The sequence below is a fragment of the Furipterus horrens genome, unplaced genomic scaffold, assembly GCF_987537825.1.
Source record: "Furipterus horrens unplaced genomic scaffold, mFurHor1.1.pri manual_scaffold_17, whole genome shotgun sequence".
NCBI classification, from domain to species: domain Eukaryota; kingdom Metazoa; phylum Chordata; class Mammalia; order Chiroptera; family Furipteridae; genus Furipterus; species Furipterus horrens.
Genome location: NW_028327187.1, coordinates 24,193,810 through 24,482,167, shown reverse-complemented (window position 1 = coordinate 24,482,167; position 288,358 = coordinate 24,193,810). Strand labels below are relative to the sequence as shown.

The following is a 288,358-nucleotide window of genomic DNA, read 5'->3' as shown; positions in this document are numbered from 1 at the left end:
GTTTTGATGTATATGTAATCTCTCTTATGGTTGTTGAAGGAGGTGAAACATATCTATCTATGCCTCTGTCTTGGCTGGAAATCAAGATATTGTTTTTTTAAAGAGCTTTATGCCCAGTGTCTGAAACAGTGCATAGCACATTGTACATGCTCAATAAATATTGAATGAATGTCCCATGTTCATTGCAGACTTATTTACAATAGTTAAGACATGGAAACAACCTAAGTATACATTTACAGGTGAATGGATAGAGAAAATATAGCATACAAAGACACACACATACACACAAGGGAATACTATTCAACCATTAAAAAGAATGAAATCCTACCATTTATGACAACATGGATGGACCTTGAAGGCATTATGCTAAGTAAAATAAGTCAAAGAAAGACAAATACTGTACGACCTCACTTATATATGCAATCAAAAAAAAAAACACCCGTGGAAAAAGAGATCAATTTGATTATTGTCAGAGGCAGAAGGTAAGGGGTGGGGGAATTGGATAAAGGTGGTCAAAAGTTATAAAGTTCCTGTTATAAGCTAAATAACTTCTGTAAATGTAATATACAGCATGATGACTATAGTTAACAATACTGCATTGTATAAAGTCTGTTAAGAGAATAGGTCTTAACATTCTTACCACAAGGGAAAAAATGTGTAACTATGAGAGGTGATGGACGTTAACTAAATTTATTGTGGTAATCATTTCACAGTATATAAGGTCTGTCTGAGAAAAGAAAAGCCATTGTTAATATAATGAGAATTTGTGCAACATCCATGTAACCTGGAAGCCAAGGAAAGTGGACGGGAATGTGCATGTGTGAACAATGATGACTTCACTGTACTAGTCAGTGGGGGTGGTAGACACTGTTGAGTGAGCATGTGTACTGTGTGGCCATCACATTCAAAATGAATGAGTGATTAAAACAACAAATCTGCATCTAATTTTGCCTTAAGCTTGAACATTCCTCTGTGGGAACTATTCCGATGATTCTGAAGGTCTCAGCTATGGGCAACTGGTGATTGGCAGCTCCATCAAGACAATGAGCCTGCTCATGCATCATGTCTTGTGCAGAGGTTTTTGGTGAAACTTCAAATCACCCAGGTGACACAGCTCCCCCTACAGCCCAGATTTGGTGCCCTGTGGCTTCTGGCTTTTCCCAAAACTAAAATCACCTTTACAGGGAAGAGATTTCAGACCATTAATGAGATTCAGGAAAATACTATGGGGCAACTGCAAGAACTATGTGAGGTCCCAAGGTGCCTACTTTGAAGGGGACTGAGGTGTCATTATCCTATGTACAATGCTTCTTTTATCTCGTATCTTCTTCAATAAATGCCTGTTTTACATATTACATGGCTGGATACCTTCTGGACAGACCTTGTGTATGTATATAAAATTATTATGTTGTACATTTTAAACTAATACAATGTTATAGTCAGTTATATCTCAATAAAACTGGAAAAATTTTATATAATTGAATGAATTAATGAGAAAACATAGGTGCAAATGAAATTAGGAAAATATGAACCTATATTCTTGTACAGGGAAATTTCTTTCTCTTTTGCATTAAAATGAAAAGTTGTCTGATATCAATAACCTGATGAATCCTTGCCAGTCTTTGTTTAGTGAACTCCTATATAACTTTCAACACCAAGTCTGTGACATCCTCCATGACTACCTCTTGCCCCAGGATTAAAGTAATAACTCACTTCATTTGTGATCCCATAGTATATGTATATGTCTTGGTTTTAGTATTTATCACTCTATATCTAATAATAATGATAATAAACAATTATATTATAATCATTAGTATTCATAGTGTTAATTTACATGTGAGGCCCTCCAGAATAGAAACTGCCTTATTTATCTGTGTAGCCTCTAAGCCTAGTGCAATGCCAGGCACACACAAGGTGCTTAATCATTATTTGGTAAATGAGTAAATAAATGAATCATTGAATAGATGAATTCATGAATCAATAAGCAAAGAAAGAATAAAACCCTCTTAGTGCAAGGTTCCTTTGCACACTAAACAGAGCTTCCTTAATATCCAAAGGACTACCGCACTAGTTACTGCCTCTTCAGACTTGCAAAGACCAATTTCCTGGACCACCACTGTATTGGTTATTACATCTTGTTATCAATAGAAAGTGTGCATGAATAATTATTCCACTAGCAGGTATGACTTGTAAGCAATAACTGGCAAGTTCAGCTGCTTAGACTATAGTTTAAGTGTAGGCCAAGTTCATGGATTTATTTTCATATAGGCTAGTTCATTTAATTTTGTAATCTGCCCATAGGATGCATCCCTAATCCTAATCAGGTCTCTTGTAAGTGTGAGCCACTTGTTACAAGAGGCCACCCCATATGAGCCTGAAGAACTTGGTGAAGCCTACAGATAAAATGGTCTGTCCTAATGACAGTCTTTACAGAGTTTCATCTTGGGACAAGACACCAAGCCCTCCTCATTAGGTCTCCTGGCTCCCTGGGTGTACCAAGTATAAAGACAGCTGCTTGAGATGGCTGTGAAACTGAGCATCCTCTGGAGTCACTCTCAGTACAGGAGACTTCTGTGCTCAACTGCTGCCACTGCTCTGAGGTGAAACATTCAGCCACTGTGAACATTGTGCAGCCTCTGGTCACTAAACAGTTTCTTCTGAACAAACCTGTCAATGGCCACCCTCATCCACCTGTCCTGCCTTGCAAATGATAAAGTCTTGCTCCTGGCTATTTCAAGAGAACAAAGATGTTACTACTGCACTAGGATCTTTCACAGCTATGAAGTGTAATATTATAAGGTTGAAGTTGGCTGAAACAGGTAAATAAGTCAAAAGGCTTTGAATAGCCTTAAATGATCATATTCAGGGGACTAGTCTATCCTAAGCAGAAAACTATATATATTTACCCTTAACTGGGAGGAAACTGAACCCAATACCAACTCCAACTGGCAAGGAATATAAAACAAATAGATTCTGAAAATGAAAATTGCTCCCTTAAAGTAAAACATACTGTAATGCCAGTAGCAGAACATCCCTGATCATTCTTAGCCTAACCAGTAGCAACATGAGTAAGTAAAATGTCATGTTATCTTGTCAGTTTGTAACAGCCATCTGACAGTGCTTAAGGTCAGTGAAGCTTTGTCACACTACAGCTAAAAAAAAAAAAATGAGAAAGGCAAACATTTGGAGGAAAACAATGTAGAGCCAGTTCCCTGTGGTACAAATGTAAAGGACCTAGGCAAAAGAACCCAGCAGAATGTAGGGATCTCAAAAATGAATGAAAGTGAAGCTCACCGAGAACCACAGTCCCAAACAGCTCAACATTGTTTCAAATCCTATGTTCTATACTCTGCTGAGTGAATAATAACTGGAATCTGGAAACACAAGGGCCCTAGCCCAGGAGAGACTAGACTACCTTTTAACAATATCTATGGATTGAATTCAACTTGGTGAAGTTCAGATTAAATGTGGCTTCATTCATATTGTGTCCTGTTATTGATGTGTGCCCACAGTTTAGCAGAGCTCTCTTTACAATTATCACATTTTGAAGTGCCACCTACTAATAGGGAAACATGAAATGTGATATTTTCTCAACTCCTTCATTTCCACAGTGAAATTCTCTGTGACCATTAAAGATGGCAAGTATGTGGACTTTGTTGTTCTATGGAAATGCATATACACAATAAAGTTAGGTGAAACAATATGTACACATTGTTTACAGCCCTACAGGAACCCAGTCTGTACATCAGCCAAGGTCATAACTAAACTTGGAGTTACACAAATAGACTTGAATGTGCATTAGGTTCTGAGTGTTTCTTTTTTTTTCAGTAGAGTGGTTTAAGTTTACAATAAAAATAATGAAAGGGGTAAAAAAAATAAAAAATGCTGTGGTCCCACAGTGTGGGGAACCGCTCCTTGTGGTTTAGGGAATTGTAACCCTGGCCATGAGCCTGACTTGCCCCCTGCCCCAGCTTGCCTTTAAGTCTCAAGAGAAGGCTGTGCAGGAGACATAACTGAAAACCATTCAGAGGGTTTCCATAGGAATTGGATTTAAAGAATGCTTATTATGCTTTAGAACTTGCTCTGCTTTTCTTATCTCTTAGTTAAGTATAAGCAATCTCTAGCAAGGAATGTATGAAACCTTGCACTGAATGCCAGTGTGGCATCAAGATGTTTAATAGACCCTGACACAGACTGGTCACTGTGCCCTGTGAACTGGTGCTTGTAATCTGTTATTGTCAACTGTAATCCAGGCGCCTAAAAGCTATTGATGATTCATGAATTTTGACCTTGTATCTCCCATGCACACCCTTCTCAGTAAAAGGCATGAGGAACAGAGGTCTTGCACTTTCTCCACTAGAGGAAACAGCCACCTCCCTTTACCGCAGACAAAATACAGTGCCCTGGATAAGTTTGTTCCACTGTGGTCGTGAAACCTCTGCTGGACAGAGTAGTTTCCAACCGAGCCAGGGTGTTGGAGGCAGCTCAGCCTCATCTGGTGCCCGGACGTGGGGCCTCATCTGGTGCCTGGATGAGAGGCACTCAAGAGAAGTGACACCTGGAACAGCTACAGGGCCCAGAGCCTGACCACAGACAACCACACTGCACAGATGGGAATTTTGGTGCCTCTTCCCATGGTAAGGTCTTGCAGCCCCTAGACTCTTTCTGGAAAAGGCTGCCTGTGTGGTTAAGAGAGGGGAGTGAAAATTTTTCTTCTATCCACCACTCTCTCTGTCAGGGGTTTTGGTTTCACCTTTCCTTCCTCTCACTCACTAAAGGACCATTTTGGCTTCTCTCATTCAATAAATCGCCACAATCTTACAGGCATGGGACAAGTATGTATATGTCGATATGGCACTTGCCATTTGTAAGACTCACATGACAGGATAAGCTGGTACACGGACCAGGTTAGAGCATTAGGCTCCCGCCAGCTATAAGTCAAAGTCCGTGCAACATCAGGAACACAGTCACAAGTACTCACTGCCCAACCCTGTGGCGTCTCCCCCCAAATAGGATTTTATGAGAGTGAGAGAAGCTTTAGGCCAGAAATAGGATTTATATGAGGGCTCTGGTGATGACCGAGCTCCAAAGACAAGAAGCATATCCTCCCTCTGGCCCAAATTCTCAGGTGTCCCTACGTGAGTTGGGACCTAGCAGAGGTGTCTGGGGTCAATCCCTGAGACATGTAGGGGCCTTGTAGGAAATTCCTTTCACAGTAATATAATTCTTGGCTCATCCAAGGATGAGCAAAATAAGAACTGGTCATTCAGCACTCCAAGCCCTTCCAGTTGTTTTGGACAACTGGGAGAGAAACTGAGGCACGTAAGAGAGGTAGGGATAACCAGGGAGTGACACCCTTGGGAGCCCTCCTCACAAGCAGCGTACTCCAACCCACTACACTAATTAATCCCTAGTTTAGAATCAGGAAAATTACTGGTCCACTTTAAATGAGAAGCAGAGGAAAAGGGCAAAACCAAAACCGACAAAAAGGGACCCACTACCCATGAAAGAATGAGATCAGGGTTATCCAAAGAACAAGAACTTTACTTTCAGTTACTGCAGCAACTAATAAAAGGAACTGGATGACAAATTAAGGAAAGGCATTTGATTATTAATTTACTACATATGGCCGTGGCTCAAAGCACTGTAGTCTCAGAAAAACAAAGGGAAAGTAAAGAAAATAACTCAGGCTTAAAAGGTGCCACAGCTGCAATAAAAGTAGGAAAACGGGAGGAAAAGGGAAATATGTGGAGCACTGCCAAATGATCGGCTCTGCAGACCCCTTCCCTCTGGGATCCTGGAAGGTCACATTGTCTCCTGCCACCTCTGCCAGCTGACACAGGCCCACTGGCTAACACAAGTCTGCCTACTCTTGCCTGACCCAAACCTTGGCAGAAAAACTGTAAAAAAAGTTTTTCCTATAATTGCCTAAAAACTAAGGTTCTGTTTAGTAAAATAATTATATATTGTGGTATATTACTCAAATACTCAACTAATATTCAAAAATTAATGTCTCTCAATGCTACGAACTGAATTTTTATAAGTCTATATTAATATTATAGACATTTTATTATCACTTGAATAGTCAAATATCATTTCATAATATATATTCCTTAGTTGACAAAATTTCCAAGATTCAAAAGTTAAAAGACTTCCTTATAGTTTGAGGTATTTCAAAGGGCCCTTGAAATATCTCAAGGATTTATTATTTTCTTCTTACAAAAAGAAGAAGACTCTAGACCAATCAGGCTTAATACATTTTAAAATACTTGGAAAGCTTTGTCAAATAAGAAAATTTTACATAAAAGCTCAAAAACAATTGGCTAATACCTTTGCTCATTTACAGCAATGTATAGCCCAGGCAGGCTTACAAGTAGCTCCTAAGAAAGACAACAGTCAGAGCCTTGGCAACCTCAAATGTTCCAAATTAATTTTTCAAAGTCTTTAACTCTCAATAATCTCCAACAATTGTTAGACATTATCAATTGGCTAAGGCCTAGCCTCGGTATAACTATCAATGAGCTTATTGATCTTTTCAACACCTTTAACTCAAGTTTATTTACAACAGCTTTTTAATCAATCCCTAAATTTTCTTTTTTTTTTAATAATTTATTCATTTATTTGTTTCTTTCTTTATTTTGTTTTTTGTTTTATTTTATTAGAGCGAGAGGAAAGGAGAAAGAGAGGAAGAGAAACATCAATGTGTGGTTGCCTTTCACTTGCGCCCCCAACTGGGGACCTGACATGCAACCTAGTCATGTGCCCTGACTGGGAATCGAACCAGCGACACTTGGCTCGCAGGCTGACGCTCAATCCACTGAGCCACAGAAGCCAGGGCCCCCCTAAATTTTCAATGCACAATAACTAATTATATCAAAAAACTCAAAATCAATCCTCCTTCAGATAAACTTTTACAAAATATATCTCAATTAAATTTACATGTTAAAAATAAAATCCAACCCTAATATCTGGGGAAAGAATTGTTTTTATAGATGGATCACAAAGAACTGGAAAAGCAGCCATTACATGATGAGAAGGACAAAGCTGAAAAAATTATATAACTCACAACCACTCATCCACCCACAGAGCTGAACACTCTGGAGCCATTATGGCCCTCCAACAATAGCCAAACACATTCTTAAATCTAGTCTGTTAATTCTGGCTATACGGTGTATACTATACTCCACATAGATCAAGTTTTACTTAAGGAGTCTGTAGACTCTCAGTTACTCAATTTATTCCTAACTTTACAAAGTTTGATTAACAGGAGAGCATATCCCATATTTGTCACCTATATTCTCTCTCATTCAGGCCTTCCAGGCCCTATAGCAGAAGGCAATGAACATGCTAACGCTTTAGTCAGTGTATTAACTACCTTCCAAAAGGCCATTGCCTCTCATCAGTTTTACCACCAAAATTCTCAAGCACTTCTCAAAAACTTTGGCATTCCCTATTCTCAAGCTAAGCAAATTATCTGGAAATACGTGAACTGCCAGATGCTGGGTGCAGCACCACCCAGCAGTAGGACCAACTCTCCAGAATTGGCTCCCCAAGTAATTTAGCAAACAAATGTCACTCATCACCCCCCTTTAAAAATTTAAATACCTTCATATATCAATAAATACTTACTCTGAGGTGTTGCATGCCTCCCCTCTTGCAGGAAAATCAGCCAGGCATATTTGAGCACATTGGTTCAAGGTGTTTAATTTCTTAGGTCAACCACAGCAAACAAAAACTAATAATAAACCAGACTGCATAGCCCATCATAGCTTTAAAAATCTTAAAAAGCAAAAAATGGGGAGTATGGAGTCCTCCCCAAAGAATCTAACTAATTTAGCAACCTAATTAGACTTAAGTTTCAAAAAGTTTATTATGTTTCCTGTAGAATGTTGGGTCAAAAGAATTATGTATGTTGCAGAAAGTCCAAGTGAGTCATAGATGGTCTGTGTAAGTTGAAAAAGGATTGTGTAGGGAGAAGGAAGGAAAGAATAAAATGGGGGGAAAGGAAGAAAAAAGAAGGAATTAAGGTGAAGGAAGGGTAAAAAGGAATAAAGGAAGGAGATTGTGCATGGGGTAGAGAGAGAGGACATTCGAGTGGATAACTCAAGAATAGGAATGGAAGTGGAAAAGAAGTAGGAGAGAAAAGTAAGCATATAAGTCTTTGAAACATTGTAAATTTTAAACCTAGAAGCTGCAGTCCAGGAACAAGCTGTGCCAAGCTTGCTATCTCCCCTGCCTTCTCTAGCCTCTGTGAAAATTTTCAAGGTCTCGAAAACAGCCCACTTTTAAGCACATTAAGGGAATGCAGTAATCACCAAAATAAAATTGTTTCTCTTTCTCTAGCTTCAAAACAGGAACAAGGCGGGGGGGCACTCTACACTCCCAATACCCTTCCATGGACTAGCTGCTGCTGTTTAACCCCTTAATTGCAGAAATAGGCTTGTCTCTGCTTTATAAACAGGAAGTCCTAGGTTTACAACATCATCAAAAATGCTATTATTCCAGCTAAGGCCCTGCAACTGGGTGTCTCCACAGTCTTACAGACTCAAAGTCTGATTTGTAAGTTATTATGTAAATTAACCATTTTGTACAAGTTTACTGATTTACAGGTTTATCTATCTGCCTGACAAGCTCCTAGATCCACTCCAAGTAGGTGACCAAATCTTACTGAAGACCTAGAAGATTCAAGGCCATGAACCACTGCTGACTAAACAATAGACTGGTCCCTATGACGTCCATATTAATCAAGACCCATATTAATCAGGAAATCCTAGCCCACTCTTAGCCACAGAATCGGCCATACTGTGACTGGGGGAATGACAGGATGCCCTGGTCACCTGACAACAGCTTACCTGCAACCGCGAATTCTTAAGACTATGTGTCACCCCATTAAAATGGAACTTTAGTCAGTATTCTTGGGCTGACAATACAACATCAGCTATGGGATGCCTTTTCCACCAAACTAAAAGGTCAAATTGATTGGCTACAATTTGAACTCCATCAACAACTAATGGACATTAAGCAGCTTGCTGAACAAAAAGTGTTTCAAACCCTAAGTGATAACCTCCAGTGGCTTAACCCTAAAAATTGGTTTCAAGGACTAAATTTACAAATATGAATAATAGGAGCAGCTGAATGTTTATCAATCATTGTCATACTCTGTGTCCTCCAATGTATCTACAGGTTATTTACCTGTGATTGTATCTGAGAAAAGCAAGTAGCAAGCTTTATAGGCCTTTCTACTATAGGTATTACAAAAAAAACAAAAAAGGGGGAGATGTGGGGAACCGCACCTCGTAATTTAGGGAATTGTAACCCTGGCCATGAGCCTGACTTGTCCCCCCCACCCCCCGCCGGCCTGTCTCAACAGAAGGCTGTGCAGGAGACATAACTAAAAACCATTCAGAGGGTTTCCATGGGAATTGGATTTAAAGAATGCTTAATATGCTTTAGAACTTGCTCTGCTTTTCTTATCTCTTAGTTAAGCATAAACAATCCCTAGCAAAGAATGTATGAAACCTTGCACCTAATGCCAGTGTGGCATCAAGATGTTTAATAGACCCTGACACACACTGGTCTCTGTGCCCTCTGAACTGGTGCTTGTAATCTGTTATTGTCAACTGTAATCCAGGTGCTTAAAAGCTATTGATTCATGAATTTTGACCTTGTATCTCCCATGCATACCCTTCTCAATAAAAAGCATGAGGAATGGAGGTCTTGCACTTTCTCCACTAGAGGGAACAGCCACCTCCCCTTCACCCCAGACAAAACACAGTGTCCTGAATAAGTTTGTTCCATCACGGTCGTGAGTAGTTTCTGACTGATCCGGGGCATTGGAGGCACCTCAGCCTCACCACAGCTGTGTGGTGGGAAAGCACATATTTAAATCCAAGTCCATCAACTTCAGAAAGGGAGCAAACAGTAGAAGAATGACATAGTGACACTAAAAACAAAGGAACTTGCCTAGAAATGCAATACTGAGACAGTGATGGGCTCAAGCAAAATTTTAATGACACTGGATTAACTGGACACTTTCAGGCAGTATGGATTTTGTTTGAACAGTACTACCCTAGAATTAAGAGGGCTATTTACTTTTCATATGACTGCACTTCAAATCACGTGTATAGATATGTTTTTTTTTCAAATGGACTTAAAGAGGAAACGCAATCATTAAAGAAATTCAAGGCCTTGGGCTTAGTCTCTGGAGAGGGGAACAGAGGCCCTACCAGAGAGCTCTGACACCAGAGTAAATTGGAGGGCTAGAATCTACAGCAATGACACAAACACTCCGTATCTAGACTCCCTCACAGGCAGGCAAGAGCAACGACAATGAAGCTATTGTTTTTCCTGGGACATGTCTGTCCTCTCTCCAAATAATTTAGCCAGACATATGGTTGTGCCCATGCAGAAGCCACACAGCATTTGCTTAACCATTTCGCTCTTGCTTTCTCTCACTTTGGGCCTTCTTATCTTCTTCTTCACCTTTACCAGAAGAGAAGAGGAAGGAGAGGAAATGCAGTTCCCATGCCTGGATTGCAGCTGTCCCTCCCCAACAGTTTTACCATATGAAACACCGTATGAAACTCTGGATTGTTTGCCTACGTTGGAATATCAGTAAGTAAGGTTTGTGTGGTTTCTCCGGTGCAGGACTTGCTCAATTCTCTAAGCATGTTATATGATGGTTGGATTTTGCTAATTAAGTGGTGATATTACTGTAGTGGGTTAGTTCCTGTCAAGTTTGCATATCCTTTCCCTTGTTTGTAGTTTAGATCATCTGTCCCATTATTTTTACCCACATATCCTAATGTTCCAAGGTTGTTGTACATACTTTAATGAGAAGCCACTGCAACAGGCACACCAATAATAAACAAGGAGTTTCTCAATCAATGTGTTGTAGGTGTTAGGTAGTACATACATCAGAGGTGACTGTAAAATCGCCCAGGAGAATTGATGTAAGTCCTCTCAGAGCAGTGTTTGTAGTTTTTGTAAACTTACAGTATAAATCAGAAGCACCATTCTTGAAAAAGCATCTTCAGTGATGACACCAACAATGAAGGGAGAGGGGACAGAATTAGGACTTCTGTCAGTTTTAAGAGAAAAGGGAGGCTAATATAATATCTCTGCTAAGGCCATGTATTATACCTTTCTGCAACAATGTTCTCAGAAATAGAACTGCTCTCCATTTACTGATCAATACAACACAAAAATCCATCCAAGTAAGTTACCTGATAAAATGCATGATACTACCGCAGTTGAGATCCTAAACAGTGCTGCACTCTCACATTTAGTCTCACAATATGTGACTGGGGAAGAAGGAGTTTCCATCAAGGTCTTTATTTTATAGACTGAGTTCAGTGAGTGGTTTACCTGTATTAATCCAAAGACAGAAACAAAAACCCAAATGGAAACACAGCCACCTGAAAATAATGTTGATACACTGTTCATTGAAGCCCCTGAACCAGGTGACAAAGTGATGGACCAGGTCCAAGGGGACAATGGCAGGAGAAATTGCCTGGAATATGTATCTGGTTGGCATCACAGAGCAAGTCTGTTAGGAAATCAGTCTTGACAATCAACCTGGCACAGCTGCTAACTTCAAATTGAGAATCATTTGTTCTATTCTGATGACATTTGGGCTAATTCAGGGCCCCCAGAAGAACTTTGAAAAGGTTGGAGACTTTCAGCAGGAAACATCATTGTCAAAGATTTCATCTAGGCAGTATAGAATATGGGTTACTGTTTATTGAACACTTATTATGTGCTAAGTACTAACAGAAAAGGGGTGGCATATTCAAAGAGGTAAATAAGGAGAATTTAATGAAGAGACCATTTACAAAAGTATGGGAAGAGTTTGGATGACCAACAAAGATGATGAAGCACCCTGGTATTAGCATCAGGTGGGAACTCTTTTTTTTTTTTTTTTTTTTTTTTTTTTTTTTTTTTTTTTTTTTTATACTTGTGTCCCGGCGCTTGAGGATAGAACCGGCGGACTAGAAACCATCGGCACCGAAGACATGACACCGAGGGGGCCGGAGCCCTTTCCCTCTGCCTCCCTACATTAAGGGGACCGGGACCGCACACCCGACCCCCGCCAAGAAGAGGAGGGTTCAGGTGGAAACTCTTACCACCCCTAGCCTGAGGGAACAAAAGAGACATGGCTCAAGACATCTGTGCCTAAAAGAATCTGTAAGCGACTGTGTGGAGAAAAATACAGCCAACCTGCAGCATTGAGGTAAGGGAGAAGCCAAGTGAATAAATACACTTTTATTACTCTCCTCTTTATCTCAAGTCTGTTAGTACCTCCCATTGCTACAAATTCAACCAGAAGCCAGAGGGGATGGGAACCCATGGATGCAGTACATTAAGATCTGCCTCCTGATAACATAACAGGGTAGAGAAGGATGAAGGATGGACTTGAAGGAGCATGCAGAAAATATCCAGCACACACTCATTTTACAAGTAAGCAAAATGAAGCAAAATAATTGGCCCAGCAAGTGAGTGGTGGAGCTGAGAGTTGAAACCAGAGCTATCTGACTCCAGAGCACATCCTCAACTACACTATCAGATTCTTCATTTCTGGGCTTGCCAACTTTTCCCATCTTATCTACTTCCAGTTCCCTTTACATACACCCTATGCTGCTGGCAATGGGTGTCCCTCTTTCAGACTGTAGGCTTTTGCACATTCTGTTTCCAGTGAAATTGCAGCCCCTTCCTCTTCTGAAGCTCTGGAGTACGTTGTCTGAAGTCCATTCTAGTAGACTATGAACTTCTTTAAAGCAACCCCTCTATCCTACTCATATTTGTATCATCCCTAGGATCCAGCCCAGTGCTGGAGAGATAGTAATTAAGGAACATATTTGCTGGTGTGTGGGATAAATTTGTCAAGGCAGACAAAGGAAACAGAAAAATTATCTCATAAAGTTGAAACTAGAGGATCTGAAGAAATTATTGAAAAAAGTTAAGTAGGTATACTAAAACTCCTAAGTTATTTTGGGCTTCAATATTTTATTTATACTCCAAACATAACTTATTATAATTTTACTTTTCTGAAGTTAACTGAAGTAAACACATCAACGATATTTTCAAAATCTTCTTCTGGAAAAAAACCCTTAAATACATAAAACACACATATACAGGGACACATTTTTACTTTTGCTTCAAGCCTGGAATACCACTGTCGGATTCTGTACTTAAATTTTTGATATTTTGTTCATCGTAGATTTTTTGCATTAATTTGGATATTAAAATACTGCATTAACTGTTCCAACCAAGATGAAGGCGTAAGTAGACACGCTGCATCTCCCTGCAGAACTAAGAAGGAATTACAACTACCTCAAAACTAAAAAAAAAAAAAAAAAACAACCAGAAGTACCAGAAAATTGAACTGCATGGAAGTCTAATAAACAAAGAAATAAAAAAGAAATACTCATCCAGACAGGTAGGAGCTGGAATGGAGAGGATGAGGTGTGGTGGTGACAGCAGCAGCAGTGGTGGCACCGGCGGCAGTGGCCACAGGGAAGTGGCTGTGGTCAGTGGTGGAAAGTACAGTCACATGGTTTAAAACTATGGAGGAACACTTGGGGAGCACTCCCAGCACCAGGCTAGACTGCACAGCTCACGGTTCCAGCGCTGGGGAAAATAAAGCCTCATTGCTTCTGACTGTGCAAACCAGTGGGGGTTTGGGGTGGAGAAAAAAACTGCCGGTCCCTCAGTAGAGTCTGCTTGTTTAAAGGGCCCCCATGGTCCTAGAACATCCGCAGACGAACCCACTCTGGGAACAACAGCCAGGGCAACAGCTGAAGAGGTGCCGGTCCCATATATAAGTGGGAGAAGTGCATGGAAAAGGGGAAAGTGCTGAGCAGGCAGCATTGTTCCCTCTCAGACTCCTCCCCCACATACAGAACCACAACATGGTGAAATAGGTTACCCGTACTGACGAATACCTAAGGCTCCACCCCTCACAATGTAACAGGTGTGACAGCTCTACCTAAGACACAGAGGCAAACACAAGAGCCTGTCAAGATGAGGATACACAGAAATATGGCCCAAAAGAGGCAACCAATTAAGGTTCCAGTGGGAGAACTAAGCGACGAGGAGATAGCCAACCTAATAGACCTAGAGTTCAAAACACTTGTGATAAAGATGCTCACGGGCTTGACAGATATGCTTGAGTATGACAAACGCAAAAGGGGAAAAGTGAAGACTATGCTGAATAAAATGAAGGAAAATCCACACAAAACCAATGGTAAAGGGAAGGAAACCAGGGTTCAAATCAATGATATGGAACATAAGGAAGAAAAAAACAGTCAACCACTGCAGAATGAGGAAACAAGAATTGAAAAAAATGAGGAGAGGTTTAGGAACCTCCAGGAGCACTTTAAACATACCAACATCCGAATCATAGGGGTGCCAGAATGGAAAAAAAAAGAGCAAACATTTGAAAACTTATGTGAAAAAAAAATGAAGGAAAACTTCCGAAATTTGGTGAAGGAAATAGACAAAGAAGTCCAGGAAGCTCAGAGAGTCCCAAACAAGCTAGACCCAAGCAGGACCACACCAAGATACAACATAATTAAAATGCCAACGGTTCAAGATAAAGAGAGAATCTTAAAAGTGGCAAGAGAAAAGCAGAAAGTTATCTACAAAGGAGTGCCTAAAAGACTATCGGTTCATTCCTCAAAAAGAACTTTGCAGGCAAGAAGGGAATGGCAAGAAGTATTCAATTTTAATGAAAAGCGAGGGCCTACAACCAAGACTACTCTATCCAAAAAAGCTATCATTTAGAATGAAAGGGAAGATGAAGTGCTTCCCAGTCAAGGTAAAGCTAAAGGAGTTCATCATCACCACGCCATTATTATATGAAATGTTAAAGGGACTTATATAAGAAAACGAAAATCAAAACTATGAACATTAAAATGACAAACTCACCAGTATCAACAACAAAATCTAAGAGATAAAAACAAACTAAGCAAACAACCTGAATAGAAACAGAATCATAGGTATGGGTAGCATCTTCAGGGGTATCAGCTGGAAAGGGGAAAGGGGAGAAAGAGGGAAATGTTGCAGGGATTAAGAAGCATAATTCGTAGGTACAAAATAGGGGGATGTTAAGAATAGTACAGGAAAGTGTAAAGCCTAAGAACTTATATGCATGACCCATAGACATGAACTAAAGGAGTTCGGATTGCTGGGGGGAAGGGGGGTAACTGTGCAGAGGGGAGCAAAGGAAAAAAACTGGGACATCTGTAACAGCATAGTCAATTAAACATACTTAAAATAAAATACTGCATTAAAATGTGAGGGATTTTGTCACCCTTTTAAATTTTATAGTAGAAGCAAGTTCCTAACTGGCTTTACCCTATCCCAGCCCTGAGACCAAGGCAGTAGCTATGGGGCTGGAGGAGAATGAAATCAAAGGGCTATTGAGTAGCATCAACTGAAACTGGTATTCTAGTATGATGCTCTTTCATTTCAGAAACATTCAGTAAAAGAGGTCTTCTAAGTCCATCAGCAGGCTATCCCACTAGTTCAGGGAGATTAAAGTATCTCCCAAACGTAGGAACCAATCATTCAGAATATCTTGCCTACATATCAGATAAATGATTTCCATATGGGGAAGCTTAAAACAAAGAAACTACAGGGCAATCTCTTTTCCCTTCCTTGTCTGATGGGCGCCTGCAGATGCTGAATATGGTTCAGAAACCACTTGCTACAAGGCCCCAAACAAAGAGCACAGAGGAAGGTCCCCCCGCAAAAAAATATGGAAACTCCTCAGGAACAAGGTCAGTGGTTTTATTCTGTGTTGTGTGTTGGTTTAATATTATTTCAAATCCAATTGTTTATGACTTAAATGGAGTTGTTTTAATCCATTTGTTTATAACAAGGACAAAAACAGTTGTTTTAGAAGTACATATGTTTTGATTTAAGAATGAAGTAAGTTGTGTCAGGATGCCATCATTCTATGCTTGTTGACATTGATAAGCCGTCAGCAGTCTAGCAGCCCAGCAGATGAGCAGCCACTGAAGGCTTATCAATAAGAACATGTAGAGAAGCAACTATAGCAAGGAGACATTTAGACTGTAAATACTGAGAATTTGTGAGATATATTTCAGAGTTTTGGTCTGTGCAAGGTTACACTTTGCTGACCTAAACAGCTCTCCAAAAATATGGAGCCATTTTGCCTGTCATAGCCAAGGGGACTGTTTGTTTGTCAGTGGTACTGAACCATTCAAGAGTCCATGGAGTGATAACCTTAGGAACAGCTACAGTCCATCCACCGACACCAGCATCTTCCTTCACTAACAACGTGCTCTTGAAACAAGGGACTTCTGTTTTGCACTGGCAACCAGAAGTCAGCTTCTGGTTGGATGGTTGGTTAAGCAGTCCCTTTTGAGAAATAAAACTCATATAAAAGATACATCTCTAAATTTGAACTTTATTCTTTTCACTTCCCCTTGCATGAAACAATAGTGTAATTGATCTGTCATTTGTTTGGTGTGTGTCATTTACTTGGCTTACTAAGAAATATTATCCTGAAAGATGGAGGCCTAAACAGACACACTGTCTCTCCCTCCATAACTAAGAAGGAATACAACTATCTCAAAACTAGAGACAACCAGAAGTTCCAGAAAATCAAGCTGCATGGTAGTCCAATAAAGATATAAAGAAGAAATACTCATCCAGACAGGTAGGAGAGGCAGAGCCGGAGTGTAGAGGACATGGTATGGTGGCAGCAGCAGCTGTGGCAGCTAAAGGAGTTCATCAACACGAAGCCCTTATTATATAAAATGTCAAAGGGACTTACTTAAGAAAAAGAAAATCAAAATTATTAACATTAAAATGAAAACAAACTCACAATTATCAACAACTGAATCTAAAAAATAAAAACAAAATCCAATTAAGCAAACCAGATAGGAACAGAATCATAGGTATGGGGATCATTTGGAGGGTTATCAGCTGGGAGAGGGAAGGGGGAGAAATGGGAAAAAGGTGCAGGGATTAAGAAGTATAATTGGTTGGTACAAAATAGACAGGGGGAAATTAAGAATAATATAGGAAAGGGTGAAGCCAAAGAACTTATATGCACGACCCATGGACATGAAGTAAGGCAGTTGGGATTGCTGGAAGAAAGTAGGGTACTGGGCAGAGTGGAGAAAAGGGAAAAAATTGGGACTACTGTAAAAACATAATCAATAAAATATACTTAAAAAATAAATATTACCCTGTATGTTATTGACTTGTGATATTAAATTTTCATGGTGAACCTGTGCTAAATAAATTGCTGGCAAAGATAGAATCAATCTCTGAGTACAACTTTACCACCTCCCCTTAAAAAACAAAACATTCTGATTACTTTAAATGTTTTAATGATAGTTAATTAGGTTAAGAAAAACTGGCAAAATTGAACTTAAAAAAAATCAAAGTGTAAGGAATCTATTAGTATCTTAAAAAAATATGGTAAATCAAAGGGACTAAGATGATGAAGGAGTGAGGGGAAGCTGCACTTTCTTGCTCCCTAGACCTGTCTGTAGTTTAGGCTAATTGTGGACAGAGCACCTCAGTCAACATCTGGATACTGGCAGGAGTTGATCCTTGGTGCTGCTGGTAGCAGAGGAGACCATCTTGGAGCGACCTGTCTGGTGAGGATCACGGAACGGAAAAGGGCAAGACACCAGTACTGGCTGGCTTGGCCCCCTGAGATGCACCTGGCTGTAAGCAAAGACTTTTTAGTGACCCTCAGTTTCCCCTGAGAGGAATCAGGGGTGGAGAGCAAGGCTCTGCATACTGGCAGAGCCAGGAGTGGACCAGGTGGCATCTGGCTCTGAGAGGGAAGGACCAGCATAATTGTGTGTGTGTGTGTGTGTGTGTGAGTGTGTATGTGTGTGTGTGTTTACTTTTGATTGATTTTTGCGGACCAGGGAGGAAAGGCTAGGGGTGGGGCAAGATTCTTGAGGTAAACACCAACAGGAGCGCGCTCACCCACTTGCCACCCCTCACCCCAGGTCCCATGAGCCCACGAATGGGAGTGCCCCTGTCCACCTGCCCAGGTGCACGACTACCCTCCAGCTGGTGCACAGAAGCACCTGCAGTCTTCCCACCCTGGCACACAACTAGTCAACTCATTGCTGGCCGAGGCCAGTACGCAGAAGAGCCCGCGACTTGCCCACCCCAAGGCACAACCAGTCCAGCCACCCCTGGCCTGCATGAAGGAGCACACTTGCCCCTGACTGAGGCTAAAGGAGGGTGAAGTGAACTAGAGGCACTTTGTAAAAGTTTTTGGCACTGGCTCTGAGAAAGAGCTGGGAGAGCGGCAGATTAGATCCCAGTGCAGAATCATCCCCAGTGTTATGGGAGAACTCTCTTAAGCAGACTACTCCCCTCCAAGTGGCATCAGTGGGAGGCAGCAGCTCAACAACTGTATACAAGATGTCATACCACAAAGGCAGGAAATAAAAGCAGGTCAATTAAGAACAGAAACAACAAGAAGAGCCACCTAAAATGGGGAGAAGGAGAAATAACACCCAAACAAAAAAAAAAATCAGGAATTCCCCAAAGGAGGGATAGATGAAATAGAGGCAAGCAAACTATCAGACATGGAATTCAAAACAATGGTAATGAGGAACCTCAATGAACTCAACAAACTCAGAGAAAACTACAACAAACTCCAGGGGAACTACATAGAACTCCAGGGAAACTATAAGGAACATACTGAGAACTACACCGGTATGAAAAAGGACATAGAAACTATCAATAAGAGCCAGGAAGAAATGAAGAATACAATTTCTGAATTGAAGAACACAGTAGAAGAAATTAAAAGCAGGCTAGGGGAAGCAGAACATCGGATCAGTGAGCTGAAGGACAACATAGAAAAAAATCCCCAGAGAGTGCAACAAAATGAAAAAAGGCTGAAAAAGAATGAAGAGGTTTTAAGAGAGCTGAAGGACACTATGAAACGTAATAATATCCGTATCATAAGAATACTAGAAGGAGAAAAAAGGAGCAAGGGATAGAAAACCTGACTGAAAAAGTAATGACAGAAAACTTCCCTAACTTGATGAGAGAAAAAGTCACGCAAGTTCAGGCAGCACAGAGTGTCCCAATGAAGATGAACCCAAGGAGGCCCACTCCAAGGCACATCATAATTCAAATGGCAACATTCAAAAAAAAAAAGAGAGGACTTCCGGTCAAGATGGAGCCCTAGGCTGACATGCTCCATCTCCCTTCACAACTAAGAAGGAATACAATTACCGCAAAACCAGAAATAACAAGAAGTTCCAGAAAATAAAGCTACATGGAAGTCCAATGTATGAAGTTACAAACAAGTGGTGCATGTCTGGATGAGTAGGAGGGGCAAAACTGGGACAGAGAGGTCAAGCTGTGCTGGCAGCAGCAGCTGCAGTGACGGGTGGCTGGACAGTGGTAAGCACAGACACCTATATTTAAGGGGAGGTGAGAAGTGCCTGGGGAGCACCCCCAGCTGCAAACCAAACATGTTAGCTCGTGATTCCAATGCCATGGAAGGCAGACCCCCATTGCCTTGAATTGTGAGGGCTGGAGGGCATGGGGACATAGGAGGAGGCTCCTGGACTCTCAGCGGAGAGTGAACGGCAGGAATCCATCTTGGACCCCAGCCCCCACACAAAACACCACAGTGTGGTGAGAAGGGTCACCTGGTAGTAATGAGTGCATGGGGATCCACCCCCTATAGCGTAGGAGATGTGACAGCCCCGCCCAGGAAGCACAGGTAAACACAAAACTGTCAGGATGGCATAGATCATGATAGAGATCACATACAGCTGACCAGACAGCAAATATCTAATCCAACGGCTCAGCAGATAGGAAATCTTCCTGAGGCACAGTTCAGAGTTTTGGTTATATGAATGCTTACAGACCTAACAGAAGATCTTAAACAAGACAGGGAAGGAATGAAGGTTAGTCCTCCTGAAATGAATAAAAACACATATGAAACAAGTGGTGAAGGAAAGAAAACCAGGTATCAAATCAACAAATCAGAACATAAGGAAGAAACAAACAGTCAACCAGTGCAGAAAGAGGAAAAAAAAGTGAGGAAAATGAGGAGAGGCTCAGAAACTTATGGGACAGCTATAAGCGGGCCAACATCCAAATCATAGGGTTGCCAGAAGGTGAAGAAGAAGAACTAGAAATTGAAAAATTATGTGAAAAAAAAATGAAGTAGAACTTCCTTAACTTGGGGAAGGAAATAGAATTACGGGTCCAGGAAGCACAGAGAGCTCCAAAAATACTGGACCCAGGGAGAACCACACCAAGACACATTATAATCAAAATGTCAAAAATTAAGCATAAAGAGAGAATCTTAAAAGCAGCAGGAAAGAAGAAGAGAATTGCATACAAAGGGGTCCCAATAAGACTCTTAGTGGATTTCTCAAAAGAAACTCTGCAGGCAAGAAGGGACTGGCAAGAAATATTCAAAGTAATGAAAAGCAAAAACCTACAACCACGATTTCTCTATCCAGCGAGGCTGTCATTAATAATAAAAGAGCAGAGAAAGTGCTTCCAGGACAAAGTAAAACTGAAGGAGTTCATCAGATCCAAACCACTGTTATATGAAATGTTAAAGGGACTTGTTTAGGAAAAAGAGGATCTAAACTATGAACATTAAAATGAAAATTGCATCACAGCAATCAACAACAGAAGTTAGGGAATCGAAACAAAAGCTAACTAAGTAGGCAACGAGAGTGGGAAAAGAATTATAGTATGGGGAAGATTTTGGAGGGAGGTTAAAAGGGAGGGGGAAGGGGGAAAGGAAGAGAGATGGAACAGAAATTAAGAAGCATAGTAGAGAGAGTGGAGTAGGTAGGAAGATGTTGAGAAGAACGATATGCACAAGCAATGGGCATGGACTAGGGGTGGGGACAGCTGGAGGGAGGGGGTGTCACTGGGTGGAGGGGAACAAGGGGGAAAGAAATTGGGACAACTGTAACAGCAAAATCAATAAAGCATATTAAAAATAAAAATAATAAAAATAAATAAAAAACAAAGACAAATAGAGAATCCTAAAGGCAGCACAAGAAAAACAACAAATAACATACAAGGGAGCTCCAATAAGACTATCAACTTGCTTCTCCACAAAAACGCAACAAGCCAGAAGAGAATGGCAAAAAATATTTCAAGCAATGAAAAACAAAGGCCTTCAACCAAGACTACTCTACCCAGCAAGGCTCTCTTTCAAAACAGAAGGTGAAATAAGGAGTTTCCCAGACAAAGAAAGATTAAAAGAATATATCTCCATCAAACCGGCATTGCAAGAGATGCTAAAGGGCCTGCTTTAAGAAGAAGAAGAAAAAGAGAGGGAGAGGAACACCGGTACAAAGAGAAACGAACAAATATCTGCTAATAATAACCTTAAATGTAAATGGATTAAATGAACCAATCAAAAGACATAGGGTAGTGGAATGGATACGAAAACATGACCCACATATATGCTGTCTACAAGAGACTCATCTCAAAACAAAAGATATACACAGACCGAAAGTGAAGGGATAGAAAAAAGTATTCCAAGCAAATGGACATGAAAAAAGCTGGGGTAGTAATACTTATATAAGGCAAAACAGATTACACAGCAAAGGCCATAAAAAGAAGCAAAGAAGGACATTACACAATACTTAAGGGAACAATCCATCAAGAAGATATAACCCTGGTAAACATATATGCACCCAACATAGAAGTACTCAAATATATAAGGAAAATCTTGGGATACCACAAGAAGGATATTGACAATAACCCACTCATAGTAGAGGACTTTAACACCCCGTTGTCAACAATGGACAGATCTTCAAAGCAAAGAAACACCAAGGATATGAAACATTGAGCAACACTCTAGATCAAATGGACTTAGTTGATATTTATAGAACTTTGTACCCCAAAGAAGCAAAATATATATTCTTTTCAAGGACACATGGAACATTTTCAAAGATAGACCACATGGTAGGACACAAAACAAGCCTCAACAAATTCAAGAAAATGGAAACTTTATCAAGCATCTTCTCAGATCACAATGCCTTGAAACTGGAAATAAACCTCAAGGAAAAAACTCAAAGACATTCAAATTCACTGAAAATGGATAATATGCTATTAAATAATGAATGGGTTAACAATGACATCAAGGAAGAAATCAAAAAGTTTCTGGAAACAAATGATAATAAACACACAACATCCCAAAACCTATGGACACAGTGAAAGCAGTCCTAAGAAGAAAGTTCATAGCAATACAGGCTTACCTTAAAAGGATAGAAGAATCTCAAATTAAAAAATCTAATTCTACAGCTACAAGAACTAGAGGAACAGCAACAATCAAAGCCCACCACAAGTAGAAGGACAGAAATCATCAAGATCAGAGCACAATTAAATAACATAGAGACTAAACAAACAATTCAAAAGATCAACAACCAGGAGCTGGTTCTTGGAAAAGATAAACAAAATCAACAAGCCTTTAGCCAGACTCATCAAGAAAAAAAGAAAAAGCACCCAAATAAACAAATCAGAAACAAAAGAGAAGAAATCACAACCAATACCACAGAAATACAAATGATTGTAAGAAATAACTACAAACAACTGTATGACAAGAAACTTGACAACCTAGATGAAATAAGAAAATTTCTAGAAACATGTAATCTTCCAAAACTAAATCAAGAAGCAGAAAGCCTGAATAGACTGATAACAATGAAATGAAAGCAGTAATAAAAAAAACTCCTGGCACACAAAAGCCCTGGACTGGATTGCTTCACAGGCAAATTTTAGAAAATATTTAGGGAAGAATTAATGCCTATCCTTCTCAGACTATTCCAAAAATCCAAGAAGGGGAAAGATTCCCAAACTCTTGCTATGAAGCCAGTATTACCCTAATTCCAAAACCAGGTCAAGACACAACAAAGAAAGAAAACTACAGGCCAATATTGATGATGAACATAGATGCTAAAATCCTCAGCAAAATATTGGAAAACCAGATCCAGCAACACTATGCTTCCTGATCAAGTGGGTTTCATCCCAGGGATGCAAGGATGGTTTAATATTCACAAATCAATAAACGTAATACACGACATAAAATGAAAAACAAAAATCACATGATAATATCAATAGATGCTGAGAAAGCAATTGATAAAGTACAACACCCATTTATGATGAAAACACTCAGCAAAATGGGAATAGAGGGAGCACACCTCAATATAATAAAGGCCATAGATGAGAAACCTGAAGCTAACATTATACTCAATGGACAAAAACTGAAAGCATTCCTCCTGAGATCAGGAACAAGACAAGGCTGTCCACTCTCTCCACTCCTATTCAACATAATCCTGGAAGTTCTAGCCACAGCAATCAGACAAGGAAAAGAAATAAAGGCATCCAAATTGGAAAGAAGTAAGTGAAACTGTCATTATTTGCAGGTGACATGATAGTGTACACAGAAAACCCTATGGCTCCATAGAAAAACTACTCAAGCTAATAAGTGAATTTGGCAAAATAGCAGGGTACAAAGTCAATATTTAGAAATTGAAGGCATTTCTGTACACCAACAATAAAATATCAGAGATAGAAACTAGGGAAAAAATCCCATTTACTATAGCAACAAGAAAAATAAAGCACCTAGGAATAAACCTAAACAAGGAGGTAACAGACCTGTACTCAGAAAACCATATAACACTGAAGAAAGAAATTAAGGAAGATACAAATAAATGGAAGCATATACTATGTTCATGGGTGGGAAGAATAAACATCATTAAAATGTCCATACTACCCAAAGCAATTTATAAATTTAATGCAATCCCTATTAAAATACCAGTGACAAAGCTCTGGCTGCTATGGCTCAGTGGATTGAGCATTGGCCTGCAAACCAAGTGTCGCTGGTTTGATTCCCAGTCAGGGCACATGACTAGGTTGCACGTCAGGTCCCCAGTTGGGGGCGCGAGTGAGAGGCAACCACACAGTGATGTTTCTCTCCCTCTCTTTCTTCTTTCCCCTCTCTCTAAAAATAAATAAGTAAACAAACAAACAAACAAATAAATAAATGATTTTTAAAAATGCCACTGATCTATTTCATAGACCTAGAACAAATACTTTAAAATTTTATATGGAACCAAAAAAGACCCCAAATAGCCACAGCAATCTTGAGGAAGAAGAACATGGTAGGATGAATCATAATAACTGATGTAAAACTATACTACAAAGCCACTGTGATTAAAACAGTTTGGTACTGGCATAAGAACAGACATATAGATCAATGTAACAGAATAGAGAGCCCAGAAATTAACCCAGGTCTATATAGTCAACTAATATTTGACAAAGGGGAAGGAACATAAAATGGAGTGAAAAGAGCTTCTTCAACAAATGGTGCTGGGAGAACTGAACCAGGGACATGCAAAAAAATGAAACTAGTCTACCAACTTACACCCTACACCAAAATTCAAGATGGATCAAAGACTTAAATGTAAGCCGTGACAGCATAGGAGTCCTATAGGAAAACATAGGCAGGAAAATTTCAGATATCCCACGTAACAATATTTTCGCTGATATATCTCCTAAGGCAGGGAAAATAAAGGAAAGAATAAACAAATGGGATGACATCAAACTAAAGTGTTTCTGCTCAGCAAAAGAAAACATCAGCAAGATGAAAAGGGAACCAACCATATGGGGAAATATATTTGCCAGTGGTACCTCAGACAAGGGATTGGTCTCTAAAACATATAAAGAACTTATACTTATCAACACCAAGACAGACAATCCAATTTTAAAATGGGCAGAGAACCTGAACAAACACTTTTCCAAAGAGGATGTACAGAGGGTCCATAGCCATATGAAAGAATGCTCAACATCACTAGCCATCAGAGAGATGCAAATAAAAACCACAATGAAATACCACTTCACACTTGTCAGAATGGCCATCATCCACAAATCAACAAACAACAAGTGCTGGAGAGGATGTAGAGAAGAGGGAACCCTAGTGCATTGCGGTGGGAATGCAGACTGGTGCAGCCACTATGGAAAACAGTATGGAATTTCCTCAAAAAACTGAAAATGGAAGTGCCTTTTGACCCAGAAATTCCATTGCTAGGATTATACCTGGAGAATCCTGAAACACCAACTCAAAAGAACCTGTGCGCCCCTTTGTTCATAGCAGCACTATTTACAATAGCCAAGTGCTGGAAACAGCCTAAGTGCCCATCTGTAGATGAGTGGATCAAAAACCTGAGGTACATTTACACAATGGAAGACTATGCAGCAGAAAGAAAGAAGGAAATCCTACATTTTTTGACAACATGGATGGAACTGGAGAGTGTCATGCTTAGTGAAATAAGCCAGGCAGCAAAAACAAATACTGTATGATCTCACCTAATACAGGAAACTAATGAACAACACAAACAAGAGAGCAAAATCGAACCAGAGTCATGTAAACAAGGAGCAGACTAACAGTGACCAGGTGGGAGGGGAGAAGAAAGAGGAGGGGGGTAAGTAAGAGAAGGGTCTAGTCAAGGAACTAGTATAAATGACCCATGGACATGGAAAACGGTGTGGGAATTGACTAGGAGAAGGGATGGGCTTGGGGGAAAAAGTGGGACAACTATAACAGAAAAACAATAAATAAAAAAATATGTATGGTAAGTCACACACACACACAGATATTAATCATAAAAATTGAAAATAACTTAATTGCCCCCAGTACAGGAGAAGTTGAATAAATTATGGATTTTTAAATTAATGCACATTCATGCAGTCATTAAAAATGATGGTCTTAAAAAAAATGATGGTCTTAAAGACTAAGTAGCACCATGAAAACTTAAGTTCAGTGAAGAAACACAATAAAGGGAAATCCAAGGTATCAGCAAACTAAGTGAAAGTTACACTCGCTTCCTACCAGAACCAAACTGGAATCACAACTAAATTATAAAACAGTCAACTTGAATAACCAACTGAAGACTAACTCAAGAGAAGTCTCATGACCAACAATTTACAGAAGTCATATCAAGACTTGTGGGAAGGGTTGGCTCCGCACTCATTTGCAGTGACAGAATCTGGAGGTTAACTCAGCTGCAAAGCCCCCTCGCCCCCCCCCCCAAGGAGCGAGGGATCTCAACTCCACTCTGGGCTCCCCAGCCTGGAGCACCAGAACTAGGAAGAGAAACCCACATAGAATCTGGGTGTAAAAATCAGCTGAAATTCGATCCACCAGGGTGAGGTCGGAGTCTGCTAAAGACCTAGGTGCTGTCTTAATGAGCCAACACACAAAATCTCATTCGCAACCACTCACCCTGAGCTCCAGCAATGGGAAGCAGCTAAGAAAGTTGTGTAACTTCAGAGGGAAGGCTTAAGGGACAGCCACCAAGGTGCCCGTGCTGAAACCCTCACTCACACCACCCAGAAACACCATCTTTCCTGGTTCAAGCACTCCCCTCCATATGGCATCAGCTTAAGGGAATGCAGTAGCCCCACCCTCCAAACTCCCAGTGTCTCCACCCTGCCAAGCTTGCACCCTGAAGAAAAATCTGCTAGCTCTTGCCAGCCTTGGCCCGTGATGTAGACGACTTTCATGGAGGGTCCTTAAGTAGGCCCAGGCAGACTCAAGATGTCAGAAATGAACAGGGAAAATATTGAGTTATGTGGCACTAATGTGAAGACCATTTTTCTCACTCACACCTGACTAGAGCTTTTCCTCAATGGGAGATCCAGTAGCCCCATTCTCCCAATTCCCTGTAGCCCCACCCTGTCAAGCATTAGCACTGTAACGGAACCAGCTGGCTCTGGACACTGGGCCTACAGTGCGGACTTTGATAAAAGTCCCTGGAGAAGGTCTGGGCGGACTCAGAGGGTGGCAGAAACAGATCTGTGGCTCTAGGTCGAGGGCTCCATTTTCTTCGCATGCTGGCGCCAACATTCCTGTGCAGAGCCTTCCCTCTTCATGGCCAAATATTGGTCTGTTTTAGCCCGATGAACCATGCTGGCCTCACACTGATGACTCCCTGAGACCTTGTCCTACTACAAAAATCTGTAGTTCCCCAGTGAGTGGTGACTGGCCATGGTTTACCCTGAAACTTTTGCTAAGTGGCATCAGACCCAGCACTGGCACTGACAATGAATCAGTATTAACCTGATGAATAGCATTTGCTGCTAACTGGTGACACACTGAAAACCTTCCATTGTATCTGTATAAACCTGGTGAACACCTCTTGCCTCTAACTTGTGACTCACTGAAACCCTTCTAAATGCAACCCGCATACTTCCAGAGGATCTTTCAGTGACTCAGACTAACAGGCAGCTGGTAGGTGGAGGCAGATCTCAGGGTGTCTTGGGTCTTTTGCTGACCAGCCCCTGGACTCAGTGCTAGTAGAAGCCAGCCATGGTTCTCAGCTTCACTCCTCCCATGTGCACCCAGGTCCAGCAGAGGTAGCCAGAAACTGTAAATTACTTTATACTTCCATACAGGTAATCCAGGACTGGTCACAGGCTATGTATGCCATTGATCTGCACCAGAATCCACCCAAAAATCCTCATAAAAAGCACACCCAGTGATGGACTTTAGACCACATCAAAGCACAACTAAATTAGCTCAACAAGCAGCAACCCCAAAGGAAGATCTCATCAGGCACAAAACATTGCTGGGGCAAATTCGACTCCATGGGGTCACTCCCCACACAACAGATCATACATTATGGTCAGGGTCAATCCTCATAGTCAACCACCCTGAATATCAACCCCACCCATGGACAGACCAACAGCAATCAAGACTCAACTACAATAGAAGGGCTCACCTAACACACACAAGAGACCTACCTGGAGCAACCAGTATAGGCAATCAAGGAGACTGCACCACTGAGCCCCACAAGACCACTACTACATAAGGCCACCATATCAAGACTGGGAGACATAGCAGATATACCTAATACACAGAACCAAATTCAGAAAGGCAGCTAAAATGGAGTCAAGGAAATGCTCCCAAATGAAAGAACAGGAAACTTCCCAAGAAAAATAACTAAATGAAATAGAAGCAAACAATGTACCAGATACAAAGTTCAAAGCAATGGTGCTCAAGGAAGTTAAGGAAAAAAAAATGTATGAACTCAGTGAGAACTTAAACAAAGAAATTGGAAGCAGAGAAACCATAAAAAATAACCAGTCAGAAATTAATAATACAATGTCTGAAAGGAAGAACACACTAGAAGGAATCAACATTAGGTTAGGTGAAACAGAAGATGAAATGAGCAATTTAGGAGGCAAGATAGCAGAAAACATGCAATGAGTATCAAAACTTTTTTTAACAAAGATAGTTTAAGGGATATCTAGGACAACATGAATCAAAACAGTAGTCACATCATAGAGGTACCAGAAAAAGAAGAGGAAGCAAAAGATTAAGAACCTATTTGTAGATATAATGATTAAAACTTTCCCTAACCTGATGAAGGAAAAAGACAAACAAGTCCATAAAGTGCAGAGTCCCAATAAAGATGAACCTGAAGAGGCCCAAACCAAGACACAGCATAATTAAAATGACAAAGGTTAAAGACAAAGAAAGAATCTTAAAAGAGGAAAGAGAAACACAATGCCTACAAGGCACTGACAAAAAATATTCAGAGTAATGAAAAGCAAGACCTATAACAAAGACTACTTACTGCTTCAATTTACATAGTTTATTTCTTTCTATTCATATTCTTTGATTCTTCCTGATTCCATTTTGGAAGATTGTATGTTTCTAAAAATTTGTCCAAATTTTTGGTAATATTTTCTTAAAATTCTTTGCATTTCTTTTTTATTGTTACTCTATTACAGTTGTTCCAATTTTTCTGCCTTTGCCTTCCTGTACCAAGCCCATGCCCCCCTCAGCTCCCACAGTCAATCCCTACACTGCTCTTCATGTCCATGCGTCATTCATACATGATTTTTATCTAGTCCTTTACCATTGTTTCCACCACCACCCCCATTCCTTTCCTCTGACAGCTGGCAGTCTGTTCCATGTTTCCATGCCTCTGCTTCTATTTTGCTTGTTAATTTTTGTCATTAGATTCCTCTTATAAATGAGATCACATGGTATTTGTCTTTCACTGACTGGCTTACTTCACTTAGCGTAATATTCTCCAGAGCCATCCATGTTGTCACAAAAGGTAGGAGTTCCTTCTTTTTTCTGCTGCATAGTATTCCATGGTGTAAATGTACCACAGGTTTTTGATCCACTCATTTACCAATGGGTACTTAGGCTGTTTCCAGCACTTAGCTATTGTAAATAGTGCTACCATGAATATAGGGGTGCATAAATTATTCTGAATTGATGATTCAGGACTATTAGAGTATATTCCCAGCAGTGTAATCCTTGGTTCAAAAGGCAGTTCCATTTTTAGATTTTTGAGGAAATTACATACTGTTTTACACAGTGGCTGCACCAGTCTGCATTTCCACCAACACTGCACTAGGTTTTCCTTTTCTCCACATCCTCGCAAGCACTTTGTTGATAATTAATGATGGCCATCCTGACCAATATGAGGTGGTATCTCATTGTGGTTTTTGCATCTCTCTGATGGCTAGTGATGTTAAGGATCTTTCCATATGTCTATGGGCCCTCTGTATGTCCTCCTTGGAGAAGTGTTTAGTTAGGTCCTTTGCCCATATTTTAATTGGATTGTTTGTCTTCCCAATATTTTGGAGATCAGAACTTCGTCTCATTTTGATGAGGGTTTCTTTAGCCATGCAGAAGCTTTTTTAATTTTAGGTAGTCCCATTTGTTTATTCTTTCCTTTATTTTCCTTGTCCTAGGAGATATATCAGCAAAAATATTGCTACATAGAATATCTGAAATTTTACTGCCTGTGTTTTACTCTAGGGCTTTTATGGTGTCCCAATTATATTTGGGTCTTTTGTCCAATTTGAGTTTATCCTGGTGTAAGATCTAAACTGGTAGTCTAGTTTCATTTATTCCACGCACCAGTCCAGTTTTCCCAACACCATTTATTGAAGAAGTTATTTTTACTCCATTTTATGCTCATTATCCCTTTGTGAAATATTAATTGACCATAAAGACAGGTTTATTTCTGGGTTCTCTGTTCCATTGATCTCTGTGTCTGTTATTATGCCAGTACCAGATTGTTTTGATTACAGTAGCCTTGTAGTATATTTTGATATCAGGTATTGTGATCCCTCCTACTTCGTTCTTCTTTCTCATGATTGCTGAGGCTACTGGGGGTCTTTTTTGGCTCCATATAAATTTTTGAAATATTTTTTCTAGGTATGTGAAATATGCCATTGATATTTTAATAGGAATTGCATTGAATCTATATATTTCTTTGGGTAATATGGACATTTTAATTATGTTAATTCTTCCAATACATGAACATGGTATATGCTTCCATTTATTTGTATCTTCCTTAATTTCTTTCTTCAGTCTTCTATACTTTTCTGAGTACATGTCTTTTAGCTCCTTGGTTAAATTTATTTCTAGGTACTTTATTTTTCTTGTTGCTATAGTAAATAGAATTTTTTTCCTAGTTTCTCTTTCTGGTAGTTCATTGTTTGTGTACAAAAATACCCCCAATTTCTGAATATGGTCTTTTTAACCTGCTATTTTGCCAAATTTACTTAGGTTAAGTAGTTTTTTGGTGGAAACGATAGAGTTTTCTATGTACATTATCAAGTCATCTGCAAATAATGACAGTTTTACTTCCTCCTTTTCCATTTGGATGCCTCTTATTTCTTTTTCTTGCCTGACTGCTGTGGCTAGACCTTCTAGTACTATATTGAATAATAGTGGTGAAAGTGGACACCCTTGTCTTGTTCCTGACCTTAAGGAGAAAGCTTTTAGATTTTGCCCATTGAGTATGATGTTGGCTGTAGGTTTCCTGTATATGGCCTTTATTATGTTGAGGTATGCTCCGTCTACTTCCACATTGCTGAGTGTTGTTATCATAAATTAGTGCTAGGTTTTATCAAATGCTTTTTCAGCATCTATTGATATGATCATGTGATTTTTGTACTTCATTTTGTTTACATTTATTGATTTGAAAATATTATACCATACTTGTATCCCTGAGATGAATCCCACTTGATCATGGTGTATGATCTTTTTAATGTATTGCAGGACCTGGTTTGCCAATATTTTGTTGAGGATTTTAGCATCTATCTTCATTAGCGATATTGGCCTGTAGTTTTCTTTCTTTGTTGTGTCTTTGACTGGTTTGGAATTAGGCTAATACTGGCCTTGAAAAAAGAGTTTGGGAGTTTTCCCTCTTCTTGAATATTTTGGGATAGTCTGAGAAAGATAGGGCTTACTTCTTTAAATGTTTGGTAAAATTCACCTGTGAAGCCATCAGGTCCAGGGCTTTTGTGGACCAGGAGTTTTTTTTACTGCTGCTTCAATTTCACTAGTTGTTATCAGTCTATTCAGGCTTTCTGCTTCTCCTTGATTCAGTTTTGGAAGATTTTATGTTTCTAAAACTTCGTCCATTAAATCCAGGTTGCCCAATTTCTTAGTATATAGTTATTCATAGTAATTTCTTACAGTTCTCTGTATTTCTGTTGTATTGATTGTTACTTCTCTGCTTTTATTTCTGATTTTATTTATATGGGTCCTTTCTCTTTTTTCCTTGATGAGTTTGGTTAGAGGTTTGTTAATTTTGTTTCTCTTTTCAAAGAGCCAGCTCCTGGATTCATTGTTCTCTATGTTATTTAATTATGCTCTGATCTTGACTATTTCCTTCTTTCTACTTGCTCTGGGCTTTGTTTGTTGTTGTTCCTCTAGCTCTTGTAGATGTAGGGTTAGGTTGTTTATTTTGATATTTTTCTATCTTCTTTAGGTAGGCCTGTATTGCTATGAACTTTCCTCTCAGGACTGCCTTGCTGTATCCCATAGGATTTAGGTAGTTTGTGTTCATTTTCATTTGTTTTCAGATACATTTTGATTTTTTCCTTGTTCTCATTAACTTTTTCATTATTTAATAAGACGTTATTCAGCCTCCATGTGTTTGAATATTTTTGAGTTTTTCCTTGAGGTTGGATTCTAGTTTCAAGCCATTGTGACCTGAGAAGATGCTTGATATGATTTCAAACTTCTTGAATTTGGTGAGGATTGTTTTGTGTCTTACCATGTGGTCTATCTTTGAAAATGTTCCACGTGCTTTTAAAAAGAAAGTATATTTTCCTTCTTTGGGGTGAAAGGTTCTGTATATATCAATTAAGTCCATTTGACCTGGAGTGTTGCGTTCAGTGCCACAATATCCTTGTTGATTCTTTGTTTGGAAGATCTATCCATTGTTGACTGTGGGGTGTTAAAATCCCTTACCAGTGGGGTGTTAAAATCCCTTACTATGAGTGTGCTGCTGTTGATATCTTTCAGGAAGTCTCCAAGATTTCCTTATATATTTAGGTGCTCCTATGTTGGGTGCATGTTTGTTTACAAGGATTATATCCCCTTGTTGGACCGCTTCCTTAAATATTATGAAGTGGCCTTCTTTGTCTCTTGCTATGGACTTTGTTTTGAAGTCTATTTTGTCTGATATAAATATTGCTACCCCAGTTTTTTTTGTTTTTTTTTTTCATGTCAATTTGCTTGGAATAATTTTCCTCATCCCTTCCCTTTCAGTCTGTATAGATCTTTTGTTCTGAGGTGAGTCTCTTGTAAACCACACATATATGGGTCATGTTTTCTTATCCACTCACCTATCCTATGCTTTTTGACTGGAGAATTTAATCCATTTATATTTAAGGTTATTATTGATAGGTACATGTTTATAGTGATTTTTTTTCCCTTTGTACTTGTGTTCTCCTCTCTGTTTTTCTTAATCTTGTTAAAGCAGTCCCTTTAGCATTTCTTTCAATGCTGGCTTGTTAGAGGTGTACTGTTTTAGCCTCTTTTTGTCTGGGAAACTTCTTATTTTGCCATCTATTTTAAATGAGAGCTTTGCTGGGTAGAGTAGCTTTGGTTGCAGACCATTGCTTTTCATTACTTGAAATATTTCATGCCATTCTCTTTTGACTTGTAGTGTTTCTGTTGAGAAATCAGCTGATAGCCTTATCAGAGCTCCATTGTTTGTCACTAGCCATTTCTCCCCTGCATGCCTTTAAGATCTCTGTCTTTAAATTTTGCCATTTTAATTATGATGTGTCTTGGAGTGTGTCTCTTTGGGTTCTTCTTGATTGAAACCCTCTGCGTTTCCTGGACTTGCATGACTGCATGACATTTTTCCTCATCAAGTTAGGGAAGATATCTGTCGTTACTTTTTCAAACAGGTTTTCTGTCCCTTGCTCCATTTCTTCTCCTTCTGGTATCCCTATAATTGGAATATTATTATGTGTCATGTTGTCCTGCAGGTTCCTTAAACTATCTTCATTCTTTTTTTGTCCTCTTTCATTTTGTTGCTCTGTCTGGGTGTCTTTTTCTACCTTGTCTTCCAAATCACTTATTTGATTCTCTCCTTCATCTAGCCTGCTTTTAATTCTTTCTACTGTGTTCTTCACTTCAGATACTGTATTCTTCATTTCCTCCTGGCTCTTATTCATAGTTTCTATGTCCTTTCTCATGTTGATGTATTTCTCAGTAAGTTCCTTGTAGTTTCAATAGAGTTCCTTGCAGTTCTCATTGAGCTCCTTGGGCATCTTTATAAACATTACTTTGAATTCAATGTCTGATAGAGTGCTTGCCTCAATTTCGTTTAGCACTCTTTCTTAAGATTCTTCCTTTCCTTTAAATTGGGGGTTGTTTCTTTTTTCCCCCATTTTAAGTGACTCATTTTGTTTGTTTCTGTGTACTATATTTATCTTTTTTGACTCCCTGTCGTTGTGGGGTGGCCTTCGAGGGTAGAAGACCTGTGGGACTCAGTTGTGCAGCCTCCTTTATCTCCTGGCTTGGATGCTCTTGGGATGTCATTTATGCCATTTATGTGAGCTCTGAATTTTAATTGGATTCTGGTTTGTGTTGTATCATTCTTTGTGGGTTATTCCCTCTGGCTTGCTGACTGAGAATCACACCACTCACCACGTTTTGTATGCCGTTGTACAGGTGCTACCAGAACAAAACAACCAAGGAAACAAAACCTACAGCCACAAAATTAACCCCCACCCACAACCACATCACCAACAAAAAAAAAAGAGAAAATATTAATAAAGTTGGAAAGAAATTAAGACTATTATAAGAGAGGGAAAATGAATACAAAATGACTAACAGAAAAATGATTTTGAGAGGGTAGAGAGAGGAGAAATAATAAGAGTAGGTAATAGAAACAAGGTGAGGAAAGAAAGAAAAGAAAATTTACATCATAAATTAAAGGAGGAAAGAAGGTAAATTGGAGTAAGAAAAAGAAAGTTTTATATGAGACAGAAAAGGAGTTGCAGGATGGCCAGGTGGTGGGTGTGTGGTGGGTTGCTGGGTGTATAACTTACCATCACCTGATTTCTGCTGAACTCTGGCCTTCAGAGGAAGTTGTCACCACCTTTTGAAATGCATTACTTTTTTGGTTCTTGGAAGTAGCTTTTCTGCATTTTTTTAAACCTCAAAGTTTCTTTCTGAAGTAAAATTAATTTTCTCATGAAAGGATGAATGTTTTATACCCGCATACGAGTGAAGGGACGACTTTGGTTTTAGACATGTGTTTTGGAAGGAGAAAAATTGGTCAGCAAATTAACCATCTCCATTTGGAAGTCGTTTGGCCATGGTAACTATCAGAGTGACTAAGATCTCTTCTTGGAGGCTGCCTCACACAAATGAGTTCAAAAAGTTACACTTACAACAGTATGACCCCTTGATTTTTCTGTCCCTGAGAACAAAGGCAGAGGTGAGCTGCATAGGCCAGAGGTGCCTCCCTTCTGCCGCTGAGCCTCATGCCAAAACGTTTCAGAACAACTGGTCACCCAGGGATATAAAGAAGTTGGATATTTGGTGATTTATGCTTTCCACCTGTTTGAGGTTTCAATCTGTGGTTGGGTAGGGGTATGGTGAAGTTGAATGGGCTGGGGCTTAGGGAGTGCTAATCCACCTAGGTTTGTTCTGATGGTCCAGCGGTAACCAGAATTTTGTGTCTTCATGAATCTCTTCCCAAATTCATAACACTAGGGATGATGATCTAGTTCAGGGCCAGCTAATAGACTTTCAGGCCATAAAGGGTCTTTCACAATTAATCAACTCCACTGTTGTGGTACATAAGTAACCATGGGCAATACGTAAATGAATGAGCATGACTGTGTGAAATTTTAATTTTACATTATTTTCATGTATCACAAAATAGTATTCTTTTGATTTTTCCCAACAATTTAGAAATGTAAAAAACATTCTTAGCTCATACAACAGGTGTACGAATGCAGGTGATGGCCCTGATATGACCCATGGGCCATAGTTTTCTGACCCTTGATCTACCTACAGGATTAAACACCTGGAATTAGAAAGGAACTGAGGTACAGTAGAGAGTGATGTTCTTGAGATACCAGACCCCACTCCTATGTGGGGAAACATTTCCTCTAGAATAATTTCATGGTGAAAAGAGGAATCCCTAACCCTTCACCAGATAACCTGAATTCTTCATTGCATGACTCTATTAGATAACTGAAGGGTTAACAAATTGTTAGTCACCCTTGCCTTCTAATTCCAATTCCTGAGGTTAAGGAAATTAGAGAATGAATGAGGTAAGTTCCATAAACAGATAAATTAGGAACTCTTATACTGACAAAGAACTCATTAAACAGAACTGATGAAATTTGAGCCCATTTAAAGAACTAACCGATGTGTAAATTCCCCCAATGCTTCAGCAACTAACATATTTAAAGGGGCATATAGCTTTCAATATTTTGTGTGCACTTTCTCAGCACAGACATCAAATGTTTGAGTTGTCCTGTGAAGGTAGATATACACAGATTCTTCCACAACATTGAGGGACCCCAAGTTAGGAACCATGAACTAAATCCAACTCTCTTATATAATATAGGGGGAAGTAAAGCTCATTAAAGGGAAATGATTTACACAAGGTCACCCACTTTGCCACTGTGATGGGGGGACAAACACTTGGATTAGGCTTCCAAATACAAAGGTCAAAGGATACTCTTCCTAGCCTAAGGGGCTGATGAATGTGGAGAAGTGTATGCTCCAGATGGACAAGGAATTCTCCCAAGGTACCAGAATTTCCACAAGGGATTGAAGAGTAAGCATGTTGTCAGGTAGATGATATGGTGGTCCAGTAAAAAACCTGGAAAGTACAGGCCATCCTTTGGGAAGCCTATGAAGACTGGCCACTGTGAGCCATGAATAGTATTAAGTATACTTTATATACCCTGTCTTTTCTTTATTTTTAAATTACAGTTGACATGCAGTATTGTATTAGTTATACCCTGTCTTCTCTTAAGTCCACAAAGTTACTCTACCTGCAAAGTAGGTAAGAAAATTCCCATTTTCTAGATGAAAAAACTGACTAAGTGGTGTAAGAGTTCTACTAGCTATTAATGCTGGTTGGAAGAAACCCCTTAGCTACCTCAGCAAAACCTGCCTCAGTCACAACAGGAATGGCAAGATCCATTTAAAGTGTGACAGCAGACTTCTGGCCAAGATGGAGGCTTAGATGAACACGCTCAGTCTCCCTCTACAACTAGAAAAGAATACAACTACCTCAAAACAAAAGATAACCAGAAATTACAGAAAATAAAACTACTTGGAAGCCCAACATATGAAGTTATAAACCAGCGGTGCTCGCCTGGATCGGTAGGAGGGGCGAAATCGGAACCGGAACAGAAAGGTCAGGTGGTGCTGTTTGCGATAGCAGCAAGGAGAACAGCAGGGGAAGCAATCCCAGCTGCAGTCGAGCCCTGGCAGCTCGCAACCCCAACGCAGGGAAAGGCAGCCCCCCCGCCCCCCATTGCATCGGACTGTGAGGCCCAGGGGGCGGGAGGACGGATCCCGGTCTCCCAGCGGAGAATAACAGCAGGAATCCATCTTGGACCCCTGCCCCCACACGAAGTGCCGCAGTGCGGCGAAAAAGGTCAGGATCACCACCGGTCACTGGGTAGTGATGAGTACACGGGGCTCAGCCCCCCACAGCCTGCCCAGAAAGCAAAGCAAAACACAAATCTGTCAAAATGAAGGAGACAAGGATTGAAATCCCGGTGACGCAGCTCACCAGGCAGCGGATAAAGAACCTGATGAACAAATAAGAAACCTGTCAGAGGCTCAGTTCAGAGCTATTGTTATAAGGTGGCTTACAGAATTAACAAAAAATTTGGAATAGGACAGGGAAGGAAAGAAAGCCACTCATACTGAAACGAACAAAAACACATACAAGACAAGTGGTGAGGAAATAAAATCCAGAGATCAAATCAACAAACCGGAACACAGAAAAGGAACAAACAGCCAACCAGTGCAGAAAGAGGAAACAAAAAGTGAGGAATACGAGGAGAGGATCAGAAACATCTGGGACAGCTATAAGAGATCGAACATTCAGATTATTGGATTGCCAGAAGGCGAAGAAGATGAACTAGAAATTGAAAAATTATGTGAAAAAAATAATGAATCAAAACTTCCCAAACTTGGGGAAGGAAATAGACTTACAGGTCCAGGAAGCACAGAGAGTTCCAGAAAAACAGGACCCAGGGAGAACCACTCCAAGACACATTATAATCAAATTGTTGAAAATTAAAGATAAAGAGGGAATCTTAAAAGCAGCAAGAGAGAAGAAAAGAATCATGTACAAAGGGGTCCCAGTCAGACCATCAGCTGACTTCTTAAGGGAGACCCTGCAGGCAAGAAGGGACTGGCAAGAAATATTCAAAGTAATGAAAATCCAAAACCTACAACCACGAATACTCTATCCAGTGAAACTGTCATTCAGAATAGAAGGGCAGAGAAAGTGCTTCCAGGACAAAATAAAACTGAAAGAGTTTGTTAGATCCAAACCACTATTATATGAGATGTTAAAGGGACTGGTTTAGAAGAAGGAGGATCAAAACTATGGACATTAAAATGAAAACTATATCACAACAACCAACAACAGAAGCTAGGGAATCTAAACAAAGGCAAACTAAATAGGCAACGAGAGTGGAAAAAGAACTATAGGTATGGGGAGCATATTGGGGGGAGGTCATCAGGGAGGGGGAAGAGGGAGAGGGAGTGAGATGGTATAGGAATTAAGAAGCATAGTAGGAGGGAATGGAGTAGACAGGAAGAGGTTGAGAAGAACTATATGCACAATCAATGGACATGGACTAAAAAGGGGGGGACAACTGGAGGGAGAGGGGCCACCGGGTGGAGGGGAGCAGAGGGAAGGGAAATTGGGACAACTGTAACAGCATAATCAATAAAACATATTTTAAAAATAAATAAATAAAGTGTGACAGCAAAGGTGTGCTCAGAAGTGGAAGCCTCAACTTCCTGGTTCCTCTTAACAATTTCTTAGGGCCTGCTCAGGGATGCAACTTGGGACAGGTTTGGACTGCAGGGCTAGTTTTATTCTCATTGGGATCATTACTCACACATCACTGTACTCTACCACTCTACCTTGCTCCCTTCTTTCCTGCAATTAAAATCTAGAGGAGTAAAAGTTCAACTCATAGTGTATAAGAACCTCTGAAACCATGGACAATCAAAATCTATTTAATGATCAATAAGTGCATTGTTCATTGTTGGATTATCTGTGAATATACAAGAGTCTTGCCTCTCTTTGTTTCACAGGGGCAGTGTCCTATAGTGACTAAGTGCACAGACCCTGTAACTCAGGTCCAAGAGCAAAACTGTCTGGGCTTGATTCCCTTTTCCACCACTCACTGGTTATATGATCCTGAAGAGGTCATTTAACTTCTCTTTATTTCATGCTTCCATCTATAAAACAGTTTACTAATAGTAGCTAGATCTTAGGATTGTGAGAATTAAATTAGTTGCTATGTGCAAAGCACATAGTATGGGCTATGTGAGTTATTAAGTTCATGTCTGAAATTAGTTGACTGAACCAGGAAAGCAGCCAAGGTAGGTACAACAGGTGTTTGTGTGATAGTGAATGTGTGAGGAGGAAGGTAAGGAAAGAAGGAAGGGGAAGAGAGGAATCATAAAGGTCAGAGAGGAGGGAAGAAGAGGAAAGTTAAGTGGGAAGATGGATGGACAGGGCCAGGAGGAAGAGCAGGAGAGAGGCAGAAAATCCAACAGCAAACATTCCACATAGTGGAAGAGATGGCTGCTTCTAACAACATACCACTGCAAACATAGAGATAAATGTTTGGTGTTAGCCAGACAATGTAACAGCAATGGCTACACTGAATTTTGAGTCTCAGGCACTGTACTAGTGCTTTCTATGTGTTAGCTTGTTTAATTCTCACAAAAACCTCATGACAATTTTACCTTTTTTTTTTTTTTTTTTTGCAAATGAAGCAGGTTATACTTAGGAAGATCAGGTAACATGTCAGGGGTCAAACACCTAGAAAGAAGTACAGAGAGCCCTGGATTCACACTCAGGTTTAGCTCCAAAGCCCATGCTTCAAACACACCCTGTACCTACCTCCTAATAAAGAGTTCTGTGTGTTTGAAATCTGTTGGCACCAGACTACACCAAGAAATGCACTTAGAACTCACTTATAATAGTAGTCTAATAAAAATCATGTGTTCATAAAATGATTAAGTATACCTCTACTTTTTCAGGGATTCCTTAAGAAGACAATCAAGCTAGACTAATCCAAGACACTAGCTGGTCCAGTATGCAAATGGTTCAAATTACTGGTGTCTTCACAAAGAGCTCATTGCCAAGGAGAATCTGTTGAAATGATGGGAATAAAAAGGAGAATAAAGAATGGGTCCTAAATTGCTCAAAGCATGACCTTTGAATAGGAGAAAAATAACCCAAATCAAAGACATAGGGCCCAAGATGACAGCTCTTGTCTTCAGAGCTGATAGATTCTTTGAAGGAGAAGGCAATCTTAAAAATGATTAATCTCTTCATTTTAAAGATGAGTAAACTATATCTATATAATTGAATGTTTTAATCATAAATGTATGTTGTAACTTGTCAAATGTTTTTCTGCACCTATTGACATGATGAGATGATTTTATCCTTTATTTTGCTAATGTGGTATATAACATTGATGGATTTGCATATGTTAAACCATCCTTGCACCCCTGAAATGAACTCCACTTGATCTTGATGTATTTTTAATGTATTGTTGTATTTGATTTGCTAGTACTTTGTTCCAGATTTTTGCACCTATATTCATCAGAGATATTGGTCTATAATTTTCTTTTTTGTGTGTCCTTGCCAGGTTTTGGTATCAGGGTAATGTTGGCTTTACAAAGTGAGTTAGGAAATATTGCTGCTTCTTCAATTTTTTTGAAGAGTGTGAGAAAGACAAGTTTTAAATATTCTTTGAATGTTTGGTAGAATTCACTAATGAAACAATACCTCTGATAAGCAGCTAATATCTAAAAAATATAAAGAACTCACACAATTCTACAACAACAACAATAACAAAATCCAATTTAAAAAGGGGCAGAGGACATGAACAGACAATTCTCTCAAAAAAAGACATACAAATGGCCAAGTGATATATAAAGAGATGCTTGAATTTACTAGCTATAAGGAAAATGCAAATCAAAACCACAATGAGATACCACCTCACATCTGTCAGAATGGCTATTATCAGCAAGGCAAGAAATAACAAGTGTTGGAGAGGATGTGGAGAAAAAGGAACACTAATTCACTGCTGTTGGGAATGTAAAGTGGTACAGTCACTGTGGAACAGTATGGAAACTCCTCAAGATATTAAGAATAGAGTTACCATATGACCCAGAAATCCCTCTTCTGAGTATCTAATTTAAAAATTTGGAAACATTTATTTATAAAGCTATATGTAACCCTATGTTCATTGTAGCATTATTGTTGGTGGCCAAGACATGGAAACAACCAAAGTGTCCTTCAGAGGATGATTGAATAAAGAAGATGTGGTGCATACATACAATGAAATACTATTCAGCAATAAGAAAACAGGAAACACTGCCATTTACAACAAAATGGATGAATCTTGACAATATCATGCTAAGTGAAATTAGCAGACAAAAAAAGACAAGAATCATATGGTTTCACTCATATGTAGGATATAAAACAGAAAGCAACCAATGAACAAACAAATAAAAACTCATAGATATTGACAACAGTACAGTAATTACCAGAGAGGAAGGGCGAGGGAGGAGTGGTAAAAGAGGATAAGGGGGTCAAATGTATTGTGGTGGAAGGAGACATGACTTTGGGCTGTGAACACACAATGCAATATACAGATAATGTATTATAGAATTTTGCACTTGAAACTTATATAACCTTGTTAACCAATGTCACCCCAATAAATTTAATAAAATTTTAAAAATTAAAAGTAAATATATAAATAAATTAAAGTGCACTTGGAAAAAAAACCCCATGAGGAGAAATGGATGACCCAAGATCATATAACCTAAAGGAAGGGGACGACTAAGCCTAGAAGCTAAGTTTTCTGATGGCCATACAAGCACTCTTTCCCTTTCTGCCCCAGTGCTCGCCTTTATTGCACAGTCAATTGTGTTAAGAGGAATGCCTTTCCTGACTTGTCCAAATAAAAGATAAATGTGTAGCTAGAAAGAAATGTGGTTTCCCACACCCTGATGCAGGTGTGCTTTCTAGCTGATGAGCTTGAGCTTTCAGTCCATATATGGTAGTGGGATTTGCCTCCTACGTTTTTAATTTAGAAATTAAGAAATGAAAGAAATGCACATACACTTAAATTTAAAGTAGCAGATTTATGGAAAAGCAGGAAGTCTCTAGAGGCTTCCCTCACACCTTCTGGAATGTTTATCCCATGCCCTTCCCCCTCTATACATTTTCCTTTCACGAGCACTCCCAGGTTTTCTCTTGACTGCAAAAAACTGGGCGGAGACTCCCTTCCTGTACTGCTGTATGTTTAGCGTCTAGAAGGGCCCACTTCACTTTTTGTGACAGCATGGATAGACTTGGAGAGTATTATGCTAAGTGAAATAAGCTAGTCAGGGAAAGACAAATACCATATGATTTCACTTATACAACTCATATGTGAAATCTAATGAACAAAATAAACAAACAAAATAGAAAATGACTCATGTATAGATAACAGACTGATAGCTGTCAGAGGAGAGGAGGTTGTGGGGCTGGGTAAAAAAGGTGAAGGCATTATGCAAAGCAAAGAAAAATATTTTATAGATACAGACAACAGTATCGTGATTAGAGGTAGAAGAAGGTAAAGGGGGAATAAATGATGATGGAAGGAGACTGGACTTGGGGTGGTGAACACAAAATACAATATGCAGTTGATATATTATAGAGGTATACACCTGAAACCTATATAATTTTATTAACCAATCTCACCCCAATAAATTCAATAAAAACTTTTTTTTTTAAGTGATCTCCTCCTAGATGCAAACCAGGCCAATAAGTCACAGGACTTGGACTTCTCCTGGCTCCAGTCAGCTCTAGAGGACACCAATCTGAAGTGATTCCCCAAGTCCAAGAAAGGTATATGGTCCAACAAGCTTTAACAATGTGTTTTTTAAATGTTCTTTAAGTTTCTTCCTGTTTTCGGTGCAAAGTTCTGTGTGAGTTTTTCCAGTTTAACCACCCATTAGAACAGTGGTTCCCAACCTTCCTAATGCCGTGACCCTTTAATACAGTTCCTCATGTTGTGGTGACCCCCAACCATAAAATTATTTCCGTTGCTACTTTATAACTGTAATTTTGCTACTGTTATGAATCGTAATGTAAATATATGATATGCAGGTTGTATTTTCATTGTTACAAATTGAACATAATTAAAGCATATTGATTAATCACAAAAACAATATGTAATTATATGTGTTTTCCATGGTCTTAGGCGACCCTGTGAAAGGGTCATTCGACCCCCAAAGGGGTTGTGACCCACAGGTTGAGAACAGCTGCATTAGAACAAAGTACTGCTTCACTTTTCTGTTCTGTTCTTGCTGCAGGGCATTGCTTACACACAATGTAATCACATTGCTGGGAACTACAGTTATTTTGCATCTCCAGAGGCTCCTGAGAGACAACTGTAAATAACGGCTTACTTTCTTTATTAAACAAGAAGGTAACTGATTCACACAATTGCCTAAAGATGACTGGGAACTCCTCTTTGGTTCCATAGGGATGCACTTAAGGGGCTGGCATAGACAATGGAAAACTCCCTGATGGAGGTTGGAATAGTCAGTTTCAAGCCATATGTTTCTTCAGGCTGACTCCTAATTTTAATTTGTCTTTGAATACATTCAGCTCTAGCTCTAAAATTCTCTTCTGATGAGTCTCCTTTTTTTCCTTATCAATAGGAGCATGTTTCTGATTGCCTGGGGTCTCTGAGGAACAGTTTTCATTTATAAACCCAACAAATTAAAAATTATCCTGGGAGGCCTGCTAGCTGGCAGTTTACAAAATAGATTTTAGAAGAATGATCTTGAGTGATTTTTCTAAACACATTAATGTTAAACTTGACATTTGTTTAGGAGCCTCTTGGAATCCATTAAAAGCCATCTTCTCTGCTCAGCTTTCTTTGGTTCTGGGCCTGGGAAAGGGGGATTAGGAGATTCTCCCCTTCATTTGGATACTTGAATTCTCTGTAACTGCATTTACTGAGGAGCTCTGATTGGTGGAGGTTAACCACAAACAGGTGAGGTTTGGGAGTTTTTCTGCTTGTCTGAATTCTGATCTAAGGCAGGGCAGACTGTTTGGATTTCATTCAAACAACCTCAGCCTAAAATATCATTCTGCACACTGAAGAGAGTAGACAGAAAGCATGGCTGCTTCTGCCAAAATGCTAGAGAGGTGCATTCTGGGGGTGGGAAGAGAGCCCTGGTCACATTCTATCATATCACTCTGTCTTATTTTTGTCAGAGCACTTGTCACCATATGAAACTGTTCTAGTGAGTTACTGCCAAACTTCTCTCTCTCCCCAATGAGAATGAAAGCTGTAAAGTGGCTCAGAATTACCTCTTCCAGGGATGGAAATCCTTAGGCTGCTTTCGACCCTCCCACACCAGGTCCCACCCTTTCATGAACAATGAGACTCCTACCCCCTCATCCTAAAATTCCTCCATCAGAGATTTAGGCCTAGTGGTGATATAGTCATTCATCTCTACCTCCACTATCTTCTTTAAAAAGGTAGTATTCTTAGTTAGGATGCTACTTGAAGTTATCACCTCCTAAATTTTGAATGAGGCCTAAGTTCTTTCTCTTAAGGCACTAGAGAGACCTCAAAAACACTCAGCTCCAATAGTACAAGGAGAAGGGACAGAGAAGAGGAGAGAGATTCAAAATGGGAACTGAATCCAGTGGTGAGGAGAACAACAAAGCTCAACTCTGTCTGCCTGCTTTATAATTTGGCTTCAGGCCCTCCCTGGCAATCTAATGGCCCAAGAAGGCCCACACCTTAGGAACTAGGCAGGAATCCACACAAACCAGCATCCTTTGTTCCTCGGGAGCTAGGACAGAGAAGCTCTCCTCCCCCAGCAATATGCCCATTTCCTTTCCCTCCTCCACCAGCTGTGAGTCAGGTAACACTTTTTTCTTGTATACATGAGATAATATACATAAGTCAGTGATTTCCTTCTGAACTGCACCCTTTCCCTTTGGAATTTGAACATTTGTCTTTCATTTCCTGGCACATTCTCTTACTCAGCAGCCAGCTCCATCAAAAAAGGCCAAAAGAGCCTTTTCTTCCCAAGAGCAAAGGGCTCCCTCTGTGGATGAGCAGGAGAGGCGCTGGAAAGGCAGCCCCAGCCTGAGGGGGAGCAGTACCAGGCCCAGATCTCCAGCCAGAGGGCCATTTCCCACCTACCTCTGCCAGAACCACCGCAGGCATTCCTAGACCAGGGTCCATTAAGGGTTTTTAACCATCCCTACCACAAGGCTTCTGGAGCTCCTGATGAGACCCAAGGCTCCAGGACCCTGCAGCCTTTGTGGAGCAGATGATATGCAGAGGAGCCTTCTAACAGTGCCAAGGGAACCAGGTCCAAATGGCTAGGGAAAATGTAAATTAGGCAGGTAACAGCTCCCTCTGCATTGCCATCCCACACTTTACCCCAGAGCAATTAAAAATATGCTTCTGTAGTCAGAACGGAAAGGAAAGGGATCTGAGAAACTCACTCATGTGAAGGAGGAAGCTAGCAGCTTAACAGGTACTTGGTGTCACTGGATGGCTGACATGCCAGGGTCTGGTCCTGCCCCAGCACAATCCAGGACCTCCAGGTTCTTGACTCATGCAGGAAAAGTTTCAAGAATGAGCCACAATGAGAATGAAAGCAAGTTTTATTCAGGTAGAGACAAAGAAAGAGGCCAGGACATGGGTGCCCCCATGAAGAATGTGAAAGTACATGACCCGAGAAGACACGGGCCAAATCACGTGGCCAGTCAGTTCTTGGGATTTTATGTGTTTCCAAGGGTGGGTTGTTTCTAAGTTTTATGGTGCCAAATTCTGACTCTGCCATCTGGATGGGAGGGGGTTCTTGCTCCTAATATGGTCTGTTCAGGAAGTATCATGGCATTCTCATGTCATTTACCCTCCTCAGCCCCCCTTCTACTTATGGTGTCAGTTGTCATTATAATGATGGTATAATGGGCTTTGGGGTCTGCCTCTGGTCAATTTTTCCTCCACCTTGGATTGATCTGGTTTTAGCCAGTCCTTGTTATTGTTGACTTCTATGACCACCGCAGTGGTTTCCTGCCATAATTTTTCCCCTTTGATCATGTGTGGAGGTGAGGGACATGATAAGAGGACCTAGCAGCTTATTTGCCTGTGATGTCCACTCCTACTTCCTCATTCCAATTGTCAGAATTTTTCCCTAAATTCGCTCTTTCCTGCCTCACTAGTACCAGGGTGATCTGTGTTTTTAAAAATGTCAATGCTTAATGCAAAAATGCTCAGATTAAGTTCCTGGCATTGGGGTGGTGGTGGGGATAGTACATAGTGAGGAAGGCTTTTCTGATACCGCTCAGAGTATACCAGGCAAATGATTCTCTCCCTAGAAGACCAGGCCTGGCACTATTCTTTTTAGACATCTACTTTTCAGCTTCCATAGTTATGTTTGGGCCACAGAGAAAGGCTGAAATTTCCCTCTGAGTTGCCCTTCTTGAGCCTCTTCCCTTGGGAACACACAATTATGGATCTCGCTGCAAAACCACAACACTGGATACCCATTCTGTCCCCAGAAAACGTTCTTCCAAAACCCACAATTGGATTGCTCATTGAAAGCTATATTTTCTCTGAGAAGTGAAAGATGTTGTGCCAGAGTTGCTCTCTCAAAGTTTCTGAAAACAACAAAACACTGTTTGGTACCACCAACATTCAGGCTTAGGACAATTATATAATGAAGCAACAGCATTATAAGGTTGTCTCCCAGATCACTTATCTTTCATCATTGTTTCCAAATCTTTTAATCATCCAGAAAGCTATTATATCTAGGGATTACCAAGTTGATTGAAGGGGAAACATCATGGAATTCAATCAAACCTCAATGGCCCTAAACTACCTACCATACTTTTGATGATTTTTTGAGTCATATAAAGGGTCATTGGTTTTGTGGCTTTGTTTTAATGGTGGTGGTAATGAGAGATGAAGTGGGAAGTTAATGTCTCAACTTCTACTAACAAGTCTAATGCACTGGAAAGAGCTCTAGATCTAAGAGTCAGAAAATCTGGATTAAAATCCTGCTACTTACATATCAAATATTTCCACTTAAGATGAAAGACGTTATCCAATATAATAGATAGACTTCCATTCAAGATGGAAACATAGGTAAACACGGCTCACCTCCTCGCACAACCACATTAAAATTACAACTAAACTATAAAATAACCATCACTCAGAACCATCAGATATTTAGTTGAATGGAAGTCTGACAACTATGGAGTTAAAGAAACCACATCCATCCAGACTGGTAGGAGGAGCAGGAACACAGAATGGGTTGGTCCCACATCCATGTGTGGTTGACTAAAATTTAGGAGGGATATCTCAGGAATGAAGAGTCCCAGCCCCACACCAGGCCCCCAAGCCCGGGGTTCCAGCACCAGGAAGATAAGTCTCCACAACTGACTGCAAAAACCTGCAGGGAATGAGTTGGTGGAAGAAACTGCTGTGGGTTTTTAAATGCTCTGCGGATATCAATTAAATCCAAATGATCTAGTGTGTCATTTAATGCTGCTGTTTTCTTATTAATTTTCTAACTGTAACAGGGGTCCCCAACACGTGGGCCAATCCGTGGCCTGTTAAGCACCAGGCCTCAAGGGAAGCTCACCTGAGCTCTGTCTCCTGTCTCTGCCCTACCTCTGTCTTCATGAAACCGATCCCTGATGCCAAAGAGGTTGGGGATCGCTGGCTTAGAAAATCTATCCATTCATGTAAATGGGGTGTTAATAACCTCTACAATAATTGTAATACTGTTGATTTCTCTCTTTATGTCCAACAAGATTTGTTTTATATAGTTGCTCCTATGCTTGGTGAATATATGTAAAAAAGCATTATATCCGCGTGTTGGATTGATTCCTTTATCATTATGTAGTAGCCTTCTTTGTTTCTTACTATAGCCTTTCTTTGGAAGTCTATTTTTTCTGATAAAATTATTGCCACCCAGCTTTATTTATTTCAATTTGCATGAAATATCTTTTTCCATCCTTTTATTTTTAGTCTGTATGTATCTTTCATTCTAAGATAGATCTCTTATAGACAGTATATCTATGGATCTTGCTTTCTTTTTTATTTATTTATTTTTAAGTACACTTTATTGATTATATTATTACAGTTGTCCCATTTTCCCAGTTTTCTCCGCCCTACCTGGTACTCCCCTTCCCTCCAGTAATTACCCACTTAGTTCATGTCCATGGGCTGGGCATATGAATTCTTCCACTTCTCCATTTCATATACTATTCTTAACATCCCCAGGTCTATTTTGTTCTTATCAATTATGCTTCTTAATCCCCATTCTCCCCCTCCCCCCTCTCAGCTGATAACCCTCCAAATGATCTCCATATCCATGATTCTGTTCCTGTTCTGCTTGTTTGCTTAGGTTTTTTTTAAAAAATTCAATTGTTGATAGTTGTGAACTTGTTGCCTTTTTAAAGTTCATAGTTCTGATCTTTTTCTTAAATAAATCCCTTTAACATTTCATGTAATAATGTCTTGGTGATGAATCTTTTAGCTTTACCTTGTCTGGGAAGCACTTTATCTACCCTTCCACTCTAAATGATAGCTTTGCTAGATAGGGTAATCTTGGTCGTAGGCCCTTCCTTTTTATCACCTTGAATACTTCTTGCCAGTCCCTTCTTGTCTGCAAAGGTTTTTTTTTGAGAAATCAGCTGATAGTCTTATAGGCACCCCTTTGTAGGTAACTCTCTGCTTTTCTCTTGCTACTTTTAAGATTCTCTCTTTGTCTTTAAACTTTGATGTTTTAATTATGATGTGTCTTGGTGTGGTCCTCTGGGTCCAACTTGTTTGGTATTCTCTGTGCTTCCTGAAATTGTATGTCTATTTCCTTTACCAAATTAAGGAAGTTTTCTTTCATTATTATTTTAAATAAGTTTTCAATTTCTTGCTCTTCCTCTTCTCCTTCTGGCATCCCTATGTTTCAGATGTTGCTACATTTGGAGATGCCCCAGAGTCATATACTATCCTTGTTTCTTTAAATTCTTGTTTCTTCTTGTTCTTCCGGTTGAGTGTTTATTTCTTCCTTTTTTTCTAAATCGTTGATTTGAATCTTAGCTTCCTTCCCTTCACTGTTGGTTCCCTGTAGATTTTTCTTTCACTTAGTGTAAACTTCATTTCTTCCCTTATGCATTTGCCATACTCAATGAATTCTTCAAGTATCTTGATTACCAGTGTTTTGAGCTCTGCATCTGGTGGTTGGCTATCTCCATTTTATTTAGTTCTTTTTGTGGGGTTTTGTTATGTTCTTTAATTTGGACCATATTTCTTTGTCTTCTCAATTTGGCAGCCTCCTTGTGTTTGTTTCTGTGTATTAGGTAGAGGTGTTTGGACTCCCTGTAAAAGGTACCTGTAAATTGTGTGGAGTGGAGCTTTAGGTAATCCAGTGTGGAGGAACCTGCTTCACTGCTTTGTGGCTCTGTGTGGGGGGAGGGCTTGGAGAGGGGACTGCACTGCTGTCTGGATTCTGGAAGTTTGCCTGGCACTCCTCCCATTTACAGTCACTTCACCCACTCCGCATATGTGACTGGTGCCCTTCCAGCTCTGGCCCTGATGCTGAATCCCAGACTGGGTGGGTTTGCATACATTTTTAAGACCATGGGGACCCTTTAAGTAAAGTTTCCTAAAAATTCTGCAGTTTCTTCTCTGCCCCAACCCCCATTTATTTTTACGGTGAGAAGTTACGGGGATTATCTTCACAGCACTGGAACCTTGGGCTCTATGGTATGGCCTGGGACTGAGATCACTCCCTCCCAAGGTATCCCTCTTGATTTTTATCCACCACACATAAGTGTGGGGTTGTCCATGCCCATTCTGCTGCTGCCACTGTCTCTCCGTGCCACAGCACATTTCTCACCTCTCTGCCCCATCTCCACATCTCCACCCCTCCTACCCATCTGGATGAACGTGGCTTGTTTAAAACCTTGGTTGTTGGACTTCCATGCAGCTCAATTTCCTGACAGTTCTGGGTGTTATTTGTTTGGAGGTTTAGCTGTAATCGTTTCTGTGGTTGCGTGAGGAGGCAAAGTATGTCTTCCTATGCCTCCACCCTTGGATGTTGTTTTTTATATCAATTTAGCTATTTCATGTCTTTTGATTAGAGCATTTAAGCTGTTTACATTTAAACTGATTATCGATAAGCACATATTTATTGACATTTCATTCTTTATAACTATGTTTCTTTTTTATTCCTTCTTTCTTCTTAATTAAAAGCATTTAACATTTCTTGTAATACTGCTTTGGTGGTGATGGACTCCTTTAGCTTTTCTTGTCTGGGAAGCTCTTTATTTCTCCTTCAGTTTTAAATGGTAGTCTTGTTGTGTAAAGTAGAGTTTATTGTAGGTCCTGCTTTTCATCACTTTGACTATTTCATGCCAATCGCTTTTGTCCTGAAATGCTCCTGTTGAGAAATCAGTTGACAGTCTTACATGAGCTCCTTGTGGGTAATTAATTGTTTTTTTCTCACTGCTTTTAAGATTCTCTCTTCATCTTTAACCATTGCCATTTTAATTACAATGTGTCATGCTCCCCAGACTTGTGCGTTTTTGGTTTTTGTTTGTTTGTTTGTTTTCTTTCATCAGGTTAGGAAAGTTTTCAGTCATTATTTCTTCAAATTATGTTCTCAATCCTTTGCTCTCTCTCTCCTCCTTCTGGTACCTCTATGATGTGGATGCTGTTGCATTACTTGTTCTTCCAAAGGTCCCTTAAAACTATCCTTATTGTTTAAAATTCCTTCCCTTTTTGTTGCTCTGATTGGGTGTTTCTGCACTCTTGTCTTCCAAATCACTGATTCAATTTTTTGCTTCATCTAACCTATTTTTTCTTTTTAGTGTATTCTTCATTTCTGGTATTGTATTCTTCATTTTTAACTGGTTCTTTTTCATGGTGTTTATGTCCCTTTTCATACTTTTGAAGTCCTCACTATGTTCTTTTAATACCCTTATAATTATTATTATTTTAATTCTATATCTAGTAGCATATTTGCCTCCATTTCATTTAGCTAATTTTTCTAGATCTCGCCGGTTCTTCTATTTTGAGCATATTCCTGAGTTTCTCCAATTTGGTTTCCCTTTTATGTTTGTTTCTGTGTATTAGGCCTATCTTCTATGTCTCCCATTCTTGCTAGTACAGCCTTATGTAGTAGGTGTCCTGTGGGATCCAGTGGGGGATTCTCCTTGCACCTGAGCTGGGGGATTCTCCTTGCACCTGAGCTGGGTGCTCCAGGAATACCCATTGTGTGGGTAATATTAGATCTACTGTTGTAATTGTGTCTTGATTGCTAATAGCCCATTGGCACATGGAGTCAACCCTAAGGCTGGCTGACTGTGATGAGTGGCCCCTATCACAGTGTATGATCTGCTGTGCAGGTGGTGACCACAAGTAGTGGAATTCACTTTAGTAGGGTCTGGTGCTGTCTAGATCTCCCTTTGGATTTGCTGCTTGTGTAGCTAATTGGATCCTGCTTTGATATTGTCTGAAGCTCGCCACTGAGTGTGTTTGTCCTGGGGCCCCTTGGGAGGGACTCTGGTGCATGTCAATGTCAGATGCTGCCTGTGTCTGCCCCTGGCTAACTTGTTTGTATCTACAAAGTGAGCCACAGTTTTTAGTTCCATATGCTGGGCTTGGGTATGCATGGGAAGGACCAAGCTGCACACCAAGGTCAGCTTTCACCAGCAATGAGCCTGGGGACAGATGAGAAAAAATCCCAAAGAACCCTGAGATCCACCTCTCACTGTCTCAGTCACTTAAAGATCCTCTGGCAGGATTCAAGTTGCATGAAGCAGGTTCTCAATGAGTTACCAGGTAGGGTTGAATGGTGCCAGTGCTGGGTTTGAGGCCACTCAGTAAAAGTGCTAGCATACACAAGGCTGGATGCCATGCATCAGATGCCCACAGATCTTCATGCTGGTATGAGGTCTCAGGGAGTTGTCCAGGTGAGGCCAGCAGAGCTTATCAGGCCCAAACAGACCAAAATTTGGCCATATGAAAGAACGGCTCTATACCGGTTATGTGTATGAGAGAAAAATGGCCCTGTCCTAGTGCCACACCAGTCTGGCCTGGATTCTGCCCAGGCCCCCCTGGAGAGCTAGAGGTCAGCAGGGTGGAGCTGCCAGGAGTCATGAAGGGGGCTCCTGGGAGTCCAGAGGGTGGGACCACCAGGAGTCCAGAAGGTAAGTCTAGTGTATCTCTGAAAGGGGAAGCCCTGATCATGCTCAGGAGGTGGGGGTATGGCCCCCACCCCAGAGGCACAAAACTCAGTCACTGACACATTCTGTGTCCACTCACACCTCTATAACCCTTGCCCAGGCAGCTGAATCCGTCACAGGGCATGAGCTCTAAAGGGTAAGGCCACAGGCAGTCTGGAGGGCAGAGTTGTTGCATTCCCCCAAGGTGATGCTATGTGAAGGGGAGTGCTCAACCCAAAAAGGATGGCATCTGAGTTGTGGGAGAGTGACACAGTACACTGGTAGCTGTCTCTTTAGCTTTCTTCCGGGAGCCACAAATCACACAATTCTATTCCACTCCACCCTCCCTCCACCAGAGGCCAGAATAAGTGGCTGCAAATGGTATTTTGCACCTTGGCTCTTTAAGAGGGCTCCTGGGTTTCAAGCAGATTCTCCCTTGCAGACAGAAACCCTTCTAACTTTCACAGCCAAATGTTAGATAGGCACATCTTCTTGGCTCTGGTGCTCTGGGCTGGGGAACTTGGAATGGAGCTGAGACCCCACATTTTTGAGGGGGAACCTTTGCACCCCTTTGGAGTCTCAACCACCACCAGTGGGAATGGGGCCATCACTTTTTTCATCTCCATCCTTTTTATCAGTCTCAATGTAGCTTCTGTGAATCCTTGGTTATAATACTGCTGTTTAGCTAGTCTTCAGTTGGTTATTCAGGTTGATTATTCTATATTTTAGTTGTACTTCAAGTTTCGTCCTGAAAAGAGGTGAGTGTAACTTGTACATATTCTGCCACCATCTTGGATTGCCAGGGTTATACTTTTTTTAGTATATTTTATTGATTATGTTGTTACAGTAGTTCCAATTTTTTCCCTTTTGCTCCCCTCTGCCCAGTAATTCCCCTTCCCTCCAGCAATCCTACCCACTTAGTTCATGTCCATGGGTCATGCGTATAAGTTTTTCAACTTCACCCTTTCCTATATTATTCTTAACATCCCACTATTTTGTACCAACTGATTACTCTTCTTAGTCCCTGCACCATTTCCCGATTTCAACCCCTCCCCACTTCCAGCTGATAACCCTCCAAATGATCCCCATACCTATGATTCTGTTCCTATTCTGGTTTGCTTAGTTGGATTTTGTTTTTATTTTTAGATTTAGTTGTTGACAGTTGTGAGTTTGTTGTCATTTTAGTGTTTATAGTTTTGACCTTATTTTTCTTAAGTAAGTCCCTTTGACATTTCATATAATAATGGCTTGGTGATGATGAACTCCTTTAGCTTCACCTTGCCTGGGAAGCACTTCATCTGCCCTGCCATTCCAAATGGTAGCTTTGCTGGATAGAGTAATCTTGGTTGCAGGTTGCTTTTTATCACATTGAATACTGCCTGCCAGTCCCTTCCTGTCTGCAAAGTGTCCTCTGAGAAATCAGCTGGTAGTCCTATAGGCACCCCCGTGTAGGCAACACTCCCCCTCTCTTGCTGCCTCCAGGACTCTCTCTCTTTCACCTTTGGCATCTCAGTCATGATGCGTCTTGGTGTGGTCCCCTCTGGGTCCAGCTCGCCTGGGACCCTCTCTGCTTCCCAGACCTGTATGTCCATCTCCTTCACAAAATTTGGGAAATTTTCTTTGTTTTCAATTCTTGCTTCCTCATTCTGCACTGGTTGACTGTTTTTTTTCTTCCTTATATTCCAAATCATTTATTTGAACCCCGGTTTCCTTCCCTTCACCATTGGTTTTGTGTGGATTTTCCTTCATTTCACTTAGCATAGCCTTCACTTCTCTTGTGTGTTTGCTGTATCCAAGCATATCTGTCAAGCCTGTGAGCATCTTCAACAACAGTGTTTTGAATTCTGCATCTGTTAGGTTGACTATCTCCTTGTCGCTTATTTCTCCCACTGAAACCTTGATCCGTTCCACCTTTTAGGCCATACTTCTCTGTCTCCTTATTCTGACAGGCTCCTGTGTTTGTTTGCCTCTACGTCCCAGGTAGAGCTGTCGCTCCTGTTACATTGTAAGGGGCACAGCCTTAAATATTTGTCAGTACAGGGCAATCTGTTTCACCATGTTGTGGCACTGTATGTGGGGGAGAAGTCTGAGAGGGAACAATGCCGCCTGCCCGGCACTCGCCCCTTTTCCAGGCTCCTCTCCCACTTCCACACTGGACTGGTGCCCTTCTAGCTGATGCCCTGGCCATCATTCCCAGAGAGAGTGGGTCTGCGGATGTTCTTTAAACAAGTGGACTCTGCTGAGACCGGCAGTCCTGCCTCCACCCCAACCCCCACTGGTCTGCACAGTCAGAAGCAATGAGGCTTGATTTTCCCTGGTGCTGGGACCATGGGCTGTGAGGTCCGGTGAGGAGCTGTGAACGCTCCCAAGGTGTCCCTCCTGACTTTTTAAAACGTGTGACTGTGCTTTCTGCTGGCCTGCTGCTGCCACTGCTGCTGCTGTTGCTGCTGCCACCACCACACCGCATCCTCTACACCCCTCCTACCTGTCTGGATGAGTATTTCTTTATATCTTTGTTTGCTGGACTTCCATGCTGTTTGATTTTCTGGAACTTCTGGTTGTTTCTAGTTTTGAGGTAGTTGTATTCCTTCTTAGTTGTGGAGGGAGACACCGGAAGTGCCTCTGCTGCCAGGGTTATTCTTAACATGCAAACTAGCTACCTCTGTTACAGAGAGGCAAAGAACAAAAAAAAATTTTAAATCAAACATAAAATTAGGCAGCATTTGTCCATGAGTTCATTACAAGGCTAAAGGGCAGATGTACTAGGAGACACATTACCTAAAATGGCCTTAAGCTAAAGAAGAATCAGAAGAGCAGAAAAGTCGTCAAAGGGAAGGAAGACACTTTCATTTCTTTATTAATACCAAAGAGCCAGACAAAGGCATAATAGAAAAGGAATAACAAAATCAGTGGCTAGAAGAGTACAAACAAACAAGCAATAAGCAACCCTCCCCCCGCCACTGCCAAAAAACAAAACAAGACAAAGTTTGAGGTTTGAGTCAGATTAGTTGTTCAGATTTTGGTTTTAAAAAAGAGGGTATGCTTTGAGGAAGTCCTTTCGGTGGTAAGGAAAGCATGGGCTGGAAATGCTTTTTAAAGGAGCTAAATGTCTGGACAACATTACCACATGAAGACAACTTTGTGATCAGGCCATAGAAGACACTTTATTTTTAGTTAATACAGAAATCTCACAAAAATTGGTCACACAGAAAATGCAAAAAAATTGTAAATATAAAATATTCCATGTAGCACATTCTCAGACTACAATGAAATAACATTAAAATATATATAACAAGAATGGAACTAATAATAACAACAATGTAGATGTTAAAGGCTCTCTGAAGTTACTCCCAGGTGAAGGAGGAAATACAATATGAAAATGACAGGGAAGGAAGAGTAGGGGAGGTAGAAGAGGATACGGGGGTGGGGGATAAATAGTGATGGGAGAAGACTGGACTTGGGGTGGTAAACACACAATACAATATACCAATGATATATTGTAGAATTGTGCACCTGAAATTTATGTTATTTTATTAACCAATGTCATCCCAAAAAAGTCAATAAAAATAAATCTTAAAAATAAATAAATAAAATGAAAATAAATAAAGAAACAACCTGATAATATATGGAATGCTGCCACTGTATGGAATAAAGGACAAGTTATCACTCTAAGTGCATGTATTAATAAGTAAGAAACAGAAAGTTAGAGAAATATAACAAACATCTCTGAATCCCTTTAAAGGAAAAGCAACACCCAAAATATAGAAATAGAAAAGCCAAATGAAAGTCAGCAAAATAGAAAAGATACAAAGGAACATTTGTTAAACAAACTAATAGTTGTTTCTTTGAACTATTAGCAGAATGTTTGGCCAAATGAACTTACAAAAAAAAGAAAAACACAAAATAAATCAGAGAAGAAAAAATGTTTTAACAACAAATAGAAGAGAAATTTGAAACACTTATGGTTATGTGCCCTTCTCTGTTTCTGTAGCATACTATATATATCCCTATGAAAATGTCTATTGTGCTATACTTTAATTATATATTTATATGTTTGTCTTACTTATTTGCCAGGCTGCTGGCCGCAAACATATGGCACACTCCAAAATGTCTTATTGAAAAGACTAATAAAGTGACTATTTGCAATAATACTCACAAAGTTAAGGGAACCAACAGGGAGGCTGAAGCACCCAGAAGCTACCAATAACAAGTCAATATTTCTTAATACTACCAGGCAAGGAGCAGGACTGGTGTTAGGGGAACATGGCAAGAAATGGAGCTGTGAAGAGGTGGTGCCTGACAGGAGCTGTGGTAATAGGTAGAAGAATGAAGCCACCACCAAACACTGCCTGGGATGCAGAAGCCAGGGGAAAAAACACGCAATCTCTCATACCTCAGGACTTCTCATTTCCTGCCACTCCTTCCAAAGATGGAATCTTACTTGAAGCCAGAGGGCAGGAGAGCCTTGATGGATGATTGAGTCTGTAGAGTCAATGTCCTGAAGCATAAAGCAGTGCGGAGAAGGGCAGAGTATGAATGGGGTGGGGCTGAAGGGGCCACAGACAGAGACTAATCTGCAGCCTCTACAATATGACTCTGGAGTCCATGAGAACAAAGACTGTGCCTGATTCATTTCTGTTCTGTCAGCACCTAGGAGCAAAATTCAAAAAGCAGTTTGTTGAATGAATGAATGATTGAATTGAATGAGTTATCATTGTCGGTTACATGCTAATGAAAGAAATAACTGAGTAGCTATGAATGAGAACTTATTCACACAGATATATACAATATCAGCTATGATGAAGGAAAATTAGCATAAATGGAGTAGTCACAGAGAAAACAATATAAACAGCATATTAAAATAATATTCTCAATTATATCTCAATAAAGCTGAAAGGAAAAACAAAATAATATAAAATTAAACCACTGGCTCCGATTGACTCACTGGAGAATTTGGCCAAGAAACAATTCTTCTAATTAAGAAATCTGTCCAAAAATACAGAAAAATGTATACAACCAAATTTGTTTTATGAAACAAATATATTTTTATTTAAATGCTCAAAAACTACAGTATCAAGAACTAAAATTATGTTAGTTTTATGAATATGGACACAAAGTTATAAACAATATGGTAACAAAAAGAATACAGTATAACATAAGAGCTGTGAGCTAGGTACAAAAATGTTATAACCTTAGAAACACTTTTAACATATCACCTTCACAGATAAAGTCTAAAAATTATATCTATTTATGTCTTCAAAAAATATACATTGAGTGCCCAGTATGTATCAGGCACTGTTCTAAGCACTGGGGATACAATAGTGAACAAGATGGGCAAAAAAACCTTTGCCTTCTTGGAGCTTCCATTCTCATGGGGGAGAGAGGTAAGTAAGACAATAACTCACTAGAATAGGTTAATATGGTTACTAGTGCTCTGTAGAATATAAGAGAGTGATATGATAGAGTCTGACCATAAGTGAGTGGTCACATTAGATAAGGGTATCAAGAAAAACCTGTCTAGGGATGTTTGAACTGAGGTTTACTATTTCAAAAGATGGTGAAAAGACATTTCTTAAAGTTTAAACCTTCCATTGGTTAACCAAAGTAAAAAGGCATGGAAGATTTTCTTTCTTAACAGAATCATTACACATACCTAAAATCAAGAGCCAGAGGCACTGAAGACACCCTATTAAAAAACACAAATATGATACGAGTGTCTCTCTCATCAGTCTAAATTAACTTTATAGTAAAATGAGATTGAAAAAGAAAAAGAAATTAGTTATAAATATATGGAAGAAATAGAAATATCGCTTCTCTCAAATGACAGAATTATATAAAGAAGCCTGTCATTAATATACAATTCATTAAAAATTAATATGTTGAGCAAAGTACTATAATGCAGAGAAACAATTTTTAACATAATTTCTGTTGAGTTTGATTTTTCAGCTGTTTTAGACTTAAATAGGCATGCTGATTTCAAAACTGCAGTTAGTTTTCTTCTATCACGTCAAGTTTTTCTCTACAGCTTATCTTAATGCAACCACTCTAGGCTGGATCAAGCCTGGATCAAGGGAAGCATGAGTGCTCTCCTATTGGCTGAGAGCAAACCTCCCTCGAGTTGGGAGGGGTGGGGGATGAACTTGGAGACCAGCAACAGGTTCATACTTGTCTAGGCTATTCAGTTACACGTGAGACAGTGGTGAGAGGTTGTGTGCCACTGTATACAGTGAATCGTATTCTGAAGTGTAGTCCAAGTTCTTGTCTGTATACAAGGACTTTGCAGAATTTATTTTTTTATTTACATATGTACTTATTTCCTTTCCTTCAGGTCATGTCTGCTTCTGCTATTTTCTCAGTGTAAATACCTAAACAAACCTGATTAGTTTTGTTATATCTGTGGCATTTTCACCATTCCCAGTCAAAGGACAAACATCAGCACATTTGTGAGGCAAGCCAATTTTGAATTTTTTAAAATTTTTTTATTTTATTACATTTTATAGATTATATTGTCACAGTAGTTCCATGTTTCCCCCTTTGCTCCCCCCACCCAGCACCCCCCTCACCCAGCAATCCCTCCCCTCCCCACTCCATGTCCATGGTTCCTGCATGCAATCTCTCCAGTTTCTCCCTTTCCTATGTTACCATTATTTTAGGATTATTTCATTAACTGATTTTTTATAACAATAAAAAAAGTAGCATTCCCCCCCCTCAGACTTTAGACCCTTTGTAATCTTAAAGAGGACAGTGGGCAACAGTCTCCTGCTCTTCTAGCTGCTTCAAGCTGGGCGTGGTCATCGTCCTACCTATCCTTGGGTCCAGAAATCCCTAATAAGAGTGGGGGTGTGGAGGGGAGGGTGGGAAGGATCTTGCAGACTCCAGGTCAGCTGGCTGTCCCCAGACAATGGCGTGCTTGGTTTAACAGGCTGGCGTCCTTGTCATATTCTGGGGGCAACAAATTTGGCAACAGGGTTAGAAGGCATTATTCAATCCATAACCACTAGATGACAAAAGGCAGGTATTAATTTTTCAGTGTCCCCAATTAGGGAAAAAAAGAGGGGCTTCTTTGGAGGAAGGTGTGCCAGTCACATCATATCCATTCAGAATCCTTTTGTCCACTATGTTTACCTTGGGATGAGGGAAATATTTTAGGTTTTCCCCCTCGTAGACCTCTGGGTCTTTTCTGTCCAAGCCATTGGAATAGAAAAGAGAAACCTGTTTTAAGGTCAAGCCCACAGACCATCCCATTCTTCAACAACACAGCCACTGGTACAGACAAACCATTCAGTCTCAGGAGGCAGCAATGAAGACAGGATTAAGTGAGACCTATATGTACAGATAATCACTCAGGTAGTGAGATCCTAGGCTTATATCCTTTGAAAACAGAAAACATATGTTAATTTATATAGTATAACCCACAAACCATTCTCTAGTTCTGTAAGCCTGTCTTAACGGGAAGACATCCAGTTGCAAGGCGTTTGACATTCTTCTTGCCTGTAAATTAAGCATCTTTGATGATGTCACAGATCTAGTTTAATTTACAAATGCAAGGTAACTTTAAATGAAGAGACTTTAACAACGGTTAGCTGTATTACTTTATAGTCTACCGATGGGTATTGTGATTTTTCTTGGGTCACGATTTTTCTCCCTAAGCTTACCCCGCATGTCATTGAAGAGATTGTATTAGGTCCATTTTTAATTTATCCTGTTCCTTTGAATGAACTCAACAAGAGCAGCAAATGATCATTTCTGATCTTTAAGTCTGCTTTGCTGGAACTTACACATGGAACGTTTAGGGTGACCTTCAGTCTGCCCTTCAGGGCGCCAAAGTTGAGTCACATACCTGCCATTCAGCCTTGTCTGTAGACAACTGTCTTTTCCAAGTCCTTTAGGTTTTCCATTGTGCTTTAAGGTCCCTTTTAGCCATCTCTCAGGAAAGCAACCTTCATTCCTTCCCTGGAAAGATTGCCATGGGCCGCACATCCAACCTAGATACCAGGCCTTTTTCCTCATGGGCTTTTATTACCTTCTAAGGTCACCCTTGGTTCCTTAGGGCTTTTGGTAGCAACCAGAGCCCAAGCATGTCTTTTTTAGGCATGACATTCCAGTCAGTCTTGGTTGACAAGACCTCTATTAACAACTGGTCTTATTATTTTCATGCAAAGAACCTTATGTCATTACTTACTTCTTTAGGGTGCCAATTTCTGGAGGGATCAGGTAGGGAGAAAAATATACAGCATGAAGGAAAATCTTTGTCCTTCTAATATTCACTGGAATTGAGTATTTTGCATATTTTTAAGGAAATTTTTTTGTAATTATTTTTTTTCAATTATTTATTTATTTATTTTTAGAGAGAGGGGAAAGGAGAAAGAGAAGTAGAGAAACATCACTGTGTGGTTACCTCTCACTCGCACCCCCAACTGGGGACCTGACGTGCAACCTAGTAATGTGCCCTAACTGGGAATCGAACCAGCGACACTTGGCTCGCAAGCCGACACTCAATCCACTGAGCCACAGCAGCCAGAGCTATTTTGCATATTTTAATGTAAAACTTGATGATCAAGATAAGTCTTGGGCAAGCACTGTGTTGAGAGTTTACAGATGTGGATGAAGGGAACACATGATAAATTGCCATTTGGTATACCTATGGTTTGGTCAGAGCCCAGATATCATTCAAGTGACTGTTGCTTTTGTATAGTGAAAATGTCAGGATATAACAAGAAAAATAAATGTAAAATGGAGTATCCTAGTCTACCATCAGCTATATGTCCAGTGCCTCATTCAGCTGAAATCCCAGTGCCAGTTTTCATTGAACTACCTTCTTTCAAAAAACAGGAGTATGGTGAAGAACTAAGTGACTGCAATGATGAAGATTTTGAAACTGAAGATGACTCAGTTCATAAGGGATTTGATCAGCATGAGTTGAATGATTTGGCACGAGATTTGGTACTATCCAAAAAGGCTTCAGAACTCCTAGCATCAAGACTGCATGAGAAAAACTTGCTTGAAAAACGAGAGAAGGCATCCTCCTTTCGATCAAGAGAAAGTGCATTTCTGCAGTACTTTCAAAGTGACGGTGGCTTTGTGTATTGCCATAACATACATGGTTTAATGGAGGAATTGGGAGTTCCAATCTATAACGCAACTGAATGGTGACTATTCATCGATAGCTCAAAGCGGAGCTTGAAGTGTGTCCTCCTCCACAATGGCAATTTATTTGGTGCAGTCCCAACTGGCCATTCAGTTTGTTTTCATGAAGAATATGAAGACATAAAGATAGTCATTGATCTGTTGCAATATCACAAGCACAATTGGATAATCTGTGTTGACCTTAAAATGGTCTGCTTCCTTCTTGGTCAGCAACACGGATACACCAAGTATCTCTGTTTTTTGTGTATGTGGGACAGCAGAGCTCATGAGAAGCATTGGTGGAGTCAAACTGGCCTCCAAGATCTGACCTCAAACCTGGTGATCAAAACATTTTACATGAGCCACTTCTTGACAGAAAGAACATTATATTCCCACCTCTGAACAAAAAATGGGTCTCAGAAAACAATTCGTTAAAGCTTTGCCAACTGAAGGAGACTGTTTCAAGTATCTCATTTTGGCATTTCCTAGCCTGTCATTTGAAAAGTTAAAATACCTTAATATGTATGTTTGGTAGCAGAACTTCAGTACTTGTACACAATTTGACTTACAGTAACAATATACAACCTTTATGTGAATAAAATAACTCCAAATAAACAGTATATTCAGGTAATTTTTTCTTTATTTTCCTTTGTATGTATATTTTGTATGATTTTGGGGACAAAGGGAGGGTATCCTGTCCCTTAAAAAGTTGACGTGATAGAGAAAAACTGGGTCATTTTTGGATTCAGATGCCAAAATTTAGTCAAAAACAAGTGTCAGATATAACTCACTGAAAATTGTATTCCCCGGAGTAATATAACTGACAAAGCTCAGTTGTAGCCCTAATAAGTGACACAAAGGTAGACAAAATAACAAAAAGGGAGATTTGAAATAATGACAAAATATTAAATACTTGGTAATTCGCTTAATTTGAGAGAAAATATTGAAAGAAAATTATAAAATATCAGCAGAAGAAGTACAGGAAGACATGCACAAATCATTCTATTTCCTGAGAAGAAAAAAATACTTGTGATATCAAATACTATAAGTATAGCTAGGTTTAAACATAAATTTAATGCTGTACAAATGAAAGCCACTGAGAGAACTTTTATAGATTTTGACAAGCTGGTAGAAAAATTCTTCTGGAGAATACAATTATTGTAGACCCATTCTTTAAGATTTTTAAACAATTCCAGTCAAGATGGAGGCATAGGTAAACATGGCTCACCTCCTCCCACAACCACAGCAAAAATTACAACTAAACTACAAAACAACTATCACCCAGAATTATGAGAAAATTATGCTGTATGGAAGTCTGGCAACCAAGGAATTAAAGAACCCACATTCATTCAGACAGGTAAGAGGGGCAGAGATGCAGAGACACGAGAGGTGGATATATGGAACAGGCAGCCCCTCACCCATGTATGGTGGACAAAAATCAGGAGAGATATCTCAGGAGCAAGGGATTCCAGCCCCACACCAGACCATCCAGCCCAAGCTTCTAGTGCCAAGAAGATAAGTCCCAAAAACTTCTGACTGCAAAAACCAGTGGGAGTTGGGGCAGTGGAAGAAACTGCAGGATTCTCAGGCATCTCCTCTTAAAGGGTCCACAACAGACATAGGACTTACGCGGACTCACTCTGTCTGGGCTAAAGCCCTGGGGCAGAAACTTGAAGGGCACCAGTGGCATTCAGGAAGAAAGTAAAGTGTCTGGCATCAGGGTGAATGCTGGGGGGCAACTTCCTCCCAGACAAAACTCCAGAGGACAGGTAGTGGTCATTGCCCCTTCTTTGAGATTCCCCAGACGCAGAGACACATATCTGAGACTCCATCAACCTGGTTCACATGGGTTGCCCCACCAAGGTGACTACCTTAGACTCTGCTCCATCCAATTTATGGGTGCGCTTTTCTACATTAAGCCAAACTACTAAGACAGGGAGTTGAAACAACTCTACCTAATACATCGACAGAAACACAAGGAGGCTACCAAAATGAGGAGACAAAAAAACATGGCCCAGATGAAAGAACAAAACACAACTCTAGAGGGAAAAAAAAATGGAGATAAGCAATCTATCAGATGCAGAGTTCAAAACACTGTTTATTAGTTTATTGGGATGCTCAAGGAACTCAGTGGGCACTTCAACAGCATAAAAATGATCCAATCAGAAACAAAAGATATACTAGGTAAACTAAAGAAAAAAATACACAGAATCAACAGTGGAGTGGATGAAGCCAATAATCAAATCAATGATTTGAAACATAAGAAGAAAATTCAATCAGAATAGCAAGAAGAAAAAAGAATCCAACAAAATGAGGCTAGGGTAAGGAGCCTCTGGGACAACTTCAAGCATTCCAACATTCAAAAAATAGGTGTGCCAGAAGGAGAAGAGAAAGAGCAAGAAATTGAAAACTTATTTGAAAAAATTATGAGAGAAAACTTCCTAGTTTGGTGAAGGAAATAGACTTATAACTCCAGGAAACACAGAGAGTCCCAAACAAGAGGACCCAAAGAGGACCACACCAAGACACATCATAATTAAAATGCCTAAGATTAAAGAAAAAGACTTCATCTTAAAAGCAGCAAGAGAAAATTAGAGAGTTACCTACAAAGGAGTTCCCAAAGACTGTCAGCTGATTTCTCAAAAGAAACTTTGCAGACTAGGAGGAACTGGAAAGAAGTATGCAAAGTGGTGAAAAGCAAGAACCTACAACCAAATTACTCTATCCGCAAAGTTATAATTTATAATGGAAGGGCAGATAAAGTGCTTCCAAGATGAGGTAAAGCTAAAGGAATTTATCATCACCAAGCCCTTATTATATGAAATGTTAAAGGGACTTATTTAAGAAAAAGAAGATCAAAACTATGAAAATTAAAATGGCAATAAATTTATAACTATCAACAATTGAATCTAAAAGACAAACTAAGCAAACAAACATAACAGAAAGAGAATCACAGATATGGAGATCAATTGGAGGGTTATCAGCTCTGCAGGAGAAGGAAGAGAATGGCAGAAAAGGTATAGGCATTAAGAAGCATAATTGGTAGGTACAAAATAGGAAGGAAATGGAAAAGCTGAAGAACTTATATGCATGACCCATGGACATGATCTAATGGTGGTGGTGGTAGGTTTACTGGTGGGAAGAATGTACCAGACAAAATGGGGAAATGGGGACAACTGTAATAGCATAATCAATAAAAACATTTTTATATAAAAAATTAAATTAGTACTTCTGGCCAACATGGAGGTGTAGGTTGACACTCTTCACCTCCCTCCACAGTTAAGAAATAATACAACTACATCACAACTAATAGCAACCAGAACTACCAGAAAATTAAACTGCATGGCAATCCAACAAAGATATAAAGAAGTAACACTCATCCAGACAAGTAGGAGGGGTGGAGCCAGGGAAAAGAGGATATAGTGTGACAGCAGCAGTGGCAGCAGCAAGGTATTTTCTGTGGCCAACCGGCAGAAAGCACAGTCATACATTATAAAAGTAGGTACGGGCACCTGGGGAGCAATCCCAGCCCCCGACCAGAACGCACAGCTCATAGTTCCAGTGCCAGGGAAAGTAAAGCCTCTTTGCTTCTGACAGTAAAAAAACAGTGGTGGTTGGGGCAGCAGAAGAAACTGCCAGTCTCTCAAAAGAGTCCATTTATTGAGAGGACCCCCATGGTCCTAGAACATCTGCAAACCCACCCATTCTGGTAACCACAAACAGGGCAACAGCTAGAGAGGTGCCAGTCCTATACAAGAAGTAGGAGAAGTGCCTGGAAAAGGGGTGAGTGCTGATAAAGTGGCATTGTTCCTTCTCAGACCCCTACCCCACATACCGCACTGTAACGTTGTGGAACAGGTCGCCCCGCACTGATGAATAACTAAGGCCCCAACCCTTATAACAGGTGCGACAGCTCTACCTGAGAAACAGAGGCAAACACAGGAAGCTGTCAAGTTGAGGATACAGAGAAGTATGACCCAAAGGAGGGAGCAGATCAAGGTTCCAGTGGGAGAACTAAGCATCAAGCACATAGCCAACCTAACAGACATAGAGTTCAAAACACTGGTGATAATGATGCTCACAGACTTGACAGACATGATTGAGTATGGTCAGTGCATAAAGCAAGAAGTGAAGTCTATACTAAGTGAAAATAAGGAAAATCTACACAAAACCAATGGTGAAGGAAAGGAAGCCAGGGTTCAAATCAACAATTTGGAAGAGAAAGAAGAAATAAACAGTCATCCACTACAGAATGAAGAAACAACAATTGAAAAAAAAAATAAATGAAGAGAAACTTAGGAACATCTGGGACGATTTTAAACATACCAACATCTGAATCATAGGGGTGCTAGAAGGAGAAGAAGAAGAGCAAGAAGTTGAAAACTTATGTGAAAGAATAATGAAGGAAAACTTCCCTGATTTGGCAAAGAAAATAGACGTACAAGTCCAGAAAGCACAGAGAGTCCCAAATAAGATAGACCCAAAGAAGACCACACCAAGACACATCATATTTAAAATGTCAAAGGTTAAAGATAAAGAGAGAATCTTGAAAGCAGCAAGAGAAAAGAGAGTTATCTACAAAAGGGTTCTTATAAGACTGTCAGCTAATTCTTCAAAAAAAGCTTTGCAGGCAAGAAGGGATTGGCAAGAAGTATTCGAAGTAATGAAAAGCAAGGACCTACAACCTAGATTACTCTATTCGGCAAAGCTATCATTTAGAATGAAAGGGCAGATAAAATGCTTCCCAGATAAGGTAAAGCTAGAGGAGGGCATCATCACCAAGCCATTATTACATGAAATGTAAAAGGGACTTAAGAAAAAGAAGATCAAAACTATGAACATTAAAATGAGAACAAACTCACAACTATCAAGAACAGAATCTAAAAAATAAAAACAAAAACAAACTAAGCAAACAACTAGAATAGGAACAGGATAATAGGTATGGGGATCATTTGAAGGGTTATCAGCTGGGGGAGGGGAAGGGGAAGAAATGGGGAAATAGTGCAAGGATTAAGAAGCATAAGTGTTAGGTACAAAATAGACACAGGAATATTAAGAATATTACAAGAAAGGCAGAATCCAAAGAAGTTACATACACAACTCATGGACATGAACTAAGGGAGGTGGGATTGCTGGAGGGATGGGGGGTACTGGGCAGAAGGGAGCAAAGGGAAAAGAAATTGGGACAACTGTAACAGCACAATCAATAAAATATACTTAAAATTAAATTAAATTATTTTAAACAATTATCAAAACTATATTTTGTTTTTAAATGCTAATGGAAGATTAATATTCAAGAATAGAATTAATTTTTAATAACATATGGCTAACCATAAACAACAGAGTAGTAAACAAAGAAATCACTGCTTAAGTAATGGATTTCAGTATGTGTAAAAGTAACTTAGATCTGTAGCTTAAATTATAAAGTAAAACAAATTCAAATATAATTTGAAGAGTTAAATATAATGAAAACTCCAAGAAGAAAAATCACTAATATTTTTAGCCCAGGTGCAGTAGAAGGAAATGATTCTCTTATCAAATAAGTGGAGATTATTCTATATCACATTTTAACAGATATTTTTGCAATGAAATAAAACAAACCATTTTAAAGTTACAAACTGAAAACTCAAATGTGAAAACATGATCAGTGGGATTATACTATTGAAATTTATTTAGAATTGAGAAAAATATATAAAATCAACATCCAAATATCACTATAAAAGTGGTCTAAGGAGATGAGCAGCTTACTCATAAAGACTATAGACAATAAACTATGCCACAGGAAAATGAGCAGTCACCCTCACAGTGACAGAGTGAAAAATATAACAGTTAAAGTGTTGTTATACAGCTTATAGGCTAGGAGAGTAAAGGTAAAAATTATAAAACTTAATATTTGTGATGCTGTGGTGAATTAGGTTCAGTTACACATTGCTAGTGGAACTAGAAATTAATTTGTCTTCAGAAAAAACAGCCTACCAGTATTTGACATAATGTTTGATTCTTTACTCTTGCTTTGGAGAAGATACTCTATTTAAATAACTTTGAGCAGTGGAGATATATATATATATATATATATATATATATATATATATATATATATCTGTGTGTGTGTGTGTGTGTGTGTGTGTATCCATAGTATTGTTATTTATAATTTTGAAAAATTGGAGACACTCAAAAGCTCACTCTCCCAAATAGAAAAATAGCTAAGTAAGTGTGTTTATGCCACCATGATGTACTTTATTTTTGCCATACAAAATGACAAACAGATGGTTCTACTCACTTTAGGAAAACTCACTAAGTTGTACTCATATAATCTGTGTACTTTTCTGTATATTATATATGTTATACTTCATTAAAATTTTATTATAAAATGACTAAATAAACTAAGTTAATACAGCTCATGGAAATGTATGTGATGTTCCAAGTATAACACAAAATACTGGGCATCACCGATTACAAATATAAAAATAAATATGTGTAAGTACTACAAGGACTGAAAGTGAATTGGGGTGATAAGACATTTATGTTCATTTTCTTTTTAATAACAGCCTTGTTGAGATATAATTCATATACCATAGAGTTCACCCTTCTAAAGTGTACAAGTAAATAGCTTTTAGTATCTTCACAGAGTTATACAACCATTGCCACTATGTAATTTTAGAACATTTTCTGCACTTCCAAAAGAAACCCTTACCCATTAAGCAGTCATTCCTTGTTTCTCTCCCCACCTAGGCCCTGGTAATTACTAATATACTTTCTGCATCTGTGGGTCTGCCTATTCTGGACATTTTGTATAAATGAAATAATGCATTACCTATTACAGTGGTACCTAGGTACTGGTTGGCTTCAGAATTCATCAAACCTGGTACTCATCACATTTTGATGAGAAAAAATGTTTCAGCACTCAGCGCTTGCTCACCACTCATCACACTTGCTAGAATGTGTATGAGTCATGACGACACACTGCAAGAGAAAATGTTTCATCAATCATCATTTGTTCACCACTCATCAAAATGAATTAACGAGTACCGAGGTACCACTGTGTTTTTGACAGGCTTCTTTCACTGAACATATTATTTTCAAGGTTCATCCATGCTGTAACATTTATTAGTATTTCATTTCCTTTTATGGCTGAATATTATTTCATTGTCAGCATATAACACATTTTGTTTATCCAACCATTCACCAGTTGATAGACATTTGGGCTGTTTCTGCTTTCTTATAGTTCAATTTACATATATCTTTAAATTTTTCCAACTTTGTATATTATATATATATATATATATATATACATATATTTAAGATGTACAACTTGATTTAGCATAGTATACATTGTGAAATGTTCATCACAATCAAACGTATCTATCACCTCATATAGTTATCACTTTTTGTGTGTTTGGTGAGAACACTTAAAATTTACCCTCTTAACAAATTTCTAGTATTCAATACAATATTATTAACCAGTCACATTAAATCAGAACTTGACTTCCAACCAGAATGGAGGCCTAGACTGACAAGCTCCATCTCCTTCCACAACTAAGAAGGACTACAACTACCGCAAAACTATAAATAACCAGAAGTTCCAGAAAATAAAGCTACATGGAAGTCCAACGTATGAAGTTATAAACAAGTGGTGCTCGTCTAGATGGGTAGGAGGGGCACAGCCGGGATGGAGAGGTCAAACAGTGCTGGCGGCAGCAGCTGTGGGGACAGCAGTAATGACAGACACCCTATTTAAGGGGAGGCGAGAAGTGCCTGGGGAGCACCCCTGGCTGCAGACCAAACCCATCAGCTCATGATTCCAATGCAGGGGAAAGCAGACCCCCATTGCCTCGGACTGTGAGGGCTGGAGGGCATGGGGATGGAGGAGGAGGTCCCTGGTCCTTCAGCGGAGAGTGAATGGCAGGAATCCATCTTGGACCCCCACCCCCAAAACAAAGTGCCACAGTGTGGTGGGAAGGGTTGCCAATAGTAACGAGTGCACGGGGCTCTGCCCCCAATAGCGTAGGAGGTGTGACAGCCCCACCCAGGAAGCAAAAGTAAACACTAAACTCAGGATGGCACAGATCATGATAGAGATCCCAATCACGTAGCTGACCAGACAGCAAATATCTGATCTATTAGATCAGCAGATAGATAATCTTTCTGAGGCTCACTTCAGAGCTCTGATTATAAGAAAGCTTTCAGACCTAACAGCAGCTCTTAAACAAGACAGGGAAGGAATGAAGGCTAGTCCTGCTGAAATGAATGAAAACACATATGAAACAAGGGGTGAGGGAAGGAAAACCAGAGATCAAATCAACAAATCGGAACATAGGGAAGGAACAAACAGTCAAGCAGTGCAGAAAAAGGAAACGAAGAGAGGAAAATGAGGAGAGGATCAGAAACCTATGGGACAGCTATAAGCGGGCCAATATCCAAATCATAGGGTTGCCAGAAGGTGAAGAAGAAGTTGGGGAAAGATATAGAATTACAGGTCCAAGAAGCACAGAGAGTTCCAAAAATACTGGACCCAGGGAGAACCACACCAAGACACATTATAATCAAAATGTCAAAAATTAAGAATAGAGAATCTTAAAAGCAGCAAGAGAGAAGGAGAGAATTATGTACAAAAGGGTCCCAATAAGACATCAGCTGATTTCTCAAAAGAAATTCTGCAGGCAAGAAGGGACTGGCAAGAAGTATTCAAAGTAATGAAAAGCAAAACCTACAACCATGATTACTCTACCCAGAGAAGCTGTCATTCAGAATTGAAGGGCAGAGAAAGTGCTTCCAGGACAAAGTAAAACTGAAGGAGTTCATCAGATCCAAACCACTGTTATACGAAATGTTAAAGGGACTTGTTTAGGAGAAAGAAGATCAAAACTATGAACATTAAAATGAAAACTGTATCACAACAACCAACAACAGAAGCTAGGGAATCGAAACAAAGGCAAACTAAGTAGGCAACAAGAGTGGGAAAAGAACTATAGGTATGGGGAACATACAGTGGGGAGGGGGAAGGGGAAAGGGAAGGAGATGGTACAGGAATTAAGAAGCATAGTAGGAGGGAGTGGAGTAGATAGGAAGATGTTGAGAAGAACTATATGCACAACCAATGGGCATGGACTAAGGGGGTGGACAACTGGAGGGAGGGGGTCACTGGGTGGAGCGGAACAAAGGGAAAAATAATTGGGACAACTGTAACAGCATAATCAATAAAGCATATTTTAAAAAATGAAATAAAAGAAAAAAAAATCTCCAGAACTTATTCATCTTGTAAAACTGAAATTTTGCACCCTCACTCACCATCTCTCCATATCCTGTACCCCCCACCCTCTGGTAACTACCATTCTACTCTCTGTTGCTATGAATTTTACATCTTAGATTTAGAAATCATCCAGTGCTCATCTCTCTCCATCTGGCTGATTTCATTTAGCATAATGTCTTCAAGTTTCACCCATATTGTCACAAACAGCAGGATTTTTCTTCTTTTTAAATACTAAATAATATTCCTGTGTGTGTGTATTTTATCCATTCATCTGTCAATGGATATTTGTGTTGTTTCAGTATAATGGCTGTTGTGACTGGTGCTGCAATGAACATGGGAGTGCTGACATCTCTTTCATACACTGATTTTATTTGCTTTGAATACATACACAGAAGTAGGATTGCTGGATCATATGGTAGTTCTTTTAATTTTTTAAAGAACCTCTATACTGTTTTCCATAATGGCTCTACCAATTTACATTTCCACCAACAGTTCACAAGGGTTTCTTTTTCTCCACATCTTGGCCAAAACATCTTTCTTTTGTCTTTCCGATGATGGCAATTGTAACAGGTATGAGGTGATATCTCATTGTAGTTTTGTTTACATTTCCCTGATGATTAGTTAAGGTGAGCACATTTTCATATGCCACTTGGTCATATGTATGTCTTCTTTTGAGAAATGTCTATTTAGGTGCTTGTCCATTGTTTAATTGAGTTATTCCTTTCATTTGGTAATGAATTGCATGAGTTCCTTATATATTGTGGCTTATTTCCAATTTTTAGCTATTATAAACAATGTTTCTATAAATATTCACATGAATTTTATGTGAATGTTTTCACTTCTCTTGGATATGTACCTGGAAATGGAATTTGTGGGTCATAACTCTATAATTGTTTAAGGAACTTTCAGGCTGTTTTCCCAAAGGGCTGCACCATTTTGCATTCACACCAGCAGTATAAGAGGGTTCCAATTTCTATGCATTGTCACCAACATTTACTATATTATTATTATTGTCATTCTAGTAGGTGTGAAGTGGTATCTTATTGTGATTTTGACTTGCATTTTCCTAATGGCTAATGTGGTTGAACATCTTTCTGTGTGCCTATTGGCCATCTGTCCATCTTTAAAGAAACATCTATTCAAATCCTTTGCCCATGTATTAGTTGGGTGGGTTGACTTTTTACTATTGTATTGTAAGAGTTGTTTATATATTCTGGATGCTCAATCCTTATCAATCCTTATCAAATAAGTGACTTACAAATATTTTGTGTTATTCTATGGATTGTAGTCTCACTTTCTTGATTGTGATATTTGTAGGACACAGTTTTTAATTTTAATGAAGTCCAATTTATCTACATTTATTTCTTTTGGTGCAGTTAAGTTCTAATTAGAGAAAAAAAACAGGTTATGCAAAACACTTAGAAAAAAATGACTGATCGGATTAGCAGATTAGCGACTGGATCCTGTATAATGCATTAGAGGTTGTTTAACTCCTGGTCTATGCCTGGGATACAAATGATTTTCTATTCTCAAGATGGATCCTTTAATCTATTGCATCTGTTCATTTAGCAAATATGCCCTAGATACTACCACCTCTAAGCATTTTGCTATGAACTTGAGATACAAAAATGAAAGACAGTCCCTGTCCTCAAGAAGCTTTATATGTGTAACCACATAATTGCAATGCTAGGTATCATGATGAGAACCATTTAAGAGACTGTGGAAGAGTTCATATTATGTATAGACACATCTGGTTGGGGATTTTCATAAATGCTCGTTTGGCTGAAATCATTTTAAACCTTGGGGGAAAATCGTCGTCGGCAGCCGTCCATCTCGAGAGACGATGGTGTAGCTTCTTAAGAGTCTATCTGCACCGCCGAGAATGGTTGTGCAGTCCGACTCGGGAGTGACACGGTATCTGTCTCCTCCCGTGTTGAATCGACATCTTGCAATGACGCTGGAGTGTCCTCTCCAGTGAAGCTGAAGCTACAGAGCCTGGGCAGGGTGATATGGAGGGTCTGCTGTTGCCCATGCAGCAGACCCCCCCTCTCTTCGCAGCTGAAGGGTCCAAGGGAAAGACGGAGTCAATACAGCTTGGTTTCAGGTGCGCCGCAGGAGTTGCCGGTGTTGACTACAACGTCAAACCACCTTAGGGACTCCGGCTCCGGATTTTCTGTCGGGGTTTACTCCCTTAGCCTTTCCCCTGAAGAGGTATGCCGCAAGGCAGCGGAGGTTTTTTGGAGGCAGAGTTTTCCTTCTCTGATGTGCCCTGACTGGAAGATCGAACCAGTGACACTTAGCTCGCAGGCCGACACTCAATCCACTGAGCCAAACCAGCCAGCGTTGATGGACAATTGTAACACAGTGTAATAGGGAAAGTAGTAGTAGTAGTAGTGTGTGTGTGTGTGTGTGTGTATGTGAGAGAGAGAGAGAACCTGAAAAATAAATAGGAGTTATCCAGTTAAAAACAGGAGCTGGCAACAAGAGATTTCAAACAGAAAGGAAAGTATTGACAAAAAGAGAATATAAGGTCCTTGAGGAATGGAAATATTAGGCAATGCAGGGCAGGGAAGGGGTGAGTGGAGGAAGTGAGAGATAAAGCTGGAGCAGAAACACATCAAAGACAGGGTGATTAATTGAATATAGTGGGTGAGAAAGTGTATTAGGATTCTCCAGAGAAACAAAACCAATAGGATATATATAGATATATAAGAAGAGATTTATTTTAAGAGTTGGCTCAAGTGATTATGGAGACCGAGATATACTATGCCATCCTCAAGATGGAAAACGAGGAAAGTTGGTGGTTTAATTTGAGTCCGAAGGACCAAGAACCAAGAGCTCCAATGTCTGAGGGCAGGAGAAGATGGGCATCCCAGCTCAAGAAGAGAGAAAGAGAATTCACACTTCTTCTGCCTTTTTGTTCTATTGGGGCCCTCAATGGATTAGATGATGAACTGATCTTTACTCAGTCTACTGATTCCCTTGATTTTAAACAAATAAACAGCCAAATATTTCTCCAACAAAGTGGGTTTATTCGGGAACACCAAAGAATTGCAATTCTGGATAAGTGGTCTAATGGTGAACCATGTGCAAGTCCAGAGAACAAAGAGGGATGTTCTTTTATGGAGGAAAGAGGGAATTCAGAGGGCTGGTGTAAGCAAATAGTCAAGTAGAGAAAACTGGGAGTTCAAAGTAGGGTAGTGGCTTTTCAATGACTGAGTAATAAATAACACTCTTGCATTGGCTGAGTGGTTGTAGCATGAGGAGTTTTTCTTCCTTCTGGCATAGTAACGTAGAAAAACACCTTGCTGTTGGAGATGGAACGTAGGCCTCTTCCTGTCTGGGGTAATTGATGATGAGTGGTAGGGTGTGCAAGCTCCTCCTACAGGTCCTCCCAACTCCAATGTGAATGAGGTTTCCGTTTATTAATCTTCACGATTTAAATTCTAATCTCCTCTGGAAACACCCTTACAACCATACCTAGGAAATAAGGTTTTACCAGCTGTCTGGGCGTCCCTTATCCCAGTCAAGCTCATACATAAAATTAATCATGAGAGGGAGAAGGAGAAGGAGAGGGAGGAGGGAGAGAGAAAGAGAGAGAGGGAGAGAGGGAGGAGATCACATTTGATGCTCACAACAGGCCTCCAGCAAGTACTGGTCAAAGTGTTCATGATCTAGTTCCTGTCCTCAATGAGCTGTTAATCTCACAGGCAGAGCTGCTAGCACACCTGCATTTTGTGTAAATTAGAAAAGATGCTTCCTCCAAGCATTGATTATCGGGTGGATTTCAGCCTCTATTTGCCCCTGCAGCCAGGCATCTTTATTTAAGGTACAACAAGAACAACTGTATTTGGCAGTTCTGGTATAAGGAAAGAAGAACAAACCATTCAAATACAGGATTGGAAGAGATTGACACTATATGTGCAGTACGCAAAGGCCTCAGAAGAAATGGAAGGAACATGAAATGAAAGTGGAAATTGAACGTGGCCTTAGTGGCTGGGTAGTGTTTTCATAGGTGGAAATGAGGATGTGTACAGAGGAGAATGTGAAACACTTTCTCCAAAGGGTGAGACAAGAAAAATTGAAGCAAATTGAAGGAATAATGGTAGTTCAGTCGGCAGCAGCACAGACTACAGAAGTGGCTCTTTCCAGCTGTCTTTTCACAGCAGAAGTCCTTCTTAGAGCATGACAAAAGTTGGCTTGGTTGTGCACATACACATACACACACACATGCATGCATTTGTTTACACATACATACCCACATGGACACATACTGAAAACCCCATAGTAATTCTCCATTTTTCCTTCCTCTCTTCTATCCTTCCCTTCCAAAGCACTTTCCAGGAAAACACATGTTGTATATTGGAAAGAGCAAAAGAGCTACTTTGACTATTAGCCATTTACTGATCCCTTATGATAAAGCAGTATAAGATAAAACTATAACGGTCCCAGACATGGCCTTGACCGCCAGACTTTGTAGTTATGAAGTTTGTAAGCAGCAGGAGCCACTGGACTCCAGTGAGTAGGGAAATGCTACACTCAACTTGGTATTTCAGGAGAATTAATCTACTGGTGTTGTTTAGAATGGGTCAAAGAACCAACCTGGGCAGAATATTTTATTTAAAAACTTAATTATTTCCACAAAAATATGAGTTTGCTTATAGTATGGAGAAAAACAACTGTTAGACAGACCCCAGTCAGACCAGTGAAGATACTTGTATTCTCCTCACGTGTACATGTGTTTGTTAATTAACAATATGAAAAATGCTGCCATTAAAGACTTAATAAGGACCCCAAGAATCAATTCTGTAGGAGCCAGAGAGAACACCTCTCTTTCCAGTGATTTTTTCTTTTTAATTAACAACCAAAATATTACCTTTACTTTCCTCACCTAATATTTTTGGACCATTCTATGTGTCAGTTGCTTTATATACAATGTCATGTTAAATCCTCACCAAAGCTTTTCTTATTTTTCAGATGAAAACTAGGGCTCAGAGGACAGTAAGGACCTTCCACAACATTACCCAGCTATTAAGGGGCAGAGCTGTGATTGAAACCCCAAACTGTGACCACAATCTATGTTTGTCTTAGTATATAATACAATTGCCTACCAACCCCATTAATGAAGGAGGAAGGAAAATTAAAAGTAACCAAATTAAAAGGGGCAGAATCCCCCCCCCAAATTATGTCTATTTGGCATAAGGTTTATTAAAAAAAATTGCGGTGAGGCAACTGCGACAAAAGGACATTTAGAATATAAATTCCGGAAGTTTTTAAGGATTATCCAAAAGCTTTCAGTTTGAGCAAGGCTACACTTTGCAGGTATAAATAGCTCTCTGAAAATGCTTTGGGGAATTAACTCCTGCAGTGGTAAAGGCATCTCTTTTACCAGCAGTGGTAAACACCGTGTAGCAGCCTGGGAGAAAGAAAAAGAGATCCTCTTGCTCACCCAATATGGGTGTTTTCATTTCATAACAACTAACTCTAATAACAGGGGACTTTTACTTTGGCACTTGCAGCTATACATCAGCTTTCCATTGCCTAAGGTCCACCTCAACTAAATTTGGACTTCATTCCTTTCATCTCCCCCTGCCAGTGTGATTAACCTATCATTGGTTTGCAGGATGTTATTTCTTTATTGGCTTATTAAGAGACATCCTGTATGCTATTTACTTGTGAAATTATTATAATTCCCACAGTGCACTTGTGTGGAATAAACTATTGGCAAAGGCAATCTCAATTCCTGAGCATAATTTTCCATGCAACAAAACAAAGGGTAAAAGGGAACATTATTTTTCTTCCCCCCAAAAATCAAGCATTTTATGTTGTTATGCTCAAGGCAGAGACTGAGCTACATAAGTCACAATTGCTCCTTTCTGAACATATCAGAAAAAATTGTTTCTGCAACTGCTTAAGACTCTATGATGCCAGGCATTAAAAAAACATTATATCCACTTCTCTTGGGCCAAATACAGGACAACCTAGTGATTCCAAAAGCAATGGCAGATCATCAAGTGTGTTCAAAGATTTGAAACATCTATTTAAGGAAGAATACACCAGATGTGTATATATATATTTCTGGTTCCCATATGCTTTGTGCTTTTCCCTTGCCTAGTAATCAAATCAATATTAGAACCAATCCTTTCACCTACCTGTGCATACACTTTCCCCTCACATTCTTCAAGAATATCAGTTTGGTATTTCTACTACAGTTCAAGGACTGAAACAATTTGGAGAGTCATTTGAGAGTATGAGGACAAAGGGAAGGACTTGAAAGTGAGTGTAATTTTTTAAATCCAACTTTTATTTCATTTTACTTTATTTTTATTTTATATTATTTTTCCCATTACTATTTATTGCCCCTACCATTTGTTCCCCCCTATGCTCTCTTCCACTTCCACATATCTGCCTCCCTGCTTGCAATTGCCACATTGTTGTCCTTGTCCATGAGTTCTCTCTCATCTCTTTCTTTTTTGCTCAATCCCTCTACCCCCCACCCTCCCAGCCTGCACTCTATCTATGAAGCTGTTTCTATTTTGCTCGGTAGTTCAGTTCATTAGATTCCACATGTGAGTTAAATCATATGGTACTTGTCTTTCTCTGCCAAACTTATTTCACTTAGCATAATGTTGTCCAGGTCCATCCATGCTGTTGCAAAGGGTTAAATTTTCTTCCTTTTTGTAGCCAAGTAGTAGAATACACTGGAAGGAATGAACAGTAGGTTAGATAAAGCAGAGGACCAAATCAGTGATTTGGAAGACAAGGTATTAAACAATAAATCCAATCAGAGCTGCTAAAAGAAAACAATTTAAAAATGAGGATAGTTTAAGGAACCTTTGGGACAGCATGTAGCATAACAATATCTGCATCATAGGAGTACCAGAAAGAGAAGAGAAAGAGCAAGGAATTGGGAACCTATTTGAAAAAATAATGACTGGACTTCCAGTCAAGATGGCAGCATAGGCATACATGGCTCTCCTCTTTGCACAACCACATCAGAATTACAACTAATATATAGAACAGTCACCACTCGAAACCATAAGAAATTGATCTGAATGGAAATCTGACAACTACAGAATTAAAGGAACCACATCCATTGAGATGGGTAAGAGGGGTGCAGACAAGGAACAGGCTGGTCTCTCACCCATGTGTGGAATATAAAAATTCAGGAGGGATATCTCAGGAACAAGAAGCCACAACCCCACACCAGGCTCCACACCAGGCCCCCAGCCCAGAGTTCTAGTGCCAGGAAGATAAGTCCCCACAACTTCTGGCTGCAAAAAACAGCAGGGATCAAGGCAGTGGAAGAAACTTCTGGAGCCCCAAGCAGTGCCTCTTACAGAACCCACACCTGGACTCACCTTATCAAACTAACTCTCTCTGAGTTCCAGCACTGAGGAAGAAGCTTGAAAGGCACCAGTGGCATATAGGGAGTAACTGAAGTGTCTGGCATCAAGGTGAGTAGAGGCCATTGTCCATTCTCTAAACTCTCCCCCCTCCCCCACCACCCACAGGACCAGCAAGCTGGTGCCATTTGTGAGACTATATGAATCTGCCTAACATCATTTGACCCACCTTGGAGATCCCCAGAGACTCTGCCCCACCCAAATTACAGGCCAACCCAAGCTGCTTTTCCATATGTATGGCTGGTCTTGGCTCATGCTGCACAACTTCCTAAGTCCTATCAAACAAGTAACAGCTGTCCTCAATGAGCTCCAGGCTCGGCACTAGCAGCAGCCAGCCTAGATTCACAGTTTGGCTTTGGGAATCTCCTAGTCCAGCACAAGTAGCAGCTATTTCAGATTGCAGGATAGCCCCAGGCAAAAAATAGGTTGGGGCTGACCTCGGCCTGCACCACCCAGTAAACCTCAGGGCCAGCACATCCAGTGGACAACTACAGACCACCTAAGAGCAACACCATTCTGCCCCTGCACAGCTGATCCTCCAAAGAGGGGGGAGGTTGGTGGTAAATGGTCATAGCCAATCTTTGCAACTGACTGGCCTGGGTATATCCCTCACATTCGTCTCCTAACAGCAACCAACGCTCATCTACAAGAGGTGTACTCAGCCTATACAAAGGGCGCACCTTGATTAGACAGCTTGGGTTATAAGGGGAGGCTGTTCCACTGGTTCCTACAGGACACCTACTATACTAAGCCACACTACCAAGACACAGAGTCAAAGAAGCTCTGCTTAATACACAGAAACAAACACAGGGAATATGCCAAGTTGAGGAAACAAAGAAACATGGCCCAAATGAAAGAACAGGCCAAAACTCCAGAAAAAGGTAAACTATATGGAGATAAGCAATATATCAGATGCAGAGTGCAAAACACTGGTTATAAGGATGCTCAAGGAACTTAGTGAGCACCTCAAGAGCATAAAAAAGATTCAGTCAGAAATGAAGGATACACTAAGTGAAACAAAGGACAATTTTCAGGGAAACTACAATACAGTAGATGAAGTCGAGAATCAAATCCATGATTTGGAACATGAGGAACCAAAATACAACCAATCAAGACAACAAGAAGATAAAAGAATCCAAAAAAAAATGAGGAAAGTATAAGCAACCTCTGAAACAACTTCAGGGGGTCCAACATTTGCATCATAGGGGTGCCAGAAGAAGAAGAGGTAGAGCAATATATTGGAAATTTATTTGAAAAATAATGAAAGAAAACGCCCCTATTTTGGTGAAGGAAATAGACATGCAAGTCCAGGAAGCACAGAGAAACCCAAACAAGATGAATGCAAAGAGGCCCAATCCAAGACACTTCATAGTTAAAATGTCAAAGGTTAAATATAAAGAGAAAACCTTAAAAGCAGCAAGAAAAAAGAAGTTAATTACCTACAGGGGAGTTCCCATAAGACTATCAGCTGGTTTCTCAAAAGAAACTTTGCAGGCTAAAAGGATTGACAAGAAATATTCAAAGCCATGAAAAGCAGGAACCTAAAGCCAGAATTGCTCTACCCAGCAAAGTTTTCATAGAATCAAAGGGCAGACAAAGAGCTTCCCAGACAAGAAAAAACTAAAGGAGTTCATCAACACCAAACCATTATTATATGCAATGTGAAAGGGACTTAAGAAAAAGATCAAAACTATGAACAATAAAATAGCAATAAATACATATCTATCAACAATTGAATCTAAAAACACACTAAGCAAACAATAAGAGCAGAGACAGAATCATGGATACGAAGAGCATTTTGATGGTTGCCAGATGAGAGGGGTTTGTGGGGGAATGGGAGAAGAGGTAAGAGGATGAAGAAGCACAAATAAGTAGTTACAGAATAGCCATGGGGGTGTAAAGTACAGTACAGGAAATGGAGTAGCCAAAGAACTTATATGCATGACCCATGGACATAAACAACGGTGTGGGGGTTGCCTGAGGGAATGGGGGGTGCTGGATGGAGGGGTGCCAATGGGGAAAAATCAGGATAACTGTATTAGCATAATCAATAAAATATAATTTTAAAAATGGAACTCAACACCAGGAAGACAAATTTAAAAAATGGGCGAAGGACTTGAACAGACATTTGTCCAAGGAGGACATACAGAGGGCTCATAGACATATTAAAGGATGCTCAACATCACTAGCCATCAGAGAAATGCAAATTAAAACCACAATGAAATACCACCTTACACCAGTCATAAATGCTATCATTAACAAATCAACAAACAACAATTGCTGGCCAGGATGTGGATAAATGGGAACCCTAGTGCACTGTTAGTGGGAATGCAGACTGGTGCAGCCACTGTAGAAACAGTATGGATTATCCTTTAAAACTAAAAATGGAACTACCTTTTGATCCAGTGATCCCACTGCTGGGATTATACCTGAAGAATCCTGAAATGCCAATTCAGAAGAGGCTATGAGCCCCAATGTTCACAGCAGTGTTATTTATGATAGCCAAGTGCTAGAAACAACCTAAGTGGTCATCAGTAAATGAGTGGATCAAAAAACTGTGGTACATTTACACAATGGAATACTGTGCAGCAGAAAGAAAGAAGGAATTCCTACCCTTCATAACAGGATGGATGGAAATGGAAAGTATTATGCTAAGTGAAATAAGCCAAGCAGCAAAAGGCAAATACCATATGATCTCACCTATAAGTGAAAACTAATGAACAAAACAAACAAATGAGCAAAATATAACCAGAGACATGGAAATAAGGAACAAACTGACAATTACCAGAGGGGAGAAGGGAGGGAGAGAGAGGGTAAATAAAATGAAGGATGTAGTCAAGGAACAAGTGTAAAGGACCCATGAACAGGGACAACAGGGTGGGGATGACTGTGGGAGCAAGGGTGTGGTGGGGCCGAGGAGAGCACCAGGGGAAAAACTGGGACAACTGTAATTGAACAACAATTTTTAAAAAGTAATAATGACTGAAAACTTCCTTAACTGGTGGAGGAAAAAGACACACAAATTCAGAAAGCACAGAGTCTCAAAGAAGTTGGACCCAAAGAGGCCCTCACCAAGACACATCATAATTTAAATGGCAAAGGTTAAAGTCAAGGAGATAATTTTATAAGCCACAAGAGAAAAGAAGTTAGTTAACTACAAGGGAGCTTCCTTACATAAAACTATAAGCTGATTTCTCAACAGAAACATTTGAAGCCAGAAGGGAGTGGCATGAAATATACAAAGTAATGAAAGGCAAGGACCTATGACCAAGGCTACTTTACCCAGCAAGGCTTTTATTTAAAATTGAAGGAGAAATAAAGAGTACCCAGACAAGAAAATGCTAAAGGAATTTTATCATCAAACCAGCATACAATAATTGTTAAAAGGCTTGCTTGGAGAAGGAAGAGGAGGAGGAGGAGCAGGAGGAGGTTGAAGAGAAGAAGGAGAAAAACAGGAAAAATCCAAATTTTAATTTCATGATCGCACTTCCAATTTGGTTTTGATAGCATTCATTGTTGCAGGAAAAGGGTAATTTGGTAATCTCAAGGTTTCCAAATCAATAGCCTCAATCTTAGAAACAATTTGTGTAAAGATTAGACATGATGAAATACAGATCATTTCCTAGCCTTATTGTATCTCTGAAGGGTGAAGAAGAATAAGTATATTTTTAACTGACAAGCCAATACAATAATAGTAATCTAATAAACTCTTACTCCAGACCTTATTCTTTCTTTCTTTTTTTTTAATATGCTTTATTGATTATGCTGTTACAGTTGTTCCAATTTCTTTTCCCTTTCTTCCCTTCCATCCAGTGACACCCCTCCCTCCAGTTGTCTCCCGCCTTAGTCCATGCCCATTGGTTGTGCATATAGTTCTTTTCAACATCTTCCTATCTACTCCCTCCTACTATGCTTTTTAATTCCTGTACCATCTCCCTCCCTTTTCCCCATCCCCCTCCCTGCTGACCTCCCCCCAATATGTTCCTCATACCTATAAATCTTTTCCCACTCTTGTTGCCTACTTAGTTTGCCTTTGTTTCTATTTCTTAGCTTCTGTTGTTGATTGTTGTGATACAGTTTTCATTTTAATGTTCATAGTTTAGAACATCTTTCTCCGAAACAAGTCCCTTTAACATTTCATATAACAGTGGTTTGGATCTGATGAACTCCTTCAGTCTTACTTTGTCCTGAAAGCACTTTCTCTACCCTTCTACTCTGAATGACAGCTTCACTTGATAGAGTAATCATGGTTGTAGGTTTTTGCTTTTCATTACTTTGAATACTTCTTGCCAGTCCCTTCTTGCCTACAGAGTTCCTTCTGAGAATCAGTTGATGTCTTATTGGAACCCCTTTGTACATAATTCTCTCCTCTCTTGCTGCTTTTAAGATTTTCTCTTTATCTTTAATTTTTGACATTTTGATTATAATGTGTCTTTGTGTGGTTTTCCCTGGGTCCAGTATTTTCGGAAATTTCTGTGCTTCCTGGACCTGTAATTCTATTTCTTTCTCCAAGTTAGGGAAATTCTGCTTCATTATTTTTTCACATAATTTTTCAATTTCTAGTTCTTCTTCTTCACCTTCTGGCAACCCTATGATTTGGATGTTGGCCTGCTAATAGCTGTCCCATAGGTTTCTGATCCTCTCCTCATTTTTCTCACTTTTCGTTTCCTCTTTCTGCACTGCTTGACTATTTGTTCCTTTCCTATGTTCTGATTTGTTGATTTGATATCTGGTTTTCCTTCCCTCACTACTTGTTTCATATGTGTTTTCATTCATTTCAGCAGAACTAGCCTTTAAGATCTGCTGTTAGGTCTGTAAGCATTCATATAACCAAAGCTCTGAACTGTACCTCAGAAAGATTTCCTATATGCTGGTCCATTAGATCAGATATTTGCTGTCTGGTCAGCTGCATGATTGGGACCTCTATCATGATCCCTACTAACCTGACAGTTTTGTGTTTACCTTTGCTTCCTGGGCAGGGTTGTCACACCTCCTACACTATAGGGGGTGGAGTCCCGTGCACTCATCATTACTGGGTGACACTTCTCACCACACTGTGGCAGATTTCACAGCAAAGGTCATAAAAAGAGACAAAGAAGGACATTTTATAATACTTAAGGGAACAATCCATCAAGAAGATATAACTCTTTTAAACATATATGCATCCAACATAGGTGCACCAAAATATATAAGGAAAATATTGGAAGACTACAAAAAATATATCAACAGCAACACACTCATAGTAGGGGACTTTAATACCCCATTGTCAACAATGAACAGATCTTCGAAGCAAAGAAACATCATGGATATTGAGACATTGAACAACACTCTAGACATAATGGAATTAATTTATATATATATATATAGACCTTTTCACCCCAGAGAAGCAAAATATACATTCTTTTCAAATGCACATGGGACATTTTCAAAGACAGACCACAAGGTAGGACACAAGACAAGCCTAAACAAATTCAAGAAAATTGAAATTATATCAAGCATCTTCTCAGATCACAATGCCCTGAAAGTAGAAATCAACCACAAGGAAAAAACTCAAAAACATTCAAACTCATAAAGAATGAATAACATGCTATTAAATAATGAATGGGTTAACAATGACATCAAGAAAGAAATAAAAGTTCCTGGAAACAAATGATAATGAACACACAACAGCCCAAAACCTATGGGATACAGCAAAAGCAGTCTAGAGAGGAAAGTTCATAGCAACACAGGCCTACCTAAAAAGGATAGAAGAATCCCAAATAAAAAATCTAACCTTACACCTACAAGAACTAGAACGACAACAACAAACAAAGCCCAGAACGAGTAGAAGGAAGGAAATCATCAAAATCAGAGCAGAATTAAATGACATAGAGACTAAACAAACAATTCAAAAGATCAACAAAATTAGGAGCTGATGAAGAAAATCGACAAGCCTTTAGCTAGGCTCATCAAGAAAAAAAGAGAGAAGACCCAAATAAACAGAATCAGAAATGACAAAGGATATATTACAAACGATATCACAGAAATACAAAGGATTGTAAGAAATTACTACAAACCACTATATGGCAATAAATTTGACAACCGATATGAAATAGACAAATTTTTAGAAACATATAATCTTCCAAAACTAAATCAAGAAGAAGCAGAAAGCCTTAACAGACTGAAAACAAAGAATGAAATTGAAACAGTAATCAAAAAACTCCCGATGCACAAAAGCCCTGGACCGGGTGGCTTCACAGGCGAATTTTACAAAACATTTAGGGAAGAACTAACACCTACACTTCTCAAACTATTCCAAAAAATCCAAGAAGAGGGAAGACTCCCAAACTCTTTCTATGAAACCAATAGTACCTAATTCCAAAACCAGGTCAAGACACAACAAAGGGAAAAAAACTACAGGCCAATATCACTGATGAACATAGATGCTAAAATCCTCAACAGAATATTGGCAAACCAGATCCAGCGACACATCAAAAAGATCATACATTATGAACAAGTGGGATCATCCCAGGGATGCAAGGATGGCTTAACATTTGCAAATCAGTAAATGTAATACATCACCTAAACAAAATGAAAGACAAAAACCACATGATCATATCAATAGATGCTGAAAAGGCATTTGATAAAGTACGACACCCATTTATGATGAAAACACTCAGCAAACTGAGAATAGAGGGAGCATACCTCAACATAATAAAGGCTATATACGAGAAACCTGAAGCCAACACGATACTCAATGAACAAAAACTGAAAGCATTCCCCCTGAAATCAGGAACTGGACAAGGCTGTGCACTCCCTCCACTCCTATTCAACATAGTATTGGAAGTTCTAGCCACAGCAATCAGACAACAAAAAGAAATAAAAGGCATCTAAATTGGAAAAGAAGAAGTAAAGCTGTCACTTTTTGCAGATGATGTGATAGTATACATAGAAAACCCTATATACTCCACCAAAAAACTACTTGACCTAATAAGTAAATTTGGCAAAATAGCAAGGTACAAAGTATATATCCAGAAATCAAAGGCATTTCTATACACCAACAATAAAATATCAGAGATAGAAACTAGAAAAAAATCCCATTTACTATAGCAACAAGAAAAATAAAGTACCCAGGAATAAATTTAACCAAAGAGGTAAAAAACCTGTACTCAGAAAACTACATAACACTGAAGAAAGAAATTAAGGAAGATATAAATAGATGGAAGCATATACCATGTTCATGGATAGGAAGAATCAACATCATTAAAATGTCCATACTACCGAAAGCAATTTATAGATTCAATGCAATCCCTATTAAAATACCAGCAACGAATTTCACAGACATAGAACAAGTACTTTAAAAATTTATATGGAACCAAAAAGAGCTCGAATAGCCACAGCAATCTTGAGACAGAAGAATGCAATAAGAGGACTTACAATATCTGATATCAAACTATAATACAAGGTCACTGTAATCAAAACAGTCTGGTACTGGCATAAGAACAGACATGTAGATCAATAGAACAGAACAGAGAGCCCAGAAATAAACCCAGGTCTCTATGGTCAACTAATATTTGACAAAGGGGGAAGCAACATAAAATGGAGTGAGAAGAGCCTCTTCAACAAATGGTGCTGGGAGAACTGGACAGGGACGTGCAAAAAAATGAAACTAGACCACCAATTTACGCCACATACCAGAATAAACCAAGATGGATCAAAGACTTAAATGTAAGATGTGACACCATAAAAATCCTAGAGGAAAACATAAGCAGAAAAATTTCCGATATCCCACGTTAACAATATTTTCACTGATACATCTCCTAAGGCAAGGGAAATAAAGGAAAAAATAAACAAATGGGACTACATCAAACTAAAGAGTTTCTGTTCAACAAAAGAAAACATCAGCACGATGAAAAGGGAAACCATATAGGAAAACATATTTGCCAATGATATATCAGATAAAGGTTTGATCTCTAAAATATATAAAGAATTTACAAATCTCAACACAAAGAAGAGAGACAGCCCAATTAAAAAATGGGCAAAGAACCTGAACAAACACTTCTCCGAAGATGACATACAGAAGGTCCATAGACACATGAAAAAATGCTCAACATCACTAGCCGTCAGAGAGATGCAAATAAAAACCACAATGAAATACAACTTCACACTCGTCAGAATGGCCATCATCAACAAATCAACAAACAACGAGTGCTGGCGAGGATGTGGAGAAGAGGGAACCCTAGTGCACTGTTGGTAGGAATGCAGACTGGTGCAGCCACTATGGAAAACAGTATGGAATTTCCTCAAAAAACTAAAAATGGAACTGCCTTTTGAACCAGGAATTCCACTACTAGGATTATACCTGAAGAATCCTGAAACCCTAATTCAATAGAACTTATGCACCCCTATGTTCATAGCAGTGCTGTTTACAATAGCTAAGTGCTGGAAACAGCCTAAGTGCCCATCTATAGATGAGTGGATCAAAAAACTGTGCTACATTTACACAATGGAATACTATGCAGCAGAAGGAAAGAAGGAGCTCCTGCCATTTACGACAACATGGATGGAACTAGAGATTTATGCTTAGCGAAATAAGCCAGACAATGAAAGAAAAATACCATATGCTATCACCCCATACAGAAAACTAATGAACAACACAAATAAATGAACAAAATTGAACAAGAAACAGAGTGACAGTTATCAGGGGGGAGGGGGGGAGGGCGGGAAGGGGCTAAGTAGGGGAAGGGTTTAGCAAAGGAACTAATATAAATAACCCATGAATATGGACAACAGGGTCGGAATGGACCGTGGGAGAAGGGGTGGGCTGGGTGGGAGTTAGTAATGAGGGAAAAGGGGGGACCATTATAACAGAAAAACAATAAAAATAAAAATTTTAAGTAAAATAAATAAAATAAGCACTTTTTTAGTTCTATATATGGTTTTTCAGTTCAATTCACAAAGCACATTCATATGTATTTATCACATAAATTCATAACACTTTGTGAGGTTTCTAATTTTTATTCCCACCTAGGATTAAGGAACAGTTAACTCGCTTTCCAGAGACCAGATATCTATTAAGCAGAACTACTACTTAAAACCTGGTTTTCTGGTTTTGAGTACCTGTTCTCTTAACCCCCCAGATTGTTACAGAACCCCTGGGCTGCTCCAATTGAAAACAAACCCACAGGCTCTTTAGTCAGGGGCCTGATTGCCCGCTGCCAAAATTATAACTCTCAATACCAGAGTTTAGTGAAAAGAAAAAGAATTGTTTATTTAACAGTTATATAGATTTAGTTATTTGTGGGTTTCTGTTGTTAAGTCTTATGTTCTTTAAGACACCCATAAACACACATTCTTGCCTCCCCCCCTACCAAACCAGGCTAGTTTTAGAAAAGTCAGAGAAACCCTTTTTCTACTTTCAAACACAGTTCAGCTTTACCAGTAGCTGCCAATCATTCAGTCCTGATTGGGGAGACCTTGTCTGTGTTATGGGGTCCACCAGCTTTTAATCCAGAACCTCGTGGATTCTCAGCCTCCTTGTAAACTGCATAGTTAGTCCTTTTGTAATCCGCACAGTCAGCCTCAGCCTCAGTCAAATCCGCACAGTCAGCCTCAGCCTCAGTCAAATCCGCACAGTCAGCCTGGCTAAAATGTCTGCCGCTTATTTTTAAATCCCTGACTACGTCCTCTGATGCAGTGGGTGCAGTAACCAGTTCTGACCATTCACAGAACCTCACGCAGGATCTGTGTACTTTCTCCATACCATCCTCTGGTCCAAGTCCCCTCCCATCTACCTAAGACTTTGGATGCATTAAAGCCATTTTGCATAAAAAAGACACTAGCCACCAGCCTCAGGCATGTGGAGGCATTCTAAAAGCTGCTTCCTTTTCCCCATCTCCCAGCCGCAAACTCTGGGGTTTTTTGGAACACCTCTGTTTCTGTAACAAGATGTCTGTCCACATCTCCCTCTCCCCATCCCTGCTCTCACCCACAATGTCTATAAATTCCTGAAGAGTAGAGGCTATGTCTCATGCTTCCTGGTGTCTCCAAAAAATCACTAGGTAGCCATTGAATTCATTCCAGTGAGTTGCAAATATTTTACATTTTTTGTATATTATGATGTTTTGACATCTGAACAAACTTTTCTGGCTGAGGAGTAACAGTTGCTCCTGAGGCTAGCCAATTCTTCAGAAAAGACTTAGCCCCTAGGAGCATGTTTTTGATATGCAAACTAACCAATCTAAAGCATATCTCCTCTTTCTGGTCCCTATACCCCAAGAAACAATATTCCTTTGCCTTAATCATCCCAGGGCCAGATGAGAGACAATTAGGTACCACCCTTATAGCCCAAAGCATAGGGAAATTATTCAAACTAGCCAATCCAAAACTCTTAACCCTGCGCTGCCTTTCCAGATGAAACCATGTTAAAGGCCACAACTTAATCCTTTCCCTCAGTCCTGGCTTTGCCCACTGACCAGCCTAGTCTCTTTCCCATTAGCCCAGTGGCATGTGCAGTGCCTCCGGTACCTGTGAACATAATAAACTTTGTTTTCCCAAGCCTCTCCTTCTGCCTCCTGTTGTGGCCACATCTGACTAACCATCTCAAAAAAGAATACAAAACAACCACAAATATTTCTGGAGCAACTACTGTTTCCCAAACCACATACTAGGACCTGTGTTCACAACGGTAAATAATCACACTTAGCCCCTGCCCTCAAGTAATTTATAACAGAAGGAAAAGGCAATAATTTATTACTTAGCACAGTATTTTACACATGCTAATAATAGCAGTTACCATTCATTAAGCTATTAGTGTGTGTCAAGTACTATGCTGAACACTGGGTATTGTTTCAGATAATACTTAGATCAGCTCTATGAGGTGGGCTTACTCTTTGTTCATTTTTTACAAGTGAGAAAACTAAGATAAAGAAAAGTGAAGTAACGTGCCAAGGTCACACAGCTAGCAAATGGGGCACCAGGATTTGAGGCTTGGTCTGTGTCACTCCTAACCAACATATCATGCAGGGCCTTATGGTCAGTCTTATTTGTTGAATGTGAAATGACCTCTGAGCAAAAAGAATACCTCTGAACTACTTATCTAACACTTAAGGCAGTCCTATTAGTAAACCAGGATTGTGCCTCAAGGGCTTACCTCACATGCACAAAGGTGACAGGATTATTGAGACTGTATTTGTACAAGTATGTCATCCCGACAACAATTTAAGAAAAATCAATACCTCCATCTCCTTCTCTCATCCACATTTGTCTATCGGTAGCAGCCCATTATCACAATCAAGACTTCAATTTATATTAATGTCATCACATAAATTAAAAGGAAATACACTCAGAATCTGACTTTGGTCCCAAGAGAAAGGTACTTTGAACATGGAATGACTGTCACTCATTATTTCTCTTATTCCACATCCTTGGCCTCATAAACATCAGCAAATACTTGACAGCAATGTAATTTCTGATGTATTTCACAATGAAATCAAGACCACTCAAACATGTGCAACAAAAACAATTCTCAACTTACTTTCATTAGCCAGAGGTTGATTCTGAATTGGCTAAGACAAAATGGACCGCACAATATTTTCCATATCTGATCCATTTTAAAAGGAATCTCAAATTTTCAAGTGAAAATGAGTATTTGGAACAAGTAAAAGTCACATTAAAACCAGGAGAGAAACAAGATGGTGGAAGAGTAAGTGGAAACTACACTAACCTCCTCCCAGAACTAGTCTGGATTTCCAACTTAATTTTGGAGAAATCATCTGGAATAACCAACCGAACACCAGCTGGAGAGAAGTCTTATAACCACGGAGAGACAGAAAAGGCCGCTACATCACAACGTGACCGGTAGGGAGTGCGGAGACGCGGAAGGCCTGGCTGGGCTCCCACGGGTGGCAGTTGAAGGGACTGAGAAACAGCTCAGAAGCCGGGGTTTCCCCTGAGAAGGGCAGGGTCTAAACCCCCAGCTGAGCTTCCCAGCCTACAGCAACAGAGGGAAAAGTAAAATAGTATCCAGCTGTGAAAAGCGAAAAGCCACAGGGTTTCTTGCTAGCCAGAGAGAAACAGCTGGAGAAAAAGAGCTCTTAAGCGGATGACATACAAAAATATTTTGCCCTCACTTACCCTGGGCTCAAGCAGAGGGAAGGCAGAGAGGACTGGAGATGCTTGGGGAGAGTTTGGTGTGGTGGCTTTGAGGGGAGAGCTGGGGAAGCAGCCGGCCGGGTCCCAGTGCTGACTCATCCCCACACTGCAGGCAGACCATTCCCGGCCAAGTGGCATCAGCCTGAGGGGAAGCAAAAGCCCTGCCTACAGGAATTAAGCTGCCACACCCATGGTCCTTAAGCCTGACAGCTGATCACAGATTGAATAGATTAACAACTAAAGAAGTTAGACAAAGGCAGTAGATCACTGGAAGTCTCCAATAGGCTGCCTAGGGCCAGTCTGGTACATGATCTGATGCCACCAGAGGCAGATGCAGGAAGAGAAGATCATTCTAAGAAGCACCAACAAACAATAGGAATCACAAAAATGGGCAGACAGAGAAACAACCCCCCATCGAAAGGAAAGGTAGAATCCCCAGAAAGAGTGCTAAATGAAATAGAGGGGAGCCAACTATCAGATGTGAAATTGAAAGCATGGATTATGGAGAAGCTCAATGAGCTCAGCGGAAACTACAAAGAACTCCAGGGAAACTACAAGAAACTCCAGAAATACTACAAGGAACTTACTGAGAATTACACCAGCATGAAAAAGGACATAGAAACTATCAATAAGAGCCAGGAGGAAATGAAGAATACGATCTCTGAATTGAAGAACACAGTAGAAGGAATTAAAAGCAGGCTAGAGGAAGCAGAAGATCGGATCAGCGAGCTGGAGGACAACCTAGACAAAAACTCCCAGACAGTGCAACAAAATGAAAAAAGACTGAACAAGACTGAAGAGGTTCTAAGACAGCTGCAGGACAACATGAAACATAATAATATCTGTATCATAGGAATTCCAGAAGGAGAAGAAGAAGAGCAAGAGATAGAAAACATCTTTGAAAAGCTAATGACAGAAAACTTCCCTAACATGAGGAGAGAAAGAGTCACGCAAGTCCAGAAAGCACAAAGGGTCCCAATGAAGATGAACCCCAACAGGCCCACTTCAAGACACATCATAATTAAAATGCCAACATTCAAAGACAAAGAGAGAATCCTAAAAGCTGCAAGAGAGAAACAACTGATAACATACAAGGGAACTCCAATAAGGCTATCATCAGATTTCTCAGCAGAAACACTAAAAGCCAGAAGGGAATGGCAAAAAATATTCCAAGCAATGAAAAACAAAGGCCTACAACCAGGAATACTCTACCCAGCAAGACTCTCATTCAAAATGGAAGGTGAAATAAGGAGTTTCCAAGACAAAAGAAGGCTAAAAGAATACATCTCCACCAAACCAGCATTGCAAGAGTTGCTAAAGGATCTGCTTTAAGAAGATGGAGAAACAGAGAGAGACAGAGAGGAACACGAGTACAAAGGGAGAAAATGACAATGAATAAGTACTGAAAGAAAGAAGGAACTTCTACCATTTGCAACAACATGGATGGAACTAGAGAGAATTATACTTAACGAAATAAGCCAGTCGGTGAAAGAAAAATACCTTATGCTATCACCTATTACGGGAAACTAATGAACAACACAAACAAATGAGCAAAATTGAACCAGAGGTATGTAAACAAGGAATAAACTAACAGTAACAAAGGGGGAGATGGGAGGGAGAGAAGGGGGTAAGGAGGGTAAGGGTCTAGTCAAAGAACATGTATAAATGACCCATGGACATGGACAACTGGGTGGGGACTGAATGTGGGAGAAGGGGGGGCAGGGGGCAGGGAAGTAAGAGGGGGGATAAAGTGGGACAACTGTAATAGGAAAACAACAAACAAAAGTTTTTAGTGGAGGAAAAAATAAAAATATAAAGAATGGAAATGCAAGTTCAGTGAATATTAGAAGGACAAAGATTTTCCTTCCCACTGTATATTTTTCTCCCTATCCGATCCCTCCAGAGTTTGGCATTCTAAACAAGTAAGTAATGACATAAGTTTCTTTGAATAAAACTAATAAGACCAGTTGTTAATAGAGGTTTTTTTGACTAAGACTTTGACTGGAATGTCATGCCTAAAGGAGACATGCTTGGGCTCTTGTTGTTGCCAAAAAGCACTGATAAACTGGGATTGACTTTCAAAGGTATTAAAAGCCCACGAGATAAAAGGCCTGGTACCTTGGTTGGATGTGCGGTCCATGGCAATCTTTCCAGGGAAGGAATGAAGGTTGTTTTACTGGAAGATGGCTAGAAGGGACCTTAAGGCATAATGGAAAACCAGAAGGACTTGGAAAAGACAGGTGTGTACAGGCAAGGCTGAGTGCCAGGTATGTGGTTCTGCTTCTTTGCCCTGAAGGGCAGACTGAAGGTCACCCTAAATGTTCCTTGCATAAGTTCCAGCAAAGCAGAACTAAAGATCATAAGTGATCATTTTCTGCTCTTGTTGTGTTTATGCAAATGAACAGGATAAATTAAAAATGGACTTAATGCAGTCCCTTTAATGACAAGGAGGGTAATCTTGGGGAGAAAAATAGTGATTAAAGTAAAATCACAATCATCAGTGGTAGACTATAAAGTAGTGCAGCTAACCGTCTTTAAAGTTTATCTTCATTTAAATTTTGTTTTGATTTGAAAATTAAACTATGTCTGTGGTATTATCAAAGATGTTTAATTTATAGGTAAGAAGAATGTCAAATGCCTTGCAACTGGATGTCTTTCCGATAAGACAGTCCTACAGATTTAGAGACTTGTATGTGGGTTATGTTACATAAATTAACATGTGTTTTCTGTTTTCAAAGGGCATAAGCCTATGATCTCATTACCTGAGTGATTGTCTGTACATATAGGCCTCACTTAATCCTGTCTGCATCGCTGCCTCCTGAGACTCAATGGTTTGGCTGAACTAAGTGGCTGGGTTGGTGAAGAATGGGGTGGTCTGTGGGCTTCACTTTAAAACTGGTTTCTCTTTTCTGTCCTAATGGCTTGTACAGAAAGAGCCCAGAGGTCTGAGAGGGGGTAATCTAAACTATTTCCCTCAGCCCAAACTAAGTATAATGGGCAAAAGGGTTTTGGACAGGTGAGATGTACCTGGCACACCTTCCTCCAAAAAAGCCCTTCTTTTCCCTAATGTGGGACATTGAAAAATTAATACCTGCCTTTTGTCATCTAGTGGTTACGGATTGAATGATGTCTTTTAACCCTGTTGCCAAATCTGTTGCCCCCAGAATACAACAAGGATGCCAGCCTGTTAAATCAAGCATGCCATTGTCTGGGGACAGCCAACCGACCTGGAGTCTGCATGATCCTTCCCCATGTGGGAAGGCCACCCCCGCCTCCACACCCCCACTCTTATTAGGGATTTCTGGACCAAGGGTAGGTAGGACAATGACCATGTCCAGTTTGAAGCAGCTAGAGGAGCTTGAAACCTTCGCCCATTGTCCTTTATAAGATTATAAAGGGTCTTAGGTCTGAGAGGGAGGGATTGTTATTTTTTATTGTTAAAATAATTAATTAATTATTTTTTTAAAAAAAGAAGAAGAGGAATATATGAAAGGGTGAGGCAGGAGAGCTTGTATGTACGACCCATGGGCATGGACTTGGGGAGGGGGGATTGTTAGGGGAGGGAGGTGCTGGACAGAGGGGAGCAAAGGGGAAAAATTGGAACTATTGTAACAATATAATCAATAAAATATACTTATAAAAATTATAATTAAAATAAAAAATTTTAAAAAAATGAGAAAAACTAAGTTTCGCTGGTTCAATTCCCAGTCAGGGCACATTACTAGTTTGCACGCCAGGTCCCCAGTTGGGGGCGTGTGAGAGGCAGCCACACAGTGATGTTTCTCTCCCTCTCTTTCTCCTTTTCCCTCTCTCTAAAAACAGATAAATAAAATAAAATAAAGTACCTTTTTTAAAAAAAACTAGGAGAAAAAGCTTGATAGCTCTTTTTAAAATTTCTCCTTATTTTATAGTAAAAATTTGAAGAATGCAATATAACATTTTGAAGAAAGGAAAAGTGAATTCTTACCCTTGACCCACAGCCTAAACTTAGCTCTTTGTGTGTGTTGCTTGTAACCCTGTCTGTGTGTAATCACATTCTCCATAATTGCATTCACAGCTAATATACAATGTGGTAGTTTGCTTTTATCACTTGGCATCATTTCGTAAGTATTTTTGATGTTGCTACATAGTCTTCTTAATTATCACTTAAAATTTTATATTGGTTGCATTACTATTACATAGAGTAGAGAGACAATGATTTATTTAACCAGTCTCCTGTTGTTAAACATGTAGTTTGTTTCCAATTGTTCATATTATAAATAATAGACAAATGAACACCTTTATTTGTGTAGCGTTTTTCCTCTTACTTTTGGATATTTCCTTGATATAAATCCCCTGAAATGGAGTTACTGGGTCAAATTATACGACACAATTTTAAAGCTATAGAACCAAATGGGTTGTTGTGGGTCATATCTCTTATTCATCCTTCAAAATTCAGCTGTTTCCCACTTCTTATTCCCACTTACACTTCAGGCATAGTGAATCATTCCTTCATTTGTGCAAGAACTGTGTCTTGTACATATCTCAATTATGACATTTATGGTGCAACATTTGTCAACTTATTTCTCTAAGCCACAGCTTCCTTGTCTGTCAAATAGAAATTATCATGCCTAACTCACAGGGTTATTGGAAGGATTAAATAAAATAATGTATATAAAGTCCTTAACACTGACAAGTCAGTGCTTAAAAAATGAAAGCTATTATTATTATCACATCCAATTGCAATTTTATGTTTACCCAGCTACTTGACTGTGACCTTTGAGGGAAGAGATCATGTCTTGGTTATCTCTGTGTCCCCAGCAGAAAGCATAGTGTTTAGCACACAATAAGCATTCCACTAAAGCATTTATTGAATAATATGGGTAAATTAATGAATGGATAAATAAATAAATTTACACTGCCACCACACTGTTTGAAAATACTATGTTTGCACTAATCCTACCAGCATTGTGTATTTACGCTTGATATTTACAAAGAAAGGTAAATTTTTGTTTACCATACCCAAAGCTATTTCCCTTCACTCATCTGAAAAATAAATACTACTTGAGGATAAGTTTCAGTTTTTACTCTGCTTGAAAAGGTTAGAAATGCAGCTGTAACTGTAGTAGCCATTAGCCATGTGTGAGTATTCAAATTTAATTTAATTTTTTAATAAAATTAATTAAAAATTAAATTTAAAGTCAATTTATCAGCTTCCTTAGCCACATTTTAAGTGCTCAACACTCACATATTCCTAATGGCTACCATACTGGACAGTTCAAAAAGTTCTAGTATATAATGCTGGTCTATAATCTAAAAATAATTTATTGTTTGATATTTAAAGCATTTTATGATAAATTTGCAGTAAAACACTTAAATGTTTCATTTGATTAACTTTATGTTAAATAGACTAATTTTAAAGCCAGTTAATATCCTCTGAACATCTACTAGCTATGGAGTGGGAGATTATGGCCATGGAGCTTGAGAAGTGATCAAGAGAAGTCAGAATAATATTTAAAATTTGCCATAAAGTACCTCTAAAATTTAAACAGAATTGCCATATGACCTAGCAATTCCGCTCCTAGATATATACCCCAAAGAACTGAGAACTTAAATACATCTCCACACAGTCATAAGCAGCACTATTTATAATAACGAAAAGATGGAAATAGCCAAAAAGCCCATCAATGGATGAAGAATAAACAAATTGTGATACACCCAGACAATGAAATACTATTCAGCTACAAAAAAGAATGAAGTATTGATACATGCAACAACTTGCGTTAGCCTTGAAGACTTTATGCTAAGTGAAAGGAATTAGACACCAAAGGTCACATAATCTATGATTTCACTTATATGAAATATTCAAAATAGGTAAATCAAAGAATGAAGATTGGTGGTTGCTAGGGCCTGGGCAGAGGGGAATAAGGAGTTATTTTTTATTGGGTATGGGATTTCCTTTTGGGGTGGGGAAAATGTTTTATAACTATATAGAGGTGGTGATTACACATCATGAATGTACTAAACGCCACTGAATTGTTCATTTTAAAATGGTTAACTTGATGTTACATGAATTTTACCTCAGTAAGAAATAATTGCCATAGATGTCCCACAAAGTGAATCCCTGAGACATAAATATACTGTATTGTTATTCTAACTGTGAAATGCACCCAAGTTTCTTCAGCTGGGCGTTTGCAGGGCAAGAAAGTTGCAGACTAGGTGAGGTGGTTCTTGAAGGGTATCAGCAGGGCTCTCTGGATAGTTTGTTGTTGATGAGCACTCGTCAGGAGATAGAGCCCAAAGTATTGCATGTGGTTTGGCTAAGCTCGACCCACAGATTCAAGGAAATCCATCCTCTCCCTCTCATCTCTCTCCTTTTCTTCCTCTATACATTTACTCCAGATATACTTTCTGTGAATTTTATGGAACTAACACAATGTCTGGTATAAGTTTAGAGGAGTGAAAGCAATAATTGGGAGAGAAAGTAACTGGAACTTCTATCATGAACTAGCTTTTAGCTATATCCAAAGAGCCCAGGTAATGGGACTGAATCTGGTAGGAATGAAGAGATCTTTTCTTGCTCAAAGTCCCTGTACCAGATGGGGCCCTTTAGAACCCTGGATTAGAAAGCAATAATAAAGTATCCTTGGTCCTGGGTTTGATCTCTGTGTGAGTCAGGTGGCTTAATTCTATTGGCTTAACTTGGTTCCCCAAAATTCTTTACAAGCCAGAGCACTGCCCTGGCACTCAGGCAGGATGAAAACTAGCCTTGGCTCTGTTAGTGAGTTACTGAATGACTTTAACAAGTTCCTTCCTCTATATTGGCTTCAGTTTCCCACCTCCAAGAAGAGTGGTCTAAAAGGCAAAGTTTTCAAGATAAGCTGAAAGTACACCATAATTTTCATAAATTTGCAGAAGCTAAAATAGTTAATGTTTTGTTCTAAGTAACCACCTAAAATAAAATGAAAAGGTTGAACTGCACACATGGCCATCCAAGAATTATTATCACTTAGTAACTTACATAATGTCTAATCTCTGGTGTATACACCTGAAACTAATATAATATTTTATGTCAACTGGAAATGAAAAATAATAAATAAATTTTTAAAAAAGAAAGCCTTTTATATGATTAAGATACCTCTCTAATGCTCCTAGAGTGTTCTCTCTAAAGGACACAAATAGAGTCCTGTAAAGTAATTGTGTCTGTCCCTTGAAATATAAATATGCTATTTAATCAATAGGTGTAGGTTTCTGTTATTCTCCCAATATTGGCTCAATTTGCACTGGGCAGTCCTGACTTTCCTATCCAGCCTCGCCTGTGATAAATATTGCACTCACAGATGAAAGACACACCTCATCCTGCCAATTGATAGTTAACAAGGAGCATCCTTCAGGTTGAAAACCGAAACCAGCAATTTGAGGGAGAAAAAAATGGACCATGAAAACCACCTCTTCCCCTTCTTGGCTGGAAAGAAAAAGATGACTGGGTGCTCACACTCTCTGGGTGGAAAATAAGATAATGACCACCATGTGGAAGCTAACAGGGAGCTAGTAGGGCCAAAAAGCAGCTAAGATTCTGGTGAAACTAGACCAGTTATTTGGGACTAGGAGTAAATTATGGCAGCATCAGGAAAATATCTACTTGGCAAACCTATTTGAGTGCTGCTTGTGTTCTTTGTAAAGTATTTTCTTTTGATTCTCTCCTTTGCGTAGAGAAAAATAATTTGAAAAGTATCTGCCAGTTTCAACTATATCTAGAGAAATCCCCCCACCCCCAAAGTACCCTGTTCACACAAGGGCCAGATCATCAGAGGAAGAACATGTAGGGGTCATGATACTCATGTAGTAACAATTTAAGTGAGAGACTTTCCAGGCAAAGAACCTGAGGGGACTGAGTCAACCCACTGGGCAGCTCCTTCCTTCCTCACAGATCTGTCCACACCTTGCTCAGCTTGCCTACAACCCTGGAGGGGTCTGTGTTTGTTTTAATAAAAGTTCCCCACTCCCTTCCAGGGCCTTTCTACTTCTTCTAACTACAAAGTCCTTTTTGAAGCCAAGGGAGGTGTTACCTTTCTAGATGGAGTCAGACTTCCACAGGTTAGTTCCATAAATACTGTCTCTCTCTTTCTTTGGGTGCAATCTCCACTTACTAATATGGCTCTATTTTTAAAAGACATATAATTCGTTGTTTTCAAATAATCCTGCTGTGCAAATTCAAGCATTTCAGCCTTGTCCCCAATTGAAGTTCTCTCTCTCTCTGCCTACCAATATACCCCCAACCCAGAAACATACTCCCAGGCCTCGCCACCATGTAAACCTGTAATCCTTTTATACCACTATCCATATTGGTTTATAAAACAGAGGTATGCAACACATTGGAAAGAAAAATGGCACCTGTCAAATACCAAACCCTATGAAATGCCTGTGCAATTTCACTTTTCACCTAGTAAATATCCAATTATTTTCCAGAACAGCTCTTTCCAGAATTGAAATCTGTTTCCATTAATATTAAAAGTTTAGAGGTCTGGGAGAACAGGAAGGAGCTGATTAAAAGCAGACAGGGTTCATTATCTGGTTAATCACAAGCCGGCATTTCCCACCCCCATTTACCACTCTGTTTCCCCTGCTCCCCCAACACAGTGTTCTGCCTCAGCAAAGGTCACACTAAAATTCTGCAAACAAAACCTTATCTTACAACATATCCAAGGGTGGAGCTCCGTTCTGGAGAGGTTGAAACCAGTATCATTATGAAAGAAAAATTTTAATACCATTTCACCCAAGAAAGGAAATATCTTGCAAAGTGTTCTACCATTCTATTGCAGAGAGCAGATGCCCAGTATGTTTGTCAGAGCCACGCTCTGTCTGAATATTAATCATAGAATATTTAGAGTCAGAGGACTCCTTGGAGACTTCCTGCTTATTTATTATATAGAGAAACTGATCCCAGAGAGGGGAAGGGATGTGCTAAAATTGTGCCATCAGTGAGTGGCAGAACTGGAACTAGGACACATATCACTGTAGGCAACACTGGTGTGTGGGGAAAAGTGCCAAAGGGGCTTGAATTAAATGACTTGTAATTGTTTCTCAATCATTACATCTTCATGGACCACATGTTAATGGCTCATCTTTTATTGCTCCCCTGAAAACTGACTCAAAAGAAAAGCCAAAATGAGTATTTTAAAGTAAAACATACTAGGAGGCCAGAAGGTAAGAGGCGGTGTCTTCTAAGGCTGCCTGACTGCACTTGGCTAAGAAGGCTTCCTCCAGGCCTTAGGAAACTGCTCATTCAGATGCTCCTGCTGCCCGTGCCAAAGGGAAGCTAGGCAAAAGGCTGAACACCACGGCAGCACAGCACCTGCCCTTTCTGTAAGTCCAAGTCTAATAAGTGGTGCAAGTGGAGTTATGTGACATGGCCCTGGGAGGTGCGGAACAGCTTCCTCAGCACCATGAGGTTTCTCAGAAATCTTTTAGGGATTGAAAAATTTCCAAGGTGGGGCCAGCATGGTAAGAACTGGTTTTTAAAAAAGATTTGTTTATTAGCACAATTCATAAAAGTATAAAGACAGAACACAAGGGGAACTGGCTCAAAAATAAATATGAGCCAGGGCTCAAAAATAAGTACCAGCTAGTGCCTCCCCTATATACAGGTGACCTTGATAGTGACTTCTTGTCTCCTGAGACTAATCAAAGCCAACTTCTCAGCCCCATGTACAATACTGGTGAGAATATGAAGTTATATAACCTCTGTGGAACATAGTATGTTAGTTCCTCAAAAGGTTTAATGCAGTTACTGTGTGTCAGCAATTCTACTCTGAGGTATACACTAAAGAAAATTAAAAGCAGAGACTCAAACAGATACTTGTATGCTCATGTTCATTATAGAATTATTCACAATAGCCAAAATGTAGAAGCAACCCAAGTGTTCACTGATGGATGAATGGATAAAATTGTGGTACATTCATACAATGTAATATTATTCTGCCATAAAACAAATGAATGACTGGTATGTGCTACCAGACAGATCAACCCTGGAAATATTGTTGAGTAAAATGAGCCAGACACAAAAAGACACATATATGAAATATCTAGCATAGGAAAATTCCATAGAGACAGAAAGTACAATAGGTAGTTGCCAGGAACTGGGGGGAAAGTTAATGGATAGTAACTTCTAATGGGTGTGGAGTCTTTTTTCGGGGTTACTGAAAAGTTTTAGAACTAGACAATGATAATGGTTCCACATATTGCAAATGTACTTTGTGCCATTGAATCGTACACTTTAAAATGGTTTAAATGAGTATCTAAAGCAGTGGCTGTCCTCCATAGCTGTGTATGAGAATCAACTAGGCAGCCTTTAAAAACAGGGATAAAACTCAGAGATCTTGACTCAATAATCACCGATATTTTTATAGGTTACACAGGTGACTGTACCCAGGGTTCAACTCAGAGATTTCAGCAGGTTCTAACATGAAGAGAAGCCAGCTGAGGGGTATCACGGCATACGAAAAAGGTACTTTCCCTCTGCCTGCCCTCGCTTTCACTTTTCCTTTAATTTTTAAAAATTGTGGTAAAATATATATGACATAAACTCAACATTTTATGTGTACAGTTCAGTGGCATAAAGTACATTAACACTGTTGAGCAGCCATCACCATCCATTCACAGAACCTTTTCCATCTTGCAAAACTGAAACTCTGCAGGGGAGAGCAATGGGGGAAAATGGGACAACTGTAACTGAAAAGCAATAAAACAAAACAAAACAAAAAAAAGAATGTACTATAGTCATCAATGCACATTAACATTGATTCCATTGTTATAAATTTATTTTATTGCTTATTTTATAAAAACTGAAACTCTGTACCCATTAACAATAATTCCCCATTCTCTTGCCCCTCAGCCCCTGGCAACCACCATTCTAGTTGCTGTCTCTGTGAATTTCACTACTTTAGGTATCTCATGTAAGTGAAATCATGGACTATTTGTTTTTTTGTGACTGGCTTATTTTATTTAGCATATCTCCAATTTTCATCCACACTGTAGCATATGTCAGAATTTCCTTCTTCTTTAAGGCTGAATAACATTCCATTGTATGCATATACCACATTTGCTTACTTATTCATTCGTGAATGGACACTTGGGTTGCTTCCATGTTTTGTTTATTGTGAGTAATGCTGCTATGAACATGGCTGTAGAATATGTACTTGAGTGCTGGCTCGCAATTCTTTTTTAGTTTAGTTTTGTTTTGTTTGCTTTTTGTTCTTTAAAGAATTTTATTTATTTATTTTTAAAGAGCTAGGAAGGAAGGAATAAAGAGAGGGAGGGACATGTCAATGTTTGAGAGAAACATCAGTCACTTGCCTCCTGCAGGCTCCCAACTGGGGACCTGGCCTGAAACCCAGGTATGTGCTCTGACCAGAATAGAATAAGATATTCTTCAGTTTTTGGGGCAACACCCAACCCACCGAGCTACACCAGTCAAGGGGTGGCTTTCAATTCTTTTGGATACTTAACCAGAAGTGGAATTGCCGGATCATATGGTAATACTAATTTTATTTTTTTGATGAACCTCCATATTGTTTTCCAGAACAGTTATGCCAATTTACGTTTATGCCAGCAGTACAGTTTCTCCACATCCTCACCAACACTTGTTATTTTCTGTTTATGTTTTTTTAAAAAATAATAGTCATCTGTAGATTGGTCAAGATAGAAGCATAAGTACACATGCTTCACCTCCTTGCACAACCACTAAAATAATTATTATTAAACCTCGAAACAAATAACACCCAGAGCTGTAGTAAGAACATTGATGACAACCAAGGATTTAAAGAAGCTACATTCAGGCGGAGGCTAGGCAGAAGTTGCGGTGACAAGGTGGCAGCGGTGGCAAGGTAGCAGCTGCAGCTGTTGGAGTGAGCAGTCCCACTTTCACATGTGGTGGATAAAAGCTGGGAGGGACACCTGGGGAATGATCCCAACCCCAGGCTAGACCATGAAGGTTATGGTTCCAGTGTCATGGTTCCAGCGTCTGGAAAATAAAGTCTCATAGCTTCTAACTGTGATAATCAGTGGGGGTTGGGGTGGTGGAAGAAACTGCCCTTCTCTCAGGAGAGTTCATTCAGAGGGTGCCCATGGTCCTAGAATGTATACAAACTTACCTGCTCTGGGAACCATCACTAGGGCAATAGCTACAGGGTCACCAGTCACATATGGAAAGTGGGTGAAGTGACTGGAAATGGGCTGAGTGCCAAGTAAGAGGCATTGTTCCTTCTCTGACCCCTCCCTCACATACAGCACCACAAGGCTATGAGACTATTCACCCAGCATTGACGAATACCTAAGGGTCCACTCCTTACAATGTAACAGGTGTGACATCTCTAATACCAAGAAGCAAACACAAGAAGCTGCCAAATTGAGGAGACAAAGAAGTATGGCTCAAATAAAAAGCATATCAAAACTCCAGAAAAAGAACTAAGCAAAAGGTGATAGCCAACCTATCAGATGAAGAGTTCAAAACACTGGTGATAATGACACTCAGAGAAATGATAGAGTACGGCAAACACATGAGGGAAGAAATGATGGCTACACTAAGTGAAATAAAGACAAATCCACATGGAACAAGTAGTGAAGGGAAGGAAGCCAGGGTTCAAATCAATGAACTGGAACACAAAAAAGAAATAAACAGTCAACCAGTATAGAATGAAGAAAGAAAATTCAAAAAAATGAGAAGAGAATAAGAAGACTCTGGGACATCTCCAAAAGTGCCAACATCTGAATCATAGGGATGCCAGAAGGAGAAAAGGAAAAGCAAGAAATTGAAAACTTATTTTTAAAAAATAATGAAAGAAAACGTCCCTAATTAGGTTAAGGAAATACACATACAAATCCAGGAAGCACAGAGTCCCAAACAAGTTGGACCCAAAGAGGACCACACCAAGACACATCATAATTAAAATGCCAAAGGCTAAAGCTAAAGAGAGAATCTTAATGGCAGCAAGAGAAAAAAAGAGAGTTACCTATAAAGGAGTTCCCATAAGACTATCAGCTGATTTCTCGAAAGAAACTTTGCAGGCAAGAAGGGGCTAACAAAAAGTATTCAAAGCGATGAAAAGCAAGGACCTACAGCCTGTATTACTCTATCCAGCAAAGCTATCATTTAGAATGGAAGGGCAAATAAAGTGCTTCTCAGACAAGGTAAAGCTAAAGGAGTTCATCATCACCAAGCCATTATTATATGAAATATCAAAGGGATTTATTTAAGAAGAGCAAAACTATGAACAGTAAGATGACAACAAACTCACAAATATCAACTGAATCTAAAAAACAAAAACAAAAACAAGCTAAGCAAACAACCAGAGCAGGAACAAAATCATAGGTATGAAGGTCATTTGGAGGATTATCAGTTGGAAGGAGGAAGGGGAAATGGGGGAAAAGGTGCAGGGATTAAGTAGCATAATTGGTAGGTACAAAATAGACAGGGAGATGTTAATAGTAAAGGAAATGGAGAAGCCAAAAAACTTATATGCACAACCCATGGGCATGAACTAAGGGGGGGGGATGGGACTGCTGGAGAGATGGGCGGTGCTGGGCAGAGGGGAGCAAAGGGGAAAGAAATTAGGACAACTATAAAAGCATAATCAATAAAATATACTTTAAAATGTTGAGACTTGTAGGTGCTCAATAAGTATCTATCATTCTTTACATAAAAGAATTGGACATTATTTTGTTATTAATTTAGTTTTTATTTTAATATCTACCATTATAATTTCCCCTCAGAAGAATTTCAAGACCTCCCAGGAATCCATAGGGTTCAAACAATGCAAATTGTTAACACAAAACCCTCCTGGCCTTTCAGGGTACGTAAGAGAGAACTGAAGGAAGGCTTGCTGGATGGCTCACCTCTGGCCCCCTTGGACCAGGACTGTATATGAGATTATTTGTATGAGGTTTCTCAGATCCCCTTGGGGGATAACAGGGAGCATGCCCAAGGTCTTCTTAGTCTTACCATTATCATCTCAGCAAGAGTTTCTGGGACATGGGTAGAATTTGACACTAAGGAAAATAACTTTTCTCTGGAGAAGGAAAGACTTGAGGATAGCTGTTTCCAAATATCTGTAGAGCCATCCTATAGAAGAAAACACAAACTTGATCTTTGTGACTCCAGAGGAAAGAATTAGGAGCAGGTAGAAGTTACACAGATGTGGATTCCAGCTTAATTTAAGAAAGACATTGCTAATGACAAAAGTAGTTCAACAAAGAAAAAGACTGTTCAGGCAGTGGTAAACTCCCTATGCAGGTAGTGTTCAAACAGAGGCCTGTGTTTATCGTTAGGAGGCTGCTAAAACATTTATTGTCCAGATAGACAGCTGGTTTCTCTTAAGATGTTTCTAATACCATAGTAGTCTATCTCAATGCATGGGACACAATGAAATTTAAATAGGCTTAGTCTCATAGGGCCTAACTCATTTTAAGAAATCTAAAAATCTAATTACTGTCATGGCCCCACTTTGGAGTTATGTGATTATCTTTCCCTCAGCAAGCTCAAAAGATTTTGCACAATTTTTCCTATTATCTGATGTTGTAGTCAAGGCATGGTTCTCTGCCGATGGTGAAGCAAAGGTCCCCAAAAGGTGTGACTTCCCAGAAGTCATCCTGAATGTGTGAGAGGATTTGAAGAACACAGATTTCCTGACTCTCAGCATAACCCCAGCAACAGCCCACACAATACAAACCACGCTCCATTACTCTTAGAGAGATGAGGCTCACTTGACCAAATTGCAAATCCTCTCACTGTGTTGAGATGAGTAGAAAACAGAATGTGAAATTTCCAAGTTCAAAGTCTATTTTCTACCAAGAAAACGAGACATCTTGTTCAGAGTTAAATAAGATGGATCCTAAGGGACCTTTGACAATGCATTGATTTTCTAAATCTGCCTTTTAGTAACTTAAAAAAGACATGCATCAGAAACATATGGACTAAATTTTCAAAAGTCTGGGGATGCTGTTGGATTGGCAAACAATGAGAGAATTTTAACATAATGGGGAAGAATGGATTTCCAAAATATTGACAGTCTATTGTGTTTTCCTCTCTGCCTAGATACTTTGCCTCCACCCAGCAAGAAGTGTGTAGTAAGGGCCTACTGTGTTTCTAACATCTATTGTGTCAGGTAGCAGCTAACAAAAAAAAAAAAAAAATGCCAGGAATGAATAGGTATTCAGCGAGATAGTCCTGACATAGAAAATATCTTATGGGCTAACCCTGTTCTGGCGAAATGCAACTATGAAGAGCATTAATAGGCCAAAGCATTAAATGTGAACTCAGTTGTGTTCTGGGAAATTGAGCAAATTTCTGTTGTGCACCCTGAGGAATACAATACAGGGCTGGGGTGGGAAGGATGAGTGAGGGAGGTACACAAAGTATATTTACAGGAATCCCAGGGAGGAAGATGGCAGAGGAGTGAGGGGAGGCTGCGCTTTCAGGCTCCTGAGACCTGTCTGCAGTTTGGGCTAATTGCAGACAGAACAGCTCAGTGATCAGCTGAACACTGGCAGGAGTCGAGCCTTGGCACCGCTGGATTAGAGAAAAACTATCTGAGAACAACCTGTTTAGTGAGGATAGTGAAGGAAAAGGGGACGAAACGGGATTCCTGACTGGGGCGGCTGCCCGAGCTGTGGCTGGAAGTACACAAAGGCTTTTTGACGACCACAGGCTACCCCAGAGAGGAGTCGGGAGGAGAGTGGATCTCTGTCCGCTGGCAGAGATGGGACTCGACCAAGTGGCATTGGCGCTGAAGGACAGGAGAGAGCATGCTGCCGGGCAAGTGAGAACATAATTCTCCTTTATATTTTTCTCTAGTGGACGGCGGAGAGGGGAGGAAAGTTTGGGGGTGGTAGGCCGTTCTTGAGGAGCGCACGCGCAGAGGCGTGCTCATCCACTCCCCAACCCTGCCCTTGGGTCATGGGGGCGCGCATAGGGAAGTGCCCTCATCCACTGGCCCAGGTGCGCGGGGCCGTGAGTCCGGGTGCCCCTCGGACACTCCCCAACAGACATAAGATCAGTGCCCCAATGGGCACAGGGAGGGCCCACTGAACACGCAGAGGACCATGCGCAGACACCGCTAGCCAGCTCCCGTGAGTGCCGGGCCCCAGGCCGGAAAGCAGACCACTAGCGCAGGCTCTGTTCGTGCCTGCCCAGACCGGTGAGGGAAGGCGGGCAGCTGCCGCGCCGGAACAGCAGGCAGCAGCGACTCACAGATGCTCACTTCCACTGTGAACAAGTGTCCGGGGCCCAGCCCTAAGAGGCAAGAGACCAACTCCCTGAGCTCGGCTCAGCGGGACTAAGGGCAAGGCAACACGAGTGCGAAAACACCTCAGCCCAATGACAATAGGCGCCAATTGCGGGGTAAGCTCTCGGGCTGCCTGCACGTGCAGGGGCGCCCGCGCAAGGACACCTCAGCTGGCTCCAGCGGGCAGCAAGGGAGCGCGCCATGCCAGCAGCCGCGGGTGCACACCATTGCTGCAAGAAACAAGAACCTCTGAACTGCCACACTAGACCAGCTTTGGATGCAGAAAAAGAAGACGACACACCAAGGCTGAACTGAGTAAAAACATTCCTTTTTAAATATTTTTTCTCTCTTTCTTCTTTCTTTTCTTTCTTTCTTTCTTTCTTTCTTTCTTTCTTTCTTTCTTTCTTTCCTTCTTTATTCTTATTTTTTTCTTTTTTCTTTCTTCTTTCTTTCTTCTTTTCTTTCTTCTTTTTTCTTGTTGTTGTTGGTTTTATTTTTTCCCCCTTCCAAAAAAAAAAAAAAAAAGGAGAAAGAAGGAAAGGAGAGGAGGGGAAGAAAAAAGGAAAAGAAAAACAAACTATATCTCTAATGTGTTGCATATAACCTCTCTTTCTCATCCTTTCTCTCTAATCGTTGTTTATTTGTTTGTGTGTCTAGTTTAGCCCTGCTATCACTCTAAATAATAGAAAATAATTACTATATAAACCCAATACAATACAATCCCACTTTCTTACTATATTATGCATTTTTCCATCCTTTTCTTCTATTTTTATTAACATACAATGTAAATATTACTTACTGGCTTGCATAGTCTCAACTATTATTAATCTATCACCCCATCTATCAAAAATTATATTTTTTCTCCCTAAAAACAACTCTTATCTATTCTTCTTATAGTATAAAAGCTCTAATCTCTTTACATTTATATTAATATGGGCTTGTTGGCTGACGATAGCGGGATAGAGAGTGGGGGATACTTTTTGAGGGTGTGGGTCTCCTGCCTGGGCTGTGTGTTTATGTTTTTAACAGCATCTCCACAAAAGAACTCAAGACAAAGTGGATAGAGTGACTCTCAATCAACTAGCCAGAAGGAAGATCCTACCAAAGAGCATCTGAAATATAACCAGACAGCATAAACAAATGATATAAAAGGTACCCCAAGAACATCAGGCTCAGGAGATCAAAGAGAATGCACCACTGAAACCCCCAGATCTACCATAAAAAATCTCATACCACAAAGGTGGGAAGGCAAAGCAGACAAATCCAAATAACAAAAACAAACAAGAAGAATCCAACATGGTAAGACGCAGAAACAACCTCTCAATGAAAAGAAAAGAGGAATCCCCAGAAAGAGAAGTGGATGGAATAGACATAGCCCAAATGTCAGACATGGAATTCAAAACTATGGTGGTGAAGAAGCTCAATATGTTCGACAACCTCAAAAACAACTATGACAGCCTCCAAGGAAGTTACCAACAGCTCCAAGAAACTTACAGGGAACTTTCAGAGAACTACACCAGCATAAAAAAAAAAACATAGAAACTATCAACAAGAACCAGGAAGAAATGAAGAATGCAATCTCTGAACTGAAAAACACAGTAGAATCAGTCAAAAGCAGACTAAACGAAGCAGAGGATCAGATTAGTGAGTAAGAGGATAATGTAGGTAATAATTCTCAAATGATACAGCAAAATGAAAAAAGATTGAAAAAATATGAACAAGATGTAAGGGAATTACAGGATAGCATTACAAAAAATAATATCAGGATCATAGGAATAAGAGAGGAAGAAGAAAAGGAGCATGGAATTGAAAAACTGATAGGAGAAATAGTGACAGAAAATTTTCCGAACCTGATGAGAGAAAAGTTATGCAAGTCCAAGAAGCACTGAGAGTTCCAATAAAGAGGAACCTCCAATAACCCACTCCAAGGCCCATCATAGTTAAAAAGGCAACATTCCAAGACAAAGAGAGAATCCTAAAAGCAGCAAGAGAAAAACAGCAAATAAGTTACAAGGGAGCTCCAATAAGGCTATCGACCGATTTCTCAACAGAAACATTACAAGCCAGAAGAGAATGGTCAAAAATATTTCAAGCAATGAAAAACAAAGGCCTACGACCAAGAATACTCTATCCAGCAAGGCTCTCATTCAAAATAGAAGGTGAAATAAGGAGTTTCTCAGACAAAGGAAGACTAAAAGAATATATCTCCACCAAACCAGCATTGCAAGAGATGCTAAAGGGAGTGTTCTAAGAAAAAAGAAGGAAAAAAAAAAAGAGAGGAGAGGAACAGAGGTACAAAGGGAAATGAATAAATATACATCAATAAAAAAATATACGTCAATAATAACCTTAAATGTAAATGGATTAAATGCTCCAATTAAAAGACATAGGGTAATGGAATGGATAAGAAAACAGGACCCACATATTTACTGTCTACAAGAAACACACCTCAAAACAAAAGATTTACACAGACTGAAAGTAAAGGGATATAAAAAAATATTCCAAGCAAACGGACATGAAAAAAAAGCCGGGGTAGCAGTCCTCATATCAGACAAAACGGATTTCAAAGCAAGTGCAATAAAAAGAGACAAAGAAGGACATTTCATAATACTTAAAGGAACAATCCATCAAGAAGATATGACATTGATAAACATATATGCACCCAACTTAGGAGCACCCATTTACATAAAGCAAAGACTAGAAGACCACAAGAAGGATATCAACAACAACACACTCATAGTAGGGGACTTCAACACCCCATTATCAACAACAGACAGATCATCAAAGCAAAGAAACACCAAGGATATACAGGCATTGAACATCACACTAAACCACATGGACCTAACTGATATATATAGAACTTTCCACTCCAAAGAAGCAAAATATAGATTCTTTTCAAATGCACATGGGACATCTGCAAAGATTAACCACATGATAGGACACAAAACAGACCTCAACAAATTCAAAAAAATTGAAATCATATCAAGCAACTTTTCAGACCACAATGCCTTGAAACTAGAAATCAACCTCAGAGAAAAAAATCAAAGACACCCAAACTCATGGAGATTGAATAACATGCTATTAAATAATGAATGAATTAACAATGACATCAAAAAAGAAATCAAGAAATTTCTAGAAACTAATGATAATGAGCACACAACAGCCCAAAACCTGTGGGACACAGCAAAAGCAGTCCTGAGAGGGAAGTTTATAGCAATACAGGCATATCTGAACAGGACAGAAGAATCTCAAATAAAAAAACCTAACCATAAAGCTACAAGAACTAGAACAACAACAACAAACAAAGCCAAGGGCAATAAGAAGGAACGAAATCATCAAGATCAGAACAGATCTAAATGACATAGAGACTAAACAAACAATCCAAAAGATCAATAAAACTAGGGGCTGGTTCTTCGAAAAAAATAAACAAAATCGACAAGCCTCTAGCCAGGCTCATCAAGAAAAAAAGAGAGAAGATCCAAATAAAATCAGAAATGAAAGAGGAGAAATCATGACTGATACCACAGAAATACAAATGATAGTTAGAAATTACTACAGACAACTGTATGGCAAGAAATTTGACAATCTAGAACAAATGGACAAATTTCTAGAAACATACAACCTTCCAAAACTGAATCAAGAAGAAGTGGAAAGTCTCAACAGACCAATAACAAAGAAGAAAATTAAAACAGTAATCCAAAATCTCCCTGCACACAAAAGCCCTGGACCGGATGGCTTCACAGGCGAATTCTACAAAACATTCAGGGAAGAACTAACTCCTATCCTCCTCAAACTGTTCCGAAAAATCCAAGAAGAGGGAAAAATCCCAAACTCTTTCTATGAAGTCAGTACTATCCTAATCCCAAAACCAGGTCAAGGCACAACAAAGAAAGAAAACTACAGGCCAATGTCACTGATGAACATAGATGCTAAAATCCTCAATAAAATATTGGCAAACAGGATCCAGCAATACATCAAAAAGATCATACACCATGATCAAGTGGTCTTTATTCCAGGGATGCAAGGATGGTTTAATATTCTCAAATCAATAAATATAATACATCACCTAAACAAAATGAAAGACAAAAATCACATGATCATATCAATAGATGCAGAAAAAGCATTTGATGAAGTACAACACCCAGTTATGATGAAAACACTCAGCAAAATGGGAATAGAGGGAGCATACCTTAACATCATTAAGGCTATATATGAGAAGCCTGAAGCCAACATCATACTCAATGGACAAAAACTAAAAGCATTCCCCCTGAATTCAGGAACTAGACAAGGTTGTCTACTCTCTCCACTCTTATTCAACATAGTGTTGGAAGTCCTAGCCACAGCAATCAGACAAGAAAAAGAAATAAAAGGCATCCAAATTGGGAAAGAGGAAGTAAAACTATAATTATATGCAGATGACATGATAGTACACCTAGAAAACCCTATAAACTCCACTAAAAGACTACTCTACATAAGAAGTGAATTTGGCAAAATAACAGGGTACAAAATAAATATACAGAAATCTAAGGCATTTCTGTACACCAACAATAAAATATCAGAGACAGAAGCAAAAAAGAAAATACCATTTACTATAGCAAGAAGAAAAATAAAGTACCTAGGAGTAAACTTAACCAAAGAGATAAAAGACCTGTACTCTGAAAATTACATAACATTGAAGCAAGAAATTAAGGAAGATACAAATAAATGGAAGCAAATACCATGTTCTTGGATGGGAAGAATCAACATCATCAAAATGGCCATACTACCCAAAGCAATTTACAGATTTAATGCAATCCCTATTAAAATACCAATGACATATTTCACAGACCTAGAACAAATACTCCATAAATTCATATGGAACCAAAAAAGACCCCGAATAGCAAAAGCAATCTTGAGACAGAAAACACAGCAGGAGGAATCACAACACCAGATATCAAACAGTACTACAAAGCCACTGTGATCAAAACAGTTTGGTACTGGCATAAGAACAGACATATAGATCAGTGGAACAGAATAGGGAGTCCAGAAATAAACCCAGGCCTCTATGGTCAACTAATATTTGATAAAAGAAGAAGAAACATAAAATGAAGTGAGAAGAGCCTCTTTAACAAATGGTGCTGGGAGACCTGGATAGGGACGTGCAAAAAAATGAAACTAGTCCACCAATTTACACCACACACGAGAATAAACGCAAGATGGATCAAAGACTTAAATGTAAGCCATGACAGCATAAAAGTCCTAGAGGAAAACATAGGCAGGAAAATTTCAGATATCTCATGTAACAATTTCTTCACGGATACATCTCCTAAAGCAAGAGAAATAAAGGAAAAAATAAACAAATGGGAATACATCAAACTAAAGAGTTTCTGCTCAGCAAAAGAAAACATCAGCTAGATGAAAAGGAAACCAACCATATGGGAAAACATATTTGCCAATGACATCACAGACAGGGAACTGATTTCCAAAATATATAAAGAGCTTATACGACTCAACATCAAGAAAACAAACAACCCAATTAAAAAATGGGCAAAGGACCTGAACAAACACTTCTCCGAAGAGGACATACAGAAGGTCCATAGACAAATGAAAAAATGCTCAACATCATTAGCCATCAGGGAGAAGCAAATAAAAACCACAATGAGATACCACTTTACACCAGTCAGAATGGCCATCATCAACAAATCAACAAGAAACAAGTGCTGGTGAGGATGTGGAGAAACGGGAACCCTACTGCACTGTTGGTGAGAATGCAGACTGGTGCAGCCACTATGGAAAACAGTATGGAATTACCTCAAAAGATTAAAAATGGAACTGCCTTTTGAACCAGCGACTCCACTACTAGGATTATACCCGAAGAATCTTGAAACACCAATTCAAAAGAACTTATGCACCCCTATGTTCATAGCAGCACTGTTTACAATAGCTAAGTGCTGGAAACAAACTAAGTGCCCATCTGTAGATGAGTGGATCAAAAAACTGTGGTACATTTACACAATGGAGTTCTATGTAGCAGAAAGAAAGAAGGAACTCCTGCCATTTGCGACAACATGGATGGAACTAGAGAGAATTATGCTTAGTGAAATAAACCAGGCAAAGAAAGAAAAATACCACATGATATCACCTAATACAGGAAACTAAAGAACAACACAAACAAAGGAACTAAATAGAACAAAGAGCAGAATAGCAGTCAATAGGGGGGAGGGGAGAGGGAGAGAAGTGCGATAAGTAAGGGAAGTGTTTAGTCAAAGAACGTGTATAAATGACTCATGGACATGGACAACGGCGAGGGATATGATTGCGGGAGAGGGGGTGCGTTGGGTGGAGGAGAGAAATGGGGGGAAATGGGACAACTGTAATTGAAAAACCAAAAATAATAAATAAATAAATAAATAAATAAAAAGGAATCCCTCAGTTAAGTGCCTTGCCATTAATTGAATTTTCTGATTAAGCTTCTGTGGATAATCCATTTTTGCATTGAAGCTACCTGAAGCAAAGATGTGTCTGTATTAAAGGCCTTATATGGTCAGGTTTAGTCTCTCTGAGTATTTGTACATACATGCACATGTGTGTGTGTGTTTGTGCATGTGGTGGTTGATCGCTCATCACTGGATGTTTATAAGCACAGCCTTTTGCCTACCACAAACTGTAGATGTTACAGCCAAACTGTCAGTCCTGCTGTCAGTTCACTTGGAAAGAGGCTCATGAAGACCCAAATCCATGCTGCCTCTAATGGCCCTGGCTGAGTAGAAGCAGGCTTGAGAAAAATCAGATATTTTTTTTCTACATTTCAAAGAGGCAGAAAGCAGAATTGCTTCCAAAATCCAGAGGGAATGGAAGGAATTCCAATAAGAAAATTTGATTAGAAATGTAAGGAGCTATATAGCTGTTTCTGCAAAACAATGAAACAATTGGAAATTATGAACCACAGATTTTAAAAGGCACTGATAAAATGTAAATCTGAAGTAAAACTGTATCTTTTAATTCACAAAATAAATATAATCACAAGCTAAGTATATAGATTTTGCTTAAATTTCTATAAAGGAAAATACAGAAGAATGTAAAAGCTTTCATTGTTTTGGGGAAATTGGTGTTAAATGGTTTTTAAAGTACTTATAATGCAATACTACATAGTTGTGTTTCAAAAGAATGAAATATGAATAATATATATAAATTTCTTGAAATATTTTTGTATTTATGTCAGAAATTATTGCAAAATAAGCAAATTTAAAGAATGATATAAATGTTCACCAAAATACATGAACAAGAAATTTCATACAGCACTACCGGTAATATCCCCAAATTGAAAACAACACAAATATCCACCATAGTAAAATGGATAAATATATCATATTTTAATAACATGAAATGCTACACAGCAGTGAAAAAGTACGAACTACAGCTACGCAAAGCAGCATGGTGTATTTCACAGACATGCTGTTGAGTGAAAGAACCCAAAGATACATATTATACAATTACATTTATATGAGGTTCACAAAGAGGCAGAATTAATTTACAACGATGGAGGGCAGGGCAGGGCATGTTGAATGGTGAAAGGCAGTGAACGTCAGACCCTGTGTACTGGAATTGTAACAATCCATGGAGCTGTAAGGTGGAATTTGAGCACTTGAATGATGTTAAATGCACAAAAAGTTAAACATCAAAAAAGGGAACAAAAGTCGTGATGTTTGATACCTCCTTTTCTGGCTCTTTTTTCCCTATTTGCCATTCCTCATATCCATCATCTCCTACTGTATTTTTTTCTCTGTTCTCGGTCAGCAAAGAGAGCCTATACAGGGTGGGACAAAAGTTGTTCATATGGAAAATAATACAATCATTAATAAATAATAATAATAATACAAGAATAAACTCTGTGTTTTCTGTACTCACAACTGTAAATGTACTTTTGCCTCACCCTGTATTTATCCCACTACATTATAGTGAGCTATTTGCCTCTGTGCCTGTTTCACCAGGCTGTAAGTTCCTGGAGGACAAAGAGCCTATTTTAATCATTTTACCCCCAATACATGGTAGATACTTGATCCTAAGCTTTAGGAACCTCACTCTGGCTCTTCTCTGGTTGTACCCCTCCCAAGAGCAGGAATCCACTGGACCAAAGAAATTTGCCCAACCGAAGTCCATACTCTTCCCTTCTAGCCTATAGAATGGGCCCAGGAACTTCCCATCTAAGCAACCTTGTTCCTGGTTCCAGGGCTAAACATGGCCTCTGTTCCCAGTCCATCCATCCTCCTACGTGTAGAACAAATCACCAGTGTGTGAAACACTTGAACATGAGGGTCAGGGAGTCCACCCACATATTTGAGGCCCCTCATGGTATAGAACGAAGATGGAGTGGAAGAGAAGAGTCAGGAGGTCAGGCTGGGGATTGGGGACCTACAATTGACCCATCTATGCTATCATGTTCAGCAAAACATTGGAAAACACGAACTTTCTATTTGAACCTGACTGCCAGAGCATTATGAAGATATGTTTAATTTGTCAAGGTAGGGAGACAGAACACATTTCATTAAACAATGTTAGCTCAGTTTATAACTTGTAAATCTATAGGCACATGGTATGTGGGACTTCCTTTGTACATTTGCACTAGGCCCCACATGTTAGAGGTAGGTTTGGCTGATATATAGTAGTTACTCAATACAAAATTAAAGGAACAAATATCATAGACTGCTATTGCTTTTCAGATTTATATTTCTATCACTGAACCTAAATGTGAATACATTAAGTACTATCCACTAAATCCAAAGGAATTCATTTCACTAATATGGCATACCAAAGATGACTAAAGTTTTGGTTAATCAATCTAACCCACATAGTCCCACCCCCACCCCCAAGATACACACAAAACCCATGATAACAAAAATTTTGCAGTATTTTCTATCACCTTCAGAGATTGTTTTTCCTGCAACTGGGTTTCTCATGCTACGTTATGACTCTTTATGAAATCAATTAGTACTTGTGAAATCTTTGGACATTTTTTTCGTTTTATTTGCATCAAAGGTTTTGTTATTTTTAAATATTTTATTTATTTATTTTTAGATAGGGGAAAGGGAGGGAGAAAGAGAGGAAGAGAAACATAAATGTGTGGTTGCCTCTCACGCCCTCAACTGGGGACCTGGCCTGCAACCCAGGCATGTGCCCTGACTGGGAATTGAACCAGCAACCCTTTGGTTCACAGGCCAGTGCTCAATCTACTGAGCCACACCAGCCAGGGCCAAAGGTTTTAGACATATGGCTCTTGACTTCAGATCTTCTAGCCTTCCTTGCCTCCTGAGCTTCTGCTTACCACTTCTAGGTGTGGGGCCTCTGTGGAAGCTGGCATTCTAATAAAGGTCCTAGAGGTGATTAGAAGCAGACACTGAGAGCAAGGAGAAGGGAAAACTGTTCCAGAGGGGACAAAAGTGTGTACAGATGCAGTAAGAGAATAAAAGAATACCAGGTAAATGTTAAGCAAAAGAGGTTGATTGTTAAAGCAACATGTCTGTGAGGGCATCTGACTGGTTTGCAGGCATGTCACCAGCACCTATCCCACTGCAGGGCACACAGTAGGTGCACAGTAAAGGTATAGTGGATGAGAAAATTAAAGAAGTAGTTGGTGAGGTGGGGAGTGCAATTATGAGAAAGAGACAGGCTGATGTATTTGGACTTGGTGGAAGAGGCAACAGGAAGCCCCTGAAAGTTCTTGAAGAGAAGAGTGATTTAGTAAACGAAGTTTTTAGGAAGATGTATCTGACATAAAGGAGAGATTAGTCAGGAGAAGGAAGCAAGGAGAAGGTCACAAATAGAAAGTTTCAATGATTCACCCTGCTTCGTCCAGTTTCATGTATCACTCCCATGTTTTTCATCATGTGAGATCTCAATGCTGAAGGAAAAATGTGATTGTGAGTCTTCATTCTGTTTTTCAGGTAGTTATACATGGATTTTCATCTGCATGAGAGGTGGGTGCCCCTAATCTCCATGTTGTGAAAGGGTCAACAGTACTAGGGTTTGCTTTAGCTCCCCATTGTGTTGTGGGTCTGGAGACAAGTGCCATGTGCCATGTAACAGATTTTTCATGATGGAGTGAGACATAGAGCTATTACTGTGGGTGCCAGGCGCTATTCTTCAAAGCAATCAAACTTGTTATGTGAAAAGGCATTTATGTCTCATTGCAAGGGACATTTTCTCTCCTACAATCTGAATCATCAAATGCACATTAGTGCCCAGTGTCTTTTGTATCAACTATTGGATTTCTGAAGAAATGGCATTTCCATGGGAGCAATTTACAAGCATGCAACAAATTCCAATAGGAATATTACACAAATGCCTTGAATTGTCAAGAGCTCCCCACCCAATTTACCAAAGCTAATAGAATTGGCACACATTCCAGTGTTTGCATTGGAGCATGCACACTGTTCCATCAAGTGAAGGAGAGACTAACAGATGTGCATTCTGGCAGCTCAGCAAACCTGCACATGGTCTAGCATAGAAACAATTGTGGCACCAAGTCTTCAAACCTGTGGGTCAAGAGCCTAATTAGGTCATCTGTCGTACACTAAGCACTTAATATCTGCCAGGCTCCATGAGACACCTTGCAGATGTTCTCTAATTCCATCTTCATAGCCACTTTGTGGAGTAGGGGCTTTACATTGCAATTTTGCAAAAAAGGGGATGAAGCTATTGCATAAATTAGAAAGACCAGTCTAATACTCAGACCCACAATGTGACCAACCACCAGAAGGGCTGCTATTTACTAGCTATAAAAACCTGGACAAGTCACTTAGCCTCCTTGATACTAATTTCCTCTATCTATTAAAAGGGAATAATGATGGTACCTATATCTCAGAGTTGTTAGAAAGATCAGATTAAGAGACAGCCTGGCACCATGTCAGCATTCAATGAATGATAACTATCATTTGTTTTATTAATGTGATCAAACTCTCGAGCCCTAGGCCTATGGCTTCCACCTTCAGGAGTCATCAATAGATCCTGGCTTTCTTGCCCAGGCTGGATAGTTAAAAACCAGACCTGGCTGGTGTGGATTAGTGGATTGAACACTGGCCTGCAAACCAAAGAGTCACCGGTTTGATTACCAGTTGGGGCACATGCCTGGGTTGCAGGCCAGGTCCCCAGCTTGGGGCATGTGAGGGGAAACCACACATTGATGTTTCTCTCTTTCTCTTTCTCCCTCCCCTCCCCTCTCTCTAGAAATCAATAAATAAAATCTTTAAAAAGAAACAAAACCAATGAGTGCAAATACTAACAGTACTAATACTGAGCTACCTCCACTGTATGGACTTCATTATCGAAGGTATGGTCCTGAGAACCTGGATTTCCAAATGTATCTTCTAGGACCAGAACTAGGAAGAAAACTAAATGAACAGCATGAGTTAACGTAAGTAAGAATCCTCTCCATTCTCAATCTGCTGTTGTAATTAAAAGCAAATATCCAGGCTAGACCAAGAGACTAGATTGCTGTGTTCTTTGTGGAGAAGCAATCAGAGCTGAGATCACCAGACACAGCCACCACACACACCAAGCTTGAAAGCGCACAAGAGAAACAACCTCATCAAGACAATCAAAGCCATTTGGACTAGCTGTCTGGACATTCATAGATTTTTTTTCTGCTCAAATTTGAAAAAATTCCCTAGTCACCTCTGCCTTCAAAGGCTGTCCGAGCTGGAAAAAGCCATCCATCTTTCCATGACAACTTGGAATCATTTATGTAAACTAGAAGCAAATTAGGATTGAGGCCAATTGTTACTTTAGGCCCAGGTTTCTCAGGAAATTCAGGATATTATTATTTTGCAAAATTGAGTTCACTTATTACATGGAATATATAAACACTTAAGATTTTAGAGAATGGAAGTGTTACAAAAGTTAGATCCACTCTACACTATGGATTATAATAGTAGAGAAGGGGTGGGGATGGCTAGCATAACTGGTTTAGCATATATTTTTCTCAGGATTGATCATCTCAAAAGGGTTGGCATTTTTCTCCTGTTCATTTTCTCTTCCTCTCTGCTTTTGCACTTATTTCAAGGCCCAATTTGAGTATCTCTACTTCCAAGACGCTTTCCCTGACTAGCTGCTATAGTCTTCATTATTTGAACAGCTTATCTATCATATCATCATTCACTGCATTTGCTATTTCTACAGTTGTCTAGGGCTGATATTAATACTAATCACTATTTCCTTACCTGTTCAGATATGTATCTTCTCACTCTATTTAGTCCTTAAACACTGGGATTGTATAATTCTAAACAATTATGATTTATCCCAAATGTTTTCAAAAAGGCTTAAGGATGAGATAGGCCTATCGTCTTAGAATTATTTGTACCTTCACAGAACTTAGCACACTTATATCTAAATAAAGTAAATTCTAAGTGCTTGGTTTTTTAAAAGATTTTATTTATCTACTTTTAGAGAGACAGGAAGGGAGGGAGAGAAACATCAATGTGCGAGACAAAACCAATCAGTTTCCTTTTGTGTGTCCCCAACTGGGGTCAGAACCCACAACCACCTAGGCATGTGCCCTGACCAGGAATCAAAACCGTGACCTTTCTGTTTGCAGGGTGACACCTAATCTACTGAGCTACACCAGTCAAGGCCGTAAATGCTTGTTGAATGGAGGAATAAATAAAGGAATGAGCCATTGATCCATAAAAATCCAAGATGTTAATTTGTGTCCTTAACGTTATAATAACTTCCCACCTTCCATGAATACTCTAAGCTAAACGCATACAACAAAGGCAAGCATGACTTTAAGTTCAATGGCACAGGAAACGACCATTATGCCATAGATTGGAGAATCCACAAATAAATGTCAGACTTCACAATCAGCTTTCTTCTCCATGACTTTTAGTATTCAAGACTTTCTAATAAACATATAGATATTGACAGTCTTGTGTCTGTTTGAGCATACACCTGGGTTTATGAAACCTTGCTGTTCCTCAGGTACATTAAGCACCCTCCAGCCTCAGGGTCTCTGTACTTGGTCTTCCTTCTGCCTGGAAAGCTTGTTCACCAAATATCCTCATGACTCATTCTCACTCTCCTGTACTGTCAGGTCTCTGCTCAAATGATACTCTCATTTGTGGCCTTCTGTGACTGCTTGACACCCAACTTCCAAAAATTTCCATACACACAAACCTGTTTGAGTTTTTCCTTCAAACTGTTGCCACTGTACTTACTGTATATTTACTGATTTGTTATTGACTCTCTCTTTTACAATATAAGTTCCATGTCGGTGGAAGATGGTACTTGGTTTTGTTCACCATGTTTACAGCAATTACCATGATCCCTGGCATGTTGTAGGTGCTCAACAGGTATTTGTAAAATAAATAAATTCAGTGAGAACTTAATTATAAAAAGGATTAACCCTTGGAGTCCTCAAAACTGCCCCCTGAACCCTATTGCACTGTTGGTAGAAATGCAGACTGGTGCACCTACTATGGAAAACAGTGTGGAGGTTCCTCAGAAAACTAAAAATGAAACTGCCTTAAGATCCAGTGATTCTACTTCTGGGAATATATCCAAAGAAACCCAAACATGAATTCAAAATAATATATGCACCCTTATGTTCATTTCAGCATTATTTATAATAGCTAAGATGTGGAAGCAACCCAAGTGTCCATCAGAAGCTGAGTGGATTTAAAAAACTGTGGTACATTTACACACAGAATACTACTCAGCAATATAAAGAAGGAAATCTTACCTTTTGCAACAGCATGGATGGACCTAGAGAGCATTATGCTTAGTGAAATAAATCAGACACAGAAAGACAAATACCACATGATTTTATTTATATGTGGATTCTAATGAGCAAAATACAAAACAAACAAAATAGAAACAAACTTATAGATATAGAGAAGAGACTGACAGTTGTCAGAGGTGAGGGGTTTTGGGGATTGGGTACAAAAGGTGAAGGGATTAAGAAATACAAATTGGTAGTTACACAATAGTCACAGAGATATATATTACAACCTAGAGAATATAGTCTATAATACTGTGATAACTATGTATGGGGCCAGGTGGGTACTTGGAACATCAGGGGGAACACTCTAAAGTACATGATTTTCTAACCACTTTGCTGTGCATCTGAAACTAATACAGAATAATATTGAATGTAAAAAATAAAATAACAAATAACTGCTTCTTAACTGAATTCAAAGGATTTGAAATTCTTTTTGACAGAGTAATGCAAACTTTTTTCATGCATTCATTTCATATTGTAAAATTTTAATAGCAAAAGCTATAATATAGTGAGATAATATGTTAAGATTTTACTATTTTCTAGGCATGATGCTAAGAATTTCATACATGGTATTTTATTTAATCCCTACAATATCCTTATGAGAGTATTTTTAATACCTTCACTTTACAAATAAGAAAACTGAGGCTCACAAAGTTTAAGCAACTTACCTAAGACTTCACAGCTAGGAAGTCATGGTCTCACTGTTTATGCCATACGCCATAAATGGGATTTGCAAAGGGGTTTATGCAGCCATTAAAGACCAGATACACAGAGTGGGAAACTAACTGAGCCGGGCAGCTAGAAGACTGTTTATACAACAGGGAAGGTGAGTATGGGGTGAGAGAGGACTGAGGGACCTGATCATGTAAAGAACTAGGAAATAGCCAGACTTGTTCGAACCCATGGCACTCCAGCACCAATGCCCATGCTTTAGGCTTCTATACTAAAGTAATCATGCCTTCTGTGTGGTTACCCCTTACTGAAATGTCCTTTCCCTCCCGCGCCTACCCCTCTGGGACCAGCTCAAACGCAACCTCCTGCATGAAGCCTCCGTGATCCTCTGTTCCCACTCCAACGAGTAATGGACTCTCTCCTGCTACTATGGGGTGGGGAGTATGAGAAAACATCAGAGCCACAGTGCAGGGGACTATTGGAGGCACTAGGATCAGTTAACTACTGAGTTGGACATAATGAGAAGGACTCAAAGCTTGTACTGGGTGGTTTTTCTTTTGTGTCAAGGTTGCAGACATTCTGGAAAGTCCAGAGTAAACAAACAACAAAGTAACCCATACCTGTCTACTGATTGTTCAAGGAAGTTTAAATGCAAATTATTATTGAAAAAAAAAACTTGGTGAATAACTACAAAGTAACTCACAGAAGCCATGAGCATTGGTTCTAGCATCAAATTCAAACAATACAGCAAACACTCTTTCCAGTTTTTTGTGCAGCATTGCCTCCTTCTAGAAAGTTTTTTCCTTCCATCCCTGTCTATGAAAATCGCATCCCATTCTTCAAGGTCTAGGCACATGTGAACTCCTCTCTGAAATCTTCTCTAATTTCATGTTCTCCCATCCCCAATAATGTTGACCAACAGAGGTGTTACTATAGGATGGGGGATAAAGGGAGGCCACACTGTTCTTAAATGGTAGAAGTGGGACTGGAATCCTAGTCTAACTGCAAAATCCATGCTGTTTCCATGCAACAATTTGCTTATTACCTGACATCAACGGCTGTGTACTCCAGTTCCACAATAGCTAAGTCCATGGAATGACCAGTAAAGTACACAGAATAGACAACTATCTAACAAGCATAGGCAACTAGGAGATTCACTTGGGATTTCTTTCTTGTTGCTATGCTTCCTCATACTCCATCCCTTTCCCTTTATTTTATACTAACTCAGCAGCTGCAATACTCCATTAGATTCTTCTTCTGGAGGTCAGCAAAACATAATGCTGGGCAAGAAAATAATGTTGCACTAATAGGGGCAGTACAGTGGGGAGGTCCTTGGGGCAGAGCTGAATACAGCTTGAACCAATGCAGGAGGCATACTAAAGAACCACTGATCTCGATGTCATTGCCTAGGCCCGGGTTGAGTATATCCTACCTTTAAGGGGTGTGATGCAGGGCTGATATTTCCAACTCTGACTATTTAAGAGATTAATTTATGAACTCCAAATCTGGGTTCCACCTCCAGCACCTACCAGACTAAAGCCAACTCTTTTTCTTTCCTTATGCTCTGACCACGTCCACCCTCTACCCTGTGCTGCAGCACCTCAATCATCTATTGATTTGGGACTTCTGAAGATGATAAAGTGAAGTGTCTGAATTTATCAGCCTGATTACTACTAGGGACCATAACTTCCCAGATATGCACTGGCAGAGGAAGCTGTATTAGAGGAGAGGACCATTATGGAATTAAACAATAAAAGTGGTGTGGGAAACATGCAATAATCAGGGTAGAATTCTCTAGCTAGCATTCTCAACATGTGGCCCATGGGCCAGTGGCCTCAGAATCACCTAGGAGCCTTTAAAAATACAGAATTTCAGGCCCCAAACCCAGACCTACTGAACCTATAGTATAACAAACTCCCCAGGTGATTCAAATATCATCTACCAAAGTTAGAGACCCATATACCTTTGTCAGCCTAATTGCTTAAAACAGTTATTCTCAACCTTAGCTGCTCATCTCAATAACCTGAGGAACTCAGAAAAATTCTGGCTCAGGTGTTGCACCCCTAGCAATTGTAATTCAATCAGTGTTGGGTGGGCCTGGAATTAGGGAATTTTGAAGGATTCACAGTATTTTTAATTCTCCACTGGGCCTTAAGTATAAAGCAACATTTTCTAAGCAGATTTGGGATTCCCTTGGGGGTGACCACAAGCTCCTTTAAAAGACATAAGGGACCCATAGAGGAAATGATCATGTGTGATCACTCATTTGTCCAATAACCCTCAAATGTCAGGGCCACGGCTGCATCCTGGCACAGATGACTTGGTAGTGTCCACCCTTAGCACCATCGCTTTTGATATTTGTACCATTCAAGTTTTATCTTCTCTGTTGGGCTCATTTGAGGTTCTCTTAAGATCTGGTGATCAATGTAAAGGCGAAAATCCAGAGATGACTTTTGTTTTTCTATACCTTGCCCCTCTCCAAAGAACATAATTTGCCTAAAGTAGCCCTAGTTCATGGCTTTAAGCCTCTTAAAAGACTCCAGATCCATTTGTGTGTCTCAGCTGTGAGTGATGAAAAGCCATCCATCCTCTTGTGACTGAATTTTCTGCCTGTTGTCAAACTACGTAAGCAATTGTATAAATTACCTCTCAGCCAAGTCACAAAATATGTTTGCCTAAATGATTTCTCCTAGAATTGTAAAAGTGGAAAAAGAGTTCGCAGAGACAAATTGAGTTTGCTCCAAGGGGTTATAAATGCACCATTAAGGAAGCTCAAAAAGAGATTAGCAATCCATCTGGTGTGTTTGCACATCATTTAGTGCCATTTTGGGGCATTTCTGAAGCAATGACAGTCATGGTGGGGAGGAAGAGGAGGAGGCTTCACTGGCCATTAAGGCCATATAGTAAGAGGATGTGATTATTAGGGCATGAAGCTAGGCAGTGCTTCCTCAGCTCTGACTTCACCTCAGTGCTCCAAAGTTTAATGAAAATCAATGCTTGGATTCCAATGCCAGGAGATTTGTTAAGGCATTGTTATATACCTCAGGTTTTTCTCTGAACGAAATGACTCCATGTCATTGGAGAGTTCTCTCTCTCTCTCTCTCTCTCTCTCTCTCTCTCTCTCTCTCTCTCTCTCTCTCTCTCTCTCTCTCACACACACACACACACACACACACACCCCAAAGAAAACTGATCAATGGATGAACCTCTGAAACTTTTGATCCATCATTTCTCAAGCCAAACTTTGAACCATCCTAGTCAAATATGGGACAACTTAGCTATATTTTCACTGAAAACTCCAACACTCTTCTAGGAGTCTTAAAATCAAGATATAAATATAATCAGAACACTGTGTAAGAATCATGTTGTATCATGGTCTCATTTAATATAAAATAATTTCCTTTAGTAGACAGTATATCTCCTTCTATAACATTTTCTTTTATTGTTATTAGAAATTGTGCTCTGTGCAGTATACCTATACTTTTAGTCACCTCATCATAAAAGTTAGGAATTTTGTCTACCCCGTGTTTACTCTTGTTCCAAAAGCTGAATTCTTGGCCTCTGGAATTATTTTTTGAAATGATCATGCAAAGTAGATTGAGCCAAATACTCATAATTAAAATGCTTACTTCCTGGCAGAAACACAATCTGAATGAAACAAGGAGATAAGGCCCCAGATACCTGCCACTGCACTGAGAAATGTGGAGTTTAGTTGATTGGTTCCTAATCCAGAGTTTATCTGTCTTAATTTCTTTTTTATCAGGATTGACAAGACATCATCAGGTTTGAAAGAGTCTCCCCAATGAGTATATAAAGTCTATTAGGGAAGCAAGCTTCATCTGGTTTGCTCACTGGCTAGCTCCATGGAATAGATAAGTGACTGACACATAATAAGTACTCAATAAATACTTTCTGTTCTTGTTGTTAAATGGAAAGCAAAATGAATTTAAAATCCAGGTGATGGCTGTAAATGTATGTTCAGTTGTTCTTTTTAAAACCAACAGAGAAAGGAACAAGCCTCTTCAACCTTGTGTCCCTTAGTCCTGGCCCCACTCACTTCTCCACAACCGCTACAAATCCAGGTTGTGTGACCTGGAGAAGTTGGTTCAAGCTTCACATCGCAGCCCTAAGCTGGCCATCACAACCAGGTGGCATGGAGGGGGAGGAACTGCCTAGGACAGGAAATTTGCCGAGAGAGCAGACGATGGAGATAAAAGGACGGACAGCACCCCAGCAGTACTCACAGCCCTGGTAGGCGCTAAGTTTGTAGCCTTACAGAAGGACAACCCAATTAGCTGATGCACACAAGCAGAGCCCCCACCCTGGCCACCAGGCCAAGAGCTTCTTAACTTCCAGAGCTACAGACAAATTCAGAAAGTCTTGACAGCATCCATGTGACACTGCGCACTGGAGTTGAAATAACTGGGGTCCACCAAAAAGAAACTAGTTAACAGATTGATCAAGAAGTAGGTAGAGAGCTCTTCTGGCTCCTGAGCTGGCTTTCTCACAGGCTCTGGCCCTGGCTCAGGCTTTCTGACTCCTGCACTGAGGGCCCTTGCTCTCAAGCTCACTCTTAGGTTCTTCATCCTCATGGATGCCTGCATGATGGTGCTGCAGCTGCCTGGATTTCCCAGTGGATGATATTTTGCATGGGAAGGAACTCTGGGCACAGCCTAGGATCAGGCTGGCCTGGCAGAGGGTGGCAGGTTTATTCTTTGGGTGTCCTAGAGGAAACAGGCTCTGAGGCAGAAGGCTGCCATTTTTCCAGAATTGTGTAGCTTTTGCGTACTATGTTTTTTTGATGTGTAAATTAACCCTACAGAAACTAACAAGGGAAAAGGTAAGAGAACTCAGGTGTTAGAGTTTAGCTTTGATTGGTGGGTTTTAGTGATTAAAGCTATTACTTGATAGGCATAAGTGACTGCTTTTGAATAACAACCCCTTTCCTTTATCACCAAACCAATTCCTCTGGAATTTTGTCTAGAGGGTGGCCCCAGGCAGCAGGACCCCAACTTGCTGTTCAGCAACAGCAGGTGTGAGGTGATATCTCATTGTTTATTGATTTGCATCTCTCTGATGCCTAGTAATGTTGAACACTTTTTTTCAAATGTCTGTGGGCCATGTGTATGTCCTTGGAGGAGTGTCTCTTCAGGTCCTCTGCCCAATTTTTAATTGGATTGTTTGTCTTCCTCGTGTTGAGTCATATAAATTCCTTATGTATTTTGGATATTAAACCCTTAACTGATGTATTCTTGGCAAATATGTTCTTCCATACGGGTGGTTCTCTTTTCATTTTGATGTCGGTTTCTTTAGTCATGCAAAACCTTTTTGATTTGATGTAGTGTAGTCCCATTTGTTTATTTTTCCTTTATTTCCCTTACCCAAGACAATATATTGGCAAACATATTGCTTACGTGAGATATCTGAAATTTTACTGCCTATATTTTCCTCTAGAATTTTTATGGTATCACAACTGCTATTTCAGTCTTTTATCCCTTTTGAGTTTATTCTGGTGTATTGTATAAGATGGTGTTTTAGTCACTTTTTTTTTTTTTTTTTGCATGTACCAGTCAGTCCAATTCTACCAACACCAGTTGTTGAAGAGATTGTCTTTACTCCATTATATGCTCATGCCCCCTTTGTCAGGTATTAATTGATTACAAAGGCTTGGGTTTGTTTCTGAGTTCTCTATTCTGTTATATTGATCTGGGTGTGTGTTCTTATGCCAGTACCAGATTGTTTTGATTGTAGTGGCCTTGTGGTATAGTTTGGTGTCAGGTATTGTGATCCCTTCAATGTTGTCTTCTTTCTCATGATTGCTGAGGTCAGTGTTGCTTCCATATAAATTTCTGGAATGTTTGTTGTAGATCTGTGAAATATGCCATTGGTATGTTAATGGAATTGTGGTGGGTCTGTGGATTGCTTTGAGTAGTGTGGATATTTTAATGATGTTGATTTTTCCAGTCTATGAACATGGTATATGCTTTCACTCATTTGTGTCTTTCTCGATTTCTTTCTTTAGTGTCATGGTTTTTTGAGTGCAGATCTTTTGCTTCGTTGGAGATTTATTCCTAGGTATAATTGTAAAAAAAAAAAAAAAAGTAGGTAGTTCAATTTATATATTTAGGTAATTCTAAAAACTAAAGGAAATTCCTTTCTCAAAATACTGTTTGTCAACATCAGCCTAATTACATATTGACTAGAAATGAATTTAACCAGCATAGAGGCATAGAATATTATTTCTATAAATTAAAAAATTTATTTTAAAGGTAGCTAAACTATAACAAAACAGCAAATTTGGGGAGGGGTAACATCCATATCCTGTGACTCCATTTTTTTCATTTTTGCATCCTACCTTTCAGCATTTATCTATATTTATAATTTTATTATATACATATATGATGTTTAAAATTGTTTGTATTATTCATACAAGTAGTACATATTTATAATAGAAAAATTAATTTAGATAAGCAAAAAGACAATTGAAACTGTGCATATTCTTAGAAATCAGAGAAAGCAGCTGTTAACATTTTGGTTAGCTACTGTTAGCATTTTGGTGTGTACTTCCCAATTAAATAAGCTACTACTACTACTGCACACACACAAATGCATACAGATTCCAAACATCCTATTTAAGAAACTGCTTTTTGGGCTTAATAATAGACTGTGAACATATTTCCATATCAGTAAATACTTTATAGTAAGATGACTTCTTATAAACTCCCCCAATCTCATAATCTACCATTATTATTTTATTATCCAATTTTTAGGGATACTGCATGAAAAATATGTTAATGAGTCAAGTCCTGATCCTTTACCCATTGTGTGCTCTGCACTGAGTAGATATTGTGAAGTACATACATATCTACTATTTACTACCTGCTTATTATGTGCCAGGCATTGCCAGTTGGTACACTGCAAATGCTCTCTCACTCCCCTTTGACATAGATACCATTGTTCCTGTTAGATGAAGAAACTGAGGGAGGCTCAGAGAGGTGCTTAGATTATTCTCACAACTAGGAAGTGAAGAGGTCCTACTTGAAGATACATCCATCTGGCTCAAGCCCAGTCTTGTTCCCTGACAGAATAGTTTAGGAGTTGAGCTGTGGCAGTAGCTGATGATTAGAGAATGGACTGTAGCAGAGTAGGTGGGGAAAGTAAGACTGACAGAGTCTCAACTCATGTGATATAGATAGTAAATCCTGTAAGCTAGGATAAATTGGATCAATCCCTATTGTCTGGAGTTGTAAAAGAAAGCTTCACGGGAAGGTGGAATCAGAAATGGATCTTGAAAGACAAGCTAGGAAGGCACTCTGCATGGGGCAAGGAGAGCAGCAAGGGCAAAGGCTTAGTGGCAGAAATTTAACATTCATTGGGCTTGGCCTAGTAAAGATACTAATCTTATGAGAGGAAAAGGTTTGCCCTGGAAAAGGGCATGGCTGAAGAGAGATGACTGCCTGCACAGTGCCAACGAGAGTCACTCATACTATGACAATATTCAGAAAGCCAAGATACATAGAACATTCTGTTTCCATATGGTTAGTTAGTTATGAATTCCAGAACTTGGAAACCTTGTAACCTTTGGAAAGAGCCAGACTACATATTAAAGGATTAAAGTTTGAAATGTCGTTTTCAATTTCTGTCCAAATGAAGTTGAGGTAATTTTTGTTGAAAAAAAAAAATGTTAAGCATTCCATGACTGATTTCTTGCACAGTATCTGAATGATTTGGATCCCTCATTGACTTTGGTGGTAGCCATTAAATGCTGAGACACAAATCAACTCTGATCATGTAGATTTTCAACATCAAAGATAGGTCTTGATGTTGATTAGCAGGAGCTGGATTTCAGAGTTAAGCATGATGCTTAAATCTCTTCTTTTGATTAGCTTTGATAACTCCACCTCTTTAAAAAGACGTCTTCCTCCCTAGTTTCATCTATCATCTGTGTCTGACCCACCCCTAAAGAAGCAACTTTCTTTTAAACATCCTATTCAAATAGGACAAATGTTATACACATTCTAAAATTGGGCTGCATCATTGTATACAAACCAGTTTCCTAATTCTGTGTGCAGGTACAGACTGCTTCCATGCATTTTTGGCTAGATGATACAAAAAAAAAAAAAACCCTACTTTAGCTGCATTTTCTTTTTTTTACATTTCAACCAACTAACTTGAGACAATAGGTCCAACCTGAAGATAAGCAATACTTGTATTTCACTTCAACTATGCAATAGTAGAGAATGAGTTCAAAAGTCATCAATAAGAGATTGGGTTTGGCTTTAAAGGTCTGTTTGAAACCATGGCAAACAGAGTGTTGCAACAGGCCCATCTGTAATGTTTGGCTTGAATGCAGGTGAGATGCTCTTGGGAAAACAGGATGCAACAGATTTCAGTGAAGATTTTGGAAACTGGCACTTCCCCAGTTTGCTCTTAGCATCCAACTTCTGTCACTGATCAGAGTTAACACTCATTTGTAGAGAAGATAGAAAGAATGCAAACCCTCAGTCCTGCTAAGAAGAGTGCTGGGACTGGTCTGAGAGATTCACAAGGTGACCCAAGTTGAGAATTACTTTGGCCAGGTCGCTTGGACTGCTATTAATCCTTGCTGTCTTCAGATGTGCGGTAGTGAGTCATCTGCTGGAATATGATTAATCCTGCTTTGTAAGAATGGACAGCACAAAGATTCCACCCAGATCTCATATAACACATGAGTCCAGAAGCTCAACAGGCTCTCTCTGTAATGATTTTACCTTGTTTAAATAATTATTAAGCTCAGTTCTTAAGGAAGAATGGAAATGTCACCATCCAAAGCTCAGTCTTAGAGACCATATACTAACTCCCTCCAACCCAAATCTTTCCTTTTTGTACAAACAATACTCTCAGAAGTTGGCTTTCCTTATCAACCCAATAAGTGTGGTCCTATAATTTAAGAGTTAAATATCTGAATTCAAGTTCTAACCCTAATTATCTGTATGACCCTGAGCAACTTATTAATTCTCTGGACCTTCATATTCTTATCTATAAAGTGCATATATCTGTCCTTTCTATTCATCAGTGCTGCTGTGAATATCAAATAAAATAATAGACATAAAAATGCTTTGAAAACCATACATTATAACAACTACAGGAGATTATTATAACTATTTTGGTTTTGTAAGGTATCTTATGGTTATGTTGTCAATAAAACCTGAATAAAATATTCTAATACAGAAATAATATATTTTTTTAAAAGCAAACATTTGGTACATTTAAGATTTTGAAATTTGGGCAGAATGTTTGAGTACTATGTGGGGATCTACAACCCCAAAAGTTCATTTGAGATAAACCAATAAAAGAAAGATGTTTTACTTTAGGAGCTTTCAAATGCCCACACTGGCAGATGGACCCCAGCTGTCCAGGACAATGGGACCCTTGAAGTATTGCCAAAAGTCTATCACCCAGATGTTCTGTGCATCTGCTCCATGTTTAGAAAACTCCTACTAAACTTTCCAGAAACTACCTAAGACACTTTAACATGTTATTTACTCAGAGCAGTGGTACAGAAAACAAGCTCAAATCGAAAGGAGAAGTAGCTGCCTTCTGTGCTGAAGGCCTAGAGCAAGGGTTGACAACTTCTCTGAAGAGAATCCGACATAACAAGGTCTTGTTCTGTGTTCATAGGGGTGAAGGTAACTAAAGGAGCACAGGTCTGGAGGCAGACAAGGGCCAATAGGACCAGTCTCGTGATGATATCTCACATAAACTACCATTTCAAGATCTATTTGAACTAATAAGCACCTCTTTATTTTAAAATGTAATTAATCTCTGGGCAAATAAGTCTGTCAGCCACCCACAACTTAATATAAATGTCTTTAGTTAATCCTTAGTCATGTTCTCCTATCTGAGATCTATTACAATGTAACTATGAAAACATTTATAGAGAGGTACCTTTAGAGCTTTTTAGAATACAGTACTTTTAGATTATTTGGGGGAAGAGCAACTCTGAGTAGATAGTCAAAGGAAGCATCATAATTGTGGATAAGATAAAGGAAGACCACATCAAAGTATAAAATTGAAGGATCAAGGGCACTCAAAGACCCAAAATAGGTTATCAGCTATCTGCAGGCCACTGCAAACAAAAGCCTGATACTTTTGGTATGCAAGCTGTGGATAGCTCAGGCTCAATCTAGAGAAATGATGGTAGGCCTGAAGATTAATTTGACTTCAAGGAGAATGGAGTGGAAGGAGAGGAGGGACACTGTGCACATCCTGGTACCCACTCACTCATGGTAATCTAAGTCTCTAGGGTCCCTGAAGACTGATCATTTCATCTGAGCCACAGGCACACAGAATGGGGCAGTTTGACCTTTAGCTCACTGAGCCATGGCTAACAGTCCATCATCAGAGCCACACTTCATCCCTCGACCAAGGCAGCACAAGGTCACTGTATTTGTACTTATGCAGAGCAAGTTCACCAGGGAAAATAAAGTCTTCAGGTTAAATTAATTGTTCTTTTTAAGTAAGTAGAAAAAGAGTGAACGGTTTGTAAAAGCCCAGCAGATGGATATCATTTTGAACAAATTCAATAGGCCAGAATCCACATTTGTACTTCAGAAAAATAAGATGGATTATTGCATAAAACAAATACAGTCAAACATTAGTAGCAAAATCTAGGTCACACATAAATGGATGTTCATTGTAAAAATGTTTCAAGTTTGCTGTATATTTAAATTTTTTCATAATAGAGTGTTGGGGGGAGGAGAACTTCTCAGAAAAATGTATATATTCAAAAACACATCACAAGGAACATGGTAATTTTTGTACAAAAGGATTTTTCTGATTAATTTTTAAGCTAGTCCATCACTTCTGAAGAGTGCAGTACACTAACAAAGTGGATGTAATTCTTGCTGAAATTGTATTAGCAGACTTCATTCCCAGGGAGAGAGGGAACATGAAAAATTTCAAAGAAAACACAACCAGATTATAATGGTTTTTAATACAATGTCCCAAAAACCCTCAAGAAAGAAAATATACTTTCATTTTAAGATGCCTGTTAAATTCTGTGTGTGTGTATGTGTGTGCATGCATGCGTGCGCATTCGCGTGTGTGTGAAATCTGTGGAAATTACCATGATTTATAACAAAAAGTGGACTGATGCAAATCTGCACATTAAAAGTGAATTGAAGAGATCTTGAGTGTAGTATTTTCTCTATGAGGGAGCAAGAGTAAGAGAGTTAAAATATGCAAAAATATAGGCGAGGAGACACCTTCTAAATACAGTATGAGAGGGCAGCCATTTTGGTTCCCACTGCTGGGATCAGTCTGCACAATTGGACTGCCCTGTTCTTGCTGCCTCTTCTCAAATTCAGAAAACAGCAGAAGTGCAATCTGTGTTCTTCCTCTCCTGCTTGGAATAATGATACTGTGGTATGACATGGTCTCCAAAGGGCCTTCTCATTTGATCTGTTTCTCCATACAACCCTCTTATAATTCCTATTTCACAGATGAGGACACAGAAGCTCCGCCAGAGTTAGCAAGGTCACACAGCCACAAACTCACATTGCCTGGCACCTGACTGCTGACTCTAGGAAGACTGGACCCGAGTATGTTGGTTACTTACCACAGGTCCTCTAACTAGAAGTGAGGTTTCAAGCTATTTTAGCCTAGCCTTCAGCTATGACACAACAGCTCTCCTTAACAAACCTGACTCTTGTTCTTAGAAATTATACCTAGAAGGTGCTGCTCTTCACTAATCTAAGTAGCAATAACGTTTACTTCTGCCTTTACCAGACTGTATGGCAGGGTCAAAGTTGTTGCTACCTGGCTGGTCACTGTGTGTGTGTTTTAGGACTTTCAACCACTAGAAGGCCAGAAGAGGCCCTTAAAGAGGCCACACGTAATAATTGGTATCTGGTAGCCCAAGAATGTCTTTGTGTGGTGGTGCTTTGCTTTACCCTATTTATCTGATTTGCTAAGCAAAAGAGAGGGTACGGTATTGTCAGAAGTGACCAAGTAGCTGACCTGTAGCTAAGACACCTGTTCCTTATTTTTTTATTCTTGATATTATAGAAAAGCTAATCATTCACTCTTCTTTCTAGTACTTAATATGGGGAAGCAAACATGTTGGAAATGTCAAAATGGCAAGGAAAATCCAGTGTTTGATACCAAAGGATGTTTGGAAAAGAGTGAACAGAGTCTGGTTTGTTTCCCCCCAGCCCCTACCCACTTGACTGATTTCCTAAAGGAAAAGAGCAAAGAGGAAAATCTGTCAGGATTTCTCAAATGAAAAACATGTCTCCACTGACATAAATAGACTGTTTTTTATTCAGGAATCTGGTCACAGTAATAATTGTATTTTTGAATTTATCATCATGTTTATAGAATGATACTAAAGAAAAGATTATTAGAGGATATTTTGTAAGCAAACACCTCCAGCCCAGTTCTTTTGGGGAATGCCTCAATAAGCAATATTAGCCACACTGGTGATGTTTTTGTTAAGGTTTGATGTGGATATTTTACAATTTCTGCAAATTGAAGGAGAGGGTCATCATCTATTTTCCAATTTGTGATACTAGTGTTTTCTATTTATTAAGTTCTCCATGCCACCTAGTGTTTATCTGAAGAAATAGCCAGATTCTTATCAAGTACCCCCAATCCTGTGCAGGACTTCAAGTTCACATTGTAACTCAATTTCACATGATATATTATATATATGCTCTGTGAGACATCCTAATGTCCATGTCCTAATTGAATGAAAATTACAATAATCTTCAGAATTTCACAATTAAATATTAACACAAATGACTAAATTCTTCTCTCTAAAGAAAACATTGTTTTTTTCTCTTCTATAAGATGCACTGAAATAAAAAAGTCTTAGAATGGTCATGGTGGAAAAGACTTCCTAGACCTTAAATCTACACCCACCTCAGTCTTATACCAGGAAACCCATGTTTAGATTGCAGTGTTTCAACAAGAGCTTCTCCTTAACTTCAACATTGCTCTTTCATTTTTTTTTTCTTTCAAAGGAAACCACATGGTAAGAAAGCCAGGAGGGCCTGAAAACCATTCCAAATTTGTATGTTTGCCTCCATTTGGTGGCAGTGGGCACTGGGAAGTAGCGAGCAAAGAACGCCCAAGAAAGAAGGGGTCTGCTTTAGCTGTGGCAGATGCTGGCCCTGCCCCAGAATCCAGGTCTTGGAGCTGGAAGGGTTTGATCAAAATTTTCCTCCTTCTTCTTATCCTCATCCAAAAACAACAAACTCTAACAAACAATGCCCATAATGTTGGCAACAAGAAAGCTGTCCTTTTCAAAATCTGTGTTCTATCATTTGCTTTCAGTGATTACTAAGGCTTTCTAAATGCTACCAAAAGCTGAGTGAGGACTGGAGGGGTGTGGGGATGGAGAACAGAGCTGTAGGAACTAAACCAGGTTTCCAAAGGGACCCTGATAATCCTGCAGAGGCCCTTCCCTGGGTATACAGAAAATGGTGGTTGCCATAATTTTAGCAAACACATGCCCTGTATTTTATCCAACAATCCTAATGTTGAGTATTTCCTCTTGTCATTCATGTAGTAAGCACACTCAACCTGGTCACATCATGTGTCCTGCTTTCTTTTGACGGGGGTGCTCAGAAATATGCTTGCAATCTTTTTTAAGATTTTATTTTATTTTTTAAAAGAGGAGAAGGAAGAGAGAAAGAGAGGGAGAGAAACATCGATCAACAGTTGCATGTTGCATGCTCCCAACTGGGGACCTGGCCCCACAACCCAGGCAGGCATGTGCCCTGACACAGAATCGAAATACCAACCGGGAATTGAACCAGCGGCCTTTTGGTTAACAGTCTGGTGCTCAATCCACTGAGCCACAGCAGCCAGAGAACTCACCATCTTTCAGGGTGAAAGTCTCATAAAGTACAATCTTGTTTTTGCCACCTTTGGCAAACTTACTCACTTATAGCTGTCATCTCCCACAGGGGTCTGAAGGGTCACAGATTGTTGATAGAGTTGGGGTTTGGGAAGTCAGCTGTAAGTACAAAGAGTTGGCAATCTTTACCTACACATGTGGAGTCTATAAAGCACATTCACTTTGGGTTAGTAAACATGAAGTGGATCTTGACAAAATACCATTAGTATGACCTTATTAAAATCCATCTGCAGTGAGACAGGGAGCCAGTCATTAGAAGTGTCTCCATGCAAGGCCTCAAGGGATAACAAGGAGGTGAGAGTTACATTTGATAAACTTCTCAGGGTCTAGAGTTCTAGTTAGTTCTGCAGAGGAAGACCAACATTTCTGCTGACCACACAACATATTTGATGTACTTAATTGGAACTTCGTCACCATAACAAAGAGCTCTTGGGTCTTGCTTAATTCTTAGTTATGTTAGAGGCAATAAAAATAGGGTACTTCATTCTCTCTTGAGAGTGAGATGGTTGGAAAAGTGAGGGGAGAAGCCAAGGAAAGTGAGAGGAAAAGAGGAGGAGAGAGGAACAAGCCATAAGAGAAGGTGGGCAGAGTAAGAGCATGGAGGGCACCAAACAAAGTGCAGAACTGAACAAACCCTCTGACCAAAGCCTCAGGTTCAGCAAGGGCCTAGGCAAGATGAGGAAGGAGGCCAGTGCTGGCCAGGCCTTCCAGACCTTCAAGGTACACTCCCAGATCAAGTCTCTCCAGCCCAATCAATCTAAGGAAGAAAGATAGATGAATTTGCTCTTACTTTCAATATTTTCATTTCTTTGAGTTGCATCACTAACACCTTCTCTCTCTTTCTTTCTCAATCTCTCTCTCTCTCTCTCTCTCTCTCTCTCTCTCTCTCTCTCTCTCTCTCTCTCTCTCTCTCTCTTTTTCCTTGTGAATCTCTTTATTGCCCTTCCTCCGGAACTCTCATCTCATTTGTTTCTTTCCTCATCTGGTAGCTCCCAAACACTTTCTGATCCATGGGGTTTCTTGTCACCACTACCTTATTGCTCTGGGATCAGGGATGCCAATATCCCTGACCATCACTTCTTAAGCCTACTCACTTCCCTCATTTTGGCCTCACCTTTCCTGCGGCCAACATGTCCTAGACAATAGAGCTTTCTCTAAAAAGAGATTGCTCTGATAAGTACAGGCGGCTTTGACAGAAACCAGTCGTCTGAGTCAGGGTATTGTCTGGGGCATCCAGACATCCCACACTTTGACAGGAGCAAGGTTTGTAGCTCTACAACAAAGGGCTTTTGATACCACCTCCTCAATTTCACGGTGTGGACTCCATGGACTATATGGAATGTGGGTCCTGCTGAGGGCTTCCCATTGGATGCCTACCCTGGACTAAGTGAAAAGGAAAAGAAGGACATTCCAAACTGTTGTTCTTAAAAAGAGAACATTATTCAAGGACTCAAAACCTCTAAAAACAATTTATCAAACTTATATTCCCTGCACTTGACTTCTATGGCAGGGGTGGTGGCTATAGATTCCTTTGGTTTCTCTGCTCCATTATTTTGACAAAATAGTTTCATTTAATGTTACCTTAGATTCACCTGGAGTGGAGAAAACTAGACCCAACTCTGTAGCCATCCATCTCTTATTATTATGGAACATTTAAAGGAAAAATTCATTGAAAGTAGATTATTACACCATTGGAAGCAAATGAATCCAAAATGGAAAAACTTAAAATATCCTAAATTTTCATCACCAAAGCTATTGACCTATTCTGTGGGATTCTGCCTGGAATAAAGCTTTGTCCTCCAGAGTCAGGAACAAAGAAAATGGAACAATTAGATGAGAGGCCCTCTTGGGTCTGAGGATCCAGTTGACTGTCCTTGCACAGTCCCTAAAGGGTTGGAAAGAGCCACTGAATATGGCCCTGTTCTGTGACCCTTACTCAGCAATCCCATTCAGTCCTGTCTCCAGCTAATAGAAGCAGGGGAAGTTCCTGACAGCTGAACTTTGCAACTAGGGAATAAAGCTCTGAGTCTTTGATCTTTTCTTCTTGTCCAGTCATGTTTAACCTTGTGTTTCTTGTTTCCTTCTTCATTGCATATTTTACAAAGCCAACTAATTTAGAAACTTGAAAATCTTGTAAATAACATATTATATTTCTTTCTCCAAACTTAAGAGGTCTGGGCCCATTTGACCTTTGTGGTTGTCATAAAATCACCATGGGCCCCCAAGGAATATATACATTTGCAGAACTCATATAAACATTGACTCTCATGCTGAAAGTTACAGTGGGTATCATCTAGTCCAGCCTCATTATGTTATAGATAAAGAAGCTGCTGTCCAGAGAGTTTGGGAGGCATGCAGAATGTCACAGGCTGGGTGGGACCCAGGATCGCAATTCCCAATTCAGATTATTTAATGGCACCATACTGCAAGTTTTGAATCCATGCCTCATTAAAGGGAAATATTTTAAATGGGCCACAGTCATGCAATGGACTTTCAGAAAATAAATATCCATGGATATGCAACTTCCATTTAGGATCCAAAGAGAAACATCAGAACTCTCTGTTCAGTTAGTGATTCATGAAATCCCAGCCAAATCCCAATGTGTACTCTTACACAAGACCTCAACAAGTGAGAAGTGTTGTCCCTAGCCAAATGTTCCTACCATCACCCTTCAAAGGGTAAAGCTATAGGGTATTATCTGGGCTAAGTACTTAAAGTTCATAGCCACTGTTATCTGCAAAACACCAAGAAAGCAAAGTGTCACTGAAGATGATGTCTCTGGCTCTGATATCAGCTCCCCCAGCTCTCTGCTAACTTTTCTGACAGAACTGATCCTATCTGTCTCCCTCTTAATGATGTAGAAAATAAAGTCTAAAAATTGGGCTTTCTCATTTTTTGCAAACCTTAGATAGAGAAAGAAAGCTGATACCCTGATCTCCAGTAGGACTTTATTCTGAGAAGGTCTGATGCCACCCCAGCTTCTCACTTTTTTCTGTTCACTTAGACTCACCCCTCTTTCTCAGTTCAACCTTCCATGGAGATACACATCCTGTAATTGCCTATGACAATATATATGACAAAATATAGGTGATGGTATACAGATGATATACACAAAGCTTGTGGCACCTCATATCTCAAAACCTCCACTTAGAAGAATCTGCCTGTGCTCATCAAAGCCTCAAGTTATCTAATAGCAAAAATCCTGGTCTTTAAAGTTAACTCACACAGGACCCTTCATGAGATAGAGCAGTATCTAACTTTGGAACATTTGGTTTTATACATCCCATGACCTATCCCTTGGCAGACAGTTAACTATAGACAGCTATAGCTATACATAGCTATATATGAGGGAGGACCCCCCCAAAAAACAGAATTATCTTCTGGAGTACAGACTTGTAGTACAGGCATTGCCCACTAGGTAAGTGTTCTAAGAACCCATCTATATCAGTGTACCAGCTGGTGTTGTTGTGAGAGGTTGTGTTTGGCTTCAGTGAATTTTTTTGGGAAGACGCTTTCAGTGTGTTTGCCTATTTCCTGACGGGTGATTTATGAGCTCACCTGCCCACACCACGCTGAGTGCTCAGCAGTTTTTGACCAAAAACAGCATGATGCCCATGCCCCACCCACCCTATTCAGCAGATCTTGCCCTGAGTGACTTATTTTTATTTCCCGCATGAAGGAAGTCCTCAACAGAAAACACTTTGCCAATGTGGAAGAGGTGAAACAAAAAATGACAGAAGCACTAAAAGGCATCAAAATCGACTAGTTCAAAAACTGTTCTGAGCAGAGGAGAGTACTTTGAAGGTGACTGAAGTTTAAACATGTAAGAATAAATACACAATTTTTTATAAATAAATTCTGCTTTATTTTGGTCCCCCATTGTATATTACACAGATATATATACTATGGAATGATATATATACTATATTCATTCCAGAAAACAACTTACTTCAATTCACTCATTCTTTCAATATTTTATTTACTTATTCATTCATTCATTCACTCATTCAGCAAGCATTTATATATCACATGGCTTATTTTTTAAACATTTTAATTTATTTTTTGATTATGCTATTACAGTTGTCCTAATTTTCCCCCTTTGCCCCACTCCCGCCAGCACCCCCAACTCCTTCGAGCAATCTCCCCTCCTTTTTTCATGTCCATGGGTCATACATATAAGTTCTTTGGCTACTCCATTTCTTATACTTGCTCTTAACGTCCCCCTGCCTGTTCTGTAACTATCAATTGGTACTTATTAATCCCTTCACTGTTTCCCCCATCCCCCCACACCCCGTTCCCCACTGGCCACCATCTCAATGGTCTCCATATCTATTATTCTCTTTCTGTTCTGCTTGTTTTGTTAGTTTGTTTGAGATTAAATTATTGATAGTTATGTATTTATTGCCATTTTAATGTTCATAGTTTTGATCTTTCTCTTAAATAAGTCCCTTTAACATTTCATATAATAATGGCTTGGTGACAATAAACTTCTTTAGCTTTATCTTGCCTGGGAAGCACTTTATCTGCCCTTCCATTTTAAATGATAGCTTTGCTGGATAAAGTAATCTTGGTTGTAGGTCTTTGCTTTTCATCACTTTGAATACCTCTTGCCAGTCCCTTCTTGCCTGCAAAGTTCCTTTTGAGAAACCAGCTGATGGTCTTATGAGAACTCTTTCGCAGATAACTCTCTACTTTTCTTTTGCTGCTCGTAAGATTCTCTCTTTATCTTTAACCTGTGGCATTTTAATAACGATATGTTTTGATTTGGTCCTCTTTGGGTCCATCTTGTTTGGGACTCTCTATTCTTCCTGGACTTGCATGTCTACATCCTTCACCAAATTAGGGAACTTTTCTTTCATCATTTTTTTCAAATAGGCTTCCAATTTCTTGCTCTTCCTTTTCTCCTTATGGCACCCTTATGATGTGAGTGTTGGATCTCTTGAAGTTGTCCCAGAGGTTCCTTACAGTATCCTCAATTTTTGGATTCTTATTTCTTCTTGGTGTACTGATTAGATGTCATTTTCTTCCTTATGTCCCATATCATTGACTTGATTCTTGGCTTCATCCACTCTACTGTTGGTTCCCTGTAAATTGTTCTTTATTTCACTTAGTGTATCCTTCACTTCTGACTGGATCTTTTTTATGCTGTTGAGGTCTTCACTAAGTTCTTTGAGCATCCTCATAACCAGTGTTTTGAACTCTGCATCTGAGAGATTGCTTCTCTCCATATAATGTAGCTCTCTTCCTGGAGTTGTGTTCTGTTCTTTCATTTGGGCCATGTTTCTTTGTCTCCTCAATCTTTCAGTCTCCCTGTGTTTGTTTCTGTGTATTAGGTAGAGCTGCATTGACTCCGTGTCTTGGTAGCATGACCTAATGTTGTAGGCATCCTGTAGGGTCCAGTGGCGCAGCCTCCTCTATCATACAAGCTGAGCACTCAAGGTGTGCCCTCTGTTTGGGCTGAGTACTCCTTCCTCTTGTAGATGAGTCTTGATTTCTGTCAGCAGGTTAACGGGAAGGATTTACCTTATCCTGACAGCTAGTAGGACTGGCTGTGATCCATGGCCAGCAACAACCTCCCTATGTGGCTTGTGGGGGTGGTTGAGTGGTGCTTCTTTGTGGTCTGTAACTGTTTGCTCAGTGCACAGGCTCTGGGGTTTCACAGGTGGTGCAGGCCAAGGTCAGCCTCCACTGTGTTCTGTCTGGGGCCCCTTGGTATATGGTATAAAGTGATGTGCAGATGGTCGCTGCTTGTGACAAGCCTGTGCCTATTCATGGAGAGGCAGGGGGGCTGGGCTCAGCTTTTGCTTGTTTGAGCAGATTTAAGAAGGTCCAAAGCCTGAGCCTCGCCCAGCCCTTCGTATGGAAAAGGTCCTGTTATCACCTTGGACAAGCCCATAATTTGGATGGGGTAGACCCTTAGGTAATCATCAGGGTGGGGCTTACCTTGTGAGCCAGGTTGCGGAGATTCAGATATGGTGCTGCTACACTGTGGCTATCACATGACCCTTTTATTTCCCTCACAGCATTTACCATAATCAGAAATTATCTCACAGATTGCATTACTATTTCTCTTCCAACTAGAAAGTAAGATCTTAGGTGATAATAATTTTTCAGCTCCATTATAATCTTACAGGACCACCATCATACATGTGGTTTGTCATTATCCAAAACATCCTTAAGTAGCTCATGACTGTATTCACAATAGCCAAGTAATGAAAGTAACCCAACTGTCTAACAATTGATAAATGGATAAACAAAATGTGGCATAGCTATATAATAAAACATTATTCAACTTTAAAAAAGAATGAAATTCTGGCGCATGCTGTAACATGGATGAACCTTGAAGTCATTATGCTAAATGAAATAACCCAATCACAAAAGGACAAATATTGTATGATTTTATTTATATGAGGTACCTAGGGTAGTGAAATTTCCAGAAACAAAAAAAGAGAAAGATAGTTTGCCAAGGGCTGAAAGTAGGGTGATGGTGGAGGGAAATAGTGTTTAGTGGACACAGAGTTCCAGTTTTGCAAGAATAAAACATTCTAGATATCTGTTGCATAACAGTGTGAATATACTTAACTACTGCACAGTGTACTTAAAAATTAAGATGGTAAATATAATGTCATGTGGTTGTAACCACAATTAAAAATAAAATTTAAAACAAAACAGAATAATTTGGATATATATGAAGGGAACAGGGGAGTGAAGAAGAAATGTTGTTTTATCTTTTTTTTTTTACAATGATATTGTTTTCTGGTATTACTTGTATAATGGAAAGAGTTGTTAAAAGCTTTAGAAACAATTAGAAAAGCCCCCTGCCCTGGAGACATTGAGAGTCTAGTGAAGGAGATGACATGTACACAAAGCAGGTGCTGAGTGGTGTGGTAGGTCCTGTAAAAGAAGTAAGAACCAGGTGCTGTGGGCAGCAAAAGGCAGACCATTTCTCCTGGACAATCATAGGAGGAGTGGCCAATGAGTGGCTGACTCAAAGACAGGCAGGTAATAGTCTGGGAAAAGGCCAGTCAAGGCCCCAGAGACCACACCATTCAAATCCTTCCACTTTATTTCCAGAGGCTCACTTGCAATATAGTCAAAACACACTTAACACAAATAATGCCATGAAATATGATGGGGGCAGGGTGTTCTTTAAAGACCCTTTGAAAACATTTGATAAAGCAACTAAACTAAACATCAAGAAATGCTAAAGCCCTAAAGCTTATTATATGCATACACAAAGTGATCTAAAGCACAGACGGGGTGTGCCAGACCCCACAAATTTGTTCCAAGGTTTTCATAGTTATTAGGTTTAGCCTTACAAAACCGTTACATAGAACTCCATGGAGGATCTGCTGAATGAGTAAGAATGATTTTTAATCAGCATATTTTTTACTGACAGTGTATAAGTTTTCAGTGCTTGAAGGGGGTCGAGACATTTTTTCTCTTTAATTTGTCCAGGCATTTGGGTTTATACCATTAATTTGTGCAGCAAACCACTTATGCATAGTTAGAGCAAAAGAAGCTTTAACTTAACCCTTGTCTAAAATTTAAATGCATGGGGGTTAGCAGGTCCAGCATTCAGTCAAGATATTTATCTAGTCAACTCTTCATTAACTCTCTAATGAGAGACATGTTCACAGAGTGCTAAAAGCACTTTGATTTCTTTCAGGGATACAGTCAGTCAGTAATTTTTTTTTTTTTTATTTTTTTTTTACCATCTCTTTTGCCTTTCCTGTTCATTTGTTTTTAGGTAAAATAAGAAAGCCAGTTTTCGGTCCCAGAGTTTCTTGGGAGATAGAATAAGATAAAAACAGCCCAGTTCCAAAGCCTAACATTTTGTGGGGGCTACAACACAGCTACTATTGCTCACAGGAACTCTGTGAGCTCCTTGCTGCCTCAGACATCTCCAGGGCTGGCAAGAGAACACCAGCTCCTAAGCTACAGTACAACTTTGTTTCCAAGAGCAACTTGTTTTGGGACTCAAAGTCAGGTGCAGTTCTACTTTAGTGTGGAGATCTACCTCAGTAACACCAGCTCCCTGGGAGCCAATTTGTAGCATCTTGATTTAGCAAACATTATAACATTGTTGTGAAAACCATGGTTTCTGAAGCGAGACTGACTAGATTGAGGTCTGATATTTTCTAGTTGTGTGCCCTTGGACAAATCACTAAACTTCACTGTGCCTCAGTCTTCTCATCCGTGAAATGGGCACAATGATAATTCTATGGATTAAATGAGCTCACATATATGTAAAGTGTTTAGGTTAATTTTAAAATTCTGTGTATGTGAGGTCTTTATTGATTCCTGCTTCTGTTGAGTCATCTCAGCACCTCCAGGCCTCTCCAAAGGCTTCATGGATGTTTAAACCTTCTGGAGACTGTGCAGCCATGGGGACACTTGTCATATGGACTTGCAGTGTTAATCTATCTGCCTTTCCCTCTAAATTGTGAGCATCTTGAGAGCAGGGCCAGGTCTTATTCAATATCTTATTCAAGTTATATCCCTAGTACCTAGCATAGTCCTTGGCCAAAAAAAAAAAAAAGCAGCTCAGTGAAAGTCTTTGAATTAAGCTCCTTTGAGGTTCTCTAATTCTGAGCTCAGCAGCACCGTAGTCAGGGACCCCAAGTGGATGATTTCTCAAGTCAATAACCATGTCTCATTGTCCAGGGTCCTCTGTGGGCAATAAGGGTGAGTCATGGAGAGCAACCATGATTGGCCCATATGGTATCTCCACCAGAGGTTCACCAAGTACCAGGAAGAAAACCGAAATAGTCACAGCTGATGAACACCTGTTTTTCTGTAAGGTGCTTGAGAAAGAGATGGTTTAAATGAGCCCATGCATTAAAGGCTACATAATGTCCCCTCCAGAGATGCCAACTTCATGATCTCTAGAGCCTGTTACCTTACATGACAAGGGACCTTTGCCGATGTGGTTAGGAATCCTGAGTTGGGGAGGTTATCTTAGATTATACAGGTGGATGCATTGTGATTACAAGCTCTTTATAATTGGGAGGCATAAGAATCGGAGTCAGAGAAGGGGATATAACAATGGAAGCAGAGGTCAGAGAAAAAAATTTGAAGGCTGCACCTTTGGTTTTGAAGGTGGAGGAAGGTGCTGTCCACTAATACATGCAAGCAGCCTCTAGAAGCTGGAAAACAGAAGGAAACAGATTATCCAGTGAAGCCTCCAGAGGGAATGCAGCCATGTTTTCCCAAGCTTCCCCAACACTCTTCCTCAAAAAGAATAGCACAGCACATCATTCTCTCATTCTTTTCCTTAAAATCATTTGATGGTTCCCCATCACCTACAGGATATAAGTTAAACTCTCAGCATTCCATTTAAACAGCCAGACCTAAATTGCCTTTCTGGGCTCATCTTTCTGTGTCAAGCCTCCACCCCCTGTGTTCCAATCACAGGGAGCTTCCTGCTCTTCCCCAATCTTGTTCTCTGTATAGTTCCATGCACCACTATCCACACCACACCTTGCTGCCATTTGTTGCTTAGGCTATTTCCAGGGGGGGATATTATTTTTTCCTCCTCTTCTCACATTAGGCTGAGGCACTGGATCCCACAGTAGATTACCAATACTTCCCTTGAGCCCTTTTGCATTCTAGGTCTTTAGATATTTACACATTTGCCAGTTGCCCTAGAGTCTAAACTCAATGAGGACAGGACAATATCATAAGTTTCTTGAAGATCTCTTCTCTTTCACCTCTCACCACCACCATATCCCCTACACACACACACATACACACACACACACACACACACACACACACAGAGCCATACACTTAGTGGACACGCAAAACCCTACATGTAGTAGTCACTCAATAAATGCTAAAAGAATAAATTATGTGTATTGGGGTCAAACATCACAGAGCTGCAATACACCAGTATCCACATTTGTCAAATATTCTTCCACTCCACCTGCTAAGGAGAAGAGGTGAGAGGAGCCATGATAGGAGCTGTAGAGGTCTTCATTCAAATACATGCCCTGGCACATACTAGCTGTGTTGCTTTAGGCAAGATATTAAACATCCCTGTGCTTCAGTTTCCTCATTTATAAGATAAGAAAAATAATGATACCTTCCCTCATAGGACTGTAGTTAGTGCAATGAGAATGTTCAAAGTCCTTAACATTATATGTGTCATCTATTATTGGTAATAGATGATGATGATGATACGTACTGTTAATACTATGTTTACTACATAAGCCTTGCCAACATGGTCTAGTCCATTCACCTTCTAGTGGCCTCAGTATCCTCATGTCACCATAATAACAGCCGTACCCTTTATGTTATTTCCAGTTTTACACTTTATTTAAATATGTGAAAAATGACTTTAAAAATTTATCAGCTATAAAGTATTAGGCAAATGGTAAGCAGTCCCAGTCTAGTTCTGATATTATTTTACCTGCCTGTCCCCAGCGCACACACTCTCCCATCACCAAAATGGGATCTCATGAAGTTAATGAAAATTAGTAATACAGTAGTCCCTCTTTATATCATGGTTCACTTATAGCAGCCTCACTGTATCGCGGGATTTTTTAAAATATTATATGTAATTATTTATCATGGGTTTTTTGCTATATCGTGGGATTTTGCGGTACTGTATATGTATGTTGTTAAAGTTACATAGGTTTAAGAGTGTAGAATATGTTTAAGAACATAAGTAGTGTTTATAAAAGTGTGGGAAAGGTTCTTAAGGGAGTGGGAAAGGTTAATAAGGGACTGGGAATGGTTTATAAGTGTGTTGGAAGGGTTTCTAAAGCCTTAAAATATATATAAATTCTAAAATAAATGTACAGTTCCTACTTTGTGGGTTTTCACCTATCGTGGGGGGGTATCTAGAACATAGTACCTGCGATAAGTGAGGGAATACTGTTATGATAATTTCTAAATAATAGTAAGTTCTAAATATTTTCCTTACACTGTGTATCATGGTGGATGTATCCTTATAAGAATACCCATTTGTACCATAAAAAATATAGTCAATAATATTGCGATAATTATGTGTGGTGCCAGGTGGGTACTGGAAATATCGAGGAGAAACATTGTGTAAAATATATGACTGTCTAACTGCTAAGCTGTATGCCCAAGGCCACTGCATAAAAGTTTTTTTTTTTTTAAATACCTGTTTGTGAAGAACCCATGGGTGGTGGTAGTGGTTGTGCTGTTGTTGTTTAAAACATGAGATTTGGTATCAGGCTTAAATTGAGACAGGGTAGGAACTTTGTCAAGTTCAAGTCATCTCTGTAGCACCACTGCTTTGCTGTTTTTAATGAGCTGGTATCCTTCTTTTGAGACAGACTGAAGTGAACTTGGATTAGACCCCTAGCCCTGCAACAACGCATGCTACCTTTGTTGAAGCCCAAAGAGCTTTTCTGTGCAAAGGCCAGAGTGTCTTAACAAATGGCATTCCACACATTTTCTTGGGCAGCGACTCCAGCCTCAGCGGGATTCCAGTGCATTCTTGGCGGTCCAGCTTCTCTCCTCTGGCAGGAGGTCAGCCTGGGGCCAGTGGGGTCAAGGAACCTCCATAGGCTACTCCTGCTTCGAAGGCAGACAATTAAAGCCCCCACCGCAGTGCTTCCTGCTTCAGCAGCTTGGTCTCCTGTGCACAACTGCCCAGCAAGAGGGGCTCCCAGCCTGCAGAAGAAAGGCCAACCTCAGGCTGCACCGGATATGGCAAGAAGGAAGCACAGTGGGACAGTCTCAATTTGATTTCATGTTTTTAAGGACAGGATTCTGTGGGAAGGGGCTGAGAGGGTTATACTAGCAAGCAACCCGTGCTGTTGGAATGCACCCCATGAGCATGCTGCCCATGGGCCCAAGCACAGCTGTACCTCCTTGTAAGTGTATAAGGCCCATCAAAAGGCCTCCAGCAGGAAGGAAATAATAGGAGCAGAGCCTATGTTTAGATAAAGGGATTGTGGGTGAGTTTCCTTTTCTACTTATAATCACTGCATTTTCTCATTTATTTTAACAATGACTATTCAAGCTCCTGTAATAGCATTTAACAACCGCACCCTTAAGGCAGCTTCCCACTGCTGAAGCCCCCAGTGCATAAAATTTCCCACAGTCGAGAGTTGGGATAAGCTCCTATTTCCAGTAAGCCTCTTAAAATGCATGAGTTTGTGTGGAGTGAGCTGGGAAGGGGATGAAGGGGTTTTCACACGTGAACCCATTAGCACCCATTAATTTCATTTCTTCAGCCTCTTATTTTTTTAAAATTCTTTATTGTATTTTTTTCCAGCACCCATTAATTTCTGACCATGGGTTGAGTTGTCTGGTCAGTAACTCTGGAAGCCTGGGCCGTGGGCAACTGACCGTGGAACAGAGCATTTTGGTTTGCATGAGGCTTGGAAGGTGGTGGTAAAGAGAGTGTGGAAAGTCAAAGGCAAACATATAAGCAAATATTACATGTGTATGCATGCAATGCATAAACGCGCCTGTCTGTATGTCTGTCTGCCAGCTTCTAGAAGTAAGAGAACCGTCATATCATAAAGGAAGAGAAAAGAGCTAGGAGAAGAATCCAAAGCTTTGTGGGGAAAGTTTAGGCAGACAGACCAGAAGCTGTAACCTCAGGGCATGGCCTTACTTCCTCATTTGTAAAGTGACAAGGTGAGGCCAGCACTGCCCATCAGAGTTGCCATGGGCCACACGTAGCTATTGAAAACTGGGAATGTGGCTCATCTGATTGAGATGTGTGATAAGTATCAAATACACATCACATTTTAGAGACTTAGTATGAAAACAATAATGTAAACTATCTCATTAATATGTTTTTTAAAAGATTTTATTTTTTGATTTTTTAGAGAAAGGGGAAAGGAGGGGGAAAGAGAAGGAGAGAAACATCAACGTGCAGTTCCCTCTCACATGCCCCCAACTAGGGACCTGGCCCACCACCCAGGCGTGTGCCCTGACTGGGAATCAAACTGGTGACCCTTTGATTTGCAGACCTGTGCTCAATCCAGTGAGCCACACCATCGAGAGCTCATTAATACATTTTAAAATACTGATTACACGTTGAAATAATAATATTTTGGCCCTGTTGGGTTAAAGAAAATGTGTTATTAAAATTAAGTTCCCCTGTTCTTTTTTTCCCCTTTTTTATGTGATTACTATATAATTTAAATTACACCTTTGGAGCACATTGTGCTTCTATCAGACAGCAGTGAGTTGCACAGTTGTCTCAGACCTTTGTAAATTTTCTCATTGAAATGTCATTCAAAGCTTATACAACTGCCACTCAAGTAAGTGAGGGAGGCTGGTCAGAGCACAGAATAAAACAGCCTATATTAAGCAGGAAGTTTCTTTGAATTTAGTTTTAAAATGAATATGTGCTTGTTTGAATATAAAAATAACTGGTCTAAAAGAATAAGAGAGCTCTCTCCCTGACTCCACACTTTAATCAATATCTTTAAGTAAGAAGACAATGTTTGTCCTGTGGCTTCAAGCCCCACACCATCCCCAGCACACTGTCTGGGAGCCCAAAGGGTCTGTACACCTCAGTTTGGGAATCACAGGTAGTGATCTCTAAAAGGGCCCCATCATTTTTCAGTGTCTATAGGAAGCTCATAAGTTCCTAATTGCCACCTGTCCTCTTTGTTCTGAGGTCACCTTTGTTCCCCATCCTTTAAAGTTCCAAAGGCTCTGGGAGTAGATTTGGTCGAGTAGAAAGGACAGGGACAGCCTTTCTCTCCCCTTTTGTCACCCCAGCAGAGCTATGTGCATAGGTGCCCATAAATAGTTGTCATACTGAACAGTTTAGTAACTTGAACTGAGGGCCTTGCCTCTCCACAGTGAAGCCAGCTCCTGTGGCTGCCAGCAGCATGAAAAGGTCTTTCAACATAGTCCTGCTTGGGAACTTAACTAGAGAAGAAGCCACTTCCTCCAAACCTTTGAGAGAAGCAGATGGGGCCAGAAATAAGCAAATGAGGTAAGAAATCTCTTTGAAAAGAGCACAATCCAGAAAATCATGTGATGTTCTATCATCAAACTGGAAGGTAACCTGTATCTGGGTTACACCCAGTCGGTGGGGTAAGAGAGGATTGGTGGCTTGCTAGGCAGATTTCACATTTTCTCTCTCCTAATGCCATATGAGCTCTCCGACAAACTTGGCCACCTCATGTTGACACCTTTTTCCACTTTAATATTCCCTCCTTAGACTATCAATTCTAACTGCTTTCGACTCTCAAAAATGCCAACAGTGTCCAGCTTAAGCCCGCTCACCAGGCTGCAGCCTCCCCAAGCCTTGGTGCATGAGGATCCCATAACATATTCTCAAACAGAACCCTTGAATGTTATATTTTTTTCTGAGTGATTTGATGACTGGCCTGAATAAGCTTCCATGTAGGGTGCAGTTAAACCACCATCACCAAACAGTGTCCTTGTTCCAACAGGAAGTCTGCTTAGATCAATGTGCCCTCCTCCACCTCCCAGCCCATGAAAAAAACAGGGACTGGGGGCTGGAGCCTGGCTTGCGGAGTGAGTCCACAACTGGGAAACCAGGACTTCTTGTCCTGTGTACATCACAGGTCTTTGTAGTCCTCACTCTTCCTTGGGAGTTCTGATTGGAGACCCAGGGAGTTGCTGCTGGGTACAGAGTTGGATTTAACTTGAGGCTTAGATAAGGAAACCCCTGTGAACATGCTCCCTGGGTCAGAAAGAACCTGCTCAGCTGTTCAGCAGTTGTGGAAAAGTCTGAGGGGTGCCCTTTCGTTTAATGAGCTCCAGCCATCTCACACTGCCTGAGCAGGTGGGAGTTCAATATTCATTCAGCTGACTTGCTGGGGGAACACAAACTGAAATGACTCTGGGTCAGTGTGGTTCCTTTCCTTTCAACAGAAAGAAGACTTGCAATTCACAAGGAAACCCAAGTTCCGTCAGTGCACAGTGATTGGACAAAGACAGCTTTTTTTAACGGCAGGTGCACTGGGCGTGTGCCCTGGTTCCCAACTTCTGAAAGGCCCGCAAAACCCCAACTTTACACTTTTTTCTTTTTTTTTTTAATAATTTATTTGTTTATCTATTTTATTTTTAGAGAGAGGGGAAAGGAGAAAGAGAGGGAGAGAAACATCACTGTACAGTTGCCTCTCACTCACACCCCCAACTGGGAACCTGATGTGCAACCTAGTCATGTGCCCCGACTGGGAATCGAACCAGCGACACTTGGCTCGCAGGCCGATGCTCAATCCACTGAGCCACAACTGCCAGGGCTTACACTTTTTTCTAATGACACCAATTTGGTTTCATATGTGCAATTTTAATTACATACAAGTTTACAATCGGTGGTAAAACCTGATAGTATGTTTATATTCACTTATTTTTATTATTTCATTACTACGCTGCATACCATACACATACTACGCTGCATAGGCCCCTTGCCACTGTGCTATCACTCATCAGAGCAATAGAATCGTAGTTGCTACTTTGTATTTACAAAGGTTCTCCTGCAGTGCAGATTTATGATATATGCAAATACATAGGGCTGTAATTTGTTTGTGGATATGTACTTGTTTCATTTACGGTTTTAAAAATAATTTTCTGCGCATATAAATAAATATTTAGGTAAGTTGAAATTATATTAAAGTAAAATTAATTCCTACTGTTGAAATTATATTAAGATAAAATTAATTCCTGTTGTTATATCAGCACCTGGATTTTCGTAGTTCATGAATAATTTTTAAATTTTAATTAATCATTAATTTATTGCACTATAACGAAAAATCTCTTCTCTAGTATTCTAACCATTCAGACTATTAAATTTTATATTCTTCTTTTCATGGGTAGCTAGAAAAATGAAACAACATCAAAACTTTGTGATTATTATGTTATTAATTATATTATACATATATTCAAATTTTATTGGAAATAAAACATTAATAGTACATAATATTTTTTATTTATTTAAAAATATGGTTAACATGTATTTTTATTTTCCCTGTCTCTCTCTCTCTCTTTTTTTTTAAGGGGCCCAATATTTTCTTCTGTGCCCAGGGCCTCAGCTGACCTTAATCCACCTCTGTCAAGGAAGATTATTTAATGGTATAAGGCAGGAAGCGTCATAGCATTCCTGTAACAATTTCCACGGATCCGTATAGGGTTAATCTTGGTCAAATTTCTGGGAAACTGAGTGCTTCTCCTTTAATCACAGAATATGTGGACTGGAGAGGGGTTCTGTTAGCAACATGCCCAATCCCTTCACTGCACATGTGAACAAATTGAAGCTTAGACACAAAGCAATACTTCGCTTATTTCACAGCAAGTTAGCGGCACTGGCAGAGGGACACTTCAGCTATACAGCTCAGCAAATACTTGAGAGCACTTGGTTTTGTGACCCATGCCATTCCTAGGCACTGGGGGAGACAGCGGCAAATACGATAGATGTGGTCTCTGCTCTCTCGTACCTTCTGATCTATTTTTTACAGCTTTGAAAGGGAGCAGATACTAATTCCATCAAGCAGAATATTCAGAGCCCTATTTTCACCAGCAGGTGGGAACTAAAATTAGTCTTGCTGCCCTGTGGCTTGGACCGGTCCCTGAGCATAGGCATGCCTATCAAGGTGCAGCTTCCATTCAACTTCCCACTGTTCATTCATCAACATTATTTGTTTTAAAAAAATATATTTTAAAAGAATTTCTTTGTTCAAATTAGGATCAAACTCGAATTCATTAATCATAACTGTCAATACATTTCTTAAGCCATTTTAATTCTATAAGGCCCCCCTTTCTGCTTTCTCTTTCTCTCCTTTTTCCCTCTTGTGTTTATCTTGTCCTGTTGCCCACAGTCTGGATTTTAATAATTGGACATACCCATTTGTTCTTAGATATCCTGTCAATTGGAAGTTAGAATTAAAAGTTCGATCAGGTTAAGGTTCAATTATTTTGGCCAAATTACTTCATAGGTGGTGATGTGTAGGTCATCAGAAAGCACACATTGTATGGTTGTCACTCTTCGTATGATGTTAATACAACTGATGATCGACACCTAGACCAGCTGGTTTAAATGAATCTTCCCCTTATGACATATTTGGATTGCCTCTGGGGTATCCTTTAGGTAAGAAGGGAAGATAAATGCTCTCCTTCTATTCACCAGTTTCAAATGAGTTATTTATCCTATATTCTCAAAGTGGACTGATTATTAATTTTTTGTTCATATTTTCTTCGTTAAGCAACATTATACTATTTATTGTCATGGATTTAAACAAATAATTCTCAATCTCCTACCCTGTGTAAGCCATTGTTCCAGGCACTTGGGGCCACAATCATGAGTGAAATGGATATGGGTCCCTCCCTCCTGGAGTTTTACAATTCAGGGTTCACTCCATTACACATTCTCCAACTATGCTGCTTAAACAGGAGCACCAGATGCTAACATATGACTGTTCATATACAGAACTCTGTAAATAAGCTGAGAACTCCAATGTCATGGAGATATCCTCAGGCCCTTTCCACCACACTCCCCTGCCCCTGAAGGATCACCTTTTGTAATACCCTATCTTCCTGTTCATCTGCCCTGAATGTTCATGTTAAGTATATTTTATGGAGGAAATTATTCAGCAACATGAATCTGCACAGTGTAATTTTGCACACACACACACACACATAAACACACCTTTGTGGATCTCCTGAGAACAGACCCTGTCACCAATCTCTTTCCCACTCAAGCAATTTGAGTGTTGGGCTTTCTCTAGAATAGAGAAAGGTAGTCCTGACCAGGCCCCACCCCACAGCGTTCATCCTTTCTAGTGTGCAGAGGGCCCTGTTGTATATCTGTAGGGAAACAGTTCTCTTGAGCAAAAACCAAAGCTGTATGTACAAGACCCTTAGGCAACCAAAAGCCATTGGTTAACTTGCTGTCCATCAGATATTTAGGAGAGGAGCTGTTCCTCTCTCTAATATGCCTGGCCTGGATCCAACCCTTAGTGAAATAAAATAGGTTGAAGAGGTTGCTGACTGCAGTGAACAGGTGATCATTTAATTACTTATTTTGGGTCCTATGCATGCTTAGAACTTCACTGCAAGGTCAAAGCAACAGCCCACACAAAAGTTGGCTAAACATGCAAGAGATGGAAAATGTTGATGGTGGCAACTAAATATAGATACACATACGGGTGGATTCCGGAAACTGCAAAGCAGTGAACCTGACACTGAGCCCCAGCAATATTCTGGACATTATCAAACAGGTGGCTTTTGCATATTTAGAAAAACGTGGAGCCCACAATATTGGGCTTGAAGAGGTCAAAGAAAAAACTTCTAAGCATCTTTTGATGATAGGAAAGAAGAAGAGCCATGGTGTTCATAGTTCTGTAACAATACCTGAAGGTGTTTTTAAATATAGGATGTCATGAAGATAATGGGAAGTATTGAGACTGACTGAACCTACAGCATGGATTAGATTTCGCAACACTATATTTAAACAAAAATACAAACAACAGCCTAAAAGAGCTTATGAGGGTTTCTGATACTGACCTTTACTTCCTGCCTTACTTGCAAAACAATTAAGCCCCTTTTCCAGATTTGTTGGTCCAGTAAGTACCCTTCTTTACCTGCCTGTTCTAAGTTGTGCTGATCTTTTGTGTGTTCTAAACAGTGTTGGGTTCGATGATAGTCTCATAAATAAAATGATGATGGGTGGGCTGGATGATAATGTTTAAGGAAGTTTGCACCTGGTAGACTAACTCTACCCATGACATTGATTCATGGAGGCTACAGAACTACAGAACCCGAGCCCTATACTGATGAACATTCTTTGTCAAGGGAAGATGCAAATAAAGGGAGTCCCTGGATCTAATTTGTTCATGACCCCAAGCAGAGAGGGCAAGCTTGTTCAATTCTATACACTTTCATACACAAAAACTCCTACCCCAAACCCTAAGACACTGGGGTATCAAAAACTGGAAAAATTGACCTGCTCACATTCCTGCACTGAAGGGGTGTCCCTCCAGGTTGAAGATCCCTCACTCTTATCTGCTTGACCTCTCCTCCAAAGAAAGATCACACACTTCTGTAGCCCCTCTGTTCTCCCTACAGGTAAGCCATGGGAGAAAACAATAGAGGATAGGTATCCATTTCACTCAAAGCTCTTGGGAAAACAAAATTCTTCATAGAGATCATTTCATGTTAAAGGTGTGCATACCATACTTTAGGTCTGAAGGAAGTCAGTGTAACAAAATACAATTTGAGCACAAATCTTACCATTCTTACTATAATTATTTGTTCAATAACAATGTGTTGCTCTCAGGAAATTATATAGCTCAATACTGTCATTGACAAATCGATCACTGAGAAGGTAGGCAAAGAAACTATGAATGTTAAATTCTGGCTTCTCTAAAAAGGCCTCTCCTTCAGAGGCTTTCCAACCCAAATGCTCTAGGTTTACACAATTTAGATATTATATTCCTCCTTTGTTTTAGAAGTTACTTCAATGACATTGATATATTTGAGCGCTGGCTTACCTAACACTTATCAGAGAACACTCAGGCAACTCACTCACTTCACTTTAGTTAATAAGTCCATGAATAATGTTCATCCAAACCAGTAAGCATTGCCCAGTGCTTTGTTGCAACTTCTTGCTTAAAAAACAGCAAACTATATTAATATACTGAGAGGGATTCACCCACTTTTAGTAACTTAGGTCATTTGGACTAGGAAAGTCCTTAGGTTGAACACACAGGAACAGCCCAGGCTGGTGTGGCTCAGTGGATTTAGTGCTGGCCTGTGAACCAAAAGGTTGCCAGTTTGATTCCCAGTCAGGGCACATGCCTGGGTAGTGAGCCAGGTCCCCAGTTGGGGGGGGGGGTGTGAGAGGCAACCAATCAATGTATATCTCACACATAGATGTTTCTCCCCCTCTCTTTCTCGCTCCTTTCCCCTCTCTCTAAAAAATAAATAAATAAATAAAATCCTTAAAAACACACACACACAGGAACACACATTCTCCTCCCCTCTGGAACTCCTTGTTGAATAGGTGGTTATATTTTTATTCCCGTATCTTATCAGCACCTTATTTGCCATGGAACAAAGGTAGTATTTGTTCAAACATTTTTTTATATATATACTGATCAGCTACAAAAAAAGTTATGCCTTAAAATACTCCACTTGGAAAACACTTTCTAAATCCAAGAAGATGAGATTTGCCTTAATTTAAATTCTAGTTTACAACTGAGAAACGCCCAGTGCATCCTGTTCTGAAAGATGAGAATCTAATACATTTAGTAAATACAAATCTTCATTTCTCTTTCAACTTTGTGAAAATACTCATGTACTGTGCCTGTACCTGATGTTTTTCTACCCTTTCTTTTTACTCTTCATTTTTCAAAATTTTTACCTACAAATATGACTAATTTCTCCTGGATTTAAAAATGAATATATAATTATACGGATATTTCAACAAAGCATATGTAAACCAGAAAAGGTTTCAAAATGATCTTTATTAAGTTTGTGGCTTAGTTTACTTTGGTGAGTTCATGCTAAACAAGGCAAATCCACAATACATATTTTTACACACACATATTTGCAGAGAGAAATCTTCCCAAAGGTAAATGAATCTCCTCCTACCCCATTTTTCCTCTTTCTGATCACATACAGTGTAGACTATCTTCAGAACTTTGTTCCCCCCTTAATAAGGAGGTGTCCTCCGGGAACCAGTTTGGATGGGCTTCACATGAGAGTCTACTGAAAGATTCCTGACAGTGATCAAAATCTCCCCTCCATCAGTCACTGATGAGAAGTGGGACTTTTCAGTTCTTTAGTGGGTATTACAGAAACATGGCCAAAGAATCCTCCCCTAGGGGAAACTGTGGATAGCACCTTTATAAGGTTCAAGTGAGAAAATCAAGTACAGTCCTCAAGAAACAGAAATAAAGAGCATGAGCCCTAAGCAAGAACAAAGTGGAATTTGAAGCAATTACCTAACTAACTCAGCAACAAAATTAAAAAGACTCATTCAGTTTCATGAGCGTTTAAGACCTCAAAATGGTCATAAAGTAAATGGCTTCCAATCTCAGATCCCCTTTGGCTAAACAGCTATGCTGTACAACTTTAGGCACAGACCCACAGACTACAGAGAGGCAGAAAGTCTGCTGGGCATTTTGATGTGAACCAGAAAGCCACTCCAAGCCCTGCCCCCATTTTTACATGAATCAAAATGCTAGGGTTGAACTATGCAGGTTTGGAATTGAATTCAGAGAATTGCTTAGCTCACTGCTGGATGCCCAAGGATACCCACCTATAAATTCATCAGGATTTGTACATGTCAACGATTCTGTATTCATTGCATTCAAGTAAGCATTTGAGATCAATAACTACATAAAATCTTACAGGTAATTTTGCTAGTAATTCCCTTCATCCCAACAGATAGCCAAATGTGCCCCAACACAGTGAAAAACCACATGGTAAATTCATTTTCTTCATTTTATGCAAAGTCTTTTAAAATAACTGTAATCAGAAATCTAAGGTATTTCTGTACACCAACAATAAAATATCAGAGACAGAGACAGAAAAGAAAATACCATTTACTATAGCAACAAGAAAAATAAAGTACCTAGGAGTAAACTTAACCAAAGAGATAAAAGACCTGTACTCTGAAAATTACATAACATTGAAGCAAGAAATTAAGGAAGACACAAATAAATGGAAGCAAATACCATGTTCTTGGATGGGAAGAATCAACATCACCAAAATGGCCATACTACCCAAAGCAATTTACAGATTCAATGCAGTCTCTATTAAAATACCAATGACATATTTCACAGACCTAGAACAAATACTCCATAAATTCATATGGAACCAAAAAAGACCCCGAATAGCAAAAGCAATCTTGAGACCGAAGAACAAAGCAGGAGGAATCACAACACCAGATATCAAACAATACTACAAAGCCACTGTGATCAAAACAGTCTGGTACTGGCATAAGAACAGACATATAGATCAGTGGAACAGAATAGAGAGTCCAGAAATAAACCCAGGCCTCTATGGTCAACTAATATTTGATAAAGGAGGAAGGAACATAAGATGGAGTGAGAAGAGCCTCTTTAACAAATGGTGCTGGGAGAACTGGACACGGACTTGCAAAAAAATGAAATTAGACCACCAACTTACACCACACATGAGAATAAACTCAAGATGGATCAAAGACTTAAATGTAAGCCATGACACCATAAAAGTCCTAGAGGAAAAGAGAGGCAGGTAAATTTCAGATATCTCACGTAACAATATCTTCACAGATACATCTCCTAAGGCAAGAGAAATAAAGGAAAAAATAAACAAATGGGATTACATCAAACTAAAGAGTTTCTGCTCAGCAAAAGAAAACATCCGCAAGATGAAAAGGAAACCAACCATATGGGAAAACATATTTGCCAATGACATCACAGACAGGGGACTGATTTCCAAAATATATAAAGAGCTGATACGACTCAACATCAAGAAAACAAAGAACCCAATTAAAAAATGGGCAAAGGACCTGAACAAACACTTCTCCAAAGATGACATACAGAAGGTCCATAGACACATGAAAAAATGCTCAACATCATTAGCCATCAGGGAGATGCAAATAAAAACCACAATGAGATACCATTTTACCCAGGCAGAATGGCCATCATCAACAAATCAACAAACAACAAGTGCTGGTGAGGATGTGGAGAAACGGGAACCCTACTGCACTGTTGGTGGGAATGCAGACTGGTGCAGCCACTGTGGAAAACAGTATGGAATTTCCTCAAAAAACTAAAAATGGAACTGCCTTTTGAACCAGAGATTCCCTGCTAGGAATCAAAAAATCCTAAAACACTAATTCAAAAGAACTTATGCACCCCTATGTTCATAGCAGCACTGTTTACAATAGCTAAGTGCTGGAAACAGCCTAAGTGCCCATCTGTAGATGAGTGGATCAAAAAACTGTGGTACATTTACACAATGGAATACTATGTAGCAGAAAGAAAGAAGGAACTCCTGCCATTTGCGACAACATGGATGGAACTAGAGAGAATTATGCTTAGTGAAATAAGCCAGGCAAAGAAAGAAAAATACCATATGATATCACCCAATACAGTAAACTAAAGAACAACACAAACAAACAAACTAAATTGAACAAAGAGCAGAATAGCAGTCAATGGGGGGGGGTTGAGAAGGGGGATAAGTAAAGGAAGGGTTTAGTCAAGAAACATGTATAAATGACTCATGGACATGGACAACGGGGAGGGATATGATTGTGGGAGAAGGGGTGTGCTGGGTGGGGGAGAGCAATGGGGGAAAAATGGGACAACTGCAATTGAAATACCAAAAAATTAAAAAATAAAAAAATAAAAATAAATTTCTATTTCAAAAGTAATAAAATAAAATAACTGTAATCAAAAGTGATGCTAACAATAAGAGCTACTTTTTCAAATTTTTAAAATAAAATACAGTTGAAATACATTATTATATTAGTTTCAGGTATACAACACAGTGATTTGACATTTATATCCCTTACAATGTGATCACCATGGTAATTCTAGTAACCACCTGTCACTGTGCAAAGTTATTATACTATTGACATATTCCCTGTGCTGTAGACTACATACCCATGACTTATGTATTTTATATTTGGAAGTCTATACCTCAAAACGGGCTGTTTAAGCTCTTGGCTCCCCTCTCCAACTGTGTAGAAGTAATGTAATCCATGGAGATATCTTGAAATCACTAAAATATAGGGGAGGTAGAAACTTTAGAAATCATATCCAAACACCCAAGCATTATCTAAACCTAATGGTCCTTTTGATCCAAATGAAATTCCCAGTGAGTTGGTGGTGGTGGGAGTCCCACCATTCCCTCCTTCCAACCTCTCTGAGTTGTATAGCCACATTTATGGAACCAGCTCATCAACTGTACCAACCCATAAAAACATCAATTACTCCCTGTGTTGACCAGTTATAACCAATACATAATGGTAAATGTTGTTTCTTTTAAAAAATGAGAAGATATTAAAACTTAGATCACTTGGACTAAGAGAAGCTATTATGGCTTATTTGGGCATACAGATGAAATAAATTTTCTGTTTATAATTAGCAACACTTGGACAGATCACTTCCTGACTTATTCTGGATGTACTTGAAAATAAACACACTACAGGGTAAAGATGAGAGTAGGGTCTGTAGAGAGAAAAGAAACGAAATGCATTATTTAAATAATAAGCAGTCGTTACTTAAAAAAATTATCCACAATCTTGTCTGGTTGACATCTCTCTCCATGGAAGAAGAGTTTGTGGAATGAATACTGCATCAAGGAATGCACAAATATATCAGTTCTATTCGGAAAACACCCTCATTACAGTATAGCAAGTTTCTAGAGAACAGTCTGAAAAACCCTACTTGGTATAATTCGGTTGGCAGTTCTGTCACTTTCTACTGTTATCATTTTCAGTACATCTTAAGTCTACCATTAGCATGCAAGACCCCATTTTATCTGTCCCACATGCCTGCATGGTGCCTAGCATATAATTGGGGCTCAAAGCAATTTTTGCAACTGCTTAGTAACTTGCCCCCAACAGGCACGGGTCACACAGTTGACTGCCAAGATAGAACTTGAGCTTCCTGCTGTTCATAAAGGCAGCCCCATTTCTTTTTCTGCTCTTCCTCATTAGGCAAGGACTGCAATTTGACAACACCATATCCTTGGTGACCTTTAAGGAGTTCGCTCAGAACAGAGGCTGAAACAGGCCTTGTCCTTAATGGAGACCCAAACCCACAGCAGGCTGAGACTTTGAAGCCAAAAATGCATTGCAGGCCTCAGACAATCCATTTTGGAGAGTAGGCAAAAGCCCAAACACCACCTGTTTTCAATATGAATGTCTCCATTACCAAACACATATTTTTATTTAGGCCTCAAATTAGGTCGAATGCTGAACCAGCCAGCCTCCAAGTCCCCACCAGTCCAGCCCTCCCCAGAGCAGGGTTCTGCCTGTATAATCAGCTTGCCTAGGCCATGATGGTCTGGCTGGCGTCCAGTCATGATGCCCTCAAATCTGAGTGCTCACTCAGCTTATCTGCTATCCACATAGCCGGCCACCCGACAAGTCTCGCCATGTCACCTGACAGGCTCCTACTTGTTATTAAAGCAGTGAATGGGATGAGCCATGCCTTCCCTCAGGGGAACAGCCAAAAGTGTAAACTAAATGGAAAACATCTTCCTCTTGGCCCGTCATAACAAGGTTCTGGAGACCATCTCAGTGGCACGTTCTCCTAAGCATGTGAAACAGTTCAGCAGCTGGCATTTTTCAGAGCTAATGAGTGATTTGGGAAACTTGGAAACAGCCTCCTGCACCCTGCCCTTCCCCTCTGCCCTTGCCTCAGATTGCTAAATGACAATATCATTGTTTTGGCTGAAAACTTTACTCCCTGTCAAAAAATGCAGATAATCCAGGAGGGAAAGTACACCATAAGTTTCTGGGGCTTGGGAAGTAGGAGATAGGGACAGGCTAAAACCTGGGATGCTGAGGGGGCCTGGAATAAACTTGGTTCTTCTCACATTTTTCCCTCAGAGTTTTAGAATCTGTAAGTGGGAGTTCACACAGACTGCGGCTCTGATTGGTCTGAGCTTGCCAGTAGTGACTGCTGGAGAAGTATGTCATGAGTGACAGGATGAAAGAGCCCAACCTTTAAGGAAGCTGGATAAGAGCTAAGGAGGCTTACCACCGGGCTGATAGGACTTTCCAATGCAGCCTCGCATCAGCCACTCTGTTCATACAGTCACAAAACTGATGGTTTTCAACAAAAGAGCAGAACTTGCACTTCCAAAGAGTGCTGGCTCCTTCCAAGTTCACAAGTTCCTTCTGAGCCATTGACTAGCTCCAGCAATATTGTCACACTTGTGTGACTTAAAGCGCTGTTTATGTGACCTGCCTTTGGGATCCATTTCAGAGTCATGTGAGAAAATTCCTCTCCTTTTGTAACAGAACCCCTGGGCTGCTTCTATTGAAACAGAACCCATGGGCTGTTTAGTTAGGGGCCCGACTGCCCACCGCCAGAATCATAACTCTCAATACCAGAGTTTGGTGAAAAGAAAAAAAAAATTGTTTATTTACACATAGTCCTGCCTCCCCCTCCCAGACCTGGCCAGTCTTAGGAAAGTCAGAAACACCGTTTCCCTACTTCCTAGGCACAGTTCAGCTTTACCAGTAGCTGCCAATCACTCAGTTCTGATTGGGGAGGTCCTTTCTGTGCTGTGGTGCCCTCCAGCTCTCAATGCAGAACCGTCTGGATTCTCAGCCTCCTTGTAACCTGCCGTCTTCCTGCAAACTGCGTGGATCTCCTCTCCTTCTCAAAACCCCCTGGTGAGAGCTTCTTCTTTAAGCAGCCTGGAGGCCCCTTCTCCAAGCCACATGGAGGGAGCCCACAAGAGCCAGAGAGTGAGGGTGTGAGGGCCAGAGAGAGCCTGAGAGAGCCTGAGAGAGAGAGCCTCCTAGAGCCAGAGCCAGCCCAAAATGTCCACAGCTGCTCTCTTCCTCCCTGCCTCCTCTCCCTCCCTGACTGCGTCCTCTCACGCAGTGGGCGTTGCAAACAGTTCTGACCATTCACAGAACCCAACGTAGGCTCTGTCTGCTTCTTCCTACCAGCCCACAGTCCAAGATCTCTCCCATCTTCCTGAGTCTCGGAAGTAAAGCAGATCTTTGCAACAATGTATCCAGCCACTAGCTCCAGGCATGCAAGGGCATCCTGAAAGCTGCTTCCTGCTCCCTGTCTCCCAGCCGCAAACTCTGGGGTTTGTTTTTGGACTCCCCTGTTTCTATAACACTTTCCTAATACATCTCAAATCATATTTCATTCCCTGAGACTGAGGGAATCACATGAGAACCTGGCTTCTTGGTACCTATATTACATGCAAAAGGATCTGGTTGGTGACAGAACCCTTTGGCCAGTGTTTCAGACTTGGTTTATTCTCATGTATGGCTATTTAAAAAAAATTATATACATCAGAAGCAGGAGATACACTCCAATGTGGGGGTGACTCCAAGTGTGTTGCGGGCCAGTAAGGCGTTCCCTGCTAAGTTGCACCGGCAATGGCTAACTTCTTGAGGGAACAACCTGCCTAAAAAGACACCATTGGAAAAATGAGGGCGAGTCTGTTAAAGAAGAATAAAGGCCAAGTGTAGCTATTAGGAAGTGGGAGCAATTTTCTGAAGGGTGATTTCCTAGACTATGCTGCCCTCTTGGCCATGGCTAGAAAAGCACGAATCTGCATTAGCCATAATTCTACAAAGCCAGAACCAAATCCAAGTCTCCTGTCTAAACATGGGGTAGCCAGGCCCAAAGAAGGGAAATGGAGATGAGGGTAGAGGTGCTGCAAGGATAGTGGCTTCAGAGTTGTCGGTGGAGAAGGGGAAGATGAATCAGGAAAGTGGTGAAAAGAAGGGGTGACATTATAGATGAGATCAACCTTGAAATGAAAATTAAAATCATGTATCTGATCAATCAAAAAACAATCTGCTAATTCAGGCATACTTACAGTCACTCTTCCCAGTTGGTAATAGAAGAAAGGCTTTCCATGGCATCATACTGAGATTTGAAAGTGATTGACTGGTCTCTAGGATTCTGGTGAACCTGAGCAGCTCCTTTTGGTCTGGTCAGGCAGTGGTTATCCTCATAAAGAAGAATAGTGTGAATGGTCCCTGGATATCTACCCTAGGTCCTTCCTGGAATACTGCCTCTAATCCTCACCTACTGCAGCACAATAGTCAATGCAATCAATCCCCTGAACTCTTTTTGCCAAGGTGAGAGCCATTGGTATTCCCCATTTATCTGCATTCATGTGAACATACCAAATACACCATCCCACTGTGTGAGGTGGCACCAGGGAAATGATTCCCTCCTCCCACAGGGAAAACCAGGAATTCAGCTAAGCTTCTCCAATCTAACTGAAGAAGGAGCAAGGTGGGGCCCACATACAATGACTACTGTCAAAGTTAATCCTGCAAGGCATTTTCCCCCAAAATGTTAGTTGTTAGGCTATGCTATGGTCTAATCTCTTGCTAAAAGTTAAATCCTTGAAACTAAAAATGGGTTTGAATTATGAAAAATATCTAAAGACCTTAACACAGACAAGTGAAAATTTCCCAGAGTTATTTGGTTTTTTTTTTTTTTGTTTGTTTGTTTTTTAAGTATCTCTTGGCAACACATATAAATCTACAAGGAAATTTTAGTTAGAAACATCTGAAAACTTCCATTTCCAGTGGAAACACTGACAACAACTTCAAAGGCTCTGCCACCTAATCACTGAGCAAACAGTACATGTGTGTACACTTTGGAGTTGGCAGAGAATCCTTTCTAATATTTAGAGCTGCCTGCAGATAGAAAACCATCATAAGTAGTGAGAGCTCTGTCACTGGAAGTGTTTAAACAGTGGTTGGGCAACCACTTGGCAGGACTATTGTCGAGGATACTCAGTCATCAAGGATTCAGTATTGACCTGGATGACTTTTAAGGGCCTGTGGGAATTGAGTTGAGCTGGTATATGTCTAGAAGATGATGAATTGATTTTTGTGTAGCTCTACATTCTGAAATCCTTGAAGTTCAATGAAATTCCCTATTCCTTCCAAAGCTGCTGATGGCTAAGGCACTAATACAGGGCTCCACTTCTCCCTCTCAGATGTAGCAACAGTGCCCTGTACTCCTACTCATGTTACCCTCTGGTACTACACACGGGCAGCCAACCTAGTTGTTTGCCCACCCAATAGCCATTCCTCCCTTCTTACTTGTCAGTCATCCCTTTTTCTGTTCAGTGTCCATCCTCCTCTCTGCAACCACATCTTTTATATAGGACTGGACTCAGACCAGGGCATAAACCTTGGTTAGCTTTTATATTCAACAGCTTAGGGCGTGTGAGCTACTCTAGACAATGAGAGGTGAGGAGATGTTTGCTAGAAGAGGGTGCCTTCTAGAAAAGACTTCTTAGCTCTTCAAAAGAGACCTGAGGAAAGAAATAGTCTCTTATTGCTACCAACAGAAGGTGGTGTGTGAAGATGTATTATTACTACAACTGTTACAGCCACTGTTTAAGCTTTATTTAGGCTTTACAGCCATCTTTCAAACATGAGGGAAGCTATCGAACATGCTAAAGTTGGAAAAGTTGAAAAATGGGAAGAATCTGGATCCTTGATAATAAAATTGAGGAATAACCATCCCTGGAGCTTTCCTACACCATTGCTTCTTGTTATAATATAATATGATATAATATAATAAAATATGCCCCTTCTTTTGTTTATATGATTTTTAGTTGAATTTCTCTTTACTTGGAGCCATGAGCATCTTAACTACCACAGTCTTTGATGGGATCTTGGCCTCTCAACACATTATAGAGATGCGGTGAAACCAGTCTTTTCATTCATTTCACCTGGTCCACAATATAGAAAAGACATATGAGGGGAGTATTCAGGACCTCCTTTTATGCCCAACAATGGTCTATAAGCATCCTCATACCTTGTATCCTTCCTCAAGCTTCCCTTTTGGTGTGATCACGCTCAGGCAACTCCTTGATACCTTATAAAATGAGAACTCTATTGGATCCAGCTCACTGGCTCTCCGCACATGCCTGGCCTTTTCTGGAGTCTTGAGTGTGGTGGACAGAGCTTGGGTTCCATTTAGGAATACTGAAGCCTAACCTGTCAGTGTGACAGGATGACTGTAGTTTAAAGCAAGTTGTCTGATTATTTTCTCCCCAGTATTTCTCTGGAGGTAATTCTGCCTGCCTGCCCAACCAGGCTGTATGCCCTGCATCAAAGGTAAGACTCAAAATCCCTTTACTTAGGCCAATAATTCTCAGAGTGTGGCCTCCAGACCAGCAGCATCAACATCACCTTGGAGTTTGACTGAATCTGAAATTCTGGGGGTGGAGCCTGGTCGCCTGTGATTTACCAATCCTTCCAGGAAATTCTAAAACCCGTCAAACTAGAGAACCACTGCTCTAGACTTTGGCTACTGCCATGACTGGTAACTGAGGGTGGAGGAGCTTCCCAGGGCTCTAAACTTGATTATTCTATACTGTGAGGACCTCATCTCACTATGTACTTATACTTTCATTGCTGTGACTATGTGATTATCCATTTCCCTCATTAGTGGTGAGGTCCACCAGAGGGAACACCAAGTGTATTTTGCTTTGTTATTGTATCCCCAGTGCCCAGCACAATGCCTGGCACATAGTATGTACTCCCTCAATGTTTGTGTAATGAGTGAAGAAGGGCCCTTATGGGCCACATAAATTACTGGGTGGCATATTTTGCTCCATACAAAAGCCAGGAAATTCCTAAGGTAATTATCTAGTGAAGATGTTCAAATTGTCGTGCTTTCTGTTTGTTGATTTTCATGTTTTCCCAACTTGAAGTCAGGATTGAAGACAAGTTCAAATTACTCAGGGATATGACTTCCATTGAGCAAGCTCTTGCTAAAATGCCACAGGTATTGGCTACTGTTCATTACAGGTTATGTCTTGAACTATACTTTCCTTTATTCACTTGTGCCAGAGCCTTGACTCTGCAGAACACTACAGTGCCTGGGGCCAGTCTAAGAAGAAACATGCAAATTGCCTAAAAGGTCCTTAGCATTTTGTTGACTTCAGTCCACCCCTACTCAATCCCTGCCCTTCCAAGACCCCTTTGGATATTCAGGGGAAAAACAGATGGAAATTTGACACTTGGAAACACTTCTGCATAGCATTATCCCTCTCCCTGTCAACTCTGGAACCAGAGAAGCTGCTGTTTTACTATGTGACCAGGAGAGCAGAGCTTTGATTTGCAAAGGAAATGGCAACTCCCCAGGAATATAGAGACTGAAGGAAAATTGGCAAGCCAGGTGGGGTAGGTGAGTTGGGGGATGCGCTATCAAAGGGATGGAGTGGTGCACACCTGAGTGTTCTGCCCACCTGCCTCCTAGACAAGAGGCTTAGTGTGTGGAATTTTCCTCCCCAAGCTGCATTAGTAGAGAAAAATTAAAAGAGTTATGGTTTAAGAATGGAGGACAGTGAATGGGCAGGCAGGTAAAGAGACCATTTGGAGCTTCTCCAATTTTGAACCCTTAAATCAGAATATGTCATTTTTAGAGATTTAGAATCTTTTCTGGACAGGAAGAACCGAGCTTTACACTCTCATTTGCTCATTTTCAATAAAACTTGGTCCATGAGTCTTTGATCTAAGGACAGCCTTCCTGCTCTCACTTGGCAGTGGCAGATATAGAGGCAAGCTCCACTCTAAATGTGTAGCCCACAGAGAGGGCTCCAAGAGTGCAGATGGGAGCAGTGTCCATCCCACAGTCACTGCAGCAGAAGCTTCTTTCTGCCCAGGCTCCAACCTGTGCCCGTTACCAGAGGTGGGGCTCAGTGGCCAGGCCTCAGAAACACAATCATCCCTCACCCAGGGATCTAAGTTAACAGGATGCCTGGTGACTAAAGCCCTGTGATGGAACAGTTCATGGCACCCTGGTCTCCTAGAAAGGCACTCCTTACTTTGGAACACCATTGTGATTTCTAGCTTCCAAAACCCAGGTGCGTGCATCTTCCCAGTATTTCCTCATAAGCACTTTTTGCAGCGGAAAGGGTAGGGACTGATTTCTTAAGTAAGAGAAAATCCCAGAAAGAAGTCAAGCAGCTGCTTTGTAGTTTTCAAACTGTGATGTAGGTAACATGACATAAGTCAACTGCACCAGCAGGCAGCCAGCAGATGGAGGTTTGGTCCCTTCTAACTCCCTCATCACAGTAGATACTCCTTAACTTGATATATATTTGGACCACTCATCTCACTAGCTGGCTGTCTCATGCTTGAAGAGGTTTTTCAACACCCCTGTAATCCCAGGTCCCCATAGGATGGTGTCTGGGGAACCAGGCTCCAGGCATCCTTTTGTGTTTCTCTCCGGGGTCAGGAAGCCAGAGCAGAGTAGAGTGGCCTGAGATGCCTGGGGGTGGGGCTGTGCAGGTGAGCTGGAAGCAATGTTTGAAGAAATTTGAAGAAAATATGTGCAAGTGGCTCTCAGAATTCAAGAGCATGGTGGAGTGGAAGGCTGGGAGGACCACTTTGAATGCATCCGACTGCCTTATGAGTGTGGATGTCTCATAAGTACCTCCTCTGTGGAACTGGATTTTGTTCACCAGAAAGCTCCAAATCAAGATCATTTAGAGGAAGCTAGAATGTATAGGGTTTAAGTGGAGCTGAATGCCTTCAGTTTGCACAGTACAGTGCACATTGTTGACCCAAGGGCAAACCCATCCAGTTAATGCTGCATACTTCTACTTAGTTCATCTTCTTTATACACGCTGGGCATCATGTCAAGTCCTATTCATGAATTTGCATTAGATAGTGCTGACTTGAATTTTAAACAGCCTTGCCTTGCTTTTGAGGGCTTCATACACTAATCCTACCCTTCCCTAGTCTTGTAGTGGCAAACTTATCCCCTCTGCTTTTGACAAGTTTCCTTTCCGCCACTTCACTACCCACACTTATCCCATTACCATCCCTGGACATTGCATTCCACCTCCCTGCCCTTACTCCTGAAGCAACCTATAACACCCAGAGTACAAAGGACCAATGATGAGTCCTTCCCATGAGGAGAATTCTCTCTCCTCCCCTCCTGGCAAAGCAAGGTAGAGCTCTGCTTGGAAGGCACCCTGACCATTGCAGCATTCACCATTCTCCTCTGACCTACAGATCAGCTAACACCTATGTATTCACTAACGTTTCCTGGGTGAGCATTGTCTCCCCAGTGGAATTATGGGCTTCCTGAGGATGAGGACCCCATCTTCCTTACATCCTCACTCTTGTCCTCCCATGCAGAGATCAAGATTAAATGTGTCATAAATCATATTACTGCCTAAGATTCCAAGTGGTTTTGGAGGCCCACCCATCCAGAGCCAGAATGACTGCCATTAAAGACCTCTGGTAATCAAGGGCTGATCTTTCTAGGTACCTTGGAGTCTGTTTCAATAAAATAAAGACCTTCAAGTTCTTTGGTTGGCCTCAAATTACAGTTCTCCAAAGGGGAACTTGGTAAACAAATTATGCAATGTGGGCACACAAGGGTCCATCCAGTCCTGACTTGTGTGTAAGCCAATGGCTGAAGGGACAGTTTGAAGAATAATGTGTATCTTCAGATGCTATTTCATTTCCCCCATATCACTCTGACCCGCCTCCTGAGTCCAGGGCCTTTTTTTTTTTTTTTTTTTCACTATCAGCTGGTCACCATCAGCCTACAGCACCTTTCATTTAACCAATTATATAAGTCACTACCCTTTGACTAAGGTAGGACTCCTGCTTGCACAAAATGGATCATTTGTTACTTTAATTCTAAGAGGATAGTTTGCCTTTAGTTCTAGGAATTCACCATTCCCACAGCCCCCAATTGTGACGTTTTAATTACATTGCCTCTCAGCTTCAATCTTTGCAGACTAGTGAGACACCATTCGCCTTTCATTTTGAGGCAGAACCTTTGGTCCCTGCTGGTCTTAGATGTTTCTCTCTGAGCCTTTATCAAGGTTACGTATCAAGGTCAGACACAAGAGTCTGAGTACTCTTAGATCAAGACATTTCCATTTTTTTCCCAGCATATATTGCCTGATGCATTCTGGGACATGTGTTCAGGCAATAACCAACAAAAGCTCCTAGGTTCCTTTCCTGGGTAGAAAATGTCAGAATCTCTTGACCCTAAAGCACAGGTTTTTATCTTTCGGTGTTGTTGCCTTTTCTAATGTGCACTAGACCAGTCCAGCAAGAGAAAACTATTGTTATACATCTCGTTTACAGCAATGTCTGCTATTTCGGTTGTGTGTCCAATCTCTGACCCAGGTGTAATTTTAAGGTGAAATCTTGTCCAGGGCTCTTTAAGAAGCCCGTTATATTCACTGGGTCCCATTTATCCCAAGATGTATTTACCTCCTCACAAAACTCTATGAGATTAAGCAGGTATGAATTTTCCCCCATATAAGTCACAGTCTATTTCTCAACAGATTGTGTTTGCTTGAGTACTCAGCAAGTTGACCCTTCCCAACAATGCAGCTCCAGGGCACCTCCAGAGCTCTTGTACACAGGGTCATATGAGGCTGTCCTGGACAGGGTCACTTGATTCAGTATCAGCTCTTCCAGAAGTAGAGGAGGTGGCATCATCTCCATGAAGAATCATCTGTTCTCTTTCTGCATTCAAGTGCACTGAGCAAGGAGCCACTATGTGAGATCAGAAAACCTTTTCATATCTCCAGGTCCTTGACTCTTTCCCCTCATAATAAGGTAAGTCAAGTCAACCAGTGACAGGACATCTGACATGTGGTATGCCTGACAAACCTGTTCCTTACTAATGATTCAGACAACGTGGAATAAGGTGAAAAGGGCTAGGGGTAAGGGTAGGGTTAGGTTTAGGGTTAGGGAAAGTGGCACATAAATAGGCTCTGGCAGCAGATCAACTTCTGTTACAAATCTGTTTCTTGCACTTTTTTACCTGTCACCCCTTGGGCAAATGACCTAATTTTGAGTCCTTTCAGGCACGTGCAAACATGTAACAATCTCTGCGCTGCAGGATTGCAGGATAATCAACCTGGCCTAGTCTTACCGCCAGGTACACAGGTCTATTCCACCTCACCACTCAGTCAAGATGGCAGGTGAATAAGCACATAATTTTTAATTTACAGTAAATAGTATGTCCAAATAACTTTGTTGCTGCTGCCAAAACTTGTTGCAAAGTATTTAGAACTGAAGCTACAGAGTAGTAATTTTTCATTATATTTTAAAAGAAAAGTGAGAGCAAAGGCACTCAAGACCTTTAAAGGCAAGCGCAGTGAAAGAGGGTTGAGATCCTAATGTGTGTTAAGAAAATTACCAACTGACCATGATTATTTCTTTGTGGCTAACCTGGTACAAACTTCCCTGAGTAGTGAGTCACCAAGAATGCCATGTTATCACCAGTTTCAGCTTATTTATGGAGATGAATCAAAGCAAATCCCAGGCAGTGGTAAATCTAAAAAAAATCTATCTGGAATGCATTTTATATGTGCATGTGTGTATTTTTTCTTGGCAGGAGACTTACATTCCTAATTATGTTTCCCTTAGGCTATTGTTAAATTTAGTCTGTATTCCCCAAGAACATCCCACTGACAGCAGGGGGAAGGCAGCCCATAAGTGACAGTGTAAGGTCTACCTGTCCACCTGGGATTAAGTGTTTGAAACTGCACAAATAAATTTGTGTGTAGATATTATTGCGCATGTGCACACACATACAACTTCCAATCCTGCCATGTAAGAAACACAATAACACAGAGTGGCAAACAAGTTGTTGTAAAACTTCCCCAAAGCCCAGAGAACAAGACCATAAAACCCTTTAGAAAAGTACCCTGGGTCATCACTCTTGTGCTTTATCTTCATTGTTTAGGCACACCGTCAACTTTTACCTGGTAGGATTGATGCATGAAAACCTTTTTTCTTTCCAACAATCTGGTGCTCTTTCCAGAATTCCTAACATTCCGTTAAGAAACGTCAAAAGCAGAGTGAAAAGTGCGTTTAATTCCACACATGAACACTCATGCTGAGAAAGGGATTTCTGTAGATTTTACTGACTAATGCTGAACTTAGAAGTCTCTTCAAACACTGACGACTAAATATTCAACCTTACATGAAAACTGAACTTGTACAATTATTTACATATTGTAATGACTCTTACCATCAGACAGATAATTCATGCAATAACCCAGAAGATCTAGTTACAAATTTCCCTAATACTAATTTCATTTTTATCCTGTGTTGGCAGCTGATGCTGCTTCAAGGCATTTGGGATTGAGAAAACATTAAAAGTACTTTATTCTAATAGAATGAGTAAATTCCAGGGCACATTACCTTTGAACCATTTGTAAGCATTCACAGTGGTATTTATTTGCTGTGTTTTAAGAGGATCTTCCCAATTGATTTGGCAATGTCTTCTTCACTGGGGAAAATATGAAGACAAACTACCAAGAGTTAACCTTAACATGAACAGAGAGCATCCTAATTGTGCACTCTGAGATTATAGAACTATAAAGCCAAACTGCTTCTCAGCTGATTCAATGTTTGTTTCTTAAAAAATTGCCTAACCTGGGAAAAATGCAGTAAATATCCAAAATGTGGTATCCCTAGGAAGCCATACCTTTAAAATAGACATGTGTATCTTAAGAGACCCCTCCTCTACATACTCTAAGTTAAAATAAAACATTATAGGGAATAATACGCTACATTTCATGTTTTTAAAAAAGGTAAAAAAGAAAAATATTCATATTTGCTTGAATATGTATAAAGAAACTTTGGAAGAAGATATATATAAACAACTAATACGTTTATCAAGGATATGGGGATAACTGGGCAGATAGGCAGAATTAAAAGGGAAATGTTCTTCTCCTTCTCTCCCTCTCTCAACATATCACCTACTTGATACCTAAATTAAGACAATATTAAATAGCATTTACCTTACTGGTGGATTTGAATTTTTTATTACCATATGTAATCTTTTAGATATTTTTCACCTATATAAAAAAGATTTTTAGAAGAAAATATTAGGATTTGTAAAGTATATCACGGAATGCTGAGTTATGTTTTTTCAACTAAGATAGAAGAATTTCCTGGGGTGTTTTTTTGGTTTGTTTTTGTTTTCTTATTTCAAAAGAGAAAGTTGTATTTGGTAATCTGGCATTTGCTTGAGCGATCACATGTACAAACACACCTCTTGTAGTAGATACTGTTATTAACATACAACGCTTTAGCCATGCATATATTCTGCCAACACAACAAAGTAGAATGTTGTGCAGCATCATCTACACCTATTTTGATTTTATAATTACAAATGATAAATTTTACTTCATGTATTAACTGTTAAGATTTCTAATACTCAGGAACTAAATTTAAAAGATGCAAGTTTATTCTTTGTACTTTATCAAAATAATAGGTGCTAATTACTATTTTTGAAAGAAAATACAAATCTAAGAGTCACAAAATACATTTTCTTAAGGTAGAGGGTGGCTGAAGTGTTTGAAAGAAAAATAATTTTAAAGTGACTTCATAAAACACAAACCCTTCACATGCTATTAACTGGGGCTTTGGAAAAGTCAGTCTCCTAACATAGCTTTTATTCTACCTCATATTGTGAACTCTTAAGGTTTTAAAATATTCAACTTGCCTTTATTCTTTTTGGGGGTGGGGGTGCAGAGGAAGCCTGCCAGCTGGTTAAAAGCCAAGAGTTATCCAGTCAGACCTGAATGGAAAAATCTACGATTAGTTTATTTCATAGTTCAAGTTCAAAAGCAAGAGACAATTTAAATAATAAAAGAGTAACAAGAAAAAATGCAAAGAAAGAAAACAAATCAGTAAGAGTCCAGAAGAACCTTCAAGAATATTTAATTCGGAAAATGTTATTGGTTTAGAGAACTTGACTGAAAGAAAACAGCTGGGCAGAGTTCAAGGTTTTAAATTAAAAACAATCTAACAAGGTCTATGGGGATAACTCTTTGAGCCACATTTTGGAGACCAGATTCATTTCTACCAAGTAAAAGTAATAGCAGTCTAAGCTAAAAAGGAAATTCCTCACAACTGAGGTAGTTACTAAGTATCAGCACATTTTCCAAGTTCTCACAAGGCAGCTTAGCTATTTACAATCCATTTTTCCTCATACATAAATGGAGCGCCTTTTCAATTTTGTCTTCTGTGATTTGTTTTTAAAAAACCACTTATACACACCAGCCAGAATATGCCTATTTTATTAACATCATGCTTTAATAAATAACTGGCTACTTCTAATAAAATTAAGCCTCTGTTTACAACAGCCTCCAATATTCCATTTTTGACCATTCTGCAGAATTTGGTGTAAAAAGTTGAATGAAATGTAGACCCTGAGCTATCAAGTAATTACGTTTCAATATAAAAATAGAGAATTACTCTTACAACTGAAGATTGAACAATAACACAAACAACCTCTGTGGCTTTTAATTTCTGTAGAAATGATTGGGATCTTAATGGCTGTTTAAAGCAGGAAGAGACTTGCATAATTTTCTTCTTTTCTGAAGACTTTTGGAAACTCCTTTTAAAGTGATTTGTCACATTCTCATAGTTTTATGAGCTGTCATTTGGTAAGGACACAAGGAAAAGTTTCCTAAAGGGGCAAGGCAGTTGTTAGTCTTTGGCCTGGGACAGAAGATATGGTCTTTGAGAGTTCATCGACATGGCTAAGGGTCATTGCTAAGATGTATTCTTCTCAGCTCTACCTATTCCCACTCCCTCCCCTCCAAAAACACTAAGAACATATGAAAAGAAAATCTGAACATCCAGATATCCCCCAAGTGGGCTTCTTGGTTGATAGGGCAGCACACAGCTAGGAACCAGTTGAAAGTGCTTTGCCTTTCTGATCTGAGGGGACTGAGCAAAGAAAAAAAAAAAAGCACTCAAATAAGACACCTTAGCACTTCTTTAAAAAAACTGGGATCCCAAAATGAATGCAAATACAAATGCACAAAAACTTTGCTCAAGTGTTAATGCAATTACCTGAGCACTGGTTCTACCCACCCCAATTCTAACTAGCCTCTAAACAGCTCCTCTGTATGGCTGGGTTTGAAATCTCAAGCACTGTAACAACGGGTACCAAATGAGATAGTTTGGTCACTTATTTATGCCACTGGGATATTTATTCAAAGAGGGACAAGCATGGGCATGAAGGCCAGCACACAGTGGCTTGCTAACTTGCCTGGATAAAAACAAAACAGAAAACAAACAAAACCCACCACTAAACAAAGTGTGAACAGGTGACAATTGGGACATCCTGTATGGCCTTAGATATTTCTAGGGAAAATATATCAAGAATCTTCTAAATGGGTTACATGTTAAGTGGGTTCAAGAAATGAATCTATATGTGATCTTAATTTATGTAATTCAACTCAACCAAAATAGGTAATCTGCAGTCTCCTGAAGTCACCAGCTAGAAATGAAATAGAACATTCTTCTTGTATTGATGCTTGAATACAACCTAACAAGTGGATTAGAAACCCCCTACTGCCTTCACATTCTGTTGTAACTTAATAATAAAAAAGAAAATGACCTCCTCTTCTCTCCATATAAGGCAACTATAAAACAACAGGGATAAATGTAAATTTTACTGCTTGTTTGGGCTTTTTCTTTTAATAAGATAACGTGATAAATAAAACCTGCTTCTGTACAGCTATTTAATATTTCAGAAATACGTACATGTTACATGCCAAGAAAGAACCCTGGTTTTCTTGTAAGAAATAAGGTGAGCTCATTACTGAAGAGGGGAAAAAAAAAACCCACAAACAAAAACAAACAATAAAGAAAAACAATAAAGTGATAAAATCACAAATGCACAACTAACTACAGTTCTGTACCTATATTGCTAGCCACATTTAACATGATTCTGGGGAAGCAGGAACTTTATGTACAAGTCCCTTTTTTCCGCCAAACTGAATGAAAAAACAGGGTCAGAATTTTTTAAACCGGTGGCCACATAGTAAAAACTGTACATTGTTGTCCATTCACTTGAAAAACAGTCACTAGGATGGTATAAAAGTGATAACCGGTGCCTCATAACTTTTTGATGATGAACACATTTTCTCTAAGATTGAGAATTATCTCCACTCTCTCTGCATAACCAGAAACAAGATGCAGGAGGCAGTGAGGAGGTAGGGCTGTGCCCCAACATGGGCACCAGCGTGGCTGGCTTTATCACTGGCGCTCTTCCCAGAGTGGTCAGTTGCATTATATTCAAGCTCCGAAGGGCACTGCTGATACTCGCATCCACTTCCACTTCCTTCTCCACTGGTTTCATCATCTATTTAAAAGAAAAAAAAAAAAAAAACAGAATAGAGATTTCATTCCACTTGTTCTCATCACAAGGTGTACAAGAAGAGAAAAAATTGTATTTTAGAACTACAACACTTACTGATATCAAAGAAGTCCACATCGTTCCCACTGTAAGCATTCTTCATTTTACTGGTCATAACCCGAAGAGCCATGATTTGACGAAGGATCACTGTGTCCTGTTTGCTGGTGTCCACCTGGACCTCTGGATTACTGACCTGGTTGGCTAATCCATTTCCTGTTACTGCAAAGAGGTACCTGAGATGAGAAATGACCTCAGTTAGATTATCAGTAAAACAAAAGTTACCAAAGATCAAAGATTTTTTTAAAAAATTACACTATTGGAAAAAGCTTGATCCCTGGTTGGAGCCCTAATGGCAGAAAATGGCTACTATCACAAACTTTGGACCCCGTACAAGTAGCTGGGTATCTTCCCAATACTTCTATGATAAAGCCCATTCCTAAGAAAGTCTAGAAGCCTTCCAATATTGTTGCTACCTACTCTGAATTACTTCTCAAATTACATTTCAGAAAACACTCTCTGAAGTTTACCCAGGGATCTAGGAAGGGAGAGGCTCCAAGTCTATGCAGCGGAGGCTAACCTGCTTTTGCCATTTCCATTCCAGCAGTCATCTTCGTTGCCATTCCCCGCAGCCATCCTTTCATCATTACAAATGTTGCTGGGAAGGGAGGACCAGAACTTCTTGGCCTGTTTCAGTTTCTCTTTGACATCAGTAACCTAATTAAGGGAAACAAGAGAGAGACCTCTGTAAAACAACACAAAACTACCTTATAGATGTGCCTTGGATCATTTCTAAAGTATCTCCAGAATGATCTGCAATTCATTTCCAACTTGAGTCACAGAGAAAAATAAAAGATCAAATTTACACTTAGAACTACAAAATCATGCAAATGAATTAATAGCTGAAATATTCTGAAGGCGTTTCCTGCACTGTCCACTCGACCCCTTCACTGCAACTACCATCTGAGGCCCACCAGGTTCCATACCTGTGGATATGCAAGCCATTTAAACTCAGGATGATCAAGCATATATATTGTCCACTCTGTGAAACTTGCCTTTCACAGCCCTCTCTCCCCTTGTCTATGTTTCTTCCTACTGCTGTATTAGAAACATATCACTGTATATAAAGCAGTCTGCTTACATTTTCTTATCATCCTACTCCCATCCTGTCAATTATGATACATCACCTTTGTAAGCTGGAATGTCTGCATTTCCCTCTCTTTTGGGGCTTTTCCAGAGCAAGGGCCTGTCTTATGCCTCTGAGCGACTCTGTAACTAGCGCAATGATGGGTTCATAGTAGACACTTAGTAAGTACACGGTGAAACAACAGGGGGGTTCTGAGATAAGTCTTACTGCATCACATTTCCTACAAGATGTATGAATTTTCTGAGATAGAAAATGAGAGGCACATTTACTGACACTCACATTCAATTTGCTTGAAAAGTTTCACCTGACCCACACTTGCAAGCCTTCCAAATAAAAATGCATTTTGACCAAATGTTTTCAGTTTTTCTGTCTTTAAACACAGCCATTCCTAACAAAGTGCTTACCAGTTGGTCCAAACTAGTGCCAGCTGCTGTGGTTGGGCGTTCCTCGGGGTGATATGGTCTGAAACGAGCATTGAAGGCACTTTCTGAGATGGAACGCGAAATTCGTCCAGCTGGGAGGGGCTTGGGAGGTCCACATCCCTGGAAAACCTGCATTGGAGCAAGCGTGATCGTATTAGGGAAGTCACATCACAAGCTGAAGGGAGCCTGTGGCTCTCCTTTCCAGTATCCTGCCTTCATTACCTTCTGAGACACTTGCACACTATTGTCCTGCATGTTCATAATAGCATCAGAAATCTTCACATCGATGGGATCCATGACTGATTCAATGTTGAAAGGGCCCTCTAGCCTCTCCGCCACCATCAGCATAGCATCTAACATGAGGTTTCAGGAAGAATAATACAGCATGAAAAGGAAATCATTAGTTCATCCTTATGTAATCAGTCTGATTATTTTACTCTCCTTATTTCTTGTGGAGGTGGAGGGAAGGCAAGCATCATAATTAGTTCATATTTTTATATCTATTCCTATTATACCAATCTATATTAAGTCACTATGTATTGGCAGCTCTCCAAAGTGTGAGGTGGCCAGATGAATGCTTCATTCCACAGCAAGGAAAGCCAATCAGGAATCTCCTATTATACTGACGATTCATTCCTTCCAGTGTCAGTGGCTGTCACTGTAAGGCTCTGAGCTATAGACCTAAGGCTGGAGGCAGAATAACATGCCAGTTCTCCCAGACTTCCTAGGATCTTTTCATTTCAGGTTCCATTTACAAAAGTCAAAAATATACATCAGTTAAAATCCTGGCATACCAATGTATTCATTTTGTTTTGATGAAACCCTTCCAGATGCCCGAGTGCAGAGACAGAAAACACAAATAGAAGTATTCCTAGGAATTCTAATGACTTTAAATAACAAAATTTTTGAAAATGCTATTTTTGTAATAAGAAAAACTTCCCATTTCAAATATAAGGGCCTTGATTTATTTTAACGCAAACGATGTACCTCTCTGGGTGAAAAGACAACACAAGAGGCAGTCCGTACAATCCATGTACTCACAGTACACTTTCACTGATTACTCTGCAAGTCACTTCTACATGCTGCAGGAGTCTGGGATGTTTTAGTACACACTGAATCTCCTAAATAAAATATGCTGTACTTGTTTTCTTGTCCTTCATGTCTGTTGGGATTATGAAGATTTAGTATTTTGGCCCAAAACTTATTTTGCAAAATTAAAAGAAATCGGAAACGTAATCGTGTTCTCTCCCTTTTTTTTTTTTTTTCTTTACTGCCTAAAGCATGGCAGGAAAAGGACAGTTAGGCCCACATTATCCACATCCTTCAGGTAGTCCAAGGACAGAGGCTGGAAAGAAAGGCTAATTTCCAGGAAATTGTGTGCATACTCAAAGAACACAGCAGGCTGCAGCTGAAGAACTTCCACCTGAGCTTTCAAGTGAAAAGGAGTTTCATCATCAGCATGTCAATGAAACCAAATTTGGTCATCAACCTTTCACCTTCAACCTAGAGTAAATGCAGCACAGCATTTTAAAGCACAGGGTCACTTCTGTAAACTACAATTCCGATGTCACAAACCACAAATATATTTCCATGAAATGTAATTTTTTTACAAGTAATAACAAATGAAGTTTCAGATTGCACTGTGGTAATCACCAAGAAGTGATGCTTCCAACCCCCAAGTGAAATCTGCCAGCATGAATATAGCATTGTACTAGAGGAGAGAAAAAAAATTGCTTTTGATGTGCTAGCAAAAGCAGACTCTTTGTAAACAAGTGGAGCACAACTTAACTATGCTCATCATTGTCAAAGCAGTAGGGCTGCCACGTACAGTGTACAGAAAGCACATTCCTTCGTAACTGAGAAGTCAGCCCTTGCTCCAAATAAAAATATTATGAATAAACAGATAATAAACATCCAAAAATGCAGAATTTAAACAACAGAAAACAGCACATTTTGTAACTACTTATTCTCCTAGTGTTGAGGAAAGGCCAGATCACTAATTTGTTTGTGAAAGACTGAAAGGAAACATAAACCCCAATTCACTGGCTGTTTGGCGTCTTTGTAAACTCTGAGCCGGGCGGCCATACAGAAGGGCCTGGGAATGGAGTGCAGCCGGGCCTTTGTTGGGGCCGGTGCCATGGCGTTGCACACTGCACGGCTGAAGAATGTGAATGAGGGTGCATTCTGCCTGTGGCCTGCAGCCCAGGAGCCAAAACTGCCCGTAACCCCTGGGGAAAAGTCACGACTGCTATCAACTGGGCTCTTCCTTGCAGCAGCCAGCCCGGATTAGAAGCGCCAAGCAAAGTCCAAAGACAGTTGGTTTAGCATTTTGGTTTTCTTCTGGTTGATCTAGGCCACAGGTCTCATTTACAGGGTATTTGACTGTCTGCCTCCACCAACTGGCTAGCATCTCTACCAGCAATCCCGATACCCTAATACTAAATCCACACTGGCAGCAGCATGCGGCATTAGTAAGGTCGGCTACACATCCAACAATGTTAAGACTACTACAGTATGTGATGGAGAACAAGTGGCACCTAAGCACACTTTGTGACTCTCCAGGAATTGATTCTTTTGGGGTTGAGGGGTGGGGTGGACAGGGACAGTGTTCAAACTAAACGTTTCATAGAACCAACCTCTTACAAAACCAAGTGCAAGGTGTTGCAAATATTTGGATCCACCCTGATAAAGGCTGACAATACTTTAATAGATGCAGTTAAAGAGAGGGAAGGGAGGGCACGACAGCCAGAAGGCAGATTTGAAAAACTCATCCTTAGTCTCTTAAAGCGTCTAGTTCAACTGCAGGATTTCAGTGCTCAGCATCTCCGCACGAAGTCACTCCCCCAGCCCCCAGCAACAAAGCCATCCCTTCTCACTAGAGAAAGGGATTCCTTTTGCACTGTGCCACCAAAAATCAGAAACCCACATCTTCAGCCTCACAACAGGACTGAAAGTACAAAAGGCAGTTTCCTGACTTAACCCAAGATCTGATTTAAAGAAGTACGGGGAAAACCTTTGACCATTCATTAACTGCAACCATTTCAAGGGGTGAGAAAAATTCTTTGCAAAGAAAAACAAACTTATGGAACGTGTAGCAGAGGCATGTAAATTGGGACTGATTTCTGCAACCACAGAGCAAATTAATTAGAGCCCTGTGAAAATTCATGAAAAGCACTGGAGATTAATGATGTCCATTATTCCTGACCTTTTATATCAGCTTATTAAAAAGACCCATTAAACATGAAGTTTAGATACAATTATACACCTCAACCCTCCAAAAAAGTATCATTTAAAATAACTAAGGAAAACTGATTCAGAAATCTATCAATCTCCACTTGGGTTGAATTTTACTTCTTGAATGATAACAAATTTAAGTTTTAAAACACACAAGAACAACAGCAACTCAATCCTCCTTGTTTTAGGGCACCTCACTGAAAACATTCACTAAGCAAGCTGAGTACGGTTTTGATTTGATATGGATGGCCCTGCAAACTCTTGGGGAAAATATGTTTAGGTTTTATTTTAATACAAGGATATTAGTTACAGTTTTGGCCAGAATTAGAAAATAGACTAGTACAAGGGGCATGCCTCTCTGCATCTTATTCCTGATGTGTCTGTAGAAAACTTAACAACACTAGATCCCTATCACCATACATTTCTTTGGTACCATGTGGTAAATTGTACTCCTTTGCCCAGAGCACTAGTGCACTACCAGTTATAGGGTGAAGTGAAAAGGCTAAGCCACTAAAAAAAATAAATTTAGCAAAAATAAACTGCAAACTTGACATTTGGGTGTGGGGTTAGCGTGGGATCAAAAAAGAGAAAGAAAAAACATCAACTTTAGATCTGCAAATGCCATGGCCTTTTATTTCCATGGGAAATATTTTAAAGCAACACTCTCTCCCATGGCTTCATTCTGGGCATGATGTGCCATTTGTGCGTCTATGTCTTTGCTGGTCTTACGCCTTCCCTTTCATGGGATTCTGCTTTTCTGTGTATAAAAGATTTTTTTCAGGTCTTCTAGCTTTGAGCTATTTAAGCTACAATTGTGCTAAAGTGCTTAATATTCACATCTTTTTTTTTCCTGTGTCAGTGTTCTCAAGAATCTGTTGGAGCCAATTTATTGATGCACTTTCAAACAGAGTTAATATGGTAATTAGCTCTCATGCAGACTAAAAAGAATTCCCTGCCAATTCCCCCACCAAAAAAAAAAAAAAAAGCCAGCAAATTGCATACATGTTCCCATGATGTGGACAAATAAGTGAAAAATAGGTGCTTACAAAGACACTCAAATTCTGCAATTATGCAAATGTGACTGAGGGATGTGGGGGGAATCTGAGTTTGTTTGTGTGAGCTATTGGCATGTGTGTGTGGCCTCACTAGACCGTCGGCATTATTAGCTTCAACACTGATGTTTCAGGGCTAACATGTGCATTAGTTTGGCATCATGGGACTTGATGACTGGACATTAAATCTTCACTAATTCGTCCTTCCCCACAAATCATAATTAACCCTCTCAGAAACTGGCCACTTGACTTCCATTGCTGTCTGGGTTCCAGTAATGATTTTGTAGGTTTTAAGTGTATGCACAAATATTTACCTCTAAAATTATCACAGGGAAAAAGTTTTTCCATTCTCACCAGAGCAGTCTGTTATTGTTAAATTCTCTACAGAAAGAGAATCTGTAAATATCTACAGTCAGATTTCACCTAATGCAAATGGGTATCTGGCCAGTTTGCAGAAGATTTGGTTGCAGTGTAACAGACATAACACTTTAAAAGTCCCTTCTGCAGCACATAGATACAAGCCTCTGATGCATAACTACAACTGACCTGTAGAGGGGAAATGTCAAGAAGTTACATTATCATTATTAAAATGTGGTATTCACTATGTCTATTGTTTTCAGAAATGCCACCATTAGTTCAAGACAATGTTTACCTGTAGAATGCTATGAACTTTGAGTACAGTAAGAATACTAGCAAACATTAAATACCAAATAGAAATTCCATACCTGATAATTACAATATTCCTTGTGGCAGGAAGCTGAGCTACTTTCAGTGATAGAAAAACATTAATTGCTTGCTCACCTATGAAACTGTTCCACTCAACATCAAGCTCTCCTTGGTTGGCCAAACAGCCTCTCATGATGTTCGAGCAGTAGTTGTAACATGGCTTCACAGTCACTAGACCCTGGCAGTGGGAGCAGTAAATCATCTTCAACAAGGCATGGGTACACTGGGATGTGGGATTTACCTAATTTGGGACAAGAAAGAGACAGTGTTGGGGATGCAAAGATAGATACAGAAATTGCAAGTCTATCAAACTGACCTTGAAGGCTTGGCCATGAATTTAACTTAAGAATGCACTGCAATGGATCACATTTAGCTGGCCTGGCTTGCTTCCTGAAGAGGTGAAACAGAGCAAGATTAGATAAAAAGGTGTGTGCTCGGAAGGGAGGGGATGGGAATGAACTTGTACTACCTTAAATAACCAGGATCCATGTATCTCCCGCCCTGTAAACTCTCATTCCTCCTCCATGTCTTTCAACCTCTGCTTCTCTCTGACATGCGCACTCACTCTTACTCATGTTAAATTACTGAATTATTTCAAAGCCCTACAAATAACTTTCCAGGATCATCCATGAGACGCAGTAGTAGAAGCTACCTTTACCAACTCATCATGCATGGCAGCCTATGGCCTCTGCCGTCACTGTGTTTGCCTTGCCAGGTTGGAACACAAGCACATCTTTCTTAAAAAACAACAACAAAAAAAAAGAAACCAAAACACTGAACACAGATTGTGTTTGAAACTTAACCCCTCCAATCAAGGTTTAGTAGGGTACTTAGCATGTACTCCATTCTATGCCTACAGCTGTGCAGGAGACATGATTAATGTATTCTACAGGGAAGAAAATAAATACATTTAAACATGGGGTTATGTGAGGGCCTTCCAAGGCTTGGGAGCAGTAAAGCAGAGTCCTCAGGGAACACCTGATGAAAAGACGTGGAATTTGTTAACTTTTGAAGAAGTGGTTGGATTTAAGTGATCAGGAAGAACATGCGGTTAGAAAGAATTAAATGAACAAAAGCTGCAAGGGAATGTACCAAGTAAATCGTGGCATCTTAGAATGGGGTTGAGGAATTGTGGAAAATAAGGTTGGCTGCACAGGAAGGAGTGTGTGCATGGACAGAATTTAAAGGGGCTTTAACACTAGGCAGAAACGAGACAACATATGACAGGGCTGCTAAAAGTTCATGAACAAGGAAAGCAGCTAGAATAAAAGCAATACTAAACCAGACTGTGCTGGGCATCCTCTGCAGAGAAATGAGCCTTAGTTTCCTCTTCCTACTTCCACCAGGTAAAATTGTCTTGGATATAGAATTGCTGATACCATCTTTTTACTCATTTCCATCAATGCTTAGAAAGGATCATGGCTAGTTATCACACACTGGCAGCTAACCAAATGTTCTCCCTCTCTTTGCTCCACCCTCCTCTTTTGGAGTCGGTATCAAAGGATTAGTGCATTCCTCTCTATCAGTACCAGCCAGTTCTGCAAACACAGACTTTTGAAAGCAGATACCACTGAAGGGAACAGATGCTGGGATGCAGGGCAGTCCAACAGTGCACTTCACCTGCTCTGGTTGTGACTTGGATACCACTTATCAACAGTGCCCTGAAGAACGGGAACAGGGTGACTAGTACTGTCAGGACAAGAACTTAACACTGTTAGGCTCCAATGTGATGCACACACAAAGCCCCTCTTATCTCAAACAGAACTCTAACCTAAAATGGAGGAGGAAAACATACAAGATGGTAACATCCAAAAAGATGGTAATTATACACACAGAAGTCAACATTCCCTATGAATAGGCAGGATTTTTCCACAATTTTAACCAGTCTCAAATGTTTTCCTAAGCACTCAGTTAGTCCCTTTGACTATATATTACTGTCCATTAATATCTTGACTAACCAATACCCTTGAGGAATGGTCATTCTAGAGAGCTGACCTTTCTGGATAGCTGTAAGTTCATTCCTTTAAATAAGTCACCTATAGTTAGGACTTTGATACTTGTCCACTCTCTCATTTTACAGGTGAGCAAAAAGGCCTGGAAAGAGGAGGCGGCTGAAAAATCATAGGATCATAGAAGTCTTAGAGTTGGAAGGGGCCTTAAGAGTTTACTGGGTACAGCTCTCACATTTAAAGGTAAGGAAACCAAAGCCATAGAGATTAATCAACTTGCTGACAGCCACTCTGATACACTGGATTTTAGAATTGCACCTTGTCAAACCTTTGTAATGACAAGATTTCCCAGATGTATGTTACCCTGCCTTCTTAAACAGAATATTTTAAACTACAGTAGTAGGCAACAGTTTCTTTATTTTAGATAGATTCCACATTGGTGAGACTGCTAAATGCCTGAATTTTAGACGTAAAGATTTATTATGTAAATGCCTATAAAAAATCATACAATAGCACATGGCACTTGTTGAATATTATGCTTAAGAGGAAACAATACCCTAGTAAGAAGAAATGTAGAAGGCTAAAGTGTCAACAAATAGTTATTGAGCACTTAATATGTGTCAGGGGTTATTCTGGAATGCATTTGTGATTAGCTAACAAGGCAAGTAGGAATTTCTATTTTAGAATATGTAATTTGTTATAGAAAATACAAGAAATTCCAAAATAGTATAGGCCTTGAGGAAATAAGTGAAAATTTAAAATTCAACAGTTACATTTGAGAAATATTTTTTCAAATAAGTTCTTTCGCATTCTTTTTCTTTTTTAACTATAGGAAGCAGTCCATTGTATTCTTATAAGTTTAAGTCACTTATGCAGTAGATCTTGTAGTACCTTCTCCTAAAACAGGTTGATGGCTCAAGTTCTAAAAACAGAGACCACACTAAATAACATAGTAGAGTTTTATTAAATAAAGATTATGAGCTGGGTTTGGCGGAGATTTTCCAGTTCATTCTTTGGCTAACTACTGGCTCATGCTCTGCACATGATTTGTTGTGTAACTACTAAAAATGATCACAAGGAACTCAGCTCTAACATGCTATGGGAACACTAAATAATACCAGAACTGAGAAGAGACATGGGGAAGTCATAAGAACACTGGGACGAAAAAAGACCTATGATATACCGAAGTTGGAGAAAATCTGTCTTGTGTCTCACAAGCACTAATCAGACCACCATGCAGTATTTTACATGAAGGGAATTCAGAATCTGGGTAATAAACCCCTCATGTGTGATGAGGCACTAGTATAAGTTATAAAAACAGTCAGGAAACGAGAGAAAAAGCCAAGAATGTGACCACTCTTCAGGCATTGGGTCCGTACTCCTGCCAACCTGCCCAAGCTCAGGATGGTAAACCTAAAGTGCCAAAGACCAGCTCTATGTTGTGGCTCTGGGCTACCCCAGTGGATAAACAAAATGGCTGCCCGTATTTTCTTCTTGGTAAGAAGCAATGTATGGCAGTACTTTTATTCCAGAAGACCCAACGGCATGTGGTAGATCATGCCCCATGGGGATTAACAAAAGGGTAACCATACTCCAAAGCTTTACTATAATCCTCAGTTATGTACTGATTCTCTGTGGCATGTCATGCCATTGAAAGTAATCAAGCTGGTTGCTCCTTTGGGTCACAGTTCTTGATTAGCATTTGAAAATTTTTCTTTTGTTTTGAAGGATCAGTTGAACCCAGATGTCAGGGACCTCCAGAACCCTTGGGGCTGGGGTAGGAGTCAAATAGGGTTATAATTGTTTTTATAAAAGTCACATTTTTCAGACCTCTCAGATATTAAATAATTTCTCAAAATGATATTGGGAAAGAACAGGAAAAGGGAAACTACACACTCCTCCCTTCTCCCTTTGAACCACAAACACAAAGAATGAATTAATGCTCTCAGAGAGAAAATGCTTCTTTAATTGTTATGGTTTCATGATCATGAAATTCTTGATGTCAAGGTTCAAGAGTAAATAGTTTGTTCTTTGTCAGAATAACTTGTGTACTGATAGCTTTTATTAGACTTCATTCATTTATACGATATACTTAAGAGAGTAGTTACTATGTGCCAGGTTCTGTTCTAAGTCATTTACATGTTTTAACTCATTTAAAACCTTAAAAAATTCTATGAGATGCGTTCATCATTTCATGTCACAGATGAGGAAGCAGAGTTCCAAAAAGATTAAGGTGCTCACACCATATCTTCCAATAAAAAGCCAAGATTTGAACCCAGACAGTTTGGTTCTAGCTCAAGTACACTGGACTCCCTTGATGGTTATCTGAATGGTCTCTTTTCAGGGACAGACTACAGGAACCTTGAGGGAAGGCCATGGAGCTAGTCCTTTCCCATAGCTCCTAGACCTAGTACAGGGTATGCACATACAGTGAAGTGAACACTCAGCTATGAGGCTAGATGTTTTCTAGTAAGAATCTGTGGTTTTCAAATTGACTGACTAAATGAATCACAGTCTTTATGCTGGAGAGTAAGTTAGGATGCAATTGTTCTATGTAAAACAATAGTGACTGGATACTTCAATGAGAGTTCATATTGTTTAATAGTAAACAATAATGACTTATTCAGCCAATGCTATATCTTTCAAATGGTTCAATATGCTACAGGGGTGATAAAAGCACAAATACAGGCATAGACAGGCATATATACACAAATATATATAGATATGTCACTCAACAAACCTGGCTCACAAAGAAGTCAAAGGCTCAACATGGAAAGAAAAGATTTCACTTGAACAAACAAAACAGAATAATAACATATTTTACCAATTTTTTAACATTTTGAAAGAATTTTAGCTAAACATAGCAGTGATTACCCATTTCTACTAGGACTGGGGTATTATTTATGCAAGAAAAAGGTTTTGACATTATTTATGTAAGAATGAGGTGTTCTGATTTGTTTAGTTTTTGGAAGGCAGTACAATAGAAAGGGACCATTATCTGGACTCAATACTTCTACATTAACAAAATCCATCTGTTACTTACCTATAATTACAATATTATTAATAGCTCACTTTCAGGCCTTATAAAATCCATCAAGGCTTACCAAGATCTTTCTAAACATGTTAAGATAATTCTAGATTTTAGGAGCTGGTCTATGTTTCATGGTAAAAGTCTGTTAGGGAAAGAATCCTTATTTCCTTTTTAACTTATTAAGACTTTAAAAAATACTCATTACTGCCCTGGCTGGTGTGGCACAGTGGATTGACTGCTGGCCTGTGAACCAAGAGGTGACCATTTAGATTCCCAGTCAACATGCTGCACTAAAGTTAAAAATACATTTCCTTTTAGTTTATTTCAGTCCGTAACATACATTAGATGCAACATTTTTTTCCCCTGCACAGCCAAACAAACAGAAAAGGTCTAGATCTTATCTGTTCCTTGGTAACATAAGCACCCAATAAAAATAACAGGAAATAATTGCCAAAATTATGGTCCAAGAAAGAGATAGGGAACCCAAACATGTAGTGAAATGTGAGGAGTTTATTTAACAATTTCCTAACAAGTTTTAAAGTCAATACACACACAAAGAAAGGAGGATGAGATGCTCCTACTATTTCTGTAATGACAGAATGTTAAAAACATAACAAAATGCATGAAATAAGTCAGGATTCATTAAAGAATGTCTGTAGATACATTGTAGTTAAAATTAAAAATGCATAAATACTTGAAAGTTTGTCTTTTTGATTTAAATTATTAAGACTCACTTATGACTAGAAGTCAAAGCATCATTGCATTAAGCCCCCTTGTAGAATGCTCTATTTGTTTGGATAGTACATAATCTCAATTTATTCACTTCTTGACACTTTCCACACTCCCGCCATCACCATCTCCACCCCCACTTTTGGGAGAGTTCCTCTTTCTTCCTGCAATTCCAGTTCTTAGGTTGCAAGTGAAAAAGAATATTAATGATTGAATAACAATATACATTTTGTTTCCTAAAATTGTCTTATATTAACCACTTATAAAATTGGTATTTATAGTGATTCAGGGAAGTGGCAAAATAATTCATGTAGCACTCTTGTAGGTGTTGGGCATTGTGAATAGATAGAAATGAGGGTGGATCAAGGGAAACTGTTTTCAAGGCAGGAGAGTCATTTAGACATCACAATGGTAAGGTACCAATTTCTAATTATAGTCTCTATAGTTTGGGGTGCAGGTGTAGACATAGTTCCATTATGTCAGTGTTAATTGAAACCATGAGAATGCAACTCTCTGGTATATGATCTATTAACATTTATGGTGCATGTAACCACTTGTGGGTTTTTGAAAGACCACAACAGACTCTACCCTTTCAGGCAAAACTGCTGCTGCAAGCATGTAAATAAGAAATGTATCACGAACCATGATAAGTAAGGATGGAATAAACAGTACAAGGATGCATAGCACCAGGTATTTATTAGTGAACCATCTATTGCTAAGTAAAGGGACTTCTGTATAGAATTGTAAAACTCAATGGAGTAAGCTGAAATCACTGGATGTTTTGGGCCCAGAAAAACTGAAGCAAGACAAGTGTACTTCAACTGAGAAGTGACTTTCTGTTGAGGCAAGTTAAGCTTTCTGGTACTAATGGCCTTTAAAAGGCTTAATCATAATATAATGGCATAATCAATTACACAGAAGAAAAAAATTATACAGAAAGAAATAGTATCTATTAATGTCTAAGGACTTTCAAAATAAGCATAGTAAATTATCTGAAGGAAAAAAAAAGCTTAGTGATAATCAGCCCTGGTGGGGTGGCTCAATTAGTTGAAGTGTCATTTCATAAACTAAAAGATTATGGGTCAGATTCCCAGTTAGGGTACATACCTAGGTTGTGGGTTCGTTCCCCAGTTAAGGCACATCCGGGAGGCAACCAATCTCTCTCTCATTCCTCCCCCCTCTCCCTCCTTAAAAATCAATAAAAACATATCCTCTGGTGAGGATTTTTTTTAAAGCTTAGTGATAATCAAATCATTATTCAATATATCTCTGCAACCCTTTTGTTGCAAAAGTGAACTGGAAAAGCAGGGCATACACTCAGAAAGAGAAAAGGGAACACCTTTGAATTAAGTATGCAATTACTAGTCCAAAGAAAGTGATAGCTTTTCGTATTTGCAATTGAACACCTTTTTATATATGAAGTAGGTGAGGTGGCTCTCTTTAATTAGGAAATACATTCTCTACTCTGAAAGGTCTTTTTCAGACGTAAGGTAATTAATTCTATTGGACACCAAAAGAAGGAATGTTTCTCTCTTAGGCTGCTCTAGTTTCACCTGCAAACTACATTTGGGACAGCAGTTGGCAAGAGTGGGAATCCATATTTAAAAAATATATATATTGCTTGGGTACCCAAACTGGTAGAAAAGCTTACTTCTTTTATTAATCAAATGCAGATTTTTCAACATGTTCAATTTGATATATGTTTTTGACAGACAGATCAGTTATTGTCTTCCCCATACCACTATACCTTAAATTTAAAAAATAAAAAAATAAAAAAACCCTCATAGACAGGCAACAGTATGATGATTACCAGAGAGAAAGAGGGGTGAGGGGAGGTACGAGGGGGTAAAGGGGGGATAAATGGTGATGGAAGGAGACTCAACCTGGGGTGTTGAATACACAATACAATATGTAGATGATATATTATACAATGGTACACTTGAAACCTATATAATTGTATTAACCAATATCACCCCAATAAATTTTTAAAAATTTAAATTTGTTTCCTCCCATCACCATAAATTCTAAAATAAGTAAGTAAAAACAAAAACAACAACCAAAAATTTTAAAATTCTATTTAACTGGTAGGCATACTCCAAAAATTAATGTAAAAATATTTTTCAAATGTGCAAGTATTCTTTGCATGGTTCTTCAAAACAGAAATATATCTTTTTTCCTTTTTTTCTGTGTGTTTTAGCACATTTAAAAGCTGATGTGGTATTTGTCTTTCACTGCCTGGTCTATATCTCACCTATAAAAGGAACCTAATGAACAAAACAAACAAATGAGCAAAATTAAACCAGAGGCATGGAAACAAGGAGCAGACTGACAGTGACCAGGGGGGAGCGGGCAGGGAGGGAAGGGGGGAAAGAAGGGGGAGGGTTTACTCAAGGAACTAGTATAAATGATCCATGGACATGGACAATAGGGTGGGAACTGACTGTGGTAGCAGGTGAGGTAGGCAGGGAAGGGCAGAGCAAAAAGAGGGGGCACAGATTGGGACAACTGTAAAAGAACAACAATTTTAAAAAGGGGAAAAATAAAAACAAACAGAAAAAAGCTACTGTGATTCCTGAATGTCATTATTCTGTAAATTTTTAAAAGATTTTATTTATTTATTTTTAGAGAGAAGGGAAGAGAGGGAGAAACACATTGATATACAGGAGAGAAAAATTGCCTCTCACATACACCCCAATGGGGGACCCTGGCCCAGAACCCAGGCATGTGCCCTGATCTGTAATCAAACCACTGACCTTTTGCTTTGCAGGGCCATGCCCAAACAACTGAGCCATATAGGTCAGAGCTTATTGTTGTATAATTTTGATAACCCAACTTAGTTGAAGAGTTTGATTTCAAGTCAGTCCGTAAGTCTAGAAGAAAGTCAGTAGTGAAGAAAAATATTTTTTAAAATTTCCAATTACAACATCTAAAGCAGTCATAAAACACTGTCAACTAAACAACTGACAAGCAACATTTATTCAAAGTAAATAAACTCTATAGCTTGTATTCATTGTATTCTCATAACTATGCAATATTTCTCAGGCAGATATGAAAATACAATGAATCAGAATACAGATCAATTCTAAAAATATTAATTACATTTAGAAAGTAACTTTCTCAAACAACTCAACAATATGAAGTTACACAAGAAATCTATTTCCTGCTTTAAAAAAAATCATACCAAAAGGACTATCAGAAATTGATGGTGACTTTCATTTTGGGTCACATACCCTTTATTGCATAGGTAAGGGTGGAGGAAACTTAAAAAAAAAAAAAAAAGTCGACTTCTGGCCAAGATGGAGGCTTAGACTGACACGCTCAGTCTCCTTCTACAACTAGACAGGAATACAACTACCTCAAAACAAAAGATAACTAGAAATTCCAGAAAATAAAACTACACGGAAGCCCAACATACGAAGTTATAAACCAGTGGGGCTCCTCAGACAGGTAGGAAGAGCGAAAGTGCGTGGTGCTGTTTGCAGTAGCACCAGGGATAGCCGCAGGGAGAGCAATCCCAGCTGCAGTCAAGCCCTAGCAGCTCCCAACCCCACCGCTGGGAAATGCTTTGTCTCGGATGGTGAGGCCCAGAGGGCGAGAGGACAGATCCCGTCTCCCAGCAGAGAATAATAGCACGAATCCATCTTGGACCCCCGCCTCCACACAAAGCGCCACAGCACCGCAAAACAGGTTGCGGATCGCCGCCCGGTCGCCAAGTTGTGACAAGTACACAGGCTCCGCCCCCTATAGCCTGTCTCAGAAGCAAAGCAAAACACAAATCTGTCAAAATGAGGCAGACAACTATAGAAATCCCAGTGACGCAGCTCACCAGGCAACAGATGAAGAATCTGACAGATGAACAAATAAGAAACCTTTCAGAGGATCAATTCAGAGCTGTAGCTATTAGGTGGCTTACAGAATTAACAAAAGATTTGAAACAAGAAGAGAAAGGGCTAAAAGCCACTCATACTTAAAAAAACAAAAACGCATACGAGACAAGTGGTGAGGAAATAAAATCCAGAGATCAAATCAACAAACTGGAACATAGGGAAGGAACAAACAGTCAACCAGTGTGGAAAGAGGAAACAGAAATCAAGGAAAGTGAGAAGAGGTTCAGAAACCTCTGGGACAGCTATAAGAGATCGAACATACAAATTATAGGATTGCCAGAAGGTGAAGAAGAACTAGAAATTGAAAAATTAAGTGAAAATATAATAAAGCAGAACTTCCCAAACTTGGGGAAGGAAATAGACTTACAGGTCCAGGAAGCACAGAGAGTTCGAGAAAAACTGGACCCAGGGAGGACCACACCAAGACACATTATCATCAAAATGTCAAAAATTAAAGATAAAGAATCTTAAAAGCAGCAAGAGAGAAGAAAAAAATTCATGTACAAAGGGGTCCCAGTTAGATTATCAGCTGACTTCTCAAGGGAGACCCTACAGGCAAGAAGGGACTGGTAAAAAATATTCAAAGTAATGAAAATCAAAAACCTACAACCACAAATACTCTATCCAGCGAAGCTGTCATTCAGAATAGAAGGGCAGAGAAAGTGCTTCCAGGACAAAGTAAAACTGAAGGAGTTCATTAGATCCAAACCACTGTTATATGAGATGTTAAAGGGACTGGTTTAGAAGAAGGAGGATCAAAACTATGAACATTAAAATGAAAACTGCATCACAAGAACCAACAACAGAAGCCAGGGAATTGAAACAAGGGAAACTAAATAGGCAACGAGAGTGGAAAAAGAACTATAGGTATGGGGAACATACTGGGGGGAGGTCAGCTGGGAGGGGGAAGGGGAGAGGGAGGGAGATGGTACAGGAATTAAGCATAGTAGGAGGGAGTGGAGTAGACAGGAAGAGGTTGAGAAGAACTATATGCACAACCAATGGACATGGACTAAAAGGGGGGGACAACTGGAGGGAGGGGGGCCACCAGGTGGAGGGGAGCAGAGGGAATGGAAATTGGGACAACTGTAACAGTATAATCAATAAAACATATTTTTTAAAAAAGTCTATCTTAGTGATTGTCCACAGTTAATTTTGAGAACCATGTCAAGAAGAATGCAACACAAGAAAGCCACAACTGCTTATTTCTAACCTTTGGGGAAGTGGGAAGATATGGAGATGGGCAAGCTTTCCACCCCTCAATCTTTTAACCTGCACTGAGTTGTCTCTAAACTGTTTCATCAACCACCCTCCACCCCAACTTGGGTTTTCTGGAATGTCAGTTTCCTAAGGGGTTCCAACCTTGCAAAATAAGGCTAACAAGACAGTCTTGAGCCAGCTGCCTAGTCCTTCCTAAGGGTCAACTCAAAGGAAGGTGGGTGGTTAATATAAATAAACCACAAATAATCAAACACTTGCAAAGGGCTTTCTTCCCCTTGCTTTTCCTGCACATACACACAGACATGCAAACCACACACAGCACCTTTCCATCCATTCAGCTTAGGATGAACACAAGAAATTGTTGCAGGAGGGAAAATGTTAGGTGATCTGTATTGTAAATAACTTTGATTTGGGTTAATGATGCCTTTGTTGAAGGACTCTGACGTGGGTATCTCCAAGATTCATAATGGTTGCTGAGGTTGGCAGAAGTTCAGGAACAGCTTATTCCTTCAATTGTAACAACCATCTCCCCACTTGCTCCCTTCCCACTCCCACATGCCCCAATGATGTTTTGAAATTTATAATGGAAATATCAGGAAGAAAAAAAGTGAACAAAAACATGCTGGGAAGCATTGTTTCCAACTGGTCCAGAGATGAGAGAACAATAAGACTATAATAATGAATGTAACCAACTAATGGATCCTTATCAACCAATTTTAATATAAAATATTCTATGGGCACTTATTTTTCTTAATAACACAGAATCCTTTAGAATCTCTATCTTCACTTTGGTGAATGTTAGTTTCTCCTCTTAACTAAGGTGGATCATGCATCCTGGCCTGGCCAGGACAGTCCTGATTCCTTATTAAATTAGCACCACAGGCTGTCTGGGTATGATAATTAATAAGCACCTCCTGATCTAGATAATAAGTGTTCCAGTTTGAACAATAAATTAAATCATCATGTTAACTCTAAATGAACTTGCTGATAGACAATCAGGTTGATATTTTAGTGTTTGCATTGCTCTGCAGTTTTTATTGGCCATTCCTCCAGTCCTCAAAACAAGTATTGGGTTAGCCAAAGTTCATTAAGTTTTTTCCATACAATGGGTCTAGCAGTGCTTAGTTGTCTTTAACTTCATTCAGAACAATTTTGTTAGACTGTATTTTGAGAACTATCATAACAGTGTGCATTAAAAGAACTTATAAAAATTGGTGAATTTTTGTGCAGCCATTTCAACATTGAAGATGGAATTAAATACACAATATTTTCAGTGTATTATGCTTTATTATTTCAAGAAAAGTGAAAATGCAACTAAAATGCAAAAAAAGATCTGTGCAGTGTATGGAGAAGGTGCTATGATTGAATGAATGTGTCAAAAGTGGTTTGTGAAGTTTCTTGGTAATATTGACATTTTGGCCAAATAATTCTTTACTGTGGGGCTGTCTTATGCATTGGGAGATGTTTAGTAGTACAACCCTGGCCTCTACCCACTAGAAATCAATAGTGGGGGATAGCTGACATACTCAAAATATCCAAATCAATGAAGTTATTGGTGAAAATAAAAAATGTGTTTTATTTTACACAAAAAATAGAAGCTCTTATCCTTTAGTCTCCAGACTTTTTAGGAAGAGACTAAAATTTGGCTTTTCCATAACTTTGACCTAGTATATTCTATTTCTTCACTTGTACTGAATGATGGAAGGGTATAAATGGAAAGGCCTTCAAGAAATTTTCAAATTTTATCTTGGGGTTTTGGGGAAGTGAAGGAACCATAGAACCTTTCCCCCTTCAAGTCTTGCTCAAAACCCTATAGCATAAAAGTGAGGAAAGCAAAGATTCTCTGATGGAGCCAGGAGTTAGGGTCATAGATGCAGAGTCTCACCCTCTAGAGGACACCCATCTCCCTTGCCTCTCTCCTCAGGGAGGCCCTTGAAGTACCTCCTTAGCTGGCTCCAAAACACAATCTGAAAAATATGAGTGTAGTCCAATTCCTATAATTTAGGAAAATGTGGCTCATTTCATCTGCATGAGCCCACATATTGCAATTTCATTTTTTCTACTGTAATTCTATAAACAAAGCCATGTGTAAGTCAAGAGTTGGTGGTCCACATTAATTGTCATAGAAAGCTGTTTTCTTAAGGACTCTAGATACACCGTATAGCAAGTAAACATGCAGTAAATGATGTTAAATGCTTTTCTAGACTGTAACTAGTAGACTCAAACATTGTCACTCAAAACAACCTAATGTGGAGTCTATCTGTATATTTTTCTTTCTCTGGAGAGGAAGTGGAATACAAGCTTAAAAAATAAAGAGTATGGAGGAATTAAATCCATTTTAAATTAAGGGTCCAAAGTGAACACATATCCTACTTCTAAATATAGCTACCAAAAAAACCACTGAAAAGAATGACAATGATGTATAAAGACGGTCATCATAGTATTGTTTATAACTATATAAGGTCCATGTATAAACACAAAGTGTAGGGGAAAGAAGACAAAAGGAAGACTTGAAGAGAAAAGGAGAGTGTTACTGAGCTAATAGAATTCTCTGATTTATTTTTCTACTGTTCCCAAACTATCTTTTAAAATAAAATAAAACAAAAACACAGAATTCAAACAGCACTTACCACAGATACTTTGCTTACTACATCTCTTGCAACTGCTAAGCCTTGAGCAAAAGTACGAGCTGCTACAAATGCACGAGTAATCTGTAGCTTCAATTTCCGAGGGACGTCTCCAAAGGGCTTCAGCTGCTCGGTATACTTGCTCACACATTCCAGATACTCATCTGTGAAGTGGTACTGGGAGTTCACCAGGCGGAACATCCGCTCCAGAAGGCGAGCCCAGAAATCATTTAGCATTTCTTCCAGGTTCACATTTCCCGCCATATAGTAGCGCTTCAACTCTGAGAAGAGATCTTTAAAAAGCTCAGAATTTTGCATGTATAAGTGGCCATATGTCTTCACAAACATGTCATTCAGGGATTTCTCTGCATTTTCAAGTAGTTCTTTGAAGAATTCTAAAACAAAACAAAAAAGGAAGGAAGGAAGGAAGGAAGGAAGGAAGGAAGGAAGGAAGGAAGGAAGGAAAGAAAGAAAGAAAGAAAGAAAGAAAGAAAGAAAGAAAGAAAGAAAGAAAGAAAGAAAGAAAGAAAGAAAGAAAGAAAGGTTTTTCAGTAATTAAATAATCAAGTGCTTTTCAGGCCAATTTTAAAACAAAAACTGATGAAATTAAATCACAAAACATGCTTGGAAATAGAGTGGGTTTCTTTCGGTGGCTATGGTATTTCTGATCATTTGTCAATGAAAAGTAATCTACATCACAAAGTCACATACATGTATATGTCAGAGATGGAAAAAATGAAATTTTAAACAAACAACTTATCAGGAGTCAATACAAAACAAACACACATATGTACACACTCACTCTTGTCTTTCATTCAGTCAAGGTAAATAAAGAACTAGAAATATGGGTCCATTATGTCTATAACATGAGGTTCCCCAGAACTTTTTGCTGCAAGAATCTAAACCAATGCTAATACTGCCTAAGTGTAAGCTGACACCAGGACAGGTGTATTTCAAAAGGTGTTGTTTTACTTGGAAACAATTTTTTTCTCTTCTGCTTACATCTACATGACAAGAAAAGAACAGTGCCTAGGAAATGCTTGAGGCCAAGAAATATAATGAAACATCCCAAGAGGCAAGCACATAAGTGTCCTGAAAATCACTTCTTAGGTGTTCCCTTGCCCTAGGTACAAATTGGGGTACCCTACTTGACCTTAAGTTCCTAAAGGATTTATACAATAGTATCGTAAGTTTTTCCTTCCAGTGGTTGTGTGGGGTTAGGGGGGTGCAGAGACGGAGAGAGAGACAGAGATGAAATGAGATGAAATGTATAACAGACTCAACCAAATAATTGGTATATTTATAAAACAGCACAGAATAATAACTGAATAAATATGGTAAGAATACCAGGTTATTTCAGATTTACTTTTTGTCCACCACATACCCACAACACAAGTGTTAAAGATTTTAATCTGTTAAGTACATTTCTCCTTAGACTTATTCTTATGGGTCCTATCAAATGACATTATTTTACCTGTGCTTTTTGCCTCAGAGACATTTTAAGATGGCAGACATAATTTAAATTATAAAATCCATACCAATTATGTCCAATATCAACAAAAGCATAATTTGCTGTAAGGAAAAGGGAAAATAACTTTTGCATCTGTTCCTTTTAACAAAGAAGCAGCTCTCCAATGTTGTGGTATAATTCTGTCACATCCTGCTGCCCCATTTCTTCCTATGACATTTCCTTCTACAGTGAGGAACAGAACACAAATTAAGATATTCAGGTCACGGTCCACAACCATCAATAGGAAATTCATTCATCGCTGCAACACTCATCTCCACTTTTTTCCCCATTATTCAAATTTCAGGATTAGAGTCAGGTCTTAACTGCTGAAGAAACACTGTGTAGTCCTTACACACCTAGCAATCATCCCTTCATAATCATTATGCCTGAAGCCAATTATAAGACACATGGTGACTATGAGAGAACTCAGCCAGCAGCAGCGTAAACCAGAGTTCCACAACGATCTGAAGCTGAGTTAATTGGAAATTAGATCTCCCTTGCAGCAACTGCTTGTATTCATGAAAAATGCTGCGCAGGAGGTCTGTTGTAAGTGACGCTATTGGTGTCTGAGAAGACAGTCAGAAAGGAAATAGTTTACAAGCATTTGAAATATGGTGTCTGTGATCAGGGTTTATTTCCCTTTCAATTTTCAGTTTGGAGGCTTAAGAATTCATGCTCTAAATATCAAGCCACTGCTATTCCTAGGGCTCATGAATGAGCAATGACATAGTGGGAAAAGCATGGGAGCTCTCATTTATGAGCTCTATGACCTTGATTGGACAAAAGATTTAATCTCTGACTCTCCAATGCCTCATCCGTAAAATGGAGCTATTACTAACTCACCTCATATGGATGATGCCTGGCACACAATAGATGCTCAATAAATGCACACTATAATACATGAGGTGATATTATTGTCACCTTTCTAGAGTTTCTTTAGGTCTACAATTATTTAAAAATCTTTTAAGGCTGATTTTTAATCTTTCCTGGCAGAGTCAAATATTATCCATCTGGGGGGAACATAAATTAAACCAAAGCTACTGGCGATCAGTTAAGAAAACCCAAGGCCTTATAAAACTGGGAGCAATTTAGCTAAAGGAAATGCTTAATGGCTCTTGCTTCCAATGCTGTGAAATGTCCCAGACATCTATGAGGGTCGGTGTGACTATTGAGGGAAAAACATGAAATGGAGAAACATCAACCCAGGCAAGAGATTTGACATTACAGTATATTAAAAGAGACAATATCATACATATCACATATACATATAAAAAAAGACCAAGGCAAATAATTAGACAAAATAATTAAGGAAATAAAAATTTAGAATTAAACACTGGGTCAATCTCCAATCCTCTTCACATATTTCATTTGCATACCACCTTCTTTGCCAAGTCACCTCAGTATAAGAGTGAGCCAGGGGATTCAAAATATTTTCCATTTCTAAAATGTGATTATTCTTAATGTCAATAGCACCAATTTAACATGAGAAAAACTAGAGTAAAAAGGAAAAACTTTCCATATAAAAGTTCTTTATTTAAATATTCTGTCTTTAAAAAAAAAGAACATCATGTACTCCTGGAACTTCTATCTCCAGCCACGTGCCTTGCATCAAATAAACATCCAAAATTCTTGAAACAGGTCAAAAGTCCCCCAGTTCTGCTATTAAATGCCGTTAGTTACTCCTTTATAAACAATCAACTGGCCATTGATTAATGAGCTAGAATGCATTCTAGAATTAACCCATGACCTTGAGAGATTGGGAGCTCTTTCTATTCAATCCATTTGCTTGGTGCTATAAATTATCACCTTGTATTTACATTATTAGGAAGCTGCCTTTTACATATAAAGATTAATTTCCTCTTTACTTACTGTAAAGGCTGTAATTCACAGCCCTGGTGTGGTATGCAAACATTAAGTAATCATATCAACAAAATTCCTGAGAAAAGCAGCCTCCTTGTAAATGCTACAAATCATATTTTTGCATTGTTAAGAAAACACAGTTATACCCATCAATCCTTTCACCGAAGATCAAATACTTAATGAAGAATAGTTAACAAAGCATCTACATCCGTCGTCGTCGTCGGCAGCCGTCCGTCTCGAGAGACGATGGTGTAGCTTCTTAAGAGTCTATCTGCACCGCCGAGAATGGCTGTGCAGTCCGACTCGGGAGTGACATGGTATCTGTCTCCTCCCATGTTGAATCGACATCTTGTGATGACGCTGAAGCTACAGAGCCTGGGCAGGGTGATATGGAGGGTCTGCTGTTGCCCATGCAACAGACCCCCCCTCTCTTCGCAGCTGAAGGGTCCAAGGGAAAGACGGAGTCAATACAGCTTGGCTTCAGGTGCGCCGCAGGAGTTGCCGGTGTTGACTACAACGTCCAACCGCCTTAGGGACTCCGGCTCCGGATTTTCTGTCGGGGTTTACTCCCTTAGCCTTTCCCCTGAAGAGGTATGCCGCAAGGCAGCGGAGGTTTTTTGGAGTCAGAGTTTTCCTTCTCTGATGTGCCCTGACTGGAAGATCGAACCAGCGACACTTAGCTCGCAGGCCGACGCTCAATCCACTGAGCTAAACCAGCCAGGGCTAGACTGGATGTATTCACAGGCTAATTTTACGAAATATTCAAAGAAGAACACCTTTCCTTCTCTAACTATTCTGAAAAATTCAATAGAGAAGACTTCTAAGCTCTACTTACAAGGTCATTATTATCCTTATTCCAAAACCAGAAAAAGACACTACAAAGGAAAAAATTATAGACTATCATCCCCAATTAACATAGATGTTAATATCCTCTACAAAATGTATTATCAAACAAGATCCAGTCATACATTAAGAAGTTCATACACCATGATGTGAGAAACGCTCACAATAAAAACTGGGACACAGGACTTGAGCAGTAAAACGAGGCCTTTATTCACGAGTCTGCAGAGCCAGGCGCACCCTCATAGCCAGGAGAATGTGCGCGCCAAGCAGACAAAGGAACCTGGTTTTATAGTCTTAGCTTCCCCACCCTAGCGCAACTTGACAAGACAATTGCCAGCTGCAGCCCTCACTTGGGGCTGTTAACATATCAAAGGATGCAAGGGGATCCTGCCAAAGTAGGAACAGCCCTTACTTCCCAAGGTTAATTTTATTAGTTAAAGCACTTTGCATGTTAAAGCTCCTAGTGAATAAATACGATGTCTATGTCTCATGGCCCCGGTCTCTTGATAACACGGCCAGGGACACAGGCTCAGAACTGTAAGGTCCCTTCCACTAGACCCCATTCCATTTCTACTAGGGATCCTTCCAGCACCAGATCGCCAATTCACGTTAGCACACCCAGACTCCCTGTCATTCAGAAGTGCCCAGAGAAGGCTGAGGACATGTTTAAGTGAGCTAGAAAGTTGGAGCAGCTATTGCAAGTGTTCTGTACACTAATCTGTATGTGGATCTATTATATGACCTCATATCAAACCTCATGATACAGACTATCTGCTCATGATCTAATATTAAGAGAAAAATGAGAACACAAAATACCATAATCAGTTATGGTTACAATTTGTATGTATCTGTATGTATTATGTATGTGCACAGAAAAAGATTATGTAAATACAGTGGTGATAGGTTGAGTGTTGCGGACCAAAGATAATTTTTTTTCAATATACTTTTCAATTTTACTCACCCAAATTTTTCAGAAATATTATATAATAAAAAAATATAGCTTCATGTTTTCAGAAATAACTATTTCTCTTTATTCTATTCATTCAACTTAATTTCTAGAGGCTTCACTGTATTTTCTTTCTTTTTTCCCTTTTATTCCCACCCAAGGATATGCTCATTTATTTTAAAGAGAAGGTAAAGGAGGGAGAGAGAGGGAGAGGAACTTCCACAAGCTGCCTCTCACCTGCATCCTAAAGAGGGACCGAACCCACAACCCAGGCACATACCCTGATGGGGAATCAAACCCACGACCTTCTGATTTACAGGATGACACTCCAACCAACTGAGCCACACCAGCCAGCGGCTTCAGTACATTTTCAATACTTTTTCCAAATTTTCTACAATAAGCATTGTGCTACTTAAGAAAAAATTCAAACTTTTTAAAAACCAAATCATTTCTTACATTTTATTAAAAAATAGAATTTTTCCTACAAAGTATTCAAATTGTAGCAATTTGAAAAGTATGGAAATGTATGGAAAAATATAAATTACTTAAATTCCCATAATTACAAGACAGCAACAATGGTTCATTGAATATTCTTCCTGTCTTTTTCCTAAGAAATGTACTGTTCAAATGGTTGAGATCATACTGTATTTATACCCTTTTCTCATATAACACTGTATGGTTTGCATTTCCTGTGTGATTAAAAATTCTTCAGAAACATAATTTTTAACTGCATACTATGACACCATAGGGATCGGTCATAATGTAATCATCACAAGACATATAGGCTGATTTCCTATTTTCCTTATTTATAAACACTGCTGTGATAAACATCCATACATATATCTGTATGCAGATCTTTCTTTTCTTGAGATAAATACCTAAAAGTAGAATTACTAAATCACAGGGTATGAACATAATCAAAATTTCTGGCACATTGCCAAACTGACAGCCAGAAAAGGTGAGCCCATGTATTACCCTCCCTGTTTGAGTTCTATCTATTACAAGAGTTCCTATTGCTCTGCTAATTCTTTCAAGAGGGAAGTGATGGTGATGGGCAAGGACAATGAACAAGAAAGGCCTGACCGGCTCGGGAATTCTATCAATCAATCAGTTGGAGTCAGTGCTAGATCAAATAAGCCCTTTTCTTTACCTACATAGACATACACATAGAAAGAGGGTAGGCAGAGATGAACAACAACATTCTCAACTCCCAGGCTCAAAGTGCAATGAACCAACAAAGTAGATAAAAGAAGTTTAGCTAAAGCTCTTCCATTTATTTACTTGCTTCCAAACAGATCAGCTGCTTCTCACTGATGCCATGTCTTCCTAAGAAGTCAAAGCTAATAGCAGTGGCCCAAAGTTAAAGTGCTCAGAGCTCCCTGGAAACTGCACAAGCATTTTCAATCCTATGAAGTAGCCAATGCTAGAGCCTCAATTGGTCACACTTCAGATAACTCAAAAGGGAGAAAACCTTTGTCAATACAGAAATGTGTGTTTTGTCTGAGCTCTCGATTTGATTACAGTAAGCTGGCATCGGCTCATTCTCATCAAGTTACACAGAGAGATTATAAAAAGAATTAGCAAAAATACCCAGCATTTTAGTGTCCTTCATATGAAGGAAAAGAAAACAGAATTGTAAAGGAAAGAGTAGCAGTGCTTTCGAACTAAAATCAAGGAACATTAGCATGATCTGGAAGAACACTGCATTTGCTGGGAGTCCAGAAGGCCTCGTATCTTTTTCTACACTTTGTCCTAGCTAATCATCCTGTGAAATATTGCCTGCTGCACTGTAGCAGAGGTTTAAAAAAAGCAAAAATTTTTAAAAGAATGCCTTAATGAGTGAAATCTGAGGTGAGGATTGAAAACCAGTCCGATGTTGTATGCATGCTATACATTCCTAGAACACATTTATTTTAAGACGTTTTTTTAAAAACCTTACCCCAGAATATGATTTTATTGATTTTTAGACAGCAAGGGATGGAGGGAAGGAGGAAGAGACAGACAGACATTGATGTGAGAGAGAACCATTGACTTGGTTGCCACCAGTATCTGCCATGACCAGGACTCAAATGCACAACTAGGTGTGTGCCCTGACCAAGGATTGAACCTGCAATGTTTTTGGTGTTTAGGGGACAATGCTCCAACCAACTGAACCAACTGGCCACAGCTATTTTAAGACTTGTTTAATGTGAAAATTACCCAGGTGGTCTTAGTCAGTATGGCCAAGCAAAGGACAATAATAAAACTATGTAGTTAAAAGTTAGTTAACATCAGGGGTCAGAAAAATTCCACAAATTCCAGCTTAGCAAATGGCCATTAAACTTAGTTTGATATATTTATCTTTTAAGGTGAGTGGCCAACTTACTCCCAGTGATGTTATTACTTTCTTGGACAAGTGAATTCTAATGCCTTCCACTCACTGAGGCTCCACACTGGTTTTCCTACTGGCCTATTGAAGTAATGGCCAATATGAACTATGGAAAAATTTTAGTCAGTGATTAAAACACAGATCTGGCTAAATCTGAAGAATGCTTCATGTCCTGCTTTTGTGAAATGAGAGAAAACAAGGGGGCTTTAAGGAAAGGGTGGCCACTCTGATTTACACTTGGCTCATGCAGATAGCTGTAAGAGGCAATTATTTCTTTTATGTGCATTATAAGCTAATTCAGAAAATTTCTACTATTATTCAAGTTAACAAGCTTCAGGCTCATGGGAGGGTTTTCAAAGACCCGGTAAAAGTAGTGGAGAGTTCAGAAATGATAGAAGGAAAATAGAGGGTACCATACAGGCAGCTAATTAACATCTTGTAAGACCTTTCACTAAAGCAGCTGGTATAGTCACATGTTCAGAAGATTCACAGAATTTTTAGAATTAAAAGGGTCTTTAGAGAGCATCTAGCTCAACCCCCTCATTTTATGGATGGGAAAACTGAGACCAGTTAATTGCCTCAGGTCACTGTGAGTTCACAGCAGAAGCAAGGTGACAATTTAGTATGTTCTGCCTCCAGTATAAAGTTGCTACATTTGCTTCTAAAATGACCAAGTTTTCCCAAAGGACTAGCATCAGACAACATCTCTATTTCCTTAAGTTTTCTTTTAAGATGCAAAATATCTAGCAAACAATTTGACTGGGGATTTGTTAAGAAATAATATATCTTCGTAGTTGTTATATCATTTTTATTATGTAGTTCAGAAATATATTTAACATGGCAGCTCTCATCTTAATCTATTTGGGTTGTTCAATATAACTATGCTTCTTTTAAAAACAAGTCTCACAAAATTTGACATTTTAGGGTGGGTCTTTATGTTGTGGTCCCAAAACACGGATTATGTCCACTTCTATTATTTCTATTCCCTTTGCCAAGCATTTCTTTCAAAGGTCCCTGAGCTGAGTATCTGATTAGCATATTTATGAGACAACTGATTCAGCTATGTTAATTAGCAATTCTACTTAAAAAAAAAAAAAAAAAATCCCCAAACTGGCCAAGAGGGGGAGTAGCTAGCTCTGTCACTACCATTTCCAGGCTCTATGTCTCTAGCCCAGGATGGTAGATTTCTGGTATGGAACATCTAACTTAAAATATGGATGTATAAGATTACTGTGTAGGAAAGAGGTGAGTCCTTAAACTCAGAGGTACAGGTTTAAAATATGGGAAACCTGAAAATCTTGTTGCTGCCTAAAGGAGTGTTCTGTATTTCACCCAGATCTGAAAATCTATGTGCATGGGGGCACACATGTGCACACACATGTGTAATTTACAACTTAAAAACTAATTTATAGGCTTATAGTCTTTTCAAGGTGTGCAGACAATAGAAAATTAAACGTGTAGAACAAAAAACGACTTCTGAGATAAGGAATATAGGGTACCTGGATCCAAAATGCCAGAACTGACTGTAGCTCATGGAGGCAGAATGATGAAAAACTGGGAAAATGGATGATTTCTGCTTAAATAAGATTAATGTCCTAAAAGTCTCGAAGCCTTATTTTATTGGCAAGTTTATAAAAAAAGTAATTGCTTCTGCCTTAGAAAAAAAGTGTTATCTCATAAACATGACTTGAGTTTTGATGACAGAGGAAGTTGCCTGAGCTCAGGGTCAACACTTTGAATTTATACTGTAATCTTGAAGATGGAGGAACGCCCCTTTGAAGTTGCCTGACCCCATAGGTTTCCATGTGTCCCTTTGATATTTCCTCATTACGTTCTTAAGTGTTCTTTGTGTTGCCTTACTGCCCCCATCTTGGTTCTCCAGCTGCCATCTTGTTACTCTGCCCAACTTCCTCTTTTCACTCACAGCAATAACCTGTGGCTTGGCTTTTACATATAATGGATTGGACAATTTATAATGAAAGCACCCTACCCTTGAATTCCTGAGGGTGCTATACAATTTCATTCCACATCTTCCTTAAGCCTTGGGGGTTAAAACAATCAATCGATCAACAAATGCAGCACCCATTTGAGGATTATTGGTTTGCTGGATAGCAGTCAACTGAGGTTTTACCATAAAAGCATTTAATTGTCTTAGAAAACCTAACTTTGAGGAAATATACAACATATCCCAGCTCTGTTCTGATCTCCAGAACACATTTCATCAACTACTTCAAAAAAATTAATCTGTGCTCACTATCTTTTTGACTATGCCATGTTTTAAATTAAAACCTGAAGAAACAAACTGGCATTTCACATTCATTTTTTGACCAGTTTTGAAACTGATAAGCAGTGTTAACACATTTATTGAATGTGAAGCCTGAAAGTAAAGTGTAAGAGAAACTGTTTTTCTGTCCTTTAAAAAAAAACAAAAAACATATGTTAACACTTACTGTATAGCTTTTTAAAAACTACACATTGAAATCATACAAGTAATGCTACAGAACCACTAAGAGTGAGACGGGGAAAGAAAAGCCATATCATCAGGCTCACAGACAAGAGAAGTCACTATCTATGGGATCCACACTAGGAGATATGTCTAATAAAAAACAGAGTGGAGTACTGAGTGGGGAGCAGCAGAGAGCAGCAGAGACTCTGAGCAGTGGGGATGAGAACACCATGTCTTTCCACAACCTCTGCAATTTTACAGAGATGATAAGAGCCTTGGACTACCCTTGACATGTTTCTATAAAATTTCTGCACACCAACATTTGCACTTATATCTGAAGTTCTTCTCTGCCTTGTGAAAGGTTTAGAATTGAACTTTATTGAAGTCTAAGAATGAATGAATACTCAATATTATTTATTAGCCACATAGAAACAGGATGTTGTAAAGCTAAAGAGTTCAATAAAATTTGAGTTTTGAACTTCCAGTCAGGATGACAGCATAAGTCAACAAAGTACTCACCTTCTTGCACAAACACATCAAATTATAACTAAACTATAGAGGATCCACCATTCAAAACGATCAGATATCGAGCTGAGCCCTGGCTGGTGTGGCTCAGTGGATTGAGCACCAGCCTGAGAGTCAAATGGCTGCCAGTCCGACACCCAGTCAGGGCACATGCTTGGGCTGCAGGCCAGGTCCCCAGTTGTGGGTGTATGAGATGCAACTGATGGATGTTTCTCTCCATACACTGATGTTTCTTTCCCTCTCTTTCTCCCTCCCTTCCCCTCGCTCTAAAAACAAATAAATAAAATCTTAAAAGTAAAGATATCAAGTTGAATGGAAGTCCTACAACTACGGAATTAAAGAGGAAACCACACCCATGCAGACTGGTAGGAGGGATGGAGATTAGTACTGGCCTGGTCCCACATGCACATGTGATGGATAAAAATCAGGAGGGATATATATGAGGAGCAAGGAGACCCAGCCCCACACCAGGCCCCTCAGCACAGTGCAGGATTCCAGTGCCATGAATATTAAGTCCGCCGAACTTCTGGCTGTGAAAAACCAGCAGGGATTGAGACTGTAGAAAACAGAAACCGCTAGAATCCCTGACAGTTCCTCCTAAAGGGCCTGTGCACTGACTTACTCGGACTCACTAACTCTGAGCTCCAGCACCAGGGCAGTGGCTTGAAAGGCATCAGAGACATTCAGGAGGAAGTGAAATGTCCAGCACCAGGTGATAGCTGGGGGGCAGCTTTCTCCCAGAAACAAGTGCTGGCAGAGGGCACTGTTCCTTTTCTGAGCTCTGTCACCATAGATCCACAGAGCCAGCATGCAGGAACCATATCTGAGACTCCATCAATCAGGGTCACACTTTTTGTCCCACCCTGGTGATTCCTTGATGCCCTGCCCCACCCAACTTTCGGGCCCATTGAGCAGTTTCCATTGGCTTTTCCATATGAATGAATGGCTTGTCTTGGCCCATGCTTCATATTTTCATAAATTCTCTCAAACAAGCAGCATCTGGCTTTAGCAAGTCCCATATCTCTAAGTAAGTTGCCCCAGGCCTGGCTAGCAGCAACTAGACTTGGTTCACAGCTTCGCCTCACCTGGGCACCCGAAAGCCCAGCACAAGTAGCAGCCATATGCTGATCACTTTATAGTTAATGTTGTGTTGCTCCAGACAGAACATGGGAGGTGGCTGACCTTGGACATGCCACCAGCAATCAAGGCTCAACTACAAAAGAAGGGTGTACACAGGCCACACAATGGGCATCCCTTGAGTGCCAGCTTGGGTGATAGGAGAGGCTGTGCCACTTAACCATACAGGATACCTATTACATTAGGCCACACTACCAAGACAGGGAGACATAGCAGCTCTACTTAATACATAAGAACAAACACAGGGAGGCTGTTAAAATGAGGAGACAAAGAAACATGGCCTAAATGAAAGAACAGAAGAAAACTCCAGAAAAAGAACTACACAAAAGGGAGACAAGAAAACTACTAGATACAGAGTTCAAAATACTGGTTACAGGGATGCATAGTGAACTTGGTGAGAACTTCAACAGCATAAAAAAGGAGCATGGGAACCATAAAAATGAACTAGTCAGACATGAAGGATACATTAATTAAAATAAAGAATAATTTACAGGTAATCAATAGTAGAGTGGATGAAACCAAGCATCAAATCAGCAATTTGGAATATAGGAAAGCAAAAATAATGCCTAATCAAAACGGCTAGAAGAGAAAGAATCCCAAAAATGAGGATAGTGTAAGGATCCCCTAGAACAACATTAAGCATATCAACATTGGCATCATGGGAGTGCCAGAAGGAGAAGAGAGAGATCAAAAAATTGGAAACCTGTTTGAAAAAATAATGACCAGAAACTTCCCTAACTTGGTGAAGGAAATAGGACATACAAGTCCAGGAAATGCAGAGTCCCAAACAAGATGAAAACCAAAAGGTCCACACCAGACATATCAAAATTAAAATGACAAAAGTTAAAGACAAAGAGAGAATCTTAAAAGCAGCAAGAGAAAGGCAATTAATTACCTACAAGACAACCTCCCTAAGACTGTCAGCTGATTTCTCAACAGAAACTTTGAAGGTTAGAAGAAATTGGCAAGAAATATTCAAAGTCATGAAAAGTAAGGCCCTACAACCAAGATCATTCTACCCAGCAAAACTATCGTTTAGAAGTGAAGGGCAGATAGAGCTTGACAAACAAGAAAAAAACTGAAGGAGTACACCAATATCCAATAAGCATTATATGAAATGTTAAAGAGTCTTATTTAAGAAGATAAAGATAAAAATTATGAATAATAAAATGGTAACATATATCTATCAACAAATGAATCTAAAAAACAAAATAAACAAGCAGAACGGAAACAAAATCATAGATACAGAGAACATTTTGATGCTTGCCAGATCGAAGGGGGGATTGGAGGATAGGTGAAAAAGGTGAAGGCATTAAGTACAAATTGGGTCAGGATGGAGGCGAATAGATAGACACGCTTCGCGTCCTTCCACAACCATAAGAAGGACTGCATCTACCTCAAAACAAAAAACAATCAAAACTACCAGAAAATTGAACTGCATGGAAGTCCAACAAACAAAGATATAAAGAAGTAATACTCATCCAGATGGGTGGGAAGGGGCGAGACAAGGAGCTGGGGTAACAGTGGCAGCAGCAACAAAGCAGTGGCTGTGGTCAGCTGGTATAACAAGGAGTCACACATTATAAAAGCCGGGAGGCCTGGCTGGTGTGGCTCAGTGGATTGACTGCTGGCGTGCAAACCAAAGGGTTGCTGGTTAGATTCCCAGTCAGGGCACATGCCTAGGTTGCCAGGCAGGTCCCAGGTTGGGGGCGTGTGAGAGACACCACACATTGATGTTTCTTTCCCTCTCTTTCTATCTTTCTTACCCTCACTCTAAAAATAAATATAATAAAACAAAATAAGCCAGGAGGGACATCTGGGGATCAATCCCAGTCCTAGGCCAGACCATGCAGCTCACGGTTCCAGCGCCAAAAGCCTCATTTGCTTTTGGCTGTGAAAACCAGTGGGGTTGGGGCAGCAGAAGAAACTGCTGTTCTCTAAGGAAGAGTCCATTTAGAGGACCCCCACAGTCCTAGAATATATGTAAACCCACCCAACCTGGGAACCATCACCAGAACAACAGCTAGAGGGATGCCTGTCTCACAGGAAGCTGGTAAAGTGACTGGAAAAGGGCCTAGTGCCAAGGCAGCAGCATTGTTCCCTCTCGGACCCATCCCCAACAATATAGCCACAAAATGGTGAAATGGGTCAGCTGTAATGACAAATACCTAAGGCTTCGCTCCTTACAACATAACAGGTGCAACAGCTCTACCTAATACACAGAGGCAAACACAGGAGGATGTCAAGTTCAGGAGACAGAGAAGTATGGCCCAAAAGAGGGAGAAGATCAAGGTTCCAGAGGGAGAACTAAGCGATGAAGGTAGCCAACCTGACAGAAACAGAGTTCAAAACACTGGCGATAACGATACTCACAGAAATGATTGTGTATGGCAAACACAAAGAAAGAAGTGAACACTACTTAATGAAATGAAGAAAAATCCACATGAAACCAATGGTGAAGGAAAGGAAGCTGGGGTTCCAATAAACAATTTGGAACATAAGGAGGAAACAAACAACCAGTACAGAATGAAGAAACAAGAATTGAAAAAAGTAAGGAGAGGCTTAGGAACTTTTGGGACATCTTTAAATGTACCAACATCCAAATTACAGGGGTGCCAGAAGGAGAAGAGGAAGAACAAGAAATTGAAAACTTATTTGAAAAGATAATGAAGGAAAACTTCTCTAATTTGGTGAAGGAAATAGACATACAAATCCAAGAAGCACAGAGAGTCCCAAAGAAGTTGGACCCAAAGAGGACCACACCAAGACACATCATAATTAAAACGCTAAATGTTAAGGACAGGGAATCTTAAAAGCAGCAAGAGGAAAGAAGAGTTACCTACAAAGAAATTCCCATAAGACTGTCAGCTGATTTCTCAAAAGAAACTTTGCAGGCAAGAAGTATTCAAAGTGATGAAAAGCAAGGACCTACAACCAAGATTACTCTATCCTGCAAGGCTATCATTTAGAATGGAAGGGCAGATAAAATGCTTCCCAGGTAAGGTAAAGCTAAAGGAGTTCATCATCACCAAGCATTATATGAAATGTTAAAGGGATTTATTTAAGAAAAACAAGAAGTTCAAAACTATGAATATTAAAATGACAACAAACTCAAAACCATCAACAACTGAATCTAAAAAACAAAAACAAACTAAGAAAACAACTAGAACAAGAAGAGAACCATATATATGGAGATCATGTGGAGGGTTATCAGTGGGAAGGGGTAAGGGGGAGAATGGGGGAGGGTGCAGGGATCAAGAAGGATAATTGGTAGGTACAAAATAGAGGGGGACATTAAGAATAGTAAAGTAAATGGAGAAGCCAAAAAATTTATATGCATGACCATGGATATGAACTAAGGGGAGGGGGGTGTTGCTAGAGGGAAGGGAGTTATAGGGCAGAGGGGGGAAGAGGGGAAAAATTGGGACAACTGTAATATCACAATCAATAAAATATACAATAAAAAAAGAAGTACAAATTGGTAGTTTCAGAATAGTCATGGGGATGTAAATTACAGTGAAGGAAATAGAGTAGCCAAAGAAAACATATGTATGACCCATGGACACGGACAATGATATGGGGATTGCCTGAGGGAGTAGGGGAAGAGCTGGGTAGAATGGAACAAAGGGGGGGAAATTGGGAGAACTGTAATAGCATAATCAATAAAATATAATTATTTTTTAAATTAAAAATAAAATAAAAATAAATGGGGTAGCTTGGAGGAGGTGGCCTTGAAACCTGGAAAAAGTTTTATATGCTTCCCTTCATGCTACCAACAGACTAGCCATTTCTAAAGAGCAGGATTTTTTCCTTCTAAATTCCACCTTAATTTCTAATTTCCTTCTTCATCCTCCAAGTAGTAATTTTTAAATATCAGCATCTCAAGTTTTCAAAGATGACCTTCTGATTATCTTTCTAAGTTTTCTCCTCAAAGTAAAAGAAAATGCTTCGGTTACTGACTTGAATGAAAAATGTTATAATCAAGAGAATATCATTCTTTTCAATACATAATCATACTAATAATTTAGAGACCAAGAGAGACAAGGGTCAGTCTAATGATGCCTTTTGCCAATGACACCAATCTTGATGTGATGCTAACATTGTTAAATATACTTTATAGGCATATGAGTTTGGGGGGTATGGAAAAATTATTTCCATCCATCCAGGAAGAGGAGAAAAAATTAAGACTAAACATAACTTTGAATACAATCTACGTACAAAGTATTTTTTAATGGGTACAGCATATGACATGCTACATATAAAAAACTTAGTTAACTACATTACAAATAAAATATGCTTTCATGATCTAGCCTAGGAATACAACTAACACTTAGTAAATTGTTTAATAAGTTTCAAATAACAAATCACAAAGCCAATATCAAAACTACAACCTGTTCTTTAGCTGATGACTGTCTTCTTTTTTTCTTTTTAAAGATTTTATTTATTTTTAGAGAGAAGGAAAGGGAAGGGGAGAGGGAGAGGGAGAGGGAGAGAGAGAGAGAGAGGAGAGAGAGAGAGAGAGAGAGAGAGAGAGAGAGAGAGAGAGAGAGAGAGAGAGAGAGAGAGAGAGAATCATCAATGTAAGAGAGAAACATTAACAGCTGCCTGTCACACACACCCAACTGGGGACCTGGCCCACAACCCAGGCACGTACTCTGACCGGGAATTGAATCAGTGACCTTTAGGTTCGCAGGACAACACCCAACCCACTGAGCCACACCAGTCAGGGCAGGACTGCCTTCTATATCACATCTAATTTAGACCAGCTTCTCACCATGGTAACAAGCCCTTTGCAGAAATACTCAAAGACATTTCACATCTCAAAATTTTGCCTTGTACTTCTTCATCACACATAATGTCAAGAAAAGAATGCTTCAACAGTACTATGTAATCAGAATGGCCTTTAAAACAGGCACAAAGAAAATCTTAAATCATTGTTATTAAAGTTAAATCTACTTCATAACCATCTTCAAACTGGGTGAATAGGACCAAAGAAAAGAATCCTGAGGTGTTTTGGACCCAATACTCTAGTTTTTTAAATCATTCATCTGTAACATTACTTCAGATACAATTGAAGTGCTTCTGAGTTGGCTCATACTGACTATTTCTTCACTATTAAAAGAAAGTTTGCATGTGTCATTGGGTACAGAAGATTGAAATAGGTTTGGTTGTGGCTTTACATAGATAGACTAAGCCAGACAACCAGCTAAAATGAGGTCAAGGAAGGAGGCCAGCATAATGAAGACTACAGTAGAGTAGCTACCTCTGACTTGCTGCTGCATGGAAACTCAAGAACTGAGCTTTGATCCTGTCTGTGTTCTACAGAGCTTCTAGGAACTCTATTTGTCTTTGGGAAATCCATTTTGAAATTTAATTTGAAGTCCACCATCTACAGAATCTCTACAGTTATTTTGACTATGTTTTCAGATGCCTGCTTTTTATTAGGAAAAATTTTTAAGTGATGTCTGTCAACAACATTATTCTGTATTCACCCAAGAAAAGAAATGAAAGCATTTAAATTAAACTACTTTAATCTATTTTTTGGACGCTTGCGACCATATATCCATAATGCCTACCATACATATTCTAATGAATCCAGAAGGAGTTTAGCAATAAAGATGTAGGGCTAACTTGCTCTTGGGATCCAACAAAGACGAACATTTCCAGAGAAAACTTGAACACTGAAAGAACAGATAAGTTCTGTAAAAGCAATGGTATAAACTTAACTATCAGCTTCTAAATGCCACTTGAATAAAAGGTGTAAAACAATCTCAGGAACAAAGCAAATGTGGATACTTACTTAGACCAAAGTACCAATACATACCATCAAACTTCTTGTAACGGGAAGCAAAGATGGTTTGCAAATTATTGCACTGTTCATTGACCACAGCTTTAAACTCATCTTTACTTTGCAGGCTGTACTTCTCCTCCATCTCTTGAGAGCAGCATGTATAACCCTGGGGGCAGACCTTCAGATGGTCACCTGAAAGGAAAAATGTAGGACACTCAATTTCCATCATCATTCATCAAGTCCAGGAGGGAAGAATTAAATTTAAAAGAAGAATTTGATGAAGCACACACTCTGCTTCATTTCCATCTGCTAGGTTACTGCAAAGGCCTAGGCATGTTATGAATGGCCACTTTAACTAAAAACACTCATTCCCTTCTTTGACAAATAAAATAATAAAGCCACTTCCAAAAGAGAAAAGAACTTCCCAATCAGGAAGTCTGCTACATCACAAGAAAATCAGTGTGGCCAGTAAACAGAGTATCATTCAATATCAACCCAAGTATCTTTTATAATTCTTTAAGATTCCATTAAAGTCACAGAAATGAGACATAGTTTTACTAACTTTGGGAGTTTGTACTTCATGAGAAGGAACCCTTAATGAAGAATGATTTATAAAATGTGACAACACCCCAAAAACTGAACAAACACACGAGGAATAGTTATATTGAGCGACAGCAGTGGAATAAGTGCATTTGCTGGATTATTTGAGTATATGATAAATCAAAGATTAATATTAAATGATCCTTAATTTTAAGATTTTCTCATCCAGCATCTTCTTTGCAGATGTTAAGACACTGTATTGACCTTATGATCCTGTGCAATGTAGCCACTCATCACAATGTAAATTAATGGTTTCCAATAAATGTAATCTTTATGTCACAAAGAAACCCTAAGGGTCAAGAGAAATGTCAAAGGCATATTACTCCACAGCAGACCATCCACAAAGTATATCCCTCCCCTACAACAACTGCATTTTGCTTGTGGTTTGGCCATGAAGGGTTTGAAGAGGTTTTTTAAAATAGATCCTAAAGCTCACACACATCTTGCTCCTCCTATCACAACACAAAAATTATGATTTAAAGATGCCATGCCTCTCCTTCATAATGACCACTACGTACTTTTGTCACTCCAGTATTAACTGGTGTTGCATAGGTACCCTGGTATAATTTTGTACAGATGTTTACAAGAATTCACTTTCACTGTTCTTTCTGCTATTGCTCTCCATGTTCCATGTAAGAAAAAATGGGATTTGAAAAGAATCAAGATCTCAAGAACTCAAGAACGAGTATACTATATTGAGAACCTATGAGCCTGTCAATGGTAGGTGTGTACAATAAATAAATGAAAAAAGAATGAAGAGCAAATCTTTCTAACAACTAATAATCATGGGAATTTAACTACACCATGAGCTGGCCTTTGTTGCTTTTTGGCTGCATGTACTTAGAGGAAATAAGACTTTATCTAAAATACCAAAGTGGCTGGCAGAGGGAGGGAGGGTGGTAACTTCAGATAAAATTGAGTTGGCAACTTATTTGACTAATACTAGGATTGTCAACTGCACATATGCAAATAATTACATAATCATATATACTCTTGATCATTCTTCCTTCCTGGCAATTAAAAAGTGGGGAGAGCATTACTGCCAGACAAAACGGGGCATACAGAATTAAAGGACTATTTAAGAAAAGAGGTAAAGAGAACAATCTTCAAATAACTTCATCCAGAATTCATGAAAGTCTTTTTGGCATTTTTGAAATCCTTGGTCAACAGATAATTCTAGCCAAAAAAAAAAAAAAAAAAGAGTTGGGAAGACTGTGTAGAAGAGTTTAGGAGCTGTAAAGCTGCAGAATATCTTGGATCTCATTAGTGAAACAAGAAGGGTTGCTAAGGCTCAGTTTTCTGGAAACACCTTTGTTACAACCAAAAACAAAACTCCCTCTTCACTGGCTTAACAAGTTCACAGCATGCCTTTGGTACTGGCACACATAATTAATGGAGAGATATCCAGTTGTCTCCTGGCTTCAAGGTTGAGGATTTCCCCCAATGCACGCTGAATACATAAAATAATACAAAGGGCCCCAAGTAGTATAGTGCTTGCTGTAGCTGTATTTAAAAATCCATATCAACTCACACCCACACAGAAAATTAATTGAACCTTGGCTGGCATGGCTCAGTGATTGAGCACTGGCCTGTGAATTGAAAGGTTGCTGGTTCGTTTCCTGGTCAGGGCACATGCCTGGGTTGTGGGCCAGGTCCCTGGATGGGGGCCTGTGAGAGGCAACAGACTGATGTATCTCTCACGCATTGATGTTTCTCTCCCTCCTTTCCCCTCTCTCTAAAAATAAATAAATAAAATATCTTTGTAAAGAAAATAATGAGAATGCTCAGAATAAGAATGTAAGATACACAGGGCTATTTAAATGAATAAGGGAACAGTTACATTTTAAGGTTGTCACAGGCTAAAATTCATCACAGGCCAATTTTCAAGCCCCTGCAAAGATTCTGTTGTAAAGTGTACTAAATTTCCAAGGCAAAACAATTCAAGAATTTATAAAATAATCTGTTAACCTACTCTTAGCAGGGTTCACACATACAATGAACTAAAGGGTCACTTACTGGATTCTACAAAAACAGGCTCCTATCCTAAGTCCAAGGAAAAGCACCCCTTTTCCCATGCCCAATGTGTGCATGCATGGACACACATACATCCTGAAGCCAGCATATTCTAAGAGACAGAAGGAAAGAATAATGTTCTACATTTAAGAAGGTGCTAGATCTGAAGGGTTTAAACTTACCCAGAGGAATTTTACATTGAGGAGACCATCTTTTAAAAACAGGTAACAGCAATAAAAGCTTTACTGGTAACCTGGCTGAAAGCAAACAGCACCGTTTACACTGGCACATAAAGAGCCCAGCAGAGCCCATGTGCTCCACCCTTTACATGCCCACCAAAGGTTCTCAGCATGACCTCATGGAGACCTACTTCCATCTGAACACTGGAACACATCACTGTTTTAGCAATTCCTAATAAAAAAGAAGAAAAGAGCCGACTTTCATTTTAGCCAGAACTTTCCAGAAAGAATTTATCTAATGGTAAAAGACTTGCCCTGTATGAAGGACAACAACAGGGGAGATACCTGGGGCTAATGTTTCTGCTGGGAAAGTCGTCTTCCCCTTGGCAAACAAGCTGTCTCCAACACTACACTTTGGACCACATAAGCCTTGAGTGTACCCCTTATTCTGTCTGCATTTCTAAAAAGTATTACTTGAAAATTAATTTGATATTCTTACCAAAAGCTTTGCCTGTGACGCATGCAGTCCAAGACACACTTGTGAATTATATCCCAAGACACACGTAGGCCACTGAGGTTCAGTGCCTTCACCAGTTTCTGCTCTTGAGAAGTACAAGGAGGGAAAAGGGGATATGGTCTTGGTGCATTTGAGAATGGAATTATAGCTCCACATTTTGGTAAGAACTCAAGCAACTCACTTTACTTTTATTTTTTAATTTTATTGTCTATTACAATTGTCCCACTTTTTCCCTCATTGCTACCCCCCACTCAGCCGACCCCATCTGCCACAGTCAATCCCCACCCCATTGTCCGTGTCCATGGGTTATTTATACCAGTTCCCTTACAAAACCCATCCCCTACTTACCCACTTATCTCCCTCCCACTCCCCATGATAACTGTTACTCTGCACCTTGTTCAATTTTGTTCATTTGTTTGTGTTGTTCATTAGTCTCCTGTACCAGGTGATATCATATGGTATTTTTCTTTCATTGCCTGGCTTATTTCACTAAGCATAATTCTCTCGAGGTCCATCCATGTTGTCATAAATGGCAGGAGTTCCTTCTTTCTTTCTGCTGCATAGTATTCCATTGTGTAAATGTACCAGAGTTTATGATCCACTCATCTATAGATGGGCATTTAGGCTGTTTCCAGCACTTGGCTATTGTAAATAGTGCTGCTATGAACATGGGGGTGCATAAATTCTTTTGAATTAGGGTTTTAGGATTTTTCAGGTATAATCCTAGCAGTGGAATCGCTGGTTCAAAAGGCAGTTCCATTTTTAGTTTTTTGAGGAAATTCCATACTGTTTCCATAGTGGCTGCATCAGTCTGCATTCCCACCAATAATGCACTACGGTTCCCGTTTCTCCACATCCTCACCACCACTTGTTTTTCGTTGATATGTTGATGATGACCATTCTGACAGGTGTAAAGTGGTATCTCATTGTGGTTTTTATTTGCATCTCTCTGATGGCTAGTGATGTTGAGTATTCTTTCATATGTCTGTGGACCCTCTGTATATCCACCTTGGAGAACTGTTTGTTCAGGTTCTTTGCCAATTTTTTAATTGGGCTGTCTGTCTTCTTGGTGTTGAGATGTATAAGTTCTTTATATACTTTGGAGATCAATCCCTTGTCTGAGGTATCATTGGCAAATATGTTTTCCGATATGGCTGGTTCCCTTTTCATCTTGCTGATGTTTTCTTTTGCTGAGGAGAAACTCTTTAGTTTGATGTAGTCCCACTTGTTTACTTTTTCCTTTATTTCCCTTGCCTTAGGAGATGTATACGTGAAAATATTGTTTTGTGGGATATCTGAAATTTTCCTGCCTATGTTTTCATCTAGGACTTTTATGGTGTCACGGCTTACATTTAAGTCTTTGCTCCATCTTGAGTTTATTCTGGTGTGTGGTGTAAGTTGGTGGTCTAGTTTCATTTTTTTTCAAGTCCCTTTCCAGTTCTCCCAGCACCATCTTTTGAAGAGTTTCTTCTCATTCCACTTTACATTCCTTCCCCCTTTCTCGAATATTAGTTGACCATAGAGACCTGGATTTATTTCTGGGCTCTCTATTCAGTTCCATTGATCTATATATCTGTTCTTATGCCAGTACCAGGCTGTTTTGATTACAGTGGCTTTCTAGTATAGTTTGATGTCAGGTATTGTTATTCCTCCTATTGCGTTCTTCTGTCTCAAGATTGCTATGGTATTTGGGATCTTTTTTGGTTCCATATAAATTTTTGAAGTATTTGTTCTAGGTCTGTGAAATAAGTTGCTGGTATTTTAATAGGGATTGCATTGAATTTATAAATTGCTGTGGGTAGTATGGACACTTTTAAAATATTGATTCTTCCCAACAGTGAACATGGTATATGCTTCCATTTATTTGTATCTTCCTTATTTTTTTTCTTCAGTGTTATGTAGTTTTTCGAGTACAGGTCTTTTACCTCTTTGGTTAAATTTATTCCTAGGTACTTTATTTTTCTTGTTGCTATAGTAAATGGAATATTTTTTCTAGTATCTACCTCTGATATTTTATTGTTGCTGTTCAGAAATGTCTTCGATTTCTGAATATTGACTTTATACCCTGCTATTTTGACAAATTCACTTATTAGGTAGGTCAAGTAGTTTTTTTGTAGAGTCCATAGGGTTTTCTACATACACTATCATGCCATCTGCAAATAATGACAGTTTCACTTATTCTTTTACAATTTGGATGTCTTTTCTTTCCTTTTCTTATCTGACTGCTGTGGCAAGAACTTCTAATACTATGTTGAACAGGAGTGGAGAGAGTGGACATCCTTGTCTTTTCCCTGATCTCACGGGGAATGCTTTCAGCTTTTGTCCATTGAGTATCATGTTGGCTTCGTGTTTCTCATCTATGGCCTTTATTATGATGAGGTATGCTCCCCCTCTATTCCCATTTTGCTGAGTGTCTTCATCATAAATGGATGTTGTACTTTATCAAATGACTTTTCAGCATCTATTTGTATGATCATGGGGTTTTGTCTTTCATTTTGTTTATGTATTGTATTACATTTTGATTTGCGAATATTAAACCATCCTTGCATCCCTGGGATGAATCCCACTTGATCATGATGTATGATCTTTTTAATGTGTTGCTGGATCTGGTTTGCCAATATTTTGTTGGGGATTTTAGCATCTATGTTCATCAGTAATATTGGCCTGTAGTTTTCTTTCATTGTTGTGTCTTGACCTGGTTTTGAATTAGGGTAACACTGGCTTCATAGAAAGAGTTGGAAGTATTCCCTCTTCTTGGATTTTTTTGGAATAGATTGAGAAGGGTAGGTATTAATTCTTCCCTAAATGTTTTGTAAAATTCGCCTGTGAAGCCATCCGGTGCAGGGCTTTTGTGTGCCGGGAATTTTTTGATTATTATTTCAATTTCACTCTTTGTTATCAGTCTGTTCAGGCTTTCTGCTTCTTCTTGATTTAGTTTTGGAAGATTATGTTTCTAGAAATTTGTCTATTTCATCTAGGTTGTCAAGTTTCTTGCCATATAGTTGTTTGTAGTAATTTCTTACAATCCTTTGTATTTTTGTGGTATCAGTTGTGATTTCTCCTCTTTCATTTCTGATGTTGTTTATTTGGGTCCTCTCTATTTTTTTCTTGATGAGCCTAGTTAATGGCTTGTCGATTTTGTTTATCTTTTCAAAGAACCAGCTCTTACTTTTGTTGATCTTTTGAATTGTTTGTTTAGTCTCTATGTCATTTAATTCTGCTCTGATCTTGATGATTTACTTCCTTCTACTCACTCTGGGCTTTGTTTGTTGTTGTTGCTCTAGTTCTTGTAGTTGTAGGGTTAGATTTTTTACTTGAGATTCTTCTATCCTTTTTAGGTAGGTCTGTATAGCTACGAATGTTCCTCTCAGGACTGCTTTTGTTGTGTCCCATAGGTTTTGGGATGTTGTGTGCTCATTATCATTTGTTTCCAGAAACTTCTTGATTTCTTCCTTGATGTCATTGTTAACCCATTCATTATTTAATAGAATATTATTCATTCTCCTTTAATTTGAATGTTTTTGAGTTTTTTCCTTGAGGTTGATTGCTACTTTCAAGGCATCATGATCTGAGAAGATGATTGATATAATTTCAATTTTCTTGAATTTGTTGAGGCTTGTCTTGTGTCCTACCTTGTGGTCTGTCTTTGAAAATGTCCCATGTACATTCAAAAAGAATGTATATTTTGCTTCTTTGGGTGATAGTTTCTATATATATCAATTAAATCCATTTGATCTAGAGTGTTATTCAATGCCTCAATATCTTTGGTGTTTCTTTGCTTCGAAGATCTGTCCATTGTTGACAATGGGGTGTTAATGCCCCCTACCAAGAGTGTGTTGTTGTTGATATCCTTCTTGAAGTCTTCCAATATTTTCCTTATATATTTGTGTGCACCTATGTTAGGTACATATATGTTTGTCAGGATTATATCTTCTCAATGGATTGTTCCCTTAAGTATTATAAAATGCCCTTCTATGTCTCTTTTTTATGGCCTTTGCTGTGAAATCTGTTTTGTCTGATATAAGTGCTGCTGCTCCAGCCTTTTTTCTCATGTCTATTTTCTTGGAATACTTTTTTCCATCCCTTCACTTTCAGTCTGTGTAAATCTTTTGTTTTGAGGTATGTCTCTTGTAGACAGCATATATGTGGGTCATATTTTCATACCCATTCCGCTACCCTATGTCTTTTGATTGGAGCATTTAATCCATTTACATTTAAGGTTATTATTGACGGGTATTTATTCATTTCCTTTTGTACCTGTGTTCCTCTCCCTCTCCTTTACTTCTTTTCCTTAAAGTATTCCCTTTAGTATCTCTTGCAATACTGGTTTAGTGGAGATGTATTATTTTAGCCTTTCTTTGTCTGGGAAACTCCTTATTTCACCTTCCATTTTTAAAGGGAGCTTTGCTGGGTAGAGTAGGTTTGGTTGTAGGCCTTTGTTTTTCATTGCTTGAATTTTTTTTTTTTTTTTTTTTTTTTTTTGCCATTTTCTTCTGGCTTGTAGTGTTTCTGTTGAGAAATCAGTTGATAGCCTTATCGGAGCTCCCTTTTATGTTATTTGCTGTTTTTCTGTTGCTGCTTTTAGGATTCTTTCTTTGTCTTTGAATGTTGCCATTTTAATTATGATGTGCCTTCAGTAGGCCTTTTTGGGTTCATCTTAACTGGGACCCTCTGTGCTTCCTTGGGACTTGCATGACTTTTTCTCTCATCAAATTAGGAAAATTTTCTGTCATTACTTTTTGAAATCAGATTTTATCCCATGGTCCTCTTCTCCTCCGTCTTTTATCCCTATAATATGGATATTGCTTCGTTTCATGTTGTCCTGCAGATCTCTTAAACCCTCTTCATTCTTTTTCAGTCTTTTTTCATTTTGTTGCATTGTTTGGGAATTTATTTCTACGTTGTTCTCTAACTCACTGATCCAATCCTCTGCTTCGTTTAGCCTGCTTTTGATTGATTCTACTGCGTTCTTCAGTTCACAAATTGTACTCTTCATTTCTTCCTGGTTCTTATTGATAGTTTCTATATCCTTTTTTATGCTGGTGTAGTTCTCAATAAGTTCCGTATAGCTTCCCTGGAGTTCTTTATAGTTTCCTTAGAGTTCGTTGTAGTTTCCTTTGAGTTTGTCGAGTTCATTGAGCTTCCTCATTACTATTGTTCCATCTATCGCTCCTTCTGGGAATTCCTCCTTTCCTTTTGGTGGGGTGTTGTTTCTGTTTAGTGGGGTGTTATTTCGCCTCCCCATTTTGGGCACTGGTCTTGTTTCTGCTTTTAACTCTGCTCTACTTTTAGCTGCTTTATAATTTGGCAATTCTCCTCTGAGTGGGGTCTTTACTGAAGCTTGGACACTGAGGAAAGGAGAGGGGACTCCCAGGTACTCGGCAACCCCCTTCCTCTGGGTGCTCTCCTGGGACCCACTGAACCGGGAGGGGAGCAGGGGATGCCCCCATGCCAGGGCCCACAGAGAAGCATGGGTCATTTTATTTTTAAAATGACTATTTCTACTTTAAGCACCCAAAATGGTTTATATTAAAATCCAGGGCATACATATTATTTGAAAGACATAATACCTGATGTTCGAGATTAATTCTAAAATGCTGTGTCTGAATGAGAGATGCCTTTTATTTCTGGCAGTCTCTTTTTAAACCTGGTGATCCCATATACTTCTCAATTTAAGAAGGACTTCACTTTTTTTCATTAGGCTCAGAAGGTTGAGCACAGAGACAAACAGGAACAAACGAATTCCATATGGAACAGGTAGACAGCCACTGCAGAGGTGGCACTCAGCACATGCATTTTTAAAGGGCCCTAGGTGATTCTAGTACATACCCTTCCACAAGAATTACTACTTGAGAGGTTTAAGCATTAGACCCTCAGAAGAGCAGGGAATATTAACCATTCATTTCAACAGTTCAAGTGAACAGTGGGCTCTGATCCACAGCTAACATTTGTATCCTATATTTCCCTAATTCAACCTCCTGCTCCCATGGCCATTGTTATGTGTAGCTCTTCATGCATCTCTTCCAGTCCCTTAAAATTCTTTTGTTTTCCTCTTTTTTTTACTCTACCCATACGGTTCTTTCTTACCCTACTCCACCTCTTTTAACTGCACATAACGGGAAACCAAAGGACTTTTACTTGTTGTACTTATTGAGAGTTCCCTGTTCTTGATTTAAAAAGCAGGTGAATTGAATGCTTTATGATTTCCTAAGGAAGCACCTAAATTAAGCTGTGTTTTGTACATGGCTCTTGATTAGTTTTTTATTTTTTTTCTTTGTGGGTCAGTAACCCTCAAAAGAAAAAAGGTCCCCTAGCCCTGTCCTAGGAGGGTTGGATGAGATTCAATGAAGCATGCTTTTTGAAGCTTAACTCTATGGCATTAAACACACACACACACACACACACACACACACACACACACACACACACACACTTGAAAAACCAAACTTTTAAAATCGCACCAGCTCTATATAATTTCTCTTTAGTTTTAATATCAAGGCCTGAGTTTTCCAAGCTGAACAAAGACAATCACAATAAATTACTACTCAATCCTGCTGAGTATGTATTGATTCATTTTTTCCCTTTTGCAGCAGTTCAAATCAATGGTTAAAGAAGTAGACAACTGAATATGAGGAATGTATTCCATCCTTTAAAAGGGGTCTGTGGTGAACAATCTGTAGAACTGGGCTTTCTCATTTTTTCTCATTTAATCATCTCACCAAAGGCTGGCTCTGAAGTGTAAATGGGATGGAGCTAATGCTTATTTATTTCAGATTGCTCATAACCCACCTTCCTGTAGAAAATGTTGTAAATGGTATTAGGTTCTCAGGCTACCCTCAGCTTATTTACTATGAACTTGACAATTTTTAACTATGACCTATAACCTCTGATACATCTCTCAGAAAATTCATTTTGAAGTCCAATTAGATGTCAAGAAAAAATGTCTCTCAGATTCTCACACATTGGGGGAGGGATGGTAATAGAGGATGACTTGTAGTAATCACGAAGGTGTTAGCTTTCTGAACCTCCAGGAGATCAAATAAATCTCTAGCGATTATTCCCCTAGAGTCCTAAATGAAGGAAAGAGCAGCCAGAAACCTTTATGTGACACAGTGGCAGAGAACACAGGCTTGCCTGCATTCATATGATTTGTAAGGCAGACCCCAACTGATTTTACCAATAGAGCACCTAACTGCCTTTGGTAAATAATAGAGACAAACTGCACCCTGAGGGTAAGGGTGGCAAGGAGGAATATTTGAGAAGAGCACATTGGAAAGCACTTAATTAATTGCAACTGTAAGAGACCATGATTTTGCATTTGGCCTTCCTTGCAGAAAGTGAGTGCCTCACCTGGATTTTGAAGAAAATTTAGCTCTTTAAGAGGGGTTTTTAAGAAATTAATTTAAAAGCTTCCAAAAACTTAACACTATTTGGATCTTTCACTCTGCAAGGCAAATGGTTGTCTAGGGATAAGAAGAATGTTTTAGAGAGTCAGGAATATGGGTTTGAGTCCCAGCTCTACGTCTTTCACTGTAGACTCTTAGAAATGTCACTTACCTACTGAAGCCTAAAAAAGTCCTATGTAAATAAGGAAGCATAATGTAAATGTAAAACACTGCAATTGCAAAACAAAGACAGAAATGAAGATCATCTATTATACTCTTACAAGCTACAGAAGTTCTCCATAAAGAGACTTTTCTGACAACTGGTACTAGGAAAGAGCAGCATCTTCTCTCTTCCAGCCATTTCAGGAATATACCTCATTGAAGATAGAATTTAGGGGAGTAGAGACAGCCAGAAAAGAAAACACGATCAATTAGTTGCTGAGTGGCATGCATAAGTGATGGTGAACTGATGACAACTAAGCTGACACAATGATCCAAAGGGCCATCATGAGCAAAGCCTTGGGAGCCTAAGGAGATAGTGGAGGCATATAATGTGGTATCCTGGAACAGAAAAAGATATTAAAGGAGAACTAAGGAAATCACACAAAAACTTACATGCAAATGTTCATAGCAGCCTTACTCATAATAGCCAAGTGTCTAACAATGAGTGGATAAACAAAAGTTGGTACAATGGAATATTATTCAGAGATAAGAAAGAATGAAATTCTGATATATGTTACAACACAGCTGAATCTCAAAAACACTATGTTAAGTAAAAGACCCTGTCACAAAAGTCCACATAGTATATGATTCCATTTATTTAAATGGCAAGAATAGGTCATCCTATAGACACAGCAGGTGATTGCCTAGGGCTCAGGATGGAGAATGAGAGTCAGGGGAATGAGCAGTAAGGAGGGATGGTTACAGTTAAAAGGTATGATATTTCTTTCTGGAATGATTAATATATTCAAAAATTGATTTTGGTGAGGATGCACAATTCTGTGAGTACATTAAAAGCCACCGTACACTGTAAATGGGTGGATTTGTTGGAGTATGAATTATATCACAATAAAACTTTTAGTAAAAAAAGCTATAGAAATCAGAATAAGGTACCAACTTTAGTTAATAATAATGTATCAAAACAAATGAGCAAAAATGGAACCAGAGGCATGGAAATAAGGAACAGACTGACAGTGACCAGAGGGGAGGGCAGAAGGGGGCAAGAAGGGAAGGGCCTAGTCAAGGAACAAGTATCAATGACCCATGGACATGGACAACTGGGGACTGACTGGGAGTGGGGCGGTGGGGGGCAGGGGAGAGCAACAGGGGGAAAATTGGGACAACTGTAATGATAACAACAATTTAAAAAGGCAAAAAAAAATGCATCAATATTGGCTTATCTGTTGTTACAATGTACCACACTAACATAAAATGTTAATAATAGAGACAACTGGGTGTGGAATATAAGTAAACTCTGCTATCCCCCCAACTTCTGTAAATCTAACTCTTCTAGAATAACTTTTTTTTTTAATTTTAAAAGCTAAAGAACTATGTGAGGAAAACTTTCGTCAGTCTTTTTAAAAATGCAAATACTTGATGTAATTCTAATATTGGGTAGCTACATTAAGCTATCAATTGCTGGGATAATTTTCCTAATCCCTCAATTTCTACTTTATTCTTTTTCTAATAGGTGTGTGTGTTCTGAAAATAAAACAGTTCTTTGCCATTGGTCTAAAGAATTACAAAAAGAGTTTCTGTTCACCTTCTAGATCTAAATTGATGTGACCACAAAGTGAGCTAAAACACAAGTTGTTGTAGAACTCCAGCCCTCTAAGTTACCTAAGAACCCCAGGAGGAACATACAATGCTCAACTTCATGGGAACAAAGGAAAAAATATCTAAAGGTTTTTAATAATCCCAGGAGGTGGAGGACCATATACATTAATCCATCCTCCCCCCTTGCAAAAAAGAGTGAAATTATTGCATATAATGGGCTATGTACCTCAAAAGCCTGAAGCCATTTGACCTAAACCTTAATAATAAAGCTCATAAATTACAGTCATAATGTGGATGTATAATTTGAGATCAACTACCAATCCGTAGGACAAATGCAGCTAGTTAGCATTTTGTAAAACCTTGCCAAAATATAGTTCTGAAGGGCTTAAGACTGTCAATTATTTTTAGGTGCACAAACCCTGCAAGGTAAGATAGAGAAGGGCAATCGGAAACACATATGTTTTGAAAATCAGTTTCATTATATTTTTCTAAGAATACCCTTTGTGTAAATATAGTTGGAAGAGTTAGGGTTGCTACTTTAAAACTCTAACACTTCATTTCAGTGAGCTTGCAACAGCTTTAAAATCCACTCCAGATAGAAATCAAGCCAGGCTTATTGATCTTTAAATAAGCAGATTATGAACTAAAACAAAGTTTATGTATGACAATCTCAGAACCCCTTTTGAACTGCACCAAAGGTTTACTAATGTAGGGCGCATCAACCAAAGTAAGTGAATGGCCTGAAATGCACACATTGACCTATTTTGCCAACACTTTAGAGCAGCTAGAGCAACCGCATCTATTTTGCACACTCAACCACTTTTTCCAGGTCCAGGGCTCAACACGATTATTAATGCTGGTGATTAACTCAAAATTCTTCAAGAAGTATGGGTACGGGAGTCAGTGCTAATAAAAGGCTCCTGGAAATGTGTTGGGAAACCATAGGGGTAGACTAGGGACAGGCAGGAAAAGATGGGGTGCTCTTGTTTTATAACTAACAAAGAAGAAAATCTTCCCTGTCAATGATTCAGGTGCACATGCCAGTTGTATCATTTGAGAGTCTTTCCAATACTAATTTGTGAATTTCACTGGCATCTTAATTAAACAGAATACCTAGGGATAAATAGATGATTCCAAATACCTTGGTTATACATTTACCTACAAATAAAAAGTAGCTCAGAAAGGAAACACCATTGACTACGTCTTTTTCTTTGGTGCCTAATAGTACTTCTGGAACCTGTGTGCCCAAGCTATGGATCATAATTGCTGATAGACCAAAGCATTAGTAGGACTACCTCTGAGATGGCTAATCAGATCAGGGTTGGAGGGTCACAGAGATTCCCAGGGTGGCAGAATGCTACACCCCCAGTGTGCTGAAGTCTTGTGATTGTCCCTGTGAGCAGTCTCCTGTCCATAATCACATAAGACCTTAGAGAAAGTGAAAGGAGTAAGGGATCCTTAGAAAAGCATTAGAAACATGCCCTTCCTCCTCCCCCCAGAGGGCTGACTGAACATCAGAACTTCCAACAAGGAGTGGTTTTCCTTATGATTTCCCAATAATCTTTAAAGAAACCCCCAGGAATCCAATTCTCAGATAACCTGCCATAGCCATTTAGGTTTCACAGCAAGATCAGAAAGGGTCAGTAGTTGACTGGAGTTAATCCCAAATGTAAAAGAGAATGAAGTTGGGGATGGGGAGACTCTCAGATACCAGACGCTTGCTCTAATACAAATATTAATGATTTCCCTTTGTATACATTTCATGGGTTGTGTGGGTCATGAAGATTTTCTAACATATTTCTTAAGTGTTTTCATCTTGGGTAACTAGGAAAATAAAAGCCCTCAACTTCTCTTTAGTCTCCCTTTTATGACATACCTCAAATTCCTCCCTCCAAAGTACAGTATGAGAATAGGTTTTCGGTTAATCTACTTCCTAGGAAAAATATACCTAAAGAACAACATATCCATTCATCATGAGTTCTTTCAAAGATATTTTTCCAAATGACAATCTCAAAAATCCTTTACACTAAAGTGAAAACAAAGTCCATTGCTTCACATAAAGAAAAATCACTAACATCAGATTTCAGGCCACACAAACAATTCTTTAAAATTCTAGCCAAACATCAATGAAATGGCAAAGGGAAAAGAAACATTCACATTTTATTTTTTTTAAGTATAATAAGTATATTTTATTGATTATGTTGTTACAGTACTCCTGATTTTTTCCCCTCTGCTCCCCTCTGCCCAGTACCCCCCCTTCCACCAGCAATTCCACCTCCCTTAGTTCATAGCCATGGGTCATGTATATAAGTTCTTTGGCTTCACCCTTCCCTATATTATTATTAACTTCCCCCTGTCTATTTTGTACTAACCAATTAGGCTTCTTTATCCCTGTACCATTTCCCCATTTCTCCCCCCTTCCCCTCCCAGCTGACAACCCTGCAAGTGATCCCTATACCTATGATTCTGTTCCTATTGTGGTTTGCTTACTTAATTTTGTTTTTATTTTTTAGACTCTGTTGTTGATAGTTGTGAGTTTGTTGTCATTTTAGTGTTCACAGTTTTGACCTTCTTTTTCTTAAATAAGTCCCTTTAACATTTCATATAATAATGGCTTGGTGATGATTAGCTCCTTTAGCTTTACCTTTTCTGGCAAGTACTTCCTCTGCCCTCCCATTCTAAATTATAGTTTTTCTGGATAGAGTAATCTTGGTTGTAGGTCCTTGCTTTTCATCACTTTGAATACTTCTTCCAAGTCCCTTCTTGCCTGCATTGTTTCTTTTAAGAAATCAGCTGAGAGTATTATAGGCACCCCTTTGTAGGTAACTCTGCTTTTCTCTTGCTGCTTTTAAGATTCTATCTTCATCTTTCACCTTTGGCATTTTAATTATGATGTGTCTTGCTGTGGTCCTCCTTTGGTCTAGCTTGTTTGGGAATCTCTGTGCTTCCTCAACTTGTATGTCTATTTCCTTCACCAAATTTGGGAAGTTTTTCTTCATTATTTTCTCACATAAGCTTTCAATTTCTTGCTCTTCCTCTTCTCCTTCTGGTACCCCTATGATTCAGATGTTGGCACATTTAAAGTTGTCCCAGAGGTTCCTAAGCCTCTCCTCATTTTTTTCAAATCTTGTTTCCTCATTCTATACTGGTTGACTTTCATTCCTCATGTTCCAAATCATTGATTTGAACCCCGGTTTCCTTCCCTTCACCATTGGTTTCATGTGGATTTTCCTTCATTTCACTTAGCATAGCCTTCCCTTCTTCCCTTATGTGTTTGCCATATTCAAGTATATCTGTCAAGCCTGTTAGCATCTTTATCACCAGTGTTTTGAATTCTGCATCTGTTAGGTTGGCTATCTCCTCATCACTTGGTTCTCCCACTGAAACCTTGATCCGTTCCCCCTTTTGGGCCATAATTCTCTGTCTCCTCATATTGACAGGCTCCTGTGTTTGTTTGCCTCTGTGTCTTAGGTAGAGCTGTCGCTCCTGTTACATTGTAAGGGGCAGAGCCTTGGGTATTTGTCAGTATAGGGCGACCCGTTTCACCATGTTGTGGCGCTGTCTGGATGATCATACCTTTGTTGAACTTCCATGCAGCTTGATTTTCTGGAACTTCTGGTTGTCTCTAGTTTTGAGGTAGTTGCATTCCTTTTTAGTTGTGGAGGGAGACCCAGCATGTCTGTCTAGGCCTCCATCTGGCAGCTTCTGGAAAACCCATCTTGTAGATTTCATTCACATTTTCAATGTTTGTACTTAATTACATCCCTTAAAATCCACTTCCACAAAGTTCTTGTTTAAGGTCATAGTAAGTTACAGCTTACTCTAATACAGATCTGCATGGAAGGATTCTTAATTAGTCTCAGTTCTAATGGACACAGACATGAGCCACAGTTAAACAGGAGTTAATTTATACAACATGAGAGAAAAATTCTTCTGAACCTTAGCACAGGCAGGTGAAGGGGAGAGCAGTGTACTCCTTTTGCAAGGCTGAATTTCCCCAACCCTCATAAAAGCACCTCTCCTTGCCATTATCTTGTACCCTAACACCTGGGCCTGCCACCCTTGGAGCACAGATCCTAGAATTTATTCCTTTTTAATGGCCACTTTGCTATTTAGGAAACTTTTGTTGACAGTAGACAAGTTTTCAATATATAAGTTTCTTCTAGGCCACTGACTGGAACTTTAAGCAAAATTTGTCTCAGTCCTGATTTTGGAGAGAATGTCACTGTTAATGTTGCTATGTAGAGAATTGCCTTATTTATGCCTATCCTTTGCGTCCTGTCTCAAAATCAATTGTAATATTTGATGGAACAGTCCCATAAATCTGTGGTGATGCTGGTTAAGTTTCTTTGGCTTGGTAAGAGGCTACCCAGGTCTGATTGGGAGTTATTTTACTGGCAATCTACTAGCTCCTTGGCACCATTCCATTTCCCAATCTCACTTTTCAAAATCTTTCTTTCAGGATCAGACCTGTTGATTAATTAGATTTGATTTGCTCAATAGAATTTGAAAACCCAGTGTATTTACCACTTCTTGACCTAATTAATTCAACCAGTTTATGTTAAAAGATTATCTGGGAATGGTATCCTGCCCTGAAATTTTCCCCAAGTCTAAATCAAAGAATCGATTCACTTGTCCCAAACTAACCTTTGACCAGATCTGGCAACACACACACCATTATTGGTGCTTAATGCAGAATTTATCAAGTGCCTTTTATGTGCCAGATGCCATCCATCAGTGTAGAATACAAAATGCTTAGTTTCTGCCCTCCTTAATTATAAGATGAATAGACGCAGATGTTATTGTTATCCTATAGGCTTTTTCTCTCTCCTTATTCTATAATATCAATTCCTACATGTGCATGCGCACACACGCATGCACACAAACATACACACACGATATCTGAGGCCCTCTGATCTTATCTTGGAACAACTCAAGTTCAAAAAAAAAGGGAGACTTTCGACCAAGATGGATGCTTATATGGACATTCTTGGTCTCCTTCTACAACTAGAAAGGACTACAACTACCTCAAAACAAAAGATAACCAGAAATTCCAGAAAATAAAACTATATGGAAGCCCAGCATATGAAGTTATAAACCAACGGTGCTCGCCTGGATGGGTAAGACGGGCGAAATCAGAACCTGAATGGAAAGGTCACCCGGGGCTGTTTGTGGTAGCAGCAGGGAGAGCGGTAGGGGGAGCAATCCCGGCTGCAGTCAAGCCCTGGCAGCTCGTGACCCCAACATGGGGAAAGGCAGCCCCCCCACACCATTGAAATGGATGGTGAGGCCCAGAGGGTGGGAGGATGGATCCCGATCTCCCAGAGGAGAACAGTGGCAGGAATCCATCTGGGACCCCCGCCCCCACACAACGTGCTGCAACAGGGAGAAAAAGGTCAGGATTGCCGCCGGTTGCCGGGTAGTGACGAGTACACGGGGCTCTGCCCCCCACAGCCTGCCCAGGAAGCAAAGCAAAACACAAATCTGTCAAAATGAAGGAGACAACTATAGAAATCCCAGTGACGCAGCTCATCAGGCAGCAGGTGAAGAACCTGATGAACAAATAAGAAATCTGTCAGAGGCTCAGTTCAGAGCCATTGTTATAAGGTGGCTTACAGAATTAACAAAAGATTTGGAACAGGACAGGGAAGGAAAGAAAGCCACTCATACTGAGACTAACAAAAACACATACAAGACAAGTGGTGAGGAAATAAAATCCAGAGATCAAATCAACAAATCGGAACATGGGGAAGGAACAAACAGTCAACCAGTGTGGAAAGAGGAAACAAAAAGTAAGGAAAGTGAGAAGAGGCTCAGAAACCTCTGGGACAGCTATAAGTGAATGAACATTCGAATAATAGGATTGCCAGAGGGCAAAGAAGAAGAACTAGAAATTGAGAAATTTTGTGAAAAAATAATGAAGCAGAACTTCCCAAACTTGGGGAAGGAAATAGAGTTACAGGTCCAGGAAAGACAGAGAGTTCCAAAAAAACTGGACCCAGGGAGAACCACTCCAAGACACATTATAATCAAATTGTCAAAAATTCAGGATAAAGAGAGAATCTTAATAGCAGCAAGAGAAAAGAAGAGAATTACATACAAAGGGGTCCCAATTAGACTATCAGCTGATTTCTCAAGGGAGACCCTGCAGGCAAGAAGGGACTGGCAAGAAATATTCAAAGTAATGAAAATCAAAAACCTACAACCACGATTACTCTATCCAGCGAAGCTGTCATTCAGAATAGAAGGGCAGAGAAAGAGCTTCCAGGACAAAGTAGAACTGAAGGAGTTCATCAGATCCAAAGCACTATTATATGAGATGTTAAAGGGACTGGTTTAGAAGAAGGAGGATCAAAACTATGAACATTAAAATGAAAACTGCATCACAAGAAACAACAACAGAAGCTGGGGAATCAAAACAAAGGCAAACTAAATAGGCAACAAGAGTGGAAGAAGAACTATAGGTACGGGGAACATATGGGGGGGGAGGTCAGCAGGGAGGGGGAAGGCAGAAGGAGGGAGATGGTGTAGGAATTAGGGGGCATAGCAGGAGGGAATGGAATAGACAGGAAGAGGTTGAGAGGAACTATATGCACAACCAATGGACATGGATTGGGGGGGACTAGAGGGAGGGGGGCCACTGGGTGGAGGGGAGCAGAGGGAGAAGAAATTGGGACAACTGTAAAAGCATAATCAATAAAACATATTAAAAAAAAAAAAACTGGAGGAAAGATGACATTATCCTAGGCAAATCCACCCAACCCATATTGCTCACATTGGGATTCCAGTAGATGTGCCTTAGGAGGTGCCTTCAGACAACGTGGGAGATACTCATCATTCACACGCTCAAATATAACTTTTATATTGCAAGACATGCCAAGTCCATTCTTTGAGTCATCCAAAACTATAGAAGATATTAGCATGGACTCAAAGCAGAATCTTGCAAGGAGGGGAAGAAGCAAACACCCTGGGGATCTAGTTCTGCTACTTGGTCAACAAAGCAAAATCTACAATGCAACAATCTCACACAAATGATTTTTAGTTATTTGGTTTGATAAATCAAGTCACCAAACATTAAAATTAATTTTTTAAAGGCACTTTATCAGATGATGTCAATTCTTTGATTTTTTCAAGTTTCTAAGTGTGGTCACTTAATAATGAGATTCCATAAACTTATATTCTAATAGTCAATAAATCACTGGCATGGCTCCATTCAATGTTTGCAGCTGAGGTTTCAGGGAAGGAGTTTCTAAGCCCTCAAGTGACTGACACATCACACAATGAAGGAATTGAGATACAACACAATTCCTCTCTATCACACTAGGAATAATCCCTGTTTGTTCTGGGCTCTGAAACTCCAATAAAAAGATGTTTGAAGTTAAATGTAAGGCATCACTTAGGGAATTTTTCAGCTGGGCTGCCATGCCAGCCACCTACCATTTTCCTCTCATTTCTTTAGTATTAGAGAGAGGGAAAAATAAAGGCAGATCTTGGGAGATCTTAGGTACTAAATTAAAGTATTAATGTAATGAATTATTTATGACAGGAAAAAAATTACCTCCTCACAGAAGATGGAAAAATAATTGCCTCTTTGCCAGAAAGTGACAAGAGAGAAACCAGTCATTTGCTCTACATTCATGTCCCTACAGGCCTATACAATTCCCAACCATCCTCAGATACATATCTGCCAGATCAGAGGCCTCTGAGTCATTCCAGGGCTGCAGATATAGATATGAATATTCCAGAAAGCAACTAGTGTATGGGAGGTAGCCTCGCCCTCTTCAGAAATGTCAGATAACCAAGAATGAAGGGGCTGCCTGTTACCATTTCTGCTTTCTGCAGGGATGAAAAGAGAGAGGCCATTCTAACTTGAGCCTCTAAGAAGAAATGAAGTTTGCTGCCATAGGGCTAACAATGGAGTCACTACAGAATGGTGCTGTCTGTCATAGAACCTAAGAGAGGTACCGGAGTTTCAGAAATCTTGCCAAAAGACAAGCTTGAGACCTGATGTTCAAAATTCAAAGTATCAGACAGCTTTCCATGGCCTACCACAAGTGGGTATGTGGAGGCATATTTCAATAGCAAACTTACTTTCCATAAATATTTGGGTCAAGGGTCAATTGCTCATTTATAAAACAATTAATTTGGTCAAATACCTAATCCAAAATAAGTTCCCATTACTCTTCCAGCCCCAGAATGTGAGCCCCCCCCCCCATCAAGGCCATCAGTTACTTTAAGATGAACAAAAATCATGGGGGCGGGGTCAGGACTTTTGCTATTAAGGGACAAGAGTGAGAAAGAACTGAAGAGAAATGGGCCAAGGGAGAGAGAAATAAAAGATGATATATGACCCAGGGCTGAGTAGTGGGAGAGCCACCCTAAAGCTGATGTGAGTGGCAATCTGGCACCAGTGCCTCAGGTTCCACAGTAACTGTCATCAAGCAAAGGGACATGTTTTTCTCTCTAGTTTCCATTACACAGAGCCTGCAGATGGCACACAGCATTACTACTGAAATTATTGACTATAATTATCATGAAAAGTCTTTGATGTGATAGCAAAGATTATTAAAATGGCCCTTCTTAGAAAAGACGGGCAATAAAAACAGCCTCCTTTGGAAAATTTACAGACCCAATTTCATACCAGGTCTTTCTCCCAGAAGTCATTTTAATATACTTGATTTTGACTACTTGAAGATGTTTTATCCTATGTGGATAATGAATAATCATATGTGGTTCAGGACACATTTTTTTTAAGATTAAACTTAAATGTACTTCAAAGGAAAACCAAAAAATACAGTAATCTTGCAGACATACATATATTTGCACCAGCTCCTAGTTTCTCCTGATCCCATAGTAACCAACAAGAGGTGCTTTTAACAAAAATTTTTATTAAGTATTGTTGGCACATAATATTCAGTTATTTTCAGGTGTACAACATACTGATTCAACATTTATATCCCTTACAATGTGATCACCACAGTAAGCCTAGTAACCATCTGTCACTGTGCAAACATATCACATTATTATTGACTGTATTCCCCTTCACCTTTTCCACCCCATCCCCCCACCTCTCTCCCCTGGCAACTGATTCTTAAACTGTCTTTAGGATGAGAACAAATGACAACTAACATTTAATGCCAGTCTTGTTTTAAAGATAAAACTTGGAAGTGCTATGCTTATCTGTTTGAATTAATAAACATTTTAGTGTACTTAAAGTACTGGTAATTAGAAATATAAAAGAATACAGAATAACTCACTTAATTCTCTTCAATAACATAATAAACAATACAAGGTCACAGTTTTTGAAAAACCTAACTGATCTTATATTTGAACTCTGAGTCAAGATGGCATAATCCCTAATTATATCCAGTGTTACAAGAGCACATACACAAGACTTTAAATCATTTTCTGTAATCAGTTTCAATGGGGAGAAGGCAATATCAAAAGCTGAAGCAAAACAAATGTCCGTTATTAAAAGCCCTGAATTTTTTTGCAAATGACCTGCCTAAATTACAGTAAGTCCAACCAGGTTATCTGAAAAATACTTTTTTGCCCATGTGTGTTTCTATTTTTAATAAATGACAATTAATACAGCCCAATACAAAAAGATCGATCAACAAACCTAACCCAAGCTTAACTCTACTATGGTAAATTCAATCATATAAAATGACAACACTGCAATTAAACAACCTTAGAAAAGAATCATAGTTGTCTCAAGTTTCATAAACATGTACTTGAATAGGTGCTTGGTAGCACAAGTCTGAGCTTCCATTTGGCCTTGTGACCAGTGTGTATGAGTCAGTGTGGGGCACACTCATTAAAAAAAGGCATTGTTTCACTATTATGAGATGAATTTTCAAGGTGCCATGATTTGTGGCTGCAAACATAAATAGAAATTATGTTCAGAATTATTACAAAGTGAGCCTATGTTAAGAAAAAAATGATGCATTTTGCTTATTGGCTAAAGCTCTTATGGTAGCATTAACAAATTTGGTAGCCCTGGGATAGTATATAGAACCCAGGCTTTTTATCCTACCAATGAATAGCAACTCACAAAGGAAAGGGTCAGTCTCAAGAACCAAGAGCTTCATATTACTCAGAATTACCAAGGTTCCTCAATCAGACCAGTTCAATAAAAACAGACAATGTCACAACAAACAGAAAACTCAACAAAGAACAGAAAAACTTACTACACTCAGTACTTGTGCTAAGTCTTTGAGGTTGGAGGTATCATGTTATAAGGAAAACATAGGGCTTTGGGGTTAAACAGGCCTGGGTTTGAACCTCCTCTTCTGTAAAATGGGGACAAAAACAGGACCTACCTCAGACTCACTGGAAATATTAAGTGTATACAGTGCCTCACTCAATAGTGGCTATTATAATGAATACTGATGTCTAAAGATGCTACATATTATTCAGATGGGGGATCCTTCAGGGTTCAGCTATATTAAATCAAAGGAAGAGTGTTTTGTTTTATTATTATTATTGCTATTATTATTATTAGTCTTAGGAAGCATTTATTTCTAAAGATTACAGACCAAACATCAATTTAGCTTTATTTAGCCAAAACACAAAACAGAAACCACCCTTTGGGGAAAATTCAGGCCACAGCAATATCACTCTGGGGTTTGTCTAGAGAATCCTTTCTTTAGTTCTGAAATGGTTGTTATGACCTTGGAGGTTAATGGAAAACAAAGTAGTAAATAAAGATTCATATGAAATTGCCATTATTTTAAGTAAAAAAAAAGGTCAAATATCAGCAATTTCACATAGTCCAGCCTATTATTTTAAGGAATCAACTTTGCATCAACATCCAAATATTTGTACATGTAAACTAGGAATAATTTGTGTTCTGGAATCTCTGCATAATTCAAAAGACTGAAATGAGACATGCCTATTTTACTGATTTAAATAGGTATCTTACCTCCTGAAAAGATTTGTGTGCCTAGAGTATGCACTATTCAATCAACTGCACTAACAGGATCAGTTCCTTCCTAACGGCCAATCATTTTGTTGAAAGAATACTCTGCTCTATAAAATAAAGGTGGATGATTAAGAAATTATTAGAATATTTGAGGATAAATGTATGTCAAATAAAAACAGACAAGAAAACCACCCTGAGGTGAAGGGTGTTTGCTCCCCAGCACATCAAAGGAAGGGATAACAAAGATGGAAATGACACCTCCCTGCACAACTGTGATGCATTTAAGTACTGATTTTTTGATGTTGTTGATGAGAGTAAATTGACTTCAAATACTTTACCACTTGATCACCTCCTTATAGACTATTTCTTAAATATTTCCGTCAAATAGAGCCTCCTCTACTTGGTTTTAGACTGGTACCATAGATTTCCCTCCATTACCCCCTTACAATTGTGCATAAGATTCACAGACATGAATTAGGAAAAATAAAACGCCTCAACATAATACTTACTTGTGAAGATGTACAGGCAGGTTTGGAGAGATGAAAAATTGACTGCTTACTAGTCTTTCTGTGAGAAGTGTGGAGAGAGGGAGGGGAAGGAGGAACAGGTGCCCTGGGAGATACCCTGGGCCTTGGTCCTGAGTAGTACATAGGACTTAAGTCGCTAAGTAACTGAAAGTATGAAATGTGATCAGAACACTGTTAAATTCAACATGATGGGCGAGAAAAAGAAAAATTCAAAACTCATCACATGTTTTTCCTATTTTAGAGTAAGACGCTATGACAAAACTAGGCATTATTGGGGAAGAAAGAATTCAAAAAGTAAACAACAGGCAAGACGCCTGGAGACTGATTTAAAAATAGAGATAAAACAAAAAACCACCTTACCTATTGTTACCTCAGGTTAAGTGCTCCCAAGCCCTTAGATTTTGAGGAGAGGGCAAGAGAGAGAGAATAGAGACCTTCAGTGTGGTTAAAAGGCAAAATGAAAAAAAGTGAAGCTATCTTTGGTGAAATAATACACTGCTACTCCAGAATGGGAATACAGAAAAGCCATAAGGTACAGCAAGTTAGACACAAAATAAAAATTGGGCAGGAGCAACTTGCAAGGGACTGCAAAAACTCAACAGAGTAAGAGGCTCTTTCGCTTTATCAAGGGGAAGCCATTTACAGCATCCAAGGACCCATTTAATCACAGTCACAGAACTAAAAAGGAGATGGTCCATAGACTGAATGAATCCTTTGTCTACTAAGGAGATTCGCATTCCCAAACCAGAATTCTGAAGTCGGCAGGTCAGAGGTACTAGATCAAATAATGGTAAACATGATGCTCTGCATCTAATCAACAAACCAGGAGTAGATAAATCACTGGGACCAGATGGTATCCACCAGCCAGTTTTGAAGTAACTCAAGGGTGAAATTGTTTTGGCCAACATGTGTAGGCTGTCTTTACAAACAGCCACTGTGCCTGAGAGACTGGTGCTTGTCAATGTGATTCCTATTCATAGGAAGGGTTCCAGAAGGGACCCTGGGAAGTAAAAACAAGTAAAACTCATTTCCATATCAAGTAGGCTGGCCTACTTCACAATAAAGTTGAAATGACTGCACATTCACAAAAATGAAGCCTATGATGAGGAAGAGAGAAAAACCAAGTATTTTGGCAAAGGAGAAAAATCATGTTCATATAATAAACCAGAGCTTGTGAGGTGGTCAGTGCAAGGAGAAAATGCATTTAAATAAAAAGTACCCTGAAGATAAAATTTATGGAGGTGCTAAAAACACAACAGAAAGCATTATCATGTACCTACGCTACTGTTTATTGGCAATATATCTTGAAAGATACAAAGAGGATAAACAAAATTCAAAAGTTGGATAAAAAGAGCAGGGCAATTATTTGAGAGAAGTGGGGGAGACAAAGGAATATAAATTAAGGTTCGGTGTGGAAAGATGGAAATATTATTTCTTTTAATCAAATATATGGAAAGGCTTTAAAAGTGTCCTTTTTATAGTCTCCTAATATACTAAACTTACTCAAGAAATAACCTTAGAAGTATAGAAATGGCTCACATATGCCTTGCTTCAACTTCTGAGACAACCCTAAAATAAGGAAGGGATGCCTTGGTATAACAAAGAAGAAAAGAAACATTTAAGTCTGTGAAATTTACTGTAGAATTTTGGAGCTACCCTCTGGGCCATAGCCTATATTTTGCACATAAACACTCCAGTTGCATATTTAACCAACGCTTCTCTCTGATTTCTAGACATCCAATTCTGCCCTGGGTTAAAAAGGACAAAGAGTGAACCCAAGTCAATGACAGCAGAAGTGACAGCTGAAAGGGGAGACTGAAGCAACAACGGCAGCAGAACAGCCTGGGGCCGTTTAGTTTAGGGGTAAATTGTTCATCATACTTCAAAGAACCCTAAGGAAATTACTGCATTAGAGCACCATTTATTAAATAATTTTCATGATGATGACCCTAGGTCTTCATTAACTGATTAATTATGGTTTTTTTCCTTCTGTTTAATAAGGTAGGGATGCAAATCGTCGGCAGCCGTCCGTCTTGAGAGACGATGGTGTAGCTTCCTAAGTGTCTATCTGCACCGCCGAGAATGGCTGTGCAGTCCGACTCGGGAGTGACACGGCATCTGTCTCCTCCCGTGTTGAATCGACATCTTGCGATGACGCTGGAGTGTCCTCTCCAGTGGAGCTGAAGCTACAGAGCCTGGGCAGGGTGATATGGAGGGTCTGCTGTTGCCCATGCAGCAGACCCCCCCTCTCTTCGCAGCTGAAGGGTCCAAGGGAAAGACAGAGTCGATACAGCTTGGGTTCAGGTGCGCCGCAGGAGTTGCCGGTGTTGACTACAACGTCAAACCGCCTTAGGGACTCCGGCTCCGGATTTTCTGTCGGGGTTTACTCCCTTAGCCTTTCCCCTGAAGAGGTATGCCGCAAGGCAGCGGAGGTTTTTTGGAGTCAGAGTTTTCCTTCTCTGATGTGCCCTGACTGGAAGATCGAACCAGCGACACTTAGCTCGCAGGCCGACGCTCAATCCACTGAGCTAAACCAGCCAGGGCAAGGGATGCAAATATTTCAGAACTATTTCCATTGAAGTGTTCAGAACTTTTTTTAAAGTTTGCTTGATATGTGAAAGGACAATGATCTGGATAAAAATCTCTTATTCACAATATGTCCTTTTCATATGGAGCAAGATAACTAAAACATTATTCTAAAGTCACAACCGTAAGGTCAACAGTTGTTACAAGTTGTAACTCAAGTGCTTCTCAAAAGTTCTACATGTACTCAGAAAGAGCAGATCAATAAAGTGATATATTAAGGAAAACTGGCTTGTTTTATATATATTTAGGTTCTTTGAATTTGTGTTCCAAAAAAAGAACATTCATTTCCCTTCTACCTAAGTGTGGTGCCCTTGCCAGAGACACAACTGGATAGAGCGCTGACCCTTGGAGCAAGGCTATTTTTCCTTTAAAAAGGCATCAAACAGATGATTCATATTACATAAATAATCCCAGAAGATTTAAAAGAGTTAAGTAAACATGAAAATGAGGTTTATTTCTCAAAACGGCCTTACTTATTTCTTCAAACACATATTTTCCCATTTTGGAAGAGACCCGGCTAACTGTGCTTCACACTACTCTATTTTTCTCAAGACAATTTGTGCTTGGTGAAGGAACAGACCTGAAGCACCCAGGGACAAAGTCATGCATCAAGCCACTGCACACACCAGAGGTGTCACGTCTGGTCTTGAAGTAAGTACCCCAGGAGAATGAAATAGAAAAAATCCTGGATAACACTGAAGACCAAAATAACTAAGCTTTCTGGAAAACAAAACTGCATAAATTGTATCTTTCATTCTCGGTACATTTGAGGACCCACAGGCAAAAGTTGTTCAATTCTTGCAAAAGAGAATAACTAACAATATAGGATTCTGAGTAAGGAAAAGAGCCCCAAACAAATTATTCAATACATAAAAAAAGGGAAACAAAACCCTTTTAAGAAAATGAATAGAGAAAAGGTAGGAAACAAGGGGCTGGCTCACTTTTTCATTCCAAAAAATGCCAGTGTACCAAGACACATGCCATATCTATACCATACACCTAACACAAACACAATAAAAATGTTCTACATTTGAAAGTACAAGAGCGGTTTTACAATTTTAATGACCTCAGTTTGGAGATTGAAACTGATATAAATCCATCACTGCTTCCAGTCTCACATGATGTTTTATAAATGGACATGTGTGGTCATAGATGGCACTTAGCACTGATATTCGGAGATCAATTCTTTAGAACAATGCCCTCTTAACATTTTCTACTCCTTAGCAGGATTAGACACTAAAAGCGCCGGAGTAATGCCTTGCTAAAAAGAAGGGATAAAAAGCTTACAATATTGCCAGCATTTCTGAGAGAAACAAACATCCTCTGTGAGGACTGTCCTGAAAACAGCACTTTGTAATTGCTCCATCTTTATTTCATGAAAACTGACACAATGACGACTTTTCAGTGAAAGCTTTGTAAACTCCTTGCTCCCTCTCGGAGTGATGCAAACTCCTGCCCACTGCATAGCTGTCTCCCACTACAAAGAACAGGTAAGTCAAGTCAGGATAGCCAGGCTACGGGCAGAAAACAGATGGGAAGGAGAAAAGATGAGTCTTTATGGTAAAACAAATGGTGATGGTTTGCTATTCTGACAGAAATCTGAGGCATCAGTGCTGAGAATGCCATGGCAGAGAGGCCAAGGGGTGCCTGGGTAAGTCATTGTCAATTCCAGGCCTGGTTCAGGAATCAGAATTAACCATACATATATGCCCTTGCCCAATGGTTTAAGAAATAATATTCTTTAAACATATGGCTTTGTTATAGAATGAATGTATGTGGCCCCCAAAATTCATATGTTGAAATCTAATCCCCAATTTGATGGTATTTGAAGGTGGGGCCTGTTGGAAGTCATTAGGTCATGATACTGAACCCCTCATGAATGGGATATGAGTGCCTTTATTAAAAACACTACAGAGGCCCTCACCAGACACTGAATCTGCCAGCACCTTGATCTTGGACTTCCCAGCCTCCAGAACTAGAAAAATAATTTTGTTGCTTAAACTATCCAGTCCGTGGTAGCTTTGTTATAGCCCAAACTGACTAAGACAAGCTCCTTTTTTCCTCACCCTTCCCCAAATACCCTCAATACTTTTATTATGAAAGGAATATGCCTTTTTCCCACTCCTCACCTTCCAACATCACCCCTCCATTAACCAGGGATAGGAAACAATGAAATAAGGTTCGATGTAAGTTGCATGGAAGCAAATGCTATCAAAGATTCCAACCACTAAGAATTGTGGAGAACCTATGATCCTGAGATCTAATTTCCTTGTCTCTACAAGATGAAATGAAGCTCCCTGCAAATGTGGGTAAAATTGTCCAAGGTAGCAGAGAAATAACTTATTAGGGCAGGAATAGAACCCTGGGCTCCTGTGGTCCAGTTTGTGATTTTTCTGTCTGTTATCAGTGAGGTAAACACTGACATTAGCTCTTAAGAGAACTACAAACTGGAAAATCATGAGACCAACATGCTGCTATTTCTATGGTGCTTACCCTCCCATAGGTAGTTTCTTTGCTTTTTAAAAATCAAAATATTGGATTGGCAAAAAGTCCATTATGTTTTTTCCATAAAGTAAAAGATACATTTTCCATTTCACCAATAACTTTATTGATTTGGATATTTTGAATATGTTGGTTATCTCCTGCTATTGGCTTCTAGTGGGTAGAGGCCAGGGGCGCAGGTAAACATCTTCCAATGCATAAGGCAGCCCCACAGCAAAGTTATTTGGCCAAAATGTCAATAGTACCAAGAAACTTCACAAACCACTTTGACATATTTGATCAGTCACAGCTCCTTCTCCATACACTGCACAAATCTTTTCTGTGTGTTTCAGTTGCATTTTTATCTTTCTTGAAATAACACCAAAAATGTTGCATATCTTCTTCTATCTTCAACATTAAAATGCCTGCACAAAAATTCAATTTGGTAATTTTTTAATGCACACAGATATAACAGCTGTCACAATACAATCTAACAAAATTGTTTTGAATGAAGTTAAAGACAACTGAGCACTACTAGAGCCATTGTACAGAATAAACTAAACACACTTTATGGCTAACTCAATATAATTCACATACCATACGATTCATCTATTTAAAGTATACAATTCATTGGGTTTTAGTATATTCAACGAGTTGTTATAAAAAAAGAGCTGTGCAAGCATCACCACTATCTACTTCTGGAACATTTCCATCACCACAAAAAGAAATTTTATGCTTATTAGCAGTCATCACTCCCTCCCCTCCACTCACCCACATACCCACATACATCAGCTGAGGAAACCACTAATCTATTTTCTGTCTCTATTGATTGGCCTAATCTGGACATCTCACATAAAAGGAATCATGCAGCACATAGTCTTTCTGTACTAGGTTTTTTCACGAAGCATAAAGTTTTCAAGGTTCATCCATGTTGCAGCATGTATCAGTGTTCCATTTGTCTTTATGGTTGAATAATATCCCATCGTGTGGCTACATCATATTTTGTTTATCCATTCACCAGTTGGTGTACACTTAAGTTATTTCCACCTTTTGGAAACTGAATCATGCTGTTAAAAACATACTTAAATTATATTATTTGTATTTTGATGCTGGATACAAGTATTAATAGGAAACCCTCTCTACAACACTAAAATTATAGTACACCTCCAAATTTAGCATTCCTTTTTCTTTTTTCTTTACCGAAATGGTTTTGATTTTCTTATGTATATACCTAGAAGTGGAATTACTGGGTAATATAGACCAAAAAGTCTATGTTGAACTTTTTGAGAATCTCCCACACACAGACATTTTGGAGTCAAAAATTCTATCTGAAAGGTCTGAGATATAAGCTTAACACAAGTTATTGGTCTCCACAAACAGCTCTGGCCCTGAGAAACAACAATGACATTTAAATTGGGAGTGGTGACCAAAACAAAACAAACTCCAAAACATGGGTTTTAATTCCTCAAGTAAGAAAACACATTTAAATTTAGTCACTACTTCCTGTTTTCATCCTAAAATTTAGACAAGGCATTCTGAACTTCAATACACACACATAATTATAAAAGGGGAATGAAATAGCAAATAAGAATCAGATACCTCCTTTTCTTTAATAACTCTCATGTAAATTATATTTTTCAGAAATAGTTAAAAGAAATACATAATCAACTTCCTATATCAGAAAACAAGTTATCCCAAACATATATAGATATGAACACTGCTGAAAACCTAAGAATATTTATTGTTTTTAATACAGCTAAAAAATGTTTCATACAGTAATTTAGACACTTAAAATAGTCTCATTCTCTTATCAAGAGATCCTACTAATGGAACCATTATCAAGTTATTTTTAGGAGAACAGATAGCTAGGGTGGATAAAATGTCATTCTTGTCAAAGATGGTGGTAAGCAGCAATTGGCCTTTATGTGGAAAGTCACAGAATTCGTTGATATTTCTTCATTCTGAAACTTTTTTTATTTATTACTCAGGCTGCTGGGCAGTTATTTTCCTTGATCACAGCTGAAGAATTTTAGCCCCAAAGCCAAGTAATTTTTCACAGTTTCCCCCAATTTATTTTTCCTTAATGTTTTATTTTATTTCACCTGTAATTTTGGTGACTGCCCATAGATAAACCTTGTAGTGTCCACCCAACTTTTAAAACTTTATCCTCTTATCTCAATTTTATTAACCTTTCACCACTACCTATGCTTACTTTACCTATATCCACACCAGCTAACTTTTTTTTTCTCTAGTCACTCCATGAACATTTAATTTATTGGGTATCTAGCATATGTCAGGCATGGCGCCAAATGCCGAAGATAAAAAATAAGCACACTTTCTGCCCTCGAGGAGCTCAGAATCTAGTATGAATTATTCCAACAACCCACCCCTCCCTGTTTCCATTTCCATCCCACTATGACAATATTTTGCGGACTTCCATATCAAAACTATCATTCAAGGGCCTGTTGAGTTTGAGACCTACCTATCTTCACCTTCCCTATCCCCAGGAAATCCTCTGAGTAACAGCTCTATCGTACCCAAATTATTCAATTTTTATTCTGATGCTGGACACAAACACAAACACAAATCTCTTCAAAATACGAATATCTTAAGAATCTTCACTCTCAATTAATACACCAGAGGTAGAATAATTTTACTTTCAAAGGTATCTCAAATATACAAGCTATGATTTTTTTCCCTTCAGTTTTTGGTAGAAAAGGAGGCAAGGCTGTTCAAACCTGCAAATAAGCACTGTTTTCTGCATTATTCATCCTTCCTAAATAGTTGCAGCTGTTTCACATGCTTTTTCCGAGAAAAGATGGAGCAACATCCTATATTGGATGTTAGGTTAGAAGGCATACGTTTTAGATGGTTAAGATCAGAAATGGCACTTGACTAAATAATGAAATGTTAATAAGCAATCCCTCAAGAGCTGCAGAGAAAGGATATAATACTATATAGCAAAACATTCATCAGCCCTCCAAGTGTTTATATGCTATCAGTGCAGCCTTCTCAAGTCCTTATCAGCATCATAGATTTCAGGTCAAAAGTATGTAATAAAAGCATGAATCAGGTATGCAGAGATGATTCCAGTTTAAAAGCATTTCAGATCATAATATCAGGTTCCGAGACCAAAGCTCCAAATGTTATCATTACATGAAAGCACACATATGTTTTCAATGGTTCAGTTCAGTGGTTCCCAACCTGAGGATCTTAGAGATACCTCCAAAAGTCTACGGATTTATAGGTCTGCCAAGGACTTTCTGAACACGGAATACTGTCTCACTTACAGAATACACAAGTTTTCTCAGATTACAAAAGGCTGGGGTCCACTGCAGCCAACACTAAGCACTACTATGTGCAAAGAAAAAGTGGCAGGTAAACCTCAGGGAGTTGGTGCACTTAAGGCAAGCTATCAAAATGATTTATAAAATGATGGTGAGTCCTTCTCACTTATTTACTCAGCCAACGGTCACTGTAGATGACACCAAACCAATGTTCCCTTGGGGCCAAAAAGAAAAGAATACAAAGGTGCACAGCATCACTTAAAGACCAATGATGAAAAAGATCAGAAACCTTGGTTCTCAAAGTGACTCTTCCACAGAGCAGAATGATTTGGGGTAAGTATCACCCTCTCTGGGTCTCAATGACCTCATTTGTAAAATGAATTCTGACCGACCTCCACTCTGGCTGCAACATTCAAAGGAGCTCTAATATTCTATGTTACCATGATTCTGTTTCTCAGGGGCATCCAGGGGCCTCCTGTGGGAAGGCAGGCCTGACAAACCTCAGCCCTGGAAATAAGCTCCTAGACTGGGTGTTCCACTAGTAACCATGTTTATTTTATTCAGTTGCACATACTCAGGGCCACAGTACCTGGTTGAGATGCTCTCAATAAATACTTGTCAAATGAGCTCTCACTGGTGCAACTCAGTTGGTTGGAATGTAGTCCCCTAAACCGAAAGGTTACGGGTTCGATTCTGGGTCAGAAGGGCATATGCCTAGGTTGCAGGTTTGGCCCCCAATCATAGTACATACAAAAGGCAACCGATAATTTCTCTCTTTCACATAGAGATTTCTCTCACACCCTTTCCCTTTCTCTAAAAAAGCCAATAAACATGTCCTCAGGGACAAATAAATAAATCAATAGGTAAAAAATAAATAAATACTTGTCAGATGAATGTGAGGGCCAGAAAGGGCCTTCAGAGCAACAGATGTAGACCAAACTCCTCATTTCTTAGTCAACTGAGGTCCACAGAGGTTCTTAGGAAGATCCTCTCTGATCATTTCTGATTCCTTCTGTACTGTACTTTCTCTTTCCTAACCCCGCCCTCTCCAAGTTCAAAGGCTATTCTTACCTCCCGCATTGAGTAGTAGACCAAATAAAGTAACAGTATTTTTATAAATTATAAGATCAACCCCTGGCCAGGTAGTTCAGTTGGTTAGATAGTTGTCCTGATGCACCAGGGTTGTGGGTTACATCCCCAGTCAGGGCACATACAGAGGAATCAACCAATGAATGTATGGATGGGTGGAATAGCAGGCCGATGTTTCTCTCTTTCTCCCTTCCTCCCTCCCACACTCTCTCATAAATAAACAAACAAGCAAACACTATGTCCAACTCTGTGGGGCAGTTCAGTTTGCACATTCCACTCTATGAACGCCAAAAGCTGGGGACCAGCAAGTCCATTACATCTGTAGGGCTGGAAGTCTGCCAAAGCTAATTGGGGAGGGGGACATTTGTAGAGACAATAAACAGGGCTCCTTTGCAGACTTTTGCTTTAGAAGCCAACTTCAATTTCCACCAATGACAAACAGAATATGACTCCCATTTTATCAAAAGGTAAAGCAGTAATGAACTAAACAGTAATAAACAAAAGCAAAACATTCTTCCCATGGCCACTGTCAGAGTCATCTACCCTCACTACAGTCCTGACAGGACAGAAATTAAGTCCATAGGAAGAACTTCACAAATTGTATTTAAGCAAAGTACTTTCTCTTATTGGGGTCTCAGTTTACCCTATCGAAAGTAATGTCTTATAGGAAACTTTCAGCTATAATGCATTATAATCTTTTCCTATCTAATTTTTCACATAAAAGAATCCAGAAGAAGTCACTTGCAATTGATTAAGGTAATAAAACCCTAAGAAGTGTTCTAATAGCCACTGAAACTAAAAGTCAGCAACACTAACATAACCTGTTTACATTATACCATAAAGGTCAACACTTGAAGTCCTCTTACCATGAACTGCAAAGGCTCTATGAAAAAAAAAAAAAAAAAAAAGCATGCTGGGTTGATCCAGAAACTTCTGGGTACTGAATCTGGACTTTATGAGCTAAGGTACTTTCAAAACATAGGGGATCTGTGGTTCTATCCTTGGTACTTGCCCTATTCTCCCCTCCATCATGGTCTCTCTTAATCAGATTGTTTAAGAAGCATTTACCAACTGCTACAAAGTAGCCCAGTTATCTCAACTGAGATATTCTACTGGTAAGTAACTTAACTACCCACTAGTGCTCTAATAAACTAAGTTTTACTACAGGGCTAGATTGGCCCAACTTAAAGCTTCACCTCAAGCCTCATTTCAGACAGTGCCCTATGACTGGGAGCTGACCTACCCTAGTGCTCCCAGCAAGCCTGCGGCTGGCCAGCTCCAGTGAGGAGAAGCAAGTATTCAGGCATTCTTACTTCCCACTACTCTTTGGTGGCACATCCTTTTGAAGAACTCTCCACATTCTGAATCTCATTATGCTTAGGGCAGGGATTGCAACTGAAGGCACTTAGAAAGCCCTTCATGACCTCTCCTATTTTAGCAAGTGAGACACAAGGCTGAGTGAATGAATACATCTCCTAGAAGCAAACAATTTGCTTCTTTAACCCTAGAAGAGGATTTCTGTAATCTTGTTAAGCTTCAGAAAGCAGAAAAGGGACATAAGGCACAGATGGATTAAGTGACTTACCCAAGGTCATTCAATATATCCCAGGAATCAGTCTCCTAGTTCCAAGTCCATTAAACCACATGCCATAATAATAAACACATAAATCTGGTTCCAAAACACCTAGTCTATACTAGTTGGACATTTCTGTATAACTTGGGTATTATGGTATTCCCTATGCTGACGATATTTGATCACTGGGCACAAAACCATAATTCAAACTTCATCCTATAGCACTGCAACCCGTTTTAAGAAAACAAATGCACAAATAAAACAGAAGGGAACATTTCTTTGCTGGTCTTGTTGCTCCATGGGAAGAGGTGCACAATGAAAAAATATTTGCTTTATTGGTCATTTCAAAAACAAAACCATTGACAGGCACTGGAGGAATGCAGTTGAGTTTTCTGCATTCAATTGTCATGCAGAATGCTCTATAGTAAATCCTTCCAGGAGGTGAGCCCCGACTCCCGACTCTTCCTGTATTTGCACATGTACCCAAGAAAATGGAAAGTAATGTTCACAGTCGAGGTGCAATCAGAATCAGACTCAATTCTATTTGGTGTGATTCTTTTTAGACATCGGTATATATGGCTTTCTTTTCTATTGATATAGATAGATAGATACATAGATAGATGCATAGATAGATACATAGATAGATAATGACTTTCTTTCCTCTTTGAAAAGTGCTCTTTCAACCTACGCAGAACCTGCTGAGCCAGGAGATCATCCTGATGTTGCCTCATTACTCAACCTTAGGCTAAGTTATGTCTAGCAAAGGATTTCAAATTCACTTACGATTTTTTTGAAGCAAAACTATTTTAAATCATTTTTAATTACCAAGTTCTTTTTGTGAATATACTGTTTCCTGTCCTTAGGGTGACCATAAATTATAAGCCCCCACCAGGACACATTTAAGAATGAAAGGAGGTGCTATTAACAATTATGCTGAGACAACAGGTGTTGGACAAACTGGAACAATGAGCTCTCCCTTACCTATAATCTTTCAAGAAAAGTATCTATTTGCCAAAATTGTTTTGAATAAAAGGGTTCAAAAAATTCTAAAAGGGTTATAAAATGTGTAACTGTTAAACTCCATGCCATCTACCTTCCAACTGTGAATCACCTTGAAACAGTACTGGAGATAAATTGGATGTGCTATTTTTTTTTTCTGGCAGCATATGCAGCCTTAATTTAATCTCAATTAACTGGACGGCCAATTAGGATGCAGGAGGCCTCCCTGATAGACATCCTGGCGATGGAAATGTAAGCACACTTTACAGTGCTCCAAACATCTGAACTGACTATAGACCTCTTTCTTTCCATCCTCCACACCAGAGTCAAATAGGTTTTCAATTCATAAAAGCGCTGTTAAAAATTAACTCTTTCAATGTGTTTTGTATTCTCATGACTTACCATTGAAAAGATTTTAATTCATTTAGAGCTTCACTCTCAAGATTTGAAGAGCATGGTAATTTTTCTACCTTAGAAAATACTGAGAAAATTACTTCAATAGAATATAAAATTACATGACACTTTTGTATACTTTGACATGGCTTTATTTTTTTCCATATATACAAGTGTAGATCCTACCTTATACACAGATGTGTACTGGAAGAGGTCATAAATTAGAGTACCTTACAATATGCAAAACCAGGGAATTAATTTTATTCTACTTACAACTAAATAATTTTATATAAAACCGCATCCTTTAATTCTCCCCCAAGCGGGTCATACAATTAATTTAATCCTTATTAGTGCTAATATGTTAGCTTTTAATCCTGTTACTGCATTCCTTTATGTAATCAAATGCTCTTTAAAAACTAGTATATCAGTTAAGTTTGCCTCCTCTGAGAAAGGTTATGACCCTTTTATACCCTGTGGGGCTTTTGACCCTAGTTCCTATTTTTCTTATATTTCTGTTACATTATAGTTTACATAGAAGCATTGTCACTTAAATAACCACAGAGTGTCTTAAATGGTATTAAAAGTTAGTTTGAGCTAAACAAAGAAAACTAATATAATATTACAATGCAATTAATAAAGAATGACAGGAAAACCTAGTAAAAAATGTCAAAATACTTTTTAGATGTGTTGCTTGCATGGTGAATTATAATTCTCAACCCATGGTAGTATTCTCTTTAAAATAAATTTAAATTAAACACCCTAGTATTTACAAAGCTTCCTTTCCAGGATAAATAATACTTTTTGCATATGAACATTTAAATGAGGGTTCTTAAACAGCAAGTAACTAGTTAAGAGGTACAGTACTGGGTATTTTAATTATCCTAAGGGATTGGAGGGGGAAGAAAGAGGTTGAGAATTAAGGTTTAAATAAATCATCTTTATCAGAAAATAGTTTAGAGACCTATGAAACATTCAATCAAGGAATCTAGAGTCGAGCACTCACAGCCCAGCTGTGACTAATATTACTATTAACAACCCACCATTCAAAAGGCAGATCAAAATAATTAAACTCAACTTATTTTTTAAAAAGGCCAAATTATTCCCATATGATTGCTTTTAAAACAAGCAAGTTTTGTCAACTAGTTGAGTACTTAGTTAAAAATGAAAGTTGACAAGTTAGATTGAGTGGAGGTGGGAGGTCAGGTTTCTCAAGCCAATACATATGAAAATAAAATTTCAAACTAAACTGTCTCCTTACCAAATGCTTTAAAACAAAAACAGAAGACCTCCTCACAACCCACCCACATTGCTCCAAAAATAAATTGTTGTCCTGAGAATAGATGATATGCAATCTGAGGTTTTGTTCACCTCAGCAGCCACAGCAGTAAAATCTGTCCCCCAAATTTTCTGGTAAAGTCAACAATCTGTTTTGTCTTTTACTGTCAACCCGAAACAAAACATGGTTGGAAGGGAGGGAGGTAGTTATTTTGTAAGAGATGGTTAGGAGTTCCGGGCTTGTTTTATTTCATGAGGGGGGAAAAAGCAATTTTCTAGAGAACCACTTGAAATAAGCAAACAACTAGATGTGGAACATAGGGAAAGCTCATCATTTTGGCTAATCTGCGTCAATTGACAGTTCCTATGCCTATAAAAATTCTTCAATTCTTTGTAGATTAAGGATTATTTTTTCTCATACCTTCATTGTTCCAGGGGGACAGTTCCATAATCTCTACTTTTCAACCTGGATCATATTTCCAGACTTACAAGAGATGCTTTAAGTGCTCCAGTTGTGTAATAAGCCTTTTTTCTCCTTGGATGTTCTTTAGCCTCTAGAAGCCACTTACAGATTTAACTAATTTCCCTTCCAAGGATTGAATGACCACTAGCTTAGTAACTATTTGAGGACCTAGTTCTACATTCGGAAAAATTCCATAGATTTGCTAACCAAAGAAATATTCTTTTAAGACTGTAGCTCTTGGGAGGGGGAAAAAAGGCTCGAAGCAAAAAGGAAGTTTCAATTACTTTGTGAAGTGAAGCAGAAAAATTAAGTGAGATCCAAGCAAACTTTATTAGCTATGACAAGCAATCCTTAATGCTTTTGTTTCATTAGTGCTCTGAAACTTTTGCTAAAATATTTAAAAAATTCATCAAACCAAGGCATCCCATTACAGTTGCTGTGTGTCTGGATGTGTGGATGTGTATGTATACTCACATATGAAATTAATTTTTAGACGAATGCCAATTCAGTGTGTTTTATGAGCACCATTAGGAAATTAAGAAAAGTCTTTAGCCTTCTTCCTGTTCAAATATAAAGGTAATTGGAAACTATGGCAAATTTAAAACCGTTAATGAAAAGCCTACTTTAATTCTTGATTTGTAGGCCTAGACTAGCCTCAGTATCTCTTCTCTTAAGAGTTCATCATAACCACTAGAACTAAACAGACAGGATATATCACTACAAATTATTAATAAACAACTTGTATCCAGTTATATTCCTAAAGCAAATATGTAGTCCTTCAATTCACAGTGTTCATTATTTAAATTACTTTCAGTTTCAGGACTAAAAACTCAAGACACATATATTATTACCACAAACTCTTTTGCTTTATTCAAATAACTATTGTGTTTTAGGGGAAGTCAGCATCCTCCAGGGCCCAATGCTGAAATATGGTTTTGTTATCTAAACAAACATATCAAATAAAAGCTCTCAGCCATCAGTTCTAAATACAAAGCCACTTTTTTTATACATGAAGCTTGTTCTTAATGGGCATACCATTACTTTGACAGGAAAAAATATGCTTGAGTTGATTTCTCTTTTCCTAATTGGTTAATACAAATATAATAAACCTCAGGAAACATTATGCCACTTACTATGTTTCTTACAGAGAGAAACAATTAACTTACTGAACAGAAACTGAGGCCCCCAAGATAAGCAATTTACTTTCAAGAATATTCTAAAAGTCATCCTAACGTTGAGCCAAGGGCTGCAGGTGATTTCATAGAAATAAGTACAGCTCCTACCATAAATGAATGCACTCATTCCTTCAACACCTTGCCCAAAAACCAAGCCACTCTACCAACTCTGGCTCAACAGTTTGAAAGAGGTTACACTGATACCCAAATTTTGCTTTTAAATTCAGAAAGGCTTTGTTTTGTAAGGAGGCCACTAAGGGCATAAATTAAGGGTGATCATAACATGCTGCTAATTCACTTTCCAGAAAGAAATATCCTGACCCCTCTCTCTCTAAAAAGTAACCCTTTGGGCCCTCTCTCGAGTCATCTACAACTACTTGTGACCAAGGACCCCTCACAGCCAATCAGCTTCGGGGTTACTCCTGATGAACACAACTCAGATGTTCAGAGAAAGCACCAGAAAATGTAGTTTCTGGTTCAAGAACATCGACTTAACTAGCTAGCTCCTTCAGAATTCTTCCAGGTTTTAACATTTTCTGGAAATGATTAAAAATTGAGACACATGGCATAAAGGGAAATCTCTCTCCCTCTCCCTCTCTCCGTCTTTCTCTCTTCCCCCCACCAACACACACAGTATAAGTATTTTAAATACCAAGGTATGGTAAAATATTTTTACTCTGTTGCTCCATGTTAGAGAAAAACAACTGTGGTCTCCATTTACTGATAAACAAACCAGTATCCCTTCATTGTTCCTAAAGAAAAATGCATTACTTAAAAATCTTGCTTGCTTTCTTTATTAACCAATGTCAGCCAATAAATTCAATTAAAAATATCCTGGTTGCTGACAGTTACATTTACAAGGTTAGATATTTTGCATCTCCTAAAATATTCCTCTGACCTTCATTTTTACAATGTGTAAGTTTTTGGAAGTCAAAAGTTATACGTAGATTTGACTATGTGGGGGGGGTTAGCATCCCTAACTCCCACATTGTTCAGGAGTTAACTGTATTTATAAGTTTCTCCTCAAGAAATATAGATCCTAATTACAGGAAAATCAGTTATTACTTAAAGGTCACAGAAACCAAGATATATGTCACTTATCGTCCAATACGGAGTTTGTCCTCTTGACTGCTAAGAATTCTTTATAATAATTAACAATAAAAGCAACTTTTTAAAGGCTTAATTCCTAGTTATATCATAGCTAAATGGGGCCTGAGGGTTGGAGCAGCCAAAATTAAAGCTTAACACAAAGCCAGTTCTTACTGGTCGGGTTAATATTTATTACAAACTCTCATGTCTACACTGCACAGTAAGTGCTCTTAAGAGAAAAAGATGTGCCCACTCCAAAAAGAGGATCTTCTCAAATTCCCTCCCTTTTCTTATCAGTTTCTTTTCCACTAGCCCACTGTGTCCTGTTTGAAAGGTCCACCTGCCTTGAGAGTAGAATGAAATGAAAATTCCCCACTCCCCAACTCATGACTCAGAGGTTAAGCTCAACTCATACTCACAATTGCTGAACTGATGTTCTGCAAAACCCTTTGATAAACTCTCTGGTACAAATTAGGAGCATTTTAGGCATTTACTTAAAAAGCAAACATACTTAAAAAGCAAGCAAGCACATGTGTTACAAACTGCAACACTTCCTGCTTATCACTTTTTGAAAGCCGCTGGGATATTTTAGATAGCAAGCTTTGATAGCACAAAGCAAACGTCAATATTGTGCTCCTTAGTGTATGGCTTTTAATATCCTATTATTGGGCAATATTAAAACCAAATGATCCCTGCAGTTTTCACTTTTGAATTTTTACTAGTACCAGAGGGATGTGAACATGCACTATGCCTCAAAATGCCCTGAACTCCTTGAGTATCCCCAGTAACATTTTATTGACACTTTTTCAACTTCTACACCAGGCCCACTGTTATGGCAATCAAAGGAATTTGAGATAAAATCTCTACACTCCTACTTATGTTCTGACTGTACAACAGGCAGGTCCTGGATTGCAAGGAAAAGCATTCCTTATTAGATATTCATCCTCAGATAAAGAAAAAAAAAAAGCTAAAAAGAATCAAAGCAGCTACCTGGAGTACCGATTTCTAGAGTACTACTAGGAAAGAATAAACGTAACTGCGTCCTCTAAGCTTTTAATTTTCCCCTTAAAACAGAGCATCATGTTGTTTCCTCCTGGAAAGGAACAGATGCACAAGACAAGAAACAAAAGGTAGAGGAAAACATACATTTTTAATTAGTACACAAAATGGGATACAACAGGAACACCAGCAATTTTTTCTGACATCAGCTTTACATACTATTTTGAAAACGACTCTACAGTGGCATCAATTTTTTTAAAAAACGCAGCAGCATAAATGAGCTCAATTAGCTAACAGTGACAAGTATTTATCAAAAAGCTAGAGTAACTGAATCTTCAGTATCAGTGCATGAGGTCACTCACTCAGTGAACAGTGGTGTCTACTATGTGGAAGGCAGGCATTGGGCTTGGAGCTGGGATTACAAAGTCCCTGCCTTGAGAAAGCTTCTAGTCATGGGGTTTCCCATCCACATGGACACGGGGGCAAATGCTAAGTGATCACCTGAGAAAAATAAGGCTGCTGAACCTCTGACATCAGAGAGAGTTCACATAGAGGTTTCCAAGGTCCCGTTTTGGAATCTATAGAGTAGGAATAGTGTGCAGAATACACTCATCTCCACGTTTACTTGACTCTTAAGTAGTTAATGGCATGTCAAGGTAATGAGGGATAATGGGCAAAAATCAGGAAGTCTACTGGTAGACAAGTGACTCCTCCCATCACAGGGAAGTGTTGGTAGACTGGGCCTTCAAGACATCAATCTACACAGAAATCAGGTTAGTGTTTGCCTAGGGCTGTTGGATGAGGAGAAACTGATTGCTAAATGGTACAGTTTCTCCACTTGAGGTAACAAAAATGTTCTAAAACAGACAATGGCAATAGTTGCACAACTCTGTGAATATGCTAAAAACCACTGGATTGTACACTTTAACAAGTGTGAGTTTTATAGTATATAACTTACAACATATCCTGGGGGGAGACCCCAAGCCGTGGTAATGCTGTGGCTGCAAGCGTTTGGCAACACAGGGAAGGGTCAGAGAAGCCAAAACAAACTCGCCCCCGCCCTGCATAACCACCAAAAAAAAAAAAAAAAAAAAGCATCTCTACCCTTTATACAAAAGGGCAATTCATTTGTGTCTAGGATATTATGTTATTCTAAAACTCATGAATACTACACCAAGAGACTTTCTGGAGAAGGAAGGAAGGAAGGAAGGAAGGAAAGAAGGAAGGAAGGGAGGAAAGGAGGAAGGGAGGGAGGGAAAGCCCCACAGGAGAAACAGCGTGAAGATAGAGAAAAGGTAGAAAGGGGGAAAGAAGAGAGAAATATGCAGTCACAAAGAGTCTGGCCAGGATGAACTGAGAACTTTGATTATGGAAACCTTCAAAAGCTTAAAAGTATTCATTGTAAAGGGGGGGGGGGCAAAAACCACCTACGGTTTGTTACACATGTTAAGAAAAACAAGGCCTAGTGAGACAATCTGACTCTATGACCTTGAGAACAAATCAGTGACCCTTCTTGGGCTTCCACTTCCGGTCTTCAAAGGTAATGTGATTCCTAATTATGCTCAAATCCTCTCATTAATCAAGTGGAGCCGTTACAGAACCAGAAGCTCCTCATAGCAGGGTTATCACATTGCAGTTCAAGTTCACAACACAGAAATTTACTATTAGTCAGTAAAGTATACGGGTTACATATAAATGGACTAGCATTTCACATGCGGTATATCAAAAACCCTCTGAGTATTGACCAGGTTTTAAGACCTTGGCAAAACCTTTGACAAACCTTGTTGGTTTAGGCTATAAAAACTCACCAGGAACCTTCTGGTTTGTTATGAAATTGTTGCAGCCTACTATGAGACTCTATTTTTTTGCTGCCTGGTTGGCCAATATAGTCTAAAACAAGTAATATAAACACTTCCACTACCACATACTGCATAATAAAGCATCTTCAAAGGTTCTGACCATTTCAGACTTCAATTTGTAAATATAATCCATCATGCATGACAAAGTATCTCACAGGATTAATGCAATCAGTGAAATCCTGCCAACGTTTGTGTATTGTGGGATTACAGAAACTGAACTACACACCCCTGGTATGTGTATATGTAGCAGTCTACAGCCTTTTGATTTGTTAATGTGTCCTCAAGGAAATAATTCTAATGGAAGCAGTTCACAGTAAAGTTCTTCCGAAGTACCAAAAGAAACACAGTAACAAGATGGATAGAGGGATTTTGTAGATTTACACCAAAGAGAAGTAGTATATGGAAAACGTAAAATATCTGTCCATCTATTGTAATATAATCAAATTGTCATAATTCTGGAATAAATAGTATTTTTTAAAGGTAAAAGCCACCAATGCAAAAAGAAAAAGGAAAGAAAGCTCTATAGGAAACAACTTTATAACTGAGGCAATTTCCATTTCTAAGGAACATTAAACTGGAAAAACTAAAAGTACTTATACATTCTTGAAAATGGCCTGCTTATACTTGGAAGTACCATAGCCTTTGGCCGTTTAGTAACCTAATTGTGAAGCTCTGTTCAGGGGAGCAAAGGATTTCCCCCCCCCTTTTTTTCTTTCTAGCCACTGAAAAACAGGCTTAAGAAAAAACTGAATAAGAAATGCTAACCAAGGAAAGCAAGTAGTGGCTCTAACTGGTGCAACTATTAAAAACAAGTGCGTAGATTTGAACTTCCCTTCATATTGTCCATTTGAACAGTCCTTAAAATATTTTATTGGCCTAGATACTGGTCTAATCCCCTTCATAGCTACAGAATCACAAAAGTACACTAGGGGATTATGTCATAGGGTTGCAACAGTAAAAACTCGTTTAGAAAGGGAGAGAAGAATGTAACTTGAAATAAGACAGAGAGAAATGGCCCCTCTTCAAATTTCCCAGCACAGCTTTGAGAGCTGTCCTATAGCCAAGTCTCTCCGGGGTTCTCCTAATCCTCCGTAGCCACTGAAGAGAGCCAGGATGAAACTTTTTTTTTTAACAAAGAGAACTGAAAAGGGCCAAGTCTCAAAGTCAGAGGCTCCGGGCTCGCCACTGGCTCAAAGCCAAGGAGCAGCCCTCTGCACTCAGTCAGGCCAATGGCCTTTCAGCTGATGGACAAACAGCAGGCTGGGGAGGGGTGGGCACACAGGGGGAAACTATACATCTGACCCCAGGATCTCTCCTGCTTCCCAGAAAAAAACTCCCCAAGTCAAGAGGGCTGTCCACTCTGGACCCCAGTCCTTGCCTGGGGCATTTCACATTCACCAGACTTCTGGCAATGAAATCCCCACATCTGCCATAATTACCCAGGCATGTGTTGAGCATGGTGTGCGTGGGGTGTGCAGCTTCAACTGACATAACCATACCTATCTCCAAGATGGAATCCAACACAAATATCTTGGCAGAAGCAGATATCAAGGCTGAATGTTCTCTCAGTGACAAATTATTTAATATGTTGGTAGCTCAGGGTTGGTTTTCCCAGCTGTAAAACAGAATCAATCAGTCCACGCATTGCACCAGGATGCTGAAAGGAGGTGCAGAGATGGCAGAAAAGCACTCTGTGAAAATAAACCGTAACCTATATTGCCTCAGCACTCTACCCACTTGGTTTACAGCTTATCCACTTGCCCTTTTGAGGTTGTTCTCTGGAAGTGTTTGCTTTGGGCCTGTCTCAAGTGGCTGCGGGGAGAGTGCTGTCCATCTTTGCTTTTGTCTACCCCTCACATGGGACATTGACTGGGAGGCCCTGAACAGATGCTTAATGCCTGGAGCCTGCATGTAGGGACACAGACAATAGTGGGGATGCTTTCTCTGGAGTGCCTTTACCCTGAAAGCAACTGGACCAGCAAAGCAACTCAAGTGTTTTGTTCTGCCTTTTTTCTTTTCACTCATAGATCTGTGCCTTTTAGACTACGGCCGTCCATCCCATCCCAGCCTTTTACTCTAAAAGCTGCTGGTTTCTATACTAGCATGAGCACCTACTTCCAGGGTCCTGGAGACCCCAAGGATGGGAGGCATTAGGGAAAGAGAGGAAAACACACCCAAGGGAGCTAATCTACACTAGGGCTCCTAACTTTGGGACTGTGACCTCCAAAGGAATGGGAGAAAATTTCAAGGGGATCAAGAAGTCCTGAAGCCCAGAGCCCAAGAACTCCCAACTTCTGTTGTCAGTGAGGGCAGAGCAACCTTTTTTAAGTACAATTTTCTTTCCCACATCAGCATCAATATTCTTTTTCTAGCCCCTAGTGTTACCCATAGACAGCCAGTCCGGAGCACTGAGCAGTGCCCAACATTGGCCAAGATGGCGACAGGGGGAGGTTATTACACTGAGCGTGCCAAAAGCTAGAATTATCTATGGATAGCCCCCTGACCCTTGAGCATGTCAAAAGCTAAAAAGGTAACTGGATAGGAAAAAAGCCATCTGCCTCCATATCCCTATAAAAATCTAGGGCTTGAGTAGGAAGATTGAAGTTGTGTTTGAGATAGGAGTCCACCATTCTAACAGGTCATGAGACACCTGAATAAAACCTCTTTCCTTTTGCACCAGCACCTGCCTCACAAGCTTGGCTTTTGTTGCGGCAGGCAGCCAAATCACCATTTTTGTTCAGTTACACTAAGTCTACCCAACAGTCCCTGTCACATGACTTCATCTCCCATTACTACCCAAATTACTGCCTCATTACATTGTCCCATATTGCTCATTTTCCTCCGCAGCAGGATTGAACTAAGAATTTAAATTTTAAGAAGAATTCTAACTATTTCTTGTCTTCATTGCCCTATCATGAACACCATCTACCAGTTCATCTTCAAGTAAATATTTTATGATGCTAATACTAATAGTTAGCAACATGTATTGGGCACCTGTTGTGTCAGACACCATGTGAAGCCTCATATTACCTATATTAACTCCTCTGATGACACAACTTAAGTGAGGTGAGTACAAAACTATTATTTTACCCCCCTTTACACACATGTACACTGGAGCAGAGTCACTAAGGAACCTGTCCAAGATCAGAGCTAATAAGTGGCAGTAAGTCTCCAGAGCCTACACTACTTTTTAAATATGTTTTAATGAGATATCATTCTCATACCATACAACTCACCCATTTAAAGTGTACCACACAATGGTTTTTAGTATATTTTGAGTTGTAATGGTTTTTAGTATATTTTGAGTTGTAAAACCATCATTCATCACAATCAGTATTAGAATATTTTCATAGTCCCAAACCATAATCATCAACCACTGATCCTACTCTCTCTCTCTCTCTATGGAACTGTCATTATGGACATTTCTTGGAACTGGAATCATACAGTTCCAGAGCCTATACTCTTAACCACTACTGGGTACTGAGGAAGAATTGGATGTTCATTGACAAATCTCAAACACCTGTTCTTTCCCCAAGCCAAAGTCATATTGACAACAATTTCTCCTCGCAACACGTGACACTCTGTACATGTTTCTGTTGTTGGCTGGAGGTAAGACTTGACAAGAAGTTTCTAGAGCCTTTGGGGAGTTAGTAAGAGACAGTATAGCTTAAGAAAATGAGCACAGCACCTGGAGTCAGAAAGATTGGTGTTCACCTTACACTGCTCATGGGAATGTAAATTGGTATAGCCACAATGGAAAACAGTTTGGCAGTTCCTCAAAAGTTAAACATAGAGCCCTGGCTGGTGTTGCTCAGTGGGCTCAGTGCTGGCCTGCGACGGAAAGGTCACTGGTTCGATTTCTCAGTCAGGGCACATGCCTGGGTTGCAGGCCAGGCCCCCCATCCCTGCTTGGGGTGTGCAAAAGGCAACTAAATGTTTCTCTTCCTCCCTTCCTCTCTCTCTAGAAATGGATAAAATCTTTAAAACAGAATTACCATAGAACCCAGAAACTATATGTGTATATATGTGTACACACAAAAAACATATATACATATATATTCTTCACTCCCAGATATATATATTTTTCAAGAAAACTGGAAAACAACCCTGAGTGGTGTGGCTCAGTGGGTTAGCAGTCATCCCACAAACCACAAGTTCACAGTTGATTTTCCCGGCTGAGGCACATGCTTGGGTGTTAGGCCAAGTCCTGCTTGGGGCAGAGGCAACCAATCGGTGTTTCTCTTGCACATAGATATTTCTCCCCCTCTCTTTCTCCCTTCCTTACCCTCTCTCTAAAAATAAATAAATAAAATCTTTTAACAAATTGGAAAACAGGTGTTCAGACAAAAACTTGTACACAATGGTCATAGTAGCACTATTCACAAGAGCCAAAAGGTGGAAACAATCCAGATGTCCAACAAATATGAAATGGATAAAAAAGTATAGTATGTCCATACAATATTATTCAGTTATTAAAAAGTGCCAATATATGCAACAATGTGGACAAGCATTAAAAAAATTATTAAATGAAAGAAGTCAGACACAAAAGGTCAGCTATTATATGATTCCATTTATATAAAGCATCCAAAATAGGCCAAATCTAGAGACAGAAAGCAGATTACTGCTTGCTAAGGGCTGGAGAAGATGAGAAGGAGTTGCTTAATGGGTATAAGATTTTACTTTTATGATGATGAAAAGGTTCTAGAATAAGAGTGCTGATGGTTGCACAATATTATAAATATACTAAATGCCACTGAATTATATACTTTAAAATGGTTAAAATGGTGAGTCTCCTGTTATGTGACATTCACTTCAATAAAAAATGAAACAAAAAAGTTTAAATTTTGTTATAGGTTCAAATAGCATGCTGCTTGATCCTATGCAAATGACTCAGAGACAATTCAAGTGAAAAATGGGGGAGGAGGGAGTAATTCTACAATGTTTTGCAACGATTAAGAAAGGTAAACACATGAGAAACAGCCTAAGTACTCATCTGCAGACGAGTGGGTCTAAAAACTTTGGTAATTTACACAATGGAATACTATGCAGCAGAGAGAAAGAAGGAACTCCTGCCATTTGCGACAACATGGATGGAACTAGAGAGAATTATGCTTAGTGAAATAAGCCAGGCAAAGAAAGCAAAATACCATATGATATCACCCAATACAGGAAACTAAAGAGCAACACAAACAAACAAACTAAATAGGCAAAGACTAGAATAGTAGTCAGTAGGGGGGAGGGGGAGGGAGAGAAGGGGGATAAGTAAGGGAAGGGTTTAGTCAAGGAACGTGTATAAATGACTCATGGACATGGACAACGGAGAGGGATATGATTGTGGGAGAAAGTCTGGGTGGGGTGGGGGGAGTAATGGGGGAAAAATGGGACAACTGTAATTGAAAAACCAAAAAATAAAATTAAAAAAAAAAAAAAGAAAAGAAAGGTAACACATGAAACTCAGTGCTGGTACACAGAAAGTTCTCAAGTAAGTGATGCAATCAGTAACCTAAGGACTGGAACCACTGCCCTCACTCTTTAAGCAAAGATATCAACTCCTATTCTCCATCTGAACCAATGAGGTTTCTATAGACAACAGAGTGGTCCTAAATAGCAAATGATAGAGAAATCTGGGGCTCCATAAAAAATGGACTCCTTTGACCTGGATATCAGAGAGTCTTGAATTTTCTTTACAAAATATTTTTTAAATATTAGCAAAGGCCCATTCCCAATCAAACACAGCAGCCCCATAAATGTGATGTAGCTCCTAGACAACAAAAAGTTAAGGCTAAAGATCTATCTCTGTCAGCCAATCTATAGAAAAACCCAAAGCTTTCCAAGAATAATAGTGCCAGTCTGAGTTCAAAGCATCTTTAGTGGGGAAGGGGGGGATTATAGGAAAAATATACAGAGAGCAGAGCATCTATATTTTGTGAAGAATCCCTCTCTCCAAACTGAAAATAAGGCATTTGTTTCCTAAAACAGAAGGAGGGCATTTTGTTGTTGTTAAAGTACTTGTCTGAATATTTATATGAAATGTGAATGTCTATTGCTGAAAATAATTTCCTTTCTAAGGTGTTGTTTTCCATTTGAAACGAGTCTTTAACATGACTGGAAAAGAAATTCATGGACACAGACAACAGTATGGTGATTAGCAGAGGGAAAGGTGGATGGGGGAGGTAGGTGAAGGTAAAGGAGGGGAATACATGGTGGTGGAAGGAGACTTGGGGTGGTGAACACACAATATAAAAATGATGTTTTATAGAACTGTACACCTGAAACCTATATAATTTATTAATCCATGTCATCCCAATAAATTAAATTAAAATTGTTCTCAAGTGTTTACCAGGAAGGGACCGGTTTTGTAATCCATAAAGGGAAAAGTGCACAGAAAAGAGATGCTGACACAACCGAATACTATTAAGATTCAAGTCCAGAGACTGAAAAGACTTGCTTCCAATACGCTTTTTTAAAATCCTCACCCAAGGATATGTTTGTTGATTTTAGAGAGAAAGGGAGGGAGGGAGGGAGGGAGACAGAGAGACATTCATTGATCAGTTAGTTGCCTCCCATATACACTGTGACCAGAGATCAAGCCCGCAACCTAGGCATGTGCCCTAATCAAGAATCAAACCCGCACTCTTTTGGTGCACAGGACATTCCAACCAACTGAGCAACCTGGCCAGGGCCCAATATGCTTTTAATTAACCTATGAAGAGAGTATATTTGAGGGGTCAAGTATGCAGCCGGCCTAGTTAAACTGGCTGTATCTCACCACTCAGTTCTGGTCAATGCTTCATCAACACCAGCAATTCTGAGTCAGCAACAGGTGTTCAACAACCTAAATCTAAAACCAAAAGTCAATTATTTGCATACTAACTGACCCACCCTAGCAGCACAAGAGGTCCTTTGGTGAAAGGACACTGGTGATAAAAGCTTTTGTTGGTGGGCCCTCAATGGCAGCAGTCCTGAGCAGCACATACAAAGAGGTCATATATGAGTAGCTGTTATGAGGATAAAAGGAATCTACTCTCAAGAATGCAACTTAAGATATTATAGTCTATTTTAAAAATGTGCATGTGTTCCAATGCAACTGATATTAGGAAACAATTTAAGCATAATGTGAATCTCACATTCACTAACTCGCGATTTTGTCTTCAAGAAACACTAGGTAAAAGCAGAGAAGTTCAACAAGCTGAAGCAAACCATGTAGGAATACACAAAACACATACACATCAACCATCCACCAACTCACTGTTATGAGTCCCACCTATTCACATTAACAGTTTTCCATCTGACTTCAGATCACCTTCCTTCTACCACTTCACAACTCACAGGCTGCAATCCTTTTATCCCCATGTCGACAAGCAGTTTGGAAGTTTCTTACAATATTAAACATACTCATGCTCCTTGGTATTTATACAAATGAGCTGAAGATTTAATTCCACGCAAAAATCTGCACAGAGGTGTTTACGGAAGCTTTATTCATATCACAACCTGGAAGCAGCCAATCTGTCTTTCAGTAGGTGAATGGATCATCTGTGGTACATCCAGATAATGGAATATTACTCAGCGCTAAAAAGAAATGAGCTATCAAACCACAAAAAGACATGGAGGAAAGTTAAATGCATATTACTAAGTGAAAGAAGCTGAACTGAAAAGGCTATATATAATACTTTATGATTCCATCAGTAGTTGCCAAGGGGTTGAGGGGAGGGAGAAACGAATAGTTGGACCACAGGATTTTTAGGGCAGTGGAACTACTCTGTGATATTATAATGGTGGACAGATGTAATCATACAGTTGTCAAAACCCACAGAATGTATAGCATCAAGCGTGAATCCTAATGCAATGATGCACATTAGGTGATAATGATGTGTTAATATAGATTCATCAACTAACAAATGTACCACTCTGGGCCAGGATGTTGACAAGGGAAGAAAGACTGTGCATGTATGGGGAGGCAGGAGGCATATGGACAGTCTGTAATTTCTGCTCAAATTCACTGTGAACCTAAAATTGCTCTAAAAATAGTCTATGAAAACATATTAAGGGTAGCTATTAAATAAGTTTAAAAATCCTTTTGAGACCATTTATGCTTATTATTGTGACAATGTGAGATGAAAATATTCTTCGAAGAACTAAAAATGCACAAAGAATTAACTTTATTATGTCCAAATGAATCTATTACCCAGAGCAAATGGCCATGCAGAAGATAAAAATTTTTAAGCCCTAACTAATTTGGATGCTTTTTACTTCTTTCTAATGTGAAGGAGCCATACATTATTTTCCTGAAAGGAATACTGCTATTAATTTTTTCAAAGTTAGTAAGTCTCAAGAATCTCTGTCAAACAAAGCCATGTCCTTCAGTTAGACAGGAATGGAGCCCTACCCTGTCGTTAGATCTGCAGTGAATTAAGGTTGTTTCTTTCTTTTTTCATTTTTAAATATTTTTTCCTTAGCATTTCAATGTTTAAACTTCGAAAGAAGAAAGAGTGAAGAGAGGAGATGAGAGTAACTTTAGGGTTACTATAAATGTCTGTCTTCAATTTGAAAGGTTACTTAAGGATGCACAATTACCTGAGTAGGAATGAGAGCCCAAGCCAAAAGCAGATTCTGGGCATTGTCTTTGGCACATGTAAAGCATTCCCCGAAAGCTTCAGACCTTGGGTTACTGAACTACATGAACTACACATACAAACAGGGACCTTGAAAGGTCAGGCACCACTCCCCCAAAATGTCAAAGACCTTAAGAGTAACCAGGAGACTTAAGCAGGTACCAGTACAGATGTCAGATCTCAGGCACACTCATCCCCACACCTCTGCAAATCTCTTACTAGCCGGCATTCCCCTTTCTGTCCCACAGCCCACTCCCAACAAAACAGAAAGAATACCTGTGCTGTGAAGCAGAACTCAGCTTGAAAACTAAGGCCCTCTCTGCTTAGTCTCTAACTATGCTGGAAAGCACTGCCCCCTTCAGGATTCCCTGCAAAAGCCCTTCTGGGCTGAGAGGCCTCAGATCAGGGCCAGAGAACTCTCAGCCAGGACTCACAATAGCACATCTGTTTGCATAAAAATATTAGAATACATCTTAATAGAAGTAATTGATGTCTCAAAGAACCTAGTATTACCCCCTTACCATTTCCCTGCACCTCTCCAAGTTGTTAGTGAATAAAGTAGAAGTATTAACTATTTATGCACCACTCTGTCTCTGCCTCACAGCAACACATCCATTTTGACTTTGTAATACAGCATTTAGTTCCAGGGCTCAGTATTTCTTGCAAACTGGGTGACCTAAAGTGACATTTGCAAATCAATTTTTATGAGGTGGCAGGTCTGGGGAAAGGTAACATAAAAATGTTTGTAATCAAGATGATCTTAGGAGGAATGTTAGAAACAGTAAATAATTCAGTTGTTAAACATCAAGAACAGTTAAAATATTAGGCTTATCTATTTGATTTTCATTTTTACTTGCAAGTATATGTTTAGAATCAGAACAGTAGTAATATTTGTCTTAATAATGGAAACAACACCTCTCATTCATGTGTTGCTTAAAGCATCTTCACACACTATTTTCCTTTGTCTTCACCATAAGCTCTGAAAGTATTATCCCATTTTAGTTATAGCAACTAAAGCTCAGTTTTGATCAGAAATATAAAGACAAAAATTCTCTTCTATCCAATGAACTGAACTAACAAGAAAAAAAAAAACATACTCATAGATGGAGAGCAGATGACAGCTATGGGGGTAGTTAGGGGGTGAAGGGATGGAACAAAAAGGAAAAAGGACTCATGGACATGGACAACAGTGTGGTGATTGCGGGGTGAGGGAGGTGGGCGGAGGCAGAAGTGGGTATGGGGGTGGTAAATGTTAATGGAAAAAATACAATAAAAAAAGTAAAAAAAATTCATTTTCTGAGATGCTTGTAAAGTCAATATAATATTCATTGAAATAAGCACAGGAAGTGGCTAGATCCAAGCTCTAGTACTAGTTAAAATGCAGGCCTTCTAACTGCTAAGCTCTTTCTCCTGTCCCACATCTACATCCTGAAAAAAGAGGCAGCTCAAACTAATTAATGTTTGATTTGTGGATGGATTACATATGTGTACGTGTTATTAAGCTAATGCTAAAATTAAAGAACAGTCTTGAAATAGTACCAACTTTGCACAGGGGGAGAACTGGGATTTTGGCTTTGTTGAGGTCACTGATACTTATTCTTTGTGCATCAGTTTTCCTATGTGGGGGCGGCGCTGTGGCTGGAGATTGAACAGGAGGCTGTGAAATAGTAGGGGCACTGGAGTCCATTTTACGTTTTTTTTCTTTAATGTAAGCAGTTTTTTCAGAGGATTCTACCATGGACACAAATGGAATTGGAAAATGTTTAAACGAAGAATTCATATTTGCTTGTTTAAAGTAAAATTACTTCTAGGCACATCATTAAGAAACTGTCTGGAAAGTAATTGGGCAAAAGTACAAGGGCTCTTAATTTTAACATGTAACATTTCAAAGAGAATGAAAGAGACATGATTTTATTCCCTTTCACAGAACAGCAATAAAGACCTTGATGATCCTGTATTATACACAATATGCAGCTCTTAATGGTATAAATGGAAATGAGAGGCAGGTGCATATACTCAGAAACTAAAGAACAACCTGAGAAGTGGCTATTAAGTCAGAGATCTGTCTATTCAGATCCCCCTCTGCCTCCCTTGTTTTAACGACCACTTCAATAACTAGCAGAGTTATTCGAAGTATTAATAGTCCTAATTTACACTGACACACTTGAAGTAAAAGTACCTATTCTCTGAGTACAAAGGACTATCCCCCTCCCCACTTCAGTTTCTAGCCTGTTTAGTTTGTGTTTGATACTAGAACTAATTTTATACAGAATTAGATTTTAGGAGGGAAAAAACACTCATATGTTAATCCACTCAGTGCTTCTGGACCCCAAGCTAATTCTCATGGTCATTAGAGGCCAGATTCTGTCTTAATACTTGAGTGGGGCCAGCAGCCAGAAGTCCCCAGTTTCTCCCTCTGAGAGGTCAATCAGGGTTTTTCATGCAACTTGGCACATTGGTGATAGTAGAAACCAGGATCTGCAGTATACGGAGGAGGAATACCTACACCTCTGGTGAACAAGCTGTTTAAATATGCTTGCTGACTTAAGATCAGCTGTACCCTGACAAGATCCTTTTTTCACATATGTCCACAAAATCTTACTTGGCCCTAACATATCAGTCTCAGTTCACAAAAGCAAAGTGGTTTTATGGACAAGGGCCTACAGTTATCCTTGGGGTGGGTTAAAAGTCTCTCCTTTGGTCTCCCAGTATTTCCTGCTATTCTTGTAGTAATAATGCATGAAAGACAGCAGTGGGTTTCAATTATATGCTGCAAAGAATTGTCCTGAAGCATTTTGTAGTGATATTAATTCCTTGTTATTTATAGATGTCTGCCAGAGTGAAAACAGCAGAGAATTGGAAGCAGTTCTGGTGAGCAAAAGTTGATTTTTAAAAATAATTTGGCCTTTTATATTTTTATTTTATCCTCACCCGAGAGCATTTTTTCATTGCTTTAGAGAAAGGGAGAGAGGAGGGTGGGGAAAAACATTGATGTGAGATGAGAGAGAGAAACATTGATTTGTCACCTCCTGTACACACCTGGACTAGGAATCGAACCTGCAACCCGGGCAACGTGCCCTGACCAGAGACGATGCTACAACCAACTGAGCCACACCGACCAGGGCAAGCAAAGATTAATCTTTGAACAATAACTCAATCAATCAATCAATCAATTTTTAAGTGCACAGAAGACAATGAGATATCCACCTTGTTAGTAAATTGCAGCCTATGGGTTCTAAATATTATTCTCAAATTCCTTCCTGAAAGGTTTAGGAATAATTATATAGCACTTAAAGGATAGGCCTTGCCAGATAAAACTAATAAGTCTTATAATTTGTTATAGACAGTGTTTCCTGTAAGTTAGAGCTGGATTTAATTTTATCATTGTACTTCAAAATGTTAATTATTAACCACATGGTATGTCAGACTTGTGTGGTTCCAGCCCTTCATTTCCCTAACTCGAGTGCAGCACTGACACATGAGGGCTCAAATACTTGAATTGAGATCCCCAATAAGTTCTTTGATTTCTAACTTTGAACATCCATTTCCACTCAGTGTAGATTATCCCTATCTTTATTATTTTCATGTTAGACTTAAGTGCAAGAACTGTGCTATCAGAAAGCCTTTTTCCTCAACATCTCTGTGTTGCCCAAAAGGCTTATTCTTCCTGGGACAATTCTGCTGGGCTCTCCTACAGCTGAAGAGATGGCATCCAATCTTTCCAATTGATATACACGTTTGTAGTTAAAGGCACGTAAGCAACTCTGGGCATAATAAGATAGGTGGTAGACTGAAATGTGCACTTACCTTCATGCTATCTGCAATTATTAGCGCAAATGGGCAGAAGTCCTTACTTTTGAGGCTTCACAGTAAAAAGACACACCTTCCTGTACCTGGTAGTGACCAGTCTTAACAACCTCTGTGTTTTTAGTCCACTTAATCTGGAGAAAAGCATATGCTTTTAAAGTGTAACATTCCAATGTCATTAGATCAAAGCACTACATCAAAGGTGATGCTTTGGAAAGGGAGTCTGGGAATACATGCCCTGTTTATTCATGGGAAAGAAGTTGGTTTTTTGAATCAAGCTTATAAATATTCATTGAACCCCTGTACTGTGTGCAAAACATGGTGGGGGATTATAAAGCTGAGCAACACATGATACCTGACATCAGGGAGCTTACAACCCTGTAGAGGCAATAAAATCAATTGCCAATTTTAAGATAAGATGATTATTATTCCCTTCAGGACTAAGGCTATGTCTTATTTTTCTTGGCCCTACTAACGGTCACTTAGCTGAGCACATAAAAGATGTTTAATAAATACTTAATAGGATAAATGAATAAACAACTTACTATTCTAATGTCCACTCACTCATCTATTTTTATTCATTCATGTTTTTATTCGTTCATAACAAAATGCTTTGGGAAGGAGGAGAGATGTCCGACAATGGGTGTCAGACAAAACAAATACAAGGGCCTATGAGAGGTGAGTAGAATTTTTAATCAGCAGAAGCAGAGATCGTGTGTGCCAGACCAGGGATCAAACCCACAACCTAGGCATGTGCCCTGATCAGGAACCAAACCTGCAACCCATCGGTCACGGGACGACACTTCAAGTAACTGAGCCACACTGGCCAGGGCTTCCTTTTTATTTTTGTAATAGCATTTTCTTTTCTCTAGATTTGTACAAATGCAGTATACAATATATATTACAAAATATGTGTTAATCAACTATCTATGTTATTGGTAAGGCTCCCAGTCAACAGTAGGCTATTTATTAGTTGTTAAGTTTTTGTGGAGTCAAAAAGTATACCTAGATTTTCAACAGCACAGAGGTTAGTGCCCCAATCCCCCATGTTGTTCAGTGTCAACTGTATTCTGAACATAATAATTGATCCTTTGAGTTATACTTCATGCAGGAGCAATTTAAAGAAAATTCGGAATAAAGAAGTATATTTGGGTGGTAATGCCTTGCATTGTAACTTTCTGAAAGAAAAAGTTGGTTCAAATTTTCACTCTGGAACTGTGCACTGAGACATGGGGAGCACAGTCTCTGTGGCCTTTCAGAAGTTCATGTGCAACATTCCCGGCACCAGCCAGACAAGCAAACCATAAACATACACACACTGGCTGAGGCAGCTTGCACTTCCCAACATCCTACTTCAAGCAGAGAGGCACACCCAATCAAGCTCTCTATTTAGAATCCAAGCAACAAGGATGATTTCAGCTTTCTCAAAAAGCTCCTTAGCCTAGCTCTTCACCTAAAACTGCTTCTTTTGGATCTTAAACAAAATGTGGTGTACTTTGATGCATGCCTAGCTATTTGGCTAGACCCTGTGCTATACATGCTGCCTCCCTGGATACCTCCCTAGTCTAAGTGCTTCCTTACCTCCTCTCACCCACCTACTCTTCCTTCTTAATTAATTAGCATAGACAAGAAATGTGCTTATACGGGTGGGGGAGAGCAATGGGGGGAAACTGGGACAACTGTAATTGAAAAACCAAAAAATAAAAAATATATACAAATGTAAAAAAAAAAAAAAAAAAAGAAATGTGCTTATGAACTACACTAATGTCTCTATTAAGACAAACTGGGATATAGTGACACATCACCTATCTGGAACCTAAAAATAAACCCCAAAAGTCTCTGATCAACCAAAGTCCATGGGCTGGAGAGGCCCTTACTCACCATTTATATAGGCTTACTTGATGAAGAGTTCGGTTAAGGTTAATACTACAGTTTCTAAGACCACAAGGGAAGCAGCCAAGGAGGGACAGGAGTTACTAAAAGTGGGCATGCTGATGGCAGTACAGAATGACAGCTGACAGCAAGGGAGGAAACAAAAACCATTCAGAAAGCTCAGTTACCCAGAACTGCTCATTTCAAAGTTTATTGTATTCAAGAATACATATGCAATGAGGAAAGGGCTTTCCTCATTTTCCTCTTATGTTTCCACATCATCTCATCAGCTCTCAACACATTTTCCATAAAACACAGAATATCAGAGCTGGAAAGGATCTTAGTGATAATCTAGTTCAATGCCCTCATTTTATGAACACCAGGAACAAGACCCTGATATAATTACACAGTGAATGCTCATCACCCAGATGGCCAGTGGCAGAGCTGGGAGCAGCATCCAAGGCTCTTTCTCCTGCCTAGCGGCAATAATATTTATGTACTTACATTATAGCTGATGTTGACTTAGAGAACAAAAAACCTAAACTAAAGCAAAAAAACGTGGCTTAGAGTCTAATATAGATATTGACGTTTAATAACATCAAACTGAAAGTAGCAGGACAGTACAAGGAATTAAAGGCTATGCATACTGCCATTTCTAGAAACCCATCCCTAATCAAATTGTATTGATATTATTGTGGTTATCACTATCATCTACCTTCACTTATGAGACTGAGATATCCTCTTTACTATCAGGGCTCTCTACGTTACAGTGAATTCCTCAGGCACCATGCAACAAGCATCCCTTCATGACAGAAAGCTTTCTCTACCTCAGCAGATGGCTCTCTTTCCAAGCAGTCTTTGTTACAACAGAGTTCCAGTACAAAAAGGCAAAGTGGACTGCTTTCTGCTCCCCATTTTCACCCTTACTGATCACTCTGTTTCCTCCCACGAGGCCACTTGTGATCCAGGATTGGGACAGCACAAGAAAAAGAGGCCTGGAAAATAATAGCCTTGATCCCAAATTCTTTTAGCTATACACTACTGTAGCCTTCATTTTTTCTACTGGTTGATTCTTTGTCTGTTTCAACCTTGTATCTTGTTCTTAATTATTAACAGGACTTAATAATATTAAATGTACTGTACTTTGCAGTAACAAAAAGTTATTCAAATACAGAAGGAGGTAATAGGAATCAGGAAAGAAAACATTCTCCTACCTTTTTTCAAACCACCTGGAATATTATCGTATAATGTGCATGAAAAGAAAGACATAAGTTGAAGGCTCAGGAGTGGACAGCTAAAATTATGAAGAATCAGGGTAGGGTGAGGAGTGAGAGGAGTCTTATATAAAAGACTTAAAGGGATACATACATAGTTCTAACTCTTAAAACATCATAAAGGCCCATTAACCCTAGAAGTGATGATCTCAGGAAGCTACCAACAACCAAAGGTTCGAAGAGGTGGAGAGTGATTTCAGTTATACAAAGAAGCACTAGCTTATCCAGTCAATAGTCAATGTGTCTTGCTCTCTTACATTGATGTTTCCTTCTCTTTCTCCCTCCCTTTCCTTCTCTCTAAAAATAGATAAATAAAAGTAAAAAAAAAAACAAAACACACACACACACATCACTAAAGCAAATTGTGGCTACTGGGAGATATCTCTGAACACCAGGGTCCCTGGACTCACCACACTATGGTGGCTTGGACTCAGTGGTTGATCCAAAGGGACAGTTACTTCTGAATATGTTAACTAAGCTTGTGAATGACAAATCAGTCCTGTTCATCAAAAATTAATCTACACAGTTACATCTTCTATATCCTAATTCTGTTCCCATAGAAGGTACCCCGGTAAAAGGCAAAGACCCAGAAATGGTCATAAAAAAAGGGGTACAGCTGTCTTCCAACTGCAGGTCTTGTTGGCAAATTCCTCTTTCATGGTCTCATTGCAGAAAAAGAGAAGAGTAATCACCCACCATTTGTCAGAAAGCCCCCAAAGAAGCAGCTAACCTCTCTCCTCTTCCTTCACTTATATGCCCCCCTCCATTACCCCACCCTTTAAGCACCTCTTTCACCAGCCACCTGTCAAAATAAAACAAGCCACGGATCTTTCAAAAACTGACACTGGAAATAAGCCGTTGGATGATTTCTTTCCAGGACCTGTTGAAAGATAAAAGATGAAGTAGACAACTTAAAAGGCGAGACTGTACCCTCCCGATCACAAAGCTGAAAGCAGGCAAACCGTGGAAGCCAATGACTCAGGAAACGCCCTTTGACCAGAGACAGACATTAGGCATAGCAAAGTTATTTTCCATAAAGAGTAAGGAGCTGAATTAAGCCATTTCACAACTAATAGTCATAAAATCATTTCATTGTAAAAAAGTGGGAGAGGAGGGAGATGGAGGGCTATTACGAGTCCCTCCTTTTAGAAACAATGACACTGCTTTCTAGGAAGTTCTGTTCAGATGACAAATGTTTTAGAAAGGGTTTTGTTTTGTTTTGTTTTTAAAGTGAGACACACAGACATGGGAAAGCCTCCTCCAATCAAAGGGCAAACAAACAACAGAGAAAGGCACTGCCCTTCAAGCAACTAATTTGTACTGCCTTCAGGTTTAATCCCCACTCCCACCAGCCAACATTTTAGCTGTTTCTGGGAATATTGCTGAACTAGATTTTTTGATATATGTCCCTGCTCATAAAAAAAGGGAAATGCTGGGGGAAAAACTGAACTCTTAAAACTGATCAACTCCTTGGGTTAAATCTTCGATTTCATCCCATTTCCCGTCCCTGCATAACTGGAATAGAGGAGCTTGGTGTGTGCTACAGTTAGATTAGGCTTTAGGCACAAGTAGGATGAATGTTTCCTTCTTTTAAACATTGTGAAGGCTAAAAAAGCCAACCATGAAACTTATCATAACATTCAACTTAAGGAAGTTATTTAATAGAAGCCAAACTCATTAGGAATGAAGATGATCATGCTGTGCTCAATATAAAACCAAACACACACATGCGCGCACGCACACACACACCAACAAATCACCAGAAATCATCTAAAATGTCCATGAGGTACGTAAAATACATTATCATACATCAACTTCAGGGAATATTATGCAGCCACTTGAAAAAATTAATAACTGTGTAGAACTATAAAAGCATTTTTATAATTTCATGTTTTATTAAAAACAGCAGATATACCAAGTAGTATATAATAAAATTTAAGCCATGTAAAAATGTATACATATGAATAGGGATTGGACTAGGATATGTAAATGATGTAAAAGTTACTCTTTATTGTTGTTTTTATATAATCTTTTCAATTGGAAAAAAATTTAACCTAACATAAACCCAAATCTCTGCAGGCCAAATGACCCTGTGACAACTCTAATAAGTGCCAGGTACAAAGTCCTGATAGCAGAGTTAATATTGCCAGGAGCATGAAAATAGCTGAAGAAGCAAAGATCCAAAGCAGAGCCCCCAAACAGTTTCAATTCTTAGATCTGAAGTGGCATCAACCCACAGGCTCTCCTTTGCCCTGGTGTGCAAGTCTTCCTGGTTTTCTGGCCATTACAGGTAGTTGTGTTTGCTGTTACGGTGCTTTTAGCTACTTATCAGGAGAGCTCTTAATCAGAGACCAAGAGATATGAATTCACATACAAAAAGGAAGCAGTTACCGATTAAGATAGGAGTTTGATTCTTTAGACTGAAGACAATCCAGTGGACCTGAAAGTCTGACTAAATTTCTCAAATATTATTTCTTTGGGTTTTATGGGAGAGTGTACAAGAAATGAAATTATACAGACAACACTATTACACTGTTTAATGTCTTTTACATAAGAACCTATATAATAAATTCTTTGCAGATTTAGCAACAAGAAAATGTCTTGCCTGAAGAACTGTTATGTTTCTTTCCATCAGGTAAGTGAGAAATGTATAACCAGGCCGGTTTGGTACCCTGTTTTACTGCAGTTATCTGGAAAACTACTGGCCAACTGATGATGGCTCATTCACTATAACAGTCTTGCTTTTAAAATTCTTTATGCCATCCTTCTTCTATGAACATTTTTCTTTTCTGTTTATATAAATGGGTTAATCTACATACAGTATTCCCTCACTTATCATGGGTATTAAGTTCCAGACAACCCCTCCGCAAAGTAGGAACCTTACATTTATTCTACACTCTTAAACCTACATAACTTTAACAACACACGTATACAGTACCACAAAATCCTGAGATAGAACGAAAAATCCATGATAAATAATTAAATATAATATTTTTTAAAAACCCGTGATACAGTGAGGCCACAATAAGTGAACTGCGATATAGCGAGGGACTACTGTAATGTATTCAGAAAAGACCCATAGTGAGAGCTCAGTAAATGCTAGCTATTGTCTTTAAAATAATAATTACTAACAATTATTGCTATGACTGTAGGAATCTTACTGAACATGGGTTACATAATTTTAAGTAAGTAGGGGTTTATATTACAATTAAAATGTTAAAACCTTGGAAGAAAATGATGTGACTCCGTAGTTTCAGGATTAAAAAAATCAAGACATGGTTGAAAAATCAGTCCCTAACCCTAACCCTAACCCAAGTAAAATGTCCTGCTATTAATCCTTATTGAAATTAAGGGTCAAAATTTACCTTCATTTTGCAAAGAATGACTATCACAATTAAAATACTTTAAAAGTACAGTCCTGGATGGTGTGGCTCAGTGCCAGCCTGTGAACCAAACGGTTGCCAGTTCGATTCCCAGTCAGGGCACATGCCTGGGTTGAGGGCCAGGTCCCGGTTGGGGGTGCGCAAGAAGCAAGCAATCAAAAATGTTTCTTTCCCTCTTTCTCCCTCCTTTCCCCTCCCTCTAAAAAATAAAATGAAATGTTTTTTTAAAAATAAAATAAAGACTTTTTAGTACATGGTTATTGTCCCTTGAAAACTGTCTGCAGTTGGGGTTATACCTTCTTCAAGAACATATACTACTAAACATACAATATTATAAAATTTAAGGTTTGACCTAACTCTGATCACACATCAAATAATTGTTGAAAATGATGAAAACTTCCTTTATGAGCAATTTTTGTTTAGAAAAATACTTAATACTTGAGTCAATTTATATTTTGCAAAATGTAGGCTCTAAATCTACATTTCTTAAATATCACCCAGGAAGCACAAAGCATTGGCATAACACTCAAGCATGTAACAGATTCAAAGACGTTTCTGAAATTAATAACTTTGCCAAATGCAATCATTCCCTTTATTGTAAGTGATCAGCTGGCATTCCTCCCACGTTAAAAACATCTCAATTTTGGGGGGTCATTCTTCTTTTCTGCGAAACATGAGGATACAACAGCAGCTGGAACTTTAAGAAGGAAAACAAATACCCCATTACTAACAGCATACCTGCCATTAATTTGTCTCTCATGTTAATATGGTCAATTACAGAAATGTCTTACATAAATTAGACTAACAGGAGGGAATATGGGCTGAATTATAGACTATTTTAAAAATATTTTCTTTTTTTCTAGACAGAGGGAAGGGAGGGAGAAAGAGAGGGATTTAAAGAAATGCAAACTTACCACTTTTATACACAAAGTTGACCACCAGAAACACACCAGAAATATCGTAAACTAAAGCAGCTTAGAGGGCTACTTTAACAAACTTACATCACTAATTAACATAATGGTTTCAATTTAAATGACTGCTCCCGAGGTGTTTGGAAATACTCTCCTCCTATGTAATGTAAGTGTCTCCTAATATCGTATTTACACTATTCATTTGCTCAGCAAAACCTTTTATTACAGAACTAGCACAGATAAACAAGATCAGCCTCAGCCTCCATCACCCCAGAATTGCATGATAGTTTACTTCATTCTTGAGCTTAGTAGCAACGAAGCAAATATCAGGGCTCCGAAAGAAACATTAAGAGATTACTGGTGGCCCTGGCTGCTGTGGCTCAGTGGATTGAGCGTCAGCCTGTGAGCCAAGTGTCGCTGGATCGATTCCCAGTCAGGGCACATGACTAGGTTGCATGTCAGGTCCCCAGTTGGGGGCGCGAGTGAGAGGCAACCACACAGTGATGTTTCTCTCCCTCTCTTTCTCCTTTCCCCTCTCTCTAAAAATAAATAAATTAATAAAAAAAAGAGGTTACTGGTGAAAACGGTACATACTGTGTCTGTTTTAAAAATAAAAGCAGAGACAAATTAATCATTTCCCTATAAACTTAAAGCTATGTTTAGATAGCTTTAGATAGTGTCCTTTCATGCACTCACACATCTTAGGCCACACCATGCATACTGGATAGCATATGGACCATTGGATCAATTAGCCAACAAAAAACAAATGCTTATTTCTATTCTTAAGTAGGCAATTTATCCTTATAATAATAGTATATAAAATAGGGCATATGGCCCTGACTGGGTGGCTCAGTTGACTCAGGCATCATCCTATACAGCAAAGGTTGAAGGGGGCTCAATTCCTGGTCAGAGTACACACCTAGGTTGCGGGTTGAACATCACGTCAGATCACATCACATCACATCACATCACATCACATCATATCTCATCACAATCGCATCACATCACATCTCATCACATCTCATCACATCTCTCTCTCTCTCTCTCTCTCTCTCTCTCCCCTCCCTCCCACAATCACTAAAGATACTCTCCAGTGAGGATTTAAAAAAAAACAAAAAACAGCACCTTACCAATATGGTGGTTCAGTTAGTTGGTTGGGTGTCATTCCACAAAGTGAAGGGTCGTGGGTTTGACTCCCATCAGGGCACATACCTGGATTTTGGGTTTGGTCCCTGGCCGGGGACTGTACAAAAGGCAACCAATCGATGTTTCTCTCTCACGTCAATGTTTCTCACCCTGTCTTTCTCCCTCCTTTCCCCTCTCTCTAAAAATAAGTAAATAAAATCTTTTTAAAAAGAGCATATGCCATACTCTTCATGTTTAAATATTTAAAATAGGGCACAGCTTAATCTGCATATCTAAGCAAGACTTGGCCCCTGCATACAAACATATGCACTCAATTCACTACAAATGCAGTCAGTTTACTGCATTGTGTGGAGACCTTGCTGCTTCAGCCTGTAATTGTAATGTAATGTAGTCTGCCCTTGGTGTAACACAAGGGGTGTGGTTTAGAAAATGGCTAAAAATACTGGGTTGTAACCAGGAAACACTGGGAATGCTGGGACCTCATGACTAGTCATGTAGCTCTAGGTAAAACTGCGAGGCATGCAAGATGATGCCTGTAACCTCAGAGTCTCTCATCAGAGCTTTGAATATCTGGACAAATAAATAAAAAATAGGGCCCTATTTTTATTTGCAGTAATTATCTAAAATGCAGGAAATCATCAATTATATTTCCATCAAAAATAAAATAAAATTCTGAAAAATAATCTTACTGGAAATGGGGAAAACCCTGTTCTCAGAGCCTCAGTGTATATAGCAAGCAAGTAAGGCTCCTTCCCATCCTGTTATGATAACTGCTAAACATTTATCACTTAGTTTGCATTCGCTCACAGTCCTATGTCCCTGGCCAGCTTCTGCATTTGCTACCCACAGCCAGGGTCCTCCACTCAAAGTCCCTGAGGCAGGGAGCAAGAGCCAGAACAGAGACCAGCTAGAGGCAACTGCAATAATCCAGGCAAGAAGTTAGGGGGATGAGACCAGTCTAGTAGTTGTTGAGGTGGGAAGAGGACGACAGATGCTGAATACATCTTGAAAGCAGAGCCCAAGGGTAGAGATTATGAAAGAATGTCTAAACAGAACATGTCCCACCCAGTCACCTGAATCTTTGTTCAGATCACAAAGAAACTGACACAGTCCCTTATTTTGAAAGGTGGTGATTTCTTCATTTGCCCTCCAATTTGAAAGATACAAAACCATCTTCTAAGATTTCCATGCTGCTTAATGATCAAATGACCCCCAACTAGTAGAACCTTCTTCCCAGAGTGTGCACAGGTCCATTGGACCCAAAAGGGCAGGGGGAAAAAAGTTAATTCCAAACTGTGGATAAACAAGGCAGAATATTAACCATCCAGCCATCTGGAGGCATTTAGTTCAAATTCAGTTTAAAACGAACCCACTGCACCCCTCCCCTTTCAAAAATTCTCCCCATAAACACACACAAAAAAACTATTCCTCATCATAGCCTTCAACATCCTAGGCAGGGAGTGATTTTTAAGGACTATTTCTAAAGTACACCAGTGAAAAGTTGTCCTGTTTTGCTTCTTAAAATCTTAGCATGGGGGAAATATTCTATAATTAAGGCAATTTTAACAATAGTAGATAATAATTTGACTATAAATTGTAAGGAATGTAATGACTGCTTATTCTGGCACCAAAGAAGCAGGACTTGCTGTGAAGTGACTGCCAAGAAAAATGATACTCCCACTCAGACTGGACCACTGCAAGTAGTAACTGTTAACCACATGCTTTACACTGCAGTTTGCAAGGACACAGTGCTTTGTTTTCATCTTTACCCAAACACCAGACTGGAAACTCAATGGAGACAAACCATGTGGTGGAACAGAAACAATAACTGAAGGAAAAAAATATTCTGTGGCTTAATGCTTGCTAGAATGCCTACATCAAGGGTTTGAAGGACTAAGAAAACCTCTGCAGGCCAAAAGAAACCACTTCCAGTCTGGCTCCTGTAGACAGAAGCTCAACATATAAGAATGAAGCGAGGTTGAAAGAGGCTTTAGAAAGCCAACTAACAAAGTAGCTGTGAGAAGAAAGGACTAGCATGAAAAGAATGGCTGGAATTAAGCTGAAACCAGGTGACCTTGAGCTAGACTAGACAAAGAGAGCGGTCCTGCCTGGGGCCTGACCTGAGCTTCCTGGGAAGGAGTGAGCACCTGGTAGAAAGGTCAAAGCAAGGGACAAGAGCAAAGGCAGCCTCTTTTTTTCTAAAAGCATCTCTGCAGGTACAGTTAAGTTCCTGTTAATGTTGGGAACAAACAATGTAAGAAGAAACCACTTGTCTATCAGAACTAAAACCACATGAAATACTGAGATCCTACTTCTAAGCAAGCCAAGAAATAAATAACACTATATTCTAGAGTTTTAAAAGATTATTTTCCCTTTCTTAGGCATCCAGGGCTAAATGTATTAGAAAATTTAAAACAAACTAAATAGATTAAAATAAATTAATTAAGTTAAATGGGGGTTAAATAGAAATATCCATTCTTGGAATAAATACAAAAGTCTAAAATCATGTTTGAAGTTTTTTTTTTAAGATTTTACTTATTGATTTTTAGAGAGAGGGGGAGGAAGAAAGAGAGGGAGAGAAACATCAATGTGTGGTTGCCTCTCGCGCACCCCCAACTGGAGACCTGGTCTGCAGCCTAGGCATGTGCCTTGACCGGGAATCGAACTGGCGACTCTGGTTCGCAGGCCAGCACTCAATCCACTGAGTTGCACCAGCCAGGGCTTGAAATTACTTTTTAATTGAAAACATTTCTCGAACACCTACCACATACCATGCCATGTGATAGAAATTAGAGATACAGGGCCTCTCAGATCAGGCATGATTGTGCAAGAAGGGCTTCTTTTTTTTTTCTCTAAGGTTCAAATAGCCACAAGGTCAGAGAAGGACCATCACATGCATCCTGATTTTTAACACAGTATTCCTCTCCTTAACTTCTAGTGTTTCTTTAATTATGATTATACATTACTTAGTTTGGTAAATGTTTAAAAGAGAAACCAATATTCAAATATTTAAACCTGTCACTTCTAACTAAAAACCAACTCTTGCCTCTTGTGACTTTAGGTCAGAATGTCAGTTTCCCAAGCTGAGCGCAGCAGACTATAACAGTATTAGGAACTTCATGCACCTTAGATATTCTAGAACACTTAGAACAGAAGGTGCTATGGAACATCACCAACAAAAGCTCTGAAGTGAATAAGCCTTTGAATTTTTAAAAATTATATTATATTAATTATGCTATTACAGTTGTCCCAATTTTCCCCCTTTGGTCCCCTCTACCCAGCACCCCCAATCCCTCAGGAAATCCTCCCACCATCGTTTATGTCCATGGGTCATGCATATAAGTTCTTTTAAGCTTCTGAATTTATAATGTACAGCCTGTAACCTATTGTTTAAAGAAAAGGGCAAAGTGGCATACAGAATTTACTCCTTATTGATCCAGCACTGTTGGGAAACTAGGTGCTCTAAACAGGTAAATGTGTAAGTCAACTGAACTTTTTTCTCCTTCAAAAGCAATTTTTGTATTTTAAGTATGTCCCCTCTTTCTACAATAAAACTTTCTAAACTTTGAAATCAGACTATACCAAACACAATTACTTAATACTGTTCTGAAATGTACTAGTGTTCTCAAGGGTTATAGAGGTGCCTCTTGAGCATTCTCCCATCTTAAAAGGTCTCAAATTGTCAAGTTGTTGGTCTACTATTCAGCCTCTGGCCTCCCCACCCTATTTCACACTGACTTTGCTCACTTCTCCCAGATGTCACCTTGCCCACCCCTCAAATTGTCCCTTCTTCTTACCACTGCACTTCCCAACCAGCAATACTTGTTACTTCTCACTTTTAAACCCTATCTACCTAATTTGAACGTAAGCACCTCCAAAGCTTGGTTCGTTTTAAACCTGTTTGAATCCCCAGCACCTAGTATTCTGTTACTGATGGAAGAGCTATTCAATCAATGATTGCGGATGATAAATTTCTGAAGGCTCTTTCTACAAGTAGATAGAATGCATGGGCTTTATGACAGCTGTTTCCATCATTTAGCCTTCCTGCTTACTTCCACATTCCCAGCTGTGTTCTGGATGGCTGTGCAGGCCAGAAGCCTAGGGATTTACCGTACTTCTATTTCTTGATAAGATACTTAAAAAGAATAAACACGTGGCAAAGAGGACATTAAAGTAAGGGATAAAGAGATTTTTTAAAACCAATAACGACAAAGGAGAAAATATAACCCAATATACTGACACCTAATCAATAAATGACAACAAGGCTGGATTCCTTTCTATCTAATTCTCTCCAAAGCACTTTCAATGCCCTAGTCCTATTTCTCTATCCTCAGCAAAGCATCACTGGTTATGCCATATACTGGATCCTCATTAAAAACATTTTCGAAGTTTAACAAATCTTCCTCAAGTCCAAGTTAGCCGAAATTAACACAAGCTTGCAGTGAATCTAAATTAAAGCTCTCTACCAAGATAACCCTTTGTGATGAATTTCATTGAAAAATTTAGAATCACAATCTCAGAGATGGATGGGACCTCAGAGGTCATCTGGAGTGGTGGCTCTGAACCATGGTTGCTCATCACAACCACTGAGGAGCTTTTAAAAAATTACCATGACCTAGTCACACTGCCAGAATGTATGATTTAATTAATCTGGGGTAGTACCCAGACATAGGATTTTTCAAACTCTCCAGGTGATTCTAATGGTAGCCAAGGTTGAGAATCCCTGACCTAATCTAGCCCTCTAATACCCCACCCACATTTTTCAGACAAAGGAGAGAGAACCTCACCAAATGTATCAGACAACTAATTTGTCACAGCAGTAGGCTAGAACTGCTCTTTCCAAGAAATCATGTCCTCTCCATGTCAACTATCTAAGGGCAGTGGTGTTTCTCTTCTATCATTTTCTCTCCTAATTAAACAATATCCCCACCTATCCCAAAGTAAATGTATTTTCTGAATATTCTTTGCCTTGAAATTCCATTGCATAACTCTTAAAAATCTAAACTATGCATGTCTGTTTCACTATATATCCACTTCTTTTTTTTCTCAAAGAACTCTGGGAGGTTAATCAGGCATGGTTTCCCCTTAAAGAAACCATACCACTTTTTCTCTGATAAGACTCAGCCCATCCTTTTCACCATTATCATCACATGGGCCTTCTTTCAAATACCATGCCAGTTTTACCTCCAATTCTCGTTTGGCCCACTTAATTTCTATCACCTCCAATTCTCTTTTGCCTCACCTAACTTCTAGCTTGTACCTGCCCTGCCATACTTTGTGGACTGCCATCTTCTCTTGGCTTAAACGCTTTCCATTTTGTGAAAGATGCCTTTTTCCCTGAAGCAGCCTCTTCTACTCTGCTAGTTAGTTAGTCATGCAGGGTTTTTTTTTTTTTTCTTCTTCCCCCAAGCAGCTGGTCTTTTTGATGTCTGGCACACATTTATCTGGGCTTCCAATAAGATGTTTTTACATAGTTTCCAGGCTTCCTGGAGGTTATTGACTTTTTTAACTCTTCCATTCAATTTTTTCCTAATTTCTAACATTTGTTAGAGTTTCTTTTTCAAAAGTTGAATACCTGGCTGATAGATGTCTTTGATTTTTCTCTCCCACCAGATTGCTGAATTAAATGCATCAGAACTTAAATATAATATTTCAAATTACCTCCAGGATGGAATTGCTTCATGAATTTCTGCACTTTCATGTGCTCTATAGTAAGCAACAGATGTTTAACCAAGTGGAACTGAAAATGCTAGTTCTTACTTGTTTGTATTTTAGTGTGTCTGCTTATATAAAATGTTCCGATATCCTTAAGCCTGTGTTCCTGTTTGGTAAAGAAGCTAAACTCAAAGTTCTATTTTTTTTTAAGTTAACCAATATGCATTCAACAGCTCTATATAATGAATCTAATGTTTTAAATTACTCTTCTAAATTTGCTCTAAATTGCCTAGTCACAAAAGTCTCAATCGTTTGCTACTTAAAGACGTATTTAACTCAAAGTGGAAAGAAAAACAGAATTCTGAATCTTCCTCAAAAATTCCTGTAACATTCGGTTACTAATAAAGTGGTAAAGACAACTGCTCCCCCACCCAAGAATAAAAATATTCTCCACATTATACCAACATATTATGGATATTTAACCCTGAATTTATTTCACTTCAGAAGTTGAAATCCAAAATATTCCCAGGAGAGCAGGAGACCATGAGATGACAATCTGTCATCAAAGCAGTATAATATCATAGCGCTGGTATCCTGGAAATGAACGCAACAGAGTTGTCTGTCACCCCCCCCAACATAAATATTTCTTTTACTATTGCACTTGGTACTGTTGGGCACACAAAACACCAGGAGCTGCCATCTGTCCTCAGATTGCTTAGTTAAGAAGACAAACATGTGCTTGCACACAAAATTAACTACAATACAACACAGCTATGGGCAAAGACCATGGACCTAATTCAAGCAGGGAATTAGGAGGAAGAAGGTACATAACGCTGAAGAATTCCGAGGTGACTCAATGAAAGTATCATTTGAGATACTTGGAATCACTGAAGCTCAAAGCAGAGGAATGACTCCATTGAAAACACTGCTGTAAAGAAATGAAGCTGGTGAAGTGCAGGATGGAATGGGAGAGTAACATACACTGGCAGGTAGACCAGTTAAGAATTACTTAAAACAGCCCACTAACAGTTCTCCCTGCCTTTTTTCACCCTTTGCCTCAACAACATTAACCAGAAGGGCGACTAGCTATTTTCCTAAAACAGCTTGACTTATGGCATTTACCTCCTCAGAAACCATCACTGACTCCACATGGCCCAGGAAATTACAATTTACAATATATTGCTTCTACTGTTAACACTATATTGTCTATGTCTGGATATATACAACATGTTGCCTACAAAACACATGACTGAATCCTCTCTACTACAGCATCACAAGAGTGATGCGATGATGGTCCTTCACTAGTTAACTGATGATCCTTTCAGTTTGTATTTCTAAAACCAGCCCTCATGGGAGTTGGGAAGGTACTTTCTTGTCTTACTTTCTGTACAACATAGCACAGACTATACTCTGGGTCATCTAAGACCTGGTTTCAAACCCCACCTCTACCATTCACTAGCTGTGAGACTGAATGTATTTATAAATCCCTTTGGATGTTTTCTTGTCTGTACAATGGGGATGATGAAGATAATTCTGACATCATACGGTTACTGTGGATTATAAACACTCTCATGTAAAGCCCTTAGGGTAGAACCAGACCCAGAGAAAGCACTCAATAGCTACCAGGTCTTTTCATGAGGCCAAAATGCATTTTTGTGTGAACATATATGGAAACAACCTGAGTAGTAAAACAGTTAACTGTTACTGGGGAACCAGAAACTCACTTCCAACTGATTTTGCTTAGTACTGATGTTGTTCCCCTTGTAAAGACAACAAAAACTCCCTTTTCCATTCCTCAGTCTAGTCTCCAGCTAATCCTGAAATTGCATGCAATCCAATGTGAGTTAATAAAAAAGGAAAATAGTAATTTTGCTGAACCCAATGTAAGTTAATAAAAAAGGAAAATAGTAATTTTACTGAATCAAACATTTTATATTTGTACATTCTAACTGGAGATTGAGCTACATAAGCCAGAACTTTATTCACTAAGGCTTTTTTGTCTTGTTTTGTTTTGTTTTTGTTCATTTATAAGCATGTCCAGAAAGTAGTTCCTATACTACTACCTTGGACAATTTCTATACTGACCGACCCTGTGGCTCAATATCATTCTCTTCTCAAATGAAATACAACGAACTAAACTGATGATCCCAAAAGAATAGATCGCAAGTTCTCTGCAAAATACAACCCATCTACTTCAAGTGTGTAAGAGGGAATACAAATCTTGAAGACACATGCCGTCTTATATGTAAAAGTCAACTCAGTATCAGAAAGTATTCCTAGCTCTCTCCTCACATACATTTTTCCCATGTAATCCTAACATAGCTTATATCATTCCTAGAATCTTATGGGGTATACATTTGTGTGTGTGTGTGTGTGTGTGCGCGCTCGCGCACACACACCAGTGCACTCACAGGTGCATTGCTCATGAATATAAATGGGAACAAAAAGCAAAAATTCCAAAATCACAACTATGACACAAAGTTCTTATTGACATCATTCAATGTCCCTATGGAAGGGACCTTTGGCAAGCTTAAGAACATTTCTAACCAACTGCCTCACTCTTAAAGACAATTTCAACGAAGATGAGATTAGTAATAAAATGCCAATTATCCTGTCCTTATGGAGGAAGACACAATAAAATTGTTAGGTTTTTTAATTTCTTATTAGTAATATTTTATTATTAGTGAACTAGCATTACCTAGCTAATAATACTTGAGTCCCAAATCTATTCTCCCTTGGAACTTCCTTGGCACGCCTTTCTCCTCATCTGTACCACTCACATGACACCTATCACACACTATGTTGTATTCCAATTTTGTGTGTGCATGGTTTATCTCTCTACTACCTGGAAAGGTCCTGGTGGCAGGGGCCCCTCTTGCCTTTCTTTCCTCCACTACACCAAGCACAGAATATTGCACATAGAAGGAACTCAAAAAAACAAAAATGCCCGTTGAAAACAAAACAAAAACCTATCCTTTGTGTTAAAGATCCCTTGGGATCACAGCATCTGGGGTACATGCAGGACTTCAACAGGAATCCTTGTCAGCATGATGTACTCCCCAACACCCTTGAGAGCATATCAACTTATCTTAATTATGATCTAAAAAGACTGAGAGCACTTAAGAACATGGAGTAGTCTTAAAGACTGTTCAACCCTTTAGAAGGCAAGTCCAAGGCCCTCAGGAACAAAACCTTAAACCTTAAACTTGGACTAAACCTGGGGCTAGGTACCCACCACCACCAGGGAAAGTGCCAGGCAATTAATTAATTCAGACATAAGCTGAATACAAGTCATTATACTGACTATACTCCCCAAAATTACCAAAATTATCTGAGTGTAGCCCAGGGAAGACAAGACTAATGTATGCATCTTGAGAGGCCAGGCCGATGGTAAAGATTACCCCTGTTTCTATACTGGCCGTCTAAAGGTATTTACTTGGGTCTGTCTGTGTTGTGACAGTGTCCTAGACTCAAATGAATGCCTCTAACACTCCACATTTTTGAGCCATTCAGTCATGCATTTTTGTTATTGTTGAAAGTGGTGCGAAATTGCACTGCATGAGCTAAAATCCTTGGTGGTCTTCCAAGGATTCCAGCTAAAAAGGCACTTCCTTTGTTCCTCAGGAGAATGCAGTCCAGTAGGTCATTCAAAAGGGGAAATAAAAGCAGCAGCCCTGGGAGGGAGATGAAGGACAAGACAAAAAGAATAAAATGTTTTGGGTGTGAGCACATTAGCTTCCATTTCCTGCTGCTGGTCACTAATAACTCTCCTATCTTTGGAGGAAAAATGTCCAGATAGACACATGCAAAAATATTCCTCAGGTGTTTTCTGGGGATCATGACAATCAAAGGGAACACCTAAGTACAGCCCTTGAGCACCCATCAAACTTCCTTTTCCCTGAGAAACTGGCTGGAGAAGATGTCCTGTGGCTGCAAGACTGCACAGAGCAACGTTGGAGAAAGTGGGGAGGGCTGTTTGACAACCCAGTCCCTGAAAGCCTCCAGTCCATCTCAAAGGGGCATATTGTTTGCATGAGCAGAAGATGAAAACTTGTCACATTCCCATTAAGTGCATCACTGCATCTATCCCTTCAAAATGTGGGAATGACAACTGTAACCTTCACGCCAATCATCTCCGCTGGGCCAGGGCCCAAACCGTGCAGGGCACAAAGACCCCAGGTCTGACCTGCAGAGCCCCCAAGCTTCAGTGACTGCTGGTTCACTTCACTTTTTCTGGTTGGGCGGGGGGGAAAGTGGAAATAAAGAGGGCTTTTCAGGGCTCTACAACCAATAAAAATCGTGCCGCTGTGAGGACATACTTGAGCTCCCAAAAAGACCAGCAGCTCAAGAGCAAACAGTTTTAATCAGTAGCGTGCGAGTTACTTGATAACTGCCAAGGTGCAGTGGGCTTCTAGGCTGCGCCAACAACTTCTTGGGTTCTATTTCTAGACAGATGCCGGTTACACTCAGAAAGCGGCCAGCACCTTCCCTCAATTACCTTTGCAAGTTATATGTAATTGATGACTGCACTTAATCTCCAAGGTTATTAATAGTCCTTGCAAAAATATGACCCCCAAATCTTCCTAAGCCTTTGGAAGTGCGTGGTTGAAATTACAGTATTTCCTTTGCCGATTGCCGGCCCCCAGCCCGCCCCACCCAAATGACCAACACCTAGGCAAAGGTGTGTTCTGCTCACTTCCATGAAAGGTTCGGAATGGAGCCTTGGCCCCAGGGCTCGAATCGTTCACTAACGTTAGGTTATGCTGGCCACCAGCCAGCTAGATTCGTGGTTCTTTCTGAACCCTCCAGGCGAACGGGCTACCTGCGCCGCCGCTATCCCGTGGGGCTGCACGCAACAGTTGGCCTCTGAGAATGAGAGTGTGACCCAGTGGGGACTGGCCCGACCACCTCAGCCGACCTCGCGAGAAGTTTGAAGGGCGCCGGCCAGAAAGCTGTGTCCCCGGCATTCCAAGAAGGGCTTGCACAAATACCCCCATGAACCCCCAAGCAGCGAAATCCGGGGAACTTTTTCACAGGCTTAACAGTCCTATTTGCATAACCATCTCCTAGCAGAGGCTCAGGTTTCCTGTAATCAGTCCTTTCAAAGGTTTGTAATTCAATGTGCAATTAACCCTTAAAATAAGGTGAGAAAAAGAAAGGGGAGGAAATACCCTTCTCTTCCAACACCTTCCGGAAAACAGAAGAGTTCCTAAAAATCAGGTTTGAAGGGGTGGAGAGTTCTTTTTTTTTAAAGGCGACTCCTAAACCCTCTGTAGCTACTAAGACTAGTCCGTGTCAATGGTGGGAGAGAAATGGGGATAAGGTTTTAAAGTAACATCAATGAAACATCAATTCAAGTTCCACGTTTTGCTCCCTCCGGTATCTGGCAATCTCTAGAAGATTCCCTACCACCACCCTACTGGCAACCTCCACCCCTCCACCCGGCTCTGCTCACCCACATAACAAAGCGGGGAGCCCAGTATTAAGTCAACCCGGAAAAGACGAGGGAGCGGGTGACGCGCACTCTGCGGACCAGAGTCCTCTGGGACTTCCTGGGACCAGGAAGACTACGGGGGGCGAGGGAGCAAATCGCAGGAATGGCACCGGGCAATTCGGCGGCGCCCCACCACTTGCAGCACCTTGGGGCTGCCGCGTCCTCGGGAACCTTCTATGCTAGGGCTCGCTCTCGAGATCTCCTTCTAGGGTACCTGCGTCCGGCATGGGGGGGGAGGTGGCAGAACCAGTGGGCTCCCATGGCCCCTTCTCTGACTACACGTCTCTGCGCTGGCCCCGCAGAGGCTCCCACCTACCGTTGATCTCGTGTGTGGGGGCATCATTCTTGTTGAAGCCTTTTGACACGTAGAGACGTCGCACTTCCAAGCAACTTTTCGACTTGAGCTCGGCAGCCAGCAGCGCGGCGCTGAGTACAGCTAGGGTGCAGAGAAGCGCGGGCAAGCCGAACCGTGCCATGGTGCGGGCAGGACAGACGCGCTCTCACCTTCCGGACAGAATGAAAAGTGGCGGGCGCGGACCCGGGGGCTCGTGAGTGAAGCGAGAGGGCGTGGGAGCTGAGTAGGAGTTGGAGGAGGGAGAAAGCGGCAGGAGGAAGAGACGTGGGACGAAAAGTGGAGCTGGGCCTCGCGCGTCAGGCAACGGTCCCCGGTGCCAGGCGCCCGGCTGAGGGAAGAGGAGGAAGAGAAGGAGGAGGTTGTAGAGACGGTGAGTGGCCCAAGGGAGCGGAGGCGCGGACCGGTGACCTCGGAGCTCCGCGAGGGCAGTGAGCGGGGCGAGCTGGCAGGCTGGCAGGACAGGGACGCGGGGAAGGAGTGGAAGGTGGCAGGCTCCGCGGGGCCGCGGAGGCTGTGAGCAGCGGCAGTGGCGGCTGGCGCTCCCTGCGCGCGGCACGGGCTGCGCGGTGCTGCTCCGCTCTCTGGCTCCACTCGGGTCGCTCAGTTTGTCCTCGGCCGCGCGACTGTGGCCTCCTCAGCTCCTCCGCTGATTGACTAGCCGGCGTGCGCGGCGACGCTCGACAAACTTGGCCCAGCGGGCGGCACACGGGGTGGGGGCGGGCGGCGGCGGGGGGGCCGGAGACGGGCGGGAGCTGGTAAGGTCGGGATGGGAGAAAACCTGGAAGCAGGGTTGGATCCGGAGCAGCTAAATCCACTTCCTAGGGGGCCGCACCGGGCGCGCGGCGCTCCCTCCCGAGACACGCCCCACCGAGCTCCTCCTTCCCCCTCCTCCTTCGGGGAGGCGGGGAGCCTGCCCGCCGCCCCCCATGCGTAGAGGAAAGGCTAACTTCTCCGGGATAAAGGTCCCAAGCCTCGGGGGACCGAGCAGCTGGGGTCTTGTCCTAAAGCTCACGTCTGA

The 288,358-nt window shown here is 39.5% G+C and overlaps 1 protein-coding gene and 1 non-coding gene across 2 annotated transcripts; both read right to left on the bottom strand.

The window, feature by feature from the left end:
* Positions 1–11,956: 11,956 nt before the first annotated feature.
* LOC149990700 (small nucleolar RNA SNORA57) lies at positions 11,957–12,105 on the bottom strand. The gene has a single exon (XR_016508777.1). It is a non-coding gene; the product is annotated as a small nucleolar RNA SNORA57 (small nucleolar RNA).
* Positions 12,106–171,687: 159,582 nt separating this feature from the next.
* On the bottom strand, positions 171,688–288,022 carry GPC4 (glypican 4). The gene is made up of 9 exons (XM_090264837.1): positions 287,302–288,022; positions 211,676–211,834; positions 194,220–194,611; positions 180,848–181,013; positions 175,983–176,113; positions 175,743–175,889; positions 174,772–174,908; positions 174,252–174,427; positions 171,688–174,140 (listed from the first exon to the last, which is right to left on the bottom strand). Exons 1-9 carry the CDS (start codon positions 287,459–287,461, stop codon positions 173,938–173,940), a joined length of 1,671 nt encoding a protein of 556 aa, XP_090120963.1. The 5' UTR covers positions 287,462–288,022; the 3' UTR covers positions 171,688–173,937.
* Positions 288,023–288,358: the final 336 nt, after the last annotated feature.

Excerpts from the sequence above, each read along its gene's own strand:
- GPC4 (XM_090264837.1), bottom strand. The coding sequence starts at position 287,461 with ATGGCACGGTTCGGCTTGCCCGCGCTTCTCTGCACCCTAGCTGTACTC. Across the intron at positions 175,890-175,982 it reads GTGTGCAAGTGTCTCAGAAG|GTTTTCCAGGGATGTGGACC; the intron begins GTAATGAAGGCA and ends GCTCCAATGCAG. Across the intron at positions 174,428-174,771 it reads AATGGAAATGGCAAAAGCAG|GTACCTCTTTGCAGTAACAG; the intron begins GTTAGCCTCCGC and ends TTCTCATCTCAG.